Consider the following 222,911-nt stretch of genomic DNA (forward strand, 5'->3'; position numbering starts at 1 on the left):
CAAATCACTCTGAGTTATTAAACATGGAAATTTAATACAAGAAATTAATTATACAGAAAAAGCTGAGTATCTAAGAAATGGTCAAGTAGCCTAGAGATTGACAATAGAAAGAAGAGGCTGGTCTTATGGGAGCCTTGGGTGGGTTCATCTGGCAAAAGCTAGAACTCCAACAGGCCTCAGTGGGACCCCTCCACCCTGGAGGAGCCACCAGTCTCCCACTGGCTGAACTCTGGCCAGAATTCCACTAGCACAAAAATGCATATTCCAGGTGATAGAGAGAAGAACCACAAAAGTTTAAGGAAGAAATCTAAAACCCAAAACACCCAAGACTGGCTCACATCCTAAGATGTAAATGTGAACTTTCCATTTTCCAGTAGCTGGAGCTAGTATATGGGGTCTAGGAGGCAAATCATAAGATAAATAAAGGCTCATCCTTTAGATCTAAGGTCACCATAACAAGGGAAAAACTCTCTTTCAGCTTGGAAGAAGAAACCACAGGAAAAATACTTCATTTTGTAGGTAGAAAAACCATAGAGTTGTTATTCAAAAGGAAGTATATGTTGAAAATACAGATTAATCAATTTAGGTAAATTAATTCCACAGCAATATGTTCAATACTATTACATATACATTGGCAGAGGTTCCTGGATAATGCAACTATGGGATTCTGGAGTCCTCTAGCTCTTCGTGGGTGTGCTGAATTAATTTTGTCCCAGGTGGGCCTGTACATGTATGGCAATGCCTACAATATGTTATGATGGACATTGTGGGTCTTGTGATTCATGTTTAGCAGCAGTCATGCTGTAGGAAGTTAAAGGAATGTTCTAGTAATAAGATGGTGCACATACAGGAACATTTGAGAGCTTTGCCTCATGGATTTCTAATAGAACACAGGCAGGCAATGAAGGGCTACATTCAAACAGCCCAACAATAAATGGGAGCCAACATGAGTCCAGATGAATCTTACAAGTGAGCCTCCCAAAGTCTTGCATTTAAAATGATGCTGGAGATGTAGCTGACTGGTTGACCATGTGGTTGGCATGCATGAGGATCTCAGTTCAGTCCCCTGCACCAAAAACAACTCCCACCACCAAAGGGTGCCAATACACAAAAGATGGAAAATGATTATGATGCAGAGGCACACAGAAAATGTATTGCCAAAAGCTTATTTCCAAAAATTCTAAGGTTAAGATGTACACCTAACTACCTGGAATATGAGGTAAAAAAACAAGAAATGCCACAAACTGGAGATAGCGTTAAAAGGATTTCAAGAAGACAGAAACATGAACCATAGCTGAGGGAGGTGGATTTAGGGGTGGGTATATAGAATTTTGGAGAGGTATCCTTGCTGCTTCTACATGGTTTTGACCCAAAGAGATAGGGAAAGATAATGCCCGAAAAAAGGCACAGTGAAAGTGAAGGGACAATATCTCTAAAGCAGGTTCTTGAGCAGCTATATTAGGTGGTCATTTATTGAAGCAAAGGGTGCAGAAAGGAAAGGAGGATAAAAAAGGATGTTAAGATGATACTCCGGGTCTTTTGCAATCCATGGTTGGGTAAATCTTCAATGAAACTGTTAAGAAAATTTTAAATATTTGGGATATGTTTAAAATATTTTAAGGCAGGTGTGTTAGATGATTATCCCACTCTATTTAATATTAGAAGCAGGATGCTGGGTGTCTTAGTCACTTCCTCATTGCTGAGACACAATACTCACCACCCACAACTTAAAGAAGGAAAAGTTTATTTTAGCTCACAGTTTGTAGAGGTTTCAGTTCATGGTCTGCTGGCTCCAAGGCAGGGCAGCACAGCAGAGGGGTATGGCGAAGGAACGCAGTTCACATCCTGTCAGTCAGGAAGCTGTGAGCAGAGGAAGGAGGCAGGGAGGAAGATACACCCTTCCAGATACCGTTCCCAGGGACCTGCCTCTTCTGACCATACCCTACCTCTTAACATAAAGCCAGCTTTAGTGCCTCCATAATTCAACCACCTTCCACCAGCCCCATCTTTGAGTGCATGAGGATTTTCGGGGGAGGGGGGGTGATATCCAGATATGAACCATAACACTGGGCAGAAGGGCCACAGCCCAGCTGCCCAGGGACAAATGGCAAGCTCAGAGCCAATGCTCCAGTCCGTTGTCCTGTACTGTCCAGCCTGGGCATGAACAATTACTTCACACTCCATCCAGCTTTGAAGAGAATATGCAGTAGGAGGTATTAACAAGCAATTTTTCCTTGTAATGAAAGGGAGGCAAAGAGTACATTACTAGTTTCAAGTTAAAATAATGGAGCATAAAAATGTTTCACCTGATGAAATTATTTCTCCTTATGAAATAATTTCATGCTCTAAGATTTTGCTGCCAACAAGATCATTTGGTTAGTATATCAGCCTACTAACAAATATATCCCAATTTCAACAATCTGACCACTTAAAAAAAGCATGCATGAGAAAGAAATTCATTCAGCTGACATTCATTCAACTGGAATTCTAATTTCAGATCTTCATGGCCTCACTAAATATTTCTCATAGTATTTATGATTTAGCGCTTATATTGACAACAATAAAATGAAAATTATCAATTTCTTCTACAAGGTTGTCATGAAAAATTAACTGATAATTTGTTATCAAGCAAATATTTAAATACAAAAGCCTGTCATTGAAAATATTGTATATTCATTTGCTTCAGAACCCAATATATCTTTATTTTTGCAAGCATATATCATTTTATAATGATGAACATTAGGTAACTTAGTTCATAGTTAAAGACCAAATTTAATGAAAGAAGGCAATTTACTTTTTCTTTGCAGAAATACATACAAAAATAGCTGGCCTGTCACATTATTACCTAAAACATTATAAACGGGTTATGGAATGTAGTCATAAATGACAGAAAGTTTCACTTCCTCAGAAGAATCTCATATTTGTGGTCTAGAATAAGCCTGGGCTGACTCTTATTTTTTAAATAATTGGCTTCTTGTGGCATCAGGAGCTTTCAAAGTGAAAATAAGTGCCTCCCCCAACAGTGGTCCCTTCAGCCTGGTCCAAGTCCAGGGGAAGTGAGATACCCACCAACCTTGGTAAGGAGACTTGGATTCACAAGCTTTGGATTCTAATTTCAGCCCTGCCACAAATTTGCTCTGTGATTTGGATAAAGACCTGAAAAGGAGAATAATAACCTCAACTCATCTCACAGATGGAGAGCAATGAGTACATGTGAAAGTTCTTTGAGAAGTTAAAGGGCCAAATATCAATGTAGTATTATTTTTATAATGGTCTGAAATTAGTCAACATTTTGTTTCTGACTTCAAGCTTGAGAAAAATCTTCCCATGTCCTTTTCTACCTAATTTGAATAACAGACAATGCATCTCACTTTGATTTTTCTCCTACTTCAAGCATGTGACTTGAAGAAGCTTTTGTTGGCTATCTGAAAATTCTTGGAATTGAAAGAAGAAATCTGAATTCTGCTCCAAGTAAGGCTTGTGAAGATAGGAAGAACAGAAAACGTTGCTGGAACTTTCTTGTTTTCCAAGAGAACACTAAGCAGGATCAAAAACAAAGATAACTACAACTGCAAAACCAGTTAAGACTCCTGCAGGGAATTATGTTTAGTTTAAAATTGGAAGACAAACAAGATGGTGGTAGTACATCCATGTAATCCCAGCTCTATGGGAAACTGAGCCACAAGGATCACAAATTCAAGCCCAGCTTGGGCAATTTGGTAAGACCCTGTCTCAAAAAAAGGGATGGGGGGTAGGGATGTAGTTCAGTGTGAAGGCCCTGGGCTCAATCTCCAATGCTGCAAAACAGAAAAGAAAATTGGATAACAGCAAGGGGTAGCTTGATGCTACCTAAAGCTAATCCAGAAGCAGAGTTACACATCTTGAAGTAGAAATTATGCAGATTTTGTCCCGAGGGTAAGAGATGACATGTAAGGTTATGCCACCTTGGGGATTTGTCTCCAAGAAGTTTTCTTTGCCTAGAAGATTCCTTTCCTCCTGGTTTTGTTGTCCTTTTTTTTAAAGAAGTCTTTTTTACGGAGGTTTTCCCAGCCAATCCCAACACCCCACCCCAGATTCGGGCCAATATAAAAATGCCGAGCATCCTGCACTTACTTCATTGTCATAAGCATCAATCACCGGAATATCAATTCATTATTTTGACTGTTTGAATGTTTGTTATTCTCTTCCCCTCTCCCAATAAGGTCCAGGAGGAGAGAGAAAGGCTTGATCTCATAATGTCACCAGAGTGGAGCAGAATGCCCAGTTCAGAAGGGGCCCTCATTAAATATTTAGTGAAAGTGATAAAAGAAATATGATCTGAAAAGAACTCCAAAGCAGATTATCCCAGATCACAAATCATTTCTAAATAGGTGTATTTATGCAAATATACATAAAACCCTTAATTTACTGTTGCTTTGGGAGGACATATTGCAAAGGAAGGGAAACCATTAAATGGAGTTAGTAAATCAATTATATAATAGTAATTTAGGAGTAAGGAAACTATCTTGCACATTCTGAATAAGACTGGATTGTTTACAAGGTCCCAACTGCCCATGCCTGGACATTTTGCAGAAATGACATGAAAAGGGAAGGGGTGTTGCTTCTCTGGCTTGAAAGTGTGAGCTCATGATAGGAGATATCTGAGAGATTTTGTCTTGTGAACTGGTGTCATGTGATAGAACAGAGGGTACCATGAGGGAACTACTAAGTCCTTTCTCAAGCTATCAGGAAGCTCCCAGGGATACAGATAAAAAAGCAGCAGCTAGTTTTGCTATGTTCTATTTTTTCTGTTCTAAAAAGTTGACAAGTATGTCTAATTTAGCATTTACTCATGTGAGTATATATAAATCAGGAATTTTTTTTAAAAATATCATTAAAGCACCACAGCAAGGTAAAGCAGCTCAAGCACCACAGCAAAGTAAAGCAGTTAATGTTCTTAATTTTTATTAAAGTAATACTCAGAGACTATGTTTTGGATAAAAGTCAATCTGCTCCCACTATGATATTTTTTTCTTCTTGCATTCATCAATCAACACAATTTGCAATATTTAACAAAATGCACTGAGTTTTTCTATGGAACAAATAAATTCCATTTTCCTCACTAAGTGGCTTGAATTTATGAGTTTCTGGGAGCTAAATCTACCCTATTCATTTGTATGTTAGATAAAAAGAAAGAATAAAGATGCTGAGTAATGAAGACCAAGGCTTTTTTAGTGCCTTTAAAGATACAGGGTTAGATGGGTCAGGGATTTAGCTCAGTGGTTCTGCTGCCTGCTTTGCAAGCCCAAGGTCCAGAGTTTGATCCCTGGTACCAAAAAAAAAAAAAAAAAAAGATATAAAGTTTCTTTTCTTCCCTTCAAAAGATTGTACACAATAATTTACATTGCAAGTAAAAATGAATTAAGTGAAACTGAGAGGTCAGTGAATAAAAAGGTGCCAGTTTCTATAGAGGGGCTTTAATGGATGATGCTTTGGAACTATCAATTTGGAAAGAAAAAATTAAAAATCCATTCCATACTCATTTTGTAGAACTTATCTTTTTCTTTGTTTTCACAGAGCGTCTGGTCAATGTTTTATATCAGATATGTGTTTCTATTCAGTCCTAACAGTCTGAAAATAAATTCTAACCCCTTAAAGGCAGAGAGAAACAAAACAATTGAAATGCGGTTGTTTAGTAATTTCAAAATAACTATAAGCAGGGCATTTTCTCCTGTGTATCATCAGCCATACAATTCCCTCTACTTTTAAGATGGCTTCTACTACTGCTGGAAGAAATCTTTAAAAAAACAGATCCAAGGGGATCTTTTTTTGTTTGTTTTCTCAGTTTGATACTCAAAGTTCATCTCAAGTCATGAACTTCCCTTATCCCTGAGAATGTCTGAAATTCATAAATTTACTTTTGCTTTGGGAAAGCAAGAACAAGTTATGATGGAAGAGGAAACAAGCCATTTGATTCCCTCCGTGGAATCTCTGCTTACACCATTTAGAACTGTGCTTACTCACATGGAGAGGAGTAGATTTCTCTCTTTTATGGTGAGCATATAGCAGAGCTCCCTAAATACTGTATAGAAAATGTTCAATGTATATTCGGCAAAAAAGTGAATGGAATAATGATAGAATTTTCACCAGATTAAAGTAAATCTCTTCCATCTTATTATCTTACTACACTCTGAAAGTGTTGTGAATCAGGCCTTACAAATAGGGTTCAAGCCTCCCTTCAGGGAACTAGATGGTGGCACAAAGAAATGTCTGGCTTCAGGAGAGCTCAGAAAAAAGGGACCTGTGCTCAAGCCAACTTCACACCAAGTATCCTGAGTGACACTTAGAATGGCTTCTCCACGAGGAAAAGGCATTTTGTAGTGAGTGAAGTAAGGTATATCCAACAACAGAATTATTAAAAGTGCTTTCATCAAAGCTGGGAAAAACTTGTCTCAATTACCACCTCTCCAACCCTTCTTGGTCCATTTTTCTGTTAAGGAGATCTAGGATAGAAATATTTGCTTTTATCTGACCCACAGTTAATATGGGCCGTTTATGTCTTGATATTTTTCCTTTGTTTTTTCCTTTTTTCTCACGACGACTATAGAATTTTCCTTTTGGTATCTCTTCAAGGGGTCCTCCTGTGAAAGGGTGAGAGAATGATGGGCTATTTCGGATGCCTTAATAGAAGTGGCAAGCTCTTGGCTTTTCTATGGCATGGCTCCAAAGGGCTGCCTGGCTTTACCTCCCAGTAGTTGTACCTGTCTGCCAGTCAGGGCTCAAGGCAACTGCCATCTTCACTGTTTGCTAAGAGGCTTTCCGAGTGGTGACAGGAAAGGTAAACTCTTTTCCTTATGCTACACAGAGGCACAGACTTCCTTTAAAGTCAAACTTTGCAAACAAGAATAACCTTGAAAAAGACTCTTTCTGACACAGATCAATGCTTAGGAACATTGCCAACCACTTACAGCTTCCCTTTGACACTTCACAAATACGTTATTTATGTTCCAGGAGGAGCTTCCTTGCACCTCACAACTGAATCCCTGTTCTATGCTTCGGGTGCAGCGAGAGTTAGTATGATGAGCCGTAGGAGGAATGTGCGACCCCACATCTCTCCTCAGTCCACTCTGGTCACCTCAACAGAATACTTCCCTTCTTTTGTGCTACTTCTGTGGTGAGATGATATGAGTCTCTCCAAGGAATCCTTTACTTGTTCTGGAGGAACACTCTCCACATACCTAAAGGCAGACTTACGGGGAGGTGCCGACCCCCAAAGTCTAGGACGGCAGTGGGGCTGCACTAGCCTTTAATGGCCATCATCCATTTTTAATCAGAAAGATCGCCAGTGAGCTGGTAAGCGAATCCCAGTTCCAAGTCAATTTAAATAACATTCCTGAGGAAATCCAATCACTTAAAACGGAGACACCTACTGGAGGGAGAGCCCCCGCCTGTCTGGCGGGGAACAGAGCGACGGCTGAATTAATCACGCTCAAGGGGCTCCGGGGCTGAGCGTGCAGCGTTAACCCTGCCAGTTCCGAGGGGCACGAGGCGGGGAGAAAGACGCGGCCGGCCCGGCCAAGACGCTCAGGGCGGCTCCAGCCAGGCCGCCTCAGCCTTTCTGGGTGGCTCCGGATGCCCCGCGGCAGGCCTGGGCGGCGGGTGCGCTGGGCTAAGGTCAGACGCCCTGGAGGCTGCTCTGGCCGCAGGGAGTAGCCGCCTCCCGCAGCCTTGGCTCGCGTTGGGCTCCTCCTCCCGCCCGAGCGCGGCCAAGCGAGGACCGCTCGGGCCGCAGGTAGCTGGGGCGCGGGCGGCGGCGCGCGCGGGGCCCGAGGACGCGCGGACAGACGGGCCGCTTCGCCTCGCTTCTCAGACGCTTGCGGGGCTCTGCGCGGGCCATGTGGGGATCCGGGGTCACGGCCGAGGGCCTGTCGGTGGCGCCGGCTCCGCCGCCTCTGCTGCCGCTGCTGTTAGTGCTGGCGCTCGCGCTGGTGGCGCCCTCGCGGGGCAGCGGGAGCTGCGCGGAGCTGGCGTGCGGCGAGCGGGAGGGCTGCTGCGACTCGGCCAACACCACGGCGCTGCGCTGCTGCAAGCTGCCGCTGCACGCCTTTCTGGACAACGTGGGCTGGTTTGTCCGCAAGCTCTCGGGGCTGCTCATCCTGCTAGTGCTCTTCGCCATCGGCTACTTCCTGCAGCGCATCATCTGCCCCAGCCCACGCAGGTATCCGCGTGGGCAGGCGCGACCCGGGCAGGCACGACCCGCGCCTCGGGGGAGCTCTGGGCCGCCAAGGGGTACGGGGCCTTCCGACGACGACGACTCGCCCGTTCTGTTGCCCGACGAGGCGGCAGCCGGCTCGCAGGACTCACTGCTGGACAGTGGCGGCGGAAGACGCCTGGCCCCCGCCTGCGCCTCAGAGCACGAGCTGCGGGTGGTCTCTCCGGTCTTCCTGCAGCTGCCCAGCTACGAGGAGGTCAAGTACCTGCCGACCTATGAGGAGTCCATGCGGCTGCAGCAGCTGAGCCCCGGGGAGGTCGTGCTGCCTGTGTCGGTGCTTGGCCGCCCGAGAGGCGGCGGCTCCAGGGACCCCGACGCCAGCGAGGGTCGCTTCCCGCTCATCTGAGCGCCCGGGGCTTCTCGGGGACCATGCGGATGGTGCAGACGAGGCTGCAAGAGGCTGGCGAAGGCTGGTGTACCCGCGGCCGCCACCATCTGCCTTCAATCCCGCCTAGCGCGTCAGCATAACCTCCTGTCGCCCCGCGGCTGAGTTGGGGTCACCCCTCCCTCGTGCTCCCCCAGGATCTGAGGTTCCCTACATTTCATTTGGTTCAAGGAAACGCTGGGCACTCGCGGCAGGGGCAGCAGCAGCGAACGAGCCCCCACCGCCAACTTCGAAGGCCATCCCGCACTCTGCGTTGCCACCTTTTGTGTTCATTCGTAAGTGCCTGCTTCCCGAACCCAGAAGAACACGTGAGCCCTTGGTGCTTTGGCAGAAGAGCTGCATTCTTTAAGGCTGAGAAAGGAGCCCAGTTCCATTCCTTTCCCTTCGGCCTGGACAGTGCCTCCCAGGATGGAGGAGAACGAGAAGCCCTTGGGACAAGCTGTGATCTAGCTGTGACGAGCGACTGCTGCTCAAGGTCTGGTAGAGCTGCACTTGGATATGGTGGAATCCCTTTCTTGAGGAGAACTCCAAAAACCCTTCGGTGTCTTCCAGGCCAAGCCACTAGTCACAGCCAGTGGCTTACAATTAAACGGGGGTAGGATGGGGTGGGAGATACCCAAGATACATGATTTGTTACTGTACTTATTCAAGATACAGCAACTACTTCTATTAAAACCATATTCATAATATGGTACAGCTGGACTTATGATTTTTCAGTAACTGAGAAGGTATATATTTATTTGTCTTTTATTTTTATATTTTTCCATGTATTGAATGCAACTTGAGGGTATTTCAACACATTAATGACAACTGTCTTATCACTTTTTTAGGACATTAATAGGAAATTGCCCACATTACGTCATTATTGTTTAAACAAACTTTTGGGCATTGTTTCATTACAGGTGAAAAAAAAGCATGATAAAACCAGGAAACGTGGCATAAAAACATGAAGGGTATCTTATTTTCACTATTTGAGAATATATTTTATTTTTAGTACTGTGGCATAATATATAACTTTTTATAATAAGTATACATTATATAGCCGAAGTCTTAATTATAATTATTCATCACATAGTTATATGTAAAATATAACTGATACATATATGCCATTCCATGAAACATGACATCATGCACTTTCTCCTCCATTTTTCTTTTGGAATACATTCCACAACATGGTACAAAACATAAGAACTTGAGACTTGTAACTTTTGTTTAAAGCCATAGTTACACAGTCATGTGCTACAGAAGGATTCAGTCAACCTATCTGAAAAAAGCAAGTGTCATTAGTTCTACCGTTCCGTCATATGTTCTTAAAGCAAAAGGTAATAGAACTATTGAATGTATTGTGTATAGTGTACATATGCATATTGTCTATGTACAATATATACATTGAATAAGATGTGGTTACAACAGTTTATGATTAATGTGAAAGGAAAATATGGGAAAAACAAAATTTCTCTGGAGAAGGCCAAATATTAACATCAAAAAAGGTTATCCACATGGATCTCATAGATGGATCTAGAACATTGTTTATTCTTATGGTTTGAAGAAGTTGGACAATACCAAGAAATCTTAGAATATCTGTCTTGTATTAGAAGAAAACGATTTGATTAAATTTTTAAAGACTGACTGAAGAAGTCTGACAGTCTTGGGAAATTTTTAAATGCCTGAATTGTAATAAAATGGTTTACTTTAAACTTCTAAGAGTTGATGACCCTATCATTAAAGAAAAATCATTTGAAGTGTATGAAAACAAAAACATTAAAATCTTTCTCTGTGCAAATTTCATCAGATGTGAGTATATGGTAACATTGAAATATTTGTCATTTAAAAGTAATTTTAAGCTGTGAATTAAACTATCAGTTGAGAATAATCAAGCTTAATGAAATGTGGATATTTAAAAATCACATATATTGATGTAACTCAAATTTGGCAGATTTTTGTTGTGTATGGCTATCAATACTACTACCTACTATTCAAACACTAGAATGCTGCCATATTCTTTTAAATTATTTATTCATTGAGAGTACACTGTTTTAGATAGTTCTTAAAACTCATGTGTATCTGAACCTGCAACCTAAATATCCAAGTACCAATATATGAAGGCAAGCCTACATGTTATTATTGATGTCTTCAAGAAATTTACAACAAAATCCTATGTAAAATGCACTTAGGATATAGATCAAGTATTTTTCCCTTGTATCTTATGAAACATTTCTCTCCCTAAAATCTGGAATGTCTACACAGTGGTGATTATACTTTATACCAACCATGCAATAAGGTTCTACTGAATTTTAAAACTACAGTAAGTTTTTACTTGTTTCCTGCCCAGCCCATCAGCTTTTATCCACATTATTCAACAGAAATGAGTTTGACTCTACTGTGGATATTTTTTTCCTCACAGTGCACTGATTTACAATTTTATTCAAATTTATTCATTTTCTGAAAAAATCTTAACTATTTTTGTTAGTGATAAATGAACATGTCTCAGAGTAATACACACACACATAGCAGATCATGTTAACACAACCTATGTGTTCATAATGCTGGAATATTTAGATAGAAATACTTTTAAAGTACTAAGGGTAACATCTGGGTGTTGAGTCTTACAGATTCTACCTGGAGGTTATTATATAGCAATTGTATATGTTACTTAAAATAGAAAATCATTATTCTATTACTTAAGTTCATGATGAGATGCTGATTCTACCTATATTTAATATTCTTTATATATTTGAGAATATATGTGTTCTCCAACCATATAGAAAAACATTAAATTATGGCCTAGAATATTAGTGAAATGACTGGAAAATAAATTTAACTTTAGGGTATGTCTTAACCAAACCCACATGGGGGCGCCATCTTCTCCAGTACAGAGTCTCTTCTGATTTTCAATTATCAAAATAACTCAAATAGTGAAACATTTCAAGCATACTTTATTTTCACTGACTTCTTATGAGGAGGAAAATAATGGTCCTGGATATGGTAACCCATCTGGAAGGTGAGAAACATGATTGATTTTCTAAATTTATGTGCTAGGTATAAAACATGTACATATGTGTATAAATGTGTGTATAATCACTTGTTGCTTAAAAGCAATTTGTTATGGGTGTTCAATATCATAAAGGAGAAATATCTTCTTGAGATATAATGAATTTTAAGAGGTCATTAATTGCCATTCTACAAATGTGAGTTGCTTTAACCAGGGAAAATGGCATCGGCAATTATTCCAGAGGGCATGAAGTGTGCTATATAAGGAAAACAAGATTCAATTGTAAAGACCAAAGGGAATATTAAAGAAATGGCCTCACTTAGCAGTTTAAAAGGCAATATGCTAAGTACCTTAATGTTGTACTTTTATGTATACAGTTTCTCTCAAGTGGAATTAATAAAGGAAAATTCAGAACTGAAACTGATGTTATAAACACAAATATGATGTTCAGATTTATATAGTATTCCACATACACTTTTATAAAAATTTCATTGATTGTAAAAAATTTGGATTTCCAGGTTGAGAGAAACAGTATGTGTTGAGTTTTATTTTGAGCAACAAGATCTAACCATCTTTCCACATGAGTGTCATAAACCAATCAATAATAGAATATTTGACAAGTTTATATCTGATCTTATGGTTTACAATATGCTTTTTCATTCTATTCATCCATTGGTGAAAAGCTAGTAACTAGTAGACTAAGGGAAAGTATTTTATCAATCAAAGAATAACTCAACAGTCAGCTACAATATGGTTAATACATGGAAAGTATTCCTTTTAAAAAGTTTGCATTAGTGACACAGTGAGACCCAGTCTCGAAATAAGCAATTTTTAAAAGGGCTGGGGATGTAGCCCAGTGCAAAGGCCCTAGATTACTTCAATCCCCAGTACTAAAAAAAACAAATACCATGTAAATCAATACTTTAGTTATACTTAAATACATATAAAATTAATTTTATTTATTTGCTTTTGCCTACAGAATTCACTTGTAATTTTATGGGGGAGTACTTGTACTTGACACCTAACTAAACAGTGCTACTTTTTTCCCTCTTCAACATCATAGTAAAATATTTTCATTGTTTTGATATCTTCAAGTTGTTATATTCTTTATGTGTGGTTCTTATCCTGCTTTAGATTTCCAGTAGAAGTTTTTCTTCAGAAACGTATCTCTTAGAACCCACGTTACTCATTGCTATGATTTATTATCACTCTGGTTATTGCTTCACCCTTTGCACAGAATTTCTTCTTTTAGTAAATCAGTATTTTCCAAAGTATTTCCTTTGATTTCTACTTGTATCTGACTCCTGTAGCTTTTCCATTTTGAGCCAGATATGTTTTTGTTGTGTAGATATCAAAGGACTACACACTTTTTCCCTCTGCTTTTAATCTATAAAACTTGCCTCTGTAATTCTAGATAAAGGGTCAAATATTTGCATCTCTCTAATGAGAATCTTACTTTTTTCTAGATCTCAAACACAAATCCTGACTTACTACTACCTTTTTGTTGTTCTGCTTCATCTAGATTTTCCTAAAGGATTGTCAGTACTGCTATCTTTCCCCAAGGATGTGTCTTCTGCTATATATTAAGGCAAAGTATTGAATTATTGTATTTTAGTAGTGACAGGGACTTTTTTTCTTTTTGGCTTCCAAAAATCAAGCACATTATTTCTTCATGGGCTGCTATATCTTTCTGCTTGATTTGTCTCACAGTCATCTTTGTGGTTTCTTCTGTGGGTGTCATTTTATGAGTAATGGTTAACTGGTTTCTCCTCATCCTTACATACGTTCTATTTGTTGTACCAGATAAAATATCAAATCCTTCTACCTTTGTAGGAAAGACTTTAGCCTTTAGACCTCAAAGATAACTTGATTTGAGATGGATTGCTGTCTTTTACATGTTTATGGATGTTCTGTGTGGGCTTCATTTCGGCATCCTTTACATACGGTATCTCTTTTAGGGTAGACTAGAAGACATCTGTAACTTTATCTTTTTTTTTTTCAGCCTCCAGATGACCTTGAAGTTATACTGCCTTGAACACACACTATAATAAGAGTTTACCTAAAGCACTGTCAATAGTTTTATCTTCTGCCTCTGTTGGCTACATTTGTTTCATCAGAACATTCCAAATTTACACCTGTTTTTTGTGTGTGAATTTTCTTTTCTGTATTAACCAAAGATGTTAATAGATCAAAATTAATTTTTATTTTTCTAAGTTGTAAAAGTATCTTTTCTTCATTTATAGATTTGTTTTTGATACAGAGTCTTCTTTCATTTGCAGTCCATCTCAATGTGCATAATCTCTATTAAACTAGCCATAGTATCAGGTTTCTCCATGATATTGCACTCACTATCTTTTGTTCCATAGTTCCATCTTCCAAGTTTTTCTCTTGGAAGGTCTTTGCATTATTCTTTTCATCTATATTTGAACCTTTTCTGTTGACGGAAAGCAACTGAGACTTGCAGTTTTCTATCAGTTCTGTATTTGTGTCTGGGACAGAGAGACATTCTCTGACTTAGCTTTTGTTGGGAATTCAGTTTATATTTCTTTATATTCCTTTCTACCCATTATCTCTTTGACTAGGAAAATGCTTATATTATAAAGAAATCTTTAAAAAATTTTTGTTCTGTATTTTAAGGCACATCTTTTTTTTTTTTTTTTTTTTGACTAACAATATCTTGCATGCTCTTTGGCCATGTGTCTCCAGTTTCATAGACATTAATTCGGGATCCATATTCACAAGCATTATAAGTTTTCTCCTGATCCACCTTTATTTTTGTTTGCTGAATCAAATACACTAGTTAGCTTTCCAAACATTGCTTTTATTTGGGTTTGCATCCCATGATGTCTTCAACTCCTCTTTTCTTTTTTTCTTGATGGCTTCAATAAATTACTGATGAATCTTGCTTAGCTCAGGGCTTTAAAAAAAAAGTACCATATATGGTTTTGCACAGTTTCTTTTGACTAAAAACTTACACAGTCAAATCTGAACACTGATAGAACATAAGAACTCTGGTCTAAATTTTTCCTAGTATTTGGCTTTCTTGAGTAGTAGTTTTTTTTGGTACCAGGGAACAAACTTGGGTCCTTTCGCTTTCGAGGCAGGCGGCGGAACCACTGAGCTAAATCCCTGGCCTCTTGAGTAGTAGTTTACATATCTTTTATAATAGATGTCTTAGGCAACTATTTTTCCTGTTTTTAGAACTTGGAGTTTCTAATAAACATTAGAATGTGTGCTAGATCTTCTACTAGATATACCTTAGAAGTTTTCATGAGTTTCCTGATGCTGGTGGATTTTCTCCAGATCCACTTCTCCACTTCGAAATTGTCATATGGTTCTTTACACCTGTCAAGTCTTGTCCTTGGTTTCCCTTTTCTTTATCTTTGTCTGTTGGTGCTTGCCATGTCTTTTATGGGTTCAGTATTTCTCAAAGAACTTCTCAGAAGTTTCTTGATTGCTTTCAAAGATTCAGTTGACTTATATCTTCCTGGGAGCTGTCCTGAGTTTCTTGTTGATTGTCTTATCTTCTGGGTCTGCAGTTTGCTGTGGAGTTTTCATTAAATTCCTTGGTTCTTACTGGTCTTCCACAGATTGTCTTTTCTGTAGCTATTTTAAACAGTTTCTTGATACCTATGAGGTGTTCACTTTTTCCACATTTCTATTTGGTATATCTGATGTTCTTGTTAACTATTTTGCCTATATTGCTTGCTTTGGTATTTTTATAAGCTTTTTGATTCCTATTGCTTGTTCCTGATTATATTTTCCTCACCTGTCCCAAACATCTCCTGATATTGTTCACTACCAGTTCTGGTTTGTGCTTTGGAGTGTTCCCGTCTATGTACATTATCACCATTTATTTATTCCCTTTACTCTCTTGGTATTTGTGAGCACTCTTATAGCTACCAGATCTTCCATGGGTTCTAATTTTATCTTAGGCTTTCTCAGCAACCTCTTGATGCCTGTTAGATTTTCTTCCATTACTAGACTCTGTTCTAGCGTGTTCTTAAACTTTCTGTGGACATTCTTACCATTTATTTGTTCCTCTGGTTCTTTCAATGTTTATGTGAGCTCTCTGATACCTGCCAGGTCTTCTCTGGGTTCTAGTTTTATTTTAGGCCTCCTCCGCTTTTGAAGATTCTTGAAATTTGTACTGGGCCAGTTTGTGCTCCGAAGTTCTCCTAAGATTTCTGTGGGCATCAGGACTATTTCTTTGTTCCTGTGTGGTTTTTGGTGATTATAGGAGGTCTGATACCAGACAGGTCTTCCACTGCTTCTACCTTTTCTTCAAGTGTTTTCAGCAGTATCTTGAGGAATGTTAGTTTCTACTGGTTCCACATTATACTTTGGAGTGCTTCTATGCTTTTTGTGTAAATCTAATTTTATTTTAGTAAATACCTGAATCCATTTATGATTAATGGTTTCATTAGTGAATCCCTGAAGTTTATATTTACTGTGTTTGAATTCTGGAAATTCACTTTGATAAGCTAAGTATTTGTAACTTGCTCTGATTTAACTTTTGGTAGCAACTTACATTTTAGCCTTTCTTCCAAAAAATAAAATATAGGCATGGATATGACTTTAGATATTTTGGTACATGCCATAGGGATGATACTTTTCTATCATGATGCCGATAACAATAATTTGATTCACTGAATGCTTACATGTGCCGAAGACTTATGCTAGGCATTTTACATCTATTATTTTATTAAAATTCATAGCATAAATAGATGAGGTATATTAATACCACTTTACAGATGAGAAAAGTACAACTTATAGAGGTTGAATAGTGCACCCAAGGTCACATAACTGATAAGCAGAAGATCCAGGAACCTAATTCAGCCTGTATAAATCCAAAGCTTGTGCTTTTAACCACCAAATGTCTCAATGAGCAATAAACTTAACCTTGCATATTATCTTATCATCAGATCTGTGGTTGTCGTTGTATATCATATTAGCATCATTTAAAATTTTTTCATAAAGTCGCTAATTTTTATTTGCTATTTATTACAAATATAGCAGAACCTCCAACGGTAATCTATAATGACTCCACATTATTTGTAGGATGGAGGTATGTTCAGTGGGTACAATCTGAAATTCTGGGGAGGAAAAAGACTCAGATACTGATTTTTCCATCTCATTCATCTAATTCCTTCAGTGCCAAATGTGTCTCCTTCCCAGTCTGACCTAGTTAACTTTAAAAACTGAAAAGCATTCCTTTGAAATAGCTGGTAAACATTGTTCAATATTTTAAAAAAGAAACAAGATAGGTTTTGTATACTCAGCATAAAAATAAGAACCATAAGTCTGGGGTATATCTAAGTGGTAGAGTACTTGCTTAGCATAGGCAAGGCCCTTGGGTTTGAGCCCCAAAATAAATTAATTTAATTAAAATGAGAACCACAGAGTTGAACATAACTAAAAACCCAGTGTCATGGGTGATATCAAAGCAAGGACAGGGCTGGGGATTTAGCTGTGGCACCGTGCCTGCCTCGAAAGCACAAGGTCTTGAGTTTGATCCTTGGTACTAGAAAAAAAAAAAAAAAGCAAGGACAAAACAGCACATTCTTAAGAGTTCTGTTTATATTTTTGTAAAACGATTTGATTGTTAAGACTTTATTCAGGTAGAATTTAAAGGTTAAAAAATCCACCTACAAATATACCAATTATTCCATCTGTTCATCCAATGGAATCTACCCATTTCTTTATTCATCCAGCCATTCTGTAATTTACAATGAAACAGATTTAAGGATGTTTTCAAAAAAATACATACAAAATAAGACCCCTCCCCCAAATCAAATAAAAAAGAGGGCAAAAGGAAAAACAGAAGGATATGGCTGTACCTTGGATATAAGCTTTGTAGCAAGAAATACAAAGAAGCCTATCAGTTAAAGGATTCACAATGTTTAGTAAGTAAAAACCAGACCAGTACCTTAAGAGAAGCAGAAATGAAGCTTTCTGTTACCAAGATCCGGGAGAAGGTTCTGTGGGTTCTCATAAAGACAACATTATAAGGTAAAGAATAACTTATAGGACCATCTGTACACTAAGTATGTTCCATAGGGCTTCTCAAAATTAGATCCTCAATATACGCCAATGGCATAACACTAATGCTTAGTATAAGGGAAGCAATTTTTCAAGACGTCTAAAGAATGTAGTTTAGGAACATCAACTCTGGATGCTTTGTCCTAATATTCTAGTATAGGTTTTATTCTGGTCACCTATAAATTGATACAGATGAATATATATATTTATTATATATATATACCTTGTAAATTATTCCATAATATTATTTCTCTCAGTTAAGTTATTAAAGTCATTTTGTTGCTTTTTAAAATTACAAATGTGATATTTGAATAGGCACTAGAGAAAATTCAGTTTTAAAATCCATCCTCTATCCCACTACAATGAGATATTCCAACAAATGTATATAACCTGTCTTTTTTGTTTAAATTTTCAATTACTCAAGTACTGATAATACACTTCCTTTAAAAAAAAAAAAAAAGGAAAGGTGTGAGGGAATGAAATACTTTACAACAAAGTCCCCTCTAATACTTCCATCCTTGCCTACTCTTCCAACGTGAGATTTAACTACTACGTAGTATCCTTTCAGAATTTTCTCTGAATGTTTTTTCCAGTAAATATATATAATTCTATTTTGCCCTGACAGTGTTTGTTTCTAGGCAATTTTATCAGGTGCAGCTTCACATAATCCATAATCCATATACAGAACAATTCCATTACCACAGCACTTTCTCCTGCCACCCTTTATAGCCTTCTACCCTTATCCATTCCCCTTCCCTTTCACTAGGCCTTAACCTCTGGCAACCACTAATCTGTTCTGTCTCTATATTTTGTCACTTCAAGAATGTTAAATAAATGGAATCATAGTGTGTAACCTTTTGAGACTGGCTTTTTTCACTTAGCATACTTCCCTAGAGATTAACCCAAGTTGTTGTGCATATCAATGGTTTTCTTTTTAGTACTGAATGGGGTTCCATTATACAAATGTGCCACAGGTGCCACAGTTTAACCATTCACTGCAAGATATTTTAGTTCTTGCTTTCAGTTCTTGGATGTTGTGAATTGAGGTACAATATTTGTGTACAGCTTTCTACATGAATATTTCTTTGAGGCAGCTGCTCAAGAGTGCAATTACAAGGTCATATAAGTTCATGTATACACTTTTTTTTGGAACCAGGGATAGAACTAAGGACTTTGTGCTTGCAAGGCAGGCAGTGGAACCACTGAGCTAAATTTCCAGCCCTCATGTATACACTTTGCAAGAAACTACCATACTCTTGTATAGTGACTGTATCTTTTTTATTCCCACCAGGAATATATGTGACCCAGTTTTTCTGCATTTTTTTTGTTAGCACTTGGTATTATTACTAGTTTTTATTTTAGTCATTTTGATCAGTGTGGTTTTAATTTGTATTTTCCCAAATGGCTAAGACACTGAGTATCTTTTTGTGGGCCTCTTTGTCATTTGTATATCCTCATTGGTAAAATATCTGTTGATTGATGTCTTTTGACCATTTGCTGATTGGATTGCTTGGCTTTTGCGGGGCGGGGGGGAGGTGCCGGGGATCAAATTCAAGTCCTTCTGCTTGCAAGGCAGGCGCGGTGCCACTGAGCTAAATCCCTGGCCCTTTTCTTTTCTTTTTTAAAGACAGGGTCTTACTGCATAATTCAGGCTAGCCTTGAACTCACTATGTAGTGAGTTCTGAGTGTCCCTGAACTCATGACAGTCCTCCTTCTTCAGCCTTCTCAGTGCTGGGATTATAGGTGCACTACTAGGCCCAGCTGCTTGTTTTTCACTGGTGAGATTTAATGGTTCTTGATGTACTGATGCAGATTGTCAGGTATGTGTTTTGGATATTTTCTCCCACTTGTAGTCATCTTTTAAAGGTCAGGTTTTGCTTTTATCAAAGTTATCACACACATATTTGAATAGGCAAATAGTTCTAGAAGATTTATTGTGAAAAATATTGCTATTGCATCTATTTTTCTCAATCTCTGGCGGAATCATTTTCAACTCTTTTTGTTTGTTTTTTGAGATAGGTTCTCACATGTAGTCCAGGCTGGCCTTGAACTCAAAGTGATCCTTCTGCCTCAGCCTCCCAAGTGCTGGGATTTATAAGTGTGCAGCACCATACCTGGCCAATTTTCAACTTTTAGCTAGCTGGCTGTTTGGTGTTACCAGCATATCTCTAAGTAACCTGTCTATTATTTCCTGTTGAGAAGGGCATTATCTATTGCCTTTCCACTATGAAGAATGAAGATTTAGCTTTTTTTTACCCTTCCTTTCATCCCCACCTCATGTATACACCCCTATTTTTACTCTAATTCTTCTACAAGTCCATAATCCCATATCCATAATTTATAATCCAAAACATTTTTTCATAACTGAACCCAACTTGAACCCATTTAACACCAAACCCCAAGAAAAGGTACTTCTAATCTTTATTCATACCACTTAGTGTAAATATTCATGTACTACATTATAGAAATATTTTGTTTTTTGCAGTGCCGAGTATTGAATTCAGGGTCTCACACATCCTAGGCAAGCACATTACTACCAAGCTATACCTCCAATCCCAAACAGAAATATTAATATATTTGATTAAGGACGAAACCTGTGACCTTGTTGGTTATATCCTGTAATAAATGGGGGATATGCATGAACTTATCAAAACATTGTGATATACACTGCATTTTTACACAGATTCGAGTTCTTTAACAGATTTGGCTCAGGGTTTTACATGTGGGATTATGGACCTGAACGTTATAATTTGGTTGTATAAACATTCAGTGATTACATTATTATGAATATGTTACTACATAAGTTTGTATTAACAGGTAAGCTATATTATGTATGATAATTACTATTAATGTCAAAACCATGCAGAATTCCTTTTAAAGATTAACTCATTTAAAATCAGTTATGGTCCCGAGTCGTGCGGAAGATGCCGAATCACCCCGCTGCAGACAGGCAGGTCAGCCCACGCCCTACCGAGGTCCCGGGTGGCACAGAACATGCTGAATCAGCCCACAGGACACAGGAAGGGCTGTGCATGCCCTACCAAGGTCCCGAGTCGCACAGAAGACACCGAATCAGCCCTCTGCAGACAGGCAGCCACCTGGTTCCACACTACAAAGACACAGAGGACAACAGACCACCAGACTAAGGTACTGAGTCCCCCTGCTCCCGGCCTAGAGGTAGGGGCTTCTGAGCCGTCGTCCCACTGCTCCTGGTCCAGAGGAAGGGGCTTTCCGGTCATCATCCCTCCCGCTGCTCCCAGCCCAGAGGAAAGGGCTTTTGGGCCACATTCTGTCCCGCTGCTCCTGGACCAGAGGAAGGGGCTTCCGGGCCACCATCCCTCCCACCGCTCCCGGCCCAGAGGGAGGGGCTTCTGAGCCACCATCCCACTGCTCCTGGTCCACAAAAAGGGGCTTCCAGGCCACCATCCCTCCGGCTGCTCCCAGACCACAGGAAAGGGCTTTTGGGCCACCATGCCTACCGCTGCTCCCGGCCCCTGTTCCACCTCACCCAGCTCAGAGGAGGTAATCCATACAGGTGCTAACAGCCCCCCGCCCCAGTAGAAATGAGAAAGCACGTAAATAAGTCTCAAAACCAGACTTCCAGATCACCTACAGCAACCCCAAAGGGAAATGAGATGGAACACTCTCATACTCAACCACCTGGACCCACTGAATTGGCAACCAAAAGGGATCTGGAAAAAATGAAATCAGAAATAATTTCTCAGATAACAGGAGAAATTGTGCCCCTAGTGCAAGACATGATTAATAAATCTAGAGAGGAGCTCAGGAACATGATGGAATCCCAACACAAGAAACAAATGGAATCCATAAAACAGATGCAAATAGATTTCCAGGACATGAAAAACTCCATTGAAAGTCTACACAGGAGAATGAGCCAATGTGAGGACAGAATTTCAGATATAGAAGATAAGATTGCAATTAGTGACCAGGAAAAGAAAAATTGCTTCAAAATTATAAGGGAACATGAGAAATCAATCCAACAGCTGCTACATGATGCAAAGAAGAATAACATAAGACTGATTGGGCTCAATGAAGAAACAGGAGAGAGTGGAGATGACATAAAAAATCTCTTCACAGAAAAAATGGCAGAAAACTTCCCAAGCAGGGGAAAAGAGCTTGACATACAGATAAGTGAGGCATATAGGACTCCAAATAGCCTTGATCAAAAAAAATCTACACATAGGCATATAATTGTTAAGATTCCAGAAACACAACAGAAGAACAAAGTTCTACAAGCAGTCAGAGAAAAGAAACAAATCACATACAAAGGAAAGCCCATCAGAATCACAGCAGACTTCTCAACACAAACCATCAAGGCAAGAAGAGCTTGGAGTGACATATTCCAAGCCCTCAAAGAAAACAGCCTCCAGCCCAGATTGATGTACCCTGCAAAACTATCTTTCAAAATGGATGGAGAAATAAGATACTTTCATGACAAAGAGCACCTTAGGAACTTCGTGAATACCAAACCAGCACTCCAAAGAATTTGACACAATAGCCTAGGAACAGACATTGAGGATCACAACCCCAGGAAGCAAAGCAGAATGAACCCATCTGGCATGACAAGAAATTAAATGTAAAGGGGGAGAACCCAACAAAAAGAAAAAGTCATGGCAATGACAAGTCAATACGTTTCAGTTATAACCATCAATGTTAATGGTCTCAATTCACCAATCAAAAAAATAGACTGGCAGAATGGGTCAAGAAGCAAAATCCAACAATATGCTGCATACAAGAAACACACTTAATTCAAAAGGAAACTCAGAGACTGAAAGTTAAAGGGTGGAAAACAATACTGCATGTGACAGGAACCCGAAAAAAAGCAGGAGTAGCTATCCTCTTGGCAGATCAAGTAGATTTCAAACTAACACTGATTAAGAGAGACGAAGAAGGACACTACATCCTTGTAAAGGGAACAATCCAAGAGGAAGAGATGACAATCATAAATATCTATGCACCAAACACTAGTGCACCCAACTATATAAAACAAATACTAACGGACATGAAAAGTCATATATGCACTAATACAATTGTAGTGGGGGACCTCAACAGCCCACTGTCACAAATAGATAGATCAACTGGACTAAAAATAAGTAATGAAATACTAGAACTCAATCAAACTCTTGAACAAATGAACTTAACAGATGTTTACAGAGTCTTCCACCCCACAAAATCAGAATACACATTCTTCTCAGCTGCACATGGGTCATTCTCCAAAGTAGACCACATACTCACACACAGAACATGTTTAAGTAAGTGCAAAGGAACTGAAGTTATCCCCTGTATATTATCAGACCATAGTGCTATGATATTGGAGATCCATAGCAAAAGAAACTCAACAAATTTCATAAACACGTGGAAATTGAACAACACACTTTTGAATAACCAATGGGTCACAGAGGAAATTAAAGAAATCAGCAGTTCCTTCAATTAAATGACAATGACAATACAAGATATCGGAATCTATGGGACACAATGAAAGCCGTCTTATGAGGGAAATTCATAGCAGTGAATACTCATATTAGGAAAACAGAATGAGCCCAATTAACCTGATGCTGAACCCCAAGCTTCTAGAAAAAGAAGAGCAGGACAACCCCAAAGCTCATACAAGGGAGGAAATTATAAAGATCAGAGGAGAAATCAATGCAATGGAGACTAAGAGAATGATACAAAAAAATCAATGAAGTCAAGAGTTGGTTCTTCGAAAGAGTCAACAAAATTGACAAACCTTTAGCCAACCTTGTCAGAAAAAGGAAAGAAAAGGCCCAAATCCATGCAATTAGGAATGAAAAGGGTGAAATTACAACAGACCCAGCAGAAATCCAGAGGATCATCAATACCTACTTCCATGACCTATATGCCAATAAGATGGACAACATAGAAGAAATGGACAGATTCCTAGATACATATGAATTACTAAAGTTGAACAAAGAAGACCTAAAAATTCTGAACAACCCAATATCAACCAATGAAATTGAAAATGTAATTAAAAACTTATCAACTAAGAAAAGCCCAGGCCCTGATGACTTCACCGCTGAATTCTACAAGACATTTAGAGAGGAACTGCTGCCACTACTGTTTAAACTCTTCAGTGAAATTGAAAGGGAAGCAATACTCCCAAATTCATTCCTGGAAGCAAGCATCACCTTGATCTCCAAAGCAGAGAAAGACCCAACTGAAAAAGAGAACTATAGGCCAATCTCACTAATGAACATAGATGCAAAAATCCTTCATAAGATAATGGCAAAAAGAATGCAGAAGATCATCAAGAAGATTATACACCCTGATCAAGTGGGATTCATCCCAGGGATGTAGGGATGGTTCAATATATGAAAATCAATCAATGTAATACACTATATCAGTAGAGCCAAGGACAAAAACCATATGATTATCTCCATAGATACAGAAAAAGCATTTGACAAAATCCAACATGCATTTATGATAAAAACTCTACAAAAAATTGGAATAGATGGTCTCTACCTCAAACTGATAGAAGCCATCTATGAAAAACCAACAGCCAATATCATACTAAATGGTCGAAGACTGAAATCCTTCACAGTAAAATCAGGAACAAGACAAGGATGTCCACTATCACCACTCTTGTTCAATATAGTTCTGGAAACATTAGGCACAGCAATTAGACAAGAGAAAGAAATAAAAGGAATAAAGAAAGGAAATGAAGAAGTCAAATTGTCATTATTTGCAGATGACATGATACTCTATATAGAAGACCCCAAGAACTCCACCAAAAGTCTTCTAGACTTAATAACCAAATTCAGTCAAGTAGCTGTTTACAAGGTCAACACACAAAAATCAATAGCTTTCCTCTACACCAATGACAGACTCCCTGAGAGAGAAATAGGGCAAATAATTCCTTTCACAATAGCATCCAAAAAACTGAAATACCTAGGAATCATCCTAACGAAAGAAATCAAAGACCTCTTCTCTGAAAACTATGGCACTCTGAAAAGAGAGATTGAAGATGATATCAGAAAATAGACAGACATCCCCTGCTCCTGGGTAGGAAGGATTAATATAGTGAAAATGGCCATACTTCCAAAACTGCTATATAGATTTAATGCAATTCCAATTGAGATCCCAGCAGCATACTTCATAGAACTTGAGAAAACAATCCAAAAATTCATTTGGAACAAGAAGAGACCCAGAAGAGCAAAAGCAATTCTAGGTAACAGAGACATGGCAGGGGGTATCACAATCCCCAACCTGCAACTATATTACAAAGCTACTCTGATAAAAACAGCATGGTACTGGTAAAGAAACAGGCTTGAGGACCAGTGGAACAGATTCGAAGATGCAGAAACAATGCCAGACACACTCAGCTATCTCATCTTCGACAAAGGAGCCAAACACCCTCACTGGAGGAAAGATAGCCTCTTTAATAAATGGTGCTGGAAAAATTGGGCTTCAACTTGCCAAAGATTAAAACTAGACCTGTATCTCTCACCATGCACTAAACTAAAATCAAAATGGATTAAAGATCTAAATATTAAAATAGAAACTCTGAACCAGCTGGAACAGAGGTTAGGTAGAACCCTTGAAGACATCAGTGTAGGAAAAGATTTTACGAACAAAACCTCAGTTGCCTGTGAACTAGCACAAACAATCAACAAGTGGGATCTCTTTTTATTAAAAGGCTTCTGCACAGCAAGAGAAACCACCAGCTTGTGAAGAGACAACCCACAATGTGGGAAAAAATCTTCACCTGCTCTTCCTCAGACAAAGGTCTACTATCTCGAATCTATAAAGAACTTAAAAAGATCAGACCTTCCAAATTTGAAGACCCAATCCGAAAATGGGCATCTGAAATGAACAGACATTTCTCAGACAAAGAAGTAGAAATAGCAAATAAATACATGAAAAACTGTTCAACATCACTGGTCATTCGAGAGATGCAAATGAAAACAATGCTGAGATTCCACTTCACCCAGAAAGAATGGCTGCTATCATGAAATCAATCAATAACAAAAGCTGGCGGGGCTGTGGGGAAAGAGGAAGCCTGCTCCACTCCTGGTGGGAGTGTTGACTGGGCAAGCACTGTGGAAATCAGTATGGAGATACCTCAAAGAACTAGGACTGGAAGTCCCATTTGACCCCATTATTCCACTGCTGGGGATCTTCCCCAAAGAATTAGAAGAATCATACCACAGTGATATATGTGCACCCATGTTCATAGCAGCACAGTTTGTGATAGCTAAAACTTGGAAACAGCCCAAATGGCCATCAACTGGAGTCTGGATAGAGAAAATGTGGTTTTTTTATAAAATGGAGTACTACTCAGCCATAAAAAATGAGAAATTAGAGACATTTATAGCTAAGTGGATGCACATTGAGGCGATACTCTTAAGTGAAATAAATAGGACACACATGAATAAATACCGAATAGTTTCTCTGGTGTGAGAAACTGAAAGTGTACATAAGGACTAAATGTATAATAGGTCATGTGAAATGGGAAGAAAAGGGGCAAAGGGGAAGGAAGTGGGAGGGCTAGGGGAAAGGATAGAAGGGAATGGGATTAATATGAGAAAATGGAAAAATAAGAACAAAATCTTTGTAAATAGGGAGGAGTGGAGGGGTTGAAGGGAGGGCTGGGCAAGGGTGAAAAATAAGAACCAAGAGAGACTATGTAAAAGTGCAAATTTCCAATGATGAATGTCATTATATTGTATACCTAAAATGTACCAATGATTAGAATGAATAATTGATAATGTAAAATAGGAAGAAAAGGTCCAAAGGGGTAGGGGTAGTGGGAGGGGCAGGGGAAAGGAAAGAAGGGAAAGGAAAAATGCTGAGAAATGGAAAAAACGGAAATAAAGTCTTTGTAAATAGGGAAGGGTGGAGGGCGTGAAAGGAGGGCTAGGAATGGGGAAAAAATAAGAACCAAGATGCATTATGTAAAGGTACAATTCCCAATGAGAAATGTAATTGTATTGTATATCTACAATGTACCAATAAAAGAATTTAATAAAAAAAATGTTTTTTTTAAAATAAATAAAATCAGTTAAAGGAAGGGACTGCCTAGCATGTACAATAAAATTAGTTTTCAGAGGAATAATATAAGCTCATCTAATAGGAATTTTATCTAATGATTTTCCTATGTTATATTTGACATATCTGGCAGAAGTTAAAAATGAACATCTCTTTCTCGGTGTGTCTCCTCAAATTGCATGTTCTCAGTGACACCTTCCAAAATGACGTACCTTCATCATCTTTCTCTTTTTCATGCTTTGTCTTTACCTATCAATATAAAAAATACTGTATTTTTACTGTGTGTAAGTGGTAGTAGTGGTGGTTAGCCTTGTTCTGAGGGCCTCATACATGCTAAACATTTGCTTTACCAATGAGCTGCATTCCCAGCCCAGAAATATTGTATTCTTTGTATTTGCTTATGTCATGCCTTCCTACACATTGTGCCTCATTAGAATGTAAGCTTCACAAGAGGGCAGGAATATTTTTTCTGTTCTGTTTGCTATTACATTTCTAGCATCTAGTATAGTTCCCAAGCTACAGTGGGTGTTCGGTAGTGATTTTGTTAGTAAACAGATTTTTCTATGTGAAGTATAGGAAATCATTAAGCATGAAGGAGAGGATTTCACTCAGGAAAGACAAGTGCCACACAAAGGGGAGTTTGCTGACTTCTGGCCATAAACTGTATATTTAACTGCTTTTCTAACAATTTTAACTAAATACATTAACTAGATTAAAAAATAAAATTTTTCCTCTCAGGCTGGGTGTGTAGCTGAGAAATAAAATGGATCAATATTATGAAGTGACTGGAATTGAGGAACAGATATCCCAGTGTGTTCACTTGACATGGCTATCCAAGTTCATGAAATGAACAGATTTGGGGAGGTAAAGCAATATAGAAATGAGCTGATATGGACATGTTCTTCTTGTATCCTCTGAGGAACAAACTTCCAATTAGAGAGACAGAGACTAGATAGAATGCTACTAATATATCATTATCTTTGAACTTACTTCCTAGGTTACAACTACCATAATGCTAGCGCTGTTGATAAGATTATAATACTGATATTGTCAAGTATGTTGAAAAATACCAAATTTGGCTGTATCTGTTAAGCTTAGTCACATATGATCCTTTTGTTATAATTGTTACAAAAGATCTTATAATTGAAGGGGGTGGGGATGGGGAGGAAAGCAGTGGCCTATAATAAGCGAAAATGTATCCGTCTTCTGGGGAATGAGGAAGAAGAGTTCTTGGCCTAGATCTTCCAAAATCTTTAGAATTTCTTGAGTGATAAGGTCACCTGCTATGCTAATGAAGTGACTTTTGGAGGAGGGGTCCTAGGAAGTATCAGGATGCACGCTCCTTGTCAAGAAAACCCAACCATATGATTAGAGGGCTGGAATTTCAATAACTACATCTTCAGGAAGTGGAGGGGGCCTAGGGATTGAATTCGACTGCAGGGCCAATGTTTTAATTATGCCCATGTATCAAAACCCTGGTTAAAACAACAACCACCACATTAGGGCTCGGCAACTTCTTGGTGTCTTATGGTAATTACTTTCTTGCTGCTGAGACACAAGTCCCAATACCCACAATTTCAAGGAGGAAAGGTTTATTTTGACTCACAGTTTGTATGTTTCAGCCCATAGTTGTCTGGCTCCACTGCAGGGTGGCATGGCAGAGGAGAAAAGCAGGCAGGAAGCATCCAGACTTCCTTCTTTTTATTCGTCCAGGCTGTAAGCCTATTCATTGGTGACAGCTACACCCAGGGTGGATCTTCCCTCTTCAATAAATCCATTATACACACCTAGAACTATGTTACACCAATCAGTAGACTAATCTAGTATCACATCCATGACCCAGTCACATCCAAAAGCCCCACCTATGAGGATTTGGTGGGACATCTAGATATAAGTCATAACAGGTGGTGAACACATGCATGTGCTGGGAAGATGATACAGCTGAATTCAACAAGGAGAGGGTATGGAAGTTCTGTGTCCTATTATGGCTTGTGTCTGGATGTAACCCCAAAGCCTCATGTAGTCATAAGTAAGGCTTTCCAGAGGTGGCCTTATCTAGAGTATTCAATGCTAGGATTAAGTATGTGATTACTAAATTAGTCTGCTAATTAGTTGGGCCTAGTTGTGGATGTGGATAATGGGAAGGCCCACCCTGAGTGTGAGTGCTACCTGCCCTAAATACATGTAGCTGCTGCCACTGCTTGCTGCTTCTTCATTACTTTGCTACTTTGCTCCCTTCTGCCTGCCATGAATTGTTTCTCTTCAGTGATGCCCCTCTGCCTTGGAGCCAGCCAACTATGAACTGAAACCTCTACAAACTATGAGCTACAATAAACCTTTCCTCCTTTAACTTTGGGTTTCGGGTATTTTATCTCAGCAACAAAAAAAGTAACTAAGATATGTCCCTTCCTTTTCCTCTCCACCATACTCCTCCTTTCTTCTACATCAGTGGTGGTGAACCTATGGCATGTGTGCTGCAGTGGGCTGTTCGTCTCATTGAAAGCTCTAAAAAGTTCACCATCACTGTTCTGTATCTTGCATCTCTTCCACGTGGGTGTTCCTGAGTTGTATACTTTTTAATAAAACTGCAAACAAAACCTTTCGGTGAATTCTATGAATCATTCTAGGAAATTATAAAATGTGAAGGGGGGTTGATGAGAATCCCCCAATGTGTAGCCAAGACAGACCCAAGTGCAGATAACCCGGAACTTCAGGGTAGTGTGAGGGCTCCACTTGCAGGTGGTGTCTGAAGGGAAGAGTAATCTTGTTGGGGCTGTCTTCATGGAAGACTTTCTAAAGGTATTTGTGTTACTGTTAAAAAGGTTGTGTGGTAATAATAATGTTGGGACATACTGAATTAAGCCTAATCAAACAGATTTATCACCTAATGAGATTTTTCACAAATTCAGAATTTAGGGCCTATTGCTTGAACATTCTCAAGACATGAGAGGAGTGAGAATAATACTTATTCTAGAGTTTATAAAATTATGGAGATAATTATAACAAAATTTACCATCCCCCAAGTTTTTTTAACCCACTAAGGATTGAGCCCAGAGCTTCCCTAATACTAGGCAAGAACTATACCACTGAGCCATGTACTGAGCCCCTTTAAAATCATTTTTAAGAGTACAATTCAGGGGCATTAAAATTCATAAATGTCATACAACCATCACCATTACCCATTTCTGTAATTTGTTCATTCCAAACAAAAACTTTGTACTCATTAAACAATAAACTCTCAACTTCTCCTTCCCCCTAGTCCACGGTAACCACTATTTTCCTTTCTGTTTCTATGAACTTGCTGATTCTAGGTACCTTACATAAGTGGGATCATACAATATATGACCTTTTGTGTTGGGTTTATTTCACTTAGCCTACTTTTTCAAGGTGCATCTATGTTGTAGCATATAGCAGAATTTCATTCCTTTGTAAAGCTGAATGATACTCCACTGTAATGTGCATACTACACTGATTTATTCACTCATCTGTTGAAGGACATTTGAGTTTTTCTACCTTTTGCTATTCAAAGAAAGCTACTCTGAACTTTGGTGTACAAGTATCTCAATTTTATATTTTCACAAATGTCTTGGTATAAATAAGCTCTTAGAGGCCCTTGACAATTTAGGAAGTCAAACAAAAAATTAATGATAACATATTTTAGAGTTCAATGTTTTATTATCAGCATTAATATTTGTTCATGCCTAAAGATTCAGGGATAAATGAACAAAAATGGAATGTAATCAACACTACATAAGTATAGAGATGCTATAGAAATGCTCTGCTAAATATCAGACTAGAAAAATATAAAAGTTGAAATTATATCAGTTATTTTTTGCTTACTCTTTTTGATACTTTTGGAATTAAACACACAGAAAGTGCTTATTATTAAAGATTATACCTTTTTGGGGCCGGGGATTTAGCTCAGTGGTTCCACTGCCTGCCTCACAAGCACAAGGTCCCAAGTTTGATCCCCAGTTCCAAAAAAAAAAAAAAAAAGAAAAAAAGGATTATACCTTTTTCTTTCACAACCAAAACATGCTTATCTTTGGTTGATCAGAATTAATTTCAAAATTTCTTAAAGGTTGGCAAGGTATTTAGTGCTTCAGACTTGTATTCTTGTTGGATTGGCTGCTTGATGATCGCTCTCGTTCTTTAGTAATTTCCATCTGAATTTTGACTTTGATTTTCTCCCAATCTATTTGGAGCTAAAACAGAAAAAAGGAAGAAAGGTGCTTATATAGTATAAGACATTTTAAAAAGTCTAAAATGACCAAGAATCAGCAAAAATAGAATATATGACTTCTAAAATAGAAGAAAATAGAGAAATAATAAAATAATAAAATAGAGAAAAAAATGAACATTGAAGAAAACATAATAGTGCTCAAAATGATGAAATATCTTTAAGACTAACACCTAGAAGACAATTATATAATAAAAAGCAGACTTTCAATGTGATATAAAGGACATAAATCTAGTTGTACCTGTTTATAAAAGGCATATAGATACAGTGCCATGGAGTCTTAGGATTCCATACAGTTCCTCAGGGACAATTGAGGGGGAAGATAGATGGCTCTCATCCAAATGAGGAAACATGGACAGAGCTCTGTCCACCAAGCTGTTTCCAACAAGTCAAGAATTTACATCTATATTAAAATTCTCATTAGAAGCCTAGCTATGAAAAAAGATAAGGAAAACATTGTCTTCCCCTGAGCACATTCTATACAAATGTCTGCTCTGCAACAACTCCTAAAGTGACAAAAAGATACAGCAGTCAGCAAGACAAAGATGAGATATTAGAAGAAGCAGAGGAAAGGCAAGACTGGGAGACACATACAAAGGATAACTGAGAAGTGGTAACTTTTTTATATGTTTGTGTCCTTTCTGTCCATGATGCAATCTCCCCTCCCCTAGCCCAGACCTACCCCTTTGCCAAGTTCATCAGTCTTGAAGATAGGAAAGGACTCTGCCTCTGAGTTCCACGAGAAATTTCTTTAGAAAAATACAGTCTACTGTTTAACAAAATTTTGAGGTCACTTATTTGGGAATGTGTGTCCTAAGGCAAGACATGGGAAAAATTGGGTCCTAGATTAAACTAACTGATTTACTATGAAACAAACTCAGTCCCCTTAGACTGAGTCAGAGGTAAATAAGTTTTCATTTCCAGGTACAAGAATTGAGTAATATTAAACTGTACTGAAGCATTACTTTCTATTTAATAGATTTATCTTAAATAACTGAGAGAATAACCTTAATAAAAATTCATGTGTCTTCTTTTGTGCTGGAAGTTGGCAGAATTAAGTTTTAGGTTCTTTCTCCTTCAGTATCCTATATCTAAATTTCTATAAAGTAATTTTTGAATATTTTGGGTTATCTTTTTAAGAAAATACTAATCTCAGGCCGGGGAGTTAGCTCAGTGGTTCTGCTGCCTGCCTCGCAAGAACAAGGTCCTGAGTTCAATCCCCGGTACAAAAAAAAGAAAAAAAAGAAAATACTAATCTCACATATTTATCTATAACACATAAAGTAAATGAATTAATACACTTCCTCTTACCCTAGGAGATAAATGTTTGTGTTTAAAAAAAAACAAAACAAAAAACCTCTGTGCTGAGATGCAAGTGATAGATTGTTGAAAAGCAGAGCCAAAGATAGATTATTTGAAAGACTCACTTTTCAATCGGGACACAACTTGGTATTTTTAAATGGCAAAACACTTGTTTCCATGTCTAACAAAACATTCATAAAGAGGAAGACAAAAGTTGATGGATGTCCTGGACTTCTTCCAGCCTTAAATTGACTTACATATGTTTCTCAAATCAATCACAATAAAACCATGTACTGATGATACGCTGAACAACAGTTTGGTTGCACCAGACATCTGTCAACTAAATTGATGACAACTATATTAGTTACTTGTAATACAAATGAGGGCATCATTTGATGGCTAGCCTACAGAAAATAAATGCTGCACTTCCATTTTGGCATTTATCCAGTTTTAGAACAGTGTTTTACAGCTAATTTAGCCCTTGGGTAATATTTTGAGTGGATTTTAGATAAAGATATTCTTTGATAGTTGTGAAGTGATTTCTACATTAAAATCCATCCTTTTTACTATATGGAGTTGCCAGTACTATTTGGTACTTCTTATTTTGGTCCTTTGTCAATTCTTATTCACACAGAAGCAATTTAGTTCCTGTCCTAAAGTCAGCTTCCTGCTTTACAGAGAATAGAATAACAATCAGGCATGAGTTCACTTAATTCTCCTTCCTTGTATTCAAACTTACCTGTACCTGTACTCATGCCTCTCTTCCCCTTGTCTCGCGCTAACCTCTTCACACTTCTCAAATACCAGCTTCAACTTCTCTAGACCACTGCCTTCAATTATTACACATTCAATTTCCTTCTCTTCGCTGGCTCCTTCTCATCTTCTTTGCCTCTCTATTTCCCTGCAGGCTATCCACCCTTATTCTCCTTATTCCGGACTCTCATTCTCTCCAAAGACTACTGTAATACTACTGACTGTGTTGCCACTGCACTTCAGAAACGGTTTTTCCTTTTGTGATGCTGGTGATGGAACCCAGGGCTTTTCACATTCCAGACATTCTCTACCACTGAACTTCATCTCCAGCCCCAGAAGCTATTCATTAGAGACACTATCAGCTGTTTTTACTTCTTATCTTATATACTGTCTCTGTATGCTTCAATTATTCAACAAACATTTAGCACTTAGTATATTCCAAGTATTATCCTAGGTTCAAAGATTCAGCAGTGAATAAAATGATTAAAAACCACGATCTTATGGAGAGATAATAAAGACAGATAATAATAGAAGAAAACAGGTAATACGCATAATAAATAAATAGAAGTGCTAACTTTTATATCTGAAGTTATCTTTCAAGTTATCCTCTTGATCATAAACTTCCACGCTGAGAAGTTTGATAATGACATCCATTTTCTTAACATGTTATAAAGACGTCAATGTCTGGCCTCAACCAACATTCTAACCACCTCTGACCCAGAGCAGCCACTCAGCATTCCTCCCCCTTCTTTCAAGAGTCCATATGTTTTTTCTTACTATCATATCCTTTAACTGACTAATAAAATATTACGATAATTTTGTGCAAAAAATTTAAGTTCCCATTTTTTTGAAAGCAGGATTTTAACAGGAAAAAGTGATCATGTTACTTCCCACTATTTAATATGCCTCAGAAATCCTAAAGTCAATCTCTGCTACTTTTAATCTTTTTCACTTCAAAGCCTCCCGTCTGCCTGGAACATGTCCATTCCCATGCTATATCCACTCCCAATCAGCTGCTACTGTGCATCTGTTAGAGAGCAATTATTTTCTCTGCTTTTTAGACAAAAAAAAAAAGGAAAGAAAGAAAGGAGGAAAGGAGAAAGGGAGGTAGGAAAAGGAGGAGGGAAGGAGGGGGAAAAGGAGGGAGGGAGAAAGGGAGGAAAGGAAAAAGAAAAGGGAAGGAAGGGGAGGGGAGGGAAGGTTAAGTAAAAAAGTTTTTAGGTAAAGCTTAATTTTCATCTTAAAATACTATTTTCCAATTTTCAGTTAACTTCCAAATGACATTTAAGAAGGAAAAGTAGGAAACTATAATATAATGCCATAGACAGTCAAAGTAAATAGCTTCAGGATGAAAGAAAACAAAATACCTAAGAAAACCATGTTGATCTGGTCATCCCACTTTGAAAATTTCTGTTACTTCTATGACTGAAATAGTATATTTCCTAACAGTTGAATATATATATCGGTATATATATCAGTTAAGTATTTGCTACTTAAAATATTACTTCATTTAGTATAAGGACTATATTTTCTATATTCTCAAAAGTATCTAATGCACCGTGAGAGGCAGAGGCAGGAAGATCACAAGTTCAAGCCCAGCCTCAGCAACATGGCTACTTACCAAGACCCTGTCTCAAACAATTTTTTAAAGCACTGGAGATATAGCTCTGGGTGAAGGTCCTGGTTTAATCCCTACTACTACAAAAAAATGTATCTCGTATGAAAATATTGGAAAAATACTGATGATGAGATCCAGGAAACAAAGTAGGCATTAATCTGCTTTAAATTATACAATAAAGTAAATTTAAGGTGGGTCCTCAGGGTTTTGTTTTATTTTACAGTGCTGATATGGAATCCAGGGTCTCACACATGCTAGGCAAATGCTCTATTACTGAGCTACAGCCCAGTCCAGGTGCTCAGTTTTCCAAACCGTGACAAATAGATCAGGTGTCATATGGGCTGCTTGACACTGTATTCATGGTAGCTGCTGTTAAATTCTATGAATTACAATGCAGCCTCAGAAATTTCAGACTGTCTTTTGTAGTAGAGAAAGCTCTTATACTTCAAATTCCTGGGATTAACTTCAAAACTAAGGGAGATCCCAAATGAAAACAAATTTGTGGATCTTCTATAAAGTATGTCCCCTTTCTAACACAAAACCTACAACTTGTATCTATCTCCAGATATTCAAGTTGCATTGCTAAATAATATGACCCCAAAAGTCTCATTACCCTGAAACTTATGTTGAAATCCAAAAATGTAGATCTGACACCCAGTAGTATTCTAGTGGATAATGCTTTAGAAATTAGAAATTGTCTTCTCTCTACTTGTTCTTCCCAAGTCTCCTCTATCCTGCCGTTGGGATGGCTCAGAACATTCCGTATTATAGTACTCTACTCCAAGAATGAGTGCTCCCACATTGTCTATACACCACAGGAAGACAGAGGATACATCTTATTCAACATCAAACATACTCCCCAGCCTAGAAGGAGATCTCATAAATATTTTTTGGAATAAATGAATGAATAAAATGCTAAGCAAGCTAATTCACAGAGCTGGAATCATGGTCAATCCTGTCTTGGAATTACAGGTCTCTGAAGTCAAACTTCTCAGATTTTCATGGCTAGAGAGATGAACTCTATTTCTGCTGTCTAAGCCTTGAGGGATCTAGGTAAGCAGCTACAATGAGTTATGCTCTAGCCAGAAGGGAAAACTCTTGTGTTTGGCTCTCTTTATGGGCTGATGTGTACTGGAATTACTATCTTCTAATTGGAATGATAAAAATCTGGAATTCTGGCAGAAATTTGGGAGGCAAAGATAGAGCCTTCTTTGGTGAAAGGTAGTGAAGTCTACATAGGTTAGGCATTTTTTTTTTTTGTACCAGGAATTCAACTCAGGACCTTGAGCTTGCCAGGTAGGCACTATGCTACTGAGCTAAACCCCTGGCCCTGGTTAGGCACTTCTATAAGGTGCAAGCAACTCCCTAAGATTCTGCAAAGTGAGAAAACATGCAGTTTTTTGGCCAGTGTCCTCTGTGCTTGTGTATTTTTTCTGGAGTAGAAGAGGTAGCTGGTGGAAGACCAAAATTCAAGAATTAACTTTTATCCTAGCTATCTATTTTTACTTGGCTAAAAATATTAGCACCCAACCATAAGATAAGTTGAATATTATGAAAACAGATTTGACTTAATCAGAACATGTCTGTAAGAATCCAGAAAAAAATTTAGTGCTATATAGTCATGAAATAACTACAACATTATAAGGCAAAAAGTAATTCTTTTAGAAATTATGGTATGACTCACTCAGTGTCTTGTCAAGATAAATATTTATAAAGCATATATGTATTATGAAATATTTTATAATACTTACACCTTCTGCATATTGCAAATATCGTTCATTAGTTTCCTGTTTACCAAATGTCTCTAAAAACTTTTGACGGTAAGCAAGAACCGTATCAACATGTGTTTTGTATTTTACAGCCAATTCCAGTGCTCTACAATGAGAAATGAAACAGGTTATTAGTCTTGCTTGTGTCAGACTGCTCAGACAGTAGAGTTCTAGAGTTAGGGGAAAGGACAAATGGTTTTCTCCTCTGCTTATCCTGAACTATGAAATGTCATTTTTTTACCTTACTCATCTTGCAAATTCCTATTCTTTAAGGTCCAAATTCAACACAACTCCTCCTTCCTGACAACTCTTCCTGTAGAAACAAATATTATCTATGTCCAGATCATTTATACACACGATTATTATAGCCCTAACTGTGTGTTATAAGTGAGTCTATTACCTCTACTAGCCTTTATACTGATGAAGGGAGATACGGGTTTCATTTCTCTTTCGTGAGTACTACAGATGCCATGTGTCGTAAATGTTCACTGAAAAACTTTTTGAAATCACAAAATTTAAGTGCATGAACTTCATTTGAATTCAACTATCCTGATCATCTTTATAAGCTGACAATGAATTTACAGAGTTCAAAATGGATAGCCTTGTTATTACTACAAGTTAAAAAATCTCATGAAATAAACTGAGGTTAAGAAAAGTCTGACAAAAAGCCTTTTGTCATTTGAGCTTAGAAAAAGTAAGCAGCCATTTAAATCGATCTCTAGCTATGCAACTAAGTTATTTTTAAAGTAATATTTTATTAAAATAGGAGAACCAAGTGACTCAATGAAAACAGAGATACAACACCAAAGATACAAAATACATACACTACTGATAATTTTCAAGGAAACAAAGAGATTAATACTTAAGTCAAAGCTTACTTGTATATGTACATTTTGGTCAGCGCCTTAGCCACTGCAATCCTGTACATAACTTATTACTTAGGAACAGCCCCGTGGAGTACAGCACTCCTATAATATTTGTGTCACCTTCTTTTCAAGTATGGATAACATCCAGCATAATAGTCAAAAGCACACTATTTCTCAAGTTCTCTTGCTTTCTGTCATGACTCCCAAATAGTCCAGTCATGATTTATCAAAGCCAACTATTATAATCTGTCATTTTAGACAAAACTTAATACTGACTACATATTTTGCAACCTGTCATTCTTCAGTAGGAAAATCTAGTTTATTCTTCGTACACACTGGTTTACCCTACATTAACCAAACTAGTCCCTTTCACAAGTAGTTTAGATATGCTGTATGTCTTGACAGCTGATAAACAATTGAGATATTAAAGACATATAAAAAATAACAAACGTAAGTCATGCATAATACAAATAGCAGGGCCAAGGATTTAGCTCAGTGTTCCACCGCCTGCCTCACAGGCGCAAGGTCCTGAGTTTGATCCCTGGTATCAAAAAAATACAAACAGCAATGCCAAATTAAACAAAATTCTTTCTTATAAAAACATACTGACATATACTATTACTGCTAAATGCAAAGGTCAGTATTTGCTACTCATCATGGACTCTCACAAATTTCTATCATTTTTCTGTGATTTTAATAAGTCAAAAAAAAAGTTAGGCTGAAGGGAATGTAAAAGTGTTGGAACAAAGAAATGAAAGTGGAAAATAGAAGAATTCAAAAAGCAATTTAAAGGCTCATAAGAAGAAAAATGAAAGTAAAAATGTTTCAATCCTTCTCTCTCCCATATAATTTCCTTCTATATCTGTCTTACTTTTCTTGTTGCTGAGACAAAATACCCAATACTCAAAGTTAAAGCAGGATTTATTTAGCTTACAGTTTGTAGCAGTTTCAGTTCATAGTTGCCTGGCTCCAAGACAGGGTGGCATGGCAGAGGGATATTACAGAAGAGAAACAGTTCATGGCAGACAGAAAGCAGCAAGCACCAAGCACCCAGCTACAATAGCAACCTTCTTTCTGTTCCCTATATTCTATTCAGGCTACTTGTACTTAGGGCAGGTATCACTCACACCAAAGTAGGGAACCCTTAATCCTAACATCACATCATGAATCAATCCCAGCATCACATCCTTAATCCCAGAATCACACACTCTAGATCCAGCTGCCTTTGAAAAGCTCCACCTATGACCACATGAGGCTTTGGCGGGGGTGGGGTGGGGGGGGTGGGAGGGAATATCTAAATAAAAGCCACAGGAACACCCCTAGGGCTCTATTTCCAGTGGTGTATGTGTAAGTGCACTCTATTGTACATGATGGGAAAGGAGATCCTGACTGTGTAAAACTGAAAGTGTTCTAAATGAGCAGGACATAAGCAACTGTTCTATACTGGGGCTTTTCAAAAATTCTAAAGACATAATTTGGTATGCAACATCAATATATTTCATTTTGCAGAAAGAACATATGATGTCTGCTCCCATAGTTAGATGCTAGATCCAAAGTATTAGATATCATTATTGTCATTTGATATTTATAAAATATGTATTAATTATCTGATTGAAGAACCATGGCTAAAGGAAAACATTTAAATGATAGTGTGCTATTTTAAATGTTCTCTAAAAGCATACACTGAGGAAAGAATGTTTCTTTGCCACATTTAGGAAGGAACTTGCTCCAAATTATATAAAAGGTTTGGGAACAGTATGTCTCTAGTTTTAAAATGGTTATTTGGCAACTAAACAAATGTGACATTAGATTCCAGGGCTGGAATAAATCCATACATTTTAAATAGAAGGAAGTTATATAAAAAGATGTTATAATTTCAAAATAATGATCCTTGGGCCCAGGGATTTAGCTCAGTGGTTTCGCCACCTGCTACACAGGTGCAAGGACCCAAGTTTGATCCCTGGTACCAAAAAGAAAAAAAAAAAAAAAAAAATATATATATATATATATATATATATATATATATAAAATGATCCTTTAGCCAGGCATGGTGGCACATGCTTGCAATCCCAGCTCAGGAGGCTGAGTTGGGAGGATCACTTGAGCTCCTTAACTACTCAGGAGACTGAGTTGGGAGGATCACTGGAGTTTGAGACCCGCTTGAACAACACAGTGAGAAATCACCTCAAAACAACAACAAAACAAAGTGTGATCTTTTGCATAACTTGAATGAATCAAAGTTATTTTGTATAACTGAGAGAAGATTAGAAATTGTTTTTATTAGCTGGATATGATGACGCATACATATCCCGGCACTCTGGGAGGCTGAGGCATGAGGATAAAAAGTTCAAGCCTTAGGCTGGGGATTTAGCTCAGTGGTTCCGCCGCCTGCCTTATAAGCGCAAGGTCCTGAGTTCAATCCCCAGTAAAAAAAAAAAAAAAAAAAATTTCAAGCCTAGCCTGCAATTTACCAAATTGATAAGACCCTGACTCTAAAAAGTTTTAAAGTACTAAAGATGTAACTCACTGCAAAGGCCCTGGATTCAATCAATTTCCAGTACCACCACCACAACAGAATAAATTATTTTTATGAATACTTACTTGTAAGGTCAATACAGTTATCTAGACCTTCTAGTTCCTACTTCTCTTAACTTCAATTTTTTTTTCCAGTTCCAGGAATTGAACTCAGGACCTTGTACTTGCCAGGCAGGTGCGGCACCACTGAGCTACATCCCCAGCCCCTTAACTTCAATTATTGAAAGCAGAACATCACCAAAAGTCCAAAGGATATCAAACAGATAATCTGCCTACCTGTAACTTTTTAGGAGCCATATCTTTCAAAATAGCAGGCAATTTTCAAATGCAAATACGAAAGACATAAGTATAAACCAGAAACAGTATGCTTCTCAAATAAAACAACACATAGAAACAAATTTAAAACTGTTTCTTTTTAGAAGATTTAAACAAATATAGAAAATTGGGGATTTAAAAAGCAATCTATCATCTAATATTTAAATTCTGTCCTAGAATGTCAGAATCAATCATTTTAAACACCTAATTAATACATCTGGGCAGTTATCACCAATGGCCGTTAACATCAGTAAAACACAGATAACCAGTCACCAACATAGACACCACCACGCATTATAGATTCCCCTCCCTTTCCCCCACAAAAATTAAACCTAAACTTATCAAGTTTCTACCTTTAACAACCAGTTTATAGCTAAATAAAAAAAGAAGATGGAAAAAGAAGAACATAGTAAGTGATACCACAAAGTTGTAATCAACAATGTCCAGACTGGTAAATTCTATAGGCTCAGTTGCTTCAATAGGAATATTATAAGAAAACACAAAAAGAAATAGAAAAATCTATAGATTAAAAAACCTTAAGAGTATATTAACTAATCACAATACGTGGATCTTTTTTTTTTGCATTCTGATTCAAACAAACCATAAAATATTTTTGAAATATAAGAACACCAAATAAAATTAATGTTAACTTCTTAAGGTATGGTCATGATATTTGTAGGTTATACTTTAAAAATCTTATAGAGATATATACTGAAATATTTACAGATAAAAAGATATGGCAATTGGGCTCTGCTTTAAAATAAAAGGGGAAGGAGAGAGATTGTTTATAAAATGGTAATTGTTGATGGGTACATGGGGAAGTTTTTACACTAATCTCTTTATTTTTATATATGTTTGATATTTTTCCATAGTAACAGTTTTTTTTTTGAGTTTTTAATTTTCTTTTTTTATTTCAAAAGTTTTATAAGAAGGACACCACCAGTGTATTTCACAAAGACATAAATGTATATACCCCAGCAACACAAAAAGAATAAATCTTCAAAAATGTTCACCCCCAATTATTTACATTTTTTTCTAATATAAATTTAGGACTTCAGTATGTAAATAAATATACATTACTATGTATACCTTTCTAGTGCGGCTTACCAACAAATCAGCTGAACTTGAATTTTTTTATTATTTTTTTTTAATTAAGAGCAGATATGCTTTTGATGGTAGGGAAGAGATGGAGAGGAAAAGCATTGCAACCGTCCAGTTCACAGCAGTTATCAGTCCACTTGTCCTTGGGAGCTTGTGGAAGGTGTTAATGTGGCTGGGAACATCAACACCTTGGCATGCATGAATGTCAAGTCAGGAAGGCTGGCAATCACCTTGACAGCTTCTTCACTCAAGTGTTCTTCTCTTTTTGGTTTCCTGGTAGATGTGCTCGTCTTCTCTACTGTGGACATGAGTCTCGCAAATGCATCAGTCACTTTGAGGCTTGAGGTGGAGATTTCCAGCTTAGAGGTTGTTAACTCATACAATTCTGGATCCACACCATCTAAAGGGTTAGTAAGGCCACTGCTACTCCAGTCAAACTGGACAGGTGGTAGAGACTCCTGGAATTGATCAGATGTGCATGTGTTCATCTCTGCTGTCATGGTGGTTGTCTGACCAATGGAAGCAGTTTTTTCTGCAGCAGATAGTGGTTTCAATGGTTCCTTGGTGGGCTCTAACATACCCAGTCCTGCTGCATACATGGGCACTATAACAGGCTGCTTTTTATTGCCCGTGAAGAGAATGTTTCGAGTGTCCATTCCTAAGGAACACAAAAGCTTCTTGTTGCTATGGGAGCCACCCCACTGGTATCTCAAGCCATGTGCATCATGGATATCCTGTAGTTCAGTCCACACATCCAGCAGTTCCCCACTTTCAGCTAAGGCCTCTCTTGTTTTTATTGGCAAGGTGCTTGTCTCCAGCAAGTGCTTCAGGGAAGTAACTTCCTCTTCAGCATCAGGGACAGATATGGAAGGAAAACATCCTTCAAAAATTTGCTCCAGACGGTTTAGTAAAGCTGTCTCAACTGAAGTGGCTGATTCCTGTAAATGACCACTAGCAACTGTTCTTCTGGAAGTTGCTAAAGGGGCACTGCACATCTTGGGGGTTCCCAGAGTCTCAATATTTTCATCTGTCCTATGTGACTGGTAGACTTCCTTTCGATGATGAGCTTCATTCAGTAGCCTGTTGGTCTCCAAAAGCAGCCCAAGAACAATCATCTTTTTGTTCATCCTCAAAAGCATTCCAATCTACAACTTGGCTAGGACCAGCTGAACTGAAGTCCGCAAAATCATCAGAGTCTTGAAAAGCATTGCAATCATCTTGAATATTTGGCACAGAATCAAAATCTCCAAACTCACTGTCTTGCCCATTTTTCAGTTTTGAAACAGGTTCAGTGCCAGCTTCACTCGACTTTCTTGCCATCTGACATTCCTCTGATAAACTATCAGAAGTATGTTTTAGGTCTGACTCACTAAATAACATTTCCTCTTGGCAAGAAGTAGCATTTGTATCCCCAAATTCTCCAAAGTCATCACCTGGTTCATTGAAATGTGGAAAGTGCTCTAAAGACTCTTCAAAAGTGATATCACTCATTGAATCTTGAGTACCAGTAATGAGGGGTGGAGTGGTGCCACTGGCTGTGCCAAAATCACCAAAATCATCCTCATTGGTATCACTGCAAGTTACAAACTCATTACTGCTTTCACCATTTTTTACACTTACAGAATCACCCAAAACATTTTCTTCTGTGGGATCAGTGCTTAGGGTTTGGGAGTTAGTAAACTTTCTTTCTTCTTCGGAAGAACCAATTTCATCAGCATCAGAAGTTTTAATAGAATCCATGCATAGGTCAGCACATTTAGCAGAAAATAAATCAAGTTCTTCCTTAGTTCTACACTGTTCTCTAATGGCTTCTGAATCATCAGCTGAGTCTACCAAACTCCATGACTTTGATTGCAGTGTTGGAAGGCCTTCTTTTTCAACACTGAAACCTCTGTTAGATATTATGCTTATTTCTGAAACACAAGTATCCTCTCCATCAGTATCTCCTTTATCATCAAAGCTTCTATCCAAAGACACTTCTTTTATAGAATTCACTTTATCAACTCTGTTAATTTTGTTGTTTTCCTGAATAGTTAGTGTACCTCTATCATTTAAAACTGCACAGCTTATTTCTTCTAGTTGTATCCTTTCCTTTTTGGAAAATGTAGCAAAATCTGCAAATCCTTCAGCAGGACTAGGCGCAGTGTCTAAATTATACTCAGTGCTAAGAGTGCTAAGAGGTTTCTGTTCCTTTGAATCAGCTACACTGTCCAGATCATCTGTTCCATGTGGATTTACAGTTCCCAACCCTGTAAACCCATTTGTTAGAACCTCCGGACAAGGAGGCTTTTCACCATTGCAGTTCTCTGTTTTGATGAACTATGTTAGTATCAGTTCTAAAATCTCCTAGAGAAAAACTTTCAGGTGTTCCAACATTCTGTTTCTGCTCTACTACTTTATTTAAATCTCCTGGACTTTCCACACCATCAATGGAAGTATCTAAAGTTTTAGATGAAATTATTTCTTTGCTGGTGGTTGAAAGTAAAACATCAGACTGTCCTTTCACAGGAGTAGAAAGTTCAGCAGTGATTTCCTTATCATTACCATTTTTCATGGACTTAAAACTTGTAAGGCTATCTACATTTTCTGAGAAATCATGAATTGGCATAAAATGATTTGAAGGTATAAACTCTTCCTTGGGATGAGTAAAATCTGGTGCATCAAAGTCGACGAACCCTATGCCAGAAGGGCTAACTTCTGAAAATCCACCAAATTCCCCAAATTCGTCATCATCATCATCCTCTGCTCCATTATCTAGTGGTGGTGGGGATGAAGAGTACATTCGAATTATGTCTGGCTCCATTTTTCAGTTGCTTTCAAATAATTAATTTATACCTGGCTCGTCCGGGGCCGCCGCATTGGGCATGGCTCAGGGGCCAGGGGAGGAACTGGCTCCCCGGGGAAGGACGGGCTATTCCGAGGTGGTGAGAGCGGAAGGCAGGCTACTCCCGGCCCTGTCAGTGCAGCAGCGCAGCAGCGCCACGGCCGTCCACCCGGAGTTTCAGCGCTGCCGCGGGACCCCCATCTCACTACCCTCCGCCCTCTTCCGCCGCCGCCGTCGCGGCCGCCTACACCTCCTCCTCAATAGTAACAGTTTTTAAAAATTGTATCTTTTTTTAAAAAAACTGTTACTCCCCAATCTCTTTTTCTTTTTCTTTTGGTACTGGGGATCGAACTTGGAACCTTGCGTTTTCGAGGCAGGCGCCGGAACCACTGAGCTAAATCTCCGGCCCCTAATCTCTTTTTCTGTGTTCTCTTAAACCAGACCTTTAAATGTTGGTATTCAGCAGAGATGATCCTGTCCTTTTCATCCTTTTTCTTTATTAGTGTCTATTTACAATACAGAACAGTGATACTCGTTTTTGGAAATTTGTACGTGCATATAACCTATCTTGATTCTTTTTGTTCTTTAAATTCTGATGGTTAATCTTACCATACTCACGATCTTATTAATCTATACAGCCTGACAGTCCCTCAGTGGCCTTTCTTCAGTCTCTGGGAGCTCTCCTAAAACTCGGACCTGTATATCCCATGCTCTCCTAGATCTGATGATCTGGACAGATAAAAGGCAATTAAGGGAACTTCTTTAGAGCATGCTGTTATAAATTGATTCTTATATCAAATCTAATACATATTCCTTCCTACTTCTACCTTTTTATCTTAATCATACCAGTTAAGAGTTGTATAATCAAACTTGTCAACCCATAATTTTGTTGATTTTGTTTATTGCTGTATTCCTAGTGGCCCAAATCTGGCACACTAGAGGTGCTCAGTTAAAAGAATGAGTTACATATCATTTGTTAAAGGTTTACTGTGTGTCAGGTGGCATGCTAAGAGATTTTCTCATGCTATTTTATTTAATCTAGCAACAGATCCTGGAGTGATTATTATTATCACCATTTTAAACATAAACCAAAGCTTACAGAGCTTTGGTAATCTGTCTAAGATTACATAGGCAGTAAGTAATCAAGCCCAAGTCTGATTCTAAAGACCCTGTTCTAATTAGTCCCACCCAACAGCTCTTTCCAATAAGTACATTTAAAGAGATCAACTTAGACAAGGGTGCTAGTAATGAAGTGGATGAGTGCATGAGTGTCAGAGGAATTTGGTAGGGAAATGGCTGACAATAGAGGAGAGGATGAGGAAAATGTCAAAAGTAACTCCTAGATTTCCAGCCTATGAAAGTGAAAGGATAAGATAGGTTGCCTTACTAGAAGAAAAGAGGGAATAAACATAAATTTCAATTAAAACATAAGTGATCTAATGGAAATGCTGAGTAACTGCATTCTGGAAGCAAATATGAGCTAGGTGAGAGATGCATATCTGGGGATCTTAAGTGTGTAGATAGTAATCAGAATCCTGGAACAGTCCCCCCTGATCTTTATCATTTTACCAGGTAATTTAGAGATCTACCAGCACTTGAACCCACTGGCTTATAGTAGATACAAGAAAGCATAGGAAAAGGTGATGCCAGGTGGAGAGGTAGAAAACACCTAGGATACATTCTCTTTCCTAATTATATTCTCTTCACCTCTCTTGCTTTTCCTCTCCCTGAAATCTAATAATTTTTAGACAGAGAGTCACTTGCTGAGAAATGGAGAGACAATGTGTGGATGTAGTGAGCAGGATATAGGGATGGTCGGGAAGTTTGCAGTCTACAGCAGAGAATAAGTATGGTCACATGACATAGCTTCCAAAGACTGGAAACTTTTTTGTTTTCGTAGTGCTGGGGATCAAACTGAGGGCCTCACACATGTTAGGCAAGCGCTCTACCAATGAGCAACACTTTTATCCTTGGACTGAATATAAGATAGCGAAGTAAACATGAAGATCCAGATGCTAAGAAACTTATGGTTGGAGAAAATAAAAAGCAGTATCCTTCACTTAGGTCAAGGAGGTACAAGAGATGTTCAGAAGTTATAAAATAGGGTATCAGAGGCAAACGTCCTCATCTTCCTCCTGTGACAACTACTCATCCACTGCATGTTATCCACACAAAAAAAATGTTTGAAGAGGAAGAGCACTGCAAAATGATTACTGTATAGACATTAAAAGCACAAATGTTAAATACCTACTGTGTATAGATACTATGAAATGTTTCTATCCTTCAAGCAGTACAAAATCTAAAAGGAAAAAGATGACATATATCTCTGCAAAGATAAATAATTACAGATAAAAAGCTAGGGCCCTGGGTCTAATCCCTAGTACTGCCAAAAAAAAAAAAAAAAAAGAAAGAAAGAAAAGAAAAACATTCAGCACAATTCCTCATAATCATAAGCACTTAAGTAGAGGTTTTACTATTATCAATGACAATAAAGTGGAATTCTCAATTAGACTGTAAGCTTTTTAAAATAAAGACAACTAAAATTTGGTTTTATTACATAGTACAATGTTTAGAACGCTATATGAAGAGTAGTGTCTATCATTAACATGAATATTTTCTCCAAGTGGGGCATGGTGGCACATGCCTGTAATCCCAGCACTTGGGAGTCTCAGGCAGGAGGACTGCCATGAGTTTGAGGCCAGCCTGGGCTACATAGTGAGACCCTGTCTCAAAACAAGCAAACAAACAAACAAACAGAACAAGACAAAAAAAAAAAAAAAAAGAAAAGAAACAGCTTGGTAATAGTATATATAATTTTCTATTAGTTATTTACAATAGTTTTAGAATTATTTGTACTCTACCTCTTCCCAAACTAGTTATCTTAAATTTTATAAATTATAAATATGACAAGGAAATGGCTATTCATTTTTATAGACCCAACAACATATTTCACAATCCTCTGTACAGACTAACATAACAACTGATCTGTGTAAAATAAAAGACAGAGTGGCTGAATTATTAATAGTACAGATTAGGGCATAATGAAAAGACTATACTCTATCAATAAAAAATTAACCATATGCCATTTTTGTTACTTCTATTCAAGGGAAAGAGGATTCTTCACAAACTTTTTTAAAAAATGTTTATCTAGTCTTTTATTTTATTAGTACATAATATCTACATTCCTTGTGGGAAGCTGGTACATGTATATAACACATCTTAATTTTTTTTATCCCCTTTCCCTTCCCTCCTTGCCCCTCTACCCATCTTTTGATCCCCTTCCTTTTTTTTTTGTATGTTTGCGGTACATAATATTTACATTCCTTGTGTGGAGTTGGTACGTGTTTATAAATTCTAATCTAAAAGAGTTCTATATAAGGTCTTATAAATGAAAAAGCTATCAGTTATTTTTGAGTCCAGAGTGAAACAGATTATAGAGGATAATTTGAATGTAGAAAAGTATGCCAATAAGCACCATAATTTTGTTCACTGGGAGACAAAATCTGAGAGAATAAGCAGAAGGAACTTATGTAATAGAGAATAGCATGCTACTCTGTCTCAGAAAACATCTGTCTCAAAGCCTAATGAAGAAATGAAGGTTGCTGCTCATCACTCCTTACTAAAAATCCTCTTCTTTCCTCTTAAAAGCCACAAATTCTCCTTGGATCTTCTTTTCTCTGCCTCTGACTGCTTTATGAAACCATTTTTTTGGTGGATTTCCCTTCTTTCAGTCATCCCATAAATGCAGCTGATACCTTTTTACTTCACACATTTCCCAGGTAAGTATCTACTCTTGCTTCAACTACTGTCTATTTGCTAATGAATTCAAAATCTACAAATCTGGTTCAAATCTTTCTCAGGAGTTCCAGCTACAAAACTACTGTCACACACTCTAACTTCTAATCAATTAGAAATTCAGAGAAGACATACATCTTTAGTTGAAAATTACTCATAAATATAAAAATTCTGTAGTATTAGGAAACTATTATATACACTGGAAAATGGAATTTACTACTAAGTGGTAGATGAAAGACTACATTAAAGGTCAATCAGGTTTTGGAACTTAGGAAAAACATTTTCATTACCTTTCCCAGTTATACAGATTAATATTGATCTGGATTGCTTGATAAACAAGGCCAGCCTGAAGAAGAATTATTTCAGCCTCCTGTATGTTCCCACTAAACAGTAGTATGTGGGCCATTTTTGATTCTTTAGATGGAAGATCTTTTATAGAATTGATGTATTGGACTTTGTCAATCTAGAAAAAAATATGTGAAGTAGATAATAAGAAATATTGCAAATTATGGTGAGTAAAAACATACACATGTTCATATATGTAAACTTTATTTACTTACTTCACCTATGGCTGCATAGGCTATTTCTGCAGTAATCATATCTCGATTAGCAATTGCCATAGCAGCTAGGCAAGCCCACATGGTTTGCTCCTAAAGTAAAATATGAAAACATTGTCTCAACTACATGAACTACCTTAAAATAAACAATGATGAAAATATTCATAATAAAATAAGACAATTTTAAAAAGAAAAAATTATGGAACATGCAACTGAAAAAAAATTCATCAAGTAGAAATTTCATTGTGGCTATTTTGTTAAAATATACTAATACACAGGGAGTTCCTTTCAAATAAATTTTTGTAAATATTTTTATTTCTAATTATCAAAGATTTATTTATTTTTGTGATTCTGAGGATCAACCCCAAGGCCGTTCACATGCTAGGCAAATACTGTATCACTGAGCTACAGACACAGCCCAAGAATTTAGTTTTTAATTAAAAATAACTCAAGGTTATAAAACACCCAGTCTTTCTGATGAGGTAACAAAAACCACAACTTACAAGTAACTAGAGGAACAGTGAGGTTCTTAGACAATGGTATTATGGCAGATTACCACCAATAACTCATTGTGAGGGAAAAAAATCTAAACATTACCTCATAAAACTACAGTAAGTGATGTTATCTGATACTTAATAAAAGAGGTCTATGCTCAAATATCTTTGGAAAATACTAAATTCAACCAAGCTTGAAAATGCTGATCTAAAGTAGATTTTAACATAAGCTGTACAAAACTCATTTGAGTAACTTAAAAAAATTGCCCAGTCCTCCTCAATACAGACCTAATGAATTAGAATCTCTGTGATGGTAGAACTCAGAAACCTGACCTGGTGGGGGTGGGTACTAGGGATTGAACTTACCGTATTATGCATGCTGGGCAAGCACTCTACTACTGAGCTACATCCCAGCTTCTTTTTTAAATTTTTAAATAGGGTTTCATTAAGTTGATTAGGCTGGCCTTCAACTTGTGATGTTTCAGCCTCTCAAGTGGCTAGGATTATAGGTATGCATCACTGTGCCTGGCTAGGAACCTGACTTTAAAAAAAATTCCACAGAAGATGTTTATAGGTGTCATATAGAGAAACTACTGGTCTAATTACAGATTCTTCAAAGAATAATTCAAACAGCAATATCTATTCTTTGTGTTCATTTACAGAACAAAAGAGCCAGGCATGGTGGTGCACACCTGTAATCCCAGTACTCGGGAGGTAGAGGTAGGAGGATTGCTGTAAGTTCGAGGCTAGCCAGGGCTACATAGTGAGTTAAGAGCCAGCCTGAAATACAAAGCAAGACCCTGTCTCAAAAAAAAACCAAAAAAAAAACCCCAAAAAACAAAAGACAGGATTGTATTAACAATTTTCCTAGCCCTTAGATATCATTACCCATCTTACACAAAGTTAGGCCCACAGACAATACATACATAATATGGATCTGAATGTAAAGTACCTTTACAAAACGACAAAGTCTCACAGCATCCTCCCATTTTGAACTGCCTACGTATTCGTGGAGAATAGCGGGATATGGTGATATGCTGATATGTACCAGGGAGCCATCTGCTCTTCTTATAGTTACCTGATTTCCAACAAAACTCATAATATGGGGATTTTTACTAAATTCACTGTTTAAAAAAAGGCAAAGAACAACTTAAAGTAATAAGCAAAAGTTTGGGGACTATAACCTTGAGATAGACAGACAGACAGACAGATAGACAGAAACACACACTATCCAAAATAAACTCCCCTCAATTAACTTTAGGGAATTTTGTAAGATTTAATTCTAAAGTTTAAAAAAATATAAATGTTGAATTAGTTTTAGTGCCTAACATAAGATCATTTTAATTATAAGAAAATTTTATTTTTAAAGAATGATTAAATGTTATTAAAATAAAACATTCGAATCTAACTTGCTATATAAAAATACTGTACTTGAAGCAAAATAAAACAAGTTTAAAGAGACAAAACTTATATATTTGAGAGCTGTTCCTAAAGTGATCATTTTGAAGTGACCACTTGCTATTATTTAGATCTTAACTTTCTGCTAAAGGTCCATAGGGTAGAGACTTGCTCCTCACAGAGTCCTACTGGGAGGCTGTACAGCCTGCAGAGACATGCTCTTGAGGGGACAGTGAGACTCCTGCCCCTTCCTCTTTTTTCGGGGCATGAGATAGAGGTTTCGATCCATCCCATGCTACCACCATGATGTGCTGCCTCACCACAGGCTTAAAAGCAACACGGCCACTTGATTATGGACTGGAGCCTCTGAAAATGTGAACTCTTTATAAGGTGATTATCTCAGATATTTGTTATAGTGACGGAATATTAAGACTTCTCTATTTCCTGAGTCTTCTTTTTTTGGTACTGGGGATCAAACTTGGGTCCTTGTGCTTGCGGGGCAGGCAGCAGAACCACTGAGCTAAATCCCCGGCCCTATTTCCTGAGACTTAATGTAAATGACTAAATAACTTAGCTTTAGCTTTTAAAGATATCAATGAGGTAAGCTAGTAAAAATTAAGCTGAATTCCAAGATTATTTTCTCATAGTAAAAAGAAGTGAATTTTAAATAAGGAGATGAGTATCTTTTCATTAAAGTATTTTTTAAAATAAGTTGTTTTATTTTGATACCTCTTTGGTTTTCCTAAAGTTGTAAACTCGAATATTAAAAACAAACTCAAGCCAGGGATGTAGCTCAGTGGCTCTGTGCCTGCCTTGCAAGCGCAAAGGCCTGAGTTCCATCCCTGGTACAAAACAAAACAAAACAAAACAAAACTTAAAACATCTTTGAAAACAAAACTAAGGTTTAGATTTAAGAAGTCTTTGTATTCCTATTTTGTTAAGGCTAAAAGATCTCCTATCAGAAAAGTTAGGAATATAAATATATGATTTTATGAAGCATTTATATTATTTAAAGCTTTTCAGTAATTCATTTTTATTTTAATATCAACCAAAAGTTCAATTTGAGACACATATATTCTTTTGTTTTTTTTTTGGTACCAGGAATCAAATTCAGGTCCTTGCTCTTGCACAGTAGGCGGTGAAACCACTGAGCTAAATCCCCAGCCCGACATATTCTTTTTAGTAAGTTTATTTATTGGTACATTTTAGGTATACAATATAGTTACATTCATCATTGGGATCTTGTACCTTTACATGATGTATCTTGGTTCTTATTTTTTTCCCCATTCCCTAGCCCTCCCTTCAACCCCTCCACCCTTCCCTATTTACAAATAATTTGTTTCCTTTTTTTTTCCTTTTCTCATATTTTTCTTTCCCCTTCTTTCCTTTCCCCATCCCTTCCATTTGCCCTATTCCTTTAGACCTTTTCTTCCTATTTCACAATATCAGTTATACATTTTGATCCTTATTTACACTTTTAGTTTTCCACACCAGAGAAACTATTCGGTATTTACACATGTGAGGACACATATTCTTGAAAGTCTTAAAGTCAATGATAATGTGTTCTGTGTAGTTGTCATGAAGTTGTGCATCACTGAAAAATCACTAACTCACACTGAAAAAAACCTACCTGAACTACCTTTAAGCAATGCTAAACTTGAAAATTATATTCATATAAGGGGTAAATAGCTCATATTAAACTTTCAACTTATTCTATCACTTAAAATTCATTAAGCTAGTTTTAGCTAAACAATTTATTTGAGTGTGATTAAAGTGAAAGATGCCTTACAAGACTGAAATTAGAGACAAAAACATGACCATTAGAGTTATATTTGCCACAAAACAGTATTTTATGCAGTAAATGTTACCTTGCATCCCTTTCAGACAGTGTTTTAGGCAAAATGTCTCTGTCCACATAAACTGTATTAGGGTAATACCACACTGTAAATCGAGTATCCTGAAGTCCACAAAGGATATTGCATGTATCACACCAGGCCACAGTATGCACCATTGTTCCTTCATGTAAAAAAGAACGTTAATGTTCCATTAGTTCTAATATATAAATATTAAAAGTACATCTTTAAAATCAGCTGACAAGATCCCAGCTAATTTCTAGTAGGTATGTCTAAGAAATGTGAGATCAAATGTTTTCAGATTCATTCAAGCAAGTAAACATTTTAGTATATGACACAGTACATCTAAGAAAATTAGAAATAATTAAAAGTTAAAATGTATTAAAATTATTTTACCAAGTTTGATAATTTGTTCTTCCTTCCCAAATCGTTTTACTGAAGTGATATAGAGATCTCTATTTTTATCAATGAAAGCAATTTTTCTATCATTGGTAAGTCCTTTTTGATCCAGAGCAATTTCCAAAATTTCAATCTAAAATTAAAAAAAAATTAAATGTTGGATTAGTTTTAGTGCTTGACATCAAGATCATTTTAATTAGTTATAAGAACATTTCTTTTTCTAACACTCATTTAAATGTCATTCTCCTACTTATAATGGTGAAATATCCTTGTTATCTAATTTTAAACTCCCAATATACCAATTAATTCAAGAGCTACACTAGAGTTGTACTCTGCATGCTATTATATGGTTTGGGTCTAGAAGTCCTCTCAAAACCTCATGCGGTCAGAGGTGAGGGTTTTTCAGAGGTGGCTGAATCTAGAGTGTGTGATGCTGGGATTATGGGTATGTAATTACTAAATCAGTACACTGACTGGTTTGGTAGTGCCCTATTCCTGGTAGCCTGTGTACAATATAGTGGACAGAAAGAGGCTTGTCTTGCCACTTGCTTGCTTTTGCTATCTTCTGGCCACGATGGACTGTTCTCTGTGTTGCCCCTCTGCCAGGCCACCCTGCCTTGGAGCTAGCCGATTATGGACTGAACATCTACACAGTTGGAGCTAAATAAACATTTCCCCCTTTAACTCTGGGTGTAGGGTATTTTCTTTCAGCAACGAGTGAAAAGTAACTAAGACACTTGCAATTCAAGGGACAAGTGTCCCTCAAATTACAATAAAATAATATATATTTAGATGATCTCTATACTGAGTAACACTCCCATCTGCCCCCCTGCCCTATCTTTAGTAGACAGGGTGAAAGGGTGAGACAAGTCTGAATATCACAGGACAGGTCTATTTGATTAATACATCCCTCACACCAAAAGGTATCCTAATCAGATTATTTAACACCTACAGATTTTTTTTTTTGGTACCGGGGATCAAACTTGGGTCCTTGAGCTTGTGCAGCAGGCGGTGAAATCACTGAGCCAAATCCCCGGCCCTAACACCTATAGTTTCAAAGTTTGTTAATAAATTAGGAAACATGCATAAGTATCACATTTCCAGAGCCTTAAAATTTATAGATTCTTTCATATTCATTTCCTATAAAACAGGAAATATGTCTATATTATAATACTTACCATACCATTGAGACCCACAGACATTAAGTAATTTTGGTCAGAAAAAGCTGGTACCAAGCATGTCTCAAATTTACAACTCAGACTCTTAACTCCAAGATCATCACTTTTTCCATAATAAAAGAGTATCTCTGGCATTCTTCATTAATCTATCATATGAGTTAGTAATGTGAATTTTTTTGTAACTTGGAAATGCTCTAGTATGGATTCAGTATGTTGGCCAGGCCGGCTTCAAAATCCTGGGCTCAAGCAATTCTCTTGCCTCTGCCTCATCTGAGTAGCTGATCTATCGGCACATGCCACAGTTCCTGACTCAAAAGAGGTTTATTTACTGATGACTATGTCTGAAGACTTTGTTAGGAACTGTGAATTCAATTAGAGTCACGATCACACCATCAGGTTATTGTGTTTATGTGTACCAGCACCCTTTAAAACAAAACAAAACAAAATATATATATACCTTTATCCAAATTGGTAGATCAGTATATACCAGTTCAAAGTGCATTTTTAAAAATTACCTCTTTTCTTAGATATTATAATTTATATTTTAAGGAAGAAAATAATTTTGTTTCAAGTATATCAAGATATGCACAAAATACAAGTGTATTTTCAAAATGAAAATCTTTCAAATAAATTAATCTTTACAATAATGAACTGTTTATCATTATCAAAAGAACAGTATATTTTTTAAAACAGTTAAACAGATATGATTTTCTTTTCTAAGAAATTCAAAATCAAGGCTGGGAATGTGGCTTAATGGTACAGGGCCCACCACTTAGCATGGATGAGACCCTAAATTCAATCCCAGTACTACTGAAAAAAATTAAAGATGGACACAGTTTGCAGTAGGAAATCAAAGTAGTTTTGTGTTCATTAGAATCCTCTCTCTTGCCCTACACTAATTAATACTCATTTAATAATACACAGACTTGAGTTTTAGTTTGGGTTTTGTTATTATTTGAGAAAATCTTAAATCTCAGTTTATTCACAGATGAAATAAGAGATAATGTGATTTTTCTATTATTTTACTGAATAAAAATTTTAAATTATTTGTATTAAACACAAATATCTTAGTAACTGAATGAAGTATGAGATGTAGAAGAAGTCACTTCCATTTTTATAATTAGAAAATTGTAAATTTCTTGTGCTTAGGAAATTCTTTTACTTTGGAAAATAACTCTAGCAAAAGAGTTATCACATTAAAATGAAAGTTTAACCTTAAAAAATGACTTTCATTTCAATAACACCAACAAAAATGACTATATCTTGACAGTTAAGAAGCTTACTTCTTTTTATATACTTACTACTACTTAAGAAAAAAATGTCTGCTTACATAGTCTTAATTTAAATGACTATTAAGGAGAGGTTGTAGAGAAATAGGCAACTCATATTAGTGGGAAGGAAAACTGATATAATCTTTTTGGAAGACAATTTAACTATACTTTATTTTTTTTTGGTACTGGAGATCAAACTCATAACCTTGCGCTTGTGAGGCAAGCATGGTGCCACTGAGCTAAATCCCCGGCCCTTAACAATACTTATTAAAACTACAAATACTCATTTCTTTTGAGGCAGCAACATTTCCTAACTTAATGCCACAGTTACCCTACAACATCTGCAAGAAGATATATATGAAAAGTTATTCACTTTGCCAATGCTGTAAAAGCAAGACTGGAAACAAATGTCCATCCTCTAGCCACAGATTAAATAAATTCTGATATATCCATAAAATGTTATATTATATGGTAGGGAGAGAAAGAGTTGGGAAAGCATAGATATGCTTCCATAGATTTGGAAAAATCTCTAGAAATAGTGCATTGTATGAAAACAACAATGTGCAGAGCTGTATGCTACATTCTTGTGTAAGAGGAAAATAATACATATTTGTTTTGTTTGTACATGGAATAAAAATCTCTGGAAGAATATATAAGAGATTAGTAACAGTGGTACTTGGTGAAGAACTGTATTTATGATTAATAAATATAGCGGGGAAACTTATTCACTGCATACTTTCTTTTTTTGGTATCAGGGATCAAACTCAGGTCCTTACACTTGCGAGGCAGGTGGTGGAACCACTGAGCTAAATCCCTGGCCCCTCTGCATACTTTTTAATGCTTTTTGATTTCTGAACCATATGAATGCATTCATTATTCAAATTTAAACCAGTCCTTGTAAAAAAAAAAAGGAAAGTGCAATTTAGAATAACACTTCACTAGAAGTATTAATAAAGTTAAAAGCGTATTTAGACACTAACGTGTCACTTAGAAAGATAATACAATGTGCTCCTTTGTTTAAGGCTAAAATATGAGAAACCAATAAACAAGTTTTTGTACTTTCTAGATGGAGTTTTTTTGTTCTTATAACTCATCCTAAAACTTAACAAAAATGATGGCTAAGGATAGGTCAATGAGAAAACTGCAAGAGGTTTGGAAAAAAATTATATATTGTATTTTCTTTTCTGTGTGCTGTAAGCTTAATCAAAATAGAACATGTTATTGAAAAGCAGTAGAGTCTAGACAACAGACATGTAAGTCAGATCTTTTTATGCAACTAATTTGCATAATAGCTTCCTATTGTGCTTTGTCTTTGTGACATTTTTAGGTAAAATATGTAGACTGCACACTGATTTAAAATACAAAACTAATTTGTTTTCTTTCTTAAAACTATTTTGAAAAAAAAAATAGTAGCTATTTACATTAGAAATAGCTAAACTCCATTACCTTATGAGAAAGATGTTTCCCATCACCTAGTGGTTTTCCAGTTGATGCCTCAAAGAGAAAGATAACTTAAAAAAAGAAAAGAAGAACATTAATTAGTATATTACTGGTAAATTCCAGTGGGATTATAATCCTCATGAGACATTATTTAACTCTTTGGACTTTAGAGTAGGGATCAGCATAGAAGAGCAGTGTAAAATTTCCTATTTATTAATGGGGTCATACTTAGGACACATTTACTTAAAGCTATTATTAATGCCAAGGCATCAATACTCCTCCATAGGATCAACAATGGCAATTCAAATGTGGATGCATTTGTAATTCTGATATCTCTGATTTCAACCAGTATAACATCCTAGGCAATCATATTTGACAAAGGAAAAATAATGGTGAGTGCCTGCCACAATACTAGGTAATGTGTGTGTTTTCTGTTAATATGCTATGTGGTATAAGTAATTTGTCTGAACTTTGTCCTGGGTTCCTGGATGGGACCTTCAAAAACCCTTAAAGGGTCCCAAGATACAGGAATTTCTTTGTTATGTTAATGAAAAGACTCTTGACAGGCAACTGAATAGTTTCAGGATAAGGACTGATAATCAGAAAGACCAACCATGTGATTAGAAAGTTCCAACTTTTAGGTCTCTGACCTATAGAGATGGGAAGGGGACTGGAGACTGAGTTCAATTAGTGACCAATGATTTAATTAATTAAATCATGTAATAAGATTCCATTAGAAACTCCAGACACCAAAGCTCAGTGGAGCTTCCTCGTTGGTGAACACACTGACCTGAGGGGTGACTCATCCTTCCAGGCCTCAAGCTATGTGTATCCTTTATCATAAAACTTTAATCATAAATATAGTAATCATAAATATAGCATTCCTGAGTTCTAAGCCTTTTCAGCAAATTATCAAATGTGAAGGGGTCCTTTTGAATTTATAGACTGAAAGAAAAATAAGTTTCCAGGGACCCTCTGAGATGGTGATTCACATCTGAAGTGAAGGCAATCTTGTGGAAGATTTTATCTTTAAGCTTTAGGGTTTGTGCTAACTCCAGGTAATGTTCGAAATGGATTATGGTACACATAGTTGAGATGAAAATGGAAAAGTTTGGATGAGAAAATGTGGTATTTGCTAGAATGACCCTGACTCACTAAAATACTTATTTTAGGCAAAGAAGGAATAAAATGGCAGGAGGTGAGGAATTTGATTTTTTTTTTTTTTTTTGGTACCAGGGATCGAACTCGGGTCCTCACCTTGTGAGGCAGGCGCCAGAACCACTGAGCTAAATCCCCGGCCCAGGAATTTGATTTTTTAGTATCATCTATGGTATGAAATGATAGCTATATTGCAATCAGTTATTGGAAGTAAAAGTTACCTATGGAATTTAGAAATGATGGCTACAACTCCCAGGAAAGTGGCTCACTAAATTCATGCGAAAATGCAAAATAATAATTAAAAAATATGCAACTAAATCTGTAATAGCTAAAAATGAAAGTAAGAAGTGGGCAAATGGAATTACAGCCTCTAGTTTCAGGGCTTTTACTAAAAGAATATATTGGAAAGATTCCAATTCTGGCCACTGGCCCACTGCCATTTCCAAAGGAAAAAAGTTATACTGAATCTAATTATGAGGACCAGAATGATTCCCAAGAGAATGGGGATAGCTAGAAGGAAATGCTAAGGTGCTCATTCTAAGTGTGTGTGTGCGTGTGTGTGTGTGTGTGTGTGTGTGTGTGTGTTTATCTCTAAACAGTTAATAAGAAATGGGGTGAATACAATGTGGGAAAAAATTTTTAGAATTGAAAAAAATCAGACCCCCCCAAATTCAAAGACTCAATTCAAAGATGGGCATCTGAAATGAACAGACATTTCTCAGACAAAGAAGTAAAAGCAGCAAATAAATATATGAAAAAATGTTCCACATCACTGGTCATTCAAGAGATGCAGATGAAAACAATACTGAGATTCCACCTCACCCCACAAAGAATGGCTGCTATCAAGAAATCAACCAATAACAAATGCTGGTGGGGCTGTGGGGAGAAAGGAACCCTCCTCCATTGTCAGTGGAAGTGCAGACTAGTGCAACCACTGTGGAAATCAAAATGGAGATACCTCAAAGAACTAGGGCTAGAGGTCCCATTTGACCTAGCTATTCCTCTGCTGGGTATCTTCCCCAAAGAATTGAAAGAATCATACCACAGCGATATATGTGCACCCATGTTTATAGCAGCACAGTTTGTAATAGCTGAAACTTGGAAACAGCCCAAGTGCCCATCAACTGGAAACTGGATAAAGAAGATGTGGGTTTTTTTATAAAATGGAGTACTCTCAGCCATAAAAAATGAGAAACTAGAGACATTTATAGTTAAATGGATGCATATTGAGGCCATACTCTTGCTGTTTTTTTGGGTTTTTTTAATTTTTTTTTTTTTTTTTTTTTTTTGGTACCGGGGATCAAACTCGGGTCCTTGTGCTTGCACAGCAGGTGGCAAAACCACTGAGCTAAATCCCTGGCCCAATTTTTTTTTTTTTTTTTTTTGGTACCAGAGATGGAACTTAGGTCCTTGCACTTGCACAGCAGGCAGCAAAACCATTGAGCTAAATCCCCGGCCTCTTGAGGCCATACTCTTCAGTGAAATAAATATAACACACATGTGTAAATACCGAATCGTTTCTCTACTGGGAGAAACTGAAAGTGTAAATAAGGATTAAAATGATTAAAACGAATAATTGATAATCTGAAATACAGAAAGGCCCAAAGGTGTAGGGGTGGTGGGAGGGGAAAGGGAAAGGAAAGAAGGGAAAGGAAAAATTATGAGAAAAGAAAAAAAATGGAAACAAAATCTATGTAAATAGGGAAGGGTGGAGGGGGTGAAGGGTGCACAGGTAATGGGGAAAAAATAAGAACCAAGATACATCATGTACAGGTACAAGCACCCAATGATAAATGTAAATGTATTATATACCTAAAATGTACCAATAAAAGAATTAAAAAAAAAAAAAGAAATAGGGTGAGTGAACAGTGATGGTGGTGAACAGAAAGCAAAGTAGAAAAGGGAGAGTCAAGGACTTATCCTACCCTGGCAGAAATCTTCAAGCAGTTATTAAGAAACAGAGTGAATAAAGCAATGTTGGTAGCATCAAAACACAGACTGATAAGAGCCCCTACTGGTGATCCAACATTTAAGGGCTTTAAGCAATATTCATCCTAGTTTGAAAGGACTTGGAAAGCAGAAAGGCCAAGATGACAAGAAGCCTGATCTCCCATGATCTGAAGCAATGTTCTCCCCGATTTAATTAAGAAAAGATTCAGGAAAGAGCCAGGATTCCTTGGCTCAGCTCAGTGCTAGCATCTAAACCTTATGCACATGGGTGGGAAAATAGTTAGGGAGTAGAAGTTTCTAGGACACCTTAAATATGGAAGTGGTATACACTATGGTACCAAAACCCACTGGTAAAGCCCTACACAAGGCTACAACTGAGAGAATACATAAATGCAAAGGCTGAGAGGATTAAGGTAAAAACTTGAAAGAAAATTGGTGTGTGTATCCAAGCTTTATGTAAGAGATCCCTTCTTTACCTGAATGATTTATGGGAATGGTTATTATGTCTTACTGGGAATATTTTCGATATCCAATATTATAAAATCAGTATCTGCTGGTAAAGCACCTTCCTAGCAAGAATGACAGGACTCGCTGCTCCTGGCCCAGAGGAAGGGGTTTCCCGGCCACCATCCCTCCAGCTGCTCCCAGCCCACAGGAAAGGGTTTTTGGGTCACCATCCCTACCGCTGCTCCCGGCCCCTGTCCCACCTCTCCCAGCTCAGAGGAGGTAATCCGTGCAGGCGCTAACAGCCCGCCGACCCAGTCGAAATGAGAAAACATGTAAATAAGTCTCAAAACCAGACTTCCAGATCACCTACAGCAACCCCAGAGGGAAATGAGATGGAACCCTCTGATACTCAACCACCTGGACCCACTGAACTGGCAACCAAAGGGGATCTGGAAAAAATGAAATCAGAAATAATTTCTCAGATAACAGGAGAAATTGTGCCTTTAGTGCAAGACATGATTAATAAATCTAGAGAGGTGCTGAGGAACATGATGGAATCCCAACATAAGAAACAAATGGAATCCATAAAACAGATGCAAATAGATTTCCAGGACATGAAAAACTCCATTGAAAGTCTACACAGCAGAATGAGCCAGTGTGAGGACAGAATTTCAGATATAGAAGATAAGATTGCAATTAGTGACCAGGAAAAGAAAAATTGCTTCAAAATTATAAGGGAACATGAGAAATCAATCCACCAGCTGCTAGATGATGCAAAAAAGAATAACATAAGACTGATTGGGCTCAATGAAGAAACAGGAGAGAGTGGAGATGAAATAAAAAATCTCTTCACAGAAATAATGGCAGAAAACTTCCCAAGCAGGGGAAAAGAGCTTGACATACAGATAAGTGAGGCATATAGGACTCCAAATAGCCTTGATCAAAAAAAGAATCTACACATAGGCATATAATTGTTAAGATTCCAGAAACTCAACAGAAGAACAAAGTTCTCCAAGCAGTCAGAGAAAAGAAACAAATCACATACAAAGGAAAGCCCATCAGAATCACAGCAGACTTCGCAACACAAACCATCAAGGCAAGAAGAGCTTGGAGTGACATATTCCAAGCCCTAAAAGAAAACAGCCTCCAACCCAGATTGATGTACCCTGCAAAACTATCTTTCAAAATGGGTGGAGAAATAAGATACTTTCATGACAAAGAGCACCTTAGGAACTTCGTGAACACCAAACCAGCACTCCAAAGAATTTGACACAATAGCCTAGGAACAGACATTGAGGATCACAACCCCAGGAAGCAAAGCAGAATGAACCCATCTGGCATGACAAGAAATTAAATGGAAAGGGGGAGAACCCAACAAAAAGAAAAAGTCATGGCAATGACAAGTCAATACGTTTCAGTTATAACCATCAATGTTAATGGTCTCAATTCACCAATCAAAAAAATAGACTGGCAGAATGGGTCAAGAAGCAAAATCCAACAATATGCTGCATACAAGAAACACACTTAATTCAAAAGGAAACTCAGAGACTGAAAGTTAAAGGGTGGAAAACAATACTGCATGCAAAAGGAAGCTGAAAAAAGCAGGAGTAGCTATCCTCTTGGCAGATCAAGTAGATTTCAAACTAACACTGATTAAGAGAGACGAAGAAGGGCACTACATCCTTGTAAAGGGAACAATCCAAGAGGAAGAGATGACAATCATAAATATCTATGCACCAAACACTAGTGCACTCAACTATATAAAACAAATACTAACGGACATGAAAAGCCTTATATGCACTAATACAATTGTAGCGGGGGACCTCAACACCCCACTGTCACAAATAGATAGATCAACTAGACTAAAAATAAGTAATGAAATACTAGAACTCAATAGAACTCTTGAACAAATGAACTTAACAGATGTTTACAGAGTCTTCCACCCCACAAAATCAGAATACACATTCTTCTCAGCTGCACATGGGTCATTCTCCAAAGTAGACCACATACTCACACACAGAACATGTTTAAGTAAGTGCAAAGGAATTGAAGTTATCCCCTGTATATTATCAGACCATAGTGCGATGATATTGGAGATCCATAGCAAAAGAAACTCAAAAAATTTCATAAACACATGGAAATTGAACAACACACTTCTGAATAACCAGTGGGTCACAGAGGAAATTAAAGAAGAAATCAGACAGTTCCTTCAATTAAATGACAGTGACAATAAAACATATCGGAATCTATGGGACACAATGAAAGCAGTCTTATGAGGGAAATTCATAGCCGTGAATACTCATATTAGGAAAACAGAACAAGCCCAATTAAACTACCTGATGCTGAACCCCAAGCTTCTAGAAAAAGAAGAGCAGGACAACCCCAAAGCTCATACAAGGGAGGAAATTATAAAGATCAGAGGAGAAATCAATGCAATGGAGTCTAAGAGAACGATACAAAAAATCAATGAAGCCAAGAGTTGGTTCTTTGAAAGAATCAACACAATTGACAAACCTTTAGCCAACCTTGTCAGAAAAAGGAAAGAAAAGGCCCAAATCCATGCAATTAGGAATGAAAAGGGTGAAATTACAACAGACCCAGCAGAAATCCAGAGGATCATCAATACCTACTTCCAGAACCTATATGCCAATAAGATGGACAAAACAGAAGAAATGGACAGATTCCTAGATACATATGAATTACCAAAGTTGAATGAAGAAGACCTAAAAATTCTAAACAACCCAATATCAACCAATGAAATTGAAAATGTAATTAAAAACTTATCAACTAAGAAAAGCCCAGGCCCTGATGGCTTCACTGCTGAATTCTACAAGACATTTAGAGAGGAACTGCTGCCACTACTGTTTAAAGTCTTCAAAGAAATTGAAAGGGAAGCAATACTCCCAAATTCATTCCTGGAAGCAACCATCACCTTGATCCCCAAAGCAGAGAAAAACCCAACTGAAAAAGAGAACTATAGGCCAATCTCACTAATGAACATAGATGCAAAAATCCTTCATAAGATAATGGCAAACAGAATGCAGAAGATCATCAAGAAGATCATACACCCTGATCAAGTGGGATTCATCCCAGGGATGCAGGGATGGTTCAAAATACACAAATCAATCAATGTAATACACTGTATCAGTAGAGCCAAGGACAAAAACCATATGATTATCTCCATAGATGCAGAAAAAGCATTTGACAAGATCCAACATGCATTTATGATAAAAGCCCTACAAAAAATTGGAATAGGTGGTCTCTACCTCAAACTGATAAAAGCCATCTATGAAAAACCAACAGCCAATATCATACTAAATGGTCAAAAACTGAAATCCTTCACACTCAAATCAGGAACAAGACAAGGATGTCCACTATCACCACTCTTGTTCAATATAGTTCTGGAAACATTAGCCATGGCAATTAGACAAGAGAAAGAAATAAAAGGAATAAAGATAGGTAATGAAGTCAAACTGTCATTATTTGCAGATGACATGATACTCTATATAGAAGACCCCAAGAACTCCACCAAAAGTCTTCTAGACTTAATAACCAAATTCAGTCAAGTAGCTGGTTACAAGGTCAACACACAAAAATCAATAGCTTTCCTCTACACCAATGACAGACTCCCTGAGAGAGAAATAGGGCAAATAATTCCTTTCACAATAGCATCCAAAAAACTGAAATACCTAGGAATCATCCTAATGAAAGAAATCAAAGACCTCTTCTCTGAAAACTATGGCACTATGAAAAGAGAGATTGAAGATGATATCAGAAAATGGACAGACATCCCCTGCTCCTGGGTAGGAAGGATTAATATAGTGAAAATGGCCATACTTCCAAAACTGCTATATAGATTTAATGCAATTCCAATTGAGATCCCAGCAGCATACATCATGGACCTTGAGAAAACAATTCAAAAATTCATTTGGAGCAAGAAGAGACCCAGAAGAGCAAAAGCAATTCTAGGTAACAGAGACATGGCAGGGGGTATCACAATCCCCAACCTGCAACTCTACTACAAAGCTACTGTGATAAAAACAGCATGGTACTGCAAAGAAACAGACTTGAGGACCAGTGGGAAAGATTAGATGATGCAGAAACAACGCCAGACACACTCAGCCATCTCATCTTCGACAAAGGAGCCAAACACCCTCACTGGAGGAAAGATAGCCTCTTTAATAAATGGTGCTGGAAAAATTGGGCTTCAACTTGCCAAAGATTAAAACTAGACCTGTATCTCTCACCATGCACTAAACTAAAATCAAAATGGATTAAAGATCTAAATATTAAAATAGAAACTCTGAACCAGTTGGAACAGAGGTTAGGTAGAACCCTTGAAGAGATCGGTGTAGGAAAAGATTTTATGAACAAAATCTCAGTTGCCCGTGAACTAGCACAAACAATCAACAAGTGGGATCTCTTCTTATTAAAAAGCTTCTGCACAGCAAGAGAAGCCACCAGCAGTGTGAAGAGACAACCTACAATGTGGGAAAAAAATCTTCACCTGCTCTTCCTCAGACAAAGGTCTCCTATGTAGAATCTATAAAGAACTTAAAAAGATCAGACCTCCCAAATTTAAAGACCCAATCCAAAAATGGGCATCAGAAATGAACAGACATTTCTCAGACAAAGAAGTATAAACAGCAAATAAATTCATGAAAATATGTTCAACGTCACTGGTCATTCGAGAGATGCAAATGAAAACAACACTGAGATTCCACTTCACTCCAGAAAGAATGGCTGCTATCATGAAATCAACCAATAACAAAAGCTGGTGGGCCTGTGGGGAAAGAGAAACCCTGCTCCACTGCTGGTGGGAGTGTAGACTGGTGCAAGCACTGTGGAAATCTGTATGGAGATACCTCAAAGAACTAGGACTGGAAATCCCATTTGACCCCGCTATTTCACTGCTGGGGATCTTCCCCAAAGAATTAAAAGAATCATACCACAGTGATATATGTGCACCCATGTTCATAGCAGTGCAGTTTGTAATAGCTAAAACTTGGAAACAGCCCAAATGCACATCAACTGGTGACTGGATAAAGAAAATGTGGTTTTTTAATAAAATGGAGTACTACTCAGCCATAAAAAATGAGAAATTAGAGACATTTATAGCTAAGTGGATGCACATTGAGGCGATACTCTTAAGTGAAATAAATAGGACACAGATGCGTAAATACCGAATAGTTTCTCTGGTGTGAGAAACTGAAAGTCTAAATAAGAACTAAATGTATAATAGGTAATGTGAAATAGGAAGAAAAGGGGCAAAGGGGAAGGAAGTGGGAGGGCTAGGGGAAAGGATAGAAGGGAATGGGATTAATATGAGAAAATGGAAAAATAGGAACAAAATTTTTGTAAATAGGGAGGGCTGGAGGGGTTGAAGGGAGGGCTGGGCAAGGGTGAAAAACAAGAACCAAGAGAGACTATGTAAAGGTGCAAATTTCCAATGATGAATGTCATTATATTGTATACCTAAAATGTACCAATTATTAGAATGAATAATCGATAATGTAAAATAGGAATAAAAGGTCCAAAGGGGTAGTGGGAGGGGCAGGGGAAAGGAAAGAAGGGAAAGGAAAAAATGATGAGAAATGGAAAAAATGGAAATAAAGTCTTTGTAAATAGGGAAGGGTGGAGGGCGTGAAGGGAGGGCTAGGAATGGGGAAAAAATAAGAACCAAGATGCGTTATATAAAGGTACAATTCCCAATGAGAAATGTAATTGTGTTGTATACCTACAATGTACCAATAAAAGAATACAAAAAAAAAAAGAATGAGAGGACTTGTCTACAATGCATGAAGTCCAATCCCCAGCACCAGAGAAAATATTAAAAAAACAGAATGAAGTATGTTTCTTTTGTGAATTACAGAAAAATTAAAAATAAGTTATATTCAGTTGAGAACATACCCATTTTATTAAAGCTTCCGTCTGAAATATGAGGTATTAAAGAAGAAAAGTAGAAACAGAAAACTCATAGTGGCCACTGACATTTTCAATTTAAGTTTATGGAGGACAAAAATCTGATTTCCAAATTATTATTATTAGCAACTACATAGTCTTAATTCTGTCTACTGTCTAGACAGTATTTTATTTTATTCTTTTCCTTATTTTTAGCTGGAAAGGAAGTATTTTAAAAACAAATCAATTATCACGTCTTCTTTCAGAGAAGGCCTAAAGAGTTAGAATATAGCTCTATTTAGGAGAGTTATATTTCCTACCAGTATAAGAAGTGATAAATCTGAAGGCACTGAAAATTAAAAAGGACCACTTTCTAACTCCTGAATTAAGTCTTGTATAATATAAACTACATACTCAGGTTAGAGATTTTAGTAAATGTGTCACAGTAATGTACAACAATGCTTCTCAATATCTATAGAAAGATAAAAACACTAATATTAATATTTTTACACTAGGATTTAAGATCATTCTCCTGGTTTTCCTTTTTCCTCACTTGCTCCTCCTCTTCCTCATCTCTAAATAGTCTTGTGCTCAGTTTTTGGTCCTCTTCTCTGTGTATGCTCACTTTTTAGGTACTGTAATTTCAATTAGCGCCATGGCTCTAAGCACCAGAAGTATTCCAAAGACTTCTAAATTTTTATTGCTAGGCTCAATCTCTCTCCTGAGCCTTGGATTTGTTTATCCTATTGATTACTCTCCACTTCTGCTTGGATTTTTAAAGAGCATTTTAATATACCACATTGAAAACAGAACTCCTGATTGGCAGAGCCCATCCAAACTTCCTCCTCTGTTTCCTACATGCTTATATCCTTTCCATAGTTAAGTCTTTACACTATCTTCTTGTCTATCTCTGTCTTCTCTCCTCCTACTCTACTTAGCTCATTTTGATCCAATTACTGTACCTAGCCTTCTAGCAATTCCTTTAACATGCCAATCATTCCCACTTCAGAATCCTTCCACTTCCTTCCCCCAGTCATTTCTGTCTCGCCTACAGAACTCCCCAATTCCTCACCCTGCATTAGTTTTCTTCACAGCATGTATCATCACTTAGTACTTTACATCTGATATACTCATATTTATTTATCAACAGTTATGTGGTCTAAATTTTTTAATAGAAAATTTAAGTTATTCATAACTTTCCTCTACATCATGAACTTAATTAAAATATATACATAAACAAAATACAATGCAGTATAATATTTACTATGTTACCACATGAATATTAAAAAGAATAAAAGTTAATATACATTTTTAGGACCACAATATTGAATTAAATCTCTCTACCAATAGCTTCTGAATAAGATTTATTTCTGACCACTGATCTTAGGTGTTGTGATGATACCTATTTGAAATTCAATTAATTGGACACAGTATCACAAATTTAATTCTTATTTAATTCATGTTTAGAAGACATTAGGAAGCTCATAATTCTTCATATAAAGTTAACATATTAATAGATAAGAAAATGAAAGCTTATGAAAGCATTAACTAACAAACTGAGTGAAAAATTATAAAAATGTACTTACTTTTCTCATCAGCTTTGTCTTTTATTGCTATAGTATCATTACTTAGAGACACAGTCTGTGCATTCAAAATATCTGTTCTCATTCCAGGAAATTTTGGAGAAGAAATGAAGCGCCCTTCATAAGAATATAAATAGATACCACCACCATCTACAAGAAGAAAATGTCTAAAAAATAATGAATGAAAATATATTCTCAAGTAGGACAATAGTATATTTTCACTTTTATATTAGAAAAGTTTATTCTTTACAAAAAATCTATATCCTAAATTTAAAAGACATACGTATATACATATGAAAAATGAAATATTTTTAAAATTAAAAATCAACATTTATTGTTTTGATTCAATTTTCTAGGGTTTTGTTTATTGATGGAGATAGGGGAAGAAAAATGAAAATGTCCATAATTACCACCCTGTATACTGAAATTGTGACTTCATTTATATTACACCTTCAGTTAATTTCCTTTCTTAAGGAAGAATATCTATACAAAGGCAATTAGAAAATCTTTTAAGTTAAAATTAAGTGATTTAGATGTTAGATGCTATTTGTTTCATGAAACAGTACCAATGCATATTTCATAATTGAAGATTATGTTAAAGATAATTAGAAATTAAATATTGGTTAGTCTGAAATAGTGAAAATGACTAAAAAAACTATTACCAGTACCAGCATTTATTAAAATAAGATGCTTTGGAGGCTGGGATTTAGTTCAGTGGTACACAGTACATGCCTAGCATAAGTGAGGACTTGGGTTCAATTCCCAGTACTGACAAAAAAGAAAAAGATTCTTCTCACTTTAAAATTATATGATTATCATCAGTACATATTCATATCTAAAAATTCATACAGTTTTTTCAACAGGGTTTCGGGTTCAGGGTTGCTATGTAGATAACTATATTCAAGGCATAAAACTGTGTAATTTTTTATCAACTCAAATATTTTATGACTATTATACTTTTCCTTTGCAAATATATAAATATTATAAAAACTAATTCAAACAATATAGAAAAAAAACAAAGACCTCTTGTGATACTACCTCCATAGATATTATTGTGGCAAAGTATGGTTGTACCATAATTTACTTAAAGGCATTTATTTTATTTCAAACTCTGCACTGCTTTAAAAAGTGTCTATAGCGCCCATTTATATCTGTATTGTCTATTCTACTTATTTCCTTATATAGCTTCTAGAAGCATATTTACCAAATCACAGGATACATATATTTTAAAATGTAGCATATACTGTATTGTTAAACTGACTTTTGAAATGTTATATTGATTTACACAGATGCTACAACTATTTTGGTGAGCCTGTTTTCTTAATCCTGAAACAATGTTTTAAATATTACATTCAAAGTCTCAATATCCTCAATTCAGAACCATTTGTTGATTTGGGAATTGCTAATCATTCTTTCTTATTAGGGAAACAAAAATACACTAACACCAAAAGCAATGAAAAGTTAGTACCTAATGAATATCAAATGTATACACTTAATACGTAAGGACTTGTAGGTATCTTATTTAATTAAAGGCTTTAGTCCTTACACATCAGGCCATACACATTAGTATATGAAAACAATATTTGTAAGTCTTCACAAAGTGATACATCAAAGTAGTACATATTTTTTTTCTGTGACATTTTCTCTTCTAAATAAGGTGGTAGCTTTTAACTTTCTTGTGAGTAAACTCTCTGTTTCAACGGATAACATCTCTAATTATATAAATAAGACCAGTGGCAGGCAGTAACTAAAATTATGACACTAACATATAAGCTTACTTCAAACACATTCAATAAATGAATATGTAAATAATGTATAAATAAGTAAATTTATTTGGAGCTACTAAAGTGTAAAAGCATTTCAGAAATAGTGTTTTGTCTGCAGTACTAGGGATTGAACCCAGGGATTCTACATTGAGCTACATCCCCAATCTTTTTTATTTTTTATTTTGAGATAGGGTCCTTTTAAGTCACTGAATTACCCAGTCTGGGCTCAAATACTCCTGCCTCAGCCTGGGAGTGATGGGATTACAGACATGTGCCAACATACCCAACTCAAAAATATGGTTTTTAAAGAGAGCTGATATCTCGCCTTTTAAATGGCAAAAATGACTTATTTTTAAAATGTATAAAATAACTAAATATTTCAATTTCATTAAATAGATGATACCAAATTTAATATTTTATCATTCAAGATTATCAATTGATGATCACACTCTTCAGTAACTAAATGACAGCTTTGATACTGCTGAGAATCTGTTGGTGGTCAGAATTATACTATTCAACTATCCAATCCTATGCTTTTAGTTTTCCCTATATTCCTTTGCCAAACAGTCCCTTTTCTTCTCATCGCTGTGCCAAACTTAAACAGCCATTCTTCTTTAACAGCATCATTCTTCTTCTGGTTTGCTATTTATAAAAAGCTGTGGGCTAGAAAATCTGATAATAAACAATATTAAGGGCTGCCTAGGTGATGAGTAAAAGAATAAAGTGCATAGTTTCAGATGAAAGGTTTTATGCATAGCTATTTTAGGTAAATGTCAATTATATTTCCATATGTTATTTCAGGTTTATTGCATACTTAGTCCTAAGTCTGATCTCTGATATTCCAGGTTTTGTTAAGTAGCTTTCCTAAGTCTGATCTCTCTCTGACTCAGCAGAGTCAGGCTTGATTGAGTGACTAATAATACTTTAGTGTGTGTTCCTAGAGTAATAGCTAGTCCTAATTTATTAGTTAACTGGCCTACAGTTTCTTAGTCCTGTACATGCTGAAGATCTTGCTAGAGAATATTATTTTTTAAACCTCAAATCACAGCCCAGCAGTGGCTCATGAAACCAATGAATTTCAACCAATATTTAAAAACAAAATTAGGGCTGAAGCTGTTGAGTAAGTACATGCTTAGCATACACAAGACCCTGGGTATAATCTCCAGCAGGAAGGTAGGAAGGGAGGGAGGGAAGGAGGGAGGAAGGGAAAGAGGACAGGAAGGAAGGAAGGAAGGAAAATAAGGGACCATGAGGTCTAAACTATTTAGTAGGAATTTTGTTTTTTATCATTATTTTTTAATAGGAATTTTCTTGACTGACTCCTATCCTCTCATGTCATCACTGTTTACTTATGAATTTATTCTCATTATTTTAAATAAATTAATACTTTTAAAATTTGTTTTAATTTTTAATATAGTAAATGTAGATATATAGAATCCTCAGTAACTTTTTAAGAATGTTAAGAATTTTGAAACTGTACTCAGAGTAACATTTTGGCCATTTAAGATTATGATATATAGGCCAGGGATTTAGCTCAGTGGCACTGTGCCTGCCTCACAAGCACAAGGTCCTGAGATCGATCCTCGGTACCAAAAAAAAAAAAAAGATTATAATATATAATGTAGTTATTCTCTATTTTGCTATGAAATTTTATTTTTTTCATAAAAGAAGAGTGCTTTTTTATATTTTCTTTATTAATGTTAAGAAAATATTAATATTACATTATTACATTAAAATAAAATTTTTAAAAAACTAACATACTTTATAAGGCAAAAATAAAAGTTTCAGAACTACTGGTCTAAGATCTTTAGTTCTGAAATATATAACAGAAACAGTTTGATTCCAAATCATTAAAGTACTTTTCTATGAATAGGATGCTTTAAAGAATGCTTTATCCCTATGAGATATTTAGCCCTAAATGGAATAAAAATAATAAACAAATTACCTTTCTGCCTGTAGAATTAAACTAACAGTTCCTTCTTTGAGATCAAATATAAGTGGTGTATTCCAGTTCTTCGTACTAAAAGACAAAGCATGTGCATTTATTAACACTTAAAATACTAGATACTTTTAAATAAAACAATTATAATTCCACAGTAATTATATATATCCTTTCATTAATAGCACTTGGTACAATGTTCTGAAATTATTCTTTCATGTCTGTATTGACAACCAGTAAACAGACTCTGTCCCCAGCAACTAGTACATAGTAGGCATTTAATAATATTTATTGTAGGTGTTACAATACACAAATTAAGGAATTCTAAACATAAGTCCCAGTTCTGCTATTTATTAGCTCTGTGAGTGTGTGAAAGTCATCTAATGTTTCTCATCTGAAAAACAGTGGCAGCATGGCATAGTGAGAAGAGAATAGGTCTGGGTTGCCTTATGATTTTAACAAGTTTAGCTGGGCACCATGGTATGCAGTGGTAATCCTAGCACCATGGGAGGCTACGGAAGGAGAATTGCAAGTTTGGGGGCAGCCCAGGCAGTTCAGCATTTAGTAAAATCCTGTCTCAAAATAAAAAGAACAATTAAAGGGGGAGGGGTGGAGGCACAGCTTAGTGTGAAGACTCTGAGTTCAATTCCCCATACTGAAAAAAATAATCCTAACAAGCTTAACTTCTAAAACATCAATGCCCTTATTTGTAACATGGGGTTTAATAAATCACATAAGTATCTGGCAAACTGTTACATAGCGGGTACCAAACAAACCGAAACTATAACAATCAAAGGTGAACAGGATTATCTTCTGCTATAGGTCCCCTAATATTATTGAAATGATTTCTGTGAAACATTCTATAATCTGTAAAATACTATATAAATATAAATTATAATCATGCTTATTGAATAATGAATAAATAAATCATTCCTTTCATTTCTATAGGATAATATGATTCAAAGATTGGGCTGCATGAAGAAATGGAAAACTCCATTCTCAATCAGTTGTTTCACAGTTTAAAATATTTTCATTACTCCTATATATTCTAAATGATTCTCAATAACTTTCATAGAACCAGTTTTTTAAATTGGTTTAAATCTCATATTCTCACCCAGAAGATGGAAAAGAGGAAGGTTTCAGGGAAGAGCCTGGGTCCTGGAAAACAGCTGAGCAGGTGCAGAGGCCCCAGCCAGATGGGTCCTGATGGCTTCACTGCTGAATTCTACACGATATTTAGAGAAGAACTATTGCCACTACTATTGCCACTAATGTTAAAACTCTTCAGTGAAATTGAAAGTGAAGCCACACTCCCAAATTTATTCCTGGAAGCAAGCATCACCTTGATTCCAGAAGCAGAGAAAGACCTAACAAAAAGAGAACTCTAGGCCAATCTCCATAATAAACACAGATGTAAAAATCCTCAATAAGATACTGGCAAAAAGAATGCAGAAGATCATCAAGAAGATCATGTACCCAGACCAAATGGGATTCAACCCAGGTGCAGGGATGGTTCAACATATACAAATCAATAAATGTAATATACTATATTAACAGAGCCAAAGATAAAAACCATATGATCATCTCAGTAGAGGCAGAAAAAGTGTTTGAGAAAATCCAACCCCCATTCATGATAAAAACCCTACAGAAAATTGGAATAGACAGTCTTTATTTTAATTGATAAAAGCCATCTATGAAACACCAACAGCCAATATCATACTAAATGGTCAAAAACTGAAATCCTTTATGCTAACATCAGGAACAAGACAATCATGTCCACTACCACCACTCCTCTTCAATATAGTTCTAGAAACATTAGCCATAGCAATTAGACAAGAGAAAGAAATAAAAGGAATAAAGATAGGAAACAAAGGAGTTAAGTCATTATTTGCAAATGACATGATACTCTATATAGAAGGTGCAAGAACTCCACTAAAAGTCTTCTAGACTTAATAACCAAATTCAGTACAGTAGCTGGATACAAGGTCAACACACAAAAATCAATAGCCTTCCAGTGCATGAACAACAGACTCACTGAGAGAGGATCTGGAGAAGCAACTCCTTTCACAATAGCATCCAAAAAAATGAAATACCTAGGAATCAACCAAAGGAAAGAAACAAAGATGTCTACTCTGAAAATTACAGCACTCTGAAAAAAGAGATCAAACAGGATATCAGAAAATGGAAAGACATCCCTTGCTCCTGGGTAGAAAGAACCAATATAGTGAAAATGGCCTTACTTCCAAAACTGCTATATAGATTTAATGCAATCCCAATTGAAATTCTAACAGCATACTTCAGAGTTTGAGAACACGATCCAAAAATTCATTTGGAACCAGAAGAGACCTAGAGTAGCAAAAGCAATTCTAGGCAACAAAGGACAAGGTAGAGGGTATCACAATTTCCAACTTGAGACTATACTACAAAGCTACTGTGGTAAAAACAGCATGGTACTGGCAAAGAAACAGACCTGAGGACCAGTGGAACAGATTAGAAGATGCAGAAACAGCACCAGACACACTCAGACACCTCATCTTTGACAAAGGAGCCAAACACCCTCACTGGAGGAAAGATAGCCTCTTTAATAAATGGTGCTGGAAAAATTGGGTTTCAACTTGCCAAAGATTAAAACTAGACCTGTATCTCTCACCATGCACTAAACTAAAATCAAAATGGATTAAAGATCTAAATATTAAAATAGAAACTCTGAACCAGCTGGAACAGAGGTTAGGTAGAACCCTTGAAGACATCAGTGTAGGAAAAGATTTTATGAACAAAATCTCAGTTGCCCGTGAACTAGCACAAACAATCAACAAGTGGGATCTCTTCTTATTAAAAGGCTTCTGCACAGCAAGAGAAACCACCAACAGTGTGGAGAGACAACCCACAATGTGGGAAAAATTTTTAGCAGCTGTTCCTCAGACAAAAGTCTACTATCTAGAATATATAAAGAACTTAAAAAAATCAGATCTCCCAAATTTAAAGACCCAATCCAAAAATGAGCATCTGAAATGAACAGACATTTCTCAGACAAAGAAATAGAAACAGCAAATAAACATACAAAAAAATGTTCAATCTCACTGGTCATTCGAAAGATGCAAATGAAAACCACACTGAGATGCCACCTCACTCCAGAAAGAATGGCTATCAAGAAATTAACCAATAATACTGGTGGACTTGTGGGAAAAAAGGATCCCTTCCTCACTGTTGGTGGGAGTGTAGACTGGTGCAACCACTGTGGAAATCAATATGGAGATACCTCGCAAAACTAAGATTAGGGCTGAGGATTTAGTTCAGTGGTTTTGCTGCCTGCTGCGTAAGCGCAAGGACCAAAGTTCAATCCCCAGTACCAAAAAAAACCCAAAAACTAAGATTAGAGGTCCAATTTGACCCAGCTATTCCTCTGCTGGGTATCTTCCCAAAAGAATTAAAGGATCCATACCACAGTGATATATGTGCACTCATGTTTATAGCAACACAGTTTGTAATAGCGAAAACTTAGAAACAGCCCAATTGCTCATCAACTGGAAACTAGAGACATTTATAGCTGAATGGATGCACATTGAGGCCATACACTTAAGTGAAATAAATAGGACACATGTGTAAATACTGAATAGTTTCTCTGGTATGAACAACTGAAAGTGTAAATAAGGATCAAAATGTATAGTAATGTGAAACAGGAAGCAAAGGTCCAAAGGGGAAGTGGAAGTAGGAGGGGCAGGGGAAAAGAAGGAAGGGAAAGGAATAATTATGAGAAAAGGAAAAAATGGAAGCAAAGTCTTTGTAATTAGGGAGGGGTGATGGGGTTGAATGGAAGGCAGGGGAATGGGGAAAAAAATAAGAACTAAGACATATTGTGTAAAGGTACAAATTCCCAATGATGAATGTCATAATATTGTATACCTAAAATGTACCAATAAACTTAATTTAAAATGAACTCTAAAAAATTTTTATTTTAATGCAAGTAGTTATCAATCAAGATAAAAGCACTCTTACTTCTCTCTCCCTTTTTTGGGGGGGGGAGGGGGACCAAACTCAGGACTTTCTGCTTGCGAGGCAGACAGCAGAACCATTGAGCTAAATCCCCGGCCCCTAAAAGCACTCTTAATTCTATAAAAAACAAAATTTCATAACAAAATAATTAGAGTTTAATAATGGTTAATATACAGTGTCATTAGATTTTGCTACCACTAGAGCTGTCCTTGAGGCCAAGGAACTTAAGTTGCTTTTTTTGTTGTTGTTGTTACTGGAGATCCAACTCGGGACCTTGCGCTTGTGAGGAATGTCATTAGATTTTAAAAACTTACTATTCAGCAAATTATATTCAAAATGAAGGTAGTAAACATTCAAAATTTATCATTTCCAGGTTATTTTATTACATTTTAGTATTATCCATACACTTGAAATTATTTACATCCTGTATGTGATAATATTATATAATGGTCTGCATCTCCTGTCAACTCTCCTCTCAGTAAAATTACACTGGTGTCTTCAAACTGGTCACAGTAGAAGTATTTACATTACAGAAATCATTAAACACTGCACCCCTCTCCAAGCCTGGTGCTTATCAGAACATGTAATTACCTTTTTAAAATACCAAATATGTTTTTAAGATCCCAGTTCAATTCTCTTGGTGTATTATCATTTCCTACCCTCTAATATAGAGTAAGTATATGAATATATTTTCTTTCATTATTCTTAAAACATGATTACACTGCGCTATGGTACTAAGCTTAAATACCATGTGTCCATTCTGAAAAACTCAGCCTATTAGGCTGCTAGGTGTTCCTTCTTATAGTAGATGAGTGATTCCTCTTTTCATTAATTATTAGCTGCCGCTAGGCTCTGGGTTTCAAAATCAAATTCCTTAGCAATGCGAATAGACATTATTTTAGAGAAACCATTTCTTATTATAAAAGTGATTATTAACCTCTGGTGCACAAATTTTATCACCTCTATTTTCATTACCCACAGCTTACTTTTTCTTTTCTTTCTTTCTTTTTTTCTTTTTTTTTTTTTAACTTTTTCTTACTTACTGGTTTAAGGTAAGTTCAGGATAGGCAAGGTTTGGAGAAAGTTATGTTTAATCCAAACCATGTTGATGTGAAAACCTGAAAATAAATACCTTATCTCAGTCAAACTCTAGATTTTTAAGAAATGCAAGATGCTTACGAGAACACGTAACATTGAAGAGATGTTGAAACAACTAAGTGTGCATAGTTCAAAGATGCTTTAATGACTCTATCACGAAATTCCAATATGTCCACTGCATCATTAAGAACATTCCGAACCTAAACAAGGAAAAATGAAATATCAACAAACAGAATTTTAGTAAGTTAGCAAGATTCTGAAACACACAAAAAAGTCAATGTATTAACTACTAATCATATAACAGTACATCAAAAAAATCTCTTAGAAATAAGTTTTTTTAAAGGCCTATAAAGATTTTTTAACCTGTAAGCCAAACTGAATGATGTAGCAATTGAATGATAAAGTGAAAGATTCTCTTAATGCTGAGACACAGTTAAAGGATGGTGGCATAAAGTAGTTGGAAAGAAGCTATATGATTTCTGCCCAAAAGAGTAAGAATATCTTTTTTTAGGTTAGATTTTACTTTAAAATTTAGGTTCTAAAAAAAGAGACATAATTGCTATAAAAATCCAAAATGGAATAGAACGTATTAGTAAAGAAATCAAACTGTAGAAGTTATTTACACATGTAAAAATACAGAGATAATATATTAAAAAGCTAAGCACCAACTAACAAAGAGAAATTTGCCTATGACAGTTAAAATTATTATAAAAGTTTATAATGGACTATCTGCAAGAATTTTAACAACTGGTAATATTGGCCCAAAATCTTGAAACTGACAAACTGCAATAAATTAAGAAAAAGTCTTGGGCAAGTTAAACTTAATCACTGGTCAATATCAGAATGGGTAAGGCAGTATAATAAAAGGTGAAAACCAGAATAACAATGTAATTATATTTGCAACTTAGTTCTTTAAATTCTTCTCAAAATGTTATTTTTCTTAAAAAATGTGATATAGTATTAATGAACAATGAAAAGCTTTGGAAAGAAAAATAGCAAGATAAACTCAAACTTCTTATAAGTATTACCAGGCATTGCGATGATCGGAATTAGTTTATGTACCCACAAAAATTCATGTGTTGTGGGGTTCAGGGGAGCTGGTTAGTATTACTCTCATGAATAAGCTTCATGCACTTATAAAAGAGGCCCCAGAGAGCTGCCTTGCGACTTCCAAATAAGGACAAAGCAAGAAGGCACTATCTATAAACCAGAAAGTGGAACCTCATCAGACACCAAATCTACTAGCACCTTATCTTGGCTTTTTGGACCTCTAGAACCATGAGGAAAAAAAGTTTTTGTAGTTTATAAGCTATTCAGGCTATGGTACTTTGTCACAGTAGCCTAAAAAAACTAAGGCAAGTATATTATTGTTTCACTGTCTGTTGACCAACTCCCACTTCCTCAAAATACTATAACCATGATTAAAGAGACAGCAAAATTACATGCATGTATACTCTTTGACCCAGGTATCTCATTTCTAGAATCCTATCCCAAAATAATGAAGTAAAACTAGGAAGTAATATATGCACAAGCTATTCATCACAGCATAACTGTCAAAAGCAAAAGACTGGAAACAGCCCAAATTGTGTTAAATTATGGTACATCCCCACACACTAAAGAACTGTAACACAACGAGGAAAGATGTATGGTGTGTTTACCCAGACATAAAGTAAAAATGTAAAATTTAGAACAGTACATATAATATGATACCTTTTATCTAAGAAAGTGAAGGATACAAAGATAGGTAAATTTGCTTCTATTGTAAAAAACAAGAAATATTAAATAGTATTCATAACATTAAAATTTATTTTTACTTTAAAACTATACTTTGGAATATAATAGCATCATTAATGTCTTTAGAAACCAAAATTTTCTTGTAGAAGAGTCAAGTAAAAATATCAAGAGTAAAACTGTAAACATTAGAAACTCAGTATAAACTCATTAAGTATTTTTATCTTATCAAAAACAAAAACATTTTGTCTAGGAGTAATGATCAAATCAGTAGCAAGGAGCACATGTAGCACCCAACTGTGGTTTCTAAATAACACCCAACCCCCAACAGAAGTGAGGCATTCCTAGGAAAATGGCTAACCCCAAGTCTGGACACCAAATGTACAAAAGCCTCAAACATCTTGTCACACCAGAAAGCAAGAAAGCTACTGAAATCATGCCAAAAGAATGCAGGAGGCAACTGTTCAAAGATAGAACTTTATGAACATTACAGAATAATGACTGCAAAGAGTTGAAACACATCATTGTAAACTTGTAGTACAGGAAGAGGGAAAGGAAGAGAAAAATTAAAATTTGTATTTATATATAGTTTTCCAGACCTGGAGAATAGACTTGGAGCTCAATGAAATAACTGGGTGCATTTAGATTATTTCCTTTTAGGGAAAGGATAAAGATTTGTTTTTTTATATAGAACAGTTGAATTAAGTAGTGCATTTCTAAATCACACTCAGATGAATACAAGTGTGTATATGTGATAAGGTACTCTCTAGTATTTGTACCCTTATGTAAATCTACTTGCACAGGATTGGACCTAGTAGCTTCCTTTTGTTGAATAGAATATGGTAAAAATGTTGAGATGTCACTTTTGATTTCAGGTTAACAACAACAACAACAACAACAACAAAAAAGCATGACTTATATCTTGCTTACACACTTGGGCTCTTCTCACTTACTTGCTCTGATAAAGGAAGTTGACAAGTTGGGAGCTGCCATATGGAACAAGGAACTGAGGGAAATCAACAGCCAACAAGAAACTGAAACCCTTGGTGCAAAAGACAGGGGTGAACTGAATTCTGCCAACAATCATGTCTGTAAGTTTGAAAGCAAATCTTCCTCTCCTTGAATCTTTAGATAAGACTAAAGCTCTGCTAACTAACACCTTCATTGCAGCATTGAGAGAATCTGAGTCAAAGGAACTAACTAATCCATGCCTGGATTCCCGACTCACATAAATTGAGGAATGACAAGTGTTGCTGTCTCAAGCCACTAAGTTTTGGGGGTGATTATACAGCAATAAATTAATTGATACAGTACGGCTGCTAGACAACCAAAGGACAGACTCCAGTGGTATATTTTTTATCTGCCCAGAATCAAATTACACCATTTCTAGTAAATATACCATGATGTTCTTTTAGGCAACTATTCTTTCCACTAGTCTCAGTGACTGAGTAGTTCAAATGAAATTGACTATTTTCTCCCCTTTCCCTCAATCAAATACCTTTAACTCAGACTTAGCATATGAAATACAAGGCTGGGACTTCTGCTGGAATTACCAGGAAGAAATGGACTCTTTTCTTGAAGTAGTAGAATGTAAGCCTGGAGCTACTAAAGCCACAAAATAAAAAAGGATTTTTTGAAAATGAAGTCAATTACAGAGAAGAGGAGAGTGGAAGAAGTGAAGTTCTCGAGCCTCTGAACCAAAAGTGCCTCAAGTCAGTAATCTCATGAATTCACATAAACCAGTAAGTTTTTTTTAATTCCTTCATTTTTTACCTAAATTAATTTAAAGATTTTCAAGACACTGACTTAGAACATCCATGAGAACAAGAACTAAATCTTTTTATTCATTACTGCATTCCCCATAGCTTATGAGTGATGGTGAACCTTTTAGAGACCAAGGGCCCAAACTGCAACCCAAAACCCACTTACTTATTGCAAAGTGCCAATTCTGCAATTAAATCTGAATAGTGAGGTTTTCATTCAGAAAAAAGTGTTATCTGATGATAAGTTGCTGGGGCAGTTTGGCTTGCCTGACAACAAAGAGGGCTCTGTGCCCACTGTGGTACAGGTGCCATAGGTTCGCCACCACTAGCTTAGCCTAATGCCTGGCAGGTAGGGATGGCTCAATAAATATTTATTGAATGAGTGAATGAAATTAATCTAAGAAAAAATACAAAATAGGACCAATTTAACAAAAATTCAAACAAATGTTTTATAATTATTGATGTAAAACTTCTTTATAAATAAACATTTTCTAGCTCTAAAACTAAGAATTTAAGTACAATGATAATTTGGATACAATAGGCCATTTAAAACCCTTCACAGTTCGTCTTATGTAAAATTCTTCTAGTCACTAGGATGATTCCTTTTTGTGTGGAAAGAAAACTTTTCTTTCTAGATATATTCTCATCATTGGACATTTCTGTAATTAAGACCAGAACTCAATTTTAGCAGTACTGTATCAGCTAATTCCTATGTACTATATGTATATATGCTTGCCTAGCATGTATAAGACCCTGGGTTTGATCCTTAGCACTGGAAAACAAAACACACCATGGAGATAAAATTAGCAATGTCCAGACTATGAAAAACTACTGGACAAGTCATTTGGTTTCTTCAGCAAAGAAAGCACAGTGGCATATAAACAGAGATGACCAGGGAACTACAAATAAAAACAAGCTTAAAAAATATATTAGCCTGTTGTAATGATTTGGATCTTGATTCACATAAACAAAATTGTGACATGTAAGAGACAAGTGAAACTGAGCACTTTATGGATACTTGATAATTCTAAGGAATTGTTTTGTTAAAGTAGGATAATAGTAGTATATTATGGTTATGTCAAAACAAAAACAAGTCTTCATCTTTTAGCTGTATACACTGAATTTTTGTGTGTGTGTGTGGTGCTAAGACTCAAGCTCAGTGCCTCATGGATGTCAAGCAAGCATTCTATCACTGACCTCCATCTCCAGCTCCTATACTGAATACTGTACAGATGAAATATGATGTCTGAAGTTTCTTGAAAACAATTGGGAAAGAGAAAAATTAGACATGGATTTGAATGACAGGCTTGATCATGAACTGATGACTACTGGGGCTGGGCCATGAGCACATGGAGATTCATTACACCACTCTGTGTATGTTTTAAATTCTCCAAATACAAAGTCTTAAAAATTTAAAACAAATAAAACAAAGGACAATTATAATGAAACTAATTATTATGAATCTGGTGAACATATTGCCCAAATTTAGAAATGTGGATTCTTGGACTACCAAAATATTTGAATAAACTTGCCCATGAAATCATATGATATATATTTTTAATTTTTATATTAATTACAATAATAAGAATTATGAATACTGAAGATAGAACAACTGATAATACATAAGAAGAGGAGAAGGAAGATACAGAGTCCCTTTTTCTTCAGCAGAGAATTTGCAATGGTAAACTGTCTCTGGCCTACTCCTCATACTTTTTTCAATTAATTTTTAACATACTTGTCGAACATCTATTATATGCAAGGCACTGGGCTACTGGAGGCCCTATAGGAGAGACAAAGTGATTGAAATACAGCACCTGTGCCCTTAAGAACTTTACAATTGAATAAATAACTGACTAATGTTTTCTGACCTGTAAATATTTCCCCCATCTTCCACTGGCATGTCTCAACCTCTCTATCTTCATCTACAGAGTATTTCACTTCAGAATTACACATTAACCCCAAAATATGGCACTGTGGTATTATGAATATTTTAATATGAAGGAAACTGAGAACACAGGAGAAGCAGGAAGGTCAGTCTGACCTTCCCTGTGATCTTCTTCCCTGAAGTAGTTGATGAAACCTAGGAAGGAATTTCTGATCTTCCCCTGAAGGTTGTAAGAACCTCATGTGAGAAGTATCCATCTTATATTTAGAGGGAACAACATCCCTATCTGGAAACAGAAGGACACAGAAAAGAATCTGGACTTGGCTGATTTTATTTCCACAGTGTGTTGTTTTGTTTTGTTTTCTAGTGCTAAGGATCAAATGGCAGGTCTGAATACATGGTAGGCAAGCACGTTATAGTTCTTAAAAGGCAATGTTATGGTTTGAGTCTAGATGTTCCCTCAAAGCCTCATGTGGTCATAGGCTTGACCTAGAGTGTGTGAAGCTGGGATTGATTCATGGTGCAATGCTAGGCTCAAGGGCACTAGGATTAAGGGTGTGAGTGCTACCCATCCTAAGTAGTCTGCATAAAATAAAAGGGGCAGGGAGACACTGATAAATTCCCATTGTTGCCTTTGCTACCTTGTGTGTGCCATGTTGTTTCTCCTCTGCCATGCTTGTTTGCCATCTCAGCCTTGGAGCCAGCTGATTATGGACTGAAATGTCTACAAACTGTAAGCTAAGTAAACTCCTTCTCCTCTAACTTTGGGTGCCGGGTATTTTGTCTCAGCAACAAGAGAAAGGTAAAACATAGATAATATTTAAAAATCAGGTTACAGGCTGGGGATTTAGCTCAATGGTTTCACTGCCTGCTGTGCAAGCACTAGAACCCGAGTTTGATCCCTGGTACAAAAAAAAAAAAAAAAAAATGTAGACATAAAAATCAGGTTAAACAAGTAAAACGATGTAACCCTGTCAATAACTAGCAGGTTAGGCCTGCCTTGGAGTCAGTTCAGATTCATTAAAAATGAATCTGTTCCAATGACACAACTTCCTCAAACTTCCTTACTTAACTGAATCTACATATTCCCTAAATGCTTCATATTTCACTAACCTGTCCTAAACCCAAAACAAAATAATCATGGGCATTCAGGTTCTCTTTCATGAACGATTCTCATTTTATGTCATGAAAAAGTGACCAATAGTATAGTATCATACATCATGAAAAAGTGACTAATAGAAAGTATGATTGAAATCTTATAAGCTATAAATATAATTACCACAATAATTCTATTGTTGTGCCCAGATTGCGAAGTCCCCAAAGACCAACAAGGAGCCGATTCCAATGTAAACACACGAGGGTCATTTATTCAAGCTCGAGCAGGGGCACTCAACCGTCACCGATGCAGCGGATCAGGATTGAGAGCCCCGAATTTCAAACCAGCAGGGTTTTTATTGTAGCTACTGCAAGGTTTGGGGATGTTCCATTTAGCAGTTACATGATTGGTTGATATTTAGCAAGCATGGGGGATTGAGGGGTGGCTACATGTAGAGTTTATGGGAAAAAGGAACAATCAGCACATTGACAGAATGTTCTATAGATAATGGGCCCGGGAGCATCTGTTTTCTGGGCAGACAGAGGATTGAGTTAGGAGCTGTGTCCATTTTTTTTATCTGTTGTCCCACAGCAAGGACATTTTATCATTATTTTATGGGCACAAAGGAGACTAGGGGAGTAGTTGACTTCAGTGAAGTGGAATTCATGTCAAGGCCATTTCACTGTCTTATTTTAAGATGCAGTCAAACTTTAAAATGGAGTTAGTTAGGTCTCACATTCCCCCCTTCTCATGAAGTTATAGAGGACCAATCATGGGCCTCTGGGGGCCAATTTTATTAGGTCTTCAGAAACTGGTTGGTACTGGGACCTAAGTACCATCAGCTGCACTGCGCTAATGTGTTCTCTGATGAAGGATACCAGCCTGTTAAGTATGTAAGGTCCAAATGTTAACAGGAGTAACAAAATGAGTAACGGTCCCAGCAGGGTAGAGATCAGAGTGGTCAACCATGGGGAGGAATTGAACCAAGATTTAAACCAACCTTGATTTTGCTCTCGTTCTCGTTTTCGCTTAGCGAGACCTTTTTTTGACTTTGGCCATAGATTTTTTTTTTTTTTTTTTTTTTTTAACCTAAGGCAGCACAGAGTCCCCCTTGTTGTAGGAAGATTAAATCTAGGCCTCTTTGGTTCTGGAGAACTATTTCCGCCAGGGAGGTTAGTGACTCTTGCAGGTGGGAGATGGAGCTTTTTAGTCTCTCGATGTCTATATCTATGGCTGTTTTCAAATCATTGTAATGTTTGTTTTGTAACACTAACGATGAGACTCCTGTTCCTGTCCCAGCTAATCTTAAACCTAGGAGAACTGTTAAACTGACAGCTGTTATAGGTTCTCGTTTGACTCTATCTGAGGTCTCAGTCAGATGACTAAGAATATCCTTTTCTGAATGATATAATAGCCTAGGAACCAACTGTACTAGTATACAAAAGTCCCCAGTCTGGTTGAGTACCTTTTCATGTGCACAAGGGGTGAGTCCAGTGGAGCAAGCCCATCATCCATCAGAAGGGCGTACAAGGTATCTTTTTGGACTAGACTGATAGGTTTGGTTGCAAAGGTGTTGGTGAGTGGCCGGAACACTGTCAACACAAATTTCATGTCCAGTCACAGATTGTAGGGTTAGTCTGGCTGACCCTTTTGTTGTCATCTACATCGGGTTGGGCTATCAGACTCAGTGAAGTTGTCTAGGTAAGCTATTTCTTTATAGTAAGGGGGCTCGATATCATAACACAACCAGCAGGACTGAGTGAGATCAGGCCTAGAGGCATTTAGGGCTTTGAAGGTGTAAACTATTAGTCCCCATAGGGGGTCCTGGCTAGTTTTCCTGGTGACAGCCTGAGTGGGGAGCTGAGGGGATGTTGGTGGGGTTATTTGAGGGGGCTTGGTGGGTCTAGGAGGAATTAGGGGGTCCAGTGGGATCAGTGCAGAATTTGGCCCTACCGGTTGGGGAGGCCCCGCAACATACGGTTTTATTTTTAGTTTTACAGTGAATAGTAACCCATTGTCATGACCATCTTGATACAGGCGGAGTCCCCATGTTCGGCCCGATTTCCATCTGGTGTATTTTTTTTTCTTGATTAGTGAATGAAAGTCTAACTGGGTTACAGAGGAACCTTGAGCATGTACCATTAACAACCTTGAATTTACCGTTACGTTACCGCGGCGCGTTTGAAGGCCAGTGGGCCAGGGGACTCTTTTTAACGAGATTAAATCATCTTTGACAGGCGGAGTCCCATTTTATAGGGTGAATTGCGTACCCTATAGAGAGCATAGGGTAGGAGAGTCACCCAGCCACCGCCAGTCTCTAAGGTTAATTTAGTCAAGGTCTCTTTTAGGGTTCTATTTATTTTTTTTACCTGTCCTGAACTCTGGGGTCTGTATGCACAATGTAATTTCTAATTTGCCCCCAGTATCTGTGCTAAACTTTGACTCACCTTGGAAATGAAGGCGGGTGTGGGGGGCCTTGCCCCCCCCCCGCTAGTACTCTTGAGTGCCTTTTATGGGCATGTCTAAGCCTGCTGCAAATCTACCCGGCAACAAAGAAGTAGCCCCAGTACCCTCCTCTTGCTCCTCCCCTCTAGCCCTACAGTATATATGCTGTAGCAGCTTCCGCAATAAACGAGACTTGATCAGAAACCTGTCTTGTCTCCATCTCTCGTGTCCCCTGTCCTTTGTCATTCTCGCTCCCCCTCTAGGGTCTCCGTTGACTTACCCGCAGGCTGGGACAAGTGGTGCCCAACATGGGGCCAGAGAACAGGGGATCCAGTGAAGAACGCTGCTCGGGGGCCCAATAAAATAAAATAGAAAAAAGAAGATTGCATCTGACGTGAACCTGCCATCTTTCCTGCACCTCGGTGAGTTGAGCAGCGATTATGGGACAGGGCATTAGCCAGCATGAGTTATTTGTACAAGGTCTTAAAGAAACTTTACAGGCACGAGGGGTAAAGGTTACAGTCAAACAGTTGTTAAAATTTTTTGATTATATTAGAGATCTCTGCCCTTGGTTTCCCGCCGAGGGTACCATTGACAAGAAGAGATGAAAAAGAGTAGGGGAGGCCCTTAAGGATTATTATGCTACTTGCGGACCAGGAAAGGTCCCGATCACTGCATTTTCTTATTGGAATCTTATTAATGACATTATCTCTCAGAAAACCAAAGAGCCGGTGGTGGCTCAAGCCATCCAGGTCGGGGAGATAGCTCTCCGATCGGAAGAAGGGTCGATCACTCTCCCCCGGAGTGAAGAGTTTGTAAATACCCTGCGGGACGCCAAGATGGCGCCGAGGTCCGAGCCCCTGCGGGACGGGACTTCCTCAAAAAATGAGGAAAAAGACTTGATGTCTTTTGATAGCGACGATGACTCAGACAAGAAAAAACAAAATGTTATTGATGAGGGTTTACAGGTGGGCTCTGCCTCTTCCTAGCCTTTTACAGAAAAGCTTCGGGGCTCCTCAGCTTCCACCTCCGCTCTTTCAGCCCCTGCCTCTCACCCCGCTCCGCCTGTTAAGGAGGAACCGGCCTTGTACCCTTCCCTCCGCCACCTCAGACACCCCCCCTTGCCACAGAACGATCCGGGGGAGGCTGACTGGGCCAATCTTGAGGAGGAGGCAACCAGATATCATAATCCTGCCTGGCCGCCCATAGTCCAAGGTCCTCCTCCTTCTGTTCCGGTACCCAACACTCCCAATGCGCCCACTTTGGCATGCCCTGCTGTTGATCCCCACAAGGAACTCCAGGACAAGATAAAATTTCTAAAAAGAACAAATAAGATTAGAAAAGACACACCAGGAACTTATTACCCAGCTCAAGGGCTTAAAAACAGACAAAACCCATGAAAATGTCCATAGAAAAGACAAACTTAAGCCACGACCCCCCGTTAGAGGGGCGGCCCCTAGGGTGCCATCCGGGTCGGGAGTATCCCTGAAACTTAAAAATGCAGAAGCCTTTCCCGTAACTAAAACTACTGACACACAGGGACAGGCGTGGAGACACCACACTGGTTTCGATTTTAAGGTCATTAAAAAATTTAAAACGGCCGCAGCTCAATAAGGGGCCACTGCACCTTACACAATGGCCATTTTAGAATCGGTGGCAGAAAATTGGCTCACCCCAATCGATTGGCTTATGCAGACTACCGACTCCTGGCCAGTTGCTCTCGCTTCTTATACAGGCTTAATAGACAATCACTATCCTCCAAACAAATTTATTGACTTTGCCAATAGACATGAGTTCATTTTCCCAAAAGTCACTTCCTGTTCTCCTCTAACAGAAGCCCTATTAGTCTTTACAGATGGTTCTTCTACCGGGATAGCTGCCTATGTGTGGGACAATGACATTGTCCACTTCCAAACCAGCTGTTCTTCAGCCCAAATAACCGAGCTACATACAGTCATAGCAGTCTTTTCTGCATTCCCTGAACAAGCCTTTAATCTCTTTATTGACAGTGCTTACATTGCCCAATCTGTTCCCCTATTGGAGACATGTGGATTGATAAAACACACTTCTCAAACTGGTGGTCTTTTTATTCAACTACAAGATCTAATCAGAAAGAGATCCAAGCCTTTTTTTATTGGGCACCTTTGTGCCCACTCTAACCTACCTGGCCCACTTACAGAAGGCAACCAGTTAGCAGATCTGGCCACAAGACCTCAGGCTTTTGCCTACTCACTAAGTATTGATGCCTCCATTCAGATTGACCAGGCACAAAAGGCACACCAATTACATCACCTTAATGCTCACACGCTTCACCTCATGTATAAACTTACTAGAGAACAAGCTAGACAAATTGTTCAAACCTGCCCTACATGCACCCTCCATCTTCCCACACTTCATCTGGGAGTTAATCCTCATGGCTTAATTCCAAATGCCCTATGGCAAATGGACATCACACATTACCCTGAATTTGGAAATCTCAAATATATACATGTCAACATTGATACATATAGTGGATTTATCTTTGCCACCCTACAATCCGGGGAGGCTACTAAACATGTAATTGCCCACCTTCTAGTTGCCTTCTCAGTACTTGGATGTCCACAGCAAATTAAAACAGACAATGGTCCAGGCTATACCAGCTCTGGTTTTTCAAAGTTTTGCAAACAATTAGATATAACACACATAACGGGAATCCCATATAATCCACAAGGACAAGGCATTATAAAACGAGCCAACCTCACACTCAAAATTACATTAGATAAAATAAAAAAGGGGGAATGGTACCCTATCAAGGGGTCACCCAGAAACCTAATATCACATGCACTATTTATTCTTAGAAACCTAATATCACATGCACTATTTATTCTTAACTTTTAAATTTGGATGCTAAGGGATTATCTGCAGCCAACCGTTTCTGGCAACCAGAGATGCAAAAACAATTTGCCTCTGTGATGTGGAGAGACCCCCTGGACCACTCATGGCATGGGCCTGACCCCGTACTCGTCTGGGGCCGAGGGTCAGTGTGTGTTTACTCCAAGGAAATGAAGTCAGCCAGGTGGCTTCCAGAACGCTTAGTAAAACAAGTTGATAAGCGTGTTGATGATGCCGATGACCTAACATTGTCCAATTTCAACCAGTTAACAATGACGCCTACAATTATAATCTAATAATCATAAAGAGAATAGTATAATTCAATTTGGCCAGTTATATTTGAGTGCACCCTAATTTTATACACTGTCTCATATGTTTTTCTATTGTCTGTTGTTTGTGTTCATACAGTTGCGCTCAATATGTTCCTTCCTTTTTAAAGGATATTCGCCTATTGTTAAATTGACTTATAGATAAATATTATTAAACTAAAGACATGCTTTCCTTCCCAGGTTGTTAATTGATCAAAGTACCACTGAAATTTATTTTATGAAAGTGACGTGCATTGTCACCCACATGCAACAATCAAATTGCAATTAACAGTTATAAAATAAAAAGATATATATTCTTAATTGTTTGTCAAAACGATTATAGATGGGAACTCCCTTTGATGAATATAGAAGTGGCCACCCAGAAAATGATTATTCTGGTCTTAATTCATTAAAGGGACCCCCTAGTAAATTTTATATTATAATCTTATGGGAGACACATCACAACGAATATTATCTAAATATGTTATAAATTGATTACATTGGTTATTCTTGATATTTAAACACTGATTATGTTGTTACAAAATATTTACATTGGCTAAGTTCTGAATATGTTATTGCAATATGTCCACAGTGGTTATCTTCAAAAGCTTAATCAGGTTAGCCTAACTCTCTTATCTACAGCCCAGCCTTGTTTACATCGCAGGACGAAATTTTGCTTACAGGTTAAGAAGATGACATCCCTGATTCCGTTGCACGGTCTGTTGCTGTTCCTGGCATCGACAACAAAAAGTGGATTTCAACCAGTTAACAAAGAACAATTGCTCATTGCCCTGTATGGTAACCCCTGTGACTGTGCTGGGGGTTCTGGCAGGGCTGCACCCACAAGTTACACTCGTAGTACTGACTGCGGCGACAAGATTGCCTACTTAGTTTATGAGGCCACATTAGTGGGAGGATATAACCAAAAATGGAAATGTGTCACTAAGCCTAAAATCATACCAACAGTCAATGACAAACCAGGGCGATGCCCTGCCGGTTGTGTCATGGCCGCAGAGATGCATTCTACCTGTTACACTGAAGCCCAACAATGTACATATTCCGATGGAAAAATATATTTAACTGCTGTTCTACAAAGAACTTACAGGGGCTCCGTCGGAGGTGACTGGGACTTTCCCAGTCCCACTGGATATTCTAAATTTGGCCAAGCCTCCTGCAACGGTGGTCTCGGCAAAGATGTCTGCTGGCCGCCACAGGCCCCAATCCATATATCTGATGGTAGCGGGCCTTCAGATCAGCTCAGGAAAGAGCGAATACAAAACAACTCGAGACTATCATCCAAGAGATGTACCCCTCCCTAAATTATCATCCACTGGCCCTTCCTAAACCTAGAGGCCCAGACCCTGATGCCCAAACCCTGAGTGTCCTAGAGGCCACTTATCAATTAATCAGTACATCCAACCCAGCCTTTGCTGCAGATTGTTGGCTATGTTTGACCCTTGGCAAACCCCTGCCCCTCGCCTTGCCAGTTGTCGACCAAATTGACTATGCCAACAGTTCTAGTTACAATTGCAGTTTTTCTCTGCCCTTCAGGGTCCAGCCAGTACAGTTCAATGCCTCAGTTTGCTATCTAAATACGGGCCACAACAATACTTTCGATATACGTGTTGGAGTCCAAAATTTCTCTCTCTGCTCGGTAGTGCTTAATGGCCCTGCCGCCATTTGCCCTGCCCCGGGTCACGTGCTCGTCTGTGGAGGGAGCTTGACATTCACCTCCCTCCCCACTAATTAGACTGGGCTGTGCGTGGTGGCGACTGTCCTCCTGGACATCTCTCTTATTCCTGGAGATGAGCCGGTGCCCTTGCCCAGCTTTGACTATATCGCTGGGCGACATAAAAGGGCCGTCTCACTGGTCCCCTTGCTCGTGGGGCTAGGGGTGTCCGGCGCCCTTGCCACTGGCTCTGCTGGAGTCGGGGTGGCGTTACACTCCTATGCCAAATTATCCAACCAGTTGATTAATGATGTTCAAGCTCTCTCCAACACTCTTACAGATATACAAGATCGGATCGATTCTCTGGCTGAGGTGGTCCTTCAAAATAGAAGGGGCCTGGACCTCCTCATGGTGACACGAGGGATTTGCATAGCCCTAAATGAACATTGTTGTTTCTATGCCAATAAATCTAAGATCGTCAGGGAAAAAATTCGCAAACTTCAAGAAGATCTAAACAGACGACAACAAAAATTCTCCCAAAATCCCCTCTGGACTGGCCTCAATGGTTTCCTCCCTTATCTCCTCCCTTTGCTGAGACCCTTATTGGGTTTACTTCTGCTCATTTCCTTGGGGCCCATAATATACAACAAAATCATGGCCTTCCTTAGAGCCCGGGTAGAGACAATAAAAACAGCACCCATACAGGTCTACTATCATAGATTGACAATGGCTGACCAGGACAAATGCCAGACCGTTGATTAGGTCCTTGCTGTGGCCAAGTGTTCTCGCCCCACCTGGTGAGTGGGCTGGCAAGCCAATGACGGGCAACTGAGCAAGCGTGCCATGCAATGAGAGAGCCCTCGTGTGCCGCCTAAGGCAGGTGCCAGAGCCTTGATTCTCTGGTTAACCGATGACGGGTAAGGTGCACGGTGCAGACACATATGTCGCTCTGACCCAAGACAGGCTCAGCCCCCACAGGCTTGGCTCTCCTGACGCCTTTCTAAAATTATAATTTTAAAGGGAGGACCTGTGGGGGGGCCTTGCCCCCCCCACTAGTACTCTTGAGTGCCTTTTATGGGCATGTCTAAGCCTGCTGCAAATCTACCCGGCAACAAGGAAGTAGCCCCAGTACCCTCCTCTTGCTCCTCCCCTCTAGCCCTACGGTATATATGCTGTAGCAGCTTCCGCAATAAATGAGACTTGATCAGAAACCTGTCTTGTCTCCATCTCTCGTGTCCCCTGTCCTTTGTCATTCTCGCTCCCCCTCTAGGGTCTCCGTTGACTTACCCGCGGGCCGGGACAGGCGGGTCTATTGTCTGACCCTAACATTACTGGGAAACCATACCTTGGCAAGATGTCTTTTAGCAGCTTTTTGGCCACAACCTGTGCCATCTCATGTTTGGTGGGGAAGGCCTCTGCCCATCCTGAAAAAGTATCTATAAACACTAGCAGATATTTATAGCCATACCTTTCAGGCTTTACCTCGGTAAAGTCCACTTCCCAATATGTTCCAGGTTGGTTTTCCCTCAGCCTATTGCCTGGGTTGGCTTTGTTGTGGGTAGCATTTGTCAATTGACAAGCTTTACAGGTGGTAACAATACGTTTAATTTTGGAGCTGGCATCTCGAATATTTATCTCTGCATGTCTCAGAAGTTCCTGCATCTTTTGGGTGCCCATGTGGGTGGCTCGGTGTATTTTGGAGAGAACTTGTTCTCCCAGTGCTTCAGGCAGGATGATTTTACAATCAGAGGATTTTTACCATCCGTTGAGGCATTGGGGCATGGGTAATTGTTTTATCCATTTTAAGTCTGCCTCAGTGTACTGAGGTTTTTCTGGTAAAGCAGTGCCCCCTGGATCAGACAGCTGAGTGGTCAGTGTCAGATCAGCCTCTAAGGCTGTTTTTCGAGGTGTCTGGTTGGCTAAATTATTTTCTCAGGCAATCGGAGTATCACTCTTTTGGTGTCCAGGACAGCGGATAATAGCCAATTTTTTGGTAGCCATAGGGCCGCCAGTAGGGCAAGAATTTTTTTTTTGTTTTTAATAGTCTTTTCTTTAGCTGTCAACAGTCCTCTTTCTCTGTAGATGGCCCCATGTACGTGAGCAGTGGCAAAAGCATACCTGCTGTCTGTGTATATGTTTAGCTTTCAGCCCTTTCCCAGAGTCAGTGCCTTGGTCAATGTTATGAGCTCTGCTCGCTGTGTTGACATTCCAGTGGGCAAGGGTTCAGCCCAAACGGCCTCAGTCTCAGTGATCACAGCTGCCCCGGCATACCTTCAGCCATCTTGAACAAAACTGTTTCCATCGGTGTACCAGGTATCTTTAGCATCTGGCCATTGTTGATCTTTCAGATCCTCTCGGGTCCCGTGTGCTTGAGCCAAGATGTCAGCACAGTCATGCAGTGGGGCCTCTAGGTCTGGGTCAGGCAATAAAGTAGCCGGGTTGAGGGCGGCCGGGGTCTGGAAGACAACTCGGGTTGGGTTTAAGAGCAGGCCCTGATAGTGGGTTAGGTGGGCATTGTTGAGCCATCTATCTGGAGGCTGTTTTAGAACCCCTTCAATGGCATGGGGGGTGGTCACATGTAGTTCCTGGCCCAAGGTCAACTTATCAGCGTCTTTGACCATCAAGGCTACGGCAGCGATCATCTTCAGGCATGGGGGGCCATCTAGCTGCAACAGGATCAAGTTTCTTGGACAGGTATGTTACTGGTTGGCGCCATGGGCCCAGATACTGGACCAGGACGCCCTTGGCGACTCCTTTGTTTTCATCAATGTAAAGGTAGAAGGGCTTAGTGACATCAGGCAAGCCTAAGGCTGGCGGTGACAACAAAGCAGCCTTAACTTGATCAAAGGACTTCTGTAGTTTTTCTGTCCATCGAAAGGCCTGTTTTTAGTTATCTCATAAAGGGGCCTCGCAAGTTCCACGAACCCCGGTATCCATAAGCGGCAGAAGCCAGCCAATCCTAGGAATTTTCTAACTTTTTGAGGAGAGTCTGGTGTAGGTATCTTAAGAACTGTCTCTTTTCTAGCATCGGATAGCCATCTTTGTCCCTTTTTAAGTATGTATCCCAGGTAGCTTACCTCAGGTTTGCAGATTTGGACCTTTTTGGCAGATGCCCGGTATCTCAGTTTCCCTATAACCGTTAAGAGTTTCTTGGTTCCATCTAGGCAGTCCTCTTGCATCTCAGCTGTTATAAGGAGATCATCTATGTATTGTAACAGAGTCAATTGGGAGCTTTGGAGGCGGCTTTCCGGCTTCTTAGGGCATTTTCTGGCCTAGTAGCTTTTTTTTTTTTTTTGCAATAAGCACACTGGTTCCTTTTTTTTAATTGGGGGCGATCCCTACGTTCCCCCTTACCTTGTCCTTTTGCCGCAATATTTCTCAGTCGACGTTCACGTTCCTTTGGCTCTCCCGTAGTGGTGGCAAGAAGGATCCAAGCTAGGTTCCTAGTTTGCTGATCATCAGCCTTTGTCTTTCTTCTGCAGTCTCTCTGTTTCTGCCACTATGTCCTGAATACTCTTCTCTCCCAGTCTGTCTACTTTCTGTAACTTTTTCCTAATATCTGGCGCCGCTTGGTTGACGAAATGCATTACTACAGCTGTCTTAATTGTTTTTGGATCTATAGGAGTATACCTACGGAAGGCTTCCTGAATTCTTTTTAGGAAGGCTGCAGGGCTTTTGTTTGGTCCCTGTTGTACATCCCCTATCTTGGCCAAATTGGTGTGCTTACAAGTAGCCACCTTGAGATCTCCCAACAGAGTCTGGTGGTAGACCCGGGAGTCTCTCCTTACCTTCTGCTGTGCTGAAGTCCCACTCGGGCCGGGGCAACGGGAAGGAAAGGTTAATAGTATCAAAGTTGGTTATTGTCACCAGGAACCAATTTCCTGGCCTCGTTCTGAATCCTTTCACGCTCTTCCATCGTGAACAGGATCTGGAGGAGCTGCTGACAGTCATTTCGAGTGGGCTGGTGGGTGAACAAAACAGTTTCCAACAATTGGATTAGATCCCTGGAATTGTCAGAAAACTTGGCGTGTTGTGTGCGCCAATTATAAAGGTCACTAGTGGCAAAGGGCCAATACTGGAGAGGCTGATTGTCATGCTCATCAGGGGGTCCAGGCGCCCTCAATGGGAGGACAGTGGAATCTGCCGGCCCCGCCACCAGCGAGGCTGCACTGCAGTTGCTGCACTGCGGTTGTGGGTGTTTTGGGCGGGGCCATCTTCTCTAGCAATGTCCGCCCAGGCATGCACTTCTTCCCCGGCCACCGCGGGGGCTCTTCCCTCCACACCTGCCGGCGCTCTTCCCTCCGCCCCCGGGGCGGAGGGAGTGGAGGAGCGGGGTGCGGGTGGTAGGGAGGGGGAAAAAGGAGATCTTCTTCAGTTCCTCCTTGGAGAACTAAAGCGGTACCGTGGGCTTGATTTCAGTTTGTCCTCTCTGGCAGTCTCCTCTGGTGCTTTTCTCGTGCACTGCTAGGACTGCCGCAGGTGGCTGCTTCTGTGGAGGCAAAAAGGGCTTGATCCAAGAGGGAGGGTTCTGCACCAGGTCTTCCCAGGTAATGATGTATGGTTCCTGGTCAGAGTGTCCCGTTCGGGGACGAAAAACAATTTTTCTAACTCTTCTGACTGTTTCTAGGTCAAATGTACCCTCTGGTGGCCAGTTTATCTTAAAAGTTGGCCATTCTCATCTGCAAAGGGTGATTAACTTTCCCTTTTTAACTTCTAAATTTAAATTATGCACTCGCTTTTTAACTTCCCCGAAACCACCTGTTAACAAGGGAAAGGGGGGGTAGTCACAGTCTGTCCCATCGTCCCAGTCCAAGTCAACACAATAAACAGACAAACAGACACAACAGAAAAGCAAAAAGCACGGGACAACGGCCTCACGCCATACTGCGGGAGCGACCCGCACCGTCCCCCTAGGAGTCCCACAGACTCGTACTCATGGGGCACTCCGCCCCCTCCAGAAAGATCCCAGAACGTCTTCCAGGATCCCGGGTCGGTGGCCCTCGCAGCGTGTCTGCCTAGACCGTTTGCCGACCTTCCCAGAAAATGGGCCCCAGACTTTACAGACACAGAAACACGCACCAGCCGGCGTCAACCCTCCGGTACGGGAATCCTGAGGGTCTTGGGGATCCCGGACGAGCCCCCAAATGTTGTGCCCAGATCGCGAAGTCCCCAAAGACCACCAAGGAGCCGATTCCAATGTAAACACACGAGGGTCGTTTATTCAAGCTCGAGCAGGGGCACTCAACTGTCACCAATGCAGCGGATCAGGATTGAGAGCCCCGAATTTCAAACCAGCAGGGTTTTTATTGTAACTACCGCAAGGTTTGGGGATGTTCCATTTAGCAGTTACATGATTGGTTGATATTTAGCAAGCATGGGGGGTTGAGGGGTGGCTACATGTAGAGTCTATGGGAAAAAGGAACAATCAGCACATTGACAGAATGTTCTATAGATAACGGGCCTGAGAGCATCTATTTTCTGGGCAGACAGAGGATTGAGTTAGCAGCTGTGTCCTTTTTTTTTATCTGTTGTCCCACAGCAAGGACATTTTATCATTATTTTATGGGCACAAAGGAGACTAGGGGAATAGTTGACTTCAGTGAAGTGGAATTCATGTCAAGGCCACTTCACTGTCTTATTTTAAGATGGAGAGTCAAACTTTAAAATGGAGTTAGTCAGGTCTCACACTATAGTCTGTATAGTGAAGTAATGTGAAAAGAAACAGGTGTAATCAACCTTGGAGCATAATCATACCTGCATAGTTCTTCTTTTAGTTAATGTCACTTGAAAATTTTTCCACTCCCAACGTTGCTCCACCACATGTCCAAAAACAACATGCCCATTTCCACAGGCTCCAGCAATCTGAGTGCCATCAACTGACCACGCAATATTAAATATGCTTCCAGTGTTGGGTTTTTCTAAAGCATATGACCACTGGGGAGAAGGGGGACAAAAGAAAAACTGGTTAATTAAAAAAAAAAAATTTAACAAACTTTTAAATTGAGTACATGTTAACATATTAAGATAATTTTTTAAAGATATCTTTTAAAAGAATGTACCTTTATCTGGAATTATTGAAAATGGTTTTTGTTTGTTTATTTTTTGAGACAAGGTCTCACTGTGTAGTTCAAGGTGGCCTTGAATTCACTATGTACCCCAGGTGGGCCTCAAACTCACAGAGATCCTCCTGCCTTAGCCTTCTGAGCACTGAGATTATAGGTACATACCATGACGCCTGGCCTGAAAATGTTTTTTCTTAATTAATATCCACCAATAATTATAATTTGAAAATTATTAAAGAACATTCATGTAAAAATATTTTTCATAATAAAATAATATGCTGAACTGAAGATAGATATTTTTAAGATACAGAGAAGAAAAACATGATGAAACAGTACATGAAATAGCTCAAGAATTGTAAAAATCCCCATTATTTCAATTCATGATTACTTATAAGTAATAATACAGAAAAAATAAGCAAAAATTCTACAGAAAAAGACAAAGACATCTTACGTCTTAAGGTTGTGGGACTGCATGATTCCAAAATCAATTATTCCCCTAGCCTCTATTGTACTTGTAAATTAATGGTTAAAATGTGCTTGTTAGTTCTGGGATAATAAAATCTGTAACGAAACAGAGTTCCTAAGTAAAATTGCTCAACCCCTTGTTTGTCCGGAGAACGAATGTTCCCGGGCCCACTACCTGTAGAACAATCCATCAATGTGTCTGCTGACCATCAGTACGTGACGGTCGTGACCATTAGTGTGTATGTCTGCTGACTATCAGTACGTGACAGTCGACCACTAACCTTTGTTCCTTTTTTTTCTGTAAATCTACATGTTAACCTCCCCCTCAACCCCCTATAAAACAGCCTCGGACTCTGAGCCAGTTGCCTCTCTTAGCTACTTTGCTTTGGGAGTGCCGTCTGGCCAGACTAATAAAGGTCTGTTTTATTTTCCAACTTGTCCGGTGTGTTCCTTCCCGGGTGTTCGTCGCTGCAGTCAGCTCCTCGGAGCGTTTGGTAAGGCCCTCGGTCTTACAAGGTTCTCTATAACCTCTACATGTGAAAAATTCTGGTTACAGCATTTCAAGAATCTCACTAAAACTGAAACAAAACATGCAATATAACTAAAATACTTCTGACAAGAATCCCAAATCATGGAATTACAGATAAATGAATCTTTTTTTTCTTTTTAAAATGTAGTATGAATGCTCCTAGTACGTATCTGCTTGAGAAAGTTATCTAGAAACCAGTAAGCACCAACAAGGACAAAAGAGATTTTTGTGCGTATATAAAACAGTGAAAAAAAAAACTAAACTTTTTGATAGAATGTATTGGATGTATTCTCTTTCATTTTTCAGATGGAACAAATATACTTGCTAGAAGGATAATTTATCTGACTAAATGTACATACATATTCTCTTTCCATTCTCCTAACCTTACAGCCTATAGTAAAATTCTTAAGTTAAATTTTAATTTTAAAAATTTTAATTTTAAATTTTAAATTTTAAAATTAAAATTCTTTAATTCTATAAGTCTTAAGTTTGTTGTTGCTTTTGGCTGGATATTTTTAAAATTCTGTTTTACATTATTACTTTTTCAGAAATAGCTATTATTAGGGGCTCTAATTCAATGGAAGAGCACACAATTAGCATGTATAAAGCCATGGATTCAATCTCCAATACAAAAAAAAGGGGGGGAGAAAGGGAGGGGAGGAGGAAGGAAGAAAGGAAAGAAGGAAGGAAGGAAATTCACTGAGTTATGGGATCACTAACCACAAATGTAGAGCAAATTTTAAAAATTCACCAATTCATAGGAAATTCACTAATTTAGAGGAAAAAATTCACTAATTCATACAACTATAAAACAAGATTTAAAATTCTTCATGAAAGTTCATACAAAAAAAATAAAAATACTGAATGACTTCTTTTACAACTTTTCCATCTCTTTGAATTTCTAATTGTTGCTTAAACAGCATAAGAAAAAGGCCTATTAATAATGTTATCAAACAGGAGGTAATGAATAAACCATACATTTCGCTTCACAAGCAAGATGAAAATATTTTAAACTTCCTTTTCCGATATTACAAATAAATTAAAAAGACAATATAAACACCTGAAGCTATTTTCTGGAATATTAAACAGTCTGATTTTTTTTTTTCTGGTACCTGGGCTCAAACTCAGGACCTTGCACATGCGAGACAGGCATGGTACCACTGAGCAAATCCCCAGCCCTGATGTATATTTTTTAATTTTTACTTTTATTAGCACATGTTTGCAGTACATAATGATTACCTTTTTGCTCACCATTATACCACCAATGCATACGACATCTTTTTAAAATTAAGTAAGGACTGGCCTGGTGCATGCCTGTAATTCCAGCACTAAGCAGGCTGAAGCAGGCAGATCACTGAGTTCAAGGCCAATTTGGGCCACATAGTGAGTTCAAGGCCAGCCTGAACTACACAGTGAAACCCTATTTCAAAAAACCAAAAACTAAGGAAGATTGGGAACATCAAAGCTAAAAACAATCTGCTGCTGGAAATGAAATTAATAGATCTGTGTTTGACAAGGAAGAATTATTAAGTACTACAGGAATACTATTTTACATAAAGATTAAAAGTTCTTGATACAGACAAATGAAATGATTTATTAATATTCTTAATGGTTTATTAATATATTTAATGATTTGGACCAGACTTACAAACATCTCTCATTCTAAATCTGGTCTATTTCATAATGTACTGTAGATCGAATGCAGATCTTATTTTAACTTGTATTTTTAAACCACAGATTTCTATTTTTAGACTATTTACTTTAAGGTACAGTTTTAAAATATTCAAAGATGGTGGGGGTATAATTCAGTAGTAAAGCACTTGCCTAGCATGATTCAATCCCCCAGACTGAAAAAACAAAAAACACACATATACACACAAAACCAAAAAAAAAAAAAAAAAACACCCAAATGATCAATTCAGCCAGAAAGAAAATGTTTACTAAAACATAAATATATTTATCTAAGAAATAATGGATGAATTATCCTAAGAGAAAATGGCAAATGTTTAAGATAACATTAGCATCTTATATTCCTCTAATTTCTTTCACAGTCCACACAATTAAACAAAAATAAAATATACAACATGCAACTCATCCTAAAAACAAATTTCAAGGAATATAACAGTATGGCAATGAAGAAGTTAAATTTTTACATTCAGATTTTTAAAAAAATTATAGTTCAAATTTTAATTTAAATGTTAAGAATTTTAAACTCAAGGGCTTTTAGATTATTCTAGTAATTAAAAAATATGTAAGCAAAACTTACATATTTAAGTTTTTAAAATGTAAGAGATTTTAATATTTACTAAACTGGGAGACAGGGTTACATCTTCAGCTACATAGTGAGTTAAAGGTCCATCTGAATTGTACAGTGAGACTCCGTCTCAAACAAATAAATGAATAATTTTCATTGGTAAGTCAAAAATATATATTTATTATTTGTGCTTTTTCATTTTTTAAAATGGTACCAGGGATTGAATCCAAGGCCTTGCCCATGCTGGAAAAGCAAAATGTGAGTTATATCCCTAGCTCTTATTGTGCTTTGATTGATTTTTATATTTCATTCAATATTGTGGGTTGAATCCATGGGCACTCTACCACTGAGCTACATCCCCAGCACCATTTTTTTACAAGTCTCAAACTTGTAATCCTTCTGCCTCTGCCTCCTTACTAGCTGTAATTACAGGAGAAAGTATCCCACCATGCTAGGCTTTACTTATGCTTTCAAATAGATTTTAACACTGTAAGTCTTATCTTTTCCCCAAATAGGCTACAGAATACTTGCATTATCACCTCTAAGAGGGAATAAGAATTCTCCCTAGTTGGGCTGGGGATTTAGCTCAGTGGTTTCCCCACCTGTTGTGCAAGCGCAAGGACCCAAGTTTGATCCCCGGTGCCAAAAAAAAAAGAATTCTCCCCAGTGGATTTTAGTGAGACTGGCAGTACAAATACTGAAGATGAATTTTTTAACTATCCCTTTTGATGAGGCTGAGAACATATAATCCCCAAATTAGCATGTTGGTACAGCAGAAGCAGAAAGATCACTGTGACGTTATCTCACTCTTCTCTCCAGTGAGAAGACCCTTACTGGAGAGGTGCCCCCCCATCCATACTAGAGGTAAGAAATACTCTTATCCTCAAACACACCAGGGCACACTGAAGAAATTGAACAGGCAGTTTGGATATGGTTTGAGTGTCCTGCAAGGTTTCATGTGTTCAAATTTCATCCCCACTGTGAGGTATTAAGAGGGTGGAAATGTAATCCCTTTGAGAGATGATTAGGATTAGATGAGCTTATTAGGGCAGAGCCCCTGACTGAACCCTGGACTTTACAAGAGGAGAGACAAACAGATACACAAATGCGTTCTCCTTGTCCCTTGCCATATGATGCCCTGTGTCACCTCAGGACTCTGCCACTAAAAGTACCATTACCAGATGTGGCCCATAGACCGTGCACATCCATAACTGCGAGCCAAAATAAACCTACGTTCTTTCAAATGTACTCAATCTGTATTATTACCAATAGTAAATGGACCTATACACTCATTTTCCCCTGGTTTGTTAACATTAGATCAGACTCCCTGATCTAATATTTCTCCATAACTGTCCACTCATAATCAAACCTAAGCATAAATATAGACAGAGGGCTATTTCTTGGGCTTTTCTGAAGGCCTCCATTTTGTGTAGAACTTACATTAAATCACATGTTTTTTCCTTGTGAACCTATCTTTTCTTATAGAGTCCTCAATCATGAACCTAAGATTAGGAAGAAAAGATTATTTTTTCTGTCCTACTCTCACTTATGCTTATCTCCTCCTTTAACGGGATTATTCCTTGCTTCAGCACTTAAAGCGTGCGAAGGCCAGCAGCTTCTGTATTACCTGTGAGTTTATTAGAAATGCAAATTTATGGGCCCTACCCTAAATCATTAAATCTGACGATCTAGGGATGAGGGAGAGGAAAGCTTTTAAGGGGCTCTGAGGTAATTCTTACACACATAAAATTAGGATACTGGTTTTCATGTTGGCTGTATATTAGAATTGTCTTGGTAAATTTTTTCAAAAAGAAAACCAAAAAATCTAGGTCCTAATCCAAACAAATAAATCTAAAATCTATTAAGTAGATTCATCAAACAAAAGTGAAATCCTGTGCTTCGAGATAATTTGACTTAAATTTAAATGTTTAGGTACCACTATCATGAAAAAGCAAATTCAAATTTGTGCTTATTAATAAAAATAAAAAATCTCTAGTCATTTTTTAAAAAGTTGTTTAAGTTGCTCAACCACAAAAAGTTTACTTAAATCTAAGTTGAACTTAGTTTCACCAAAGTAAATACAGGCATATCCAAAAATTTACCATTATTTAATTTCTTCTCTGTTGTCTCATAATATTTAAACATCTATGTATACATTAGTACTCTAAACAGAAGGTAAAATACTCCTAAAGAACATATATGGATATTATTCTCTTAATAGCCAAAGCACATGAATGTTTGGTGAATGAACGAACAAGTTTGCCTGTGTCCTTAAGGAATCATTCTTTCCCTGAGCTCAACTAAAATTTAATAAAAGTATACTTTTAAAATTAAAAACTTTGGGCCAGGGATTTAGCTTGGTGGTGCTGCCACCTGCCTCACAAGTGTGAAGTTCCAAGTTTGATCCCTGGTACCAAAAACAAAGCAAAACCAAACAAAACAAATAATTTAAAAATTCAAAGGATAAACTGAAAGCTGGAGACTTAAAAATTTTTAAATTAGCCTCCTCAGAAAAAAACACCAAACTTACTAAATGGATCAATTCCATTAGTGAACTAGTCAAAACGTTGCACTACTATAACTTTAAAAACTAAAACAATAGAGGAAAGGTCTTAGGACGCAGAGATCCTGATGTCCAGTACCTGGCATCTCTCAACAACACACCACATCAGGCTTAGCTTTGCCCGAGTTCCCAAGTGGACACAGTGGGATTGCGATTCACACCTACTAACTCTGGGTGCTTCTTGAGAGGCCGTACCACCCCTGCCAGCACACGGGAGGTGAGCTGCTTCCAGCGCACAAGAGGAGGCTACGGGCTGCCATACCACCCCTGCCAGCACATGGGAGGAGGCCCCCCACTCCCGATGAAATGAGAAGACACGAAAATAAGTCTCAAAACCCGACTTCCAGATCACCTACAGCAACCCCAAAGGGAAATGAGATGGAACAATCTGATACTCAACCACCTGGACTCCCTGAACTGGCAACAAAAGAGGATCTGGAAAAAAACGAAATCAGAAATAATTTTTCAGATAACAGCAGAGATTGTGCTCATAGTGCAAGACATGATTAATAAATCTAGAGAGGAGCTCAGGAACATGATGGAATCCCAACATAGGAAACAAATGGAATCCATAAAACAGATGTAAACAGATTTTCAGGAGATGAAAAACTCCACTGAAAGTCTGCACAGCAGAATGAGCCAATGTGAGGACAGAATTTCAGATATGGAAGATAAGATTGCAATTAGTGACCAGGAAAAGAATAATTTCTTTAAAATTGCAAGGGACCACAAGAAATCAATCCAGCAGCTGCTAGATAATGCGAAGAAGAATAACACAAGACTGATTAGAGTCAATGAAGAAACAGGAGAGAGTGAAGATGACATAAAAAAACTGTTCACAGAAGCGATAGCAGAAAACTTCCCAAGCAGGGGACAAGAACTTCACATAAAGATAAGTGAGGCATATAGGACTCCAGCTAGCCTTAATCACAAAAAAATCTACACATAGGCATATAATTGTTAAGATTCCAGAAACCCAACAGAAGAACAAAGTTCTACAAGCAGTTAGAGAAAAGAAACAAATCACATAGAAAGGAAAGCCCATCAGAATCACAGCAGACTTCTCAATGCAAACCCTCAAGGCAAGAAGAGCTTGGAGTGATGTATTTCAAGCCCTAAAAGAAAACAGCCTCCAACCCAGACTGATGTACCCTGCAAAATTATCTTTCAAATTGATAGAGAAATAAGATATTTTCATGACAAAGAGCACCTTAGGAACTTCATGAATACCAAACCTGCACTCCAAAAAATTTTAGACAATATCCTACCTAGGAAAAGATAATGAGGATCACAACCCCAGGAAGCCCAGCAGAATGAATCCACTGGGTGTGACAAGAAATTAAACGCAAAGGGGGAGAATCCAACCAAACAGAAAAAGTCATGACAATGATAAGTCAATATGTATGAGTTATAACCATCAATGTAACGGTCTCAATTCACCAATCAAAAGACACAGACTGGCAGAATGGGTCAAGAAGCAAGATTCAACAATATGCTGCATACAAGAAACACATTTAATTCAAAAAGAAACTCATAGTCTGAAAGTTAAAGGTTAGAAAACAATACTCCATGTAACAGGAACCCCCCAAAAAAGCAGGAATAGCTATCCTCTTTGCAGATCAAGTGGATTTCAAACGAAAATCTGAAACACTCTGGCCCCAAGAATTTCAGATAAGGGATACTCAACTTGTATGTACAAATTAATTGTGAACATGTGTTTTCATTCCTCTCAAGTAAAAACTTAAGACAGGACTGTTGGTTCTTAACAGTAATACAAGAAATTTCTACATTGTTTTCCAAAAGGGTTTTATCATTTTATATTGACATTAGCAGTATTAGAAAGTTCTAACTGGTTCACACCTAAGCTGACATTTGTTCTTTTAAAACTTTTAAGTTCATCTCCCTAATGAGTGTATAATTCAATCTTGTTATTGTACTGATTAGTATTTTTCTGATTCTAGTGTTGCACACCTTTCCTTGTGCTGTTCTGGCTATTTATCGCCTTCTTGTGTCTACTTTTTAATTGAGTTGTCTATTAATGAGTTGTAAGAGTTCTTTATATAGTCTGGTCATAGGTTATATGCATTATAAATATGGTCTGTTTAAGGACTACTTTTCATTTTAACAATGTCATTTAAAGTTTTAAATTTTGATGGAATCTCATTTATCAATTTTTCTCTTTTATACATCATGTTTTTTATATCCTAGGAAATTCTTGCCTACCCTAAATTCATAAACATTTTCCCTTATAATTTCTTCTTAAAGTTTTATACTTTTAGGCTTTCATATTTAGGTTCACAGATCCTTTCAAGTTATTTTTATGTATAGAAATAAAGGGTTCAGGTTAATTTTTTATATACAGATACCAGGTGCTCTAGAGCCATTTGCTGAAAACATTATCTTTTCCTGGGCTCTTGAATTGAGTTTATATTCTATAAAATGCTAATGTTAAATAATCTTTCAAAACTCAGTGGACCATATATGTATGGTTCTATTTCTAGATTCTCTGTTTTATTCCAATGATCTATATGTCTTTCCTTACACCAACACTGCCTTGATTACTGTAGCTTTAGAAGAAGTCTTAAAATTAGGTACTAAATGTCTTCCAACAGTTTTTTTCTTTTTCTTTTTACTTTTCTAGTTCCTTTGTACTCCTACATAACTTTTAAATTTCAATATCCTATTCTTCATTTATAGCAAGTATAAATAGACCGGAATTTTTATATATACCTTGTGTTTTCTAATCCTGCTAAATTCAAATACAAGTTCTAGGGGCTCCTAGAGATTTTTTAGTATTTTCTCTGTAGATGGTCATTTCATCTACATATAAAGATTTTACTTCTACCTTGCCAATCCTATCCTAATTGTGTCATTTTATTGCCAGACTATTTTGGTTTGGGCCTAGGTTTCAAAGTTTAATGGACAGATAAAGAGTAAGCATATCTGCCCTTGTTCCCCACTTTGGGGAGAAAGCATTGTAACTTCTCCATTCATATAAGGCGTTTTTGCTGGAAGTATGGAGTACATGTTTTTGATCTGTTGAGAAGGTTCTGTTCTACTTCCAATCTCCTGATAGCTTTTACCATGAACAGCTGTAGAATTTAGTCCAATACTTTTTCACCAACTAGTGACAGGATCATATGGCTTTTTCCTTTCCTCTGTTAAAATGATGACTTTTGGGGGTGGACCTTCCAATGCTGAACCAACACTGCCATCCCTATAATAAAACCACTTTCTACACACTGCCAGATCTGACTTCTAATAGTTTGTTTTGCTAAACAAATTTCTATCTATGTTTATACTTTTTTCTTCTATTACCTTTATCCAGTTTTAGGATTAGCACAATGTTGAGTTCCTAAAATGAGGGGAGAAGTGTTCCTTCTTTTTTCTGCTTTAAATGTTTGATATAACTTATTAGTTAAAATGTATACAAGCCTACTGTTGTCATATAGGTAGGTTTTCAAGCTAGGAATATACTTTCTTTAATAGGTGCTATTCAAATTATATATTTCCTCCAGAGTTAGTTTCATTAATTTGTCTTCCAAGGTACTTCTTAGAAGTTGTCAAATTTATTTTAAAAAAGATTTTTGTAATATGCTTTCTATATCCTTTTAAATTCTGTAAAATGTGTGGTAATGTCTCCTAGATCTTGATATTTTAATTTTAAAAATGTATAATTGATATTGTGTAACAGGAAGAAAAGGTCTAAAGGAGCAGGGGAAGTGGGAGGGGTAGGGGAAAGGAAAGAAGGGAAAAGAAAAAATATGGGAAAAGGAAAAAAATGGAAACAAAAGTCTTTGCAAATAGGGAAGGGTGGAGGGGGTGAAGGGAGGGCAGCGGAAGGGGAAAAAAATAAGAACCAAGATACTCATGTAATGGTACATGATCCCAATGATGAATGTAACTGTATTTTATACCTAAAATGTATCAATAAATTTAATGGGAAAAAAACCTAAAACAATATATTTTGTTTGCAGAATAATCTACTAAAATGCAACATATCTAGAATACCCACTACATGTTAGACGTTGATTTAAAAAAGATTAAAAGTAAATTCTGTAACAGAAATATAATTTTGCATTATTTGCTGAGTTCTCAATTTTGTATCTTATATTATAAAGGAAGCAAAGTTCCCATATTTTATGGTTTATACTTTGAGGCTTTTTATTATTTGCATCCAACTACAGTAAAATGTTGAATAAGGGCCGGGGATTTAGCTCAGTGGCTCCGGCACCTGCCTCGAAAGTGCAAGGACCCGAGTTTGATCCCTGGTACCAAAAAAAAAAAATGTTGAATAAGTCTGAAGTCTTAGGATCAGCCATATTTCACATTTCACCAGCACTGCTTGAGTTTTTCCTACTTCTGGCATGCCATGTGTGGTACTGCCTCTTCTTAGATTAAAAAACAAACAGCAAACTAATGCTCCTAAGACCAAGTATGCAGCATGTCCAATGCCCATTAAAAAAAAGTATCACAGAACTGTAGACCCTGACAATTATTTTGTAGATGAGGAACCTAATTACATAGACAGAACCTTCAACTTCATAGATTCACCCCTGGAGTTTGGGCTTTTTCATAACAGGGATCAAACTCAGGACGTTGTGCTTGCCAGGCAGGAGATGTGCCACTGAACTAAATCCCCAGCTCCACCCCTGGAGTTTTGACTTTAGAATACTATAACATGACAATGCTACTCCTACATTAAAGTAAAATTTTAAAATTAAATTAAGTTTTGAAATAAATTAACAAGTTAATTTAATTTAAAAATAAAATAAGCAACATACTAGACAATACAATATAAAACACAATTGAGAAAGTTTCTATAAACTGTTGACCTACCAAAAGATAATACATTCCTTTGAGAGACCAGAATTTTTTTCTTCTGTATTCTCTCAAATTACTTATATGTGCAAGTTATTTTCCAACAAGGAAATAAATATTTAAATTAAAAACAATGACTATAATGACTTTTATAACACCAACCTCATTCTTTTCTTTGCTATGCCTATATAAAAATATTACTTTAAGGGCCAGGGATTTAGCTCAGTGGTTCTGCTGCCTGCCTTGCCAGCGCAAGGACCCAAGTTCGATCCCCGGTACCAAAAAATATATATATAAAAATAAGGGCCGGGGATTTAGCTCAGTGGTTTCACCACCTGCTGCGTAAGCACAAGGACCTGAGTTCGATCCCTGGTACCAAAAAATAAAAATAAAAATAACAAAATATATATATATATAAATAAAATATTACTTTGAAAGAATCCTCAAAAGCATAAACTTTACCAAGTTCAGTATGTTCAATTCATAAAACTATATATTTTTATGTGTCATTGACAATGAAGTTAACATGTGTCAGACCAGTTACTACAGAAAATGAATTACTGCAATTATTTTACTTGAATGAAGGAATTAATGAACATGTCTTTTTATTATGACTGAATATTCAAAAAAATGAGAATCACAAGTTATTTCCTACAAAAGCAACAGCACCACCTGCTGATAAACAAAAGCAACAATGTCTGTTAATTAGAGACAAAAAGTAACTTAGATCTTTCCATTGAATTCTATTTTATTTAATATAGTGAAATTCATGAATACAGTCTGCATATTTACTTATGATTATGATGCTAATTTGAACATTTATGAGCTACATATCTGAATCATGCATTTCTTAAAAATCAAAGATAAAAATAAATATTATGGAATCTAGGAAAAATTACTTATGGCTCTAATTTTCATTCCATATGTAACTCATTTGTACCACACTTTATTTTCCTTACCACCCAGTAATACACATTTAGTTTGTACATTTTTTTTAATATTCTCTAGTCACCTCACCTAAAATAATGTTATATTCCTTTCCTACCTGAATTTTTTTATAGCACTCACTAGTATTTGACATATTACAAATTCCTTTGGAGTTTTTTATGTTCATAATCTCTATCTGTGGCAACAAACACTCAAAAACAGGGAATTTATTTTGTTTACTAAAGTTTTTTTACTAAATAAAGCATATAATATACTCTTGATATTTGTGAAATATGAAAATAAATTAGTGAATGAATATGCAATGCACTATATACTTTCTTGAAGGTGTAACAGTTGTGTCAACAGTTACAAGGCTCTCAATAGATTTTACCAAATTATACTTGTGGAAAGTTGTACCAACTAATTTTACCATGAATGCTCTATAAGGAGAGCATTTTCATCTTTTCTGATGAATAGGGAAATGATATGATATTCATTATGTATTTTTTTGAGTTCTGGGATTATTTATACTTCTTTATCCTTTTGTTCATTTTAATTCTAGAATTTCTATTAGATTTCTTTTAAAATAATTTCTGTCTCTTCGTGGGTATTTTCTACTCATTCAGACGTTATTCTCTTTTCTTTTAGGCCCTTGAACATAAAGATCACTGACTTAGTCTTTGTCAATTAAGTCCAATGCTGGGCTTAGAGATTACTTCTGTAAATTTCTTTTTTTCCCCTTGTGAATGGGCCATACTTTCCTGCTTCTTAGGATGTCCTGTAATTTTTTGTTGAAAAGTGGACATTTTTAATATCATAATGTGGTAACTCTGGAAATCAGATACCCAGCTCTTCAGTGTGTGTTGTTGCTTGTTGAGGGCTGCAGACTTCTGTTTACTTAGTGACTTTTCCAAAATATTTTTGCAAAGACTATTGTTTTCACCTGTGGTCACTTAAGCCACTATATCATTATTTCAGCAGTCAGAATAGTCACTTGGTAGAGCGAAAAAGAGAATATTCTATCCCATTCTTTGTCATTTAGCTCTGATGTGGGTCACTTCTTTTAACACCTAACCAAGCCTGCAACTCTGGTTTAGTTTTCACTCCCATCTTGTGCATAGCATGAAGATTTGCTAGTGTTACAAACTTAGCATTTTCTCTGATCTTTTCCAAGCATGTGTCTTGGGCCTGGGCATATATATTATAAACTGGACTCCTCAGTATTTGTAAGAGCTTGCCAATGCCTTTATTATTCCATGTATCTTCCTCCATAGTCTCGTCTTGCCCAAGAGTTTTGGTCTGTCTGCTGCTTGCACCATCCATCACCCCATCTCAATTGGCTACAGGGAGTACATGTCTTTATGTGCTTTTAAAGATGACACCTGACACAGGCTGATCTAGATCTCCCCACACAGGCTGAGGATGTAGCTAAGTGGTAGAGCACTTGCCTAGCACAAACGAGGCACTGGGTTCAATTCCTAGTATTGCAAATTTATAAATATTTAGTTCTGAATCATGGACATGGATCAACCTTAAAAATGTGCTTACTGAAAGAACATAAGAAACGGCCATTAAAAAAAAGGCCATATAATGTATTATTTCACTTACAAAAAATGAGAAAGATTATCTCCCTACCTCTTATTATCTAGCCTTTATTTTTTCTTTATTGGGGGGGTAAAATAATAAGAGAAACCATGCAATATTTAAGCCTGTGTCTGGTTTATTTTATTTCACCTAACATTATGGTATCAAGACTTAGCAAGCTTTTTGTGAGAGAGAGCTAAGTAATTGTGAGAGAAAAATGGCTGGCACCAGCTGACAAATTTTCAGCTTTAAATTGGCCCAACTTATTCTGACACCTGCAGTTATTACTGCTTACTAATTAAGCATAAAAGGTGAAGAGTCTCAATCATTACTTACTTTTCATCACACTAACCTACTTTGACTCTGCAGCTAGATCAATTCTCATTACTAGCAGCAGCCTGTACCTGCCTTTAAAATTCACCACAAGTGTAATTAAATACATAACTAAATGCGTATTAATTATTTAATAACCATTTAACCAACAAGAAAGGCACAAAGGCAAGGTATATTTGGCCTTTTTAAAAACATGAGGAAAATATTTACTGTATACAAGTAATTTTTAACTCAAAATACTTATAGCAATTATATCATAGTGAATAGATATATATGGATATATATGCTCCGTCATCTTAAAAATAATTTTGTCAAAAAAAATAATAATTTTGTCACAACTAATGCATATTTCTAAAATAAGCAGTTTCAAAAGCAGTTTTAAAAAAGAAAGGCTGAATTACACAATTAGAGGAACAAAAAGAGATTTTGCAAGCAAAATAAAAATAAAGTACAAAGTTAGTTTTTACCCTATCTCAAAAAACAAAAAACAAAACCAAAACACACAAAAAAAGTCCTTGGTTTGAATATTTTAGGAAATGCAGGTAGGCAAAAAGGAAAGCTAACCTATCACCCCAAACTCCAGCGATAACTACAGTTAAAATCTGTTACGTGCGGTTAGACTTTTTTTTTTTTTTTGAGTCACGCTCTCCCTATAAAGCTCAGGCTGGCCTGGAATTCACCTCAATCCTCTGGTCTCAGCCTCTGGAGTGCCCAAGTGCCGGGATTACAGGCATGCACCCTCAATACTGGCTATCAGGCCACTTTTTATTCAGACTTACAAAGTAGATCAATCTATGCATAGAATTTGCAACTATTTCTTCTTCTGATCATGTACTGTACCTTAAAAATATCTTCATGGTATTATAAAATAATTAAATAATTCACTATAACAATTATATGACATAATTAAGTTAAATAATGTTCTGTTGGAGATTTTGATTGCTTTTCATTTATTAAATATGCATAATGCTTCACTGAACATACTTTATCCTTAGATAAATTCCTAGAACTGGAATTTCTAGGTTAAGGTACATATATATTGCTTGCGCGTTTGATGTATAATTTCAAACTATCTTCCAGAAAGGTTTGAAAAAATATATACATACATATTATGAAATAAATATATATTTCTAGCAACTGTTCTAGGGATAAAACCTAGCTAATCAAGTAATGCATTAAATCTAAATGATAACTGCATAAAGGTAGATACATAGGTATTGTAGATAGCTAAGCTAGTTAGAAAATATCATAAGGCAGTTAGACAGGGCTGGGCCCTCAGCACAGAAGACAACTGTGGCCTGAGGCTCATTTACTGAAGGCCAGGATTCAAAAAAGAGAACAGCTAAGCGCACATAACTCCCCCTAGGGTTGAACAGCCCCGACTGATATTCTAAATAGCTATCAATTTGCACTTTGGGTGGGGACCAAAACCTACCTAGCCCATTCCTTCCAGGAAATCCCTTGTTTGATTGTGTACACTTGCTATAAGACTAGCTTTCCCATTTTATCCCTATTTAATCAATATTACCTAAGTGACTATACTTGCTATAATTTTATTAGTTGACTATAGTTTTGTCCCACCTTGAACCCACCTCATCTCATGGCTTTGCTCAATAAAACACTTTTGAGAGGTGGAGTGGACGGGCAACCCACTTTCCAGTCCCCTTCTCTCTCTCAGACAGAAGCTATTTTTCTCTAAATAAATTCCTCCTACTCTTCATATACTATAAATGTTTTCCTTCTAACAAAATGGCAGAAATAACAGAAAAGTAATTTTAAATGAAGTAAATTCTAAGGAAGAACCAGAAGAATAAATTACAAAAGATTTTCAAAAACTGTAATCTTTTCAGGGTTAGAGGTGTAAGCTCAGTGGTGGAGAGCTCAGGGGTTCAATCCCCAGCACCAAAACAAAACAAAATAATCTTCTGAATTAAACTATTCTATTTTGATATTACCTTCATTATGGTTTATTACTTCATCTCGAAATTATTTTTCCACAGTTGGGTATATATTGCCCCTTTCAGAACTCAAGAGAGAATATCAAACATCTCACATGTTTTATTCATGTCTTCTTTCAAGTGCAATTTAAGGACCACCTATATAAAAATAACTAGGGAATGTAAAAGGTACAACTTTCTGGGCTCCAGGTGAGATTTTAATTGAGCACATTGCAAATAGGGCCCAAGAGTGTGCTTTTTTTCTTTTCTTTTGTTTTTTGAGACAGGATCTTGCTAAGTACTCCAGGATGGCACTAAACTCACTATGTAACCCTGGCTGGACTTGAATTCCTGACAATCCTCCTGCCTCAGCCTCCTGAGTGCTGGAATTACAAGTGTGCACCACCACACCGGACAATTGTGCATTTTAACAATATGTAGGTGATGCATATGAATGCTAAAATTTAAGTAACTTATTATTATATATATTTTATTCTGACTTTTTATTATTATGATTGACTAGCATTACCTCTCATAAAAATTATATAAAGCTGGGGCAGAGATTTAGCTCAGTGGTTCTGCTGCCTGCCTTGTAAGTGTAAGGAGCCAAGTTCGATCCCCGGTACCAAAAAAAAAAGTTATATAAAGCCAGGTAATTTGTATCACAAGAGATCATTATCAGTATGAAAATATCTTTTCTTTCCTTTGGTACTAGGGATTGAACTAAGGGTCTTGTGTGTGCTAGGCAAGTATTCTATCACTGAGCTACATTCTTAGCCTTTTTAAAATTTTATTTTGACTTACAGTGTTGCTAAGTTGTCCAGGCTGGCTTCAAACTTGCAATCTTCCTGCCTCAACCTCCCAAGTAGCTGGGATACAGTCATGGTTGGATGAAAATATCTTTTCTGTTACATCTGGCACTCTGCAATGCATCTTATTTACACTGCATATAAAGCACCACAATCTCTTACACTTTAAGGCACAAGAGATTCCTTTTACATACAACTCTCTTCCCCTAACTTTGTCTTCTCAGAGAGCTAACTCACTCAGCCTCAGCTTTCTAATCTGTGTCTCACAGGTAGAGTTTGGCTCTTGCACACCTTCACAGTGCTTAACAAACCCATAAGCACTCATCATAACTGTTCTAATATAAATCTTATCATCTGATTCTCCTAGTAACAACTGCAGTGAAAATTTACATTTTTTTCATATTTCAACCCCTAGTTTCTAGAACATTCTTGGATGAGCAGTATACATTTAATGCCTCTTGAACAAAAGAATATGTATTTAAAATGTTAGTCTCAAATCTCTAAAAATCTCTAAATATAGTCAGCATATTCAGCTTACTTTTCCAGAATTATTTATATTCTTTAAAAAGATAATAGCAGGGCCGGGGATTTAGCTCAGTGGTTCTGCTGCCTGCCTTGCAAGCACAAGGTCTGGAGTTCGATCCCCAGTACCAAAAAATATATATAATAGTGCCTAATGAGGTAAACCTTTGGGTGTTATTCAGGTTAATTTAATCCCCATTTAAAATTTTAAAAATATTTAAATCAAAATAATGAATTAAAATTATGCTTAAATTCTTAATTAGAATATCTAGCATATTTTGTAAATATTAAAAAATCTTTAAGCTATAAGATCCTATAAATTTCAGAATTAAGAATAATATGCATAAAACTAATATGGATACTATAAGAGCATAATACATTGTGAAAATTAGACTATTGACAAAATCCATTGATTAAAAACACCTGAGGCAAAAGGTCCTTAAGTCCAAAAACAAAACAAAACAGGATTTTAAGTGATGAAATAACCTGAGAAAAATATTATAAGTGAGAAAAAAGAGACCTAGGTGAGAAAGAAAAACAGATAAACAATCTTTAGGTCAACTACGAAAGATATAATGAAAGGATGTCAAACATTAAGCTAGACCTTTGGACCGACTCACTACATATTAGAGGTGAGGGTATTCCATGAAAAAAGAAAACAAATGAGGATGTTAGTGAGGGGCAGGAAAGGTTTGTGAGCCAGTGTTTGACCTGCACTAATTTGCACACATACAAATTAGAGAGCTGTAGGGGAAAAGATCAAATGGATATTATGGCACCAGATTTCAGAGAGCTTCTAAAGCCAAACTGAGGGCTATAGCTTTATGTGATGGAAAACAAATAACCAGAAAATTTAATAAAACATTTATAAAGCCCTAAAAATTCTAAGCTCTTATTTTGTATTTGAAGAAAATGAGTCATAGAACAATTATGTGATTTCCTCATAGTTCAGAATAATATGGAATAGCCCACTGCTACAGTTGGGATCTTAAATGTTCCCCCAAAAGCCCATCTATTAAAGCCTTGGATCCCAGAATGGTACTACTGGGAGGTGGTGGAACCTTTGGAAAGTGGAGCACTGTGTGTGGGAGGCCCTCACGTCACTGGGAGTGCGTCTTTGAAGGAGACTGCAGGACCCTGGCCCATCTTCATGCTCTTTTGCTTTCTTGCTGAACAGGTGAGCAATTTTGCTCTGCCTCATGTTCTTATCAAGATGCACTGCCTTACCACAAGCCCAAACAGATGGAGCCAATCAATCATGGACTGGAACCTCCAAAACTGTAAGTAAAGTAAGTCTTTTCTATTTATAAGCTGACTATCTCCAGTATTCTGTTATAGTAACAGAGAGCTAACACACCCATTCAAGTTCTTTTGCTACACAGTGATGTTGTTTTGGGACCACTTCAATGGAAGAACTCTTCAAGAGCAATCAGCAAAATGATGCTGAGCTTGGCTGTTTACCAATGTTCCCAACAGAATTTGTATGACAGAGGGCACATTCTCAAGTGGAAGAATTCTCACATATATTCAGATATGAATTCTTAAAGACAAATATGTCCTCTTGGTTTTAAAATGACTTTTTAAAGTTTACTACTAATTCCTTACAAAAAGTATGCAATCAAAATTTTATATGAAACATATAATAAAAACAAATTTAAAACTAGATTCTCTCTTTTGAATGTGCATACATTTTAATACTTTACCTGACCATCCTTCATGATCAGACTCAAAACAAGTATTTCTAGAAAGAAAGAGTAGAGTACATGTTCATTTTTCAAATCCTAACAGTTTCTCTGGCCCCATTAAACTGAAATTGATGGAAATTGCATATTAAGAAGATAAAGGAGAAAGATTCAGTCAAATGTAGTTGCTGAAAATGTTTTTTAAAGATGGGGAGCCATGTGTATGATACTTTACCACATTTATGACAGCATATCTGTGACTGCTCACCATTACCACTTACCCCAGTTTTATCACACAAGCGTAAAGTATGAAATGATCCAACAGCAAACAATTCTCCATCTGGAGCCCAGGCAACTGAGGTAATAGGATGCTCATGAGGTTGTGAACTGTACAATGGACGGCCGTAACTATCCCATACCTATAAAAGCAAACTTTTAAAAATGTAGAACAATCACCAAATTCTCCAATACAGTATCAAACAAAGATTAATAAATCATCACCTTACAACATTAGCAACTGAATGTCTTTATTATCATACAAAGGAGAAAAGAGCTGTATTCCTTTAAACCAAATATTTCAAAGAAAATTTTTAACATTATAATAATTTTCAATTTTACTCAACCTTGGATTAAACCTACCCATTTTGAGTGCTTTAAACTTAATAGTAAAATTTTGAGATATTTAGTATTTTTCATGATTTTCTCTGTCTACTGAAGGCTCTATCAACTTTCTCTAAAATAATTTATTTCTATTAAAGTTTCTCTAACTATAATTACATTAAGTCTTATTCTTGGGGCTGGAGGTGTACCTCAGTGGTAGAGTACTTGCTTTGCATATGCAAAGCCCTGGGTTTGATCCCTCAGTACCACAGACAAGAAAAATCTTAATTCTTCCCCACAAATTATTTTGCTTTGAAACAGATCAGTGTTCAGTAAGAACTTAAATGAGCTGATTTAAACTGAGTCATATTAACTACTTATTAAATCAAATTCTATATGTCAACAAGATAGTTTTTATACCTGGAACTTTAGAATACTACTTAAAATAGGAAACAATTAGCAAAATTAGAGTTAAAATACATAGCTGGGTGGGGGTTTAGCTCAGTGGTGCCGCCACCTGCCTCGTAAGCACAAGGTCCTGAGTTCAATCCCCAGTATCAAAAAAAAAAAAAAGAATAGCTAAAGTAAAACATTGAAACTATATTCTTATATGTTAAATATTTTCATCTAAATTTGATTCCTTCAACTAGGTGGTAAGTCTAAACTTTACTTACCTTATATTTACAATCTTCACCAGCAGATAAAATAAGGTCATTGACTGAGTTCCAATCAACTTTCAAAATAATACCATCATGAGCTTTCCACTATGAGAAATAAAAAAGACAATAATTAAATTGTAAATGTGAAGATTTTTCTATAAGGAAAAAAACTCTTTCTTTTCTTTTTTGCTAAGATTTTTTTTTTCTAGATTGCCCAGGCTGGCCCTGAACTTCTGGTCTCAAAGATCCTTCTGCCTCAGTCTCCTGAATAGCTAGGACTTCAGCTACCACATCCAGCTCGTTGCCTCTATCAATTGACTGTTTTGTCATCAACTCAAAAAACTCCTATATTCCACTGTGTAATCTGATAATCCTATATTCACAGCCACTGTGTAATTCCTTATTTGTGTCATTTGTAATTTATACCAATGAAAGCACCTGACATCCTCTCTATAGGTTACTCTATGTTGCTTGGACTCCAGATGCTGCTGAACTATTTCAAGTTTCTTTGTGTGATAACACTGGAATATAATATATACTCCAAAATATCAGCTGAATCTAAATCTTGCTGTCTCCTCAGTATAGGTGATCCCATTACTAATACTGATACTGTCTTCTTACTTGGGTCCCCCCCAACCCTGTCTCTCTCTCCCTCCCTTTGTTCCTTGTGTCGGGAATCAAACCCAGGGCTTGACACATGTGAAGTATGCCTTATCACTGAAGTATACCACCAGTCCATTTTTTTTCCCTTTTGTTTTTTAGCACCAACTACATGAACATCTTTAGTATTCTCATTATTCTCTTCTGCATATTCCCCTAAGCTTCACTGTCTTTGCCTTTTTAGGTCTGGTTCATAGCTGGACAACTGAAAATCTTCTGCTGCATTTATTGTATAACAAGATAATGTTTTCTATACATATATATATAAATTATATATGTATATATAAGTAACCCAGGTATTGGCAATCTAGGAAGTAAGCATGGTATCTAGCTCTTAAACATAATTCATTTGACCATTTAGCTATTACCACACATGTAATTAAATGCTACCATGGGCAGAGAAATATAACTAAAAAGAATTAATATACCTTTAAAATTTAAGGTATATTTTAATATACCTTAATATCAAAGGGTAATAGACTTAAGAGCTTTCTTTTTACAATCTTCTGAATTTATTGTTCTTAAGGTCTACAGAGTAAGCTGCTAAATTTAGGGAAAATAAGCTCTAAGAATAAGCAACAATTTATGCTTGCTTATTTTAAAATACATAAAAATACATCATTTCAAAAACAAATTTTGTTTATTTATTTTTAGTCTTTGTTTTTATTTTTGTAGTCATGGAGATCAAGCCAGCTTCATCACAGATATGTAAGTCCCCAGCCTTTTTTATTATTTTTAAAAAATGTTTAAACAGGATCTTGCTAAGTTGCCCAGGCTGGTTTTAAACTTGCTATCCTCCTGCCTTAGCCTCCTGAATAGACTGGATTACAGGCATACACCATCATGCCCAGCACAAATGTTTGGATAATACACATTATAATGCATTAACTCTCACAATTAATTACCAAATTAATCGAATATCCTGAGATAAGCAGCAAAGACAACAAAAAGAGATATTCAAATACACATGTACACATGGTTTCTTCAGTTTTCTTTTAAAGCTACAAAATAAATTTAGGCATATTTGAAAGCTATGAAAAAACATGAATGAAATTGACTTTATGACTTACAATGCTAACATACATTAGGTATACATTTAGATATATAATTTATAGATAATTTTCAATTTTTCTCAATTTATTAGGCATTTTCTGAATTTCCTTTGTTTTACATAAACTTAAGATTTGCTTTTCTTTGTTTTGTGTGTGTGTGTTGTGCTGGGAATCAGACCCAAAGCCTGAAATATACTATAGTACATGCTCCACAAGAAAAGTGTATCTCTGTCCTACTTTACTTTAAATATCTCATACCTAGCATAGTGCCTGTGAATTGTAAGTATGCAGTATATTTAACTAAGTTGCTAATTTAATTTCTCTTTCACTGTAACTAAACTTTGCCAATGGGCACTTTTCCATCTCTACTATCTCCTGAACCTGTACAATATCGCCTGATTAATCAATGGTAATTAATCAATGGTATGAGCAGCTTCCTGAGTTTCATTTATATACGCCTAATTATAGGTGTCTAAATTTGTATAATGATAAAGACATAAATTAAAAGATTCAGGCCAGGGATTTAGCTCTGTGGCACCGTGCCTGCCTTGCAAGCATAAGGTCCTGAGTTTGATCCCTGGTACCAAAAAAAAAAAAAAAATTCAACTTGTCTGTTTTTGCTGTATAATTTGATAGCAGATTTTCCAAATTAAGAATTGATATGGAAAGACTTTGAGTACAAGCAGTCAGAACTAGTTCTTTTTCCCAGTTTCTTCTCTTTGCCCAAATTTTTCAACTTAGTTGTCTAAAGGCAAGGACTTAGAATTCTTAGCAATGTTCCCTACATGGTAAAAATGTATATTGACCAGAATGAGAAACTAGAGACATTTATAGCTAAATGGATGCACACTGAGGCCATACTCTTAAGTGAAATAAATAGGACACACATGTGTAAACACCAAATAGTTTCTCTGGTGTGAGAAAATGAAAGGGTAAATAAGGATCAAAAGGTATAATAGTGAAATAGGAAGAAAAGGTCCAAAGGGGAAGGGGAAGTGGGAGGGGGGTGGGGGAAAGGAAAGAAGGGAAAAGAATAAATATGAGAAAAGGAAAAAATGGAAACAAAGTCTTGGTAAATAGGGAGGGGTGGAGGGGTTAAAGGGAGGGCAGGGGAAGGGGAAGAAAATAAGAACCAAGATGCCACCGCCTGGTTCATAAGCGCAAGGTCCAGAGTTCAATCCCCATACCAATAAATAAATAAATAAATAAGAACCACAATATATTATGTAAAGGTACAAATTCCCAATGATGAATGTCATCATATTGTATACCTAAAATGTACCAATAAAATTAATGAATAAAAAAAGTATGTTGACCATACAAAAAATATATATATTAATTAATCTAAGTGTTTTCTCTATCTACCTACTCCCCAAAATCAAATCTACTGAACTGTTGAGCCTGATACCTCTTAAAACTTTTGTATTTGCTGTAGCCTGTCAATCTATTACCAAATTTCTTGCCTAGAACCTAGTCATTTAATACTTTTTTTCCTGACCTCCCCAGTTAAAGAGGTACAGTTGGCAAATTAACCAATACTAACATCAATGACAACTAACATAATAATATCAATAACAGCTACTCTACATTGAGTACTTACGGCATGCCAGGCACCTTTGAACTTTGTAACTTAACTCATTGAACCCTTAGAACAATTCTATTAAGTAGGTATTGGTGTCAACATCTAAGGGATGAGAAAGCTAACACACAAAGATTTTTCATAACTTGCCTAAGGCCACATGTAGCAAATTAGTGGAGATTTTGGAACACAGCTGACCGACTCCAAAGCATATGTTCTTACTGGCCAAACCTTGTTGTTATCATTTTGGTCAATCATTTTTCCTGGCCCTTGGACTTGGTACAATCCTTCCTCCTTTCCTTTTAAGATTCAGCTCCTAATTTAACTCTTCTTCCTTTCTAAACAACTCAAAAGAAAACATGAGCTTAACATTTATCCTTCAGATAAGTATTTGCTATATTATTCATAAATTTATTCTAATGATTATATTGAGTCCTCCATTCTAAAAATACTAAAAGAACGCCAGGCTCGGTAATGATTTTTAAAAAGTCTAAGCAAACAAAGTTTTATGATTTACTTCTCTTTTGTCTTAAATCTACACATATGAGTCTGACTTGCTAACTGTAAACTTCAAACTGTAGGGGCCGGGGATTTAGCTCACAGGCACTACGCCTGCCCTGCAAGCGCAAGGTCCTGAGTTCGATCTCCAGTACTAAAAAAAAAAACAAAAAGATAAGCAAAATTTCAAACTATAAAGTGACAACCCAGAAGAAAGGGACTCCAAGTTCCCTCTAGCTTAGCAGTCAGGCATATCCTGATAACAATTTACAAATGCCTGTGAAATACCTGTAAAACTTTAGCATTTGGTTGAAGAGGTTTAATAATCAGCTGCTTGCCTGCTGTGTAAAGAACTTTTTCTGAATCAGGGCCCCATGCTACTGAATACACTGGTGTTCCTATAGAGAAAAAAGAAAAAGACTAGTAAATTTTCATTATTATGACTTATAGAAAGGGAGACTTAATAGAATCAATAAAGCATTCTGAGGCATCATGTCATTTCTTCCTATTCAAAGGTCCTTTCAAAGTGGAGAACAACCTGATACTGAAATATAGACTAAGTTAATACTGATCATTAAAAGCTGTGAACAATTGGGCTGGGGATTTAGCTCAGTGGTTCCACCGCCTGCCTCGCAAGTGCATGGACCCAAGTTCAATCCCCAGTACCAAAAAAAAAAAAAAAAATCTGTGAACAACTGACATACTGTATTTTTAACTAATTTGGAATAGCTCAGGAAATACGCAGTTTTCAGAAATGCTATAAAATATATAAAATAAAATTCATTTTAAAGATATAGAGTCATATCAGAAAAGTCATGGTTTATCATGTCCCATCATCAATGGCCATGAGTGTTTAAATTAACTCTATGTATGGTGAATAAATTTTCCACAGAAAAATATACACGGTATACTTACCTTATAGATTAAATCCCATTCCTGATCCTGCAACAAGCACCAAACTTCCCCTCACCTGCTCCTTAAGCAATAGTCTAATGGATAGAAATCATACCATCCTAAAGCAATCTATCTCTTACTTATTAATCTTAAAAGGCAAATTAAATGTCACACTAGGGAAATTTTTGTTGTCTATCAAGTGGGGCTTTTGCCTGAAAGCTAGGCTTAAAAGAGCTCACATGTCCTATAATCAGGATAAAGCTAACTCCAAATGAAATTTCAAGTTTAATTTATCTACCATACTATAAACTGCATTAAATTTGATACAGTTTTTAACTTCTGGGAGGAATTTAGAGATGTTAATTTTAACTCAATTATATTTAAGGATATTTCTTTGCATTTTTATTAGTATTTTTTGCAATACACAGTAAATACATTCATTTTATGTATTTAATTTCTATTTTATTTGTACCATTTGCTGTTCACGTAGTTTACAATCATCTTAGGAGATGGTTACATGTACATACTACAGCATGTTTCTTTCTTTTTTTCAATCCCCTTTCCCCTCCGTCCCCCTCCAGAAACACTATCCCATTTTTCATTCTTGTTGATATTATTTGTCTTACCTCACATTATGGTATATGTTTATATTAATTGGGGTGATTAGTTTTCTGTACATGGCCTATCTTTATTTCTCTTACTTCCCCTTCCCCTCCTCCTCACCTCTCGCCCTTGTTCCCTTACCATAAAACACTGAATACATTCATTGTGAGGAAATTGGTACACATACTGCATCTTGATATTTTACTTCCCCTTCCCCTCTTCCCAATCCCCAGACTTCCTTCCCATCCTTTCAAAGAACCAACTCTGATTCATTTATCATTTGTATTTTTTTACTCTCAATTTCATGAATTTCAACTCTGATTTTATAATTTCATTCTATTAGATTCAGATTTGTATTGCTCTTGTCTTTCTATGTCCATCCTCAAAAAACACTTCTTCTTCCCTACTTGGTAAGTACAATCTCAGGAAATACTCTCTGGGAGTAGCCAGGAGCTGATCTAAGCTTTAAAAGTAAAAACTCCAAATGAAGTATTCAATTTCAATAAACTCCCCAGAAATGTAAGTCAAAATTTCAGATATTTCAAATGTGGTACTTAGCGAGGATTGGAAAAGAAAAGGGAAGGGAGAGACTTACAATGATAGAATTGTGGGTCCCTTCTTTATTTCTATTTTTATAGTTATAATTTTTGTGCAAAAAAGAACACTAATATATTTTAACTTACAGGGTATGAAATCCTCATGAATATACTCAGTAAAACTATACTCTCCTGAAGTATATACTGAACTATGACAAACATCTACCCCCAAGGAAATAATTCAGTAGATACAACTCCCATTGAGTTATACAGGATGTGACTTTAGGCCTTTAGTTGTGGTAAAAGGTACTGTTAGGGGATGAGGAACTAAAGGATGCTTTCATCTTCCTTATTTTGTGGCCCCTTAAGTCAGCTGTGTCACCATTTCCTTGCTTATAAATCTTTCCTCAGAATACTTATTTACTCTGTTGAGACATGGAGATAATTTACTTCCTATTTATGTAATAATTTTAAACAATAGTGTTAGACAGGTATAATTTATAGTTTTAAAAAAACATATAGAGAAAAGTTAATTCCTTGGTTATAACATGGGTTTTTAACCACATTCCAGTACAGTCAAAATAAAACCAATGGAAACAAATATGGAGTTGTTTATAATCTGAAATAAGATCAATAGCTAAGCCTCAACAATTCAATTCTTCTAACCACTAAAAATCCAAGATGGAAATAACATAAAGAACAAGTTTTTATTATGCTCATTCCATACATTTAAGTAAAATATCGTGTGAAACTACCATATATGTGAGTGTTTTCTTTTGAAAAAGAGATGAAAGACATAGCTATGTAACTTCCAATTTGGGTGGTTCTGGTGGAAGATATTATTCAAAGTGGATGAAAGAAAATACTGATTTCTAGTATAATGAAATTCATCCCAGTAGAATTTGGGACAAATCTATAACATTTAAAATGTTGTTAAAAACATACTTATTAAAGCACTGAATTATCCCCAGTGCTGTACTTCAGTTCCCAAAGTTGGTATGGAAATAATAAATTTAGGCTCCAGATTGAATTACTTTAAAACAAAGAGTTCAGAAAATTATGTAACAAGATGTTATTGTCATTAACAAAAATGGACAAAACCCAAAATATAATTTAGATTAATTAAATAATGTCTTGCTTTTTATATTGGGAATTTTATTTATGCTCCATTTCACTTAAGAAACTCAAAAAGATCTTGTTTTTCTGACTTTGCACACTAAAGTCATGTGACCTTTTTGACATTTTTTAAGAAACCACATGCACCTGGGGTTGTGTTAAATGTCAGACCTTTATCTTTCTGTAAAACAAATTATCTAAATTCTTTCAACCTGTTGAAGGCATTTTAAACCACAGAAGAGGAGACAGAAATGTATTTCAAATGTTTTAAGGAAGTACCTGGTCAAACAGACCATGTTTTTACATTCACACTATATAAAAGTATCCCCTAAAAGTGTTGTTTTTAAGAATGTGTTTAAATCAAACTTTGCACTATTATAATGAACCATTAGCTATCTTTGCCTGGAACGTAATATAGCTCTATACTGAACAAATATAAGTACTTAGAAGTCTAGCACTAAATAAGCACTGTTAACCACTACTACTAAAAAAGACTTTGTAATACAATAAGTAATCATTAGCTGAGTGTTGTTCATGACAGCAGGCATTCAGTTTTTTTACCAAATCATTAAAAATCAAAAACTAAGGATTATTTCCCTTTCAATCTATCTGTAAAAGACAGTACAGTATATATAACAGATAATTCAAGTTGATTTATTCCAAAACAGCTACTGTAGGGTTATGTAAGACACTGGGTCAGAACAAGAAAAAACTTAAATAGAGGCATTTGTTTCTTTAGTTTCTACACTCAGCCACCTCTCCTTCGGGGGTCTCCACTTCTCCCACAGAGTCACTTATCTGACTCCCAAGTTAATATTTTACCTTCTATCCTTTTTTTTTTTTTTTTTTTCGGTACCAGAGATCGAACTCAGGCCTTGCGCTTGCGCAGCAGGCGGTGAAACCACTGAGCTAAATCCCCGGCCCCCTATCCTTTATTTTTGAGCTATCACACATTTCCACTTTCCTCAAAGACATTTCCGTACCAGAACTTCAAATGCTACATATTCAAAACCATTATGCCTCAATAAATATTTCCTAGTTTATTCTCTCTCAACTTTTCATCCATCTCTTTTAGCTCCCAAGGAACTTCCTTCACTTACATTGTCACTGCATCCCCTCAAGCATTAATCAGCAGGACCACAGGGCCTTTCAGAAACATCCTTACTAGCTACCTCCATTTAATCTCTACCTTTCCCTAATTTATCCCAGATGTTATTACCAAGTTAAGCTTCTTAAAAGACAGTCCTAAGAATATTATCTCTTATTCTCCTATTGAATTGTTTTGTTTTGTACACTTACATAATAAACTCCAAACCCCTTCATTTAGCATCCAGGCTATCAGTGTCTTGCCTCTTCTGGGAGTACAGTACGCAGCCTGCACGCCCAGCCCAAAGGGTCTGGCCCACTTCTATGACTTCTGTATCTCCTGCTCTTCTGCCTCTATGCTTCTCATCATCACACTTTCTCCATAGCTCTACTCCAATGCCAACAAGCTCATTTCCTTACCTAATTTCTTCATCCTTCAAAGCTCAGTAAAGAGATGCTTCGATATTTGCCAGAAAAAATTTCCAGGACCTTCTCTGCCTAAAAAGTATTGATACCTGCCTTCCTATTCTCCAAGAGCATTTTGTAGAAGTGAGCACATTCTGCCTTATAGTTCTTTAGATTTCCAGTTTATTTTCATTAAATTTGTTATAGACAGGTTTTGTTTTGTTCCACTCCCATGTCCTTAAATGTCTATAGTACTTTATTCCAATTTGAATTCATAATTAAAATATACGATGTAACACAAGATAGACCTTAACTGTAATTATTCCTAACCTATACCTTATTTTTCTCTAATAAGAAATAATTCCCCAGTACCAGTAAGAATCATTTTTAAACTAAGTCAAATTCTCCCCAAAACAGTTCGAGACTTATATCTTCTGTATTAGAGGAGAAGATTATGACTATGACTTTTTCTAGATGAACACCTGGCTCCAATAGTCAAGAAATAAATTCAGAAAATAATTTCTATTCATTAAGAAATGAAATTAACACAAAAAAGAAATTAACAAAAACATGGAGATAAAAATCACAAGGATGGTTCAACACTGTTTATAGAATTCCAAATTTTACAATAATTTAAGTTTATGGTGTTTTGTATTTTTGTCTTAAAATTTAAAGTTTCTCTCTTCAAAGTAGGCAGAAGTCCCCCATTCCCACTTATCTTATCTTGCCTTCTCACTTTAGTCCGCATCATCTGGTTGTCAGTTGTTCAGATTTACAATCATCCTCAAAATCTGCAGTCTCTAACACTGACATTATAAATGATCACAGACTTTTCCCTCTGAAGTAGTGTCATTACAACAATTTAATTCCTCTAATGATTTTCCCAGAGATGAAAAGGAAAAGTCTGCCTTATTAGAAAATTATAAATAGCACCAATGATTAAAAACTCAAAATTTAAATGCATAGTTCCACAATATTAATTCAGAAAAATAATCAGATTACTCTGTTGAAATACCAACAGGTTAACTACAATAGAAAAGTTTATTGAATTTAATTTCCTTATTAATCTCATAATTAATATAACCCTTGAGTGAAAACACTAAAATGGGCAAAAATGATTAACTCTTTCAAAGCTATTTGATTCTAAGAAAATTATAGCTATTTGGGATATTGATAGATAATATCAATACATGACATAGTGAATACATAATAAAATCACTTGGGTTAATTTTTGTTGTTGTTGTTGTTCTGAAATAGGGTTTTCACCATGTTATCTACACTGGTCTTGAACTCTTGGACTCAAGCAATATACCTACTTCAGATCATAAGTAGCTAGGATTACAGGCATGGGCCATCTTGCTAAGAAACTCATTTTTTTTTAAATGAGCAAAAGACTTGAATAGATATTCCCTCAAAGAAGACATATAAATGACTAATCAGAAAATGAAAATAAAATAAAGAAGAATATGAAAATGAAAAGATGTTTAATCTTTTTTTCTTTGGTAGTACCAGGAATCAAACTGAAATCCCTGGCCCTATGATGTTTAATCTTATTAGCCATCAGGGAAATGCAAATCAAAACCACACTGAGGTACCATTTCACACCCACTCTAGAAAGATTACAATTAAAAGACAAGGGCTAGGAGTATAGCTCAGTAACAGACCACATGGTTAGCACTTGCAGGGCTCTGGGTTCGATCCCCAGCACCATACACAAAAATGCACACATACATACACACAACAGACAATAACAAGCATTGGCTAAGATGTGGAAAACTGAAATCTTTATATACTGCTGATAGTGAAACTGGTACCTTCACTTTAGAAAACCATTTGAGGAAGATTTTTTACATGATGCAAAGAAACTATCTGGCTCATATGCAAGCAGAAAAAAGCAGAGGATACCATTGTAATATGCAACCACTTGTTTATAAATATACATATTTAAATATGTATAAATAAATGTCTATAAATATGTATAATTTAAATATGTATAAATAAATTTTTTGCTACACAAGAAAATGGTAACACTAGTTGCCTATAGCTAGGAATGTAAGCTGGATAGCTAAAATGGGGGTAAAATGAGAGACAAGGGTAGTCTTTTACAATAAAAAATGACATAACGTAACATTACACCCTGTTTATGCTTTAAATTCTTATCCATGTGAATATATTACCCATTCAACATTAAAACAAAAATCAAGTAAAAAAGATTTAAGTGCTGCCTATAAGGCATATACTAATCAAATTTTATGGTTACTATTACTGAAACAGTTGCAAATTCAATTCCCTTCAGAGACTGATGTGCTATATCCTGTAACAAATAAGTGAAGTGGGTAGAGTGTAATAAAAATATGCAAAGGAGTTTTAAAAATCCAACTAAAAATGAAGCAACACTACTAAACCTTGAGTGACTACATTTACGCTAGAAAACAAACCCAATGTTGCCTATCTTCCAATTTTTCAAAAGGAAATCTAAATCTGTATGTCAAATGTCCTGGTTTTAAAATTGGGCCAACATCATACCCGGTGGGACAGATTCAGCCTGTTTGTAATTTCTGATATTACAGGAAGTCCCTAATTTATAAACGTGTTTCCAACCTGCCCTTGCAAGTCTGGGAACTCTGAAGCACTTTGCCCGTAAGAGTAAAACAAACAACAGTTTGTTTTTCAGATCCATTATATGTACAGGTAAACTATAGTACTGATTATGATTAACAATGCTTATAATAAACAATTTATTCCTGATTTCCTCTTTAGACTTCGGAAAGTCTGAAATGGTGGATCCAACAGTAATAAATGGGAAAAAGGTGACTGACAATAATTTAATAAAACAGAAGCCCTGGGGGAGGGGGATCCTTTCAATTCATCAAAGAATAAAAATATAAACATGGAAAAAAATCACCAGGATGATTTCAATACTGTTTATGTAATTTCAAGTTTAACAATAATTTGAGTTTACATAGTTTTATTTTGTATCAAAAGTTGTACTTTCTTTCTTCAGAGAAGGCAGGAGTCACCCACTCCACCTACCTTGCCTTCTGACTTGAGTGTTTTTAGCATCTTGCTTTCAGTAGTTCAGATGTAAAACCATCCTCAAAACTTATCAAAGTTTACAAATTATCAGAGACTGAGGCTGGGTGTGTAGGTCAGTGGTGAATTATCTGCCTACCATAATAGTCAGAGCCCTGAGTTCAATCCCCATCACTGCAAAAATAGTAATAATAAGAACAATAATCAGAGACATTTTCTGATTATGAAGGAGAAGGACCTCAGGAAAGAATTCAGGTCTTCTATAGTGTATAGTGAAATAAACTTTCAGAATGTCTCTGAAAATTTGTCACTTGCAGGCAACAAAAGTGATAAAGAAAGGGGAAAAAAATGTCAAGAGTCAATATCACCAAAATTTCCTGTAGTCTTTCTAAGGTTTGGTGATCTCTAGAAGAATACTGTCAAATGCTCATAAATCATTCAGCAGAAAGTAAGACTGTCATAATTCACATAATTAACTTTAATAGAAAAGTCTACAGGAACTGAGATTATAGCTCAGTGGCAGAGCACTTATCTAGCATGCACAGGGCCCAGGGTTCAATCCTCAATTTAAAAAAAAATCTATAGAGCCAAAAGCAAATTCCCATGCTCACTAAAAGATTAAAGATTTACTTTCCTGATTGATTGATTGAGACAGGGTTTTGCTATGTAGTTCAGGCTGAGCTTGAACTTGTTATGTAGCCCAGGCTCAGGGCCAGGGATTTAGCTCAGTGGTTCCAGCGCCTGCCTTGCAAGCTCAAGGTCCCGAGTTCGATCCCCAATACCAAAAAAAAAACAAAAAAAACCACCAAAGATGTAGCCCAGGTTGGCCTGGAATTCACAGTAATTATCCTGCTTCAGCTCCTAAGTGGTGAGATTACAGAGCTCACCACCACACCTGGCAAGATTTATTTTCTAAAGGTACATTTTATCATTTTATTGCTAAAGTAATAATAAATTGACTTTTAAAACTTATGCAACTATGACTCCCTCTATGAACAATAAATTTTCTACTCATAAATATTCTACCTGGAGATTATCTGTAGCAAAGATTTAATATCTGAAGAAAAATACTACTAGAACTTTTGGATACTTTTGTTAACATTTGTTTAATGCACAGCTAAAGGAACGTGATTTTAACATTATTCTAAGAGTAAACATTATTTTTAAAATGAAATCTGCAAATATTTGGATGTCAGTTATTGATACTTCATATTGTAACTTTATCATATAATTCTGAAGAATAATCTACAAATGATTTGGTCTCTGCAAATCAGCTCATGTATGCACAGGTCAACATTTAAACATGCTCAGGTCCTAGGTAAAACATAATTAGAAAAAGAATCAGCTCTCTAGAAAACAAGCATACTTAATATAAATCTCAACAGGAATGACCAATGAACTGACTTATTGCCGCTCCTTTCCATTAACATGGAACACTGAGATGCTCCTTTAAATAGCGAGGTTTACCAAATTCGAGATCATTAGTGTGTCTATTCCCCTCCATTAGGATAGAAATTAAATGCACAACATAATGTAGTAGGGGTGCTAATATTATAAAGTTATTGAAATTTTTTAAATAAGGAAATCCTTTTAATGACTTCCCTTATGATTTACTTGACACCCAATCCTAATCTGTATAGGATATGCACCAAATGCTTCAAAATTATTTTAGAACAGTCTGTAATTACCTTTTTATAGAGTAACAAACATGGGAAGTCCTTGAGTATTTCTTATATTCCTTGGCTTCAATAACATAAATACCATATAGTATTGCAGGTAAGAAGAAAAAGTATAATTAGAAATAAGAGATTTCAGGTTTTAAACATGACGAAAGTCAGTCTCACACTATATTAGACTGCTTCTTAAGGAAAATGTTAAGGCATTTTTATATTATACAATTTTCAAAAATAAAATTAGCAACTATTAACAGTTTCAATTCTAAAACATACCTTGCTGAGCTAAAGTTGATCTAAGCATCCCAGTCTTTGACCAAATTTTTATTTGTCCATCTTCTCCAACTGTATTGAGAAAAATAATTATTTTTATCTATAGGAAATAAATTTTAGCATTAAATTTGCATATAAAATCAAGAGTATATTAGTGGATGTTTAAAGTTCAAATAAATTTAAATGACAGTGCTTTATAACTGTAAAATATAATGGAAATTACTTTGAAACAATTTTTATCAAGGTAGCCTAACTTCCCTAACTAAAATTTTATTTTTTCCTTCAATTTTAGCAGATTAATGAATGATACTCAAATACTGCTTCCATTGTCATTGTAATTTCCCTTTTAGAATTCTAAGAAAAGTATTTTCTATGTAGGAAGAACTGCTGAAACTAAATTCCAATGAGTTGGGGATGGAATGAAGTGAAATAATGAACTACTCTTTAGAATAGCTTTACTGAAAAAAGAAGAAAGAGGAAGTTGTAGCTAGAGTTGCTTAAGAGAGGGACTTCTATTCATTTGTTTGTTTGTTTATTTATTTACTTATTTTGGTACTGGAGATCAAACTTGGGACCTTCCGCTTGCAAGGCAGGCGGCCGAACCACTGAGCTAAATCCCTGGCCCCTTCTATTTTATTTTAATTAATTAATTTATTTTTGTGTGTGTGGTGCTAAGGATGGAACCCAGGGGTTAATGCATGCTAGGTGAGCTCTCCACCACTGCCCAGCCTGGGATTTACATTTCCTTCTTCTTAATTTTTAAAATGAGTGACATCTGAACATATTTATATGCTGAAAAAGAAGTCACTGAACAAAAGAAGTTTTTAACAATTCAGGTAAGAGATGAACAATTCACTGAGAAAAGTCCTCCTACTAATGGCCCAAGAGATAGGTGTAGTAGTTTTAAAACATAATCACAAGTTCTTTGTTATTCTCCCTTTAAGGGGTGCCAATTTTTCTCTCCTCCAGTATGGAGTATACTTAGTGACTTGCTTCTAATGAACACAATGTCATGGAAATGATGGAGCATGATTTCTGACGGTGAGTTACAAAAGATATTGTGGTTTCCATCTCACTGTTTTTTCGATTACTGGGAGAAGCCAGCTGTCGTGTTGTAAAAATACTCAAGCAGCACTACAGAGATATCAATTTGGTGAGGAATTAGGGTCTCCTGCCAAAGCTGGAGAAGAACTAAGGACTCTTGCCAACCAGCATGTGAATAACCCATCTGGGAAGTGGATCCTCCAGCCTCAGTCAAGCTTTCTTAAGACTGCAGCCCTGTGTAACACCTAGGAGATGCTGAGCCAGAAAGAATCATCCATCTAAAATGCTCTCTGACCCACAGAAACTGTCAGAGTCCACATGTTAACTCATTAACGGCTGGGATGATTTGCTATGCTGCAATAGATAACTGATACAGTAAGTGAAGATGAGAATTCTTGGAGGACAGGGATGAGAGAAAGAGAAGGGAAATAAAAGTCAGTTAAATGAGAGTGCTTTAATTTTGGAATTTTGAAGAATTACAATTTATTTACTCCACACTTGAACATTCTAAAATTCTGTTTGACAGAACAGTCTCCAAAAGTCATAAAAAACTAACAATAGACATCTTTAATTATAATACTTATATAGCAGTATAGATTAATACTGTGCCAATTATTTGCTATTAGACAGTGAAAGATTATTGCTGCATGAAAATATTCTGTTCCTTTGGAGACTTTCCTTTCAAAGTTCACTTAAACTGTTATATTCAAAGAAGAGGTGTAGTTCAGTGATAGAACATTTGCCTAGCCTACACAAGACCCTGGGTTCAATCCCTAGCACTGCAAAAAAATGTTAAAAAATACAAATGTCATCTTACAGATAACTTACCTGTAACTAATGCTGTTCCTTCATAATTCCATCTTCCTGCAAGTACTGCTCCACAGTGAGCTTCTACACTTTTTTCCACTCTTCCTAACTTAGAAATTAGGTGAAATTTACCTAGAAGAATTACATTTGATAAGTCTATTTTATTTAATACATATCTATTGAGCACCTACTACTAGTTGCCAGTAATAGTACCATGCCACGCAGTAGAGGCATTAGGGCAAACAATATTAATTCTTAATTTCAAGGAACACAAATCTAAAGGAAAACAGATATGAAAACAAAATTATCTTGAATATGGCCAAAGGGGACCAACAGCAATGTCAAGAAAGCCTTCTGTATATGTAAAATTTTGCATTCTTGGTGTTCTTTTTAGGTTATGGAAAAGCTGGGAAAAGTATAAAGTAAAGGAAGCAAATACTTAAATGACTCATCCCAGGTTTTAAAATACTTGCCTTATATGATTTTTACACAGCCACTAGATAGACAAAAAGTAGGCCATTTAGTTGCTGTCCTCCAAAAGTATGTACATATATATGCAAAAAATAAAAAAACACAAATTAAAGGACATAAATGAAAATATATAAGATGCCAAGAAAATATCAACATGATTTTTGAATTATCACTAAATCTAGTAATATATAGCTAGTAATAAAATAATAAAGTACTATATAGTGAAACTAGAAACTTTTCTCCAAATTAAAAATATATGTGTATGTTTTGCAATAAAAGAATAATGTAGCTAACTAATCCAATTTTTAGCTGAGAATTTATTTTATTTAAATTCACTTCTAAATTATGACTTTTCAAGATTCTTGGCTTCCTATATCACTTATTCCTTGCACAGTTGATTTGTTCCCTTCACATCTTATATATTTTTGTTGACGTCCTTTAATGTATTTTACTTTTTGCCTATATATTCATTAACAATACATGTAATGGCCAGGGATTTAGCTCAGTGGTTCCGGCGCCTGCCTCACAAGCACAAGGTCCAGAGTTTGATCCCCGTACGAAACAAAAAAACAAAAAAAATCAACACATGTAATGGAGTTGGGCGCGCGTATTATAGCTCAGTGGTTGAGTCCTTGCCTAGCATGCTCGATGTCCTGGGTTCATCTCCAGTACCAAAACAAAAAAATATACATATATATCTCCACTTGAGTAATATTGCCCTTCTTCTAAATAGCCAGGTATAAGTAACTTGAGGTCTCTTTTCCTAGTTTTCATCATAAAGTACTTCAGTCTTAGAAACAATGGACATTTTCCAAGCTGCTACCTTCCCTTGCTGATGGTTGGTGGCTGAGGGAATTTGGCCCAGGACCAGTCCTTTCTTTCTGACTAGCATCTGTTATGGCTTAATCCCTTCATTCTAGAAATCTGTCTCAAATTTTTTAATTTAACACTGTTACAGCATTTTTATTAAGCTATGATTCCTTTCAGGACAGGGTCATGTCTTACTCATTTTTATTTGCAACAGTAATATAATCAGCATTTGTTAAATTTAACTGATTCAGTATTCTTTAACAGTCTTTTCTTTCTCATTAATTTTGAAGGCTTTCTTTTCTCATCATTCATTTTCTTGGCCCTCAATCATAAGTTACCCTTGTCTTTCATCTAGTCACCCAGTAGCACCATCTACTTTTCCTCATATCTTCCATTTAACTTAATATTTACTGCTGTGAAATTTTTCTAATGTAACAAGATTACATTAGAAATCAACATGCTATTACTTTCTTTATAAAACATGATATACTTTTTAATACATTGCCTTACAAAGAAAATACAAGGGAAAAAAAATCCTCAAAAGAGGAAAATATAGATAAAGACGATATGTAGTAGTTGGGTATAGTGTAGTTAGCCTGTAATTCCAGCACTCATGCTGCCTCAAAAAAATTTTTAAAAATTGTAGAGAATAACCCAAATAGTTAAATGGATAACTGTGGGTTTTTACATATTTGATTTATATAACTTTATATTTATGCTGAATTCTGGATTTGCTGTTTAAGCGGTTTGTAACAATCAGGCACAATACAAATGCCAAATCTATGCAAAAAGATGACCTCACTTCTTCCAAGATGTTTTCTGTGAGGTATGAGAAGCCAGAGTAATATCAGCACTTGTCAAAAAATCAGCAGTTAAGTATTTTAGGATAAGAAATATCAGTGATTTAAATATAAACATTTCTAAAAATTAGAAATAGGTTCAGAGACAATTTTTGGACTATATCTGGTCAAGTGTTATTTCGTTACTCTCTCTGATGGATTCATTTATTAACTGCAACAGTATTTCATTATTTGTATATGCTAGCATTAATGAAACAGACCTGAATAAAGTAAATAAAGGCCAAAGGGGTTAACTATATGTCTTTGTTTTGGTTTTCTTTTTCTTTCTTTCTTTCTTTTGTTTTTTATTTTTTGAGACAGGGTCTCACTGTTCAGGCAGTCTTGAACTCACTGCGTAGCCCCGGTTGGTCTCAAACTCTCACTGATCTTTCTGCCCTATCCTCCTGAACGCTGGTATAATAAGCATGTACCACCATAGGGTCCTTCTGTGACTTTTTTTAAATTGCAGAAAAATGCTAGGGATGGAGCTCTGTGATAAAACATTGGTGTGAAGGCTTGGGCTTAATCTCCAGAAGAAAGAAAGAAAAAAGAAATTGCAAGACTAAAACTAGAGATTAATTTATTTCTAATTACTTGCTAGGGGTTGGGATCGGGAAAAGAATTTAATGGGGAGGACTCATGATTCATTTATTAAATAAATAATGAGGATTTGGATTAAAGGGATAGATATTTAAACACTAAGAAATAAAATTACTCTCTTATTACTAAATAAAAGTTAAATTAATCCTAACTTTTCAGAGTAATCCAAATTAATTATAAATAGAGAAAGTATATGAAAAACATTTTTAAAGAGTACAAATGCCTTAAGCCCATGAAAACAAGAAAGCTTGGAATAGGGTATCGGGAAAAAGAGCACACAGGCATTTTTGCAGACTGTTCAATAGCAGAGATGTTTTGGCAGATGGTAGTAAGAAGCCACAAAGAGATTCTAATGGGTAACTTCTAATACTAAAAAAAAACCCCTACAAATTCTTTTTAAAGTGGAATTTTAAGTGGATATATTAACTAAAAAGAGAATATGGGAAATATTTTGATATCTAATACAATGTAAAAAAATCAATTTTCCCTAATATGATTTTAAAAGTGTTTAATGGCTTTACAAAAGATTTTACACCTCCCTCCAAAAAGTTTTATACCAGAATTCCTTTACCTAGCAGCCTCTCTAAATACATATTAAATAATTCAATTATTTTAAAAATGTAAATCTTTCACACATTTTTAAAGAAACATCTCTAAAATGTGGGATACAGCGGCATGCATTATTTAAAAATAGAAAATAACCCAGAGGAGAAAATTATTGGTGAGACAAAATACTTGGCAAAAGTCTGCTTATGCACTTTTGGACCTGCCCCAAATCTCAGGATTTTTTAAAAAATTGGTGTTATAAATACAGAAGAGGAAGGGGGTCAGAAAAGGGGAACACTGAAAGAGTGATGAACAAATTTAAAAATAAAACTTCCTCTTCTGCTAGGGATGGGGGAGAAAAGCCAAGAGGAAAAAGTGAGAGGCAACTAAAGAACCTCTTGAGCAACGAGTTAAAGGAACTTTTTAAGTGTTAGGTTAACAGCATGCAAAATGAACATGTTTTAGAGATTAGAGTAAAACAATATGCTTACAATTAACAAAACTGTCCTGAACATTTAAAAATTTGTTAAAAGAGTAGATCTTGTTTGTATTATTTACAATAAATTTTTAAAAAACAAATTGGGTTAAAAAAAGAATATTACACAGGGGCATGTGGTGTCGTACACATGTAATTCCACTACTCTGTGATGGCAAGGAAAGACGATCACAAATTCAAGCCCAGCCTGGGATATTCAGCAACTTAGGCACTGTCTCAAAATAAAAAAGGCTGGGAGAGCAGCTCAGTGTGAAGGCCCTAGGTTCAATCCCCAATGCCACTAAAAAGAAAACAAAAAAATAGAATGACTTCAGATATTTACCCGGCAGGAGACCTACTGACAACATGCCAGTGGCATCTACCTTCTTCCCTGAACACTTCTTTTTCATTCCTTGATACTGTTTTCTGTCTCACCCTTCTACTTCGTTTCTTTGATATCATTTTTTCACCGTCTTCCACAAGATCACATCTATTCCTCTCTCTAGCCTGGGAGAAAATGCTCTATATTGGTTCTCTCTTCTCCCACATCTAGTTGTGGCATACTTTCTTATTTTAATTTAAATAGTAAGTATAAAAATAAAATCAAATGTTATAGTTTCTCAAGAGTCATATTTTTTCATACTAGCTTGCATTTTTGTCTTTTAAATTATTTTTTTTCCTATAGACATTTTCCCTTCATGACAGTCTTTTATCTAAAGCCAATGAGAAATAGAGATATAAGGAATTATTAATTAATTGTGATTAAGTAATCTGAATAATTCAGGGGAAAACGCAGACCACAGCAATTATCAAAACTAATTATTTTTACAGTTCAAATTCACCAAATAAAAGTCAATGCTCATCTACTATTGAATTTCAAAGAAAAATATGGTAATGTATATGTAACAAAAAAGGTGAAATGAGGGCCGAGGATTTAGCTCAGTGGTTTCGCCGCCTGCTGCTCAAGCGCAAGGACCCGAGTTCTATCCCCGGTACCAAAAAAAAAAAAAAGGTGAAATGAGAAAATATGCCTAAAGAAACACAGGAAGGACAAACCAGAACAAAAGAGCTTAGTCACCTATAGGAAAAAAATAAAAACAGAATGTATAATTTTGGGTGGATGAGGTTAGTTACATTACTCTGCAAATTTGTTATATATTGTAGTTTTTACTTTGTGGAGCCATTCCCGTTAATGTTTGACATATCTAAAACATAAATCTATAAGGATAGGAGAAAGCCTATTCAAGAGACAGAATAAGGGTCTGAGGCATCTTAAAGACCTACCCCTAGAGCCAGGTAAACCAAAAGACTATTTGTTCATAAATATGTCAAGTTTCTGTTACTTACAATGAAGGTACCCATAATCGGTGTACCCTTCTTAGAGTAGGCAAAGTATAATACAGATAAAAATAGTCTAAGTATTTCTAAGAAACCAAAATAAAAACATTTCTTCAGAAATTCTATTCACCAGTAGGAAAACTATGGTCAAATTATATAAATCTTTAACTCTGTAACTGGAAATCAATATGTGCTAGAAAATAAAGGATATATTTAATACATAGCTGACTAAATGAACATGTATATCCATATCTTTTTCAATGTGTTTGTTATTAAGTCAAATTTGAAGAAATTAGAAACCAAAATTGTGACGACAGCTAAACTCCTAAGAGCACAGTGAAAGTAAAACCAAAGGCCTAGATTCAATCCTACTATATCACAGTTTAATCCACTTCTTCCATGACAATAGTAGTTCGATGGCCCAAATACAAACCAAATGACTACACCAGAAATAAATAAAATGTGTGGATGCAAGCATGTAGATCTGCAAATATCAGTTTTATAAAACAAAAGCATAATACCAATATATTATGTCTTTTTAAATACAAAGATAAGTACTATAACATTAACTTACCATCTGAACTTGTGAGAACAAAGCTTTCTGCTTGAGTCTGTTTCTTTATGCCTAAACTTTTTGGAAACCAGTGAAGATCTATTGGGTAAATATCATCAGGTAGCTTTACTATTTGACTTGTTTCACTGGTTAACAAGTTCCACTTCACTATCTGGTGATCATCACTACATGAATACAGTTCTTCAGCAGTAGTCCAGCCCACACAGCTTACCAATTCTTGATGTGACGCCATATTAAGGAGCCATAAAACACACTCAAAACATTAATAAAATAATTCACAGATGTAGATTATAGAAAGTAAAATAAATAAATGTTTTCAAGCTTCTAAATGTACTTTGTATTTTATGATTTTGATGTTTTTTCCATATAAAGGAAATTAAGCATCTATGAAAACTGTTATGCAAATAGAAAGCAAGGAAAAAAGTCAGATGCCAATGAGGGGGAAAAAGATTTAATGGCATAAAATTTTTTTTTGGTACCACGGATCAAACTCAGGACCTTGTACTTGTGAGGTAGGCGGCAGCACCACTGAGCTAAATCCCTGGCTAACGACATAAAAATTTAAAACTTGTGTTACAAAATATTTCTTAAACAGCCAAAAGATACAGAAATGAAACCCAATAGATCAAAGGGTAGGAAACCATCTAAAGTGTTAGGAAATACATAGGAAGAAAACAGAACTACACTAGATCTTTATCATTTATTAGGAAGAATGTATTATTTTGGCAAGTTTTAAAAAAATGAATTATTAAAAGATGACTGAAAACTAAGCAAAATATCTCATTAAGTCACACATTATAGCAATTCACCTAGGGGGGGAAATTATGGCTTAATAGGTGAAACTAAATCTTACCATACTTTCCCCCTATTTTTCACTTTATTTATTTTTAATTGACAATATCAAACTTTTAAATATTAAATTAAAAAAATAATTCTACAATGTATTGTATCTATCAGATACATAGTCAGAAATAAATTATGATTCCTAAAATCCTTTATTTAACTCATTTTGTCAGTCCCTGAATTATCAGAAGAATTTCGATGTAAGCTGAGATGCTAAAGTAGCCCTCATATTCTCCATCAGGACAAGCTGCTTACTGAAGCAGAACTATATACCTATAAAAGGTTTTGTCATTTACATAGAATGTTTTTTCTAATTTATACTGGAATTTTTAAATTGCCCTGTCATTCCTAGTTGGGTTGTTTCCCCTCTTATTATTATGTGATTCTTTTCCTTCATTCTCTTTCTCAGTGCTTTTATTGGTTTATCTGAGCAATCAAATTTTTTCCAAGAAAACAGATAATGTGCCACAATTATTTTGAGATGTGCTAAGATTTATTACTTCAAAATATAATAGATTAAGCAAAAATAAAAAAAATTATAGAAAGCCCTTAAGAGTCCTCATAAATGGGTACAGTGGTACTGAAACACTCCTAATCAAAATACAATGTTAACAAAAGGACCCCCAGACCACTGCTGAAAAATTGCTCCAATATAATTGCTGTGCTCTTAACAAGGTTTCTAAAACCTAGAAAGGAAAAAGGAAGAAAATGCACATCCATATCTCAAATCAAAAGATATTAAATCTTTTATGAACCTTTTATAAATCACCAAAAGTACATCAGCTGTTCAAGAAGTTATAAATTGCCATAAGTATATTAAATGTGCAAGAAGTTATCATCAAATAGGTCATCTAAAATTATGGGAGAAATTAGAAGACTGCCAGATTAAGAAAGTCTAAAAGGGGTTATTCTTGAGCTTTAAAAGGTAAAAGCAAATAGTAGACATCTATAAAAATGTGTATGGCTGGGTATGGTGGCGCATCCCTGTAATTCCAGCACTTGGGAGGCTGAGGTAGGAGGACCCCTGTGAGTTCAAGGCAGCTTGAACTTCATAGTGAAAACTTGTCTCGAAAAATAAATAAATAAAAATAAATAAATAAAATAGTATATGATATAAATTCCTGAGAACACACATTGAAAAGGAGATAAACTAAGAAAAATAATATAAATGAAAACATAAAAATCTCAAAAGGTTTGATCAAATGTTTAAATCAGCACTTTCTATTTGTGATAAAGGACCACATTTTCTTTATTTTGAATCCACTGCAGATTAACATTTTACAAAATTAAAATGTGAGCTTGGAAATACCATTCAGTGGTAGAGTGTATGCTTAACATGTTTGAGGCCCTGGGTTCAATCCTCAGCACTATAAAATAATAATTTTTAAAAATTAAAATGAATTATCTTATGTCTGGATGTTGTAATGAAGATAAATTGCTACAAAACTTCTTTACCTCTCACTTTCAATTTCTTTATCCCTTCACAGACTTGCAATAAAATCTACAAAAAATATTTTGAGAACTGATCTAAATAAGAATGAGGATAGAGCCAATCACATCTTGATGCATTACTGAAGACTCTTGCTGCCAAAATAGAGGATCATGTATTTGAGAAAAAATTAACAATTGCCACCTTCCTTTGTAAAATAATAGAGATCTCACTGCTCAGATTTCCCTAGCTTATCCTTTACAAAGAGTACAAAAATTCAATGAACATTTATGAGTTAACACTGACAAATTACATAGTTTTAAAAACTCTTTAAAATCCTACTAGATTAAACAAAGGCTACTTTTTAAGCAATTAAGTATAATATTTGAGTAAGAAAAATGTCAATAAGAATTTGAAAGTAAGAGAATAGTTTGAAGAATACACCTACAACACATGATCTCAAATATTTCAAAAACAACTTAGCTAAACTATCATTAAAAAATGAAAAAAAAAATCAATCCATTAACCAGACTACAAACTAGAAAAAAAAACTTTTAACATAACCAGATAATTACAATAAGGTTTGTGAATATTAAAAGGATATGCCTTGGTTCTTTTAAAAGAGATATCTTCAGTCTCATGTCTCCACTTTCAGTAAAATTTTAAGATGACACTTGATTGTATTCACTGTAAAAATAAAAGGAGGGAAAACATAACTCAGCAGAAAAGACAAATATACGTGCACAGGAAAAGAAAAAGACAAAGCAAATAAAAATATCCCAAGGAGAACCACAATACCTTTAATCTTTCTAGCTTCAAGTACACAGAAAAAGAAAACTAGTGGGTGTCCTAATCCTGCCAAGAGGTGATGGGGAACCTTGGCTTGAACTCCAGAGGTCCTCTATAACCTGCCTGAGACAGTCCTACAAATCCAGTACACCAGTAAGTAAATTTGGTCTAGTAAAGAATATCCTAAGGCTGCTCTGAGGCCAATCAAAAAATTCTGCAAAAGGGGAACTCTGAAATCACAGATCAATTTTGATTCTGTCTAACGGATATCAATTAAATTCATATGGTCTGATAGAGGACTAAACTATATTTTTAAGAGCCTTAATTCTAGAATCCATGTGGAAAAAATACATTATCAACCTAGTGGTCCAATCTGGTGGGGTTTACATTCCTTTGGGTGGAGATACACTGCCCAACAATTATAGCTACCACTGTGGTAATGTGAAAAACAAATGGCTTACTTAAGAAACAGGTAATAAATTGCTTATAAATGTTACATAAGCTGGCCATGATGGCACATGCCTATAGTCCTATAGGAGTTTGAGATACAGTGCAAGGGCATCTCAAAGTTGTATAAGTTGTATAAGAATCACAATGTAATTGCCAAATGAAAACTTGCAAAAAGAAAAATAACACCCCCCAAATCACCACATAATCAAAAGACACATGTCAAGAAAATGCTAGTCTGAATACAATTTGCATTTATAGACTTTTTTCTGAGCCATATCACACTCTTAAAATGAAAACTAAAGGGGAAAAATCTCCTTATCAAGAAGAAAATTACTTCTAACTATATCAAAGGAGTTGTGCTTACTATATATGTGAATTCAGCAAGAATTTTCTCCCTCAGAAAATATCTGTCCCTATAATCAAGACTTTTAGATTAGCAAGGAATAAAAACAACTATATTTCAAAGCACTCTTTTTACCTTTTCTCTCTTCTAGTTCTCTTGGGTGATTTCTCATGACCTTCAAAAGTCTGAAAGCTGGGTTTGGTAGTACATGCCTATAATCTCAGCTCTTGAGAGGCTAAGGCATGAGGATTGTAAATTTTAGGCCAGTTTAGGCTACATACTGAGAACATGTCTCAGAAAAACAAGCAACAACAAAAACAAAATGTGAAAACTATTGGTAGCACAGCCAAAACTAGAATATAATCTATCCCAGGCACAATTCACAGGCTAATTTTTTTGGTCCTTAGGAGTTTTCCACATTTCTTAAAACTTCTTTACTTGGGAGGCTGAGGCAGGAGAACTGCAAGTTGCACCCAGCCTCAGGAACTTAGCAACTTAACAAAACCCTATCTGTGGTATCAAAATTTAAAATTAATTAATTTTTTCATATATTTATTTGCTGCTTTTACTTCTTTGAGAAATGTCTGTTCATTTCAGATGCCCATTTTTGAATTGGGTCTTTAAATTTGGGGGATCTGATTTTTTTCAATTCTTTATATATTCTCAATAGTAGACCTTTGTCTGAGGTACAGCTGCTAAAAATTTCTTCCCACATTGCAGGTTGTATCTTAGCTCTGTTGGTAGTTTCTCTTGCAGTGCAGAAGCTTTTTAATACGATGAGATCCCAGTTGTTGATTCTTTGTGCTAGCTCCCGTGCTACTGAGGATTTGTTCATAAAGTCATTTCCTATGCCAATGTCATCAAGAGTTCTACCTAACTTATCTTCCAGCAAGTTTAGTGTTTCTGTCTTAATATTTAGATTTTTAATCCACTTCGATCTTAGTTTAGTGCACAGTGATAGGTATGGGTCTAGTTTTAATCTTTGGCAGGTTGAAATCCAGTTTTTCCAACACCATTTATTAAATAGGCTATCTTTCCTCCAATGAGGGTGGTTGGTCCGTTGTCAAAGATGAGGTGGCTGAGTATGTCTGGAGTTGTTTCTGCATCTTCTAATCTATTCCACTGATCCTCAGGTCTGTTTCTTTGCCAGTACCATGCAACATCACCGGTCATTCGAGAGATGCAGATGAAAACAACTCTGAGATTCCACCTCACCCCACAAAGAATGGCTGCTATCAAGAAATCAACCAGTAACAAATGCTATCGGGGGTGTGGAGAGAAAGGAACCCTTCACCATTGTTGGTGGGAGTGCAGACTGGTGCAACCACTGCAGAAATTAGTATGGAGATACCTCAAAGAACTAGGACTACAGATCCCATTTGACCCAGCTATTCCCCTACTGGGAATATTCCCCAAAGAATTAAAAGAATCATACCACAGCGATATATGTGCACCTATGTTTATAGCAGCACAGTTTGTAATAGCTAAAGCTTGGAAACAGCCCAAGTGCCCATCAACTGGAAACTGGATAAAGATGTGGGTTTTTTATAAAATGGAGTACTACTCAGCCATAAAGAATGAGAAACTAGAGACATTTATAGCTAAGTGGATGCATATTGAGGCCATACTCTTAAGTGAAATAAATAGGACACACATGTGTAAATACCGAATAGTTTCTCTACTGTGAGAAACTGAAAGTGTAAATAAGGATGAAAATGATTAAAATGAATAACTGACAATTTGAAATAGGAAAAGGTCCAAAGGTGTAGGGGTAGCAGGAGGGAAAGGGGAAAGGGAAGAAGGGAAAGGAAAAATTATGAGAAAAAAAAAATGGAAACAAAATCTATGTAAATAGGGAAGGGTGGAGGGGGTGAAGGGTGCATAGGTAATGGGGGAAAAAATAAAAAATAAGATAGATCATGTTCAGGTACAAACACCCAATGATAAATGTAAACGTATTGTATACCTAAAATGTACCAATAAATATATGAATAAAAAAATAATATATCCTGGAGAACCTTAAAAAAAATTAAATTAAATTAATTAATTTTTTTGAAAAAGGAAAACATCTGGGGATGTATCTCAGTGCAAAGACTCTGGGTTCAAACCCTAGTATGGCAAAAAGAAAGAAAAAAAACCACATACACGCAACAACAACAACAACAAAAACCTTCTTGTCTTCCATCAGATGCTCTCCAGTTACATTTTATAAAAAAGCAGTTTGCTCACTATAATTCAAATTTACTCAGATTATAAAGATTTTTAAAGAATAAAATCTGAAAATTATTTCTTCCGGAGATGACAAAAACAGCAGATAAGAATTCATACATATATATGTGTGTGTGTGTGTATATATATATATATATATATATATATATATGAGTATACGATTAACAAATCAGAAATGTACAAGAACTTGGCAAAAGCATGTCATATTCTACATCAGAAAACCTCAAACTGCTGAAATCCTACTTTCTTACAAGAAGAAATCCTAATACCCTTTATGCAGTAAAGGCAGCATAGTTATTACAAAAAGGAAAGCACCAAGCATTCAGAAACATGATACCGGGCTGGGGATTTAGCTCAGTGGTTTCGCCGCCTGCTGCGCAAGTGCAAGGACCCAAATTCAAGCCTCAGTACCAAAAAACAAAAACAAAAACAAAAAACAAAACGCAAACACGAACTGACCCATTGCCTCTTTCCCTGGGAATTAGCCTATAGAAACATGATCCCAAGGAATCAGATAAAGAGAACGTTGCGACCTAACACTGGGAAGATTCTTCTTGCTCTGAAAATCTTCCTCACACATTCCATTTAGCTGATTTCATGTGCATAGAAGACATGTGCATTTTTTTTTTCCAGTACCGGAGATCGAACTCAGGATACCCTGTGCTTTCGAGGCAGGCATGCACCACTGAACTAAATCCCTGGCCCCAACATGTGTATTTTGATATAGGATTGAATAGAATAAGGAAAAAATTCAAGGAACCACCTGAATGCGTTATTGAGGTGTTTTTATCTGCTCAAAGGCATTGTGTCACTGAAGATCTGATTAACAGTGGTATTGAGGTAGTGGGGTGGGGTAGATAATAGAAAATTTCTAGGTTATAAATAACTTTGCAACTTTATATAGGGAGCATAAAGCAGCAACTATGGCTTTGATACTACAAATCATTTACAAATTGTCTTTGTTCCTGTATGGGTCACTATTTATGAGGCTTGAGAGAGAAAATATGTGCTTAGCAAAACCTGACAGTCTAACCTCCAAATTACACTCCAAAACTGGTTGCTTCTCAGCTCCTCTATCATAGTCCAAAACTATCCTTACCCTCTGCCTCAATTATTGCAGTAGGTCCAGGAACGGTTTTTCTGCTCCTACACTTAACTCCTTCAAACTTTCTAAATACACTAGGTAACTATCCTTTTAAAGCTAAATCAGAACACAAAGGCAAGTGTGGCTAAAACAAAGTGATAAAGTGACTAGCAGAAAATTAGGAAAAAAGGGAGCACAAGTTACGTGGCTCTTGGAAAGTCACAATAAAAGCTTCAGTTTTTCTTCTGAATGAACTGAGAATGCAGTGGAGGGGTTATGAACAAAGGAGTGATATGATTTGACTTACATTTTATAAAGATCACAAAGGATGGTATGCAAAAAACCAGACTATTAACAGAGAAGATGAAAAGAACTGGAAACAAAGAGAACAGATAGAATTTCAATAATCCAGAAGAAAGATGAAAGTGGTTTGAACCAGGAAAGGTGAAGAAAGCAGTATTACAAGTAGCATGAAGTGGTCAAAATCTGAGTATGTCTTGAAGAAAGACTCTACAGATTTGCTGATAAATCAGGTTTAATGCAAAGAGTAGTAAAAGATGTCTCTAGAGTTTTAACACATAATTGGAGTTGCCATTTACTAAAAAGAGGAAGACTAACAGGTTGGAACAAGTGATATTCAAAATTCTATTTTGATAGGTTAAGTTCAAGGTGTTACCAGACATCCCAACGGCGAAGTCAAAAAGAAACTGGATATACAAGTCTCCATGAAGGAAAAGGTTACTGGAGATATTAATTAGATATTGGTTTGAAGAGTCTAAGGGTCATTTAAAAGTCATAGGATAAGATGACACTAATAAAGAAAACATAAATGGTGGTAGATTTAATAGCCTGCAAGTCCTACTGAAGCGAAAAGAATTTAGATTATAGAGGAAATGAACTCAAAAACAAGCAGAGAAAAGTCAGGTGCAGTGAAGCACACCTATAATACCAACTACTTAGGAAGATGAGGAAGAAGGATTCCAAGTTCAAGGTCAGCCTGGGCAACTAAGCAAGATCCTACCTCAAAAAACAAAATAAGGGCCGGGGATTTAGCTCAGTGGTTCTGCCGCCAGCCTCACAAGTGCAAGGATCCAAGTTTGATCCCCAGTACCAAATAAATACATAAATAAAATAAAACAAAGGGGCTAGAATGTAGCTAAATGGCAGAGCACTTGTCTAGCATGTGTGAGGCCCTGGAGGCCCTGGATTCATTCCCCAATACTCAAGAGAAAAAAATAAAGTAGAGAATCCAGGTGCAATGGCACGCACTTATAGTCTCAGCTACTTGGAAGGCTGAGGTAAGAGGATCACATTAGCCCAGGAGTTTGAGACCAACCTGGGCAACAAAGTGGCATGCTGTCTCAAACAAACATATAAGTAGAAATACTCAAATGATGAGATGCTTAAAACAGATTTTAGAAAGAGTGCAGATACAGGTCATGGACAAGGTAAGTTACAACTGTGGAAGTCAATCAGGTCAAGAACTGAGAGAACAGAGAAGGTATTAAGCCAATATGTGGATATTTAAATTACTGAGAATAATAAAAATAGAGGTGTCAAGATCATAGACAACAAGATAAAAGGACCCAAGATATTTGACCTTATGGAGAGGCGTATTAGTTCAATATCACCTACTAAGATGTTTAAATGATAAAGAATAAAGTTTTATCATATTTAAATTAGTCATCATTAGTTAGAAATGAACTAATGCCAAGAGTTAAGAGTCCTTGGGCCGGGGATTTAGCTCAGTAGTTTTGCCGCCTGCTGCGCAAGCACAAGGACCTGAGTTCGATCCCCGGTACCAAAAAAAAAAAAAGAGAGAGAGTTAAGAGTCCTGAATGTGGAGTCTGAAGTCAACAGGGATGTGAATTATGATGAAATAGTACCAAAGTCTCTTAAAGAAAAGTGGCTAATCAAATTAAATTCTATCCTTCTTTGAACTGTTCTATTGCGGAGAGTTGTAGCATTGATGCAGAATTTTTAAGGGAAGAAGAACCAATCTTGCTAAGAGCTCACAGAACCAATGTTAGCATTTACTTCAACAGGCAGTTTAGGGAAGAAAAAGAATTGCAGAGAAAGGAAATAACTTATTGTTCATTTCTCCTAATATTCCCTTAAACACTAGGTTCAGTCCTTGTACCATTTCTGTATCTATACTCATTGGTGTGGTGAACTCACAAAGTTTCATGGTTTACAATTCAAATATATTCACTGTATGGTAACAACTCTCAATTCCATGTCACCAGTTCAAATCTCTTCACTGAACTCGACTATTTGACTACTCTACCTGAATTTCTAACAGTCATCTCAAACTTAACAGGCTATCAAACCTCTGATCTTTCCTCTAACTTTGCTCCTCCCACTGTGTTATCTATCTCGGAAAATGGCAATTCAGTTCTTTCAGATACATAGGTCAAAAATTTCAGATTCATCACCAACTTTTCTCTCACATCCCAAATCCAATCTTCAAAATATATGACCTTTCATCACTCCTACTGCTTATGACCCCAGCCCCACATAGCATCAACTAATCAGAATTACTACAATAGCCCCCAAGGTCTCCTAGACCCACAACAATCTATGCTTACAATGACAGACATGACTGTTTTCACCCATCTCACTCAGTACTGGAACAAAGTTCTTATAACAGCGTTCAAAGCTCTTATTGATCTAGACTCCCATTGTGATTATTAATTTTATATGTCAACTTGGCTAGACTATGATGCTTGGTTTTTTGGGCAAATGCTAGTCTAAATGTTCCTGTAAATATTACTTTCTATGGGTGATAAACATTTACATCCAGTTGACTTTAAGTAAAGCATATTCCACTGTATGACATGAGTGGCTGAATTCAAACAGTTGAGGACTTTAAAAGCAAAGACATAGGTTTCCCAAAGAAGGGATTCTGCCTTTGGATTACAACATAGAAACTCTGCCTGAGTTTCCATCCTTCAGAATCAAAACTGCAACATCAACTGTTACCTGAATTTCCAACATGTTGGGTAGCATCACCCTGTAGATGTCAGGTTCCACAATCACATTAGCCAATTCTTTAAACTCTCAGTAAATATGTAAGTAGATAGATGACAGAAAGATAAAGTGTACATATATACTTTGTGTGTATATCCAAAAGTAGATAAGTATACAAATTAAAAGAAAGAAATAGAATAGTATCTACGAAAGCTTTTTAAATCAAGATAGACCTCAGTATATTTGGAGGCAAAGGACAAAGAACCAGTAACAGAGATATATTAATGATACCATAGAGATCAAGGATAACTAAGAGAACTCCTGTAAAGTCATTTTATTTTTAAAAACTTACAAATTGACAGTTCACAGAAACATAAATACAGTTGGTAAATGGGCAATCAAAAACTTGAAACAATGCCCAGCCTCAATTATAAAGAAATGAAAATTCGAACAACCAGAACCATTTTTCTATTATTAGAGTAAACAAATGAAAAATACCAAGAACCCAACTTGGCATACATACTTTATATATATATATATATATATATATATATCTTTTTATTTATTTATTTATTTTTTCGTACTGGGGATCAAACTTGGGTCCTTGTGCTTTCGAGGCAGGTGGCGGAACCACTGAGCTAAATCCCTGGCCCTCATACTTTTACATATAATTAAAGAGATACTGGACAGCCCAAGTGCCCATCGACTGGAAACTGGATAAAGATGTGGGTTTTCTATAAAATGGAGTACTACTCAGCCATAAAGAATAAGAAACTAGAGACATTTATAGCTAAACGGATGCATATTGAGGCCATACTCTTAAGTGAAATAAATAGGACACATATGTGTAAATACCGAATAGTTTCTCTACTGTGAGAAACTGAAAGTGTAAATAAGGATGAAAATGATTAAAATGAATAACTGATAATTTGAAATAGGAAAAGGTCCAAGGGTTTGGGGGTGGTGGGAGGGGAAGGGGAAAGGAAAGAAGGGAAAGGAAAAATTATGAGAAAGAAAAAAAAATGGAATCAAAGTCTGTGTAAATAGGGAAGGGTGGAGGGGGGTCAAGGGTGCACAGGTAATGGGAGAAAAAATAAGAACTAAGATACATCATGTTCAGGTACAAACACCCAACAATAAATGTAAATGTATTTTATACCTAAAATGTACCAGTAAATATATGAATAAATAAATAAATTAAAAGAATGTAATGATAAAAGATATATATATATATATATATATATTAAAGAGCAGGTAAATTTGGTACTGCCATTCCTATGTTTGCAGAATTCCCTACCTTGTCTTTTTTTTCCCCCATTACTTAAAATTTTTTTTCTTCTTCAGCCTTCCTTACAGCTAGAACACAGGCAAATAATTTAGGCTCTGATAATTTTATATCTATGCCATATTTTGAATTAGAAGCTACTGACTCAAAGAAAGAGGTTTTCTTATCCTTCGCTGGGAAGAACATCTAGTCACAGGAATTTATCATATATATACATGAAAGTATACCAAGATCCATATACAAATCTGTTCATTACAAATTATATAGAAGTTGAATATCCTTAATCTGAAAATTTGAAATCCAAAATCCTCCAAAACTCAAAATATTTTAAATGTCAATATGACATCATAAGTTGAAAATTCCATGCTTGTCCTCATGTGACAAGTCACTGTCAGAACACAGGTGCCTGAGAATATTGTATAAAATTATCTTCAGGCAATGTATATAAGGTGTACATAAAGCATAAATGAATTCTGGGTCCACACACAAGCTGTCTCATATGCATATGCAACTATTCCAATATCTGAAAATAATCAAAATCTGAAAAAGTTTTAGTCTCAAGTACTTCGGATAAAAGATACTCAACCTGTTCTATCAAAAACTAAAAATTTAAATGTTCATCACAGATTTTACAACTCTGAGGGAATATGTGTCTCTAATGTAGAACAAAATTAGAAACAAGAAAAGAGAATTAAGAATTAATGTTAAAGATGAGATCCAAACATTATGCTAATTGAGATAAACCAATCACAAAAGGACAAATATTACATGGCTCTACATATGTGAAGTACCAAAGGTAGTCAAATTCTTGAGACAAAAAGTATAATGGTGGCTGCCAGGCCCCAGGGGTAAAGGGGAAATGGGGAGTTACTGTTTATGGTAAAGAGTTTCAATTCTGTGAGATGAAAAGAGTTCTGTAGATGGAGGTAATGGTAGCACAACAAAGTTATTGTACTTAATGCCACTGAAGTGTACACTTAAAAAAGATTAAGATGGTTTAAAAAAAAAGAAAAGAATTAGATTTAAGAAATAACACTAAGAGGTAAAGCACTAACAAGAAAGATTTTAGGCAAGAAATAGGGAAGGCATGACTTATTGACAAGAATGTACCTACAGATAGATGAAAAATGGCAGAAAAACCTCAAGTAGCAAACAAAAATGAGAAGAACCATAAGCATATTATACCAAGTTCTATTTGGGTTTATTTGCACACTGGATAACCCTAGAGTATTGGTATAATAGAGATACCTGGCTTGCTCATGACTACCCAAGATCGTAATTTTAAAAACTGCATTTTCCATCAAAGTTCCCCTAAGTTGATAACTAATCGGATTCACGTGTCTCTTCTTCAGCAGAGAAATGAGAAAGTGGCAGATTTTTTTACTCAAATATTCTATCACAGAGCTGCTTGCAGACTAAATCTTAAGATCTCTTGTACGGTAGGGCAGAGAGGGGCAGACTCACCAGCGCCAGGCACAGACTCAAAACATGTAATTACCAAAGACTCAAGACATGTGACCACTAACGGCAGTGTAGCTCAACTAGTAAAGACCTCCAGTCTTCAACCTGGCCCCAATGCCTATATACATTTACTATATAGTCTATATGCAAAGTGTATATTTATGTTTCTTCACAATTCTGGCTATGATTATTAGCAAAATCCAGTGTTACTTTTTTGTTTGTACTGTAGGCTCTTTTGAGAAATAACTTTATTCAGTGAAATGTATTCCTAGGCTGCTATCTTATGCACATTATAGTATGTATAATATTATAGTATTATATTTCCTTATCAATTTGCATAATTTCTTGAAAATGTTCACCATTTCTGAGACCAAGACTTGAAGGATAAGTATTTTGCGCTTTTTTTAATCTTTTTTGAGACAGGATCTCACTCTGTAATTCAGGCTGACCTTGAACTCACTATGTAGCCCAGGCTGGCTTCGAACTCCCAATGTTATTCTTATTGGCTATATTTACAATACTTTTGCAGATCCTCAATACATTCTACCCAACAAACCATGTAATTTTAAACATGTGGTCACCTTTAATTCAGGCTTATAATTCAACTAACATAAAAGAAATCACATTAAATCAATATACCAGAATACAGCACAACTATTTCAAAAAAACAAGCTGTATTTATTTTTGTATTTTTTTTTTGGTACCGGGGATCGAACTTGGGTCCTTGCACTTGCACAGCAGACAGCGAAACCACTGAGCTAAATCCCCAGCCCAAGCTGTATTTGTTGATATAGAAAGGTGTCATATGTTAAATGACAAAAGCAAGGTGAATAGCAATATCATATAATTCAGTTCCTTTTGTGGAAAGAAAATGATCTATTGTTAAAGCTGGTGAATACTAAAACATTGTTCTGGGATGATATGCAAGATACTTAATAATGCACACCTTTGGCAAGAGGCATTAGGATGAAAAAGAAAGCTGGCAGGGGCTGGAGATTTAGCTCAATGGTGCCACTGCAAAAAAAAAAAAGAAAAAGAAAGCTGGTGTTGTGCTGTGTTTTGTTTTGTGGTGCTAGGCAAATGCTCTATCACTGAGTTAAAAACCCAGGCCCAAGAAAGGAAGTTTTTAATACTCATTTTATGTTTCTGTATTATTTGAGGTTTTTAACCATATTCATAGTATTTTAATTATCTGTCCATTTATATACTTAATATAGGTTTATGTGTGATAAAATTATCCAATTGTGCTTCATGCATTTACTTTTTAAAAAACCCTCACCATTTTCTGTACTTGATCCTCTTCTTTTTTGAAACTCTCATTTAGCTTACCTTCCTAATATATTTTGTTTTCTTTCTTATGTAAAATGGAGCTAATAATATCTACTTCACAAGTAGTGAAGGTGATTAAAAGAGATAAAGTATATAAAATATCCATTAGAGTGCCTGACACAGAGTAAGCAGTTAGTAATTGTTACATATTTGTAGTAAAAATTGTTGTTTTTCTCACACAACATATATTCATTCTTTTCCTAGATAAAAAAATATATATCTATGGAATAACTGCTTCCTCACCCTTACCCTATGTGACTTGAATAGAGCCAGCATGATGCCTAGATTCCTTCAGCACAGGGACTGTTTCACCTGTATCCCAGGAAATGGTGGGAAGAGAAATCTTCTGACCCTGTCCTTGGTCTTTAATTTGAGAGGATTTGAGACTGGAGTTCCTGTAGTTACAGTACCACAGCAAGAAGGGAGCCTGTAGGTATCACAGGCCACAACACGGAGAATGAATATACAGGGTGTGATCAATGAATACAGTGAATACTTAAATTTTAAAAATATTTAAAAGCTACATTGCCATTAATTCGCCTTAAAATATTCCCCCTTGCTTTGAACACAATTATCACATCATTCTTGCCACTTTCTGAAGCAGTTCTAGACCCCTTTGTAATTGTCTTTTCATGGCTGTCTAGATGTCCTGAATTGATTCAAAGGGTTAATGGCAATTTCTGCCAAATGAAAACATTATGGCATGTCCTCATCCACCGTATTTACCAGATCAGCCCCGCCGTGGGATTTCTGGTTCTTCACTAAAATCAAAATGACAGTGAAGGGTAAACATTCTGAATCAGTGCAGGACATCAAGACAGCCATAACAACACCAATAAACACTCATGAAAGAGGACTTCTGAATGGGTTCAGAAAATGGCAAGAACAATGGAATGAGTATGTTTAAAGCAAGGGAGACTATTTTGAAAGGGATTAATAACAATGTGTACACTACTATAATAAATTTTTATAATTTAAATGTTCGCTATATTTTTTGATCATACCGTGTAACAGCACCACATGAATGCAAATACATATCCTGGTTTATTTACTGAACCCTGAATCTAGTAGTTATATTCACTTTTTTTTAGATCTGGGGATGAAGCCCAGGTCCTTGTGCATGCTAGGCAAGTACTCTACCACTGAGCTATAGCCTCCTTTAATTATGAGAGACAATAATATACAATATTTTTTTCCTTAAGACAATTTAGATTTGGTTCTCCATTGCTTGTAATCTAGAGGAACCTATCTTAGACATTACTGTAATCACATCTTTTTCCTAGATTCTAAAAATGGATACTTCTTCAATAACCTTTTTCTGGTGCTAGCCTTTCTCTATTTATTAACCCTAAAAATCTAACCTATTTTTAGTGTTTCAATTACTCTTATGATACTATCTTATCCTATTTTCTCTTCTGAGCTATATTCTCTACTACTTCTATCAGCTGAATATGTCTTTCCATAATTCTAACCTACTGGAATAAAAACATACCTATCTTTACAATGATATTTCCAGAAAACAACTGTTCCACTTCTTAGTTTCCCAAGTTTTTTGTTTTGCTTTGGTTTGTTTTTTGTGATAAGTTAGGTGACAGTTTCAATAAGACCAACATACTAAGAGACTTACACTGTATTTCTCTCTATCTTTCGCTGCTTCTGCTGGGGATAGAATACAGGGCCTCAAATATCTAGGCAAGCACTCTACCATTAAGCTTTATCCACAGCCCTGAGGGCTTATATTATCAACAGGGATATTTATTTCTATCTGTACTATGTCTATCCAACTTATTAATATTTAACAATATTCTCTATTTATACCTTGGTTATATACATTCATGTTTTTACTAGCTAATATCTAATTTATTTAAATATTTACAACTACAATCTATTTAAACATTGCTCAGAAATTTCATTTCAGATTTTCTGAAAAGTTTTTAGAAGTTAAACAAAATTGCAAATAAGGATTTTAATTCTAAATTCAATTTTCCTCTTTGAACTTATTTTTTCATGTGGGATATAATTTTTCTTTTGTTGTAAAAAATTTATGGCTTCCTTTCTTAGACTGTCTGAAACTACAGATATGAGGTGTGATCAATACATACTGTGAACGTTTAAATGTTCTAAAATATACTACAGTAAAGGATACATTGCCATTAATCCCCCCTCAAAATATTTTCCCTCACTTTGAACACACTTATCCCACAATTGTTGCAACTTTCTGAAGCAGTTCTGGAAGTCTTCTTTTGTGTCTTAGTTGCCCTGGCAACTAAGGCTGCTTTGATGCCCTGAATTGATTTAAAACGTTCAACATTTCATGGTCATTTTGACGTTGGGGAAGAGCCAGAAGTAATATGGTGTGAGATCTGGTGAATAAAGTAGATGAGGGCACTCCATACTGTTTTTCCAAGCCTCCCTTTCCACTGGATGGTACCCTGCAGCAGCATTCACCATTATTATTATTATTTTACTTTTTTTGGTACCAGGGATTGAACTCGGGACCTTGCACCTGCGAGGCAGGCAGCAGAACCACTGAGCTAAATCCCTAGCGCCCTCACCATTATTTTTTATCACACCTCACAAAGAAATAAAAGAAGACTTCCACAACTTAAAATGTCAACAACAATTCGATAAGTGTGTTTGAAGTGAGGAAAAGTATACATACGGGAATTAAGGATAATGTGTATTTTTCTGTAGTAATTTTTAAATTTAAAAAAAACCAAACACTATATATTTTGATCACAGAATCTATTATTGGTGCCATCAATAATTTTAGACTAGGAAGATGAGATAAGGATATTTCCGATGAAGTTGTGGTTGTAACCCAGTCATTTGCATGGGGATTAACTCTTATAATTAGACTCTGTTAATTTCATAAGAAAGTCCAAAGTGTTGTCAACAATCAACCAAAATCTTCATTGTGACCTTAATGCCCTCTCAAAAACTAAATTTATAAGGCCGGGGATTTAGCTCAGTGGTTTCGCCGCCTGCTGCGCAAGCGCAAGGACCGCCCCCCCCCCAAAAAACTACACTTATTTTGAATGTATTAATTTCATTATATATATAGATCTCCTGATTTTGGTGTACTCTGTAGGCATTTGTTGTGAGTGTTTTTTCTTCATTATAAAACCTAGCTCAAGCCTATTTTGAAAATATTTGTTCTGAGTGAGGTATGTTTAGGTTCAATCAAATTGAAGGCCATCAGTAAGTTAATTTATTGAAATTCCATTTCTTTCACATCATGTCATTTGAGACCTTCCTTACAGACAGCAACTCAAAAAGGCAGTAAAAGTAGAATATCTCCCTCTCTCTCTCTCTCTCTCTCTCTCTCTCTCTGTCTGACTTACCATTCTTCGAATCTCTTGGTCACTTGAATTAATACAATCCATAAAGAACTGTACCTGACTGACTTTAAGTGTTATTATTCTTACTATCAAACGCCACAAAAGCCATAAATTTTTCCCCAAAGTAACTTCAATTTTTCCCCCTTCTCCTATGTAGGCATTTCTCACTTCCCACATTCAAGAATACAGTAAATACCTAAAGCTATAGACTTATCTCAGTCTCTTTTCCCTTTCACACATCCCACATAATTAGTGTTAATTTTTCTTCCTAATTTTACCAAGCCATCCATTGGATCAAAATTTTTCTGATGGCTGTATTTTTCATCTCATATCTAAAATCCTTAACTTGTCTTTTACAATATTTTATAAGCTATCCTTCTTCTAACTTGGCATCCCATTATTCATCCTTAGCACATAGCCTCATAGTGTTACAAACACAGCAACATCAAATGCTTACAAAGGGGCCGGGGTTTTAGCTCGGTGGTTCTGGCGCCTGCCTTGCAAATGCAAGGTCCCAAGTTCAAAAAAACAAAAAACTATGAGTCAAATGTTTACATGTGCTATATGAACAATTATAAACAATCTATTGAGGTACATATTATATGCTGGTTTTATAAATAAGTGAGTGCCCTTAGGGAAAATGATAAATTCAGTAAATTGTTCAAGCATACAGTATAAAAACTAAGGGGATTGGGATTCTAAACTTTTTGTTTATATCTTTCTACTACTTTCTGCTCTGCTCCCCATATATACCACTCAATTTGGGCTACAATGCTTTTTTTTCCCCACAGTTGATATCTCTTCTGCTCAGATTTTGTACTGTTTTACAACCTTTGAAAATGAAAAGGAGTCCAGAAGACCTGAAATGGAATCCCTATAGTATTTTTTTTCCTATTGTATTTTGATATCTCTAACAGCCAAAAAAATTTTTCATTGAGTTTTATTTTCTGTATTTTATTTTAGAAAAACAATTTTTTCAGCTGAAAATATAAAGGTATATTATAATCAATTAATGCTTGTTCAAACCACACTAGTCTCCCAAACCCACCAAATGCTTAGACTTGCAGGGAGTGTCCTCTCCATATCTTTTTGATAATCACTGAATCTAACTTTATGCTTCTTGGTGCAAGAGCTATACTATTTAGAGCAACAATGTAAATTCATTCATAAAGCAGATTTATCGGTATTCTAATATGCCAGGTCCTACAAAAAAAAAAAAAAGGAGGCTGGTAGTTCTAAAAGTGTTCTTGAATAAATACTAAAGGTAGTCAAATCAATTAGAGATTCTTTAACATTGTGAGGGATTAAGACCAAGTGTGAAAATACGAAAACTGCAGGAAAACCTACTCTCCAGAAAAATGCACATATGAATTCTGTATACAGTTTCCACAGGAGTTATGAACTCTAAATCCCAATCACCTACCACCAGTTCCACAGACTCAATGAAAAACCCACTAACAAAACTAAACACCCTGGGACAAGAATTTTCACTACAGTGCTTGTTAAATAATCCTTATTATGTCTTGAGCAGTGCAATGTGTAAAAAAGCTACTTAAATATTTGCCGATCCATAATTCTCTTACAAAGATAACCAGATAACCCAGCAAACCGTTTTCCTCCATTAGAAGCCCTTTAGTCAAAGGATTTTAAAAGTCCCAAAATCCCTTTCACTAGTGACAATTACCTAACAACAATAACTCAAAAATTAAAATTTTGCTATTGACCTGTGAACTACACTATCATTCACTAAACTCGGTCTTCTAGTTTTCCTTCTACGCCCTTCAAACTCCAGGCTTCCTCCTTCGCATCCCAAAAGCTACCTCTAGAGCCCCATTGCCCTCAGGGAAACGGAAATAACTGATGCTCCACGAAGGACACACTCTCAAAGCAAGTGACAGTAGAATCCTGTGATGGCTATAACTTCCAAACCCTTTTCTCAAACCTCCAGGAGGTAAAGAGACTTACCTCAAGTTCTAGGAAAGCAGCGGCGACTGCTCATAGATCTGGGACCAGTTTTCAAGGCGCTTCCAGCCCTTCCCGTCACCATGGTGACTTCTAAGTGTAAGGCTCTAGCTTTCCTCTTCCCGCGATATTTCCCAAATGCACGTCACCAGGGTGGGCCCGGGCCCCGCCCCTAATCGAGCCCGCCCTCTCCTTAAGGAGCATGATTGGACAACTGAGCCCTGCCTCAAGCTGTGTGCGTGACCCTACTGTTTTTCCCCCTTTTTTTCAAAATTCGCCAGGTTGTTTTTGCAAACGCTGTAGTTCCTGTAGCAGTGCTTCTGCTTGGGCGACACAGAAACCATTTCCTCACTTTTTCATTTCACTTAATAGAAACTTCCTCTCCATCCTGTAGCCCGCCAGGACTTCGCGCACGCGCACGAGCGACCAGAAAATGGCGGTGGTAGTCGCCGCACTTTATTTTAAATTAGGGGATCCCAGAAATCATTGCGCGCAATTGTAACGAATTTCCGTTCGAGTTTGTATTTTAGGCGCCATTTTCGAGTGAAGGACCCGGAGCCGAAACACCGGTGAGAGCGGGGAGGGGGTGGGCCTATACAACTGCTTCCAGCGGTGGTCTGAGTGGTCTGTCCTGCAGGTAAAGTGCTTATTTTCCCGATCAGATTGTCACATTCTTATTAACTGCACTGTCCGCGGGAGCAGCGAGTCCGGGCGGGCTGAGGCTGTGCGGGATTCTCTCGCTGTCACCCCTCCCCCCGGCGGCAGGGGCACCCTCGCGCCTCCCCCGCGCCTCTTCCTCGAGCTGCTTTACGCGTTTCTCTGGGAGGCAGCAACCCTCGGGACCTCTTCTCAAAAACTCTGGTCTCCGACGGGGTGAGGGAGCAAAGCCTTCGTTTCCTGAGGCACGGGTCACCGGGTCTGAGCCTTTTCGTGTTTCGGTACCCAGCGGGCCTCCGCCCCGCGCTCCCGGGAGACAAACTCCTGCCACCCCAAATGGTTGAGCCCGACCTGACGCTGCCGGAGTCCGATTTGGAAACGGCTGGTGGTCAGTCCTAGCTTCTGCCCTGCTTCCCGCCTGGACTGCCGAGGAGACCTCGAGTGCCCCGGGCCGTCCGTGCGCCAAGAGGTAAATGGCGGGGTGAGGAAAGCGGGCGGCTGGCCGCCGTGTAGTTTTTCCTGCTCCGGAGTTGATGGCCACTCAAACCTGAAGCTACTGCGAACTGTGTCTAAGAGTGCGCTTGCATCCCTTAGTCCCGAGTGCGTGGGAATGTCCTCAAAGGTCCACTTATAGGAGTTACTTCGTTGAGAAAGACGACAGAGGTGTTCTTACACGCTATACTGCAGACGGATAGCCTTTAAAACACACTTGATCGGTCCTGGATTTCCGGGCACGTCTAGGTTTTTACACTTGTAGGTCTTACTAAGTAAGCCAGTCCGCCTTCTTGCCGCTTGGGTGGTTTTTGGCCCCTTTCCTGAGGACCTGCAGCCTCGGAGTGGAGTTTTAAGATGGGACTCTCGGGAACGGGTGGGCCGAGGTTTTCCCGAATGGGGCGGGCTGCTGCAGAGTCTGGTGGGGAAGTGCGGGTGACTTATTCCCCGCTCTCCTCCGGCCCAGCGACCATGCCCCGTAAAGGCACCCAGCTCTCCACAGCCCGACGCAAAGAGAAGAGAACACCCTCGTCCCCAGACCCCGGCAGCAGCGACAGTGAATCGGAGCTGCCGTCGGGCCGCGCCGAGAGCCCAGCCGTCGCCGCCGCAGGTAAGTGACCCGCCGCGATTCGGTCGGAGCGTGCGCAGGGGGACTGGGTGCGTCGGAGAGCAGCCCGAGACTGGCAGGGGTCGTGGGGCGCAGGCAGAGGTGTATGGTTGACTTCGAAAGACCAGGGTCTCCTGTAGAGCAGCTATGGAAAGCCATCTGGCGATTTTCAGAGATAGGATTCGAGTGCAGTTTCGGTGTAACGGTGCTGGAGAGGATGGGGGCGTGCGGAGTGCTTCATTTGTGAATTTCTGTCACTTTTTGGTAGGGTACTATTTTCATTAAAATCGGCATTATCGGCCAGGAACTTGTGAGCCTTTTTTTCCCCGGACTCAACGTACTGTAACTGAACGAGAAAAGTTGCTTGACCCTAGCCCCACCTCCGTGGTCTCAGGTTGCCCTTAAAACGGTGATAATTTATTTGAAAATTGCTGTGCCTTTTTGAGTCCAGGAACTGAGTAATACTTATTACGAAGTTCCTGTGACAGTGTCCTTGAAAGCATGTAAGCTTTTCAGGTGCTGAAAGATACGGATGGAGTACTGGATCTGACTTAGAACCTTAGGATCTAGTCTCCTGGTTAGGATAGGAAACGGAATTCAATCCATTTGTTGTGTTTTCTTTCCTGATCTAGTGTTTTGATTCCCAAGTATACTTTGGTTCTGTAGATTTTATGAATGGTGGCATTTCTTTCAAGAATTTCTATTTTTAGTAAAGCTAAACTGAAAGACTAATTAGCATCCCCGTGAATTTAGGATAATACTATATTTGTATGGGGAATAGAGATTTCTAGGTTTCTAAAGTAACGTTCTTCCATTCTTTTTTTTAAAAATATTAGTAGGCAGTAGTCTTCCAAACTTAATACAGGCTTTTTTCCCTTCCCTTCCTTTTCTTTTGACTAATTTAGAGACTTCAGGTGAGCAACTTGATAACCGAAGTTTAGAAGAGATTTTGAATAGTATTCCTCCACCCCCACCTCCAGCAATGACAAATGAAGCTGGAGCTCCTCGGCTTATGATAACTCATATTGTAAACCAGAACTTCAAGTCCTATGCTGGGGAAAAAATTCTGGGACCTTTCCATAAGGTATTTGCCCATTTCGGATAACCATTTGTAAATTAATACATCTTTATTACAAGATGTTTCAATTTTATAACTGTTCTGCCTATCTCTATAAAGTTTTCCTCATTGAATGTTTTTGTTTAAAAGGAATGTTTCCCCTTTAGCTATTAGAATGACTTTTAAATCTGGATTAGAACTAGAATGTGATCTTAAGGCATTGTAGCTTGTGATACAGGAGAGTATGATGTAAGAAAACTCAAGTTGTGTGCTAATAACAAGGAAAAATTTTAAGTGCTTGTAGTTTTTACTGCAAGTAAAAAGGCAAGCAGTTTAAATTAAAATCAGTAGTATTACTATGAACGTTTAAATTTTTAAATTTTTTCCTGTTTTTTTATACAGCGCTTTTCCTGTATTATTGGGCCAAATGGCAGTGGGAAATCCAATGTTATTGATTCTATGCTTTTTGTGTTTGGCTATCGAGCACAAAAAATAAGATCTAAAAAATTGTCAGTCCTAATACATAATTCTGATGAACACAAGGATATTCAGAGTTGTACTGTAGAAGTTCATTTTCAAAAGATAATTGATAAGGTAAGGGGTTTTTTTGTATTTACTTAGTACAACCTCAAGTAAGAAAGACAAAAGACTTAAGTACATTACACACGTTTTATCATTGTTGGTTTAAATCAGCTTTTTAAACTGTATAATGAAAGCAAAGAGATAATGATTTCATTACTTTTAAGACCATATTTTCTTTTGGGGCAGTGGTGGTATCTGAAACATAAAACATTAAAAATTTAGAGGAAAATTATGATTAGTTTATGGTAATCGTTGCATTTGGGAAAAAAACATTGAGCAGATTCAGGATCCTGAGTGCTAGTCTGTTAGTATAAATTTGGGCTCATTTTTAAAGTTATATTTTATTCCATAAGAATAAATTAAACTTGAAAATACAGTAGTCGACTGATCTGAATATCTCCATTATTTCAGTGCACATTCAATTTATTATTAGTGGTCTTCTGTATCTGTGATGTCAAAGAACTTTTCTTTCACTTGAACTACTGTGATTTAGCACTTTGGAAATGGGAGAAGTATAAGCCGACATGTTTTCTGGAAATAGAGACAATTATAGATCAGACGTCTTATTTTGATTGTTTACTACTTGGTTCTGTGGTTCTTTTGGTATTGTTTGGGGAGATTTTCATGTGTTTGATGATTAACTTAGGAAATGGTTCAAAAATGACTGAATATAGCCTAAAAAGGGAATCTAATTGCAGGTGACTTCACTTCTGGGACTTTTTTTCCCCCCCTTTCTTTTTTAATATAAAAAGCTTTAATTACACCAGAGCATATATTTTACCTTGTTAATGTATTTTTTTCTACAATTTGGATTTGAAAATAGATGCCAGTAAATAAGATTTTTATTCCATTGCCTGTGTATATTGGATTCATCTATAGTTGAAAAGCCATAACTTCAAAATCACGGAGATTTTTAAGTAAGCTTTTATGTTAGAGTAGATTTGCCTATGATTTCTTTTAAAAATCAGAGAATGTAGTTGTGAATTCTTTACAGTTCTTTTTACTTCAATTAATGGCATGTTCTCCTCCACCACCACCACCAAAAGTATCATTCCAACATTCACTGCCTTGGTTTTTCTTTTTATCATCTCATCCTGTAGCTTTTTTAGGTGGACTAGTAATTTGGTCTGTCAGTGTGATTATTAATTTGAGTCAGTTTATTTTGGTTATGGTGAAACTCCTTGGTTCTTATCAGTCCTAGTATGTTTGGAGCTGGAATTTTTATTTGCTTGGTTTGGCCTTTTGGAGATCTTTGAGAAAGCAAGCAAACAACTTGGAAAAGTATCTGTTGTTTGCTAAGCAAGTTTATTTTTGAGAACTACTAACAGTTTTTGCACATGTTCAATTTAAGTATTTAATCCATAGAATTAGTTTCATTATGAATTGAGTGAAATTTGAAGCAGAACAGTGACTTAATGCCAACAGTTGTTTTCTTGTTTTATTTTCCTTCAAAACAGGAAGGGGATGATTATGAAGTCATTCCTAACAGTAATTTCTATGTATCCAGAACGGCCTACAGAGATAATACTTCTGTCTATCACATAAGTGGGAAGAAAAAGACATTTAAGGATGTTGGGAACCTTCTTCGAAGCCATGGAATTGACTTGGACCATAATAGATTTTTAATATTGCAGGTAAATTTATTAAAAACTGCAGACTTAAACTCTTGTTCTTTTTTATTTTTCTCAATAATGGTAGATTGAGGGTTTACTCTGTTGGATCCTGTATTTTTGAGCCCTTAAAGTACTCTAGCAGCACATCATGATTTACATACTGTAGTCAAGATGGGAATCATTATATGCTGCTCTAGAAATTTAAGGAAATTCATTCAAAACTATACTTTCATCATTATATGTTCATTTGGATGGACTGACATACTTGTTCCACTCTAGCAGCACGTAAATATTGGCGTCGTGAAATAAATATTAAACACCAATATTATTGTGCTGCTTTAGTGTGACAGGGATATAGCAACTATTTATCATTTGTATTTCCCTTTAAGATGAAATTTTAAATGAGATTCATTATCTTTCAATAGCCTGTCCTTTTTTGTTTTTATCTCTTCTAATAATAACAAAAAAGAAAATGAAATCTATATACTTTGTTTGGCAAATTTTCCTCAACACCTAATTTTATTTTATCTTTTAACACTTGAAGTAGTTAACTAAAAGTTTATTCTTCAAATTGGTTTTTGTTTTGTTTAGAATGACTTTCTTGAGCTACTACTATTGGTAGATCAGGAAATAATTGGTATTATATTCTTAAGTAGCACAACTCTTACAAGTTTTTTTTAAAGTACAAAAATTAAGTGCCCGGTATTGGTATTAAGTTGATTTTGAGTAGAGAATGTATTTTTTTAAGTAAAAGTATGTTTTATCAGCATTGTTTGGTAAGAAAACCCTCTTTTCTTCTCTATGTCTTAATCTTTCAAAAAAAATTTTTTGTAAAACCATAGCATTTTCAGATGTTTTAAAATTACTGTTGGATTCGAGGGCGGCTGCTTATTCCTACCTGCTATCCAGAGTCACCTAGGAGCATAATAAGAAAAGTAAAACTATCCCCTTAAGCAGAAGTTGCTATTATATCTTGTGCTACTGATTTTTAAATAAGTTGAGAATTTTAAATTGATGCTAACTTTTCTTGGGATGGCTGACTGTTCCCATTAACAGTTAGCAGATGTTAGCCCGTATTTCCAATTTAGTATATATTCTTCAGCTATTTTTTTTTAAATACTACTTTTAGTCATATATAATGTTCAAGGTAAATCAATAACATTCTGGAAATAATTTACTTAGTATCCTTTATTATCAAACACTATGTATTTGTGATATTTCTATGACCCAAACTTATTTTAAAATGTTAGGAAATCAGTTGCAGGTGTATTTCTAATATGAAATTACAGTTGTGTGGGGTTTGTCTTTAAATCAAATTGAATTGTTTATCATATTTTAGAATTTTATTTTATTATAGATAAAAATATCTTTTATAACATTTAATTTACTGATACTATTTCACAAAAAATTACACTTGTGTTTATCTTCTGCTTATTCTTTTCTGTTTCTTTACTGTCATCCTGGGATAATCAAAGTTTAACAAACCTGAGCAAAGGCTTAGCAAAACAAGACTGTATTCTAGCTCTTGAAGGGGAATTTTTTTCCTTCATTCAGCTTATTTACATAAAATTCAGTTAATAAAGGAAGCTAATGTAATAATTTCCCAAAGAAGTAAATAATTTGTAAATTGTCATTTATATTAAATATGTGCTTCTGAAGAACTTAAAATAGTTAAGCCATTTATCCTCATGATAATATGAACCTTTTTCTGTGCTCTTAACAATTAAATTGTTTTGAAATATTCTTCCTGAATAATACCAAGATGAAACTTCCAAGTTAACAGATTCAATTTGATGTGATTAAATTTACAGATAAGAACCTTAAGAACTCAGCTGTTAGAAGCAGAAACTGGGATTAGACTAGGCAGAATTAATGGCGCACTGTTAAGTTTAAGGGAGAATAGGAGTAGTTTCTGTGGATTTTTTTAGCTTTTCATCAAAATTTTAGATTCTTATAATAGAGATACAAGGCATTTGAAGGTAAGTAAGCTTGTGGTTTTTATTGCCTTCTCTCCCACTGTCTAACATTTATCTTAAAAACTGCCCATGACTTTAGAGGCTGTGAAATTGGAGACAGCATAATAGTGTTACCAACCAAGATGTAAATGATTATTTTCAATAAAATAATATAGGCCATTTGGACAGTGGTAGTGGTTAACACATCCCAAGTAACCTAAATTTAGTAAAAGTAAAATTTTATTTTTAAGATTAAAAAGCAGTAAGTTCTAGGCCACGGGAGTAAAAAAAAATTTTATAATATTCACATACTAACTTAGTAGGTTTTCAAAGTAAGCACTTTTAGTATTTGGGTTCCTTTAAGATTTCATTAATTATTCCTATGAGTTTCTAATGAGGCACTGTGCAAAGATGCTATAAGTAATACAAAGATGGTTAAAACCTGTTTTGGGGGGCTGGGGATTTAGTTCCACCACCTGCCTTGTAAGCGCAAGGACCGGAGTTTGATCCCTGATACCCCCCCCCCAAAAAAAACACCTTGTTTTTTTATCAGTAAAAAAAGACACTTATGCATTCCCTCCAAAAGTATTAGATTATTGCCGGGGATATAGCTCAGTGGCACCGCTTGCCTGGCAAGTGCAAGGTCCTGGGTTCGATCCCTAGTACCTCACATACACAAGTATTAGATTATGACTTGGTGTGTTTGCACATGCCTGTAATCCCATCATTTACTCAGGAGGCTGAGGCAAGAATATCAAGTTTGAGGTCAGCCTGGGCAATTCAGTTGAGACCTTGTCTCAAAAAAGGGCTAAGGATATAGCTCTCAGCACTTCCTGTGTTCAATCCCCAGTACTCCCTTCCCTCCAAAAAGGCCACAACTTTAATTTTGTCAGTTTGCAATTTTTTGTTTTTGTATTACAAGATCTAAGTTTATTGTTTTCTACTTTGGAGACTAAAACTAGATCTGAATTACCTATCACCCTTTTTTTCAGTGTATGTCTTCTAAGGTTGAGCTGGCATATGAACTTTTAAGGTTCTAGTCTTTTTGGACTGTAGAAAAATGCTTAGGCTATAATATCAAAAGTTTCAGCCTTATTAGTAATATGCACCTCAATTTTCCAAAAGGTGTCTGATTCAGCACCTCAACTGTGGAAAAAAAAGAATATAGGATGTTGCCCCTAAGCATCCATGTACGAAGTCCAACCACAAATGCATCCTATTTGTGTACTTCTTAAACACAGATACTAACCTTAGTGATTTTGTTTCTTGGGCTGTGGTAGCTACCAAAGACCAAATTAGAGTAAAATGGGAAAAATAAAGTTTAAGGCAAAATTAAAATTCAAAGCTCAAAGGGGTTGGGATTATAGCTCAGTGGTAGAGCACATGCCTAGCATGTGTGAGCCCTTGGGCTTACTCCCCACACTGGGGGCAAAATTTTTGTTTTCAAAGCCCAGTAATTCTGGGCCATTTGATTTTGATGCAGACATCTATGTTTGTTTTAATCATTCAAAGTCTTTATTTTAAAAAAATTTTATAGCTATGTATTGAGTTTTTGATAGTTATGTCTACTAAAACTTTGATTATAATATTTTAATAAAGAAAAATCATTCTCGCTCTTCATTTCTCTTAGATTTGATTATCAGTGGTATTATTCAGGGGTGGTGAACAGGCTGTTTATGTCACTGAAAGCTCTAAAAGGTTTGGCATCACTGGTATAACTAAATCACAGTATCCTTGTTTGCCACACAAAAAGCCTTCAATAAATTAAAATTTAAGGCCTTGTTAGTATATTTACTCTGTGTGTGTGTTGCTGGTGGTCAAACCTAGGGCCTCACACATGCTTGCCAGTTGCTTTGCCACTAGTTACATCCATAGCCAAGCCTCTGATATAATTCATAAGTGAGAAAACAAGTGTTTAAAACCTTGCTTACTATGTTTCAGGCGAAAGTAGAGATAAGAATGTGGGGGTTAAAAAATTTTGCTAGCTTCAGATACTATCTTTATAACAAATTGAAACACTTCTGTATGTTTTTGTGCCACCATTTGTGATTTGGAGCCTTGACATGAAAGGGTAACTGATAAATTCAGATTGGTGCTTTTAAATAAATTATTTCTGAAATATACTGCCTTACCGCCCTAAATGAAAACTTAATTCATATGGGATGGGTAAATTTTCTGAAAAACAAGTCGTCCCCTAAGCACAGACTGTTCAGTCCACAAAGTATGTAGTAAATAGCACAGAATGGGAGGAAAAGGATTAGGATGCAAAGATAGCAAGAAGTTAAGACACGTAGAGGACATTGAGGAGCAGAACTGCAAGAAAAATCCTTGGTTTTCATTGGAAAACCATAGCAGTCCAAATAGTCAAAAGTCAAGTCTTAAGTATGGGCTAAATGTTCACACACCCTCTTGATTCAATAGTGCTGAGCTGAATACAGTAACTGGTCTTTTCAAAAAATGAATGCAGTATAGTATGACATCTAAAACTAAATGTTATGTGGGACTTGAGTTGGAACTATTTTGATTCATAAATGAATTTGCCTTTTAACATTTTTTAAAGCTGGACGTCCTTATTAGAGTGAGAGGAAATGAGCTGTATATCCTTCATCTTCTTTGGGAAGAAGGGAACAAATAACCAAAACAAGCAGCTTCTCTGCTTTAGCCAAAGCTAGGCTGTCTCCTAGTGGCTGTACACCATTTCCTCAAGAAATAATTTGGCCAGGAAACATGATGCTATTAGAAATATTTTTAATCTGTGTAAACTATGCATTAGATCCAAGATTTGGTTATCTGAAAAATGTAGACTTAATAATACTTTTATGGTAAATTGATGAAATTCCTTTTGCCATGGTTTTTCAGTTATAGGTTTCAGATATTCAACTTAATAGGTAGTATATTAAAATATTGTCAGATATTATTGTTTGGATAAATCAAAACTACAGCCTCTAGATGGATGGTTCACAACTAGGAATAGTTCTCTACCCCTCTTCTGTAACAGCTAGACATTTTGGGTTGTTGCAGCTGATAGAGGGGTATTCTACTGGTACATGGGTCAGAGATGATGTTAAGTATTTTTACATACCCCAGTACAACTCCCACAACAAAGAATACCCAGCCCAAATAATAGTAGTGCAACTATTGATAAACCCTACCTAAATAAAAACTTCAAAAAGACTCTTGATTTCTTCAATGACTAAATTTGTCCTGTTGTAAACCAAAGTTTTGGGCATTCTTCTAGGCTTGAATTCTGTCTAAAACTTAAACTATGTTTGCTGCAAACATTTAGGAAGAACTGACAAAGAATAAATTAGTGCACAGAAATATCCATTTAGTTTATGTACTGATATACATAAGGTACTGACTTATGGAAAATAAATGACAGACCTGTTGGATAACAATTTCGTATGGTGCTAATGGAGTGTCAAAGTATTGAAAAGTGATGGCCTATAATGCTATTATGCTTGTCAAGATTTTAAAATGAGCTGTTTTGTTACCTTTAATTTTTTTACATAAATAAAAAACATTATGTTGAGATGTTTGTTTAAATATTACACCTTTTAACAGTAACAAGTTTTATCTCAAATTTTGAAGTTTGAATCAGACATTTAAAAATGAGGATTGCTAAGATATTTTTGATGTGTAATTGTTTTTCTTGCTTTTCTTAGCTATTTTGCTGAAAATAAGACATGTATTTGTTATAATCATTACAGTAGAGTATAAGGCTACTTCTGTGAAGTAAAGTAAAAGCATTTTGTCTGGACATGTTCAGACAAAATTTTCTTCACCTTCAAATTAAATGGCTCCCTGGCAGATTTTTCTTTTTGTCTGTAGTTGAAATGCATAAATACAAATACTAATCTAAGATTTTAATTGGAGTTCAAAGTTGTTAGGTTGGTGATCATGAGCAAAAGTTTCCTGTGGTACATGTTCGAAGGCCATTTTCTCTAGTCAACATGATCGGTTGGGTTTCTTTTATTATTACTAAGAAATAGTTAACCTTTTCAAGTTAAGGCTTTCGTTTTAGAAAATTAGAACATTAAATTTTAAACAAGCTTATGAAGCCCTTTACTTGTTCAGGTGTTACATAACTATATATGTAACTATAGATAAACTATATACTAACCACCCTGAGGCAGGTACAGTGCAGCTCTGATTACGTTATTAATGGTTGGTAATGTCACTGTACTGGTCAAATTGCTGATTACATCAGTACTTTGCTGAATTTTGCTTAATAGAAAAATTTTATTAAGAACATTTAGATGGAGAACTTTCTTTTGGCTTGGGGGGGGTGTGTGTGTGTGTGTTAGGATTTTACAAGAAGTTATGTAAGGTACACATTTCTTACTCCTTATTTTAAATCTTTAAGTTACTTCATGAACATTATTTAGTTGTTCATTACTCTTGAGTTTGACTGCCTCCAGTTCTCACTTAAAATTGATTTAAACGTACAATGAGTATGAAATATGACTTTTTTAAAGGGTGAAGTTGAACAAATAGCTATGATGAAACCAAAAGGCCAGACTGAACATGATGAGGGTATGCTTGAATATTTAGAAGATATAATTGGTTGTGGACGACTAAATGAACCTATTAAAGTCCTGTGTCGAAGAGTTGAAATACTAAATGAACACAGAGGAGAGAAGGTGAATCTGTATTATAATTTTATTGTAAATCAGAATGTTTCATTTATGAATTTAAAAATTTTACTGAATCAAATAGCCTGTAATAGTTTTTAATTGAAATCTTTACAATTTTAGATTAAAATTTGTTTTTATATTGTCAGTATTTAAGAGGAACATGTTCTTTGTTAATACAGTTTTTAATGTTGGCAGATTGTGTGAATGAGGTGTATATTTGATCTTTAAATTCTTAATTTTGTAGTTAAACAGAGTTAAAATGGTGGAAAAGGAAAAGGATGCCTTGGAGGGAGAGAAAAACATAGCCATTGAATTTCTTACCTTGGAAAATGAAATATTTAGAAAAAAGAATCATGTTTGTCAGTATTACATGTAAGTACCTTAATTTGTCAGTTATATATTTCTGTCCATTCAATATTAGCTTTTTATAGTAATATGAACACTGATATGAAAAAATATCTAAAGCTTGTTTTCAGTGATAAATTCATTGAATTAGGATTATTTGCAACTTATAAATATTGACTTTTTAGTATCCTAGTTAAAATTGGGAGGTTTCACAAGTATTTATTTTGATACTTTTACATATACAGTAGTCCCCTCAGATAAAGGATGATAAAGTCCCAAGACCCCCAGTAGTTACGTAAAACCATGGCTGGTACCAAACCATTATGTATACTATTTTTTACCTATATGCCTTGCAGCAGTGTCATAGTACAGGGTTAATCTTTTCTCCATGTTTTATGCCTGGTGCTCCTTTGCATCACTGTGAGTGACTAATGGTGGTGAGTGTATACAGTGGGAATACTGAACAAAGAGGAAGATCAGGGACCAGGATAGTGTGCAATTTAAAACTAATAAATTATTTCTGGAATTTACTATTTAATATTTTCAGACAGTGGTCAACAGTTGGTAACTAAAACCATGGAAAGCTATACAGAGATAAGGCAGGACTACTTGAGATTCTTTTAAATTCTTATGATAGCAGATCTAATGTTGTTTAAAACCTATTTTATTCCTAAATTCCAGCTTTAAAGTTGGAGGGTTGGTTACACCATAGTCCTAGGTGATTGTAAGTTGACTACAGCAGCAAATACTTCAGAAACAGCTGATTTTACTGCAATAGTTATACCGTTTTTTGTTTTGTTTTGGAATTAGGGATCAAACTCAGGCCCTTGTGCTTGCCAGGCATGTCATTTTGAGATATCTGTTTTTCTCTTTCTCTAGTTATGATCTGCAGAAACGAATTGCTGAAATGGAGATACAAAAGGAAAACATTCATGAAGATACCAAAGAAATAAATGAGAGGAACAATATACTGTCAAATGAAATGAAAGCTAAGAATAAAGCTGTACAAGATACAGAGAAGTAATAATCTTTTGGAGAGTACTAAATATATTTAGGCTTAATATTCATTATGCATATGTCTATATGTTAACTTCGGGCAAGGTATGAGTGTAATACATTTGCCGGTATGTAAGATGGTCTCCTTTTAGTGTGTAAAAAAATACTGCTCTGCCTCCAACTCATTACAGACATACCCAACACTGGTATTAAAATAGTGGAGGGTGCTGCCCCCTAGTGGCCAAATGCAGTTACAGAACCAAAGCATTAGACCTAATAGATTAATCTTTTAACTTTTATGGTAAAATTTTATATATCTAGATGTCGTCTCTGAAAAATATATTTCCATCTTAGAAAAGCAAAAAAAAAAAATTCTTCATAATGAGAAATTTTAACTTTGACTCGGGAAATCAGCTTAGAAGAGGGATGATTTTAGAATCCTATCTACTAAGAGTTTGGACATATTTATAGAGGAAGTGTCCCATAAAAAGTATATAACATAGGGGCCAGGGATTTAGCTCAGTGGTTTCACTGCCTGCTGCACAAGCACAAGGAACCGAGTTCGATCCCCAGTACCAAAGAAAAAGAGTATATAACATGGTTTTAAAATAAATTACTATCCAAAATAATAACTAGTACTTTACTTGCTTTGCTAGGAAACTCAATAAAATTACAAAATTTATTGAGGAAAATAAAGAAAAATTTACCCAGCTGGATTTGGAAGATGTTCAAGTTAGGGAAAAATTAAAGCATGCTACTAGTAAAGGCAAAAAACTGGAGAAACAACTTCAAAAAGAAAAGGAAAAGGTATGTGCTCTTTTACAATCTTGAAAATTTCATGTCTGAATATCAGATCTAATTTTTATTTTTTACAGATGTGCTTCTCCTTGTTTCCTTAAGAGTGTGAATTAGAATTCTGAATGTTCCGTGTTACCATATGATTTTGTCCCCCAAGAGGAAACCTTGCATATATTGAGTTTTAGAGTATATATTACACTATGTTGTTGAGAAAACATTTATCAGATCAGTAGTTCTATTTTGGTGATAATAATTTTCTTTTTCCCAAAGTAGTGGTTTAGAAAGATTTTTGAATAGGTATTACAGACTTTTAAAATATTATGTAACTCATACAAAAATCAAGCCAACAGGGTCAGAGGAGAAGGCCTGGCCTCTTGCCCAAAGAGAGATGGGAAAGCTCAGAATTTACAAGGTATGAATTAGCTGTTCTTAGGTTTAAAAAAATGAACTTTGGACCAGAATGTGAAAAGGCCTACTCTGTCTAGAGTAAGATTCAAGTAATTCAAGTAAGATTCTAGTAATTTGGGGTCTCTTCAAATAATCATAGATCAGATGTTAGTAGATGCAACAACTAAATCCCCACCCTTGAAAAAGCTTTATTTCATATAATGATACAGTAACTACCATATAAATACTTCTTTACATTATAAGCATTTTCCATATGTATTTGTTAAGATATTTTGTGTTCAGTATAGCCAACACAGGTTATATGAATCAGTGTTTGATGAGCATCAGTTTGGGAAATACTGAACTTCTCTGGAAAAAGGCAGTTGATAAAGAAAAATAACAAAAATTTGGGAGTAACTTCAGATTGGACAGACTAAACAAAGTGTAAAATGTTACAGAAGCATTAGCTTCTAGGCATAAAATGTGGCCAAATGATTATAAGTCCAATATACTGATTGGAAGGATAAAGTTGTTGAAGATTTTAGGATGGGGGTTAAAGGTAATTTGCAGCGTATTATGATATATACCATGAAGAATTGTTTTTAAAATTCCATGTAGTCAGAGCATGTTTATGGATAAAGAGGAATAATTATACCCTAAAATCAAGAGATTTGGAAGGCAGACTTAAACCTTTACCAGGAAGAGTATTTTTTCATAAATCAGTAATTCATAAAATTGATTTACTGTTAGACTGAGAAAATTTACAGTGAATGATTGAAAAAATACTGTTATAGTTAACCACCTCATATCTAATTACAAAGACATAGTGATCCTAAAAATTTCTTTTCCTTTTTTTTTCTTTGGTACTTTGGGATTTATGCACTCTAAGCACATTGCTACTGAGCCATAGTCCTATCCTGAGAAGCAGTTTTTAAATCAAATACTGATATTGGGTCACCTAAAAGTATATCCTTATATAACTTTAATTTGTTTTATAATCTCAGGTTGAAGAATTTAAAAGTATACCTGCCAAGAGTGAGAACATCATAACTGAGTCAACAACTAGAAACAATTCCCTTGAAAAAGAAAAGGAGAGGGAAGAGAAAAAATTAAAGGAAGTCATGGATAGCCTTATACAGGAAACACAAGGGCTTCAGAAGGAAAAAGAAGTAAGATTCTTATCAGTGTTGATTTTGGTGACTTTTTTAAAACATGATTGTTTTTGTAGTGATACAAAAGTAAACTAAAAGAGTAAGTTTAGCTTTTGAATAAATTTTAAATAAATTGAACACTCCTTAAACTATTCAGCCTAGACTCTCCTATTTTCTTCTTTCCCATAAAAAAAAAAAAAAGTAAACTGAATTGTAATAATAGAAAATGTAATGTCAAGTACTTCAGCTATTCTTAAACCTGTAGAATCTTTACATTTTCTTTTTGGTCCCCTAAATTATTTTCTTGGTAATTAATGGCCACTTAAAAATCTGAGAGCATGCTAAGCATAGGTTATCAACATTTGCCTTTTTCTTTAATATGGTGTTACAGTTTAAAGCTGTGACTCTTGTGTCCATTCTTGGTTCAAATCCTAGATAAGTCACTTACTCTTTCCACTCTTGTACAAGTTTTTAGACCTCCAACTCATCTTCCTCAAAATGAGGAAGAAAATATATCCTCTGAGTAAATAAAAAGTATGTTTATAAAGCTCCTAGAAAATAGGAAATTTATAAATGTCAGCTATTATTTTACTAGTTCATTAATAAACAAGAGAGCATGAGGTTGGTTGTAACATTGATATGTACGATCTGTCCGATAAAAGTGTAATCATAACATTACCCATCTTTGTTTATATTCAACATAGGCTTTTGACAGTGTTGACTATGTTAAATACGTATTCAAATAGATAATGGTAATGGAATTAATTGCATAGAAGGTCACAGACTTAATAGATTATACTTAGAAATATAGACATGTGCTAATGTGCTTTGAAATATAGGCATGTTTTAATGTCACTACAAAACTACAAGTAGGCAGGCTAGGTGATAAGGGGCAATGAATAATGCAGTCACTTTTTGATAGGATACTTAAAAGATAGTGGATTTGCACATTTAATCTGTGCTACATTCCTCTATGTTCCTTGCACTCTGTGTTAAATACAAAGCTGGGACTCAGCTGTCTTCATTCTTTATTCTTTTTCATAATGTAAAGATTTTCAGTTTAAATACATTTGAGGAAACTTCTGGGTAATTCTTACACTTGTGAAGCAGGAAAGAGCATGAAAGGTAAACTTTAGGCCCAAGATTTTTTTTCTTTGAATTACTCTTTTTTTGTTGTTTGAATCTTTAAAATGAGCATGTCAAGCTCTGCCTCATGAAGCTCTCTCATGACATCAAGACTTTCTGTACAGTGTATGTTGATAACTAGGCATGAGCTACTACTTGTGAGATCTTATTTTTATATACTATGCATCTAGAATAAATTGACTTCAAAATGTATAGTTTCCATTTCAATTTAAGTTTGGAAATGTATTTCAGATTTAATGGATTCATATTTTAACAGAGTCGAGAGAAAGAACTTATGGCTTTCAACAAATCTGTCAATGAAGCACGTTCAAAGATGGAGGTAGCCCAGTCAGAACTTGATATCTACCTCAGTCGCTATAATACTGCAGTATCTCAATTAAGTAAGGCAAAAGAAGCTCTCATTGCTGCTTCTGAGACTCTCAAAGAAAGGAAAGCTGCCATTGGAAATATAGAGGCAAAACTCCCTCAAACTGAACAAGCATTAAAGGCGGTAGGTCCATTTCTGAATTACCTCTAAACATTTATGAACCCTAGTGTGTTGTGTTGTGTTTTGTTTTGTATTGTTGAGGTGGGAGGTCTCACTATGTTGTTTAGACTCTTCTTGAACTATGTAACCCAGGCTGGCCTGGAACTCATGGCAGTCCTCCTGCCTCAGTCTCCTGAGTACTGGGATTATAGGCGTGCACCACCATGCACAGCTGTCAACCCTAGTTTTTTTGTTGTTTTTAATCTTAACATCTAAAGTGATTGGTTTATAGTTATTTTTTTCTCATTTAATGTCTCAAAAGAATGTCATCAGCATTTCAGCATATGGTATGAATTGAGACTTAAACTATAACCAGAGTTGGGGTATATCTCAATGACACAGACCTTACTTAGCGTGTCAAGGCCCTCTGTCCCTATTACTACAAAAGAAACTATGTTAACCTCAGAAGCCTCAAACAGCCAATTAGCCATTACTGTATTCCCATGGAAATAAATTTAAGCAAAATAAACTTTGTTTTTCTAAATCTAAAAGTATAGGCAACTTGTGTAAAGATTTAAAAATATAATGAATATGCAAGCTCTCATTTTTGTTCTCAAATTTATAGATGTAGTTTCTTCTGTATTGGGACTCCAAAATGTTGCAAATTAAAGAAGATAACCTAGCTCACCAGCTCATCAGTATCCCTCTCACCAATTTGAGTTGATTAGATGTCTTAAGGAATTTTATAAACTTTAATCTCCAAAGCTTCTATGGACAATTTGCAACAGAAAATGTGGTTCATTTTAGCTGGGCACAGTGATGACCTACTAGCTTCTCGGGAGGCTGAGTTAGGAAGATTCCTTGATCCCAGGTTGAGGCCAGCTGGGGAAACATGGCAAAACTTTATCTTAATAGAAGTAGAAAGGGCAGTTTGTGTAGATACAATACTGAAAATAAATGAAATCTTTTTCATTGTAATAAATGCATGCTATTTTCTTATCAGGAGATTTCATGACCATGTAGAATTTAAATGTAAATTACATCTACTGGCTACCTCCGTCTTCCTGGTGATTGGGTTTATTTTTAATGTTACATCCATAACTTGAGCTTTTACTTTGTGCCTATGTAACAAAGATGGCTGCTGGTTAAATTGGAAATTGAGAATTTGGATTTGGTTCTTCTCTGGTTGGCACCCTTGACGTTTTGGTATAGCAATAAGACTGTTCAATCGTCTTTCTCCCCTTTATTCAGATAATGCATTGTGTTTTGTTTTTCATTTTTATTTAATCAGAAAGCAAAGTATGGCATAACCATAACCCTGACCACTCACTTATATCTAGTATCCTGTTCCTAGATATGCTGTTGGTTGGAGCAGAGCTTAAGAATTAGGCGATACTTTGTAGTGCCAAAGTAGGATTTCCTTAGCTATATCTCTGCATTCGCTTACTGAGATGAACTGTTCCTGGAATTATACTGCATTTGTGTTCCCTTTTATTGACCCAAATAATTTTTTTTTTTTACTCATTAAATTTATTGCTATATTTTAGGTATACAGTATGATGACATTCATCATTGGGGATTTGTACCTTTACATGATGTATCTTGCTTCTTATTTTTTTCCCCATTCCCCTACCCTCCCTTCAACCCCTCCACCCCTCCCTATTTACAAAGACTTTGTTTCCATTTTTTTCTTTTCTCATATTTATTCCTTTCCCTTCTTTCCTTTCCCCTACCCTTCCCACTTCTCCTTCCCCTTTGGACCATTTCTTCCTAGAGTATGGCCTCAATGTGTATCCATTTAGCTATAAATGTCTCTAGTTTTTTTATTCTTTATGGCTGAGTAGTACTCCATTTTATTTTTTAAAAACACATCTTTATTCAGTCACCAGATGATGGGCAATTGGGCTGTTTCCAAGTTTTAGCTATTACAAACTGCGTCGCTGTAAATACGGGGACCCAAATAATTTTTTTCCCTCCCAGTACAGGGGATCAGACTCAGGACCTCATGCTTGCCAGGCAGGAGCGGCACCACTGAGCTACATCCCAGCCCCTGACCCAAATAATTCAGAACAAGAGGCCCATACATGTCTTCCAAATCCAAACCAGCAGTTGCAGAATGAAAGTTCAGTTCTTATTCATGTTTATTTTTGGTCTTTTCCTTCTTGATTATTGAAACGTTATAGTTGATTTTGTACTCTTGATGTATTGAGGATCTAATGTTTTTGGGTTTCATTTTGTTTTTACTGTAGAAAGAAAAAGAACTTAAAAAACTTGCACAAGAAGAAATGAACTTCAAAACTTTGGTTCGTGATCTTTTCCAAAAAGTTGAAGAAGCAAAGAGTTCCTTAGCAATGAATCGAAGTAGAGGGAAAGTACTTGATGCAATAATTCAAGAAAAAAAGTCTGGCAGGATTCCGGGAATATATGGAAGACTGGTAATGTAAATTTGGGAATGACTTGACACTTTCCTCAAGAAAGACATTGCAGGTTATATTCTTACCTTGTATCTATTGAGTGTCATCATACATAAAAAATAACTTTCATTTTTGTTTAAAGGACACTCATTTTTAAACATTTTGCTTACGGTTTTTTGGTTTCATTTTGGATAATTATAATAATTTAGTAGTGATATCCAAACTTGACAAAACTACATTATCTTTTTTTGAAAAATAAGAATTTAAAATATTCTGGATTTAATTAACATTTTACTTAAGGTTTTGATTATGGTGTATGGAAATCAGCTGGGATAATGAGGAAAATTTTCACTCCTGAACCTCTAAAAAGTGAGGAGACTGTGATGAAGAGGAAAAAGGAAAATAAATAACACAACCCCATTCATCTCCTGCCCTGCAGTCTCTTCAGATAACCTTCTGTTTGCTAATGCTAGAGCCAAAGCAGCTAAGTGAGGCAGTTCTCAAGTTAGCCTTCCATAGAAGGAAACAGTTAATGATAATGGAGGACAAATAAAAATTAGCCACCACAGTATCTAGTACTAACTGACTTCCACGATATTTTCTTGCAGATATGTAGTTTGATTGCATTCATTTGCTTCCAAGGAAAACCGAAGCCAATCGGTGAATACTGCTAGATAGCTAAATAATAGATAATGATACAGATGTTTTTCATCAGTACTTACATTTATCTTAGATGGCCTTTTAGTAATTGGAGTGTTTGGGGTTGGAGATTCACCTCTGGGATAAGAGCAGTAGCCTAGCAAGTGCTGGGTTCAGTCCTCAGCATCAAAAAAAATTTTTTTTTAAATAATAGAAGTTTTTGTATATTATTTTGCTTTTAATTTGTTTAGATTTTCATAAGTATATGTTCTTTCATCCTGTGCTCATTAAAATTCAAGCCACCTATCTTTAAATGCCTTTTAAAATATACGTTAGCTAGGCGAGATGGCACATGCCTATAATCCCACACTCAGAAGGCTGAGGCAGGAGGATCACCATGAGTTCAAAGCCAGCCCAAGCTACTTAGCAAGACCCTGTCTCAGAGCAAAAAGGGGGTTGGGATTTTGCTCAGGGGTTCCTCTGCCTGCCTTGCAAGCACAAGGTCCCAAGTTCGATCCCTGGTACCAAATAAAAAAAAGAATGAAAAGTAAAATGTACATTAAAAATTACATGTAATCATTATTTCTGTAGAAGGGGAAGGTTGGAGTGGCAGGCACACTTAAAATTTTTCATTGTGTATTGTTTTGTACTTCTGAAAATTACATATGCATATAGTTTTTCAATTAAAAGTAACTTTAAAAATCTGTACGTGTGAATACTAATGAAATTACCTTGTACTTCTTAACCTAATTCCTTTACAACTATATATTTTTAACCTTTCCCTTCAATTAATTAGGGAGACCTAGGAGCCATTGATGAAAAATATGATGTGGCTATTTCATCCTCTTGCCATGCCTTAGACTACATTGTTGTTGATTCTATTGATACAGCCCAAGAATGTGTAAACTTCCTTAAAAGACAAAATATTGGAGTGGCAACTTTTATAGGGTTAGATAAGGTGAGTATTCATAGTAAGCTAGTTCCAAGTGTTTTTTCCTTTTGAAATCTAGCTTTTTCTTTATCACTATGCAATGAACCCCTGGTAAGTTTGGGGAATTATTTTAGACTCTGGGTTTATAAGACTTGCCCAGCCAGGCATGCCTGTAATCTCAGCGCTTGGGAGACTGAGGCAGGAGGATCACTGTTAGTTCAAGGCCAGCCTAAACTAAATAAGGAGACCCTGTCTCAAAAAACAAACAAAAATTTCCCGCCAAAAGTAGAAACAACCCAAATATCTGTTGACAGATGAATAAGTAAATGTACATTTATCCAAACAATGAGACATCATTCAGCAATAAAACAGAGTAAAGGACCAGGTACATGTTGCAATGTATACCTGTAAACCTGCTATGTAAATGTAGCAAAAAGCCACATTACATGGAGGGCAGAAATCTTGCAGTGCCTTCCCTCAACAGCTATACATACATTCCAGTGTTAGAGTGACTTCCATTGTTTGAGTGACTAATAATTTATATTGATTTCATCAACTATGCAAAACTTTTACTGAGACAAATAACAATTTCTATATAATAATTTATACAGAAAAATTCACTATTTTAATACCAGTCTAAATTTAAACACAGGATGACCAAAAATTGCATATTTTTCATTAATTTTTATAAAATATAACAGGAAATATAAAAATGACAGCTTTATCAGATTTATTCAGTACAAGAATCAATTGGTTGAAATGATACCTGGCAGAACGTCGCTTGAGATAGTCAGTACATAAATCATAAACGTGCTGAGTTTAAGTGGTTAAAGTATATAGTTTAGTGGGTTTTAGTATATTCACAAGGTTTTCTAGCCATGACCATTGTCTAAACCCAGATTATTTTCACCTCCCCATAGGCCTTACTAGTCAATCCCTACCCCAACCTATCACTGATCTACTTTGTCTCTGTAAATTTATCTGTCTTGAACATTTCATATAATTGTAATTATACAGTTTGTGGCTTTTGCTATATTATATAACAGGTTTTCAGGTTCATCTGTTTTGTAGCATATACCTGTCCTTCATTTCTTTTTATTTCTGAATGATGTGCCCCATTTTATCCATTTTTTGGTGGATGTTTGGATTGTTTCTGCTTTTTTGACTGCTTTAGCAATGCTGCTCTGAACATTCGTGTACAAGATTTTGTGTAGACATGAGTTTTTTGTTTTCTTAGATACATACTTAGTGGACTGTTTAACTTTTTGAGGAATTGCCCAGCTGTTTTCCACAATGACTGCTTTTTCCCACCTGTGTGTGTGCATGCACTCCAATTTTTTCACTTCCTTTACTAACAGTTATTATAACTTTTTTACTATAGTTCATGGATTTGAAATGGTATCTCATTGTGCTTTTTTTTTTTCCATTTCCCTGATGATTGATGATTTTGAACAATCTTATGTGTGTCTTGGCCTTTTGTTTCCTTGGAGAAATGTCTATTTGAATCTTTTGCCTGTGTTTTCATAGATTTATTTTTCTTGATATTGTGGAGTTATAAGAGTTCTTTACTCTTTATACAAGTCTTTTGTCAGACATGCTTTATAAATAAAACTTGTCATTTCTGTGGGTTGTACTTAATACTTTTTGATAGTGTCTTAGAAGCACAAAGGTTTTTAATTTTGATAAAATTGAATTTTCTGGTTTTTTTCTTTGGTTGCTAGTATTTTGGTACTTTTTAGGCTTCTTATTCATTATGGGTTTTTTGGTTGGTTGGTTGGTTGGTTGATTGGTTTTTGTTGTGCTGGGGATTGAGCCTTCACACGATGTTACAGTCCCAACCTTTTTTATTTTTTGAGATGGGATCTCACTAGGTTGCTCAGGCTAGGCTCAAACTTGTGATCCTTCTGTTCCAGCTTCCCAGAGTACTGGGATTACAGGCATTCAACACCATGTCCAGCTTGAATTAATTTTTTTCTATGGCGTATAGGAATCTGGCTTATTCTTTTGCAAGTAAATGTTCAGTTGTTCCAGTACCATCTATTGGAAAGGTTATATTCTCTCCCATTAAATTTTCTGGGCACCTCGTTAAAAATCCAAATATAAACATAAAGGTTTATTTCTGTACTCTCTGAGTTTTGTTCCTTGTGCTAGTGTTAAATACACAGTCTTGATCACTATAGCTGTGTAGTAAGTTTTGCTTGCAGATTATTCATTGCTACTATATGGAAATGCAGTTTATTTTTGGTCTTTTATCTTGCAAACTTGCTGAGCTTATTTAATAGTTTTTGGTATAAATTTCTTAGGGTGTTATATAGAATAGGATCGTGATACCTAAAAGAAATGTTATTAATATATATTTTTCAACTTTTAGATGGCAGTCTGGGCCAAAAAAATGACCAAAATTCAAACTCCTGAAAATGTTCCTCGGTTGTTTGATTTAGTTAAAGTAAAAGATGAGGAAATTCGCCAAGCTTTTTACTTTGCTTTACGAGATACCTTGGTAGCTGACAACTTGGATCAAGCCACAAGAGTAGCATATCAAAAAGATAGAAGATGGAGGGTGGTAACTTTACAGGGGCAAATCATAGAACAGTCAGGTAAGGCTGATCTTATTCCTCCCATGGAATTTATTTAATGTTGGGCAAGACACCTGACCGACTTCTCCCATGTTCTCCAGGTACAATGACTGGTGGTGGAAGCAAAGTAATGAAAGGAAGAATGGGCTCTTCAGTTGTTGAAATCTCTGAAGAAGAGGTCAGCATATATAAAGTTTAGTCAAACTTTTTTTTTATTTTTAACTTTCCTGAGGTAAAACATACTACAAAATTCAGCCATTTTAAGTATACTGTGCTCAGTTTTTAAATTAACGGTGAATTTTTCTAGTAATAAGTATATAAATGATTGGGAATGTTTATATATATATAAAACCCTTTATCACAGAATTACTGCTGCATTGCATAGTTTATTCTATTTCAGAATAATAATTCTTAAAGGTATAACAAAGACTTCTGGTGTATGTTTTTATTTTGTTTTTCTTGTAGTTAAAATTTTTCTAACAAAATACCTAGGAAAAACTACTGTTTTCCATTATTGTAGCCAGAGTATTGTATGCACTTTTTCCTTCCTTAAAAGCATTCCTAGGTGGGCTGAGCATATAGATCAGTGGTAAAATGCATGCATAGCATGTGAGGCCCTGGGCTTGATTGCCAGCACAACCTCTGTATGAAAAAAAGTTCTTAGATATCCTGGCTATCAAACTTTTCTCAAAATGTTGTCTTGATCTCCCCCTCCATTTTTAAAATAGTTTACCTTTTCTTCTGAAGTGTAAACATTTAAAGTTGCCTTTCTTTCCATATTAATGATTCAGAAATCTGTTGCCCATCTCCTAAGCTTTATTTATTATTGAAGATTCAAAAATCAATCAAAAGTTTGATTTTTGTCTCTAAGATCAGAAGTTTGGGTTTTCTTCATTCTAAGTTGATTTTGATGTCAATCTGAAATGATACTTGACTCATGTTTCTTTGTAGGTAAATAAAATGGAATCACAGTTGCAGAGAGATTCTAAGAAAGCAACGCAAATCCAAGAACAAAAAGTGCAACTTGAAGAAGCAGTAGTTAAGTTACGACATGATGAACGAGAAATGAAGAATACACTTGAAAAGTTTACTGCAAGCATCCAGGTACGGTTTGTGTGTGTGTGTGTGTGTTAGCAGAAACCTAGAATTTAGTATCAGTTTGGCTGAACCATTTTGATATTCACTCTCAGTTTTAAATTATAAGAGGTGATTTTGTTTCCCTGAGTACTAGTAAATAATCCCTTTTCACAATACTGCTCGATCCACAGCCATTCCTGTTTTTCATTTGTACTCCATAGAAACATAACTTCCCTTAGCAATTAGGTTACCATTTATCTTACTGCTTTCAAAATGGAATGTTTCTTGGTTATGAAAAAAGCAGTACATGGCCATTGTTTTTTTCTTAAATTTGCAGAAAACAACCAGATGATTACCTCCAGTGTTGATGTATATTCCTTAGCTTTTAAAATATATAGTTTGCTGGTTATATGTTTACATATCTGGTGGATATATTTATGTAAAGAGTGCAGATTACTTTTTAATATCATACTAACTTTTCTTTACTTAATAAATTACGTCTTTCCAAGGCAGTGTAAATTGCCTTTGTTTTTTAGTTGTTTTAGAGCATTTGTTTACACCATATTTTGATATGTTTTTCTGTATTACTGTGTACATTGCCATATTTAAAATATCCTTGTAGTACTGTACACATTTACATATCCATCCAGTCATTTCCAAGGTGAGTTATAAGCATTATACTGTGTGTGGTGCAATGTTTAAGGCATTTGTTGCATAATGACAAATTGTCCTCAAAGTGGGTTCTAATTTATGTAACAGCATATATAAATATTTTTCTAGGTCTTTGAATACTGGGCAGTCTTTATTTTTTTCCCCCTGGGTATTAAGTGTATGTACATTCGTTGCTTTCTGAACTAAAAAGTGGCATTTAAATCGTGTCTTATGATGAACTTACATATCTTTTTGTGTTTTGGGCCATTTTCATTATATATATTTATGTTTTTGCCCTTTTCCTGTTAGTGTTTGTATTTTCTTAAAGATTTTAAATGCCTGTTTTAAAAATTCAAAATGTTATTGTTACTACGTAAACATATTGGCCTTAAATGTTAAAACATTCTTGTAGCGTTTATCAGAGCAAGAAGAATATTTGAGTGTACAAGTTAAGGAACTTGAAGCTAATGTACTTGCTACAGCCCCTGACAAAAAAAAGCAGAGATTGCTAGAAGAAAATGTCAGTACTTTCAAAACAGGTATGTTTAAAGGTACAGACTTTCTGAGATTGTCAGAAATAAAGTTTACAGTGCTTAAGATAGCAGTTTCCAGAATAATAAATTATAATTAAGTGATTATGTAGAAATCATTGCAGTGTTTCACAATTTTTTGCTATTTCTCAGAGGCCTATACAGCATTCTTCATAGCCTCATTTGACAAGGAATCTGAGGCACCTAGTGCTTTATACAGTTTGCAAACATCACACAGCATGCTGGTGGCATAGAAATAGGTGATGTGGGCTCATTCCAGAGCCCATGCTCTTAATTTCATACTTTGTATGCTCCAGTCCTAATGTTCACAGAACTCTTCATGACAGTAGTTATGTTATAGACCTAGAGAAATAAGAAATTAGAGAAAGTAAATTACTCAAGAGCACAGGAAATAAATGATAGGCGCACAAAGCCAAATAATATTTGGAAACATACTTTCTTCTAGAACCTTTTCTTCTTATGCAATATACATCCAAATGTTTCTCCAAAATAATGTATTTAAGCAAAACAAGAAATTCATGGCATAATTAATTGGCTTTGTAACCTTATTGAAGTCCCCTGATTGTGTGACGTATACTACAGGAGAAGGGACTGTTGTGCCATAGACCCCTTCCAGGTTTGTAACCCGAGGTTTGCTGACCCGAGACATCACAATGAGCCTTCCTTTTATCTTTAAAGGAACCACTCTTACAGTTTAGTACTTTAGACAAAGGAGACAAATACACATTGTCTCAAACAACTAATGAAGGAGCCACAGTGGAATTTTAGTACCAGCACAGGAGAGGATAATTTCAGTTCAGGAGTATTGGAATATTTAAAGAATGGAGGGGTCCAGGTCCCCTGGGGTCCTATAGACCATGATAATGATTCTGAGTGAAACAGAAAGCTGTTGGAGAGTGATACACAGACAAGTAGCTTACTCTCACAGGATATTTTTTTTCTTTGCATTTATCTTAAATGTCTGTTTTACAGACTAACTCCACCCATACTCCCCCTTGCCCCATAGTATATATTGATACAATATTTGTCTAACTGTTTCAAAGGTACCTAAGGTCACTTGAAAGACCAAAACGTTTTTGTCTGTGCCATTAAAAACAGCCATTTTATAGAGAGACTATGGGAATGTTTTACTATATGAAAAAAAAAATCCTTAGCTTTATTAGTAGCTCTGTATGTCTCATAGCAATTAATGGGTACTGTCAGGAGACTCTGTTAATGTTTGATACAGAGGACCTATTTTTTTAAGTATAAACTTAAGGCTAGATATTTAATATTTAATAATTTAAACTTAAGTATATCTTCCTGGCTCCTGTGTGGAGAATAGAGTGAGAGTAGCAAGGTGGAAGCAGAGAAATTGAGTATTATTGCTGTAATTCAGGCAAGAGATGATGGATAATAACTAGGGTTTTTTTGTTGGTTTTGGGGGGTGGTTTTTTGGTACGGGGGATCGAACTTGGGGCCTTGTGCTTGCGAGGCAGGCACCAGAACCACTGAGCTAAATCCCCGGCCCTTAGTAACTCTTGAACATGTACATATGGCTTCAATAAACAATATCTAAATGTACATTTTTAAGATAAATGATTAAACATAGAATAGTGTCTACTAATACACATATTACTTTAGATACTTACAGAGGAATGCATGTTGGGTACTTGGAAATAAGAGGGAATGTACTCTAAAGAACCTTTTCATACAGGGCTAGGGGTTTAACTTCAGTGATACATTGTTTCCCAGGCATGTGCAAAGCCCTGGGTTCTATCCCCACTACAAAACAAAAAACAAAAACACTTGGGGTTAGGGAAGTGGTCAAGAATAGGAGCCTTCCTAATTCCACGCCTGACTCATCCCCTAGTTGCCATAATGATTCTGCTGGCCCCTACAGCAGCTGGTGCTGTACTCTATAAGTGAGCCAAGCACACCAGGCACCCTAATAAAATTTTAACCACAAAGATCATCATTTCTGTGAACAAGGCAATTTCTTTGACAAAAGTAACTTAGACCTAAAAAAGCAATTACTAGTGTTAGCAATGCATAGGACTATAAAATAGGTCTATGTAACATCCTTAGGAAATTAAAGAATCTCCCAAGAAGCAAGTTTTTTGTTTTGTTCAAGTGCCAAATAGTGTCAAAAATATAAGAAATAGAGATGTTGGAATTAAATGTAACAGATGGGCTGAAAGATGAGGCTATTTTCTGGTAATACAAAAAAATAAAAGAAATGAGAAGATATTTGGGAGATTTTGAAAAGTAACATCTGCCTAAGAGGAGAGATAAAAGAAAGGAAACAATAGTTAACTGTCCAATCTTTATCTCACCCAGTGTACCTGCCTCTGCCTGTGCAGATATCTATGTACTCGGAGGAGCTTTGTGGTACTCTATACCAGTTAGCTCAGCATTTCTGCTTGCCTTTCTAAACACAGATGTTCTTGATAGCTTGGATTCTCCACTTTTCTACCAGATATCTCTCCATGCTTCCTATATTGAATGGTGGCTAGAATTCAAATATAAAGAACACAATCCACACTGACTCGTGTAAGTAGGATTTGTATAGTACGGGTGTAACAAGTTATTAGATTGTTACACAAGAGTTCCTAGGTCAAACATTCAGGAATTATTTCCAGAGCACCTTTGTAAAACAATCAAAGGAGATATTGCCTCTTCTACATTTACAAAGTAATCTCTCAAATTGGAAATATGCCACCATATACTTAACCTATAGCAGAAGCATATTGCACTTAATGTATTCCACATCATCAAAGTTAGTGTCACTGCCTGTTGTCAGTACTCAAAGAGATACTGACTGGCCACCAGAACTTCTCCACAGAAAATCTAGACTTTTCTAGACTACTTGCCAGCAGAAACATATCCTTCCAAATTACGTAGATTGCTTTGAAGAGACTTAAATTATGTCTAAACCCTACCTATACAAGAATCTGGGAAAGTTTTACCTGTTGTCACAAGGAAGAAGCACCAGTTTATCTTGTCCTTTAATTTGTTACAACATGTGAAGAACTTCTAAGTTAAGTAAGAAGAAAATACTCACAATTTCTTCACCATAGGCAAGTTAATAGAGTCGGGGATATAGTCTAAGGCTAAAGACCTTGAAACCAGTTAAGTCAGTGAAATACCTATAAGAAAAATTGGAGGTATTTGAAAAATAACTCATTTGAAGCCATGAAGAAATCAGTGTTGAGCCAGAGATTTTTAACATGTATTGTTATAATACTGTTTTGACACAGGGTTCTGGTTTTTTAAAGGAACTTTTTCTTAAATATCTAAAAATTTGTTATTTTATATCAGGTTAAGTGATTGAAGAACTCTAACAACATCATGCTCATTAGTGTATAAACATGAATTAAGCTCTTTTTTTTTTAAATTACAGAATATGATGGTGTGGCTGAGAAAGCTGGTAAAGTAGAAGCTGAGGTTAAACGATTACACAATATCATTGTGGAAATCAATAACCATAAACTCAAGGCCCAACAAGACAAACTTGATAAAATAAATAAGCAACTAGATGAATGTGCTTCTGCTATTACTAAAGCCCAAGTAGCAATCAAGACTGCTGACAGGTAGAATATCCATCCTTCCCTAACCAGTCTTCCCTTCCCCACATTGGAAAAGGAGTTAATATTTAAATTTAATGTTCCTTTAAATATTTCTCTTGCTGTTACTTATTAAACCTATCTGACATGTTATTAACAGGACTTTAATAAGGGCAGGCTTATAATGAACATATATCACGGCCAGTTTTTAAAAAAGTGATAAACAGGTAAGCCTTGGAAGAGTAAAATTATGTAACTCCCCAGTTTTGAAGACACAGATAGCAGTTTTGTCTCGTTTAGGAATGTCTTTGTAATTTAAATAGATCTAGTCCTTAAAAAGTAAGAGTTAAGAATGGAATCTCTTGGCAAAATTGTCTTGGTAACTTTTTTATGTGTGGTGCTAGGGATTGAACCCAGGGCTTCATGCCTGTGAGGCAGGAGGATCCGTACCATTGAACAATCACTCATCATGCTTATTTAATTTTTTAGAGTATTTATTGTTAAAACTACCTATGTATGTAAAACACAGGAAACATCTGTTTCATTTATCTTATAATTAACTTTTAAATTGGTTATTGATTATCTACTTATTCCAGTGTTTTTTGCTCAAAGATAATAAAATAAGCCATTTGCTTATATTAGAAACAGAAGTATGCTTTAAAGATCTGTAATCTGATGAGAAAATGATGAAAGAATTTTAATAATTTAATGAGTAATTTTTTAAAGCTTATATAAGAATACTTCAGTGATTTATCATGAGTTTAATAATGCACTCATCCCATAACTATTTGTATAATATATAAAAAAACGATTCAAGGCTATTTTAGTAAATCATAAAGAACCTATGATAGAAAAAAAATTCCACATTAGCTGTCATGAAAAGTTCCTTGGTAGATTTCCAGAATAATACCACATCACTACATTTTTAATGTGTCCCTTTGCTTTAGAAATCTTAAAAAGGCACAAGACTCTGTGTTTCGCACAGAGAAAGAAATAAAGGATACTGAGAAAGAAGTACATGACTTAACAGCAGAACTAAGAAGTCTTGAGGACAAAGCAACAGAGGTCATAAAAAATACAAATGCTGCAGAGGTAATATTTGTTTCATATTAAAAAGGGAAGTGGGGGGGCGGGAATTTAGCTCAGTGGTTCTGCCGCCTGCCTCGCCAAGTCCAAGGACCTGAGTTCAATCCCCAGTACCACAAAAAAAGGGGAGAGGGGTGATATTTGAAGCAATTTTAAGAGCTGGATATACCACCTCAGTGCTTCATTATAAGCACTCAGTAAACTTAAGTTTTAACTTTTATTTGTACAGCAAAAATGAATATATAATTTTTATTAAAATGTTTTTATTTAAAATGGAAAGTGTATGGGGAGAGATTTCTGACTTCCTCTTTCTAATGTGAAAGTGCCTGTTCTGTTTGGATTATCTGTAGCAGTTCTTGGTTTTTAGGAGTCCTTACCAGAGATCCAGAAAGAACATCGTAATCTGCTTCAAGAACTAAAAGTTATTCAAGATAATGAACATGCCCTTCAGAAAGATGCACTTAGTGTTAAGTTGAAACTTGAACAAATAGATGGTCACATTGCTGAACATAATTCTAAAATAAAATATTGGCGAAAAGAGGTGAGACTGCTACTGTTTAATTAAATTTAACTTTATACCTGTATCTTTTATGAAAAAGGTCTGAGGTTTTTGTTTTTTGAGGTATGTTGTGATTTCTTAATTCCGTGATACAATATACTGTAATCACTTCAGTATAAGGAGTATAATGAGCAGTAAATAGTGATTATTATATACAGAAAAATCTGAGTAATGGTTAGAATTATCCAACTACCTTTCCACCCCAGAGCTGTCCTGGAGATGTAACAAAAGATTACGTGATCACTTCTTATGGAACAGCTGTTTCTGTTGAAAGCTTTTGAAAAGAGTTGATTTGTCACAATTCTTGTTGATTTTATAACTAATTTTTCATGCTTTTTTAAAAAAAAAGAATAAATTTTATTACTGTGCCTTCTTTCATAGATTTCAAAAATATCACTGCATCCTATAGAAGATAATCCTGTTGAAGAGGTTTCTGTTCTAAGCCCAGAGGATCTTGAAGCAGTTAAGAATCCAGATTCTGTAACAAATCAAATTGCACTTTTGGAAGCCCAGTGTCATGAAATGAAACCAAACCTTGGTGCCATTGCAGAGTATAAAAAGAAAGTAAGAATGAATTATATGAGTAATAAAAATTTTTAGTTCTTAGCCTAAATTATGACCTTTACTTTTATATAATGAGCAGTATTCATCTCATCTATATCTGAAGAGATTTTTCTCAATCTTTTTGCAGGAAGAATTATATTTGCAGCGGGTTGCAGAATTGGATAAAATCACTTCTGAAAGAGATAATTTTAGACAGGCATATGAAGATCTTCGAAAACAAAGGCTTAATGAATTCATGGCAGGTTTTTATATAATAACAAATAAGTTAAAAGAAAATTACCAGATGCTTACTTTGGGAGGGGATGCTGAACTGGAGCTTGTAGACAGCTTGGATCCTTTCTCCGAAGGAATCATGTTCAGGTCTGTATGGAGTTTTGAATAATAATCTTTACCTATTCTTCAAGCTCTTATTAATTATTTCTTGATGATGAGATGTGAAGGTGAGATCTACAACTTGTTTTATTGATGATAAACACTAACTTGTTTTTACTGGCAGTTGACTGTATAAATTATGTACAAATATTTAATCTTTATAACCTAGTTTATAAATTTTCAGATCTTTTCAATCTGTTGTCAAGATTGAAACATTTTATTGGATAAAGGGAAGGAATAGTAAGTACTTGCTGTTGAAATCTTAAAATTTTGGTAGCTAGTCCTATGTGTTCATCTTGTAGTACCATTTTCATAAAATAACCAGAAAAAAAGAGTTCATATTTCTGTAAACCAAATTAGATTCCCAAGGAGGAAAGTAGTAGAACTCAATTATGGAAAACAAATCATGGAGCTTTAGCCAGGCATGGTGGTATACATCTTCTAATCCCAGCACTCTTAAGAGGCTGAGGCACCAATATCACAAGCCCACCACCGGCTTGGTGAGACTGAGACCCTATCATGAAATTAAAAGATTTGTTTTCCTTTTAAATAAAATAACAGTGGCTAGGGCAGTATATGTCACTCGGTCCAAAAAAAATCCTGACCGACCCCCCCACCCCCTGCTAGTACTGGGGATTAAATCCAGGGTCTCATGCAGGCTAAGCAGATGCTCTACCACTGAGCACAGCCCCTTTTTCAAATTGAGGCAGGCTTCTTGCTGTTACCCAGGCCTGCCTCAAGCTCAGTGATCCTCTATCAGCGTCCTCAGTAGTGAGGATTAGAGGCATATGCCACCACGCCTAACATAAAGTTTTTAACTTTAGCTTTACTAGTAATTTGACTAAAATTTTCATAATTATTGCAGTGTTCGACCACCTAAGAAAAGTTGGAAGAAGATCTTCAACCTTTCAGGAGGAGAGAAAACACTTAGTTCACTGGCCTTAGTATTTGCTCTTCACCACTACAAACCTACCCCTCTTTACTTCATGGATGAGATTGATGCAGCCCTTGATTTTAAAAATGTGTCCATTGTTGCATTTTATATATATGTAAGTTATCATTTAAGGGTTTCTTTATTCGGGAAATTCTATGGTTTCCCTAAACATATGTGGAATTGAGTTGGGTTTATTTTGTTTTTACTATTAAGCTTTTTTCCCTTTTCTCTAACTCCATGTCTTCTGCTATCAAGAAACCAAATCTTTATTTCTACCAAATATTTTCATTTTGGATTAATAAAATATAAATTGATAATGCAAATTAACAATACCAGCTAGAATCCCAGGACTCTGTCCTAGATCTTTCCCACTAGACTTGTAGGCAGTAATGCTTCAAAAAATACCCAGATTCCTCTTAAATATTGTTTTATTATCTGTACCATCATCCCTGTACATGTTAATTACCTAAGCAATGTTGAACTTAACCTGCCCTAAGTAATGCTGATCTTACTGCCCTGCCCAAGAGATAGTTGAGAGAACTAAAGATTACCTGTTTATATGGTTTACTTGTTATTTAGTCAGTTTGGGGGGTTTTTTGGTACCCGGGATCGAGCTTGGGAACAAACTCAGGACCTTGCACTTGCTAGGCAGGCGGTGGAACCATTGAGCTAAATCCCCAACCCCAATTTACTTGTTATTTAATATTCCTTTTTTCTCTCTTTCTTTAGGAGCAAACAAAAAATGCCCAGTTCATAATAATTTCCCTTCGAAATAATATGTTTGAGATTTCGGACAGACTTATTGGAATTTACAAAACATACAATATAACAAAGAGTGTTGCAGTAAACCCAAAAGAAATTGCATCTAAAGGACTTTGTTGAACGTTGTTTATACTGAAGATTCAAGTTGAATTGGCATAGATTTGGTGTATTACTGGTTTTCTATTATAACAATTATGAGTTGTATAAAATACAGAATTCTAAACTATGACAAAACTGTTTGTTTTATGAATGTTACTGTATCTAAAACGGCTAGGGTAATTTAGCTCAGTGATGCTGTGCCTGCCTCGCAAGTGCAGGGTCCTGAGTTCAATCCCCAGTAAAAGGCGGGGCGGGGTGACAAACAAAAATATCTAAAACAATGTTCTGTGAGGCAGGAAGATTGCAGGTTCAAGCCAAGGCTGGCCAATTTCATAATTTAGCAAGACCCTGTCAATAAAAAAGGGACTGTGGATGTAGCACACTATGAAGACTCTGTGTTAAATACTCAAGAGGTTACCCCCAAAATAATTTTTGTTCTCTGTACTTGTTTGTAGTTGGTAAGAATAAAAGGGTATTTGAGACAGGGTGTCACTGTGTAATTCAAGCTGGGCTTGAATTCACCATGTAGCCCAGGCTGACCTTGAATTTGTGGTGATCCTCCTGCCTTGGCCTCTTTGAGTGCTGGAATCAAGGTATATGCCACCACACCCAGCAGAATGACAGTTTTTTAAGTGGCTGATTTAAGAAAAGTCAGATTCTTGTAGAGTCAGGTGACTTGCCCTTTGTTCCACAGTATTACTAGTAGGATTAAGTTTGTTAGTTGAGATAAAGTTCTAAAACTAGATCTTGTCAAGCTTCAACATATCTACAGTGGACATTTGACCTACACTGGAAAAACTTGCTAAACTTGTCTTGGATAAATTTTCAAAGCATTCTACTTTGTTTATTAATCTTGACAGTCATATTACCAAATAATGGGAACCTTTTTTTGTAAAGCAGTCATTCTTAATTTATAAAAATTAAACATAGGCACTTCAGAACTTGATGTGCTTTAACTATTTAAAGTTTGTTGGGCTGGGGATATAGCTCAGTGGTTCTGCTGCCTGCCTCGCAAGTGTAAGGTGCCAAGTTTGATCCCTGATACCAAAAAATAAATAAAATAAAGTTTGTTGCAAAATGGAATGTAAAAACGGTGTTTGAACATGACTAGGCTGTACTAATAAGTAATATATACCCCACTTCATAAGAATATAGTAGTAAGTGGAATTTAACATACTGTGAGTGTTGACTGTCAAGTTGTCAGGAGTTTTTATTGTATTGACTCAAGAATATTATGCTACTGAAAATAAGACAGCAATCGCTTGATTGAATCAAACATCATTGCTCTATTTAATTCCTGAATTATCCTCAGGAGTTAAATCACTTTATTATTTAGGAGACCATTATGTAGATATCAGAAATACAACATTTTGTATCATAATAAAGCCATTAAAATATGAATACATTGGGCTGGGGATTTGGCTCAGTGTTTCCGCCACCTGCCTCGAAAGCACAAGGGCCTGAGTTCGATCCCTGGTAACAAAAGAAAAATATGAACACATAAGTAGAATGAACTTAAAGCAAGATCTGAAGCTCAAGTAGTCATTTGTTTCAAATCAAGATTACATAAGGAAAAAAAGAAAATGCTGTATAGTAATTAGTGCTTTTTTATTGGGAAGAAGTAAAAATTTTTTAGTAACCAGTGCAACAGCTCAGTACTAATTTTTAAGGATAAAATATCCAAATCCATATGAAATTCCTAGGGTGTTCTTTGAGCACCCTATTAAGTTACAATCCCCTAGCCTGCTGGGGATTTAACTCTGGTTCTGGTGCCTGCCTTGCAAGTGCAAGGTCCCGAGTTCGATATCCAGTACCAAAAAAAAATCAAAATATTATCTAGCCTAAACATATTAATAGGCATAACCACTGAGCTAAATCCCCGGCCCCAATAGGCATATACTTTTGATATTTAACTATAAGTTCTACAGATTAGAAGCCCTACTAACAATCTTGGCCTTGAATTCTTTGAGCATTAACTGAAAAGAATGCATCAGTTCTCCCACATGGTAGCTATATAGCCTTACAAGGTTAAATGCATGACACATAACATTTTATTGCTTACTAATATTTATTCAAAATAGGGGACTTTTGTGGTGTGACTAAATTTTCAAGTAATCACCATGCAATTTCCATCTAAAGTTAGTAGAGTTTGGTCTTAAGTCTCCCTCATCTCCATTTCACTGGTTCTTTGTACAATAATTGTGTTAGGTATAGTCTAAGGTATGGTCTGATTCCAATATAAAAATGACCTCATGTCATCATCTTAAGTGTCAAGGCTCATTCTTAGCAAACAAGATCTTTGGAGTATTTTAGAACTAGTTTATAAACACAGCTATATAATTTTGTATGTAATTCCAAGGCCAGGAGTATTCTCTAATGTGACCTGGAAAGTTATTGAAGGTAAGGCTCCTAGAAATGGAGATCCAAGAGCAGCCCATCTGGGATTTCTTGAGAGCAAATCAGTTTGTGCTTAAGATGTGACAGACAATGGGCCGAAAGTATATTGCAGGCATCACAATGCCAATCCCTACTAAGGGAACTAAATTAAAGAGCTCTGAATAAATAGGCTCTCTCAAAGCACAGTTCAAGAATATAAAGTTAAATCAGTACTTTTGTACTAGCATAGGAAACATCTGGCAAAAAACTTAAGACAATTTTAAGATGAATATAGTTTAAATGATGCCATCAAAATCTTGAGAATGAAATATGTCACCAATATTTCATCCTATTAAAGTGTTTTACAGCTTTAAAGAATTTGACAAAACTAAAACACTACAAAATGAAATGGATGTTGGGAAATGGAAAGAAAATGTTCAAATGGGCAGAGGAACGAGGGAGAAAGGAAGGAAGGGACAAGAAAAAAAGTGAGAATAGAAGGAAAAAATAGAAAAGCTTTTGTACATAGGGAGAGGAGGGGGCTTGAGGGGGGAATAGGATAAAACTTAATAAAAAAATACAAACCTTTTGAGGGGTGCTTGGCAACAAGGGCTCTACCACTGAATCTGATATACATACATCTGCAGCCTTCCTTCCCTTTCTCCTTCCCTCCCCATTTCTTTATATTTTTGTTGTTTCCCTGGCTGACCTTGAACTCCAGGATTCAAGTGCCTCAGCCTCCCAAGTAGTTAGCACTAAGCTTGCACCACCACACTCAGCTCCCAAATGTAATCTTAAATTTAGGTAAACTATCAAAACATAAGTCTTAAAAAATTGTCAAGATTATCCAATCTCAACAGCTGTACTTTGAATGTTTTGTTGTTTTTTGGAGTCTTGAAACGGTCTCGGTCTCAGTCTCGCTATGTAGTTCATTCAGGCTGGCCTCGAACTTACTATGTAGACCAAGCTGGCCTGGAACCTGTGGCAAGCCTCTTGCCTCAGCCTCAAGTGCTGGGATTACAGGTGTGTGCCACCACACCCTAGAATGAATATTAATGAGCATTTAGTGCTCTTAAATCCATCTAAACCATTAAATGTATGAATTAGTTATGTTTGATCTAAAAGATCTTTAAGCAGTCCTTTACCACTTAAAATTTGGTTGCTTGGTTTTTTAAGCCTGTTTTTCAACCTTATTCACCCATTCAAAATAAAGACGAGGCACAGGATTTTTTCATCTTTTAACTTAATATATGTGTGTGTATATGAAATACTCAAACACTGACGTATATAATAATGGTAAAAGAAAACAGCAGAGGCTGAGGATTTAGCTCAGTGTTATTGTGCCTGCCTCTCAAGCACAAGGTCCTGAGTTCAATTCCCAGTACCGAAAAGACTATATAGCAGTACAATGTTTAAATGTCAGAGCAGCATTAAGTCAACCTCCATCAAACCAATACAAATGGGACAACATATTAATACTCATATTACTAGATTTCATCATAGTTATGACAGTGTGAATCGTGTTTCATATTTTCATTTTTAACTGATGCACTATGTCCAACAGAAGCATGAAAGGTTTTAACATAATTTCTGAATTTGTTGGAACTCTACCGAAGTTTAATTTACTAGTTTTTATGCTACCTCCTGTTTCCCCAGTTAGCAGTAGTTAGACTCTACTGTATAGAATAGGCCCACTTAACAATCTAGATTCAAATTTTCAAGGAGAAACGATTTTCCACATGAATTCCATTACCAAATATAAAGTGTGACATAGTATGGTTTTTAAATCATGTAAATTGTTAGCCAAACTTTGGTAAACAGACGAGACTTTAGAAAAACATACTGAACATACTTCATTTAAGAAGGTTATTATGTGCTGGTAGAAAAAGAGCATCAACATTAGTAACACCGAAACGCTTAAAATTTGAAAAAATTCAGCTTCTTTTTTATCCTTATCAAGCCAGGAAGATGGCATCCTTATTGAAGAAATTTTCATTTCAGGCATGACAGCTTTCTCAATTTGTCCAATTTCTGTTCTGCTCCATTCTTTTAATACCTGGCTTACTCGAGGATAAATTTCAACAGGTTGAACCTCTGGAAGTGGTCTTTGTTTCAAGATCTGTACACGCTGGCAGATATTATCAATTTTTTCAAGAAATTTAAGTGGAGACTCTTCTTGTAAAGATGTTGTCAGTGTCATTAATTCAAGCTGCTGTTCTCTTATTTCTTTCATTCTCTCAATATGTGGGGTATATTCTTGATTAATCAGATTGCCAACATCACAGAGAGCTGATATAAAAAATTTTTTTTTCTGTTCTAATGTATCAATAAGCTCCTCAAAATACTGGAGAACAACTTCTTTATCACCCTGGATCATTTTCTGAGAATGAGACTTTTGTTCTTCTAGCTTTTCAATAAGATGAGTAATATCTGTCCAATGTGTGTCAGTTAACTGTTTCAGCAGTTTCTGTGGTGTGTCCTTTTCTTTCAGATAGGCACTTTGAAGATCATCTATAGGATGACCATGATGTTGACCTACAGTAAGACAATGACCACAAACTAGCTTTTTATCTAATAGACAATAAACATTTAGTGGTTGCCTATAATGTTCAGGGCAGAAAACAACATCTGGATGGTCTTCTTGCTGGTACTTTTCAATAATAGCCCTTAATGCAAAATTAACAGGTAAAGATTCAATACCAGTTGGAGCTATTTCAATAATACTTCTGCAATTAGGGCATTTGAGTGGAATTCTTAAAGGTCTCCATATATAAAAATTACCAGATGCCTGAAGAACGTTTTCCAAACAACTTCTACAAAATGTATGAGAGCATGGTAGTACACGAGGATCTTCAAAAATACTGTAACAAATGGGACATGTTAACTCGTCCTCAAAATTGTGCATTTCCTGTCAAGACAAAAAAAAGTCTACATATAACAAAGTTTTAGTTATTAACCTCCAAATTATTATTATACTGATTGTCATTTAAAAGGACAACTTTTTTTTTTTCCAGGGATCAAACTCAGGACGTTGCGCTTGCAAGGCAGGCGCGGTGCCAATGAACTAAATCTCCAGCCCAAAAGGACAACAATTTACTAAGATTTTTAAAATGAAGCTTTCTACTAGTAATTCAATTCCTAATATATAATATGAAATAGGTAGTTTTCAACAGCTTGTTCATTTGGCACAATTCATCTAAAGTAAAATTCCAATTTATAACAAAATGCTTCAAAGTTATTTGTTGCTATGTAGGGAAGATTAAAATTCAAATATTCTATTGAAGTCTACTTATTTTAATTACTATATGCAACTTTTTACATTCTAAGACGTTAAAATCACAAAGGCAAAACTAAACATTTCTACTACAAATTAGGCTTAATAAAATTCTTTAATGCAAAAGGAAACATGCTCACAGTTGGCTCAATCATGGTTAAAAGAAGTATATATTTCTGTAGAAACTAACTATACATTTATTAGCTGCCATTTCAAATAGGTAAGCTTAAAAACCAGGATCGGCATAGGGTAATTTTTTTTTGGCAGGTGTGCTGAGGACAGAACCCAAGGCCTCACACATGCTAAGCAACCACTTTACCACTGAACTACATTCCTAGGCCCATGGTGTAATTTTTTAAAGCAGTTAATTTAGCATGAGAATTTGGAAGGGAAAACTTTTTCAAAATAGTCCTTGCAATAAAAGTCTGTTTGAAAGATGAAGAACTGATTATGGTGCTTTTGAAGCAGTACCTTCATTTTTAAATAAAAATCTAGAGCTGAGATGGTAAAGAATAAAGAGGACACATTTTCATTAAAATATCTTAAGACAGATGTGTACTGAGACAGAAAGAACCCCAGCAATAGTTCAGAGTCTCACCCTCATAAAGTAACAGCTCTGCAATCTACTAATAGTATTTGCAAAAGAAGTCTGACAGTTTTGTACCCTATCGCCTCTTAAAAGTTTTCCTTTGTACACATATTCTCAATGAAAGCCACAATCCTCAGTACTGACTGACCCCTTGACAGAGAAAAACCAAGCTAAAGCACTGCTACTAGAACCTTAAACCAAAAATATAAATTTAAAAAAATAAAATTCAAATGCCATTCATGTAAAATACTAAGTTACCAAATCTTCTATAAAACTATCTTTTAAAATTAAAAGTTTGTGAAGAAAGTGGCATCTAAAATAACTAAATGCACTTTTGAGTTTTTGGGGGGGTTTTTTGGTACCAGGGATCGAACTCAGGACCTTGCACTTGCAAGGCAAGTGCCGGAACCACTGAGCTAAATCCCCGGCCCAACTAAATGCACTTTTAATAAACATAAAATCTCCTTAGATGTTAGCTAGAGCTCTTTTAACCATCTGCCAAACTATTATATCCTTCAAGTCTCAAACCTGGCTGCTTTCCCAGTTAGGTCTCTGTTATTCTTTGAACACTTCACTTTTACTTCATAGCACTTCACAGTACTGTACTTTATAGAAATTTTGTAACATTTTTTATATATATTAGAATATAAGCCTCCTTTAAGGGCATGCATTCAAGTGAGTGCATGTTAGCCTTTAACTTTACCCCACACCTACAGAGGACTCTGAAGTCACACAAAAACCACCCCCCAAGAAACGGAACATGTTTCAGTGAGGTCATAATCAACAATAAAGGAATAAACAAAATAGCATTTTGCAAGAAATAAAATTTAAGCAACGGACATTAAATCTAGATTATTAGAACTTCTTAATGTGTAAGTAGCAAAACTACCTCCTCTAAGAAACTAACTTTGCCCTACTCTATACGTATTAAACAGTTAGGGAACAAACTTCTCTGAGAATCCTTTTAGGAGACCCAAAACTCAACTTTCTTTAGAACTCAAATATATTGAATTTTCTAACCGGTTACTGCCTGAAGAAGTTATAAGAATATAGGTGACTATCACATTTAGGGTTTTTTCAGAAACCAGTATGAAACTTTATTCACCAAAAATTTTCTAAAATCTGCCTAGGCTCTTGAGAGGAAGGGAAAAAAAGCAAAAAACTTCAGCTAAATATATTTTCTAGGATGAACATCTTAAATTTAGCTAAGCTGTACATAAATTTCCAAATGATAAAAAACATCAGTAACAACACTGGAAACTAGACAATAAAACAATGCCTTTAATATTGTGAGGGGAGGGGTGTCTTTAAATGGGACATCGAATTGTATACACAGAAAAAAAATCCATTTTGATGTATCATTTGACATAAAAGCTCTCAGAAATGAACCCCTGCTGACTTTTCCTGAAGAAGCTAGTACAAGAAAGGAGAAAAAATCAAGACATAAAAGCTCTCAGAAATGAACACCTGCTGACTTTTCCTGAAGAAGCTACTACAAGAAAGGGGAAAAAAGCAAGGAATTCTCACCAGGATAAAAGGAAAATAAAAGTTCAGGACAACTGTATAGACCTAGAAAACAGGCAGTTTTTTGCTTTGTTTTGTTTTGGGTTTTTGTATAAAGGATTGAACTCAGGGCCTTGGCACTGAGTTATATCCCAAGCCTTTTATTTTATTTTATTTTATTTTATTTTATTTTATTTTATTTTATTTTATTTTATTTTTAAGGCAGGGTTTCACTAAATCACTGAATTGCCTAGGCTGGGATCGATTTTGCTAACCTGCTGCCTCAGCCTCCCAATGTTAGTATTATAGGCATGTGCTACCAGCATGGCCAGAAGAGATGTCTTTAAGTAAATAAATGGAAGAGTCAGAATACTTCATGAGCCTGAACATATTGAGAAAGAAAACTAGGAAAAAAGCAATAGTCATGAAAAGACAACAAATACTATATTATATGGCTTATTTGTCAGGTTTACATAGTCATAAGTATCAAATATTATACTGATTCTTACCAGAGTAACAAAATTATATGGGGGGGAGGGATAAAGAAGAAAACAGTTTATGAAATCATAATCTTCCCTTGTAAGAAAGTCAAGTGGGCCAGGGATGTAGCTCAGTGGTTCCAGCACCTGCCTCGCAAGCGGAAGGACTCGAGTTTGATCCCCGGTACCAAAAAAAAAGTCAACACAATAGGACACACATGTAAATACCGAATAGTTTCTCTGGTGTGAAAAACTAAAAGTGTAAATAAGGATCAAAATGTATAATTGTTAAAGTGAAATAGGAAGAAAAGGTCTAAAGGAGTAGGGGAAGTGGGAGAGGCAGGGGAGGGGAAAGGAAAAAGAAAAAATATGAGAAAAAGAAAAAATGGAAACAAAGTCTTTGTAAATAGGGAGGGGTGGAGGGGTTGAAGGGAGGGCTGGGGAATAGGGAAAAAATACGAACCAAGGGCCAGGGATTTAGCTCAGTGGTTTCGCCACCTGCTGTGAAAGTGCAAGGACCTGAGTTTGATCCCCGGTACCAAAAAAGAAAAAAATACAAACTAAGATACATCATGTAAAGGTACAAATTCCCGGTGATGAATGTAACTGTGTTGTATACCTAAAATGTACCAAGAAACTTAATTTTTAAAAAAGTCAACAGTTTCACATGAAAAAGAAACCATAGTAAGAACATACTGAAATATGGAAGTAAATACCAAAAGAATAAAGAGATGCAAGTGATTGCTTTTGAAGAGCAGGAATCAGGAGTAAGAAAAGTGAGAGCAGGGGTCTTTGGTTTTACATTAATATAACTAGTGGTTTCACTTTTAATCATTAACATGCAATTAAAAATATAATAAAGTGTTAGCTCTGCATGGCGGCTCATGCCTGTAATCACAGTTACTCCAGAAACTGATGTTTACAAGTTTGAAGCCAGCCTGTGAAACTCAGACTCCCATCTCAAAAAAAAGAAAAAAATAATAATATACAATGTAAAGAGATGAAAGACAGGGCCGGGGATGTAGCTCAGCAGTGAAGCGCCTGCCTGGCAAGCACAAGGCCCTGAGTTTGATTCCCAGTTCCAAAAAAAAGAGATGAAAAACAATACTACAAGCATCCAGGCAGAAAAGCAGGATGAATAAAGGAAAATAAAAACATAATGGTCTGAGGATTCTCCTCTAGAAGGTTGTAATTTCCAAAGAAAACTGGAATGGCCACAATTTAGCTTTCACACATGCTTTCTATAGAATGAGTTTGCTGCCAGGGATTTAGCTCAGTGGTTCTGCTGCCTGCTTCACAAGTGCAAGGACCTGAGTTCGATCCCTGGTACCAAAAAATAAAGGCATGTAGAATGAATTTGCTATCACTTCATCAAGACATGAAATCTATTCTCCCTGTAGAAATCTGTGCAGACCAAATTACTGCTCTGACCAGCAGAGTACAGTATAATATAGCCCTTAAGAAGCCTGGCAACCAAATGCTATGTTAAGAAGTCTAGGCTATGCAGCTGAAGAGAGACCAGGTAGAGGATAAATAAGATGCTGGACATCTTAGTGAAAAAGCCTTCTTAGAAACTCAGCTAACAAGATACCTGTACAAAACCAGGCAACCAGAACATATCTAAAACAAGGAGGAAGCCAGGCATAGTGGCGCATGCCTATAATCCCTGAACTTGGGAGGCAGGGGGATCGCTGACCACCCTGGGCTACAAAGTGATTTCAAGGCCAGCTTGGTCTACTAGTGAGACCCTGTCTAAACAACCGGAAAAAAAAAAAAAAAAAAAGGAATGCTACATGATAATGTAGCAACATCCATAAGGTCTGGAAGGAAAAGGATATGACCTGACCATCTGCCCTGCAGGCGGCAAGGACCCAAGTTCGATCCCCAGTACCAAAAAACAAAGATATGACCTGAGATTTCTGTACCCAACCAAGATATATTTTATACATGTGAAACAAAACATTAGCTAGACCTTTAGGGTTAAAAAAAAAAACACAAAACACTCAAATTCTACAGGGCAGAGCTGAAGCTATGGCTCCATTATTAAACAAAAAGAATATAAAATGATTCAATTTAAAAAAGAGCCAGGCATGATAGGACACACCCTTGATCCTAGCCACATACTCCAGAGGCTGAGACAGGAGAAACAATTGAGCCCATTAAGTTTAAGATCAGTCTGAGCAATACAGCCAGATCCCTTTTCAGAAAAAAAAAAAAGGGGGGGGGGGCAGGCATGGTGGCACACATCTGTAATCTCAGCATTCTGGAGGCTGAGGTAGAAAGATCTCTGTAAGGGCCGGGATTTAGCTCAGTGGTTTTGCCGCCTGCTGCGCAAGTGCAAGGACCTGAGTTCAATCTCCAGTACCAAAAAAAAAGAAAGATCTCTGTAAGTCTTGAGGCCAGCCTGGGCTACATAAGACATTAGCTATCTGTGATAGGCAGCTTCTAAAATGGCACCAACTGATCTCCACCTACTGACTACTAAGTTTTGAGATAATTTGTTATGCAGCAATGGATTAATACACTACCCTAAAAAAAAGAGACAAACATGTACAGTTAGCATTGAGAAAGGAAATAAAACAAACAAGAAAAAAGCCAAAATTATAGATTAGAATTTACAAAGCTGTACACTGGTATATGGGACAATATATAACAAATGAACTATTCCCTAAGTCAGTTCAAATTGTAAAAAGTGACCCTAGAATATAAAATTTGGGGGGGGAAATTTTTACTGCTTTGAAAAGTGCTAATCTGAAAAAAACTAGGGGAGAAAGAAGGCAAGCTTTTCTGATAAGTTCTTTCAAATGTTCAAGAAATAATTTCTTTTTCACCTGTACCAGAATACAAATACAGAAGTTTGCAAACTGTTTTGAAGACAGTATAACAAGATCCAAAACCTAACAGAGCCAATACAAGCTAAAACTAGAATAATTTCAAAAGTGGATACTGATGTAAAATCCTAAATATAAAATCAGCAAAAATAAATCAAGAAGTATATTAGAAGAAACATGTACCATGACTGGCTAGGTATGTAGCTCAGTGGTAGAGTGCATGCTTAATGAGTAAGGCACTGGGTTCAACTCCCAGTACCAAAAAGAAAAGTGCTATAACTAAATAGTTCTTTCCAAAAATACAGTTAAATCAATAACAAAAAAATCTATTAATTTATTCTTTTAAGTCAATGTAGGAAAAAAATGTATAATCATATTAAAAGCAAAAAGCACAGGTAGTATAAACATGAGTAAGTAATCCACAGAGAAAGAAAGAAGAACAGTGGTTCCAGGGCTTGTGGGAGAAGATGATATAGTTATTGTTTAATAAGTAGTTTCACTCTGAGAAGATGAAAAAGTTCTGAAGATAGTCATGTTGATACATAATGCCACTAAACTGTATAGTTTTTTAAAATGCTTTAAATGGTAAGTTTGTGTTATATATATTTTAATACAATAAAAAACTTACAAAGTGTTTCAATTGTCTTGCCTATTATCTAACCTTTCCTCTGCCAAAGTAATTTTAGAATAGATGTATTATCTTATGCTTTTAAACACCAAAATGTAAATTCAATGTAAAATGTATTTTCCCTCACTGAGTACTAAAAGCCTCCCAAAATTGGATTTAGTTCAAGATTTCCAGCTTCCTTTTTAAGTCACCAATAAACATGAACTTGTTTTTAAATTTCAGAAAGAAATAAGGCTAAATTATCTACTTACAAATTATATCACAAATCTTGTGTTTAGTGTGAAAAAATAAAACACATCAAAGGAGGCTAACAGCTTCACAATGTCTAATTAGCATATTAGATAATAGATATTACATTTACAGGTGATACAGAATTAAGCAATACCAAAAATACCATTACCCCTTCTCCTGTGTAAACTATTTTTTAAGTTTTAATTCACTAATACTTTATTATTTTCACCTCTAAACATGATTGGCTATAAAACATTCATTACATGTTACAGCCTCTGAAAAGAAATCCTATTTACCCCACTACAGATTTAAATAATTTGTGAGGAAAAACTGAGGTGATACTATCCCCCCCCTACATAAGGGTCCACATCCTTGTGGGCCTAACTGATAAAAAATACACTTCAGGGCCAGGGATTTAGCTCAGTGGTTCCACCACCTGCTGCACAGCAAGCACAAGGACCCAAGTTCGATCCCTGGTACCAAAAAAAAAAAAAAAAAATACACTTCATGTAATTCAAACCTTAAGAAATGCTACAACTGCACCATCTATATGCATACATTAGCCGGGGATTTAGCTCAGTGGTTCCGGCGCCTGCCTCACAAGCGCAAGGTCCCGAGTTCGATCCCCGGTACCCAAAAAAAAAAAGTAAACAAAATATATGCACACAGTAGACAAGATTTTTTAAATGTCTGTCACATACAAAAATAATGGAAGCATTAATAACTCGTACAAATTTTAAAAATTCCAGTCAGATCTGATTTTTAACTCTTTACCCATCTATTGTTTTCTTTTACTCTGATATCAACCTGTTTCTCCAAACTAAAAAAAGAAACTATTAACAAAACTGATATGAAAAGTTAGGGTTTGCATTCCTTTTTTATACTTTTCAAAGTGAAAATACATTTAGTAGAAAACATTCAGCAATAGTTGCTTTAAAGGCAATATCAATATTATTAACATTACTTAAAATCAAACTTTCACAGGGCCAAGGATTTAGCTTAGTGGTGCTGTGCCTGCCTTGCAAGTTCAAGGTCATGAGTTCAATTCCCAGTACCAGGGGGAAAAAAAATTTCATTTTGCCAGACTAAACTCTGATAGCTTCTCTTATAGAATAGCAACTGGCTCAATAAAAAAAATAAATAAATAAAAATTAATGAGATTAATATGTAAATGAATAATGGAAAAGTATCAAGTAACTTAAGTGGTATATGTAATCTGCATATTTGTACTGTATATATAAAATAACACCATGTGTGTATGTGTTTTTTATTGTTGTTTTTTGGTTTTTTGGTACTGGGGATCGAACTCGGGACCTTGCACTTTCGAAGCAGGTGGCAGAACCACTGAGCTAAATCACCAACCATACCATGTGTGTATGCATGTTGAGATGTACAAATCCCTGTACAATTGCTGGAAAGATATATAGGAGTTAATAATGACTACTTTTGAGGTATATGTCAGTTTGAGGGAGTTGCTTACTTTCTGTTTTATGCTCTTTCCATAAAATGGTTAGAATTTTATATACCACCAATATAGTATATCTTTTTCTCAAAGAGATTTTTAAATTTCACCTTATAGTTTAAATCACACGCACTGTAAAAATCTACAAAAAATTTTTTCCGTTTTCAGTTAATCTTTTAGAACTTACCTATTTTGTTGGTCTCCTGATAAGGATACTGAATATACTTTATCTTCAACTTTTCCAGGTTCTCTCATTCTAAAATTAAAATAATTTTATCCTTAATGTTTCAGATTTGCTCAAACAATACGCCACAGGACTGGTTGTTAGTTCACTGATTTTGATGTTTACCTTCCCTACACCTCACTGTGTTTTAAGAAAAGTAGTGGCAAATACTAATAGTTATTGGAGTTACAAATGGAGATATCAATTACATCCTGAAAAGCCCAACAATTTCGTAACACAAAAGATCTCTTTTTACACCATTAAGTATCTTAAGAGTTTGCAATAATATTAACCAATATGGTGATGACGAACTAAACGTTCGTGGTCGGTTTTGTTAGACCCAGCGAGAGAGAACCAACCAGAGACCGATATTAAATCCACACAGGAGTTTATTACCGGCCGGGACCCGGGCCGAGCATCAGACTCGAGCCCCGACTCGGGGGAGACAAATGTGTTTTATACACCTTTGAGGCCAACAGTTTCTAGGCCCCACTATGGGATAGAGCTAGCAAAGCAAGCGAAAGGTACAGAAGCGGAACGTCTTGCTGTTAGAACACTGGTAAAACAATAGTTGATTAATCGTTATTTCTAAAGAGACCTTTTAAGGGGAGGAGGTTTCTAAGCTTCCTCCTTCTGAGTTCATCTAAAGGACAGACAGGTGGATCAAGCAGCAATACGGAGTTTGTCTTGCTAACTAGGGTCCTTTTAGGTTGCTTAAATTTAACAGGAGGGCAAGAAGCATCCCTGGGAGTTAAAGATGACCAGCTGAAAACCCTTTCGATTCGGCTCATTCTCATCAGCACGTCTGTCCATCTCTCAATTCTGCTACTGAAATGCTGTGGACTCTGGGCCGGTTTTATTTAACACCTCTCGTAACTGAAGTTTCCCATCTGTAACCTACCTCTGCGGAGGCCTGTAAGACGTTCTTCCTTTTCCCTCCCGGAGGTTTGTTCCCTAGCTCTCCCCGTGCCCTCCCTACCCTTACAGGAGGGATCCAGTTTGGAGAAGGGGACGGGACGCGAGCAAACACCCTTCCCGAGTCCACAGGCTCCGCCATCGAGCCCCCAAGACTCCCGAAAGAACCCAGAATAGCTGCCTGTGTTACGGCGAAAGAGAAGGGATACTAAAAGAAAGTTTCAGAGCCGCCTTCTCACATACTAAAAGAAAATTTTCAGACTCACCGCGAAGAGGGCTACAAGGCAAAGCCACTGCGCCGAAACGGAACAGGGTGCAGCAGGCAAAGTAGCATCTCCGGACTCCTCACCAGCGAAGGACTTCAGGTGCCAGAAAGGGCGGGGCCTCGCGGAGCGCGCTGCGCAGGCGCGGTCTCTAGGCAACTGTGAACAGCGCAGTCCGCCGAGGAGAAAAAGCGCGCGGCGGCCGTTTGAAAGTAAACGTCCAGCGGCTCTGAAGGCGCGAGCGAGTGGGCTCCGCTCTTGGTGGCCGCACAGCTTTTCTGCGCCTGCGCTCTAGCCGGCAGTTAGTGGCGCTTCAGCTGCGGGCCCTTCGCTGAGTGGGATCCATCTTGAAGAAGCCGGATGGCTCCCAGGATCCTGGGAGAGGCGGGCCGGGCCGGCCGGAGCCGGCGCCCGCCAGCCAACGTTGCTTGAGGCAATTTTGTGTTATAGTTCTTTGCCGGGAGCCGCGCCGACACTCCCTGTGTGGACTTTAAAGCGCCGTGTTAGTTCACATGACTTATGCTCCTTGAAGTCGCCCCGCGGCCGAGGCTCCTCGTGTTTTCGGGACCCGGACCCGCCGAGCAGGAAGCGGCCCTAGTGCGCAGAGAGAGCGAAATGTGAGGCTGTGGGAACCTTAGGACTCCGAAGGCCTCTCCACCCTTTGTCACTTGATGAACTTACTTTCTACAGATGACGGTTGTTGAGCAGAATTCCTGACCATTCAACACTTTTCCCAACTTCGGGTTTCTGCTCCACCTTCCTACCCCCTAGAATCAGAAAACACATTTCAGTGGCCCTTTTCCCTTTTTTTCTTGAGAAACTATTCGTCTGTTGCTATCTCAACACATACAGCTTCCCTCTTCTATTTATACGTAAAAGTCGTTTGATTTACTGCTGTACCAAATAAAATATGGACTTGAAATACCGAGTATTGCCAATACAGTCAGATCCTAGCCGTTTCAGCAGATTACAGAAAAATATTAAACGAATATAAAGCAGAAATCAAAACAATATTAGAGGGGCCGGGGATTTAGCTCAGTGGTTCCGCCGCCTGCCTTGCAAGCGGAGGGACCCAAGTTCGATCCTCGGTACCAAAAAAAAAAAAAAAAGGGAAAAAAACCCCAATATTAGAGACATGGGTGACTGCAGTTCAGCTGTGGTCGTACTCCTAAAAGGTTGCTTATGAAGTGAGGATTCCGGGGATATCCAGAGGTACCCACTGTTTCATGCTGGTATAAATGTTTCAACTTTATCATACTTTTTTTTATTTAAACATCGGAGGTATCCTAATATTTTCGTAACTTACCGTCAGCTTGTTGTATCTTTCCATAGTAATAAATGCATATACTTTTTAAAAACTTATTTTTAAAAGGTGTAATTGCCTTTAGGATTGAATTAATATGGCTGAGTGTTAATGTTTTGAGATACAATTCTCTCCACCTGTTTTCTACTTCCTTCAAGAATTGTGCATATTACAAGAAAGCAGAAACAGCTCTCGGAGACAGATTTACTTGCTTTTGTTTTCCAGAAAGCCTGAGCCCACTGAGGAAAATAATATTTGAGGGAAGAGCTGAATGTTTGGGAGAAGCAGAAAGAAAAATATTCTAGCCCCTAGACAGATTCCTGAGGTCCTTGTGGTGGGGGCGAGGGTTTATGACATGAAAAAGGGAGGGGCTACATCTGTACCTCCAGGGAGCCAGGTTTGGAGGCCATGGGGTTCCTGGCCCTGCGGGAGGCAGGAGATGGCAAAGAACTACAGGAGCCTATGGAAAAACAACCCAGCCTCAGCAGTGGCAGCCAATTTTGTGAACTCTGATTCGTGCACTCTATAAAAAGTAGCATTGGCCTGTAAGGGTGAACAAGAGAATTACCACGAATGCAGCAGTAAATACTTAAAATCCATAAGCCCATAATCATATACAAAGGTGCTTAAGACCCTAAAAAAGTGAGAAGTGGGAAAATCCAGCTGCTTTCAGTCTTTGCCTGTGTATGTCCAATAATGACCTTTTGACAGAATATTGGAAAAAGATAAAAGATGACAAACATTTGCAGTTACTATCAGCTATAGGAAGAGGAAGCAAAAAACATGAATTTGAAGACATTCTGGTGCTCAGGTCAGACTCCCTGCTTCTGTCTCAAGAACAGCCATCTCAAGCACTTCAAGCAGTTTCAGTGTCAGAGAAGTGCCCTGCTGAGGAGCTCAAACACTTTTTTGGGTTTTTGTTGTGGTTTGGTTTGGTTTTGCTTTTGGTGATGTGAGGGACTAAACCCAGGGCATTCCCACAGAGTTAACTCATCAGCCCTGTTTTATATTTTATTCCAAGACACAGTCTCACAAAGTCACTAAGCTGGCCAGGCTGCGCTCAAATTTATGATCCTCCTACCTCAGCCTCCCAGAGTGCTGGGATTCTAGGAATACACCACCACTCCCAGCTTAATTTGGAGTTTAATAGCTACAGACGTTAAATCTCCCATCACGTTGGCCTCAGTAGAATTATAATAAAAAGAACATGTGATTTTGCAGTTAGAAGGCTCCTGTGATTCATTTCTAGGACTTCAAAGAAAGCCCAGCTGCAACTGATGCCATGATTACTGTGGCAGTGAACCAGGGACACTGAGCTAGGGGAGTCCAACAGTTCATAAAAGGTCATTTTGCCTGGGAAAAAAGCCATAGCTTTATGAAGCAATGATGCTCATAAACTCAGAGATTTGGAGTTGCAAGAGATCTTGGAGGCAGTCTTGAAAAACTTTATTTTCAAGGGCCGGGGATTTAGCTCAGTGGTTTCGCCGCCTCCTGTGCAAGCGCAAGGACCCGAGTTTCATCCCCGGTACCAAAAAAAACCCTTTATTTTCAGAAGAGGAAAAGCCTGTCAATGTTGGTTTCCCTTAAACTGAGTTTGAGCCCAAATCTGCATATTAGTGATCATATATATAAACTACATGATTTTAAAACTCTAGAAAATACCCTGAACATAGAATTTATTTTCACACAGTTCTGAAGCTGTATCCTTGAATGCAAGTTGGAAGACTACAAAAATGTTTCAAGTTGGGAACGGGGATTTAGCTCAGTGGTTGCACCGCCTGCCTTGAAAGCACAAGGTCCCGAGTTTGATTCCTGGTACCAAAAAAAAAAAAATGTTTCAAGTATCAGTATACCTCCTACCCAGTTTCCTTTCTTACTGTCTACCATTAAGAATCATCGAATTTCACCTAGTACCGAAAAAAAAAAAAGAATCATTGAATTTCAAATGTCACCAATTTTTTTTGCATTTGCTTTAATGATGGCACTTACCCAATTTTCTAGGACTCTATTTGTAATTGTTATCCAAGCATATTTAATTATTCAGATATTTTGAATTTCAAGACTTTTTCCTATAAATCATAGAAGTGTTATTTTGATACAGTATTATGTGACTTTCTAATCTGTTTTATAAAATAAAAACAGTATTTGTTGCCTAATACACAATATTAGAGATGCAACGAACAAGCTGGGCTTAATGGCACACAGCTGTAATCCTGCTCTCTGGGGGGCCGAGGCAAAAAGATCACAAATTCAAGTTCTGCTTGCACAGTTTAGTGACATAGCAAGACCTTGTCTCAAAAAGTAAAAGGGCTAAGGAGGTAGCTCAGTGTGCAGGCCTTGGGTTTAACACTAAGTACTGCCCCCCCCTAAAAAAAAAAAAGAATACTGGTCCTGTACTCAAGTTGCTATACTCAATTGAGCTAACATGTAGATATAGTTAAGTGATAATATTACATAAACTGAAGATTAGAGTGGTTGTGTAGCAAACTGGGACAAGTAGCTCAGATCCTATGTAACAGCCCTTCCAATTGTGGGTGACTGATAAGCGGAAGTTGGAGCTGCACCTTGGTGATCATCTGTCCCGAGAACCATTGAGGTGTTTTTTAACAGATACAAATCTGAGAGGCTGCCCCTAGATCCTCATTACTCACATGCTATACCATATTTCAGGTGAGGCTGCCTCTCATATTCAGAATGGTTGGACTTGGGACAGGAAGACAAGTCTGGTGTTGGGCAATGCATTCCTGGTGCTAGCTGCCATCACAGCTGAAAATTAAGAAGTGTTTATCTTTAAAATTTTGAAGAGTCAGAGTAGTAAAAACAGAGTAAACACCTCTGTTGTTTAAATCCTCTACTGAAACACTGCCCTGTTGTTTTTCAAAGGAAAAGTACTACAATAGCACTTTTCTAGTTACAAAGACCCTGTTCTTCCTCAAGCACATGATGATGTGTACATATCATCCTGTATATTCAGAATGGCAAAGGTCAAATATGTGTGTGTGCTAAGAATTTTAAATAGCTCATATGGTTGGTTACATATACAATCAGCCCTCAGAAGGTCCTCTATGTGATGGGTTCCATATTGCAGTTTCAATCAACTGTGGATCAAAAATATTTGGGAAAAATTGCATCTGTACTGAACATGTACAGACTTTTTTTCTTGTCATTATTCCCTAGTAGAATATAACAACTACTTCCTTAACATTTACATTGTATTAGGTATTTTAAGTTATCTGTAAAAATTTTAAAAAGTATATGGAGGATGTACATGGATTATATATAAATACTACCCCATTTTTTCATAAGACACTTGAGCATCTCCAGATTTAGGTATCTGTTTGGGGAAGAGGGGACCCATGGAGAGGTTTCTGTAGAAGATACAAATCAGAGTAGCTGCCTACCTTACAATTAGATCATTAGTCATGCCTGCAAATACCAAGACATGACTGTAGTTCCTTTCAGGATGCCTTTAATGTTCATAATAACCACAATTTACCATTTAAAAAAAAATTTAGGCCAATTTGGTGTGATTTGATTTGTACCCAGCCTCATTTTTTTCAGATGATCTTGGTAATTATGAATAAAAAAAGAGAAAGAATTCAAAAAAGGAAAAGATTGTCATCTCATATATGTAATAACAGATTACAATGGCTAGTATCCATTGAATGCTTACTATGAACTAGGCACTACACTAAATCATTTATTATCTGTTTGTTTGTTTTGAGACAGGGTCTTGCTATGTATTCCTGGATGGCCTTGAACTATGTAGTCCAGTCTGACCTCAAACTTATGTGGAGAGCCTCCTGCCTCAGCCTCCCAAGTGTGTGGAATTATAGGCATATGCTACCACACCTGATTGTTCATGATCTTAATTAATCCTCACAAATGCCCTATAAAATTTACTATTTTTTGAACTTTTAAATGAACTATAAAAAAATAAACACTGATCTCTGTTGTTTTTTTTTCTTTTTGGTACTGGGATTTGAACTCGGGACCTTGAGTCCCGTGAGGCAGGCAGCGGAACCACTGAACTAAATCCCCAGCCCACTGACCTCTATCTCTATCACTGTTTTACAAAGGAAGGAACTAAATATTAGCAAAGTTAACTCCCTCAAGGCTACCCAGCGTGGTTCTCTCATTCCAAAGTAGGTACTCTTCACTACCAATCTGTGTGCTTTTATTTTCTTCCTTGTGTCCCCGCCCCCAACCTGTGCTGGGGATTGAATCCAGGGTCTTGTGCATGCTACACTTTTAAAATTTTATTTGAGATGGGTTCTCACTAAATTAACCAGGCTGGCCTCAAACTTGCAATCCTCCTGCCTCAGCCTCCTGAGTAACTTGGATTACAGGCATGCACCACCACATCAGCCTCTTTCTTACCTTCTGTATAAGTGTCCTAGAGCTACTATCACAATTTACCACAAACTTCCTGTCTACAAATAACAGAAATTTATTCTCTCACAGTTTTGGAAAGTCTGAACTCCAGATGTAATCATGTAGTTATATGTAATCAGGTAATATATTCTCCCTCCGAAGGCTGGACGATGTATCCTTGTGTTTTCCAACTTCTGGCAGCTACAGTAAAGCTGAATCAGGAAAAAAGGTGAGATACCCAAACAGAGCACTCAGACACAAAGTAGGAACTAATCAACTTTAATTGTCAACAGCTCAGCAAGGGATTTGTATTGCCTCAAGAGCATACAACAAAGTTTACTTTCATTTTTATACCTCTGTGTTTCTATGGGGCTTTCTCTTATTGGAGGGGAAACAGCAGCCGAGGCTGCTCAGGGAAACAGCAGGCTAGAGTTATACAAGCAGACAGCGTTACGGGGAGCAGGAAGTTCTGGCAGGCCTCTGAGACCATTGTGCTCTGGTGAACTTACAGTGTAGCTGTGGTCATGACTACACAGTGTCCTTTACAGAGGGAGGGTGTTGGTTTTCTCTCTCAATGCCACCCTTGGCCTTTGCCTTCACATGGCTTCCTCTATCTTCTTTTCTATCCCTTATAAGAAATCCATGTCACTGGAATTAGAGCCTGTCTGCATAATCCAGAATGATCTAAAGTCGAGATGCTTAATTTTATCTTCAAAGACACTTTTTCCAAATAAGGTCATATTCACAGGTTGTAGAAGTTAAGGTTCTGTGGACATATCTTTTGGGGGCCTTCCATTTAAAACACTATGCCATCCTAATAAGATCCCTGTGGGTTGAAGTTATCATATATATAGTGTTGAGAGCTTAGTCTCACAGAATAGGTGGAGAACAAATCCCAGAGATCATCTCATTTTTAGCAGGATAAATTTGGTCCCAAAGGAGAAGTACCTTGCTCACCATAACACAGCAAGTTCACAGCAATACAAGGCCACACTTAAATTTCCTGTTGCCCTGTTTAATAGCCATTTCACTCTACTGGGGAGAGAGATCCCTTCAGCTTTCTTCCTAGTTCTATTGGGCTCTTTGGCTGGATCTAGAAACCCAGTTAATACAAAAACTGATTAGCAAGAGGAAAATATGTTTTATTAATTTTACATGTATATAGGGAGCTTCACAGGAGAGTGAAGTCTGAAGAACTGACCAAAGCATGGTGACTTTACACTTTTTAGACAAATTTGTGAAGGAATGACAGGACAAATGGATATCTGAACTAGGGTGGTAAGTTCTAGGGATGTTACTAAGAGATAATATGGGGAATATAGAAGTTAGTGGAAGATAAGGGTTACTTCCAAGGGTTTGTTTATTTAGGTTCATTGCAGGCCCAATTTCCAGACTCTAGTGATGAAGGCTACTTTCTCATTTTGAAATGTGAACAACATCCCTCCCAAAATAATCTTCATGGTTTGCTGCATATGGGAAAATACAGGCCAAATGGCTCTTTCTGAAGTTATAGTTTCTCAAGTGATTTTTGTTTGAAATTATCAATATACCAATTTGTTATATTGTGAGATTACAGCACTATGAGAGGATGATTTATTTGGTTTTTTTGTTGTAGTTGTTTTGTTTTTGTTTTGGTCCTGGGGATCGAACTCAGGACCTTGTGCTTGAGAGGCAGGCAGTGGAACCACTGAGCTAAATCCCCGGCCCTTTGGTGGCCTTTTTTAAAACATGAGGATTGTTTTTGTAGTGGTACAAAAGAACTGGTAAGGGGAGTCTTTTTTAAAATTAATTTTATTGGTACATTTTAGATATACAATATAATGACATTCATCATTGGAAATTTGTACCTTTATATAATCTCTCTTGGTTCTTATTTTTCCCCCTTCCCCTGACCTCCCTTCAGTCCCTCCATCCTTCCCTATTTACAAAGACTTTGTTTCCATTTTTTTCATTTTCTCATATTAATTCCATTCCCTTCTTTCCTTTCCCCTACCCCTCCCACTTCCCCTTCCCCTTTGCCCCTTTTCTTCCTATTTCACATTATCTATTATACCTTTTAGTCCTTATTTACACTTTCAGTTTCTCACACCAGAGAAACTATTCGGTATTTACACATCTGTGTCCTATTTATTTCACTTAAGAGTATCACCTCATTGTGCATCCATTTAAATATAAATGTCTCTAGTTTCTCTTTCTTTATGGCTGAGTAGTACTCCATTTTATAAAAAAAAAAAAAAAACCCCACATTTTCTTTATCCAGTCTCCAGTTGATGGGCATTTGGGCTGTTTCCAAGTTTTAGCTATTACAAATTGTGCTGCTATGAACATGGGTACACATATATTACTGTGGTATGATTCTAATTCTTTGGGGAAGATGCCCAGCAGGGGAATAGCTGGGTCAAATGGGACTTCCAGTCCTAGTTCTTTGAGGTATCTCCATACTGATTTCCGCAGTAGTTGCACCACTCTACACTCCCACCAGCAGGAGAACAGTGTTCCTTTTTCCACACAGCCCTGCCAGCATTTGTTATTGGTTGATTTCATGATAGCAGCCATTTTTTCGGGGGTGAGGTGGAATCTCAGCATTGTTTTCATTTGCATCTCTCGAATGACCAGTGATGTTGAACATTTTTTCATACGTTTATTTGCTATTGCCATTTCTATGTCTGAGAAGTGTCTGTTCATTTCAGATGACCATTTTTGGACTGGGTCTTTAAATTTGGGAGGTCTGACCTTTTAAAGTTCTTTATAGATTCGAGATAGTAGACCTTTGTCTGAGGAACAACAGGTGAAAATTTTTTCCCACATTGTGGGTTGTCTCTTCATACTGCTGGTGGTTTCTCTTGCTGTGCAGAAGCTTTTTAATAAGAAGAGATCCCACTTGTTGATTGTTTGTGCTAGTTCATGGGCAACTGAGGTTTTGTTCATAAAATCTTTTCCTACACCAATGTCTTCAAGAGTTCTACCTGAGCTCTGTTCCAGGTGGTTCAGAGTTTCTATTTTAATATTTAGATCTTTAATCCATTTCACTTTTAGTATAGTGCATGGTGAGAGATATAGGTCTAATTTTAATCTTTGGCAAGTTGAAACCCAATTTTTCCAGTACCATTTATTAAAGAAGTTATCTTTCCCCCAGCGAGGGTGTTTGGCTCCTTTGTCGAAGATGAGGTGGCTGAGAGTGTCTGGAGTTGTTTCTACATCTTCTAATCTGTTCCACTGGTCCTCAAGTCTGTTTCTTTGCCAGTACCATGCTGTTTTTAATCACAGTAGCTTTGTAGTATAGTTTCAAGTTGGGGGTTGTGATACCCCCTGCCATGTCTCTGTTACCTAGAATTGCTTTTGCTATTCTGGGTCTCTTTCTTGTTCCAAATGAATTTTTGGATTGTTTTCTCAAGGTCCGTGAAGTATGGTTCAGGGATTTCAGTTGGGATTGCATTGAATCTATATCGAAGTTCTGGAAGAATGGCCATTTTCACTATGTTGATCCTTCCTACCCAGGAGCAGGGGATGTCTTTCCATTCTCTGATATCATCTTCAATCTCTCTTTTCAGAGTGCTTTAGTTTTCAGAAAAAAGGTCTTTGATTTCTTTTGTTAAGTTGATTCCTAGGTATTTCGTTTCTTTGCTGCTGGCGCCCTGCTGCTCACCTTCTCTGCACTGGGGCCGGCTCTGCTCCTCAGCGCTGGGGGTGGCTCTCAGGAGTCTTAACTTCTTGTACTTAGAAGTGTACAAAGGATGGGGAGAGGATTTGTGAGGACTCCTTTGGAAAGGGCTTGGGGAGGTGCTTCCAGTTCCACTCTGTTCCCCAGTGTCTGCCTCTCACCTCAGGCCTACTGAGGACTGGTAGGGAGGGGTGGCTCTCACCAAAGTCTCTCTTACATGGGACAAACTAGCATTTACTAAACTCTGAGGAAACCTAGGAGGTAAGAGATAGCTGGCTACCCTGATGGCCAGAGTGAAGGAGAGTTGCTGCTGCATTCTCAGTGTTAGTGAATGCTGGAGAAGCCTGAATGTTCTCAAGAATCAGATAAGCAGGTATAAGTTGCCAAAGGTCCTGCCCAATTGTACCAATGAGAGGGGAAATACTAAAAGTAGCCTAGTGCTTCTGGTGCTGTAGAAAGAATGTGTAATGAGCCCAAAGGCAGCATATCCACCAGGTCAAGCAAACTATGGGTGAGAAGTCCCCAGTAGTACACTCCAAAGCACCCATGAAAGAGTTTCAGCATCTCCAAACAACCATCTAGGATCCCCCATAAGAAAAGTCAGCTTTAAGCATTACCCAGGTCTACACAGAACATAAACTGGGCTTCCCAGCACCTGTCAGTAAAAACTCTCCTACCTTACTTCCCTCTCCTTCACCCTCTGCTCCAGGAGGAAGATGAGAAACAGGAGTTAGGAAACAGCAGGTTAATTGAGAGCAGGGAGGTGGACAGGAGGTAATCTGGGGAAAAAGAAAGCCAACCCCATACCTTCCCTATGAGTCAATCAGCAAATACCCCAGAGGTGGCCTTACCCGAGGGAGTGGGAGTAATGTATTTTCAAATGAAGGTTCAGCTTTCACAATGGTACTAATATGTTAAATGAACCTGTGTTTTGTACTTTAAAGGGGACTTTGGGTTACCAAGCAATGATTAGAAAAATCAAAGGCCTGCTGGTGTTTTGTTCAAGGCCAGGAGAAGAACTTTCCTCATTGAGTAAATTCTAAAGAGACATTTGGAAAACAAAATTAAACTTGCTATGGAATTGATCAGTTTGTGTTCAAATTTCTATTTACACTGTGTTGAAAACAAGTCACAATTTCATCAACCTGCTGATGAACAATTGGAGATCTATTACTCTTAAACAAAAAGATGTTTGTTATAGTGAGATAATGTTGGCAGAGATGGGTCTATTCACTACACATTGCATCACCTCACTCCATTTCATGGACCTCTCTTCTAATCGCCTTTTCTCTGCAGCAAAATACAGTCTATTCACTTTTCCATATAGAACAGTTTATCCTATATTATTATGTCAGCTCCTGACTTCCATACTCACAAGATCAAGCTGTTTTTCCTAAAATAAATGGTAATTCCTTCTCTAATAACAATTCTGGTTCAACCAAAAGACATTATTTCTTATCCCCCTTCATACTTATTGATAACCCAAAATGAACTTCCCACTTTGTATATTTTTTAAGATAATTTTTTCTTTACCATAAAAATTACACACAGTGTCTGTCAAAATCATGAAACTCTCCTGTATGGTGTGACCTTGCTACAGTTCGGTGTTTCTAGCTCCTGGTGGTTATTATGAGTTACTATACATTTCCTATTCACTCATAGCTTTGAATGCTTGTGCATAAATTCTGCTCAATCCAACTGTAGGACTGATCAAAGTAAGCAGTGACACACCAGGAGTGGCAGGACGTGGCTATAATCCCAGCACTAGGGAGACTGAGGCAGGAGGATCATTTCAAGTTCCAGGTCAGCCTGGGCAAACTAGTGAGTTCCAGGCCAGCCTGAATTCCATATGGAGACCTTCTCTCAAAAAACCAACCCCTCAAAAAACAGATGTCTTCACAATGACAATACAACATATCGGAATCTATGGGGCACAATGAAAGCAGTCTTATGAGGGAAATTCATAGCAGTGAATACTCATATTAGGAAAACAGAAGGACCCCAATTAAACAACCTGATGCTGCACCTCAAGCTTCTAGAAAAAGAAGAACAGGACAACCCCAGAGCTCATACAAGGGAGGAAATTATAAAGATCAGAGGAGAAATCAATGCAATGGACACTAAGAGAACAATACAAAAAAATCAATGAAGCCAAGAGTTGGTTCTTTGAAAGAATCAACAAAATTGACAAACCCTTAGCCAACCTTGTCAGAAAAAAGAAAGAAAAGGCCCAAATCCATGCAATTAGGAATGAAAAGGGTGAAATTACAACAGACCCAGCAGAAATCCAGAGGATCATCAATACCTACTTCCAGAACCTATATGCCAATAAGATGGACAACACAGAAGAAATGGACAGATTCCTAGATACATATGAATTACCAAAGTTGAATGAAGAAGACCTAAAAATTCTGAACAACCCAATATCAACCAATGAAATTGAAAATGTAATTAAAAACTTATCAACTAAGAAAAGCCTGGGCCCTGATGCCTTCACTACTGAATTCTACAAGACATTTAGAGAGGAACTGCTGCCACTACTGTTTAAACTCTTCAGTGAAATTGAAAGGGAAGCAATACTCTCAAATCCATTCCTGGAAGCAAGCATCACCTTGATTCCCAAAGCAGAGAAAGACCCAACCGAAAAGGAGAACTATAGGCCAATCTCACTAATGAACATAGATGCAAAAATCCTTAATAAGATAATGGCAAACAGAATGCAGAAGATCATCAAGAAGATCATACACCCTGATCAAGTGGGATTCATCCCAGGGATGCAGGGATGGTTCAAAATACACAAATCAATCAATGTAATACGCTATATCAATAGAGCCAAGGACAAAAACCATATGATTATCTCCATAGATGCAGAAAAAGCATGTGACAAAATCCAACATGCATTTATGATAAAAACCCTACAAAACACTGGAATAGATGGTCTCTACCTCAAACTGATAGAAGCCATCTATGAAAAACCAACAGCCAATATCATACTAAATGGTCAAAAACTGAAATCCTTCACACTCAAATCAGGAACAAGACAAGGGTGTCCACTATCACCACTCTTGTTCAATATAGTTCTGGAAACATTAGCCACGGCAATTAGACAAGAGAAAGAAATAAAAGGAATAAAGATAGGTAATGAAGAAGTCAAATTGTCATTATTTGCAGATGACATGATACTCTATATAGAAGACCCCAAGAACTCCACCAAAAGTCTTCTAGGCTTAATAACCAAATTCAGTCAAGTAGCTGGTTACAAGGTCAACACACAAAAATCAATAGTTTTCCTCTACATGAATGACAGACTCACTGAGAGAGAAATAGGGCAAATAATTCCTTTCACAATAGCATCCAAAAAACTGAAATACCTAGGAATCAACCTAATGAAAGAAATCAAAGACCTCTTCTCTGAAAACTATGGCACTCTGAAAAGAGAGATTGAAGATGATATCAGAAAATGGGCAGATATCCCCTGCTCCTGGGTAGGAAGGATTAATAGAGTGAAAATGGCCATGCTTCCAAAACTGCTATATAGATTTAATGCAATTCCAATTGAGATCCCAGCAGCATACTTCATGGACCTTGAGAAAACAATCCAAAAATTCATTTGGAACAAGAAAGAGACCCAGATTAGCAAAAGCAATTCTAGGCAACAGAGACATGGCATATCACCATCCCCAACCTGCAACTCTACTACAAAGCTACTGTGATAAAAACAGCATGGTACTGGCAAAGAAACAGACTTGAGGACCAGTGGAACAGATTAGAAGATGCAGAAACAACACCAGACACACTCAGCCATCTCATCTTTGATAAAGAAGCCAAACACCCTCACTGGAGGAAAGATAGCCTCTTTAATAAATGGTGCTGGAAAAATTGGGTTTCAACTTGCCAAAGATTAAAACTAGACCTGTATCTCTCACCATGCACTAAACTAAAATCAAAATGGATTAAAGATCTAAAAATTAAAATAGAAACTCTGAACCACCTGGAACAGAGGTTAGGTAGAACCCTTGAAGAGATCGGTGTAGGAAAAGATTTTATGAACAAAACCTCAGCTGCCCATGAACTAGCACAAACAATCAACAAGTGGGATCTCTTCTTATTAAAAGGCTTCTGCACAGCAAGAGAAACCACAAGCTGTGTGAAGAGACAACCCCCAATGTGGGAAAAAATCTTCACCTGCTTTTCCTCAGACAAAGGTCTACTATCTCGAATCTATAAAGAACTTAAAAAGATCAGACCTCCCAAATTTAAAGACCCAATCCAAAAATGGGCATCTGAAATGAACAGACATTTCTCAGACAAGGAATTAGAAATAGCAAATAAATACATGAAAAAATGTTCAACATCACTGGTCATTCGAGAGATGCAAATGAAAACAATGCTGAGATTCCACTTCACTCCAGAAAGAATGGCTGCTATCATGAAATCAACCAATAACAAATGCTGGCAGGGCTGTGGGAAAAGAGGAACCCTGCTCCACTGCTGGTGGGAGTGTAGACTGGTGCAAGCACTGTGGAAATCAGTATGGAGATACCTCAAAGAACTAGGACTGGAAGTCCCATTTGACCCCACTATTCCACTGCTGGGTATCTTCCCCAAAGAATTAAAAGAATCATACCACAGTGATATATGTGTGCCCATGTTCATAACAGCACAGTTTGTGATAGCTAAAACTTGGAAACAGCCCAAATGCCCATCAACTGGAGACTGGATAAAGAAAATGTGTTTTTTTAATAAATTGGAGTACTACTCAGCCATAAAAAATGAGAAATTAGAGACATTTATAGCTAAGTGGATGCACATTGAGACGATACTCTTAAGTGAAATAAATAGGACACACATGTATAAATACCGAATAGTTTCTCTGGTGTGAGAAACTGAAAGTGTAAATAAGGACTAAATGTATAATAGGTCATGTGAAATAGGAAGAAAAGGGGCAAAGGGGAAGGAAGTGGGAGGGCTAGGGGAAAGGATAGAAGGGAATGGGATTAATATGAGAAAATGGAAAAATAAGAACAAAATCTTTGTAAATAGGGAGGAATGGAGAGGTTGAAGGGAGGGCTGGGCAAGGGTGAAAAACAAGAACCAAGAGAGACTACGTAAAGGTGCAAATTTCCAATGATGAATGTCATTATATTGTATACCTGAAATGTACCAATGATTAGAATGAATAATCGATAATGTAAAATAGGAAGAAAAGGTCCAAAGGGGTAGGGGTAGTGGGAGGGGCAGGGGAAAATAAAGAAGGGAAAGGAAAAATGCTGAGAAATGGAAAAAATGGAAATAAAGTCTTTGTAAATAGGGAAGGGTGGAGGGAATGAAGGGAGGGCTAGGAATGGGGAAAAAATAAGAACCAAGATACATTATGTAAAGGTACAATTCCCAATGAGAAATGTAATTGTGTTGTATACCTACAATGTACCAATAAAAGAATTTAATAAAGTAAAAAAAAAAACAACAGATGTCTTCAAAGTTAGTATAATAGTTGAAAATATTTTCTCAGCATAATTTTTATTTACTTCGGTTTTTAAACTGTGCATTTAAAGTTGTAAGTATGGGCTGGGTGTGTAACTCAGTGGTAGAATACTTGCCTAGTATTTGCAAGGCCCTGAGTTTGATTCCTGGCACTGAGGAAAGCAAGAAGGAAAAGGGAGAAGGAAGGGAAGTAACCATAAGGTAAACTGTATGACTTAACGTTGTAACAGTCCACACCCAATACATTCAAATCTGTGTCATGCCTCAAAGATGTAACACATTCGGAGGCTCAAAATAATCATTAACATTGCTCATATCATTTCCGGGAACTCTTCTTTGGAAACTCTCTTTAGGGTTATGTATGAGCCAAACCAAAAACAAAAGAATAAAAAGTCACACTAATTTCATAGGCCTAATATTTGTTTTTAAAAAGAATGAACAAATTGTAAGGGGGAAAACTAGCCCTAGTAGACATTAAAATATGCTAAAAGCCTTTCTAATTAAAACAATGCATTTCTGGTACAACAATAGGTCAGTGGAATAAACTAGAGCAGGGGTTAGCAAGCTATGACCTACAATTATTTGTTTTTTACAGAAAGTACTAGTAGAATGTTCATTTATTTATGAATCATTTATAGCTGATTTTGTCTTATAATACCCATAGTGACCTCATGACCTGCAATCCTAAGTATTTACTATATGGTCCTTTAAGAAAAAGTTTGCCAACTCCTGGACTAAAAAGTCCTGAGACAGATTCAAATATATAAAAATTTAATATTATAGGGCCAGAGATTTAGCTCAGTGGTTTCACCACCTGCCTTGCAAGCACAAGGACCCGAGTTTGATCCCCAGTACCAAAAAAAAAAAAAAAATTAATACTATAACGTTGACAACTCAAATTATTGGAGCAAAAATACATTTTTTTAGGTAAATAGTTCTGGGAACAATTAATTAGTCATTTGGAAAAATATAAAATTAGATCCATACTTCACACCCTCACATAGTAATAAATTCTAAATGTACCAAGATTCTAAATAAAAGGAAACCATATAAGTATTATACAAGAATAAGAAAATATTTATTAAACTTTTATGCAGAAAAAGGCTTTTTTATGACTCAAAATCTGGAGGCAATGAAAGAAAATGTTGATAAATTTTACTATATGAAACAAAAAAATTGCATAGCACCATAATCAAACCCATCCTAATCAAAAGATAAAAAAAAACTGAAAGAAAATATTTGCAACATATATCAGAAAAAAAAGACTAGTATCCTTACTGTATGAAAAACACTTAAAAACTGAGGGAACTAGAAGAACTAGAAATCTGATAGAAAAATAGAGGAAATGCACAGATAATTTACCAGAAACAGATATGAAAATAGATTTTAAACACAAAAAGGGAATTCAGACTCTCTTGAACTTAAGAGGGATACAAATTAAGACAGCAGCTTAGATATCATTTCTCACCCATAAAATTGATGAGCATTTCAAGTAAGAATTATTCCATCTGCCTAACTACTAGAAAGGCTAAGTCAGGGGGATCATTTGACCCCCGTTGTATGAGACCAGACAGGGCAAAAAGAAATACCAACTCAAAAAAGAAGAGAAGAAGGAGAAGGAGGACAAGGAGGAGATGGAGGAGAAGGGTAAGGGATAAGGGAAGACGAAGAAGAAGGGGGAGAAGAATTATGACAGCACATTCTGTAGTAAGTTGCTAGAGAAATAGGCAGTCTTATACAATACTAATGGGAATGCAAAGCATTTTGGGGCAGAATAGGGCAGTATCTAACAAAACTATATTTATCTTTTGATCCAGTAATCCTTCAAGGTATTTACTCTGATGATGCACTTCCAAGAATAGGAAAACACACTTGCACAAGGTTATTTGCTGCAGCACTGTTTGTATCTGCAAAATACCGGAAACAATCTAAATACCTATACATAAAACAACTGAAGTTGAATAAATTACAGTATGTCCATACAATAGAATCTTTTCAGCTGTAAAAAGGAAATAAGGAAGCTCTTTATGAGTTGATATGGAATGATTTCCAGGCTATAATATACTGGTGTGGATAACTGTCCCCCAAAGGCCCATGTGTTTATGCCAGCTTGTGATGCTACTGGGGAGGAGTGGAACCTTTAAGAGGTGGATCCTAGAGGGAGGAAGTGAGGTCACGGGGGGGGGGGGCGTGCTCTTAAAGGTGATATTGTGACTCTAGCTCCTTCTCTCTCTGCTTCCCAGCTGCCTTAAATGAACATTCATCCCCTATCACACTTCCTGGCACGATGTATTGTGCCATTCCAAAGCAACAGGGCCATGGACTAAAAAACTCTGAAATTGCTAAAATATAGTAAATCTTTCCTCCTCCAAGTTCAATTTCTCAGGCATTTCTTATAGGTAACAGAAAGCTAATACCATGATGATATTTGGTGCAAAAAACAAAGTTCAAGGGATTATCTATGCAGTAATATGGTATGTTTTCATGTAAGAAAAAAGAAGACATAAGTATATATATGAATCTTCTCATTTTGTACAAATGAAATGCAGCAAGTGTAATATGAAAACTAATTACTGATTGGTCATTATTAGGCATGAATGGGAAAGGGGTTAAAGAGACTAGGAAATATGGGGAAAGCAACACTTCTTCAAATATATACTGTCATGTAGGTTGGACTTTGAGAACTATATTAGTATTTCTCACACTCAAAAGACAGTAAAACTAAGATGTGAGTATAACACAAAATTGTTTACAGAAGTAATAACAACCATATTGAAAGGTAAATGAGGAAGAAAAGAACTGATCCAATAACAAACTATGAACAAATATACAGTTGTTAGTAAAAACTTTTTAATCACAATTGATAAAGATCTTCCTCATTCTTTTATTTTTGTCACTGGGGATCGAATTTAGGACCTTGCGCTTATGAGGCAGGTGGCAGAACCACTGAGCTGAATTCCCGGCCCATCTGTTTTTATAGCTGTAAAAGAAAGTCATCAAAGTTAACACCACCAATAATGAAACATAGCAACAAGATGGGCCTCCTGATACAACACACTAAGAAGGGCAGAGAAAGAAAATGGTAGTGGAAAATTGGTGACATTTTAATAAGGTCATTAATTAATACTGTTATGCTAATAATAACTTCTGATAATTTACTATGATCACATAAAAAGTTAACACAAGGAGAATAAGTTATGTAAGCATGTATGGAAACCTTTTGTTTTTGTTTTTTGTGATGTGGGGGTCTGAACCCAGGGCCTCATACATGATAGGCAAGGACTCTGTCACTGAGCTTACAACCCCAGGCCTATAGAAACTTTGAAAACTACATTTACAACTTACCTGCACGTCTAAAATTAACTCAAAAATAAAAGTAAAGTCAACTTCGTGAAAAACAAAGACTGAAGAATTGTCACAGACTAAGAAGACAGAGCAACTAAATGTTCATTGTGGTGATGTGCAGATTCATGTGTGTTAAAAC

At 36.5% G+C, this 222,911-nt stretch overlaps 4 protein-coding genes and 1 pseudogene across 24 annotated transcripts; 2 read left to right on the plus strand and 3 right to left on the minus strand.

The window, feature by feature from the left end:
* Positions 1-6,539: 6,539 nt before the first annotated feature.
* Positions 6,540-17,797, plus strand: CUNH3orf80 (chromosome unknown C3orf80 homolog). The gene has a single exon (XM_087186443.1). It carries the CDS (start codon positions 7,875-7,877, stop codon positions 8,595-8,597), a length of 723 nt encoding a protein of 240 aa, XP_087042569.1. The 5' UTR covers positions 6,540-7,874; the 3' UTR covers positions 8,598-17,797.
* Positions 17,798-30,352: 12,555 nt separating this feature from the next.
* Ift80 (intraflagellar transport 80) lies at positions 30,353-156,340 on the minus strand. Of its 7 annotated transcripts, none has more exons than XM_087186454.1 (21): positions 156,186-156,340; positions 139,542-139,626; positions 136,668-136,887; positions 131,036-131,146; positions 129,167-129,235; positions 119,833-119,942; positions 115,771-115,860; positions 114,778-114,915; positions 95,763-95,942; positions 76,322-76,440; positions 71,156-71,230; positions 67,448-67,611; positions 56,412-56,476; positions 52,514-52,649; positions 52,133-52,280; positions 49,819-49,990; positions 48,376-48,465; positions 48,106-48,278; positions 36,362-36,485; positions 32,497-32,579; positions 30,737-30,902 (listed from the first exon to the last, which is right to left on the minus strand). In XM_087186454.1, the coding sequence occupies exons 2-20, from the start codon at positions 139,578-139,580 to the stop codon at positions 32,511-32,513; spliced, it is 2,292 nt and encodes a 763-aa protein (XP_087042580.1). In that variant the 5' UTR covers positions 139,581-139,626; positions 156,186-156,340; the 3' UTR covers positions 30,737-30,902; positions 32,497-32,510. The 7 variants fall into 7 exon arrangements, 6 of the variants coding, with proteins under 6 accessions (XP_087042578.1, XP_087042579.1, XP_087042581.1 ...); XR_015440911.1 differs by having other exon boundaries at positions 30,749-30,902; positions 32,365-32,579; XM_087186452.1 differs by lacking the exon at positions 32,497-32,579 and having other exon boundaries at positions 30,353-30,902; positions 136,668-136,889; positions 139,544-139,626.
* On the minus strand, positions 41,172-44,144 carry LOC110347946 (aftiphilin pseudogene; annotated as a pseudogene).
* A 269-nt stretch (positions 156,341-156,609) lies between the features above and the next one.
* Positions 156,610-190,922, plus strand: Smc4 (structural maintenance of chromosomes 4). Of its 8 annotated transcripts, none has more exons than XM_087186448.1 (24): positions 156,610-156,751; positions 157,798-157,941; positions 158,844-159,022; positions 159,398-159,589; positions 161,035-161,211; positions 167,624-167,788; positions 168,027-168,154; positions 169,007-169,147; positions 169,780-169,930; positions 171,313-171,477; positions 172,862-173,095; positions 175,321-175,506; positions 176,921-177,082; positions 179,427-179,652; positions 179,733-179,824; positions 180,583-180,735; positions 181,772-181,898; positions 185,293-185,482; positions 186,403-186,547; positions 186,909-187,082; positions 187,482-187,664; positions 187,792-188,024; positions 188,902-189,085; positions 189,700-190,922. In XM_087186448.1, the coding sequence occupies exons 2-24, from the start codon at positions 157,803-157,805 to the stop codon at positions 189,850-189,852; spliced, it is 3,879 nt and encodes a 1,292-aa protein (XP_087042574.1). In that variant the 5' UTR covers positions 156,610-156,751; positions 157,798-157,802; the 3' UTR covers positions 189,853-190,922. The 8 variants fall into 8 exon arrangements, with proteins under 8 accessions (XP_087042574.1, XP_087042577.1, XP_087042573.1 ...); XM_087186451.1 differs by having other exon boundaries at positions 179,733-179,809; XM_087186447.1 differs by having other exon boundaries at positions 156,717-156,819.
* Positions 190,923-191,097: 175 nt separating this feature from the next.
* Positions 191,098-204,854, minus strand: Trim59 (tripartite motif containing 59). 8 transcript variants are annotated; one of them, XR_015440912.1, is made up of 4 exons: positions 204,609-204,767; positions 203,392-203,460; positions 194,989-195,068; positions 191,098-191,304 (listed from the first exon to the last, which is right to left on the minus strand). XR_015440912.1 is itself a non-coding variant. In XM_087186458.1 (4 exons), the coding sequence occupies exons 2-4, from the start codon at positions 203,457-203,459 to the stop codon at positions 191,221-191,223; spliced, it is 1,161 nt and encodes a 386-aa protein (XP_087042584.1). In that variant the 5' UTR covers position 203,460; positions 204,609-204,767; the 3' UTR covers positions 191,098-191,220. The 8 variants fall into 8 exon arrangements, 6 of the variants coding, with proteins under 6 accessions (XP_087042584.1, XP_004834590.1, XP_004834592.1 ...); XM_087186458.1 differs by having other exon boundaries at positions 194,060-195,068; XM_004834535.4 differs by lacking the exon at positions 191,098-191,304 and adding an exon at positions 193,431-194,742.
* Positions 204,855-222,911: the final 18,057 nt, after the last annotated feature.

This window comes from Heterocephalus glaber, unplaced genomic scaffold, assembly GCF_053883595.1.
Source record: "Heterocephalus glaber isolate CG9 unplaced genomic scaffold, H.glaber_assembly_v1.0 deba00001504, whole genome shotgun sequence".
Classification (NCBI taxonomy): domain Eukaryota; kingdom Metazoa; phylum Chordata; class Mammalia; order Rodentia; family Bathyergidae; genus Heterocephalus; species Heterocephalus glaber.

Excerpts from the sequence above, each read along its gene's own strand:
- CUNH3orf80 (XM_087186443.1), top strand. The coding sequence starts at position 7,875 with ATGTGGGGATCCGGGGTCACGGCCGAGGGCCTGTCGGTGGCGCCGGCT.
- Ift80 (XM_087186452.1), bottom strand. The coding sequence starts at position 139,580 with ATGAGACTGAAGATATCTCTTTTAAAAGAACCAAGGC. Across the intron at positions 56,477-67,447 it reads AGACAAAGCTGATGAGAAAA|TTATCTTTCTCTTTGAGGCA; the intron begins GTAAGTACATTT and ends TCTTTTTTTAAG. Across the intron at positions 49,991-52,132 it reads CTGTCTGAAAGGGATGCAAG|TGAATTTAGTAAAAATCCCC; the intron begins GTAACATTTACT and ends TTTTTTAAACAG.
- Smc4 (XM_087186444.1), top strand. The coding sequence starts at position 157,689 with ATGGGACTCTCGGGAACGGGTGGGCCGAGGTTTTCCCGAATGGGGCGG. Across the intron at positions 157,942-158,843 it reads CCCAGCCGTCGCCGCCGCAG|AGACTTCAGGTGAGCAACTT; the intron begins GTAAGTGACCCG and ends TGACTAATTTAG. Across the intron at positions 161,212-167,623 it reads ATAGATTTTTAATATTGCAG|GGTGAAGTTGAACAAATAGC; the intron begins GTAAATTTATTA and ends ACTTTTTTAAAG.
- Trim59 (XM_004834533.4), bottom strand. The coding sequence starts at position 203,459 with ATGAGAGAACCTGGAAAAGTTGAAGATAAAGTATATTCAGTATCCTTA. Across the intron at positions 195,069-203,391 it reads TCAGGAGACCAACAAAATAG|TATTTTTGAAGATCCTCGTG; the intron begins GTAAGTTCTAAA and ends CATTTGTTACAG.